The sequence below is a fragment of the Lutra lutra genome, chromosome 1 (assembly GCF_902655055.1).
Source record: "Lutra lutra chromosome 1, mLutLut1.2, whole genome shotgun sequence".
NCBI lineage: Eukaryota > Metazoa > Chordata > Mammalia > Carnivora > Mustelidae > Lutra > Lutra lutra.
Genome location: NC_062278.1, coordinates 66216785 through 66460577, shown reverse-complemented (window position 1 = coordinate 66460577; position 243793 = coordinate 66216785). Strand labels below are relative to the sequence as shown.

The 243793-nt window shown below is 39.2% G+C and overlaps 1 protein-coding gene across 6 annotated transcripts; it reads left to right on the top strand.

The window, feature by feature from the left end:
* Positions 1 to 3506: 3506 nt before the first annotated feature.
* On the top strand, positions 3507 to 214696 carry IGSF11 (immunoglobulin superfamily member 11). Of its 6 annotated transcripts, XM_047725614.1 has the most exons (8): positions 175902 to 175927; positions 176593 to 176638; positions 188851 to 189014; positions 190427 to 190634; positions 193412 to 193567; positions 209496 to 209618; positions 210452 to 210602; positions 212347 to 214696. In XM_047725614.1, exons 2-8 carry the CDS (start codon positions 176605 to 176607, stop codon positions 212789 to 212791), a joined length of 1281 nt encoding a protein of 426 aa, XP_047581570.1. In that variant the 5' UTR covers positions 175902 to 175927; positions 176593 to 176604; the 3' UTR covers positions 212792 to 214696. The 6 variants fall into 6 exon arrangements, with proteins under 6 accessions (XP_047581561.1, XP_047581589.1, XP_047581554.1 ...); XM_047725605.1 differs by lacking the exons at positions 175902 to 175927; positions 176593 to 176638 and adding an exon at positions 3507 to 3524; XM_047725633.1 differs by lacking the exons at positions 175902 to 175927; positions 176593 to 176638 and adding an exon at positions 71416 to 71783 and having other exon boundaries at positions 210536 to 210602.
* The last annotated feature ends 29097 nt before the right edge of the window (positions 214697 to 243793 follow it).

Genomic DNA, 243793 nt, shown 5'->3' with positions numbered 1-243793 from the left:
GGGGTGTTGAGGTTATAGTATACCAGACAGGGAGTTTATAGTTTCATGATCCTCTGACCTATAATATCTAACTCTGTATGGACTACCAAGATCAATAAATTTGAAGTGTGCATCCATGATATACATAGGGATTAGTGGGGAGCCTCCTGCTTCTTTTCTCCTTTATATTCTGTAGCCTACTTATTTATTGTTTTGTGAGTAAACCAAACTGAAAGCAACTTTGAGCTGAGTTCAAGGTATCATTTTTGCCTATTCTTAAACCTATTTAGGAATCTGTGGTTTGGACAGTGAGATACCACCTCACACCAGTCAGAATGGCTAAAATTAACAAGTCAGGAAACGACAGATGTTGGCAAGAATGTGGAGAAAGGGGAACCCTCCTACACTGTTGATGGGAGTGCAAGCTGGTGCAACCACTCTGGAAAACAGCATGGAGGTTTCTCATGAAACCTTAACTCTAGTTAAGTTGAAAATAGAGCTACCCTATGGCCCAGCAATTGCACTACTGGGTATTTACCCTAAAGATGCAAATGTAATGATCTGAAGGGGCATATGCACCCAAATGTTTATAGCAGCAATGTCCACATTAGCCAAACTATGGGAAGAACATAGATGTCCATCAACAGATGAATGGATAAAGAAGGTGTAGTATATATATACAATGGAATACTATGTAGTCATCAAAAGAAATGAAATCTTGCCATTTGCGACGACGAAGATGGAACTAGAGGGTATTATGCTTAGCAAAATAAGTCATTCAGAGAAAGACAACTATCATATGATCTCCCTGATGTGAGGAAGGGGAGATGCAACGTGGGGATTTTGGGATTAGGAAAAGAATAAATTAAACAAGATGGGATCAGGAGGGAGACAAACTATAAGAGACTCTTAATATCAGGAAACAAACTGAGGGTTGCTGGGGGGTGGGGGTATGAGAGATAGGGTGGCTGGGTTATGTGCATTGGGGAGGGTTTGTGCTATGGTGAGTGCTGTGAATTGTGAAAGACTGATGATTCACAGACCTGTACCCCTGAAGCAAATAATACATTATGTGATTTTAAAAAAAAAAGAATCTGTGGTTTGGGGCACCTGGGTGGCTTAGATAGTTAAGGGCCTGTCTTTGACTGAGGTCATGATCCCAGGTTGTGGGATCGAGTCCTGCATCGGGCTCCCTGCTCACTGGGGAGCCTGCTTCTCTCTCTCTCTTTCTTGAATAAATAAATAAAATCTTTTTTAAAAAAAGAATCTGTGGTTTGGACTAGGGAAGATAATTTTTTTCTTGTTTTTGTTTTGTTTTGTTCTTTTTGGTTGGTGTCTTATTCTTTAAGCATGAGGCTAAGTGTTTTTTGTTTTTTGTTTTTTTTTGTTTTTTTTTTAAAGATTTTATTTATTTATTTGACAGAGAGAGACTCAGTAAGAGAAGGAACACAAGCAGAGGGAGCACGAGAGGGAGAAGCAGGCCTCCCATGGAGCAGAGAGTCTGATGCCAGGTTTGATCCCAGGACCCTGGGATCATGACCTGAGTGGAAGGCAGACACTCAATGACTGAGCCACCCAGGCACCCTGTTAATTATGTTTTTTTAAAAATAGTTTTGTTAACATGTATTTCGCATACTATAAGATTAACTCAGAGCATATTAAGTGTTTTGCAACCACACCACAATCTAATTTTGGAGTATTTTTAACACTCTAAAAAGAAATCCTATACACATTAGTAATCATTCCTCATTCCTCCCCCATGTCACCCCAAACCTGGGTAATTACCATTCTATCTTTGGTATCTGTGGATTTGCTTATTTGGGACATCTCACAAAGATGGAATGATACAATAAAACCTATATCTTTCATTTAGCATAATGTTTTCAAGGTTTATCAACATTGTGGCAGGCATCAGTATTTCATTTTCTTTTTAGTGTCAAATGATTTTTATTATTTGGATATACCACATGTGGTTTATCCATTCTTCAGTTGATGGGCATTCACATTGTTTCTACTTTTTGGCTATTCTGAATAATGCAACTATAAACATTCATGTACAAGGTTTTATGTGTACATATATTTTAATTTCTATTTGCTAGATACCTGGTGTGGAATCACTGGGTTATATGATAACTCTCTGTGTAATCTTTTGAGGACCACAAAAATTATTTTCCAAAATTGCTGCACAATTTTACATTCCCATCAGCAGTATATGAGTGTTCCAATTTCTCTACATCCTCATCAACACTTATTATTATGTGTTTATTATTTCAGCCTTATTAGTGGGTATGAAGTGGTATATCTTTGTGGATTTTACTTTCATTTCCCTGATGGCTACTGATGTTGAACATTTTTTTATGTGTTTATTGGTCATTTGTGTATTTGCTTTGGAGAAATGTCTATTCAGAATCCTTGCCCATTTTAAATTGGTTACTTGTCTATTTATTTTGAGTTGTAAGAATTCTTCATGTATTCTAGATATAAATCCCATATGGAATATATGATTTACAAATATATTCTCCCATGCTGTGTGTTGTCTTTTTACTTCCTTGATGGTATCCTTTGACATACATAAGTATTAAATTTTAATGATTTTCTATGGCCTGTGTTTTTGTTGTTATGTTTTTTTTAATCATTTTTTAAATTTATTTTCAGCATAACAGTATTCATTGTTTTTTGTACCACACCCAGTGCTCCATGCAATCCGTGCCCTCTCTAATACCCACCACCTGGTTCCCCCAAACTCCCACCCCCCGACCTCTTCAAACCCTTCAGATTGTTTTTCAGAGTCCATAGTCTCTCATTGTTCACCTCCCCTTCCAATTTCCCCCAACTCCCTTCTCCTAACTCCCCATGTCCTCCATGCTATTTGTTATGCTCCACAAATAAGTGAAACCATATAATTGACTCTCTCTGCTTGACTTATTTCACTCAGCATAATCTTGTTATGTTTAAGAAAACATTGTCTAATCCTAGATCTCAGAGATTTAGATCTATTGATGAAAACCAGTAAATGCCATCTTCTTAGTGAAGAGACTCAATGTATCTGTAGTTTCCTAATCTTCAAAGAGCTTGTAACATTTAACTCCTTACTGATTATGGCAGAGAAATCATAGTTTACTAAGAAAGATTGGATGAGTGTGCTACTTTTCTGATAACTTGTTGAAATTGATGCAGATGACTTTCTACAAGGAGTAAAACAGGAGACAAACAAGGTCAGAAGTCCTGCATGGTGCTCCCATCCCATTAGGTGATCTCCTGTAAATCTAAACTGGGTTAGCTTCAGATAAACCACTTTTTAAAAATTTTTCCTGTGTGACTAAGTAGTCTAATGAAATGGTTCCCACCTAATATTTTGTACTCAAATCATGTATCCAAATATGTCTTATTAAAAGTAGCTATTTTTTAATTTTAAAATATGGGATTTGTCTATTATTATAATGTTATCACAACATAGAATCTTTTTTTCTTCACCTCTCTCAGGTACAAAGAGGAGATGTCTCTGGTGGAACTTTTGCTCTGGTGGGACTACTTTTCTAATAGTGGTGAGTTACTTATTAGTAGATTTTAAAACTATTTATAGTTATTATCTCTGATGACCTAGCTTAAAGAAGGGCTTTTTATGACACTGACTTCTTCTTATACTCTCCCATTTCTCAATCCTGGGAAAATATATTTTGAAAATTTCACTGGTAATATATATAAGTTTATATTTATTGAGCAAGGGGGATACAGAAGGAAACAAGATAGATACAGTTTTTAACCTGAAGAATCTCATATTCTAGAAAGGATTTCTGATAAGAAAACAAGTAACTATAAAAATGTGTTAAGAGCTATGGCAGGAGATGTACAAACAAGTATTGGTTTATGTAAGTGGGACATTTGAATCAAAGTTGAGGGGAGAGGAGTAGTGACGTAAAAGTAGTGTGGTGTATAGTCAGTTTGCTGTAGGACCTTTGGAGTGCTAGAGTCTAGCTGCAGGTGCAACATCTACTAGCTCTGTTACCTCGACAAATTTCTTTTTTTTTTTTTTTAAGATTTTATTTATTTATTTGAGAGACAGACAGTGAGAGAGAGGATGAGCGAGGAGAAGGTCAGAGAGAGAAGCAGACTCCCGCGGAGCCAGGAGCCCGATGCGGGACTCGATCCCGGGACTCCAGGATCATGACCTGAGCCGAAGGCAGTCGTCCAACCAACTGAGCCACCCAGGCATCCCACCTTCGACAAATTTCTTAATCTTTACTACTTTCAGTTTTCTCATATTTAAAATAGGGAGAATAATATTACTCATCTCATTGGTTTTCTGTGAAAATAAATGAGTTAATATAAAGTGCTTGGCATAGGGCTGTAGTAAACAATAAAGAAGTAACTCATGATTATGATTCTAAAAGGGTTATGATTCTGAAGGGTTATAAAGAGTGAAAAAGTAAATGGAATGGTCAATGTCAGAAGAATATTTCAGGCAGAGAGAAGAGCATGTTGCCTGCCTGGAGGCAGAACAGATCACGGAGAGTTTGAATAATTAAATGAAATTCATTATGCTGTAATACTGAGTAGGAGGGAGCTGAAGAAAAATAGATGAGAGAGGAGAGATAGACGGGGGCCAGATCAGAGAGATGCTTGGTCTTTATACCAAGAGTATGCGGAGTTGAGAGGGGGGCCCAGATAATGGAGTAAGAGGACCCTAAGCTCACCTGTTCCCATGGATGCAGCTAAATAATACTTACATTAGTGTAAATAACTAGATAACACTCAAATTAGTGTAAATAATGACCAAAAGACTGGTAGCACAAACTCCACAACTAAATTAGAGACAACACCATATTAACAAAGGTAGGAAGGGTGGAGATGTGGGCATCTGCTGCAGAGAGGGTAGCCTGGGCATAGGAAAAGGTGAGAAACATACTATCACAGAGGATCCTGAACTGAGAAGATGAATCCACATAACATTTGGCTTGAAAACTGGAGGTGCTTAATTTCATGAGTTCTTACAACCAGTGGCCACTTAAAACCTGGAATCTTCTGCTCACAGCACGTCCACCAGCACTCAACTTGACACTTCTTCAAATGCATGGTTTCTGCTGGGAAGCCTTGGCATGCTGAGCCCCTCAGGATAAAGAATGTGCTAGGCCATGTCTAGAACAGCTAGCTTCCTATCAGCTCCTGGCCTGACTTTATAAAGTCTCTGCGAGTAGAGGCCTTATCATGACCGAGCCTTGAGAAACCCAAAGGCAAAGTGTCAGTGTCTTCGCTTAGGACTGAAGATCTAGAGGCAGAAGGATGCTCCAAGAATTTCACAAGGCACAGACTGGGGAGGACCAGCGTGGCCTCATGGTTGGAGCAGGACACACCATGTGAGCACCACGATGGGGAGTCCCTTAGCCTGGACACTGACCCCCTGCCTCTCCCAACAGCTTCATGCAACAGACTCTCCACATTATATGCTGGGTATTTGATTTTTTAAAAACATGTGTGCTTCTCCCCTATGGCACGGTGATCTCCTTGTGGGTAGGGCTCTGTCTCAGTGCTTTTGTCACCGTGGTGCCTGTTACAACTCTTGCTATGTGACTCACAACTAATAGATAACCCCAAAAATGTGAAAAAAAAAAAAAAAAGCCTGGAATCTTAAAAATCAGTGTGCTCAGTTCTGGGAGAACCCTGAAGGTAACAAGAAGTTGAGTCCTTGGCCTTAAAGAAACAGGACAACAAACAGCTCTGGAGATACAATGTAGAAGCAGCAGTGTGGAAACACCTGGGGCATATGGGAGGGAGAATTATTTACCCATTTCAGAGCAAGTCCTGGAGGGAATTCTCTAGGAACAAAGAAACTGGCAAGTGCCTTATCCCTCCCCTGCTCCACAGTGTAACCAATGGGACACTGACATTCTACTACCTAACTTGCTTACACCACCCTCCATGCACATACTTCTGCAGATCCACCCCTTCTGGTCATGTTTGTCTCAGTCTGGGCACTGCAGGTCCCTTCCCCCAGAAGACCAGTGCAAACCTTGCATCTCCTGATACATGCATTTCATGCAACCTTGGTCCCAATGGTGGTGGTGGTGGTGGCAGAGGAGGGTCTCATTTTGCAAGCATACCAGAGCTCTCCTTGTTAAAACTTCTTGCCCCACACTGGCAAGGGAAGAAACACTGTCCATAAAAAGCAAAGAGAACTTCTGCAAATGACTGGTCTGGAGGAAAAAGTGGCCAAGAAACAATAGCTGGGCACACACCACACACATAGGAGATACCCCTGAAGCATCAGGTTCTGGTAAACAGGGAACACTGCATTGCAGGACATTACAGGACATCTTCTTCATAAGGCCATTACTTTCAAGAGCAAGAAATAGAGATGATACCCCTAACAAACACAGTAACAGACACAGAGAGACAAAATGAAGAGACAGAGAAATATGTTCTAAATATGTTCTAAATGAAATAAAACCACAGCAGGAGACCTAAGTGGAATGAATGTAAGTAAGATGTCTGATCAAGAATTTAAAGTAATGTTCATAAAAATACTCACTGGATTTGAGAAAAAACTGGAGAACCTCAGTGAGACCCTTAACAAAGACATATAAAACATAAAAAAGAAGCAATCAGAGATGAAGAACACAATAAATGAAATTAAAAATACACTAGATGGCATAAATAGCAGGCTAGAGGAAGCAGAAGAATTACTTAGAAACCTGGAGTACAGAATAATGGAAAGTAATCAAGCTGAGCAGATTAGAGAAAAAATTACACAAAATGAGAATATAGTTAGGGAACTCAGTGACTCTATCAAACATAATAACATTTGAATTACAGGGATCCCAGAAGGAGAGACAGAAAAGGTGGCAGAAAATTTATTTGAAGAAATAATAACTGAAAACTTCCTAATCTGGGGAGGGAAATAGATATCCAGATACACCAATAGACCGCCAACAAAGTCAACCCAAAGAGGTCCATACCAAGACACATAGTAATTAAAATGGCAAAAAGTAGTGATAAAGAGAGAATTTTATTTTATTTTATTTTTTTTAAAGATTTTATTTATTTATTTGACAGACAGAGATCACAAGTAGGCAGAGAGGCAGGCAGAGAGAGAGGAGGAAGCAGGCTCCCTGCCGAGCAGAGAGGCCGATGCGGGGCTCGATGTGGGGCTCGATGTGGGGCTCGATCCCAGGACCCTGGGATCATGACCTGAGCCGAAGGCAGAGGCTTTAACCCACTGAGCCACCCAGGCGCCCCAAGAGAGAATTTTAAAAGCAACAAGAGAAAAGAAGACAATTACATAGAAGGGAAAACCCATAAGGCTGTCAGCAGATTACTTAGCAGAAAATTTACAAGCTAGAAGGGAGTGGGATTCAAAGTGCTAAAAGGAAAAGATCTGCAGCCAAGAATACTCTGCCCAGCAAGGCTATCATTCAGAATAAAAGGAGAGATTGTTTCCCAGACCTGTAAGAAATGTTAAAGAGGACTCTTTGAGTGGAAAGGAAAGACCATAAACAAAGACAAAGAGTAAGAAAAGTAGGATGCACAAAAGCAGTAAAAATAAGTGTATCTGTAAAAATCAAAGGACTCACAAAATGAAAAGAAGTAAAGTATGATATGATATTGCAAAAATGTAGGGAGGTGAAGAGTAAAGAATGTGCTCAAACTTAAGTGACCATCAAGTTAATATAGACCTTTATATGTAGAAGATGTCATATACAAACCTAATGGTAACCACAAATCAAAAACTAGTAATAGATATGAAAAAAAGAAAGGAATCAAGTATATCACTAAAGAAAGCTAGCAGACTATGAGAGAAAAGAGCAAGAGAAGAAACAAAGAAGAACTACAAATACAACTACAAAACAAGTAATAAAATGACAATAAAAAATACTTAACAATAGTTACTTTGAATGTAAATAGACTAAGTGCTCCAATCAAAGATATAGGGTGATGGAATGGATTAAAAAAAAAAAAAGCAAGTCCATTTATGTGCTGCTTACAAGAAACTCATTTCAGATCTAAAGATACCTGCAGATTGAAAATTAGGGGATGGAGAAACATTTATCATGCAAATGGATATTAAAAAAAAAAAAACCTGGGGTAGCAATACTTAGAGCAGACAAAGCAGACTTTAAAATAAAGATTGTAACAAAGAAGAAGACTAAGACAAAGAAGGATACTATATAATAGTACAGAAGACAATCCAATAAGAAAATATAACAGTTATAAATACACACCCAGGGGGGCCTGGGTGGCTCAGTGGGTTAAAGCCTCTGCCTTCGACTCAGGTCATGATCCCAGGGTCCTGGGATCGAGCCCCGAATCAGGCTCTCTGCTCGGCAGGGAGCCTGCTTCCTCCTCTCTCTCTGCCTGCCTCTCTGCCTACTTGTGATCTCTGTCTGTCAAATAAATAAATAAATAATCTTAAAAAAAAAATACATACCCAACATGGTTGCACCCAAATACATAAAACAGGCAGTAATAGTAGGGGACTTTAACATTCCACTGTGTCAATGGACGGATGATGCTCCAAACAGAAAACCTATAAGGAAACAACAACTTTGAATGACATACTAGATTAGATGATTTTAACACATGTATTCATTGCTTTCCATCCTAAAGCAGCAGAACATACATTCTTTTCAAGTGCACACAGAACATTCTCCAGAATAGATCACATATTAGGCCACAAAGCAAATCTCAACAAATTGAAAATCGAAATCACACCATTCATGTTTTCTTTTTTCTTTTTTAAAGATTTTATTTATTTATTTGACAGAGAGAGATCACAAGTAGATGGAGAGGCAGGCAGAGAGAGAGAGAGGGAAGCAGGATCTCTGCCGAGCAGAGAACCCGATGCGGGACTCGATCCCAGGACCCTGAGATCATGACCTGAGCCGAAGGCAGCGGCTTAACCCACTGAGCCACCCAGGCACCCCACCATTCATGTTTTCTGACCACAATGCTCTGAAACTAGAAATCAAGTGTAAGAAAAAAGTCTGGAAAGAGCACAAATACGTGGAGTTTAAATAACATTCTATGAAACAATGAATGGGTCATCTAGGAAATCAAAGAAGAAATGAAAAATTACATGGAGAAAAATGAAAATGAAAATGCAATGGTCCAAAATCTTCAGGCTGCAGATAAAGTGGTTCTTCTTTTTTTTTTTTTTAAGTTATGTTATGTTAATCACCATATATCATTATCATATATCATTAGTTTTTGATGTAGTGTTCCATGATTCACAAACAGTGAATCATGCATTAAACACCCAGTGCTCCATGCAATCTGTGTCCTCCTTGATACTCATCACAAGGCTCACCCAGACCCCCACTCACCTCTCTTCTAAAACCCTCAGTTTGTTTCCTGGAGTCCATAGTTTCTCATGATTCATGTCCCACTCCGATTTCTCCCCCTTCATTTTTCCCTTCCTTCTCCTAATGTCCTCCATGCTATTTCTTATGTTCCATAAATGAGTGAAACCATATGATAATTTATTTTCTCTGTTTGACTTATTCCACTTAGCATAATCTGGTGGTTCTAAGAGGGGAGTTTATAGCAAAACAGGCCTGCCTCAAGGAGTAAGAAAAATTTCAAATAATCTAATGTTACACCTAAAGGAGCTAGAAAAAGAGGAACAAACAAAACCCACGATTAGCAGAAGGAAGTAAATAATAAAGATTAGAGCAAAAGTAAATGATATAGGAACTAAAAACAAAACAAAACAATAGAACAGATTGATGAAACCAGGAGTTGGTTCTTTGAAAAGATCAACAAAATTGACAAACCTCTAACTAGACTCATAATAGAGAGAGAAAAAGGCCTAAAATAAACAAAATCACAAATGAAAAAGAAGAAATAACAACTGATACCACAGAAGTACAAAAAGATTATAATATTTTGAAAAATTATATGCCAACAAGTTGGGCGACCTAGGAGAAATGGATGAATTCCTAGAAACATATAACCTACCAGAACTGAAGCCAGGAAAAAAAGAAAACTTGAACAGACTAATTACCAGCAACAAAATAGAATCAATAATTAAAAAACTCCCAACAAACAAAAGTGGCTCCACAGGTGAAGTCTACAAACATTTATTTGTTTGTTTTTTTTTTATTTATTTATTATTGGTTTCAGGAACAGAATTTAGTAATTCATCATTTACATGTAACACCCAGTGCTCATCACAATGTGTGCTCTCCTTAATTCCCATCACCCATTTAGTCCATCTCTGCACCTACCTCCCCTCCAGTAACCAACCCTCAGTTTGTTCTCTATAGTTAAGAGTCTTGTAATGGTTTGCGTCTCTCTGTGTTTTTATCTTATTTTATTTTACCTTCTCTTCTGTGTTCTTCTATTTTGTTTTTTACATTCCGTATATGAATGAAATCATACGGTATTTGTCTTTCTCTAACTGACTTATTTTGCTTAGCATGATATAATCTAATTAGTTCCATCCAGGTCATTGCAAATGGCAAGATTTCTTTCTTTTTGATGGCTGAGTAACATTTCATTGTAAATATATACCACATCTTCTTTATCTATTCATCTGTTGATGGACTTCTAGGCTTTTTCCATAGTTTGATTATTGTTGATAATGCTGCTATAAACATTGGGTGCATGTGCCCTTTTGAATCTGTAGTTTTATATCATTTGGGTAAATAGGTATTTACCTATTTACCTACTTACCTAGTAGTGCAATTGCTTGGTTGTAGGGTAAATAGGTATTTAATTTTAATTTTGTTGATTGTTTCCATCACTGTGCAAAAGCTTTTTATCTTGATGAAGTCCCAATAATTCATTTTTGCTTTTGTTTCCCTTACCCCTGGCAACATGTCTACTAAGAAGTTGCTATGGCTGAGGTCGAAGCGGTTGCTGCCTGTATTCTCTTGTACGATTTTCATAGTTTCCTGTCTCATATTTAGATCTGTCATCCATTTTGAATATATTTTTGTGTATGGGGTAAGAAAGTGGTCCAGTTTCATTTTTCTGCATGTTGCTGTCCAGTTTTACCAGCACCATTTGTTGAGGAGACTGTCTTTTTTCCATTGGTTATTCTTTCCTGCTTCGATGAATATTAGTTGACCATAGAGTTGTGGGTCTATTTCTGGGTTCTCTATTCTGTTTCACTGGTCTGTGTGTCTGTTTTTGTCCAGTATCATATTGTCTTGATAGTTATAGCTTTGATACAGCTTGAAGTACAGAATTGTGATGTCTCTTACTTGTCTTTTCTTTTCTTTCTCTATTCTTTCTTTTTTCTTTCTTTCTCTCTTTTTGGAAGATTTATTTATTTGAGTGAGAGAGAAAGAGAGAGAGAGTGGTGAGAGAGGGCAGAGGGAAAGAATTTCAAGCAGACTTCCTGCTTAGAGGGGAGACTGATGCAGGGCTCAGTCTCACAATCTTTAGATCATGACCTGAGCTGAAACCAAGAGTTGGCCCTCATCTGACTGAGCCACCCAGGTGCTCTGCTTTTCTTTTTCAACATTACTTTGGCTATTCAGGATCTTTTCTTGTTCCATACAAATTTTAGAAGTTTTGTTCTAGCTCTATGAAAAATGTTGGTGTTATTTTGATAGGATTGCATTAAATGTGTAGATTGCTTTGGGGAGTATGGACATTTTAACTGTATTTGCTCTTCCAGTGCATGGGCATGGAATGTTTTTCCATTTCTTTGTGTCTTCTTCAATTTCTTTCATAAGTGTTCTACAATTTTCAGAGTACAGATCATTTGCTTGTTTGGTTAGGTTTTTTCCCTAGGTATCTTATAGGTTTTGGTGCCATTGCAAATGGGATTGATTCCTTGATTTCTGTTTCTGCCGCTTCATTATTGGTGTGTAGAAATGGCAACAGATTTCTGTAGGTTGATTTTATATCCTGTGATTTTGCTGAATTCCTTTATTAATTCTAGCCATTTTTTGGTGGGGTCTTTCAAGTTTTCTACATAGAGTATCATGTTATCTGTGAAGGGTGAAAATTCGATTTCTTCCTTGCCAATTTGGATGCCTTTCATTTCTTTTTATTTGACTGCTGAGACTAGGACTTCCAATACTATGTTGAACAACAGTTTTACTAAATATTTGAAGAAAAGTTAACACTCATTCTTCTCAAACGTTTCAAAAAATAGAAGAGGAAAGAAAACTTCCAAAGTCATTCTATGAAGCCAGCATTACACTGATACCAAACTGGATAAAGACACCACCAAAAAAAAAAAAAAAAAAAAAAAAAAAAACCCAACAACCAGTATCTCTGATGAACATGGATGCAAAAATCCTCAAAAAATATTGGCAAATATGTTGGGGGTGCCCGAGTAGCTCAGCTGGCTAAGTGTCTGACTCTTGATTTTGGCTCAGCTCATGATCTCAAGGTTCTGAGATTGAGCTCTGCATCATGGTCCACCCTTGGAGTGGAGCCTGCTTAAGATTCTTTCCCTCTTTGTCTGCCGCCAGCCCTCTCCCTCTCTAAAATACATATGCATTGGCAAACAGAATCCAACAGTACATAAAAAAAAATCACTTACTGTGATCAAGTAGGATTTATTCCTAGGATGCAAGGGTAGTTCAATATTCGCAAATCAGTCAACATGATATATCACATCAACAAGAGAAAAAATAAAAGCCATATGGTTGTTTCAATACATGCAGAAAAAACATTTGACAATGCACAACATTCATTCCTGATAAAAACCCTCAACAAAGTAGGCTTAGAGGGAACATACCTCAATATGATAGAGATCATAATATGAAAAACCCACAGCTAATATCATACTCAATGAAGAAAAACTGAGAGCTTTTCCTTAGGAACAATATAAGGATGTCCACTATCACCACTTTTATCTAACATAGTACTGGAAGTCCCAGCTACAGCAGTCAGATGACAAAAAGAAACAAAAGAAATCCAAATTGGCAAGGAAGAAGTCAAAACTCACTATTTGCAGATGAAATGATACTATATACAGAAAACCCTAAAGACTCCACCAAATAGCTAGTAGAACTGTTAAATGAATACAGTAAAGTCACAGGATACAAAATCAATGTGCAAAAATTTATTGCATTTCTATACACTAATAATGAAGCAGAAGAAAGAGAAATTAAGAAAACAATCCCATTTACAATTGCACCAAAAATAAAATCCATAGGAATAAACTTAATGAAAGAGGTGAAAGACCTGTACTCTGAAAACTATAAAACTTTGGTGAAAGAAATTGAAGAAGACACAAAGAAATGGAAAGACATTCTATGCTCATGGATTGAAAGAACAAATATTGTTAAAGTGCCTATACTACCCAAAATAACTTACACACTTAATGCTATCACATCAAAATACAAAGAACATTTTTCACAGAACTAGAATAAACAATCCCTGAATAGCAAATGCAACCTTAAAAAAGAAAAGCAAAACTGGAGGTATTGCAATTCCAGATTTCAAGTTATTACAGAGCTGTAGTAATCAAAACAGTATGGTACTGGCACAAAAATAGACACATAGATCAATGGAACAGAATTGAAAGCCCAGAAATATGCCCACAATTAGTCATCTTCAATAAAGGAGGCAAGAATATGCAATGGGAGAAAGATAGTCTCTTCTGCAAATGGCATTGGGAAAACTGCCCAGCTACTTGCAAAAGAATGAAACTAGACCATTTTCTTACACCATACACAAAAATAAACTCGAAGTGGATTAAAGGCCTAAATGGAGACATGAAACCATAAAAAGCCTAGAAGAAAAGATAGGCAGTAATTTCTCTGACATTGGTCATAGCACCATCTTTCTAGGTATGTTGCTGAGGCAAGGGGAACAAAAGCGAAGATAAACTGCTGGGACTTCATCAAGATAAAAAGTGTCTGAACAGAAGGAAACAACCAACAAAACTAAAAGACAAGCAGTGGAATGGGAGAAGATATTTACAAATGACATATCCAATAAAGGTATCCAAAATATATAAAGAATTTATACAACTGAACACCAGAAAACCTACAAATAATCCAATTTTAATTGGGCAGAAGACATGAACAAATGTTTCTCTAAAGGTATATGGATGGCCAACAGATGCATGAGAAAATGCTCAGCATCACTAATCATCAGGAAAATACAATTCAAAGACACAATGAAATATCACCTCACTCCTATCAGAATGGCTAAAATGAACAACACAAGAAACAACAAGTCCTGCCAAGCATGTGGAGAAAAAGGAACCCTCATGCACTGTTGGTGGTAAGGCAAACTGGTATACCTACTGTGGAAGACAGTATGGAGGGTTCTCAAAAAATTAAAAATAGAAAGACCCTATGATCCTGGAATCACACTACTAGGTATTTGCCCAAAGAATAAGAAAACACTTATTTGAAAAGATATGTGTTCCCCTATATTTATTGCAACATTATTTACAACTGCTAAATTATGGAAGGAGCCCATGTCCATCAACAGATGAATGGATAAAGACGATCTAACACACACACACACACACACACACACACACACACAAAATAGGCTTTTATTCAGCCATCAAAAAGAGTGAAATCTTGCCATTTGCAGCAGTGTGGGTGGATCTAGAGAGTATAATGCTATGCAAAATAAGGCAGTCAGAGAAAGACAAATACCATATGATTTCACTCATATATGGAATTTAAGAAACAAAATTAATAAAGGAGAAAAAATAGACAAACCAAAAAACAAAAAGATAGCAGAGGGGAGGTGGAGGGGGGGAAATGCATGAAATAGGTGAAGGGGATTAAGAGTACATCATCTGGGCGCCTGGGTGGCTCAGTTGGTTAAGCGACTGCCTTCAGCTCAGGTCATGATCCTGGAGTCTCAGGATCGAGTCCCGCATTGGGCTCCCGGCTCCACGGGGAGTCTGCTTCTCCCTCTGACCTTCTCCTCGCTCATGCTGTCTCTCACTGTCTCTCTCTCTCTCTCAAATAAATAAATAAAATATTTAAAAAAAAAAGAGTACATCATCTTCATGAGCATGGAGTAATATATAGAACAGTTGAATCACTATATTGTATACCTGAAACAAATATAACACTGTAAGCTAACTACACTGAAATTTAAATGATAAAAGAGTATGCAGAGTCATGAAAGGGTTTCTTGCAAGGTACTGACATCATACTTGCATTTTAGATAATTTTTGTTGTAATGAAAAAATGAGTTTAAGGAGTAGACCAGAGTTGGGGAGAGTAATAAAATGCCTAAACAATGAATCTTGGCACACTGAAAAAACAAAATAAAATTTAAATAAAAGTAAAAAATCTAAAAAAAAAAAAAACAACAACCAAAATCCTGTTCTAGAGACTTCCATTTATAAAATGGCCAGGGAAAGATGGCACTACGCTCTTCTCTCAGAAATCAATGCAAGATAAGAGCAAGAAATAGAAACGCAAATTCAGTCTTTGAAAAACACTAGGTGAGATCTATATCCCTGAACCACCATATATGAGAAAGGATTCTTGACAGCAGTTATGGTCAAAAGGAGTATGGGAAGATACAGAAAGATGCTCCTCATGTCTGCCTATTTCAGCCAAAACTGGCAAGGAGAAGTTCTCCTGAGGAGATGCTATACTTTGAGGGGGAAGAAGTCCCCAAACATTTACTTATTTGGAACAGTGGGAGTGTGCCAATGGGAGCATCCCTAGACCTAGTTCAGAAAAATGAGAAGCAGGCCAGTAAGAGTGAATGGAGAATCACACTGATAAGCCATAATTTTATTTATAAGTGAGATAGAGTGGAGGAGAGAGATTCTATTAAGAGAGATTTTATTGTTAAGAAAGATGCTGCATTTGGGGGCACCCTAGAGCTATTGATCTTTGTTGACTAAGGAGAACTGAAAGCAAAGAATATTTAACACATAACCCTGTACCATAAGAAACACCATCATGATCCAGGAAGAATTTCTGCTAATCTAGAGCATGGTCTTGGCTCCTTTCTCTTATAAACCTCTTACCAATATTGACCATTGGAAGAACTCAACACATTAAAACGTGAGCAGTAATTTAAAAAAGAATCAGCATGGGATCATATATATATGTATATCCCTCACCTCCCCCCAAAAGAGGAAAGAAATAATAAACAAGAAAGATAAGTGGAGAAAGAAAATTATTGTTAGGAAAAGGGTCATAGTGGATCAGATAAAAACTTTGACCGGGCATGTTGTCATGAATTAAAGGATAAAACAAAATAATAACAATTTTCAATCATGCATTCTCTCTATAAATTAAAACTCAAACCAGAGAACTCCAAAGACTTAGGGAAGATATACTGAGACCACAGAAGGAATTGGATAATGAACCCAGGGAAGAAATAGGAAAGTATTATAGAAATGAAAGTCTCATTGAAACTAGCCCAAAGGAGACTTGACATAACTGAAAACACTTTGGAGACAAGGAGGATAGGTAGAATTAAGAAAAGCATGAAAAAGCCAAAGCGCTGGCTCTTGTGTTTCAAAAAAAAAAAAAAAAAGAAAAGAAAAGAAAAGCATGAAAAATGAAACAATATATGAAAAAAGTAAAGGAATTAGAAACAAAAAATAATTGATAGGGAAGATAAAGAAGATCCAACACATTAGAAGGTACAGATTAAATGGAATAGATCAATTTTTAAATGTATAATTTGAGATTTTTCTTCCTAGAAACAAAGCCTTGGATCTATTTATGGAAAAGGCATACTTCATCCCAGGAAAACATTCTTTCCATGTATGAAATTTGATCTTTTTGCCTCATTGCACAGGAGTCTTAATCTTTAAGGACTATTTATTTATTTTTTAAAAAACTATGCTATCAGTGCTGACTTTTCTGTATCAAGCTTTCCTGGGACAAAGTATGCTTCAGACTTCTGCACAGTAACTATCAACTCTAGAAAACAGTGGAACAATGCCTTAAATTCCTCAAGGAAAGAAAATGTGGACTCAAGGAGTGTATTCACAGTGAAATCATCATTCCAGTTATAAAGACAATAATTATCTTTGAACATTAAAACCCCTAGAGAACATAATTTCCATGAATATCTACAGCAGATGGAGTTCTTCAAGATTATCTTTTTAAAAAATGTTATTTATTTGAGAGAGAGAGGGCGACGGCACGAGCAGGGGCGAGGTGCAAAGGGAGAAGGGGGAAGCAGACTCAAGGGGGCTTGACCCATGGACCCTGAGATCATGACCTGAGCCAAAGGTAGACACTTAACCAACTGAACCCCCCAGTCACCCTGGATATTTCCTCAAGATTCTAACAGGAAAACTTGAACAACTTGGATGAACGGAGAAACTGTGACAGAAGGAATGGAGCAAGGTGGCAGTAATGAGTAAATGTAGGCTTGAGATGGAAGTAAAAGTGGGGGTTATGGTTAGAATGGAATCTATTTTATAAACTTGGACAGGTGGAAATGATAGAACAGATAAAAGATGAGAAGCAAGAGGAAAAATGGAAAGTAACATAAGCACCTTTTATATTTGGAAGCCAGAAGTTACTTAAAGCTAGTGAATGAAATAGAAATATATATTTAAAACTTGAAAGATAAGTACTAAAAGAAATCTTATAATCCGTGAAAATTAGGTGTTGGAGTGAGGGGAGGAGTAGAAAGGAAGTAGAAATAAAGTAATGTAAACATTGAATCATTTAATTCATAGAAATAGAAGATTAAATATATTATAAACATAGTAAGCCCACAGGTAAAATTGCAACTGTGAGAAAGTGAGTGAAAAGATATTCATTGCAACATTGTTGTTTTGTGTAAGCAGAAAGTTGGGGGTAACATACTTATATAGTATCTCAATAGCATACACATGTATATAACATATGGTATATCCATACACTGCAGTGTTATAAAGAGTGAGCTTTCTATGTATTTATATGAGATCATCTCCAAAATGTATTCTGAGGTGGCAAAACAAGGTACCGAGTGAATAGAATGGGGAAGGAAAACCAATATATATATGCTGCTTGTATATGTTTAAAATGTATCTTGGAGGACACACAAAACTTTGGTTAGCTTGGTTTCCTTTTATTAAGGGAACTGTGACCTTGAGGGTCGGGGTGAAAGAAAATGTTTATAATATACCTCATGGTAATCTTAAGATTTTGTATCACATATTTTTTTGAACCACGCATTTGGTACCGTTACTTTTAAAAAGTAACAGTTTTTTTTAAAAGAGGCTATTTAAGTTATTTGTGTAAGAGAGGATGGTGACCTGAGTTACAGAGATGGAGGTGGGGATGGAGAGAAGCAGATGGGTTGGAAGTGTTGTCAGTTGGAATGATGGGTATTGAGGAGAAGGTGTCAAAGCTAACATGTAGGTTTCTTTTGGCTTGGGGCACTGGATGGGTGCTTGTCCCATTCCACAAGGTGGGACACTCAGGCTTTAGCCTTCCTCTTTCTCTGTAGGATTCTGTTACCTTATGCCTTTCCACCTTCCCATGACATGTTTTCACCTCTTTGTGGACAGTTTCCTTGTTTTTTATAAACTCAGGATTGTCTAGAATATCATGTGTACACTGGCTGTCAACTCAAACACATATTCATGATTACCTAATTAAGATAGGAGAAAAGAATCATAAAATTTAAATCATAAAATGGACCTTAGAAATGATGAAACACGGTTCCATCATTTTATTTTACCAATGAAAACCCTAATGGCAGAGGCATTATGTGATTTAGATTCTTATTAAAAATTTTTAAAAGTTGGATTATGAACTTACATATTTTTGATCTCCCCTTTCTTCCCTTATTTAAAAGATAATAAATTATAGCACACCTAAGTGGTGGATACTAGGACACCACTGTCTTTTTTTTTTTTTTTAAGATTTTACTTATTTATTTGATAGAGATCACAAGTAGGCAGAGAGGCAGGCAGAGAGAGAGAGAGAAGAGGAAGCAGGCTCCCCACTGAGCAGAGAGCCCGATGCAGGGCTCAATCCTAGGACCCTAGGATCATGACCTGAGCCAAAGGCAGAGGCTTTAACCCACTGACCCACCCAGGTGTCCCAACACCACTGTCTTTTAACCACATGTAGCAAATAGACAATGAATGAGAATGTCAGACTGTCTCTGTCTCGTTGGCTTTAATATCTCTTTAGCTGCCTAGACTCAAGAGGTAAAGATTTCTTTATTCTCTCTTATTTTATTTTTTTAAAATTTTTTTTATTTTTTAAAATATTTTATTTATTTATTTGACAGATAGAGATCACAAGTAGGCAGAGAGGCAGGCGGAGAGAGAGGAGGAAGCAGGCTTCCTGCCGAGCGGAGAGCCTGATGTGGGGCTCGATCCCACGACCCTGGGATCATGACCTGAGCTGAAGGCAGAGGCTTTAACCCACTGAGCCACCCAGGCGCCCCTCTCTTATTTTAATTATACTCTCCTACCTCACACCCTGCATCAATCCACTGTAGAATGACTTTGGTTTTTCTTTGAAACCCATTGGTGTTTTTCCTCTGTTGCCACTGTTATAGCTGGAATTCAGATTCTCTTGCCTGGGCGCTAGCAGTGGCCTTCAAACTGATCACGATGTTACCCTTTCTCTGTTCAGTTTATTTTCTGAATTATAGCAAATGTTACTTTCTAAAAATGTGGATCTTACTGTGACCTCTCACAAAATTTTCAATAACTGTTCAAAGCAGGTAGGTCAAAGTTCAGAATTCCTGGGTGGCATTCAAGACCTCCATGATTTGTAACTAGTCTTTGTTTCTGATTTTATTTCTGAATACACCTGCCACTGCCACCATACTTGACTAATCATTGTTTCCAAAATTCATCTGTACTTTTTCACTCTGAAGTAACTTTTCCTTTGTTTATTTTTATTAAAGATTTATCCATCTTTAAGAGCCCATTCATTTACCATCTGGCTTTCTAAAGCAAATCTTCCCTTTACCCCCATGTCTTTGAGTCTGGGCCATCAATAGAATAGTGTTCTGACAGTGGTTTGCTTTCCTTTTCAGTTAGTGGTGTTTGTGTCCATGTACCTTCTTCTTTACATAGAGAGATTGTGTCTTTTTCATTTTGGTATATTCTGCCAACCTTCTCTTCCCCAACTTTTGCGCATTCTATAGGCTCAGAGATGATGCCCCAGGTGAATCAGAAATTTGTGACTCCTCTGCAGAACTTTAGTGGTCTGAAAGTGGCTTGAAAACAGATTAGAAACCAGAGGGATTAACCACAAATAATTAAGTAATAGCACAACAGAAGTACCCTGGAGACTTGCTGTACTTCTAAATGGCATTCTCCACTGTGACCTTTTTTTGGTTGCAATTTCCACATGTCTATTTATGTTGCAATTTATTACAATTGGTGTAGATTTTTAAAAAGTGAGACATTGTATTCGATATGACTGATTTCCCAAAGAGACTAGATGATGAATGCAAACAAATTTGTTACCAGAAATATTAATGCAAATTTTGGGGCAGTTTTTGAAAGTGTATAAAAGTATTTGAAAGAAATATTTGAGTAGAAAATTGATTTTTAAAGAAGTCACTTAGCTAAGGGTAATACCTATATTGCACAACTTGTCTTCTTCCACTAGAGAGCAGCAATGACTCATTATTTCATCAGGTAATCATTAAAAATGCCTTGGAATTATCCGTGGAGTAGTTTTCAAAGTAAAATTGGACAAAATGCAAATTTGTCACTAATTTAAAAAGCATATATTTTGTTGACTTTCTGACCAAGTAGAAATTAAGCCCTAGTTTTAGCCATTAAGTTTAATAAAGCAAAATGTGTTACATAGCAGAACAATTCTCTTACATCAGTTTTCAACTTCTTTTCTCATTTTCTTTGTTCATGCAGCAAACATGAATTAAGCTCTATTCTGTGCTAGGCCCTGTGCTTTTCCTGCGAATATAAAGCTAAATAACATATAGTCCTTGCTGCAAAGAACCCTATTTCGTTTAAAAAAATTTTTGAGTATTCCTATGCTAAATAAAATAGGGGATCCAGATATGTATAAGACATAATAATAAACAGCATTCATTGAATGCATACAATTCACTGGGCACTGTTATAAGTTGCTTTACTTCTTTTATCTCACTTACTACACAAACCTCTAAGAAGTAAGAACCAGTATTGTTGTTTTACAGGTGGGAAGTAGAGGTACAAGATGTTAAGTACCTTGCAAGTGTCATATAATATTTTTTAAGTGGTGGGGCCAGCATTTTTATAGAGGCAGTCTTTTTTTTTCCTTGATGTGTTTTTTTTAAATTAACATATAATGTATTATTTGTTTCAGGGGTACAAGTCTGTGATTCATCAGTCTTATAGAATTCACAGCTCTCACCATAGCACATACCCTCTCCAGTGTCCATCACCCAGCCACCCCATCCTTCCTACCCTCCCCCATTCCAGCAACCCTCAGTTTGTTTCCTGAGATTAAGAGTCTCTTATGGTTTGTCTCCTTCTCTGGTTTTGTCCCATTTCATTTTTCCCTCCCTTCCCCTATGATCCTCTATTTTATTTCTCAATTTCCCAATATCAGTGAGATCGTATGATAATTGTCTTTTTCTGCCTTATTTCGCTCAGCATGATACCCTCTAGTTCTATCCACATTGTTGCAAATGGCAAGATTTCATTTTTTTGATGGCTGCTTAATATTCCATTGTATATATATACCACATCTTCTTTATCCATTCATCTGTCGGTGGACATCTGGGCTCTTTCCATAGTTTGGCTATTGGGGACATTCCTGCCATAAACATTGGGGTGCATGTGCCCCTTTAGATCACTACATTTGTATCTTTGGAGTAAATACCCAGTAGTGCAATTGCTGGGTTGCAGGGTAGCTCTATTTTCAACTTTTTGAGGAACCTTCATACAGTTTTCCAGAGTGGCTGCACCAGCTTTCCTTCCTACCAACAGTGTGGGAGGGTTCCCCTTTCTTGAATGGAGGCAGTCTTAATACAACACCTATAGTCCACTCTTTCCCGTGTAAGCTCTGTTCTCAAAAAACAGTTACTTATGGAGAAATGAGATATCCTGGGAAAATAAACAGTATCATGACTTAAGTGCTTCTTCTTGGGGTCTATGACAAAGTGTCAATAAAAGGATTCTTCTTTCTCAACTAGATTCTGATCAGTTTAAGGAATAAACTGAAGACTTGGGAGATGGGGGCAAAATATTACCTGTATTACTGATATAAGCTGAATTGGAGGATTTGGTTTTAGGTTTGTTTAGCCAAATGGGCTTACTGATATTGAGCCACAGAATTAGCAGTCTTCCCCACTCACCCCTCCCCACTTCAAGAGCCCAGGCTTAGGGTTTACCTCACCCCCAACCTTCTACTCAGCACCTGCCCCCAACAGGGACACAGTCCCCAGATGAGCAGTGAAATGAGTGCTTCCCATAAGCACCTCACTCCCCAAAGGAAGAAGGAAGGCTCTGAGCCAAGGCTGACCAGTTTATTCTTCCCAAATTCACCACTCAGATAAATCACCTTATGTCTTCTGAGCAGAGAGAAGCCAGTAACTAAAATCAGTGAGATCCTTCTGGGAAGGAAACATCAGAAGTAGTGATTCATACCCCTCTAATACTTTCTAGCTCTTGCCTGTTATTTACTAGTTGATTTTTTTGAGAAAGTCATTGTGATAGACAGAATAATGGTCCCCCAAAGATGCCTGCATTCCAATCCCTGGAACCTGTGAATGTTAGGTTATATGTCAAAGGGGAATTAAGCTTGCAGATGATATTAAGTTTGCAGATGGAATTAAATTTATCAGCTGACTTTAAAATGGGAGATTATCCTGAATTATCCAGTAGTGTTACCGGAATACTTATGTTCTTCCAAAAGTCATATGTTGAAGCCTTATCCCCTAATGTGATGGTATTTGGGGGTGGAGTCTTTAGGAGACAGTTGAGTTTGGATTAGGCTGTGAGAACAAGGCCCTCATGATAGGATTAGTGCTAGTATAATAAGAGCAAGAGGGAGAGAATTTTCTCTTTCTCTGCAAGCACGCAACACATAGAAGGAAGGCCATGTGACCATAGAGTGAGAAGACCCTGTCTGCAAGCCAGGAAGAGAGCTCTCATGAGAACTCGAGAGAGAGTTAATGGTGGGCTTCCAGGCTCCAGAACTGTGAGAAAATAAATATTCTTTAAGCCCCCCAGTCTGTGGTGTCTTGTTATAGCAGTCAGAAATGGCTGAGACAAATTAGGTACAATGTAATCACCCTTAAAAGTGGAGTAGGGATGTGGAAGCGTCAGAGAGATTGCTGCATGACAAAGACGTGGCTCAAAAAGTGTGAGAATGTAGACCTTGTGACAAAATGCTTGTTAACATATCTGAGACTCCTGGTGTAGAAGACCGTATGGTATGGATTAGAAGGAGTAAAGCTCAGTGGATTAAAAAGAGGAAATCCATGGGGCGCCTGGGTAGCTCAGTCTGTTAATGTCTGACTCTTGGTTTCAGCCTGGGTCATGATCTCAGGGTCATGAGATGGACCCCCCTGTCAGGCTCTATGCTCAGTATGGAATCTACTTAAGACTCTCTCTCTCCCTCTGCCCCTCCCCCCACTTGCGTGCTCTCTCTCTCATAAATACACACATACATACAATCTTAAAAAAAAGAGAGAGAAACTCCATGGCCAGGCTCCCTGCTTTAGGCCCTATTGAGATAAAATGGGGCTTGCAAGACAGACAGTAAGTTACAGCTTATGAAAGCCAGTCAAGGTCTGTGTTCCTCTCTCTGTTTCTTTTCCCTTTTGATATGCCTTGGCATCTAGTAACAGCATGAATGTCCAGTCTTCCCGAGCTGCTGGACATAAAGACACATTTGCACAGTATGCGGTAGATAGTTAAATGCAAAGTAGTGCAGCTTCACAGTTGCAACTGGCAACCGTCAGTTTGTTCCCAAATACAATGATGGCATTAGTAATCAGCAGAAAGACCCAAAGGGGGAGGAAGAATCTCATTCAGGGGCGGGGAGTATAGTCTAGTTGTCTCTTCCATTTAAAGAATCTTTAGAATTTTTGGACTTTATTGTCATCAATAACGATTGCATTTACTTTTAAGAAGTTAAAGTTACATATATGTTCCATTTGAGTCACAACTGTTTAGCCTGTATCCACACGTATGATACAGAGCCTGAACCATGAGAGTAGGCCAGTCAAGAAAGCCTTGAGGAGGGGCGCCTGGGTGGCTCAGTGGGTTAAAGCCTCTGCTTTCGGCTCAGGTCATGATCCCAGGTCCTGGGATTGAGCCCCACATTGGGCTCTCTGCTCAGCAGGGAGCCTGCTTCTCCCCTCTCTGCCTGTCTCTCTGTCTACTTGTGAGCTCTCTCTGACAAATAAATAAATAAATTCTTAAAAAAAAAAAAAAAAAGAAAGCCTTGAGGACAAGTGTGCCCACCAGTAGGCACTCTCCCACCAAGAAGAATACTTGAAAGAAAAGTCACTAACCAGGGTAGATTTTGGTCAGTACACCCATTGTTTACTTGGTGAGTCCCTATTAAGTACTAAACATGAGCTAGGTAGTTACCAGAGATGAAAAATATATAAACCAAATTGCCTCTGTCCTCAAGGAGCTCAAATATGCTTAAAAAGAAGGAAATATAAATGAATAGTTAAAGCACAATATGATATAAGTGAAAAATAAAGATGGTTATCAGAGGCTGTTCCCATGAGCTCTGAGGATCCTGCATGTTTCTGCTGGCTATGCCAAGAATAAAGGCCCGAGTTTTCTTTACTTGGTTGATTGCTCAGAGTTGGATTTGCAGTGAGCAACCCTGAGGATAAGGTAATGTTTTCTCCAAAGAATAGCTTACTGCTCGCTATAAAAGTGGTGAATCTCCAAGTTAAGTGTTTCTCTCCTTAATACAACCCACTGCATACATAGACAACTTTCTAGCCCCATCTGTGTCACCCCTGTGAGACTTGGAGGACCCAAGGAACTGGCACAGATGGGAAGTTTTGGCTCTACTTTGCTATAAGTAACAAAGTCCTTTGTCTCTGATCCAACAATATCATGTCTTCTGCCAGCATCCATGAAATGTAGGAAGCTAACTTCTTAGCTTGTAAGTAGGGTAAAATCCCAGACCTTTCACAATTTCTGATTGTATTATCTATTGGGGAAGTAAACTGAGACTTGAGGAATGAACATGGATTTTCTAGGCTGACGAGAAGATCACATACGCAAGTTTATCCTGTGAAGGCTTTAGCAATCTTGCTGTTTCTGACCTTTATAGCTCTACTCGGTTCATGAGTTCAATTCTTGGAAAAAGTGAGTTTGTGCACCCTCTTTGCAGTAGATCTTTACGAGTTCATGGTTCTTAGTGTGAAGGAGAGGGTAACAGCTAAAAGAAAGACTGCTTATTCTCAGACCTGAGAAACCATAATGTGGTGTGTGCGTGTGTGTGTGTGTGTGTGTGTGAGGGAGAGAGAGGGAGAGAGAGAGAGCGAGATTGATTCAGCTTCTGTCATTTTTAATTAATTTTGGGGGAGGGTTACTTTGATACTTTTCCTTAGCTCATTTTTACATTAAGTGCTAATTTCCTGAACTTTTAGTTAAGGTGGGTTTCAGAAGTTTTCATTTGTTTATTTGTTTGCTTTAATTTCACAGATCTCCTTATTTTTAAAAAATTTTAATAACATATCTTATTTAACCCAGTCTATCCAAAATATTTTAACTGTAGCATATAATCAGTATTTAAAAATTAGCAGTGAAATATTTTACCTTTTTTCGTACTAAGTCTTTGAAGTCCTGTGTATATTTTACACTTATGGCACATCTCAATTCAGAAGCTAAACTTTTTTTAGTTAGCTTTTTAAAAATTGAAGTGTAGTTGATATAAAATGTTGCATTAGTTTCAGGTGTACAACATAGTGATTTATAAGTGTATACTTTGTATGACGCTCACAAGTGTAGCTACCCTCTGTCACCATATAACACTAAGTACAATACCATTGACTATGTTCCCTATACTGTACCTTTCATCTCATGACTTATTCATTCCATAACTGGAACCCTGTACCTCCCACTCCTTCTTACCCATTTTGCCCATCCTCCTCTCCCTCACCCTTCTGGCAACCATCAGTTTGTTCTCTGTATTTATGGATCTGTTTCTGTTTTTTGCTCATTTATTCATTTGTTTGTTTTAGATTCCAAATAAAAGTGAAGTCATATGGTATTTGTCTTTCTCTGTCTGACTTGTTTTATTTCTTAGCATAATACCCTCTAGGTCCACCCATGTTGTAAAAAATGATAAGATCTCATTCATTTTTATGGCTGAGTAATACTTCACTCTGTATATGTATATGTGTATACATGTATACACACACACACATATATATTCCATTGATAAACATCTTCTTCATCCATTCACCTATTGATAGATACTTGGTTTGCTTCCATATCTTGGCTATTGTAAATAATGCTGCAATAAACATGGGGGTGTATGTATCTTTTCAAACGGTGTTTTCATTTTCTTTGGGTAAACCCATTAGTGGAATTCCTGGATCATATCGTATTTCTATTTTTAATTTTTTTGAGGAACCTCCATACTGTTTTCCATAGTGGCTGCACCAATTTATATTCCCACCAACAGTGCACAAGGACTCGCTTCTCTCCACATCCTTGCCAATGCTTGTTATTTCTTATGTTTTTGACTCTAGCCATTTTGACAGATTTAAGGTGATATCTTGTTTTGTGTTTTATTTGCATACCCCTGATGATGAATGATGTTGAGTACTTTTCACGTGTCTGTTGGCCATCTGTATGTCTTCTTTGAAAAAATGTCTTTTTAGGTTCTTTGTCCATTTTTAATTGGATTATTTGCTTTTTTGGTGTTGAGTTATATAAGTTCTTTATATATTTTGGATATTAGCCCCTTATCAAATATATCATTTGCAAATATCTGTTCTCATTCAGCAGGTTGCCTTATATTTTATTTTCTTTTTAAGAGAGAGAGAGTGAGAGAGAGGAAGTGTGTGTACATGGGCATGGGTGGATAGAGGAGGAGCAGAAGGAGACAGAGAATCCCAAGCCGATCCTGCAACCCTGAGATCATGACCTGAGCCAAAATCAAGAGTGGGCTGCTTTAACCAACTGAGCCACCCGGGTGTCCCTGCCTTTTCAATTTGTAAGTAGAAGAAAACTACTACTCACTGTGCAAAAGCTTTTTATTTTGGTGTATTCCCAATATTTTATTTTTGCTTTTGATTTCTTCGCTTGAGGAGACATATTTAGAAAAATGTAGACAGGTAGAGTCATTTAATACCTGAAGTTTTTCCTGACCAATAGGGTCAACCAGGGTAAGTTTAATAGTTTGGTGATATCACTAGCCATCAGAGAAATTCACATCAAATCCACATTGAGATACCACCTTATACCAGTTAGAATGGCAAAAATTGATAAGGCAAGAAAAAACAAACGTTGGAGAGGATGTGGAAAAAGGGGAACCCTCCTGCACTGTTGGTGGGAATGTAAGTTGGTGCAGCTACTTTGGAAAACACTGTAGAGGCTCCTCAAAAAGTTCAAAATAGAGGTACCCCATGACCCAGCAATTGCACTACTGGGTATTTACCCTAAAGATACAGATGTAATGAAAAGAAGGGCCATATGCACCCCCATGTTCATAGCAGCAGTGTTCACAATAGCCAAACTGTGGAAGGAGTCGAGATGCCCTTCAACAGATGAATGAATAAGGATGTGGCCCATAAATACAATGGAATATTATTCAGCCATCAGAAAGGATGACTACCCACCATTTACATCAACATGGGTGGAACTGGAGGAGATTATGCTGAGTGAAATAAGTCAAGCAGAGAAAGACAATTATTATATGGTTTCACTTATATGTGGAACATAAGGAATAGCATGGAGGACATTAGGAGAAGGAAGGGAAAAATGAATGGGAGGAAATCAGAGCGGGAGACGAATCATGAGACACTATGGACTACAGGAAACAAACTGAGGGTTTCAGAGGGGAGGGGGGTGATGGGTTGGGATAGCCCAGTGTTGGGTATTAAGGAGGGTGTGTATTGCATTGAATGCTGGGTTATATGCAAACAACGAATCATGGAACACTACATCAAAAACTAATGATGTACTGTATGGTGGCTAATATAAATAAAGAAGTAAATAGATAAAAAAATAAATAACAACAACAAAAATAGAATAGAATAGAATAGAATAGAATAGAATAGAATAAATAATAGGTGACAGAAGCCTTCAGAAATCTGAATATATGAATATATGAAGACAACAGCTTCTGCAGGGAGCACTCCACAATACTGTGTTTGGTCTGTCTGAGTTACTCCATTGACACGGAACTGATGAAGTGTAATCCCTGGGAAGTGTATACAACAAAGTCCAGTGCTAATGATTCAAGATGACATAACTGAGCTTTGCAGTAGGGGAGCTTAGCAATCCTCCATTTCTGTGTAACATTAAGACATTTAGTTGTGAATTGTGTGATAGACCATTCTTTGTTATTTCCATTTTTAATATTATCTTTGTGATATTATGTATGTTATGTATTATGTATGTGTGTATATGTGTATCTCTATACAATGTGTATACATATATGCAATGGATTGAATGTTTTTGTCGCCCCCCCTAAATTCATTTGTTAAAATCCTGACCCTCAAAGTGATGCTGTTAGGAGGTGGAGCCTTTCGGGAGGTGATAAGGTCATGAAGGCCATAAAAGAGAGGCCCCAGAGAGATCCCTTGCCCCATCCACCATGCAAGGACATAGTTAGAAGATAGTATTCTAAGGAGGAAGTGAGCTCTCACCAGACACTTCATCTGCCGGCACTTTGATCTCGGACTTCCCGGCCTCCGGAACTGTGAGAAATAAAATTCTGTTCTTTATAAGCCACCCGGTCTCTGGCATTTTGTTTTAGTAGCCTGAACAATTCCCAAGGAATTGGGAATAAACTAAATAGAAATAGTCCATGAGGCTAACTGGGGGCAATCCATGAAAGAATACATAGCATATAGTGCCACATTGTATTTAAGTTGTCAATTTGGGTGCTTGATTATACCTTTGTCTTAAAAACATAACCCTAATGGTTGATTTTGAAGCTGTGTAACCCTTACCTGGTACTATTCTTTCCTAATTTCTTTCTTTCTTTTTAAATTTCAAGTTTTTATTTAAGCTTTAGTTAGTTAAATATATGGTAAATTGGTGTCAGGTGTAGAATTTAGTGATTCATCTACTTGTATACAATATCCAGTGCTCATCACAAGTACCCTCCTTAATCCCCGTCTCCCATCCATCCCATCTCCCACCTGCCTCCCCTCTAGCAACCCTCAGTTCGTTCTCTATAGTTAAGAGTCTCTCTCTCTCTCTTTTTTAAGATTTTAGTTATTTATTTGAGAGAGAGAGAGAAAGAGTGCACGTGCACACGAACTAAGTGCAGAGTGCAGGAACAGAGGAGCAGCAGAGGGAGAGGGAGAAGCAGACTTCTTGCTTAGCAGGAAGCCTAATGTGGGGCTCAGTCCTAGGATGCTGGGATCATGACCTGGGCCAAAGGCAGACACTTAACTGAGCCACCCAGGCGCCCCTCTACAGTTAAGAGTATCTTATGGTTTACTTCCTTCTTTCCTTCTCTCTCTCTCTTTTTATACCCCTTTGGAGACAAGGTTGGTTGTTTGTTTCATTTCTGAAAACCCTACTTTTCTGTGTAGTTCCAGTCACAGAAGCATGCTAAATTGATGTTTTCAGAGAAAGTTACTTATGCCTCCCAGAACCTTCTTTTAGGATTTCAGTAAAATTTAGTTCTTTATTGCCATAAATATTTAAACAAACTCAGAAAACTAAATATAGATGAACAGAAATTCATATTTTAATCAGTGAAACCTATAGTGACATCAACTAATCTGAAATATTTAATGATGAACATGATTACTATTATATTCATAAAATTTAAAGATAAGTGGTACGATTTGAACTTTGGCATTATAGTATACAACTGTTGAAGGGTAGATGAGGCATATTCCCATAAAATGTATTATTGTATTAACTGTAAAAATGCTTTTGAAGATATGATTTAATACATTATATATTATGTTATGTATGAGTACTCAAGGAAGAAATTTCCCTCTGTTCTTGGTACCTGGAATAGTTAGGCTGCTCCTAAACTATTGTTTTTCTTTTAAGAAAACTATTGTTTTTCTTTTAAGAAAACTATTGTTTTCTTTTAAGGACTCTGTATTTTATAACTGATTATGTTCCTCTTTTTATTGCCTGCCAGGAAGCTCAGAGCCATATTTAAGGCTGACCCATAGTAAATTTGGAGGATATTATGGCATATATTATCTGCCTTAACCTCACACTTCATCTAACTTTTACTCTACCACTATTACTTACTAATTTTTATTTATACTTTATAATACTATTTTTTTATAAGTGACAACACTTAATTGAAGGTTGAATAAATAAAGCGAGTAGCTTATATACATAATTACAAGTGGCAGGCATTTTCATAGGCCAGCTTGGCTGCTCCAGGGTTGGTGCTAAATATGGGGAGACTGGACAAAGCAGGAAGTTGTTCTGAACTCTAGATGATAATTCCATGACCCATAACATAGGAGGAAGCAAGAGGTCATGTTTTACAATTTCTCTTGTTGGAGCCTCTCACTCTTAATTGGGACCGTGACCTCAAACTTTCTCCTTTTTCTTCCCTGTCTTCCATTTACAGAGCTTGCCTCAGCAGCACAGACCAAGAGTGTTCTTATAAGGAGAGACCTCTTACCCTCAAACATCTTTCCTTGCTGCCTAAAATGCCACCAGACATAGATTTATTTGAACCACCAAGCAAATGCCTATGGAAGGCCTAAGAATTGGATCTTCCCACTTCCTTCCACAAGTATGTATGGATAAGCAACAGCATTATAAATCTGAGAGGGACTTTAGAGAGTTTAAAGAACTCTCACTTTGTAAAAGGGGACATAGAAACTCCCCAAGGTTAAAGTGCTTTGCCCAAGGGCATACAGTTTGTAAAACTTAAAAACCAGGACTAGAACTCCTGACTTCCAACCCAGTGTACGATAGAAAATAGATTTTTAAAAGGACTGTATGGCATCAAACAGTTCTTTGTATATATTTAGTTTATACCTAATATTTATAAAATGCTCTACCAAAGGAGTGTCCCTTTGGAGTTGGCACAGAGCCCCCTAGCTCTTAGGGATTCAGTGTTCCTCCAAGTATTACTGTCATGATAATGAGAATAGAGGTCAAGTAAGGTACAAAGAGATAGTCTGGGAAAAGGAATGCATGAGAACAAGTGGCAATAGAGAGGAGAGGGGCTGGGGCACCTGGGTGGCTCAGTTGGTTAAGTGTCTGCCTCCGGCTCAGGTCAGTGGGGACCCTGCTTCTCCCTCTCCCTGCCCCTCTGCCTACTTGTGCTCTCTACAGTGAAGAGTAAGACATGCGGGGCTCTTGGGAGGTGCAGTCAGTTAAGCCTCTGACTCTTGGTTTTGGCTTAAGTCATGATCTCAGGGTAGACAGATCAAGCCCCTCATCTGGCTCAATGTGGAGTCTGCTTGAGATTCTGTCCCTCTCCACTGCCCATCCCACTCATGTTCTCTCTCTCTTTCTCTCTCTTTCTCAAATAAATAAATAAATCTTTTATTTTTATTTATTTTTTTTTTTAAAGAATAAGACATGAAAGGGACAAGGAGCACCCCATGGGCAAGGAGATGCTCCATCAAATGTTGTCAATAGCCAGTGACATAACACAGTAAGTGATTAACATTAAAAAAAAATTGAGTACTCATTTTACTTTTTAAGTTGTTGAGAGACATCAATATATGGCCTTAAAATGAAAATTAATGGAACATCTAAAAAAAGCAAAACCAACAAGTAAAACAGAAAACTTCCTGAGTAATATTTTAGTAGGAGGGAGTTCATAAATATATGAATAGATTTTTGATCTGCAGGGAAGAAGTTAAACTGAAATTAAAAAAAACCCAACAACTGTCACCCTAGGTATGGTCTATCTTCCTTCAAAGATGCAAATTAAGCATGGACTCCCAAATGTTACTTAGGATAGGAAAGTTACAATTAGCTGCTATAATAATATGCTCTTTGGTTCTTCCTTTGTTTCACAGTGGCTTTAATTAAAGGCCTAGTGATGTCGGAAAGTCACATTAATTATTCATCTGCAAACATTTACATAGACTTCCCTGTACCCCTTCAATAAATTATCAACTTCACATCTCCATAATTTAATCAAATGACTAAAAATATACCATCTCCAGCTTCTGCCCCTCCTCCCTGGGCTTTGTCTCTTCCATGTTATTTGTTACTAGAGAAGTCTTCCCACTGTTATTAAGAAAGAAGAGAAGAAAATCTGTCTGCTGAAACTGTGTAGATAGTGTTTCCTTTTTCCACACTGTCATATTGATTGGTATAAAGCTGGGGTTTGCAAATGTCCATACTTTTTTGGAGCAAGTTGAGAGGTACCATAGAATTGTGCTATTATTAAAAGCCAACATGATGTTGGGATATATTAATAGAAGCATAATATTCAAGAATAAAGCAATTTCTCCCATAATCCTCAGAGTGTGAAGAATCAAGGCTTCAACAACTAGCATAGAAAAATCATAAAAAGGGAAATCTCTAGGGGTTAGAGCCGAAAGATAAGAATTAGCATAGTTAGCGAAATGTAAAATTAGAAGTGCCATTTAAGGAAAATTACTTAAGAAGGCAGATGTGAAATTCAATATATAGTTGCTTAGTAGGTCTGCAGTGTGGCCTAACTCTTAAAGGTACATTGGGAAACAAATCCAAAGATTTAAAGGATGGTGAAGGGAAAAACATGGATTTTGGAATCAGCTTCAACCCTGCCATTTACCAGTGCTCTGATTTTTAGACCCTTTCTGAACTTTCCAAAGTCTTCCATATCTTGATAGGTAATGTCTTAGCTCAGGGTCATTTGATTACTCAGAGTATAAACCTATTCAAGCCAGATTAGGCATAACAGATTTACTACAAGGAAACAAAGGAATCTCATGGAATATATATGCACTATCTGTAGTTCAGCCTTAAGGAAATTGAAAAGTTTTTAGGCAGCTTTTTCTTTCCTCTAAGTGTTTTCCTAGAGTCTCTCATTTATGATTTCTGTGCAAGATTTGTATTTCCTGAAGAAATTAAGGAGGACCTAAATAAATAGATGGACATCTATTTTTTGCAGATCAAATAAACTTAATATAGTTAAGATGGCAGTACTCCCCAAATTGGTCTAGAGATTCAACACAGTCCCTATCATCATTCCAGCTATATGTGGAGTTTTGTTTTGTTTGTTTGTTTTTTTCTCAGAAATTGACAATCTGATCCTAAAATTCATATGTAGAAATCCCAGAGACACAGGATAGCTAAAGCAATCATGAAAAACAGCATTGAAAAGCTCATACTTCCTGATTTCAATATTTATTACAAAGATACAGAAATCAAGATAGTGTGGTTCTGGCATGAGATCAGACCTATATATTCAATGGAATACAATTGTGAGTCCAGAAATAATCCATACATCTATGGTCAACTTATTTTTTATAAAAATGTGAGAACATTGGGATGCCTGGGTGGCTCAGTTGGTTGGACGAATGCCTTCAGCTCAGGTCATGATCCCAGAGTTCCGGGATCGAGTCCCGCATCGGGCTCCCAGCTCCATGGGGAGTCTGCTTCTCCCTCTGACCTTCTCGCTCATGCTCTCTCTCACTGTCTCTCTCTCAAATAAATAAATAAAATCTTTAAAAAAATAAATAAATAAAAATGCGAGAACATTCAGGGTGAAAAGAATAGTCTTTTCAACAATGGTGCTGGGACAAATGCATATCCATATGTAAAAGAATGGAGTTGCAGCTTCACCTCACATTATATACAAAAATTAATTCAAAATGGATGAAAGACATAAACATAAGAACTAGAACTATAAAACTCTCAGAAAGAAAAATAGGTCTAAATCTTTATGGATTCAAATTAAGAAATGCTTTCATAAATATACCAAAAGCACAGGTAAGTAAAGAAAAACCAAAAATATTGGATTATGTCAAAACTAAAAATGTTTGGACATGAAAGGACACTATCAAAAGAGTGAAAAGACAACCCACAGAATGGGAGAAAATATTTGCAAATAATTTATCTGATAAGGGTCTAGTATCCAGAATATATAAAGGATTCCTATAACTCACGACAGAAAGTCTCAAGAAGTCTCAAATAAACAACGGAATTTAAAAATGGGCCAAGGATTAAAATAGACATTTCTTCAAAGAAGATATACACATAGCTAATAAGCACATGAAAAGATGCTCCAAATTATTAGGAATCAGGGAAATGAAAGTTAAAACCACAATGAAATACCACTTCATACATACTAGAATAGCTAGAATCAAAGAGATGTAGTAAACGTTGGTTAATATGTGGAACAACTGAAACCTTCAGATCCTGCTGGGGAGAGTGTAAAATGGCACAGTCATTTTAGAAATAGCCTGGCACTTCCTCTAAAGTTTCAACATAAAGTTACTATATGACCCAGCAATTCTACTATAAGCTGTATATCAAAAAGAAATGAAGATACGTGTTCACACAAACACTTATGTCGAATGTTCATAGCAGCATTATTCATAATAGCCCAAGGTAGAAACAAATGAATCAAGGTAGAAACAAATCCATCAACTGATGAGTGGATAAACAAAATATGGTTCAGCCATATAATGGAATACTATTAACCATAAAAGGAATGAAGTTCTGATACACATTACAGTATGGATGAACCTTGAAGAAATTATACTAAGTGAAAGAAAACAGTCACAAAAGATGGTGTGATTCTATTTATATGAAATGTCCAGAATAAGAAAATACACATAGAGAGAGAAAGTAGATTAGTGGTTGCTTAGAGATGGGTAGGGGTTGGGGGCAGGAAATGGGAGTAACTGTTAATGAGTATGGGATTTCTTTTGGAGGGATGAAAATATTCTAAAATTTATTGTGGTGGTGGTTGTACAACTCTGTGACTTTCAAAAACCATTGAATTGTACATTTTATTTATTTATTTTTTAAGTGTACACTTTAAATGGGCAAATTGTATGACAGATGAATTATGTCTCAATAAGGCTTTTTTTAAGAAAGATTTACATTTTCTGATTTGTGGAGACTCTGGTTTGCTTACTGGGGGAGAGGAAGGGGGGGATTGACTATAACCCCTAAATCTCCAAACTAGGGCATAGCTTCTCAAAAATGGGGTGTGAGAGGAACTGATGGTTATCGCTAATATAAAAATACTGTATATATACCTCAAAATTGGGAGGATTCAATGAGATAACATGTAAAACACCAAGGATACTATCTAACTAGTTTCCCCTTTACCATTTTGTTTTAGTTTTTACTTTTTGTCATATTGAAATGACCATTATTAGGTGTATCACCCATTGCAATCTTTTGTGGCATGGTTGCCCAGAGAGGCCAGGGAAGTAGGGTACTTTGTACATCCTGACAGTAGTCTGTTACTGAGGTCTTGGATATATCCTGGTAAGCCTGTGTTCTGAGCTCTTAAAAATCCTCCAGAATCTTCTGGCTAGGCAAGGTATTAGGATCGTCCTTTCGCATATCTAATGCGCCTGGAGCAGTGTTCTCTCCAGAGGACTCCTAAAGGACATGGTGATGAATTCAAACTCAGGGGCTATGAGTCCCACAAGTGTCCCCAACACCCTGAGGATTTGTACTGTGGATTTCCTGTGAACCAGAGCAAGTCTCACCAACCCACCTCAGTTCAAATTCATACCAGAAGGTTTTCTTGGGGGACATCACGTGCCTCCCTAAAACTGCTCCACAGCTGTCTTCACTCTTTGATGCTGGTAAGTTGAATCTATGGCAAGTGACATGTTAGCCTATGGCAACTTGTTTATAAATTCTGTATTCTTAGTTTTGAATTTTTGATAGGGGGTGAGCTATTCAGTTTATGTAGTTGAATTTGATACTCTGGGTTTCTCATAGAACTTTTGCTATGTGAGCCTTATTTTTCAGATAAGGGTTGATCTGTGGCCCCAGTCTTAACAGATTTCTCAGACTGTGGTGTTGTGTTTACCATAAATACCAGTCAGTCTTCATGTTTTCTTGTGTGTTACCTTTGAGAGGGTAGCCATCAGTAGATAGCAGCTCCCACATGGTCATCTCAAATACTCCTGAGTATTTCTCAGAAATGGCTTGGCTCCCTTGGTGTTAGGGAACAGGACACATGGGTGCCAACTGCTTTGACAGGGCCAGAAACAGAATTATCTCTGAATCCTACATAATTTCTCAGAATATATAAAGTTGCTGAGTAGCATGCAGTAGAAAAGTATAGGCAGTATCAGTGTTTCTGCATCTGTCCTATTCATGGTTTATTTCTGATAGGCTGCTTTCAGACTGCATGTTATAACCATTTCATGTTATAACTGGCAGAATGGGAGAGTGGAAAGAGCATTGTATCAATTCCAGACTTGTATCAATTCCTCACTATTTCTAGGATGGCGAATTGTATCCCTTGTGTATGTCACTTAACCTTTGTGCAATGAATGTAATTCTTCTTACTAAGGTGTGGTGGGAGTAGATTGTGCCTGGCACAAAGAAGGAAGATTCTCTCTGAATTGTAATTTGAATCTAAATTCACCTGACTGGGGAACGGACTCCTCAAGTCCTAGGTCACTTTGTTATTTCCTCTCTGGACCTTCTCAGACTCTCACCATGTTCTTGACAATGTAATTGTAATTTGTCCTTTGTACTTCCTCAGTCTCTTAGGGCTCTGTGGTGGCAATATCCTTATGGTTTAAAGGCATTACTGGAAGACTACAAGTATTGGCCATTTGCCTTGTGACCTTCCTACAGTGCTGTGATTTGAAGAGATCAGACGTTAAACCTTGTATCATTTTCTCCCATGGGGTTTGGAAATTGTTTCATTTCCTGAATGCACAGGGCTGAACTTTACTATGATTAAAGCACTGAAGGAAAGTAAAACATTTTTATCCTGAGTTGAATCTTCAAACTGTTGGTTTCTTCCACTTCTATTATACCTTCAATAACTTTTATACGTTTTGGGGTGCCTGGGTGGCTCAGTGGGTTAAAGCCTCTGCCTTCGGCTCATGTCATGATCTCAGGGTCCTGGGATCGAGCCCCGCATCGGGCTCTCTGCTCGGCGGGGAGCCTGCTTCCTCCTCTCTCTCTCTCTGCCTGCCTCTCTGCCTACTTGTGAAATCTCTCTCTGTCAAATAAAAAAAAAAAAAAATTAAAAATACAATAAAATCTTAAAAAAAAAAAGAAATAACTTTTATACGTTTTTACTTCTCTTTTCAAACCATACCTAGCGTCTCATCTCCTACTCCAAGATTTTGACATTTTGACCTTGTCCTTTTTTTCCAGTGGAGAAAATCAACATCAGGTTCATCTTCAGTTTTCTCCTCTAACACCTGCAAATTATACCCTTCTTTCTTATGTTTGTTTGTTTTTTTTTAAAAGATTTTACTTATTTGTTCTAGAGACAGAGAGTGCACATGAGTGGGGGGAGGGGCAGAGGGAGAGGCAGAGTCTCTCAAGCAGACTCAGTGCCAAGCATAGAACCTGATATAGGGCTTGATTTCATGCCCCTGAGATCATGACCTGAGCTGAAACCAAGAGTCAGACACCCAACCCACTGAGCCACCCAGTCACCCCAGAAGAGCTTATGTTTCTTTACTTTCTCATTTCCTAAATACTCCTTAGCCCACTCCAATCTGACTTGTCTTTAATATTGGAATTTCTCAAGTGACTAGGATTCAATGGGATTTTCTTCTCCTGATCCATCTTAACCTTTTTATGTTATTTGATCTTTTGACAATGCACTCCTTTAGCTGTGGCTTCTGAGACATTTTTCTCTCCTGGTTTTCTTTCTGCTTCCCTGATCTTTGTATCAGAGCCTCTGTAAAAGGCTCTTCTTTCTCTCATCTGCTTATTCTTTCATTTATTGATTGATTTCATTCTACACAGTTTTTTGAGTGCCTATTATGCACTAGGCTTTGTACTAGGTACTGGGGTAAGTACAGTGGAATAGAATATTAATAAGGCCTTTGTCTTCTTGGAGCTTAGTTATAATTGGGGAAATCTTCGGTAAACAAATAAATAAGCAAACAGTTACAAATTATGATTAGTGCCATAAAGAGATAGAGTGAATGATGGGGGACTCACTATAGATATAGTGAGTAGGGAAGACCTCTTGAAGGAGAAACCAAAAATAGTGTAAAGAGCTGAACAACATTCTAGCAGAAGAAATGCATTTAAATGCCATACAGAGCCATGGGAATGGATGAAATCACTTGAAGATGAAAAAGAGAATATTTAACATTAAAAGTTGAGCAGAGGAGGAGTCAGCAGAGAAAATAGAAATGGCCAAGATAGTAGGAGGCATATGTGATGAGTGAGCTGGGAAGATGTGGTAGGCAGACTAATGGTCCCCAAAACATCTAAGTCCTGATTTTCAGAACCTGTAATATGTTGGGTCACATGGCAAAAGGGAATTAAGATTGCCCATGGAATTAAAGTTGCTAATCAGTTGACCTTAAAATAGGAAGATCATCCTGGATTATGTGGGTGGTCCCATCCTGGATTATGTGAGTCACAAGAATCCTCACAAAAGTGGAAGAAGGAGGCGGAAGGCCACAAGGCAAGGAGTATAGACAGCCTCTAGAAGCTGGAAAAGCCCCCCTAACCACACCTGGATTCTAGACCCAATGTGGACCTCTGACCTTTAGAACTGCAGGATAATAGGTTGGTATCAGTTAAGCTACCAAAAGTGTGGTAATTTGGTGCAGCATCAATAGAAAACTAGGTTGTGACCTTAGCCGCAAGAGGGTTGTGAGCCAAACACTCTCCTCAGCTTCTCATTCTCTCTACTTGCTCTGGACAATCTTATTCTCACCATGACTTCTGTCCAAGCATACACTCCTGCCTCCCACTCTGCAGCTGTCACTTCTCTGAACTACAGATTTGTAACAGAAATCTTTACTTCACCTGGGTATCTCATAGGCACATTAAATAGGTGTAAAGGCAAATTTATTGATCTTTTCCCCAAATCTGAGTTTTTTTCTATGCTGCTTATCTCTGTGATTGGTACCAACATTGATTCAGTTGCCAGGAAATCCTCTATCACTTCTCACATTGAATCATTAATTTCTACTGAGTCTCTCTGCTGACCCATCCCCACCTCTCCTTTCTATTGTCACTGCCTTGGTTCAGACCTTGATCAAATCTAGCCTGAATTATAATGGTATCAAGCTGAAATTCCTGCTTTCCTGCCCAATTACCAATCAATTTTCTATGCTGCTGCTGTAGTATTCTTTCACAAATATAACCAAAGGTGTTACTTTCCTGTTTACATTCATCTGGTAGCTCTGCAGGAGCTTTTTTTTTTTTTTTTTTAAGATTTTATTTATTTATTTGACAGAGAGAGATCACAAGTAGACAGAGAGGCAGGCAGAGAGGGAGAGAGAGAGGGAAGCAGGCTCCCTGCTGAGCAGAGAGCCCGATGCGGGACTCGATCCCAGGACCCTGAGATCATGACCTGAGCCGAAGGCAGCAGCTTAACCCACTGAGCCACCCAGGCGCCCCTCTGCAGGAGCTTTTGACATCTCAACTTGGCGAAACTGAACTAAAGTCCCTGTAATTCCATTTCTAGTATGTATCTAGTTAGGATGTAAGAGTTGGAGGATGGTAGCAACATACACCTCTTCCAAGTTATTTAAGCAGACACTAATTTAAGTGCCACTGAGAAAGAGATTTGTCAGATATCATTAAAGTCCTCTAATTAGTTGACTTTAAATTTTAATCAGGGAGATTATGCTGGGTGGGCCTGACTTAATCATTGGAAGGTCTTTAAAAGAGGGGTGGGCCTTCTCTGAGTGCAGAGACGCCTAACTGTGAATAATGAGCTTTACCTTGTGCCCATGGGGCTGCAGCATGCTCATGATGTGGACGTCAGAATTGCTGAGCCAGCCCCAACTCTGGGGCAAGCCAGTGCCATGCAATAAAACCTTCTGTGTCTATGTCTATATCTGTATCTATATCTAGACCTGTATCTAGACCTATCTCTCTGTGTGTGTGTGTGTGTGTGTGTGTGTGTGTGTGTGTGTAGCCTACTGGTTCTCCAGTTGAATGGTGATCAATATAGAAGCTGGTACCAGAAGCTGTGGCTCTAGAGGAACAGAATCTTTTTTTTTTTTTTTAAGATTATTTATTTTAGAGAGAGAGCCAAGCAGAGAGAGGGATAGAGGGAAAGAGAGAATCTTAAACAGACTTCCTGCTCTGCTGAGAGCACAGTCTGACATGGGGGTCCATCCCAGGACCCTGAGATCATGACCCAAGCCCAAATTAAGAGTAAGGTGCTTAACCTACTGAGCCACCCAGATGCCCTCAGAGGAAAAGAATCTTAAGGATGAGTTCTCTGAATTGATTTTTGCATTTTATGGAATTTGTTCTCTGATTAGATTTAAAAGCACTAATGACTGACTCTATTTCCAGTGGCATGAAGTGGCAATAATGTTAATAAAATTACCATATTGAGATATCTGTAATCAACTACAGAGGGCAAGACTCTGGGTCACCAAGTATTAGCAACCTCAGTACATTTTAGTCAAAGTAAGGAATTTAATGGGATTGGTTGGTTGTTTTCAACTGCACTGGAAAAAGTAGGGGACAAAAATTATGAGCTCAGGGCTTCAAATTCCCAGTTCAAGTTACACATAATGACCTGAAAGCTTCTATAAATATTCTGAAAGAAGTCCTTATTTCTTTTAGCTGCAAGGCCAGGACTTTCTAAAACCAAACCCCGAGCTTGCTTTTGCAAGTGGCTAAATTATGACACAGAATGAATTTCCAAACCTACAGTGTCTATTCGGTTAAAAATAGATCATTCCTGGGATGGAATGGGATCAAGAACATATGCTAGATTCCACTGAAGATGAGGGAACTTGGACCCCTAAATTTAAGAGGCTTTTTTGTTGGTGGTGGTGGTGATTAGTAGAAGTAGCCTTTGCCGTCCTGCCTGCAAAGGTTAGTGGTATATGTGAGACTGGGCTTGAGCCCTGTAGGTATGAAATTGACCCTGAAGGCACAAGCACATTGTATGAGGAAGTGGTCCAAATGCCGATGATCTCTTCTTCTTCTTTATTACCTTCTCTTTCCCAGCCTGTTCTTACAACCTCGTAAGGAGTTCTCTAGGACTAGTTGACTGAGCAAGAGAAAACTCAAGCCTGGTTTTAAAGCTGTTTCTGTGTGATATACAGGCACCAACCCAAAGTGGACAACTGCCATACTATTTATGGCCCCTCTCTGGGACATCCTCGTAAGCAAGTGGGTTAAACTCTGAGCAGTGCACCTGGTTGCTTATTTTGCTTGGAGGGAGAAATGGCCAGGTGTGTGACTGCATACTGATTCATGGGCTGTGGCCAACAGTGTGGCTGGATGGTCAGGGACTTAGGAGGAACGTGGTTAGAAAAGTGGTAACAAGGAAGTCTGGGGAAGAGGGATGAGAATGGGAAAAAGTGTGAAGATGTTTGTGTCCCATGTGAATCCTCACCAGAGGGTGATCTCAGCAGAGGAGGATTTTAATAATCCAGTGGATAGAATGACATGTTCTGTGGATACCAGTCAGCCTCTTTCTCCAGCCACTCCTGACATTGCCCAGTGGACTCATGAACCAGTGACCGTGGTCGCAGGGATCAAGGTTATGCATGGGCTTGGCAAGATGGAAGAGCACTCATCAAGGCCAGGCTAGCGATAGGCACTGCTCAGTGACCAGACTGCCAGAAGCAGAGACCAATATTGGGCCTCCCTTATGGCATCATTTTCTGGGGTGATCAGCTGATTCCCCACTGGCAGGTTGGTTGATTACATTGGACAGCTTTCATCATGGAAAGTGCATCATTTTGTCCTTACTAAAATATAAACTTATTCTTAACATGGATTTTTCCTTCTCCAGGCACAAATGCTTCCATGAGAACTTCCATACTTAGATTTATAGAATGCCTTTTCCACAGTTATGGTATTCCACATAGCATCACTTCCAACCAAGAAAGTAATTACATGGCAAATGAAGTGCAGCAATGAAGCCGTACCAGTAGACCCATGGCCATGGAATTGCCTGGTCTTTTCATGTTCTCCATCATTCCAAGAAGCTGGTTTAAGATAATAGGTGAATGCTTCTCTGAATAACCAGCTGTGGTGCAGGTACATAGAATTACTTGGCAGAACTGAGACAGTATCTTCCAGGATGCAGTATGTATTCTAAATTTAGTGTATAATATTTGTTACTGTTCCTTACACAGCCAGGATTCATGGGTCCAAGAATCAAGCTGTGAAAATGCCACGGCCTCCTCTCACTATTTCCCTTAGTGACACAAAATTTTTGCTCCCTGGTCTGCATATCTTTAGGTTCCCCCAAGGGTACACAATTATTTCACTGAACTTGAAATTGACATGGCCGCCTATCAACTTTGGGCTCCTCCTGCCTCAGAATCAACAGGCAAAGAAGGGGGTTCCTGCACTGGCCATGATGACTTATGTGACCAATCTTACATGTTTGAGATTTTTGGAACTTAACAGAGGCATCAGATATAACATTCCTTAGAAATAGAACTCAAATTCCTCAACTTCAAGAGTAAATGAAATAAATCAACATCACTAACTGTATGTTGATAATTGTGTCAAGTAATTGAGTTTAAATTTCCAGGACCTACAATATCCCACAGGTAAGATACTTGGTGAATGTACCATACACCCTAAGTCAAATGAATATCCTCACCCTTGAGCCCTCCTCCTGAGTCTCTTTGTCTTTTAGCCATGGCAGGATCACCTTTTGTCAAAAGCAGTGACCACAAATAATGTGAAGATTGCAACTGCTGTGATACATGATATATCACTCTCTCCTTCAAGGATTTCTTTCCTTAGTGTAAAAAAATTTTTTTTAAAGATTTTATTTTTAAGCCATCTCTACACCCAAAGTGGGGCTCAAACTCACAACCCTGGGATCAAGATCACACGCTCTGCTGACTGAGCCAGCCCGGCAACCCTCCTTAGTGTAAATTTTTTCCGTCTGGAAAACATGTAACCCAGACATCCAAGGCTTGGCCCAGCTGTGGGTATGGCTGTGACCATAGGGCATTTATGCCCAGCCTGTTCCTTAGTCTCCTTGTTCATATGGGACCTCATCTCCTTCTCAAAGGTTTCCCCCAGCTGTTTCAAGCAGCCTTCACAATTCTGATGTTTCACATATGCTCATAAATAATTATTTCTGTGCTCTTCCCCTCTGGTATAACCCCGTGACTGCAAACCACAAAAGAGATACCTTCCCCTGGCAAAGAGCTTTTGTTTCAAGATGTTCTCTGCAGGGCACTGCTGCCTTTGACCTGCTCTCTTCCAAGCCTGTGTTTCCTGGTGGGGTTGGGGGAAAGGGAGAGGAGTCTCTCTGATTCTGTATGCATTTGGTCACCTAGACAGAAGGTGGCCCTGTTGTGTTCAGAGCCTCCTGCAGTCTTTCATAAATATACTTCCTTGGCCTTTTGCCCTACTACTGGTCTCAGAGGAACTTGAACTCATCCATCAGTACAGCCACGTCCTGACGAGAAATGAGAAAGGAGAAAAATGGGCATAGCCTTCCCATCACTGTCCCCAGTTTCCTCCTGTCTTTATTCTGCAGCTGCATCTATACCTCTCTGTCTCCTCTCAGCAAAAATTAAAAAATCAAACCCCCAAACCAAAAAGAAACAGAGGCAGAAAAGAGCCAAGCCCTGCACCTCAAAAGACACCTATAGTCTAAAGATAGATACTTGGATGCTACTGATACTTCAGACAATATGATTCTTAGCTGTCCAGGAAGGTACTGTGGGACAATTAAAAAATCAGTTGTTATTTGGGTATGCTTGCTTTACCAGTGCATCTCCCATCACTTTATATTTTTTCCCTTAAGTATTCCAAATATGTACCAGTTTTATATCTAGAACAATATTGCAGCATGTTATTTCAGGCATGGATATAAATACAGTAATCCTACAGGCTGGATCCCAGGAAAAGAGGTTAGCTCCCTCTATTAGAGATCAATTTATTTTTGCTTTCAGTTTTCAAAAAACTAAGAAAAATACATTTGAAATTCATGCTGAGAGCCGAGGGTTAAAAACTATAGTCTCTGCCTTTTTTGGTCTGGAAGAACTGTGAGAGAGCATGAGCTCTAAAGCCAGAAACACCTGAATTCCAACTTCACTTACTTACATATTCTTGGTCATGGTGCTGTATGGACTTTGCTTTCCCTTTTGAAAATTGAAGATATGTCCCAGTATTCATGTCAGAATTAAATAAGATGATGCTAAGTGCCTGGTACCCAGGGGCTCAACAATTGTTACTTCCTCCTACACAGTGCCTGTTCTTCCAGAGTCGTCTTGTACTTCAGCGAACCATTGCTGTATGGGATTTCAGAGCTGGGAAGAAATAGACCTCAATTTTCATTGCCATGACGACAGAATCAGAGCAGTGAAAAATTTCCTTCCGCAACAGGAGCAACTGTTAACAAAGTAGCACCTTTTTAATTGGTGGCAAATATGTGATTTCTTTCCTTCTCTTTCCCCCTTTCCTCCAACTAGTTCCCCTAATCCTACGTATCTACTCTGAACCAACCAAAAGAAGTTAGTGATTGATTTTCTACTAACCGTGAAAATACTAGCAATGATCTGTACTTTTATATCACTTGCCTTCTAACTGCTGCCTGCAGAATATCATGGAAAGTACCTGGGATTTTATTGTAATCTAAAATTAGATCTTTCCATAATTAATGTCTATATTTAACAGATGTCTTTAAGCTATATTTACATATTGTTCATAAAATCTCAAAGAGTTACAATGGTCATTTAGTCTTTCTTCCATCCTCTAAATAGAATCATATCCAAAAAGAATTTTTCTAATCTTTGTTTTGACATGCTTGAAGTTGACTCAATTAATTTCCATGGTAATATATTTCACTCCTTCATAGTTTTTGTGGTGTTAATAACCAACTCAACCTACTAAGACTTAAGCCTCTTCTCTCTTTTACCAAAGATATAGAAAATAGCTATATTTTATTTGCTCTAGTTGAGAAAGATCCCAAGTTACAATCTCTTCTTTATGATAGTTAACTTTTTGTCACGCGAGAGTACAAAGCTATTTTATTATATATTTATTTACTTATTTATTTTTTAAAGATTTATTTATTTTTAGAGAGAGGGAGAGCAGGGGCAAGGGGCAGAGAGAGAGTAGAGACAGTCTTTTTTAATTTTTAAAATTTATTTTCAGCGTAACAGTATTCATTGTTTTTTTACCACACCCAGTGCTCCATGCAATCCATGCCCTCTCCAATACCCACCACCTGGTTCCCCCAACCTCCCACCCCCACCCCTTCAAAACCCTCAGATTGTTTTTCAGAGTCCATAGTCTCTCATGGTTCACCTCCCCTTCCAATTTCCCTCAACTCCCTTCTCCTCTCTAACTCCCCTTGTCCTCCATGCTATTTGTTATGCTATTTGTTATAGCCATTTGTTATAGCCATTTGTATGTCTTCATTGGAGAAGTGTCTGTTCATATCTTCTACCCATTTTTTTTATATGATTGTCTGTTTTGCATGTGTTGAGTTTGAGGAGTTCTTTATAGATCCTGGATATCAACCTTTTGTCTGTACTGTCATTTGCAAGTACCTTCTCCCATTCCGTGGGTTGCCTCTTTGTTTTGTTGACTGTTTCCTTTGCTGTGCAGAAGCTTTTGATTTCGATGAAGTCCCAAAAGTTCATTTTCGCTTTTGTTTCCTCTGCCTTTGGAGACATATCTTGAAAGAAGTTGCTGTGGCTGATATCAAAGAGGTTATTGCCTATGTTCTCCTCTAGGATTCTGATGGATTCCTGTCTCACATTGAGGTCTTTTATCCATTTTGAGTTTATTTTTGTGTACAGTGTAAGAGAATGGTCAAGTTTCATTCTTCTACATATAGCTGTCCAGTTTTCCCAGCACCATTTATTGAAGAGACTGTCTTTTTTCCACTGTATATTTTTCCTGTTTTGCTGAAGATTATTTGACCATAGAGTTGAGGGTCCATATCTGGGCTCAAGAGTAGAGACAGTCTTAAGCAGCTTCTGAGCTCAGTGCAGAGCCTGATGCAGGGCATAGAGCCTGGTATGGGGGGCTTGATCCCAGGACCCTGAGATCACAACCAGAGCTGAAACAAAGAGTCAGATGCCTTAACCAACTGTGCCACTCAGACACCTCAGTACAAAGCTATTTTAAAACAATGTATGCCCAAATGGCTATCAGACACATGAAGAAATGTTCATCATCACTAGCCATCAGGGAGATTCAAATTAAAACTACATTGAGATACCACCTTACACCAGTTAGAATGGCTAAAATTAGCAAGACAGGAAACAACGTGTGTTGGAGGGGATGTGGAGAAAGGGGAACCCTCTTACACTATTGGTGGGAATGCAAGTTGGTGCAGCCACTTTGGAGAACAGTGTGGAGATTCCTCAAGAAATTAAAAATAGAGCTTCCCTATGACCCTGCAATTGCACTGCTGGGTATTTACCCCAAAGATACAGATGTAGTGAAAAAAAGGGCCATCTGTACCCCAATGTTTATAGCAGCAATGGCCACGGTCGCCAAACTGAAAAGAACCAAGATGCCCTTCAACAGACGAATGGATAAGGAAGATTTGGTCCATATACACTATGGAGTATTATGCCTCCATCAGAAAGGATGAATACCCAACTTTTGTAGCAACATGGATGGAAGTGGAAGAGATTATGCTGAGTGAAATAAGTCAAGCAGAGAGTGTCAATTATCATAAGGTTTCACTTATTTGTGGAGCAAAACAAATAACATGGAGGACATAGGGAGATGGAGAGGAGATGGGAGATGAGGGAAATTGGAGGGGGAGGTGAACCAGGAGAGAATATGGACTCTGAAAAACAATCTGAGGGTTTTTTTGTTTTTTTTTTAATTTTTTTATTTTTTCAGCATAACAGCACCCAGTGCTCCATGCAATCTGTGCCCTCCACAATACCCACCACCTGGTGCCCCAACCTCCCACCCCCCACCCCTTCAAAATTCCCAGATCGTTTTTCAGAGTCCATAGTCTCTCATGGTTCACCTCCCCTTCCAATTTCCCTCAACTCCCCTCTCCATCTCCCCTAGTCCTCCATGCTATTTGTTATGCTCCACAAATAAGTGAAACCATATGATAATTGACTCTCTCTGCTTGACTTATTTCACTCAGCATAATCTCTTCCAGTCCCGTCCATGTTGCTACAAAACTTGGGTATTCATCCTTTCTTTCTTTCTTTCTTTCTTTTTTTTTTTTTTTACAGCTTTATAAACATATATTTTTATCCCCAGGGGTACAGGTATGCGAATCGCCAGGTTTACACACTTCACAACCATAGCACATACCCTCCCCAATATCCATAACCCCACGCCCTCTCCCAACCCCCTCCCCCCATCAACCCTCAGTTTGTTTTGTGAGATTAAGAGTCACTTATGGTTTGTCTCCCTCCCAATCCCATCTTGTTTCATTTACTCTTCTCCTACCCCCTCAACCCCCCATGTTTCATCTCCTCTCCCTCATATCAGGGAGATCATATGATAGTTGTCTTTCTCCGATTGACTTATTTCGCTAAGCATGATACCCTCTAGTTCCATCCACGTCGTCGCAAATGGCAAGATTTCATTTCTTTTGATGGCTGCATAGTATTCCATTGTGTATATATACCACATCTTCTTTATCCATTCGTCTGTAGATGGACATCTAGGTTCTTTCCATAGTTTGGCTATTGTAGACATTGCTGCTATAAACATTCGGGTGCATGTACCCCTTCGGATCACTACGTTTGTATCTTTAGGGTAAATACCCAGCAGTGCAATTGCAGGGTCATAGGGTAGTTCTATTTTCAACATTTTGAGGAACCTCCATGCTGTTTTCCAGAGTGGTTGCACCAGCTTGCATTCCCACCAACAGTGTAGGAGGGTTCCCCTTTCTCCGCATCCTCGCCAGCATCTGTCATTTCCTGACTTGTTAATTTTAGCCATTCTGACTGGTGTGAGGTGATATCTCATGGTGGTTTTGATTTGTATTTCCCTGATGCCGAGTGATATGGAGCACTTTTTCATGTGTCTGTTAGCCATCTGGATGTCTTCTTTGCAGAAATGTCTGTTCATGTCCTCGGCCCATTTCTTGATTGGATTATTTGTTCTTTGGGTGTTGAGTTTGCTAAGTTCTTTATAGATTTTGGACACTAGCCCTTTATCTGATATGTCATTTGCAAATATCTTCTCCCATTCTGTCAGTTGTCTTTTGGTTTTGTTCACTGTTTCCTTTGCTGTGCAAAAGCTTTTGATCTTGATAAAATCCCAAAAGTTCATTTTTGCCCTTGCTTCCCTTGCCTTTGGTGATGTTCCTAGGAAGATGTTGCTGCGGCTGACGTCGAAGAGGTTGCTGCCTGTGTTCTCCTCGAGGATTTTGATGGATTCCTTTCTCACATTGAGATCCTTCATCCATTTTGAGTCTATTTTCGTGTGTGGTGTAAGGAAATGATCCAATTTCATTTTTCTGCATGTGGCTGTCCAATTTTCCCAACACCATTTATTGAAGAGGCTGTCTTTGTTCCATTGGACATTCTTTCCTGCTTTGTCGAAGATGAGTTGACCATAGAGTTGAGGGTCCATTTCTGGGCTCTCTATTCTGTTCCATTGATCTATGTGTCTGTTTTTGTGCCAGTACCATGCTGTCTTGATGATGACAGCTTTGTAATAGAGCTTGAAGTCCGGAATTGTGATGCCACCAACTTTGGCTTTCTTTTTCAATATTCCTTTGGCTATTTGAGGTCTTTTCTGGTTCCATATAAATTTTAGGATTATTTGTTCCATTTCTTTGAAAAAAATGGATGTTACTTTGATAGGAATTGCATTAAATGTGTAGATTGCTTTAGGTAGCATAGACATTTTCACAATATTTATTCTTCCAATCCAGGAGCATGGAACATTTTTCCATTTCTTTGTGTCTTCCTCAATTTCTTTCATGAGTACTTTATAGTTTTCTGATACTCTCCATAGATGCTGAAAAAGCATTTGACAAAGTACAGCATCCCTTCCTGATCAAAACTCTTCAAAGTGTAGGGATAGACGGCACATACCTCAATATTATCAAAGCCATCTATGAAAAACCCACCGCAAATATCATTCTCAATGGAGAAAAACTGAAAGCTTTTCCGCTAAGGTCAGGAACACGGCAGGGATGTCCGTTATCACCACTGCTATTCAACATAGTACTAGAAGTCCTAGCCTCAGCAATCAGACAACAAAAGGAAATTAAAGGCATCCAAATCGGCAAAGAAGAAGTCAAACTATCACTCTTCGCAGATGATATGATACTCTATGTGGAAAACAATCTGAGGGTTTTGAAGGGATGGGGGGGTGGGAGGTTGGGGGAGCCAGGTGGTGGGTATTAAGTAGGGCACGTATTGCATGGAGCACTGGGTGTGGTGCAAAAACAATGAATTCTGTTATGTTGAAAAGAAATAAAAAAATGCATATGGAAACCCTAAAAAATTAAAAATAAATGAAAAAAATGTATGCCATTAAAACAATTTTATTATTTATTATTTATTATTTATTATCTTTAGAGAGAAAGAGAGAGAGAGTAAGAGAGCATGAGCTGGGGTGGAGGGACAGATGGAGACAGAATCCTAAACAGGCTCCATGCCCACCACAGAGCCTATGGTGGGCAGCTCGATCCCACAACTCTGAGATCATGGCCTGAGCCAAATCAAGTCAGTTGCTCGACCAATGAGCCACCCCAGGTGCACTAAAACATATTTTTAAAAGCTTGTCTTGAAAGCCCGATTCCTTAATTGCAGTTTGGCAGAGATCTGTAACAAAGGTAAGGCTTCAGAGATCAGTAAGGAAGTTATTAAATGAAAAATGTTTTTTATTGAGTTATAATTGACATATAATATATTAGTTTCAGGTGTATAACATAGGAACTCAACATTTGTATACATTGCAAAATGATTACCCCAAGGCTAGTTATCATCTGTCACCATATAACAGTAACACATTATTGACTATATTCCCCATGCTGTACATTATATTCCCATGACTTATTTATTTTTATAACTGGACATTTGATCCTCTTCATCCATTTTTGTCTCCCCATCCCCAAGCCCTCTGACTCTCTGGTAACCACTAATCTACTCTCTGTATAAGAGTCTGGTTTTTTTTGTTTATTTGTTTTTGTTTTGCTTGTTTTGTTATTTTATAAGTGAAATTATACAGTATTTGTCATTGTCTTACTTATTTCACTTTGCATGATACCCTAAAGGTCCATCTATGTTGTTAAAAATGGTAAGATCTGGGGCGCCTGGGTGGCTCAGTGTGTTAAAGCCTCTGCCTTCAGCTCAGGTCATTATCTCAGGGTCGTGGGATAGAGCACCACATTGGGCTCTCTGTTCAAGCAGGGAGCCTGCTTCCTCCTCTCTCTCTCTGCCTGCCTCTCTGCCTACTTGTGATCTCTGTCTGTCAAATAAATAAATAAAAATCTTAAAAAAAAAAAAGGTAAGATTTCATTCTTTCTTATGGCTGGGTAGTATTCCATTATATATATAGAATATATTTATATATACAATAATAATATCTATAAATATATGTTCTGTAAAAGAAATATATTTATATATGTATAAATATATATGTATATAAAATAAATATCCAGTATATGTATATAAAATCGTGTATTAAATACACACACACACCACATCTTTAACCATTCATCCATTGAGGATTACTGAGGTGGTTTCCAGATCTTCGCTATTGTAAATAATGCTGTTACGAAAATACCTGTTCAGGTTATGAAAATATCTGTTCAGTTTAGTGTTTTTGTTTTCCTTGAATAATTACCCAGTAGTGGAATTCCTGAATCATGTGATCATTCTATTTTTAATTTTTTTTTTAAAGATTTTATTTATTTGTTTGACAGAGAGATCACAAGCAGGCAGAGAGGCAGATGGAGAGAGAGAGGAGGAAGCAGGCTCCCTGCTGAGCAGAGAGCCCGATGCGGGGCTCAACCCCAGGACTCTGAAATCATGACCTGAGCCGAAGGCAGCGGCTTAACCCACTGAGCCACCCAGGCGCCCCTATTTTTAATTTTTTGAGGAACCTGTTTTCCATAGTGGCTCAACCAATTTACATTCCCGCCAACAGTATACAAAGTTTCACTTCTTTCCACGTTCTTGCCAATATTTCCTGTCTTTTTTATTTTAGCCACTTTGACCATTATAAGATGATATTTCATTGTGGTTTTCATTTGTTTTTCCCTGATGATTAATGATATTGAGCATCATTTTATGGGATTGTTGGTCATCTGTATGTCTTTTTCGGAAAAATGTCTATTCAGATCTTCTGCCCATTTTTTAATTGGGTTGTTATTTGTTGTTAATGAGTTGTATGAGTTGTTTATATATTTTGGATATTAATGTCTTATCAGATATATGATTTTTAAATATCTTCTCCCGTTCAGTGTTGTCTTTTTGCTTTGGTGGTTTCCTTCACTGTGCAAAAGCTTTTTAGTTTGATATATTTCCATTTGTTTATTTTTACTTTTGTTCCCCTGCCTTCAGACTCATATCCAAAAGAACATTGTTAAGACCAATGTCAAGGAGCTTACTGCTTATGTTTTCCTCTAGGATTTTAATGGTTTCAGGTCTTATGTTCAAGACTTCAATCCATTTTTGTATATGGTGGGAGATAGTAGTATAATTTTATTCTTTTGCATGTAGGTGTTGAATTTTCCCAGTACCATTTATCAGAGAGACTGTCCTTTCCTCATTGTACATCCTTGCCTCCTTTGTAAAAAATTAATTGGCCACATATGGATTTATTTCTGGGCTCTCTATTCTGTTCCTTATCTCTGTGTCTGTTTTTGTTCCAATACCATACTGTTTTGATTACTATTGCTTTGTAGTACATTTTGAAATTAAGGAGTGATACCTCTCACTTTGGTCTTTCTCAAGATGGTTTTGGCTATTCAGGGTCTTTGGTAGTTTCATATACATGTTAGAATTATTTGTTCTAGTTCTGTGAAAAATGTCATTGGGATTTTAATAGGGATTGCATTGGATCTTTAGATTGATTTGGGTAATATGGACATTTATTTTATTTTATTTTATTTTTTTTATTTGACAGAGAGAGATCACAAGTAGACGGAGAGGCAGGCAGAGAGAGAGAGAGAGGGAAGCAGGCTTCTCGCTGAGCAGAGAGCCCGGTGCGGGACTCGATCCCAGGACCCTGAGATCATGACCTGAGCCGAAGGCAGCGGCTTAACCCACTGAGCCACCCAGGCGCCCTATTTTATTTTTTTTTTTAAAGATTTTTTTTTAAGGATTTTATTTATTTATTTGACAGACAGAGATCACAAGTAGGCAGAGAGGCAGGCAGAGAGAGAGAGAGGGAGAGAGAGGAGAAAGCAGGCTCCCCACTGAGGAGAGAGCCCGATGTGGGGCTCGATCCCAGGACCCTGGGATCATGACCTGAGCCGAAGGCAGAGGCTTTAACCCACTGAGCTACCCAGGTGCCCCAATATGGACATTTAAAAATAATAATTCTTTAAATCCATGAGCATGGAATATCTTTCCATTTATTTATATCATCTTTAATTTCTTTTATCAATTTCCTGGTTAAATTTATTTCTGGTAGTTTATTCTTTTTGATGTAATTGTGAATGGGATTGTTTTCTTCATTTGGAAATTAATTCTTAATTTGAAATTTTCTTACTTGATAAAAGAACTGAATGACAAACATGTTAGTAAAATTATTCCTGTCTCATTGATAAAGGATTATGGCAGATATGGAAGTCATGCTTCTTCCATGCAAATTTCATGCAAATTTTCCATGCAAAATGGAAAAACTCTCTGGGCTCTTGATAAGGTATTTGGAGCAGAAAATAATTTTTCTCATGTGCAATTATAGAGAGGAATTAGTTAGATAAGAAAGAAGCTTAAAGTGCTAAGAATGGAACTGTAGCAGGAGATTGTTAGCTGCTCACCTAATATCTATTCTCTTATTTTTCTTTAGTGAAGGAAGCCCAGTTTTCTTGGGGGTGGGGTGGGATACTGTATTCAGATGAACAAATACTACATTTTGTTGCCTTCTTATGAATAGAAGTGGGCAAGTGATACAGTTCAATTCAATGATGTACAAATGAAAGTTTAAGGTTGGAACTTCTGGCAATACTTCTTAAGAGTGAGTGACCCATGGTTTGTACGCCCTTGCTGCTCTATGGACTTTTTCCTTCTTTTCCCAATAAGACATGAAATGCATAATGGATGTGGGTTTATTTATCTCGTAGAGGTAAGGGATATCTCAATATACCTCACAGATATCTCAACTCAGACCCTCAGTCTTGTAATACTTTTCTTGATGAAAAGTATTTCATTGTTGCTTTAGATTGGCTGCTTATTAGAATTGCCTGAGGATATTTTTTAAAAACTAGGTGTTGGGACATCTGCTAATAGGTATGATGTAGCAGACAGTGGCAGGCTAGTGTTTCTGTGGCAAAAGCCATACAAATTAATAATATATTTCTAAAAGTATCAGAGAGCTGTAAAAAGCAAGCTTATGATACTAAAATTCCAAAGAGGAAAGAACTGTTTTCAGGTGGGTGGATGAACAATAGCCACTTCTGCAGATCTGTAGTGGCCTAGGCAGAAGACTCTGCTAATAGAGAGAGAAATGTATAAAGTTCTTAGTGGTCATGAAGGGCTGGAGTCAAAAAAGGAAATCTGAAGCACATTAAGTGCATGTCTGGTTTCCCTCACAGGACATTAGCCACGTTTTGGTTCTGTACAGGTAGCTGAAGAGCTAAGCTGAAAGCTTCTAAAAGGCAGAGTGAAATCCCTTGCAGTCTCATGATACTTAGGAATCAAAGACATGCCACGGGAGGGGACATTCCTCAAATGCACAACTGGTCTCCCCTTCAAGACATGTGCTAGATTTTAAAATGTAGGGGCAGGAGACTGAAGAGCTGGGCTGAGAACTTTGGAAAGGTAGAGCTGGATCCTTCACAGTTTGTTAGAGCTGAAGAAATGGAAACTCACCAGGCTCTCAATAAACAGTTCAGGAAAACCTGAGGAAAAGAGAACCAGAGGTAGGCCTGAATCTTACTAAAACTGAAACTTACTCCCAACTCAGTCAGTACTTGATTGGATTGTGGCAATCAGCTCCTCCTCCTGTATGCTAGTAGAGGACAAGAAGAAACCCTTTTCGGTGAAGGATAACACACAGAGCTTGGCATACCGTGAAAAACTACTAGGCATACAATGAGGCAAGACAAATAAGGCCTATAAAAAGGGAAAAGGAGACAGTTGAGTAGAGCCACAGATAGTCTTGATATTGAAGTTTGCAAACAAAGAATTTATAATAACTGTGATTAATATCTTTAGGAAAATAAAGAAAAACATGGCCAAAGAGATGAAATGATGGAAAATCTCACCAGAGATTTGTAATCTATAAAAAAGTGAAATGGACATACACAACTAAGAAATGCAATATCTGAAATTAAGAACTCAACAAATAGGTTTTCTGAGATTAGACATAGCTGAACACAGAGTTAATAAACTGAAAGACAATTAAAGAGAAAATCTCTAAGTTGAAGCATAAAGAGACACAAGAACGGAAAGAACAAAACAGTGTAACACATGTGTATTGTAATCCAGCTCTCTGGAAAAGAGAAAGTCTTGATTTGTAATGAAACACCTTACTGCCATCATATAAATACTGTCACCATGGCTGATTTCGAGCAACCAATGATTTAAAGCCATGTCACAAAATACCTGAATATTTAATAATTGACTTTGGCTAGCTAGTACAAGCTAGTTGTACTGTACTCCTGCAGAAACTCTGAAATATGTTAGAAACTCAGAAAGAGATAATAGAATGGCATGGAAACAACCTTTGAAGAAATCATAGCTGAGAATATTCAAAACTTTTAAAATAAATCAAGCCATGGATTAAGGAACTCAGTCCACTACAAGCATGTTAAATACAAAGAATGCTACAAAAAGAATCCTGCACCTCATTCTAACACTGTTATAGACCAAGGTGTAATGGGCTGGATGGTGATGCCCAAATTGACATATCCATGTCATAATCCTTGAAACCTGTGAGTGTTACCTTGTTTGGAAAAAGGGTTTTCTCAGATGTAATTGAATTAGGATTTTGAAATGAGTATATCATCCTGGATTATTTAATCCTGGTGGACCCTACTATCCTATTATTTTCCACCATTGTAACAAAAAGGTAAATACAAATTACCTGTATCAGTTATTAAAATGGTGATATTATGATGGATTTTTTAGACATCGCATATACACTGAAGACTATTATGAATTTGGAGCCAATAAATTTGGATAAAATGGATAGATTTTTGAAAAATAACAACCAACCAAAGCTTCTAGAGAATAAATAGAAAACCTCAATAGTGTAATATTTATTAAAAAGATTGTCCATGAAGAAACAACTTTACATAATGAAAACCTAGGTTTGATGGATACACAAGTAAATTCTCACAAACATTTGTGGAAGAAACAAAGCAAGTCTTTCACAAATTCTTTTTTAAAATGGAGACAGAAGAGGGATACCTGGGTGGCTCAGTTGGTTAAGCATCTGCCTTCGGCTCAGGTCATGAGTCCCGCATCGGGCTCCTTACTCAGTGGGGAGCCTGCTTCTCACTCTGCCTGATGTTTCCCCTACTGGTGCTCCCAATTTTTCTCTCTCTCCCCAACAAATAAATAAATAAAATCTTTAAAAAAATAGAGACATAAGAATACCTTCTTACTTTATATGAGGTCAATATAAACTTGATTCTTTTTATTTATTTATTTATTTATTTATTTATTTTTTATTTTATTTTATAAACATATATTTTTATCCCCAGGGGTACAGGTCTGCGAATCACCAGGTTTACACACTTCACAGCACTCACCATAGCACATACCCTCCCCAATATCCATAACCCCACCCCCCCCTCTCCCAACCCCCCTCCCCCCATCAACCCTCAGTTTGTTTTGTGAGATTAAGAGTCACTTCTGGTTTCTCTCCCTCCCAATCCCATCTTGTTTCATTTATTCTTCTCCTACCCCCTCAACCCCCCATGTTGCATCTCCTCTCCCTCATATCAGGGAGATCATATGATAGTTGTCTTTCTCCGATTGACTTATTTCGCTAAGCATGATACCCTCTAGTTCCATCCACGTCGTCGCAAATGGCATGATTTCATTTCTTTTGATGGCTGCGTAGTATTCCATTGTGTATATATACCACATCTTCTTTATCCATTCGTCTGTTGATGGACATCTAGGTTCTTTCCATAGTTTGGCTATTGTAGACATTGCTGCTATAAACATTCGGGTGCACGTGCCCCTTTGTATCACTACGTTTGTATCTTTAGGGTAAATACCCAGCAGTGCAATTGCTGGGTCATAGGGTAGTTCTATTTTCAACATTTTGAGGAACCTGATCAAAACTCTTCAAAGTGTAGGGATAGAGGGCACATACCTCAATATTATCAAAGCCATCTATGAAAAACCCACGGCAAATATCATTCTCAATGGAGAAAAGCTGAAAGCTTTTCCGCTAAGGTCAGGAACACGACAGGGATGTCCGTTATCACCACTGCTATTCAACATAGTACTAGAAGTCCTAGCCTCAGCAATCAGACAACAAAAGGAAATTAAAGGCATCCAAATCGGCAAAGAAGAAGTCAAACTATCACTCTTCGCAGATTATATGATACTATATGTGGAAAACCCAAAAGACTCCACTCCAAAACTGCTAGAACTTGTACAGGAATTCAATAAACTTGATTCTTAAACTTGACAAGAAATTATAAGAAAAGAAAATTATTGGTCAATCTTTTTCATGAACATAGATGCAAACATTCTTAATAAAACACTTTAGAAAAGGATAATACTACATGACCAGTGGGATTTATTTCACAGACACAATGGTAGCTTAATATTCACAACTTAATTAAGGTAACTTACGCATTATCAAGAAAAAAAATGGTCATGCTCATTGCAATAAATACAGAGAAAGCATTTCAGAAAATTTAAGAGCCATTAATGATCTTTAAAAATTTGGTAAACATGAAATGAAATGGAATTTTCTCAATTTGGTAAATATATTTGTTAAAAAAAAACCTATAGAAGACATCATATTAAATGATGAAATGTTCACAACTTCTCTTCTGATATTGGATGTGAGATGAGGAGGTCTACTATCAACACTTCCATTCAACATTTTCTAGAGGTCTTAGTGCAGTAATTATGGTGAGAGAAAGAAATAAGGATTGAAAAGGAAGATATAAGCTTATTATTTTCAGATGGCATGATTGTGAATGTAAACCATTTAAAAGACTCTACAAGGGGCGCCTGGGTGGCTCAGTGGGTTAAGCCTCTGCCTTCGGCTCAGGTCATGATCTCGGGGTCCTGGGATTGAGTCCCGCGTCGGGCTCTCTGCTCAGCAGGGAGCCTGCTTCCCTCTCTCTCTCTGCCTGCCTCTCTGTCTACTTGTGGTCTCTCTCTGTCAAAAAAATAAAAATAAAATCTTTAAAAAAAAATAAAAGACTCTACAAACTATTAGAATCAATAAGTGAATTTAGTAAAATTGTTGGAAGTAAGATGTACAAGAGTTAATTTTTTTCTATATACCAGGAAAAAAACAAATAGAAAATGAAATATGAAAGATGATACCATTGACAATAGCATCAAAGGGTTAAAGTCAGGTGAATTTAGGGATAAATTTAACTAGGAATATAAGTAAAAGTGGACAAGTAGGTACTAAATATGATTGTGAGGAATGAAAGAACCTTAACTGCCTTGCTTGATCTGACATGTTCTTGGGTTGGAGGAATGAATATCATAAAGATATCATATTTCCTAAATGAACCTACAGTTTCAACCCAATCCCAATCAAAATCCCAGGATATTTTATTTTATTATTTTATTTCTTTTAATATATTTTTATTGTGTTATGTTAGTCACCATATATCATTAGTTTTTGATGCAGCATTCCAAGATTCATTGTTTATGTACAACACCCAGTGCTCTATGCAGTAGTGCCCTCCTTAATACCCATGGCCAGGCTCACCCATCCTTCCTGCCCTCTCCACTCTAAAACCCTCAGATTGTTTCTTAGAGACCACAGTCTCTCATGGTTCATCTCCCCCTCCGATTTCCCCCAATTCACTTTTCCTTTCCTCCTCCTAATGTCCTCCATGTTATTCCTTATGCTCCACAAGTAAGTGAAACCATATGATAATTGACTCTCTCTGCTTGACTTATTTCACTAAGCGTAATCTCCTCCAGTCCCAGCCACGTTGATGCAAAAGTTGGGTATTCATCCTTTCTGATGGCTGAGTAATATTCCATTGTATATATGGACCAGAACTTCTTTCTCCATTCATCTGTTAAAGGGCATCTTGGCTCTTTCCATAGTTCGGCTATTGTGGACATTGCTGCTATGAACATTGGGGTACATATGGCCCTTCTTTTCACTACATCTGTATCTTGACCATCAGGGAAATTCAAATCAAAACCACATTGAGATACAAACTTATACCAGTCAGAATGGCAATGATTAATAAGGCAGGAAACAAAAAGTGTTGGGAAGGATGTGGAGAAAGGGGAATCCTCTTACAATGTTGGTAGGAATGCAAATTGGTGCAGCCACTTTGGAAAACAGTGTGGAGATTCCTCAGAAAATTAAAAATAGAGGAGATTTTATTGTGGAAATGTAGGTGCTATTTCTAAAATCTGCCGGAAATGCAAAGAAGCAAGAATAGAAAAGGCAGTCTTAAGAAAAACAAAACTGAAAAAAAAAGAAAAAAACTGGAGGATTATACTCCCAAATATCATGACTATTATATACCTATAGTAATTAAGATAGTGTAACATTGATGCAAGAAGAGAGAAACTGACCAATGAAATTGAACCCCACATATATTCAATTGTCTCATTTATGACAAAGACTACAATGTCTAGTTCAGTAAGGAAAGGTTAGCCTTTTCAATAAATTGTGCTGGGTTAACTGGCTATCTCCTTCTCCCACCATGTACAAAAATCAAATCTGTATGGATTGCAGATATGAATGTGAAAGGTAAAACAATAATGTGTTTAGAAGAAAATGTAGGAGAACATATTTCTGACCTTGTAGTCCTTTGTCTATGGACATTTCATTCCAATGTGAGGGCTCGCCAGTGTTCTCAGTGACTCAGAGTGCCTTCCTTTCCTCACTCAGCCAAGAACATGATAACTCTAATCTGTTCTTTCTTCACCACTGTCATGGAGTGGGTGCAGTTCTGTGCGACCATCTTCTGGCCTCTACCCATGAATACTTTTTCCCCAGGCATCCCTCTCCCACCACTCATTTTCTAAATTGCAGTAGTTGAAACTATCAGGAAAAGTGAGGGCACTCCAATAGGACTTCCTTACCTTCTCTCTCTTTTTCTTCCTGGGTTCTTCTTTGAAGAGCTTCCCTAGCCTTCTTGATAGGGTTGGAACCTCATTTATGTAAACCTGACCTGTCTTCAGGATGACTTAACAATAGAATCCTTTTGTTTGAATCCATCTGGCTTGTCTGTTGATACTTAAAAAGGAGGTATTTGAATCAAAAACAAATAAAACTACAAACATTATTGATGATGACAACAAAGGTAGGTAGAACTTTTCCCTCTCTTGAAGACTGTCTACTAGAAAGTGAGACCTTGCCATGGGCTCAAAGAAGTAACCATCATTCTCAAAGCAGAACGACACTTTCCCTCCCCAGGTGCCTGTTCTGCCTTCTGCGGAACAAACCTCATGGCTTTATGTAAAAGGGGGAAAGACTGAAGGAAAATTTGATTTACAAAGGGAAGTTAAAAATGCATAATTTTAGTTGTTTCAAAATATCTATTACACATTCTTTTGCTTGAGTCAGAAATTATCTACCTCTCCATTGCTAGTCAACCTTCCGTCTTTTTAGAAGAATCATTTTTTTCAGAGAATTCTTTTGAGATCTCTTTAATTATTTTAAATTCTGTTACAGTCCTGCTTTAGCACGTAAACTCTCCTTCATACCACTGTTGCATTTGTTTGTAGGATCATGTGATACATTTCTGCATTTCCACTAAACTGGATGCTTCATAAGAGAAAAGATCTTTAGATTTTTTTGCTACTTAATATATCACCAGAGCCTTGGACAGGGCCTGGGATATGTAAGTGCTGTAAAACCACATCATACTATGCCTCATAAATAATGAGAATTAACATATAATGGAATTGGCTGTTACTTCCTGTCCCATGTTCAGCATATTGGAGGTATGGGGATGGGGTGAAGGCTAAAGTGCTCACTTTCTAAGGAAGGATGTGGTGGGGTGAAGTTAGAAGGTTAAATGGCAGGCAGTTTTGTCTTAGGAAGCCTAGGGCATGTCCCTGTATGTTATGGCCAAGTATTCTTAAATCAAGGCAATCAGTAGCCAAGCTTTATTTTGGTCTGCCACCAGGTGGCGCTAAACCACAGCTAGGACAAGAATATATCTGGATCCAGCAATAGGACCTATGGAATTCCTGAGGAGCTAGACAATTTATTAACCCAGCCATTTTATTAGCCTCATAATAATGCAAACATGCATTTTATATGATCTAATTGCTTCATTTCCACTTAACACGTCATATGGGGATTTCTCTGTACTTACTGAATTGATAAAGGACTACATGAAACCTATGTATATTCATTAAAGGTGGAAGGACAGGGTAGGGTTGATTGCGAGGCAAACATATTTGTTAAAGCAATGATGCCTTCAAGTGTCTCATTTTCAAGATCTGTTCAGAGATCTTTTCAGTTTATTCTGTGAAATTATATCTATTCTGAGAATTAAATGAATTCAAATATTTGCTTAATGCCTACAGAATACAATGCAATGAAAAATTTTTGGTGGAATATTAAGTCCATGAAATGGATGCTTTATGCCCATGAGGGTGGACTTTCAAACATAAAATCAATAGTAAAATCAATAATCTATGATTAATAAAGTCAATAATCTACTAATAATGGTAATAACAGCAGCTAACATTACTTGCTAGGTTGATTATCTGTCAGAGGTTGTAATGGACATTTTAACATATATTACTTTATTGGATTCTTATAACAACCTGTAAGGTAAGAATTATATTCCTTTTTTTTTTTTTAAGATTTTATTTATTTATTTGAAAGACAGAGAGAGCGCAGGTGCATGCCCTTGTGTGAGCAGGGGATGGGCACAGGAAGAGGGAGAAGCAACCACCCCATGGAGCAGGGAGCCCTAAGCAGATCTCAGGCTCCAACAGGGGCTCAATCTCAGGACCCTGGAATCATGCCCCGAGCTGAGGGCAGACAATTAACTGACTGATTCACCCTAGTGTCCCTATATTCCATTTTTATAAAGTCGAAGACTAGATAGGTTAAATGACTTTCCAAAAGTTACTTAAAAACATATATAACAGAGGCACCTGGGTGGCTCAGTGGTTTAAGCCTCTGCCTTCGGCTCAGGTCATGATCCCAGGGTCCTGGGATCGAGCCCCACATTGGGCTCTCTCCCCGTTGGGAGCCTGCTTCCCCCTCTCTGCCTGTCTCTCTGCCTGCTTGTAATCTCTGTCTGTTAAGTGAATAAAGAGAATCTTTAAAAAAATATATATATAACAGAGTTGACATTAAGCAAACCTTTTATCATTTAGAATTTCAAATGCCAAACCTGTGTTTTATATTTGCCTTATTTGATTCTAGATTTCAAGAAAGATACATTACAGAGACCTGCCAAAATTTCCAGGACAAGAAAAAGTATACTATTCCATAGTTTTGACGTGTACTTTGGAAAGAGCTGGCTATTAAAAAAACTATAATAGAATCATAGTAAGAACCATATATATAGGCATATAAAATCTACCTAAGGGTAGGTCTCTTAGTCTAGGTTCCACTGAAGGTTTATCTTGAGACAAAGGTTTATGTAGGGTTAGTTTAGTTAGGAAGTAATTTCAGGGAGGAGGGTTAACTGGTGAAGGAATGAAAAAAGAGAAGGAGGAAAAGCCACTCAAGGATGTAGTCATTGTCTTTTGGCTACTGTTGATCATGCCAGGGCCTTCTGAGGAACTTGAGGGATTAAGTACTGGCCCCCTTGGAGAATGAAAGGCAGTAGGCTTATCCATTGGCTCCCATCCCACATGGGTCAAGAGTGGCCCCATAAGTGTAGACATCCCTGTGCTTCCAGGTTACACACATCAGTCCCACCAGATTCCTGCCCATGTCCCAGGCAGCAGTGTCCTGAGTAGGGAGAGCTACTCGGTGTAGGCCATAGTGAAGGAACTTTCTGTCAGATTATAACTGTGAGAAGCTGATCTGAGCCTGAGGCAGAGGCTGAAATAGAAGTGGGGCTGAGAAGGTCTGAAATGTTGCACAAAAAAGGGTCTAATACTCTTCCTTTAGGAATACATGGTAGTAATGTGTGGATTTGGGTAATAAAGATTAGATATATATGGATTTTCTAAAATGATATTAAAGCCATGAACCAACTTATTAGAATTAAATATCTTTCAGGCCATCTAATATTTTCTTCATTGTGTTGCCATAGAAACACAGCATGGCTCACTGTTTTTAATTTGAGTCCCAATTTTTATGGGTCATTACTAATTTTATTATTAATAGCACATAAAATCCAGGTATTATTTAATCTTTCAAGTACACTAACTATAAAATTTAATATTAATTTTTAAGGGGTGGTGGTATTCACTCAGTTGTGTAAGTATCTTTTAAGGAAGAGTGTTCATTAACAGATTCAGAAGACAGGCTAAAATCTGAACAAACAATGCTTTAGTACTAAAATGTAGCAGAAATAGGACCAGTTCCAAACTGCCAATGGGGTTGCTCATTCAAATAGAGGTATTAGGGTATAGTGGAAAGAATACTGCCCTTACAGTCAGAAAGGTTGGGTTTTATCATTTGGGTTTTATTACTTAAGAACTGTATGTTTTTGGCCAAGAAGTTTAAAGTTTCTCTAAATCTTAGTTTTATTCATCTGGAAAAATTAGGGGAAAACTATCTATTTCACAGGGTTGTTGACAGGATTTAAATGAAACTGTATGTTAAAGCAGATAGCAAGGTCCCAGCACATAACAAGTATGCATAAACATAGAATGAATTTAAGTATGAAATGTACATGTGACAGTGGCTCTGATCCACATGCTGATCAGGTATGTTACCATACTGGAGGCCATCTTTTTACAATTTCTGGTTCTTTTCATGGCTCATTTCTTCATATTTTTTTGACTATTAGCCAAGATGTTACCTCTTTAGAAGGATAATCTCTGTTGGCTCTGCTCAAGAAGGACCTCACCTTTTTTGAAGTAGAAATTCATGAATTTCTCTAACCTCCTTCTAGAAAGGCAAGAACCTTAGAACACTTTAACTCTGAAGACAATGTTGGCAAGCAACAGAAATTGATGGTGGTTAATTAAAGCAGGAAAGGTCCAGGATGTTGGGTAGCTTATGGAAAAGACAGGAAGTCTAAAGGGTCAGAAAACAAGCAGCAGCTAAAGGAGGCCAAGTCACCAGAATGACATCATATGAACAGTCCAGAGACAACCACTGCTGGTACCAAGTACTGGATGCCACACCTGGCCTCTGTTCAGTGGACAGTAGAATGAATTCTTCTTTATCCCTACCTTATTCTTATCCTTTTCTTATCCCTGAATTTTTGCAACATCTGCTCAAGATTTAAAATCCAGAGGTGAGCCTCTCCATTTGGCTAAACTTTATGTTATGTGAGCACACTGTAGTTGCCAGGAGTTCAGGAAGCATTTTTGGTTTCTATAGTGGAAAGTAGACTGGTTCCCAGTGAAATAAAACTGGGGAATTCTCAAACACTGAAAGAGAGTCTTGATGCTTAGCAGTAAAAAAATACTTAGCAATCCTCCCCAGAGTCTGCTCCTTCAAATGCCCAACATCTACCAGTACTTTTCTCCCTTATATTTACATTTTTAAAATACATAATGTGTGTATCTTCTCATGACTGTAAAATCACTCAATTCTACTTTAGGAGATAATCCAAAGTCTTATTACTATTATTAATATTATTATTTAAAGTTTTATTTGAGAGAGAGAGAGAGAACATGAATGGGGGGAGGAACAGAGGGAGAGGGAAAAGCAGACTCTCCACTAAGCAAGGAGCCTGATGTGGGGCTTGATCTCAGGACTCTGGGATCATGACCTGACCAAAGGGAGATGCCCAAACGACTGAGCCACCCAGGTGCCTCCAAAGTCTTATTATTATTTATGGTTCCCAGATTTAAGTCCAGTGGAGATATCCATTCTTCTTTTGGTTGTTCTTAAAAGAACAATCTTGTCTTGAGATTCTTGTCTTGAGATTCCTCAGTCTGTGGACTGACTATAAAATTACCTGCTACCATCACATCCTAAATAAAACAAGAAGAGGAAAAAAACAGGAAGTTAGTTGAAAGTGTAAATATGTAAATGACACAGCAAGAAAAGAGATAGAGATAGAGGATACAGACATTATTTCTGAAATTATTTATTAGGCCATAGTTATGTCAACTCTGCATCTTTAAGAGGTAACATTCTTTTAGCACATTCTTAGAAAGTACTTGAGTTTCAGTCTAGGCCTTGAGTCCAGAATTTTGGGATTTAGGTATCTTATCTTCTTTAAGCAATGTAGTACCCTTAAAATTATTTGACTACCCCAACCTTCTTCATACTGCTTTTACTGTTCTCTGAGAGTGGCATCCAGGTTTCTCAAAGCTTTGTCTTCAGTGCACACTTAATGAAATGATCATCTGGTTTCTTTTCTTAATCTTTTAATGTAGTGAATAACATTAATTTTCACATGTTAAACCAATCTTACTTCCTGAAATAAATCCAATTGGTGTGATGAATTGATTACCCTTTTTATATATCACTGAACTTGATTTGCTAATATTCATTTGCATGATGTAAATCTCTACGTGATGAAAATTGGCCTAGCTTCCTTTCTTCCATTATCTTTGTCAGTATTTGGCAATCAATATAATTCTAGCACCACAAAATGAATTGAAGAGAGATTCCTTCTTTTCTGTATTGTCAAGTAAATTTGCAAAAGATGGAGTTTTTTATTTCCTGAACATTTGGTGAAACTTCCTTATAAAATTTCTTGATCTGTAGTTTTATTTATAAGAAGATTTTAAATTATTGCTTTAATTACCTTAATTATATGGGAATATTCATATTTTCTTTTTATTTTTGAGCAAGTATTGGTAAGTTATATTTCTTTAGGCATTTGTCCCTTTATTCTAAGTTTTCAAATTTATCAGCTTGAAATTGTTCGTTATTCTCCCTATCTTTTTAATCTCTATAACATCTGTAGTGATGTCTCCTTTTTAATTATGATTTCATTTGAGATCTTGCTCTTTCCATCTCTCATTTTAAATTTTAGAAAAGATGGTCGGCAGAGGACTCACTTCTGGTGACATGTGAGAAAAAACCCACAGGAAGTGAAAGGAGAGCTAAGCAAAACCTAGGGAAAGAATAATTTTGTTGGTTCCAAGGCAAACATGTTCCTGTTTGTTCAAGGAACATTGAGGTCATTGTAGTGAGAGCTGAGTGAATGAGGGGAAAGGAGAAGAAGCAATTAGACAGACAAGGGAGGGACTAGATCAAGTTGGGCCTTGTGGCCCCCACCCTGCAAAGATGCCCACTTCCTAATTCCTAGAACCTGAGAATATGTTCCCTTACTTGGCAAAAGGGAATTAAGGTTGCAAATAAAATTAAGATTGCCCTTCAAGTGACATAGAGATAAAGAGATTGTTCCAGATTATCCAGATGGGCGCACTGTGATCACAAGGATCCTTAAATGTGGAAGAAAAGGTAGGGGAGAGAGTCTGAGAAACAGCAATGTGAGAAGGATGTGGCCTGATACTGGTGACTTTGAAGATGGAGGAAGGGGGCCATAAGCCCAGGAGAGTAGGTGGACTCTAGAAGCTGGAGAGGGTAAGGAAAAGGATTCTCCAGAAAGAAACAGCACTGCAGCCATCTTAATCTTATTCCAGTGAGACCCATTTTGGACTTCTGACCTCAGAAAGATAAGATAAAAAGTTTTTGTTGTTTTATACCACTAGATTTGCAGTGATTTGTTATAGCAGTATTAGAAATCTAACACAAGTGCTGTAGTTTACAGTAAAGACTTCTACTTTCACTGTGAGTGACGCAGGAAGTCATCAGGCAGAAGAGTGAACTGATCTGATTCAATAGATGCTATGTTGAAAATAGACTGTAGAAGAATTCCTTCCTCTATGTAGCTTTTGGCTTGAATTTACCCTATTATATCGAGGTCTCATCAATTCTTTTAGGATTAAAAAAATATAATTTGGGTGCCTGGGTGGCTCAGTGGGTTAAGCCTCTGCCTTTAGCTCAGGTCATGATCTCAGGGTCCTGGGATCGAACCCTGCATCGGTCTCTCTGCTCAGCAGGGAGACTGCTTCCCTTCCCCCCCGCCCCTGCCTGCCTCTCTGCCTACGGGTGATGTCTCTCTCTCTGTCAAATAAATAAAAATCTTTAAAAAAAAAAAAATATATATATATATATAATTTCACATTTCCCTTTTAAGTCAAGGTCTCCACTCTGTTTTCCTGCCAAAAATAAAAGTTTGAACTGTACTTCAACTTCTATGGAAAATTCTATGGAAAACTCAGAGTTTGAACCAACCGAAATAAGTGATTACCAGTACCAAATATTGAAACTCAAGTGAGAGGTTCAAAGAGATTAGCTTAGATTACTGAATACTGGTAAAGAGACTTTGAAGAATATTTGAAAATTATTTTCCTTGCGTTATAAGAAAGAGAATACAAAGAATTGAGGTGACATAAAATGCTTCTTATGCTATTTTCCTTTTCAAGTCCTAAAAATCACAGTGGCACTATTTTAGATTTGCCATTAGAATGAATTCCATAGCATTTTGTCCCAATGGATCCTGCTCAGAAAGTAACTTTGTCTGAAAATAAATGTGTTTATAATAAAAGAATTTCAAGGAAAAGAACCAATTTTTCCTCAAATGGATGGAGATGTGAAATTTTGCTTCAGCAATATTCACAGTGGTGATAGGGATTAGACTATGGTGACCGGGATGGAAATGCTCCTTACCTTTGTGTAAATCCTATCTTGCCCGCTTCCACAAGAGGAGCGTGCAGAAACCTACCAAACAATCAGGTTTGGTCAGAAAGACTAAACTGTCAATATATTTAGGTTATAAACTGATCCAACATTTGAGAAGGTGGTTTTAAAATATTAAATGGTTTCTTTATATCTTAACAGAATAAACAGTTATTGACTTGTTAATTATTCTAATAATTCCATTATCATCTTCCCCATTCCTTTATTGTTATTTATTTATTATTTGAGAGAGAAAATGACCATGTGCGAGTTGGGAGCGGTGGTGCAGAAGGAGAGAGTCTCAAGCAGACGCCATGCTGAGCATGAAGCCCTAGGCAGGGCATGCTCTCAGGACTCTGAAATCATGACCTGAGCTGAAACTAAGAGTCTGATGCTTAACCCATAAGACAGAGCCACCCTGGATCCTCTATTGTTATTATAGAGTTTTAATTGCCTCTTTACAAGGGGAAAAGGGGAACGATTCCTTTCAAATTTCACTTCTGTAAGGACCAAGCTCTACTCTAGGTTATATATAATCCTAAGCAGCTTGGTTATAATGGTTACAGAATGAGTTACTGACTCAAACGAGGACCAAGAAGTATTTCCTTCCTTCCTTCCTTCCTTCCTTCCTTCCTTTCTTTCTTTGTTTGTTTCTTTTTTTCTTTTTTAGGATTTTATTTATTCATTTGACAGAGAGAGCGAGCGAGCGAGCATAGGCTGTGGGGAGTGGCAGGCAGAGGGAGAAGCAGGCTTCCTGCTGAGCAGGGATCCTAATGTGGGGCTTCATCCCAAGACTGAGCCGAAGGCAGACGCTTATCCGACTGTGCCACCCAGGCGCCCCCCAAAAGTATTTTCTAACTCTAAGATTCTTATTATTATATTCTAATAAAATATTCCATAGGCAAACATCCTCAAAAACTTAAATGCAATTAACTTTTAATTATATATGTAAATGGAGAGAGATAGGTACTATTAATAATTTAAAAGTTGCTAATTAAAAATAATTTATAATTGGCTTTGGAAAGCCTTATAATTCCCTCTGTTTTTCCTTCTTAATTGTTTTTCTCCTAAGCTAATATTAAAATTAATTTTCCATTCTTGAATGGAGAATAACTGACTGTAGAGAGATGATCCAGCATTTTGATGGGTGGAGAATAGAAGCTGGTCTAGGATTAACATTTGGATTGGGATAATCCATATTTAGATATTTAGAAATTGACCATATTCTCATTTCATTAATGTTTTCAAGCCAAGATTATTATTACACCATATCAGAGCATTTTACGCTAGGGTTCCTGATCCCAGATATTCCCCTCTCCATTTCTTCCTTGGTCAGAGAGACCAACTATAACATGCTTAGAGGTGGGGGTGGCAACAACACGGCCGAAATTTTATGGGCTACTTATGTGGGGGTAGAGAGGATGTGGTAGGGGTGGCGTGGTGGGGGGATACATTTTGGGGTGAAAACGGTAGTGTTCCCCACAGACCGCTTTAAGACACTGTGGTTTATATAAATTCCTTCAGATGTTGGTCTGTAAAGAGATAAGAGAAAGAATTCATGGTGTGGTAGGAAACAACTATAGGATGAATGTCAGAAGAAACTGGTTTTAGTTTTGCCTTGGTATTTGCAATCCCTTGATCTTTTAGAGACTCAGTGTCTTAATATGCGAAGAGGGGGTAATAATACCTGCCTGACCTAGCCCCTGGGATTGCTCTGAAGATCAGAAGAAATAATATATGTGAAAACATTTTGAAGTTTATAAAGTATTGTACAAATGTAAGATGTTGTCTGTTGCTTTAGAACTTAGAATACTTAAGAGATTTAAAGAAATCCTACTGTGGTCATAAAGCAGATTAGGATGAAAGAGTTGGTGGAACTCATCATTACTAATAACGAATTTACTCGAAATAATGCCAGTGGTATTAGCTGTGTAAATTAAAAAGCACATGTTTTTCTCTGTTTCCTGTGAGAGTGTCCTTTTGGAATGCTCTGTGAACTGCACTTAGAGTTTTCAGTACTTCCAATCGGTTTCCTGTGAGTCCACCGTCTACCATCTGCCCTGAGCTTCTGGGCCGCCAGATTGCTGCCTGAAATCGGATTATTCTCACTCTTCCTTCAGAAGCTACATTTCTTTTTCTATGAAAAGGGCTACTCCTCTTATAACTCACCAGCTCCTGTTGGTAGGATGTAGAAGTACATTGTGGTGACACAGAGGCAGGAGAGCGAGCTCACTTTCTCTGATTCATGACCTTGAGGATATATCCCATGTACAACTGTAAGTTTTTTAAAGTGTGGGCGTCATATTTTATACTTTATGTTTAATCTTCAAGTTAACCATGTCTTACACAGTTAGATACTTAGTAAATACTTGAATAGATGTGCTAAGAAATATATCAGGCAACTTGCTTTATCAGTTTTTCATCCTAGATTATTAGGTTATTTAATTAAAGAATGAATATTCTATCTCAATATTTAAACCTGGGGTTATAGTGAAGTGAAGACCTGTTCTGAGTAGCACTTGCCATCTGACAGCTTCCTTACTTTTCTCTTTATATTACTCTTAAGCTAGTGTCTGGGTGGCTCAGTCAGTTAATGACTGCCTTTGGCTCAGGTCATGATCCCAGGGTCCTGGGATTGAGCCCTGTATTGGGCTCCCTAATCAACAGGGGGTCTGCTTCTCCCTCTGCCCCTTCCCCCTGCTTGTGAACTCTCTCTCAAATAAATAAATAAAACCTTTAAAAAACATATTTTATCTTACTCATGCCCTATTTGGGACCGGGCTTGAATATGGGAAAATGTACAGGACAAAACAAGGAATTTAACTGGATGGAGAAAGAAAATCTAGTTCTTGCTGTGGTATTTAAAAGAATGAGAATGAGCCCAGTGATGAAATCACAGCTGAAATGTAAAATTTCTGTTATTAATGTCAATCTATATGTCATATTATTTTTTTTTCCATTAGAGGTCTGGTAAGGGATTCTAACAAATTGGAAGTAGTGAACAAAGTTGAAGCATCTTCAATTCATAATCAAACTCTATCTTTTCAGGATATTGATATTAAAGGTGATTGGCATTTCTTAATGTGTTCTCTCTTACATAAAATTATAACATCACCAATTTCCATAAAAGGGTGCATCCATAATTCCACCATCTTGATACTGTTATTTTTACACTTATCTTCCAGTTTTTGTCCAATGTATGGATGTTTTATATATTTCCCTTTCTCCTGTGCATACTATTTTAATTCTCAATTGCCCTGGGAGTATTATATTTGCCAGATGGGGGTTCAAAATTTCGAGTGGCCCCAAGAATCTTAATCTATGCTGTGTAGAAATTGACCAGAATGGTTTGACATTCCCCAGGGAAGATACGTCCAAACATTTTAGAAGGTTCCCATCGGAGGCTGAAGCAGAAAGTGATCATGGGCTGTTAAGACACCAGCGATCCAATGGAAAAGGAATGAAGTTTAGTTTTTATAAGAAGAGAAGGTATATATTTAAGTAAAATAGTTTCAAATGCCAAGAAGGTCTCCCTTTCCATCCAACCAGAACAAATAGGAAACTAAAAATAAAAACCCAAAGTAACAATCACCATAATAAAATCAACCTCTCACTAGTTAACAAAGCGTTTAAATTAGTTTAAGAAAGCCAAAACGTTTACAGTGGAGAATTTTAAATATTAGAAGTTGAGATAAGTTTTACTAAAAGAGCAAGAGAAGATGGTAGGGTCTTTGACAGAAACGGGGAATGAGAAGCACGGTACAGCCCTTAGGTTCTTTTAAGGAAAAAAGGGTAGTGGGTGGGTGTGGGGAGAAAAAACAAAACAAAACAAAACAAAACAAAAAACTATGGAACAAACCTCATCAATTCTTAATTTTGCCACAATCAGATTTTTGCCAGATTATGTAGGTTACAGAAGAGGGGAAATGGACAAATAGAAATCATCTGAAAACAGAAAAGAATCTTGCTCAACGAAGGTTGTGGCAAGTCCTTTCTAGCGGACTCTGGGGATCAAGACTGACACCCTTGTCTGCTGAGAAGTTCACCGCAGGGGTTGGCCTTGCCTGCAAGCCAGGAGGGCGTCCTCCAGAAGGTCCCCAGCGGCGCTCACAGCGGTGTGCCGGGGAGTGGGCGGCACCGCGCACAGGTGGCCGCGGCTGCGCCAGCTGCGCGCCGCGCTCGCTCCGCGGGTGGGCCGCCAGGCGTCGCGCTGGAGCCGCGGTTGCCCGGGAGACCGAGCGGGGCGAGTGGGCGGCGCGGAGCTGAGTGGAGCCGGGCTGCTGCTGAACTAGCTGGGCGAGAGTTGGGGGGGGAGTGGCTCCCCCGGCGGCGCGGCGGGCCGTCGGGTCCTGGGGCAGCGCGAGGTGGCCGCGGCGCTGCGGGACGAGGCCCGCGAGCCGGGGACGCTCCTGGTCGCAGCTCAGCGTCTGCGGAGCGGGGCAAGGCGCGGGAGCTGCACTTGTCTCGGCTGCGCGTCCCACGGTCCCGGCCCGGCCGGGCGGACCCGGCTGCCCCGAGAGCGCCGAGAGCCTGGCCCGCGTCTCCGCCTTCGCGACGAGGACCCGGGCGGGCGTTGAGCGCGCTCCCCGCGGCCCCGGAATGACTTCTCCGGGCTCTCCGCTGGCGCCTCTGCTGCTCCTCTCTCTGCACGGTGAGTAGCCTGAGCCCTCTGCTCCCGGTGGGGCCGGGCTGGGCCGGCGGGCCCGGGGTGACCTGTGCTAGGTCCTGCGAACCCAACTTTGCCAGGGGCCATATTCGCCCACCCTCACCGCTGCTGTCCCGCCTGCGCCCCCGTCCCCCCTCCCCCTCCGAGCTTCTCAGGTGTCCCAGATCCTAGAGGTAACTGCACCCGCTTCTCGGTTTCCGCGGATCCCGGACCTGCTTCTGACCCCGCTGTGCTTTTTAGATAACCACTCCCGCACTTACTGGGTCCAGGGAGAAACAGTATTTGGAGTCAGTTTCCGTTATCTGGCGGCTCCAGGAAAAACAGAGGTGCCTTTAAAATAAATGAGAAAACTTTAAATTGTAGCTTTATCATAACCTTTAACAAGCATATGCAGGTTTGACTGAAAATGTGATCTTTACTTTAAAAATAACTATACAGTGTGCTACACTGTGTTCGAAAACAATATAGTTTTTGTACTCTAGCTTCTTCCCCAAAGCATTTAAATTGGCTTACAGAAATACAGAGTGTAACAGTATTAGAACAAAAAGACTAAATGTGTGCTTAATTTTTAAATGGTTTTTTAAAAAAAGCTATTTCATTTTCTACTCTCTATTTAATCTTTTTTACATTTTATTGTCTATGAATAGTCATCATATTTAATCTGATTTTTCACCTTATACTGTGCTTTTTTCTTTTGTGAGTGCACTGTCCTTGGGATGTTTTCTGTCCCGTTTAATTGATGAGATTTATTGAGATTTATTCTAAAGGTTTTACTTAAAGAGCAGGTTCAGTGATTTATGGAATATTGTGGTTAAACTTGTTTGTTTCTGGAGATACCAATATGTTTCCCATAGTTTTGCGGCCTTATTTGAACTGATAATGTACCCATGGATCTTGAAGTAACTTCATTTTAGTCGACTTAAATTGTTCAAATTTATTTAGTAGGGGAGAAAGGAATACAACATTTTGTATACTTTTTCCATAAATGCCAGTGAAGGAAATCATCAAAATTGCAGGCAACTTTATTGGAGTTCAGTAGGTATATTTTTGGTGATGATGTGTAGACAATAATTAAGTGACATGAGTATGTGCTTCCAAATTAATTTTGTCTGGTTGCCCATTTGAAGTGGCTGGCATTTTTCTCTGTCCTACTTCTTTCAAGTGTGAAATAATTAGAGTAAATGAGCTTTTTTTTTTTTTTTTTTTTACAATTTCTTGGTTTTAACTGAAAAATGGTATAAATATTATTATAAGAGATGCTGCAATTTTGGTAAAAATAATTTGTTCTTAACCTTCATCTATTATAATAAATGCTGCTCTTTTTGTAGATGCTGCTCTTTTTGTAAATTTGTGTATAGTCTGTTTTTGAATTATTAGGCAGTACTTTTCAAGAGTTGATGTAATTTGCAGAAGCAACCTTACAAGGTCATCTGATTTGTTTCCTTTCCTTCAGCAGAACTATTCCTCAGCTGTCCTAGGGTGTTTTTAAAGACTTCCAAGGACAACTCAGCCTTCATGATAATCTGTTTTGTAGAAGTACTTTTCACCCTCAGAAATGAATAATAACGTTCATTTGTTCAACATACGTTTACTGAGCTGCCTTCTGAATTTGGGTGTCTGGTGGGGAGGGATGGTGGAGGACAAAGATGCATAAGAGATTGCAGCCCATAAGGAGTCTGCTGTTTTAAAACAGGCTGTAAGCATGTAAAATGATTAACGATACAGGAATGGATTTTGAGTACCATTTATTATTGGTGATATCAAGGAAGACTTGATAGAAAAGTTTACTTTTGATCCGAACTTTGAGTGGGATTTGAATTGGCTGACATGTGAGTGGTTGGGCCTTCTTTCCAAGTCAAAGAAACAGCCTGGGCGAAGGCTATGAAATGGAAAGTGCAGGGGCATATTCTTGAAAGGCCAAGTGTCTAGCTGCTAGAGCAGGAGATGTGTGGAAAGGAGAAAGGGCTAAAAAAGCAGTAAAACAATAGTAGAGAGCCTTGAATGTTGAATTTGGGATTTATTCAGGAGGCCATGGGAGGGCCACTGTTACTCAGTTTCCTTAAGATGGGGAGGGGTGGTGGGTGACCAGCTGTTGTGTGCATCCTTGTGCCTAGTGTAACAGTCTCCTAGAGAATACCATGTCCTCACTGCCATTAAGTTGAAGTTAAAGGCAAAGTTGTTTTGAATGAATTAGGGCCCAGCCCTTGGTCTTAGAATGATAGGAAGGGGTGGAAACCTGAATGAAGTGGCTTCGTTATGAAGGAGGAAAAGAAATGGAATGCTAAGTAGGTAATCATTGTAGCATTGGCTACTACCAAGTCTTGATGCATGAAAGGTAGACATAGAGAGTCTCTTACATTTTTGAAAGAAAATGGTTGTCAAGAGATTTCTGTTTTTATTTTTGTTTGACTTTCTGTGGAGTAATTTCAAAGGGAACTTGAACTGAAAAGTTGACTTCTGTATAGTTCTATCAATAGGTTAGATATATCTGAAGTGTTTTTTGTGCTACTTGTGATTCCTTGAAATAGCAGATAACTTTCCAGCATCTGAGAAAATCTATAAAAAGGAAAGATCACATAAAAATGAAATGAAAATGAAAAGAATTATGAGCCTAAATGTTAACATTCTGAAAAAAGTCTTGCGAACTTTGGTTTCTTAGCTCTAACTTGAATTATGTAACTGCTTTGGCAGGATTCACTTTTTAGTAAAAAACCTGTAGTTTGACCTACATGAAAGGTGGCAGCCACTGGGTGAAAACTTTAGAGAAATTAAGCTTAATCCAATGTATTTTCAATGTGGACTATTCTGGAAGGAATTTAAACATTAAATCACCAAGCGCTTCTAAAATGTTATGCTTAGGATGGTTGTCAGACTCAAGGTAATGATGCAATGGGTAAAGACTTTTCCCCCCAGTAACAGTATGTGGCACATTTTCAAATGTGTTTTCGCACTTTGATAGTGGAAGCATTTATAATGAAAAGTCTCATTTGGATCTTCATACTTAAACCATGTGATTTAGTGCCAAACAAGGTGATGTGCTGGGACACAAGATTATTTAATTGCAATGAGTTCTACAGAACAAGGGACTAGAAATACTAGCTGGTTTGGAGGAAATCGTGGTACTCCCACTGAAATTCTCATCTACATTAGTTCATTTAGAATAGGGATTCTGAATTTATGTTATCTATAGTAGTGATATTTGAGGCAATTGGAGGTAGGATTGCTGCATTTCTGGTAGTCCCCTCACTTCAAGTACCCCCCCTCTTTTGTTTGGTAAGGACTGTCTGGCACACATAAATCTCACCCTTGCATTTTGAGAAGGTCCCTTAGACCATCTGGAGGCTCTAATATCCTTCTTCAATTATAATTGAAAGTTACTGGTTTCAGAGGGGTTGTCAGTTCTTGGGTGGTGTTCAAAACACCATCTGATTTGAGCTGAATTTGGTCTTAAAAGTGGAAAGTTAATTAGTTACTTATTAGTTAAGCCGATTTACCTAAACTGTGGAAGGATTTTTTTTTTTCTTTCTATTAAAGTTTGGGTAATTGATTCCCTCTGTACCTGGTTTCCTACCACCTAAGAAAGGGTAGTTTACATTTGTGAGGATTTAAAAAAAAAAGACATGAAGTCAGCCAAAGAAAATCTGTTTCCTAATTTCACAAATGATAGACTCAGCAGTTGATCTGATACCAGTTCATTCTTTACCATCGCCGGATAGATACCACAGAGGTCCTCTATGGTGGGACTCTGCCTCACATATGGATTATAGGAAGAGCATATTTTAGCAAATATCATTACAATTTTTATGTTTATAAAAAAGGATTAAAAATACAAATTTGGGAGGCGCCTGGGTGGCTCAGTGGGTTAAAGCCTCTGCCTTCAGCTCAGGTCATGATCCTAGGGTCCTGGGATCGAGCTCCAACATGGGGCTCTCTGCTCGGCAGGGAGCCTGCTTCCTCCTCTCTCTCTGCCTGCTTCTCTGTCTACTTGTGATCTCTGTCTGCCAAATAAATAAATAAAATCTTAAAAAAAAATACAAATTTGCTGATGTGAAACAAAAAGGTCTGTCCAATAAAAAAAAAATTCTTAGAGGATGTATACTTACTGGTTTCCTTTCATTTAGCATTTTGATCTTGAGAGAGGTAACAAACTGACAGTATTAGATGCATACTTTTACTTTAGAAAAGCTTTGCCAGTAAAGAAGTTGAGACCCCAGAAGCAATGAATTCAGGAAATTCTTGTACTCCGTAGAGTTTTTCGGAAGAATCTTCAGAGAATTAGTTTAAAATCAGCAGCTATGAATGATAGTGGATTGGGATTTAGGGTTGGAAATTCAATGCTGTTTTTTCATCAAGTGTCACAACTGTGTAATAACACAGTGTGACATTGTGAATATAACTCAAGTAGAGTGGGACCACTCCTAGACCAGTCTTAAAAGACTAATTAATCCAATATTTTTAAAAACTGGAAAGAGGTTTAAATTTTTTCTGAAGTCTGTTGAAGGTCACATCCATGGAAATTTTAACAAATGTCCTAGTTTAGAGAGCCCCTCGCCCACTTGTGTCTAAAGTCTCTCCCTGTTGACAGCAGTTGCTCATGTGAAAACATCCCTGCTACCCCAGAGTTTCTTCCAGCTAGGATTCATTCCCTGTGGACCATCCTCTCAGTCTGCAGTGATGTTCGTATCTTCTGAAATGTCAGATGTCTTCTACTAATCATAGCTCCATCCTTCATCATGTACTCAGAGATGCCTTAAGTAACATCAGACATCTTTTATAATACTTCATCTTTGGTTCCTTGTACCAGGTCCATCACTACCTGTTATGCAACTTCTGTCAGCTCCACAGATCAGGATCATTTGCCAGAACACAAAATACATGGCAAAAAGTGAGGGTGAAGTATAGTAAACATCACTTGTTGCAGAACACATTTCAGTCAGGCTAACATTTTAGGCTTTCATTGGTTAAGAAAGCTTATAGTGTATTTCACTTAAGCATATTGCCTCTGTGTAAGTGCAAACTGACGTAGATTTAAGACAGTCTGCTTGTTAGCCAAGACTCTAGACAGTATGCACACTCTTTATCATAGAAAACAAATTGAGGTTTGCTGGAAGGGAGGGGATTGGAGGGATGGGGTAACTGGGTGGTGGACATTGGGAAGGGTATGTGTTTTAATGAGCACTGGGCATTATATAAGACTGATGAATCACAGCCCTGTACCCCTGAAACAAATAATACATTATATGTTAATGAATTAAATTTAAAAAAAAATATTCTCTTAAGTACATTTTAGAATGATCCAAGATTTCTTGCTTAAAGGATTTCAGTGTTTCCATGTTGCTTATTGAATTAAGTAAAAACTCTTCATCATGGGGGAAAAAATGGAAGATATAGTACCTACGTCATCTGGCTATCATGAGACTCATGTAAGATAAAGTTTCAATAAATATTACTGTCATTACTCCCATTTTATGAAAGAAGAAAAAAAGTATGCAGAACATGTAAAAATGTGTTAACAGTGTATGGCAAAGATTCTCAAACTTTTGGCCTTAAGATTATTGGGACCTTAAAGATTATTGAGGACCACAAAGAGTTTTTGTTTATGTGGATTATATCTACCAATATTTACCATATTAAAAACTAAAAGTAAGAATGTTTAAAAATATTTATTAATCAATTTAAAAACAACAAGAAGTCCATTGTATATTGACATAAGTAATATATTTTTGCAAAAAGTGAGAATTTTTGCCCAAACCAAAAAATATTAGCAAGAAGAGTGGCATGTTGTTCATTTTTGGAAATCTTTTTAATGTCTGACTTATTTAGATGACAGTGGGATTCCCCTATCTGCTTCTGTGTTCAATTTATTATGATGTATTTCTCTGGTTAAAATATATGAAGAATATCAGGCCTGACACAGATAGGTAGTTAGAGGAGGAAGGGGGTATTTTGATAGCATTTTCAAATAATTTTGGATATTCTTTGATATTTACCAAAACTAAAAAGGTAGTAGTTTCTTAAAGATTGGTTACCATGCAAAATTAGAAACTATATCAATAAACATTTCTTGCTCTATTATTTTAAAATCCACTGGTGGGTGCCTGAGTGGCTCAGTGGGTTAAGCCTCTGCCTTCAGCTCAGGCCCTGATCTCAGGATCCTGGGATCGAGCCCTGCATCGGGCTCTCTGCTCAGCAGGGAGCCTGCTTCCCCTCTCTCTCTGCCTACTTGTGATCTCCCTCTGTCAAAATAAATAAATAGAACTCTTAAAAAAAATCCATTGGTATATATTGCAACTTGAGTATGATTTTTTGGTACATGATTTTTTGGTACACTGCATGATTTTTTGGTACACTGTGCATTGATAATTTCGAAAGTATTGGTTCCTCAATACAGATTTTTACAAATGTTGACATACATTGAATTGTATAATATAAACACATCACATTTGTTAATATCACCACTGATCTTATCAAAAGTGTGTTTAAGTCTTGGAAAACTGTTAAGCTGCAGTGGCAGATACAGGTTTTGTAAAATTTTAATATTTCCCCAAATTTTATTATTGGGAACAGATAACTGTCAGTTATTTCCCTGGAAGAGATAGTCTTATTTTGTTCAATTTGGAGAAAATGCCTGCCACATACCTAAGTCTGAATAATTGTAGTCTGTAGGTTGTTCTTTCAAGTAAAAATGCTGATCCACGAAACCAGCAACTAGTTCATTTAGCTTTGTGCTCACGGAGTCATGCCAGTGCTCTTCCCGGGACAGCTATTATGCTTCGGTCTGCAGCATACGTGACCGATGGTTCATGCTGCCCATTTTGTCACGCAGGATATTATAAGAGGTCAAGATTTAATAAAATTACTGTTACTGCTTCATCAAAGGCATTCTTCAGTGAAACTGGATTGTCCGTTTTCATGGGAGCCTGTGATGTGGAGGCCCGCGAGGAGAGTTCAGTGCCCGCACCCAGAGGGCCGTAAGGCCCGGTGTTTCACTCACTGCTATGTCTGCACCGTCAGCGCAAGTGTCAACACAGGCACAAGCACATGGCAGTTTACCATCATTAAAAAAATAGCTTTTACCTCACCGATTTTCTGGAAGGATCTTGGAGCCCTGTTGGGTTCACAGACTGTATGAAACTCTGGTGTTACTATAGTGGAATGTTAGTTTCCTCCTTCCTTCCTTCCTTCCTTTCTTTCTTTGTTTTTGAGAATTGTTTTTGAGACAGCCCATAATTATTGCATACTATGTAAGATGGTATTAAGTGAAGTATGCATATATTATTTAAGCATAATAAGCTCATTTAAAATTCTTTATTTGTGTATTTTATATATGTTTTTAATTACAGAAGTAACATATCTTAGGCATAAAAAAATCAAACAATGCAGAAGTGTTTAAGAATTGACTCACCCTGCCTCCACCCACCAAATTTTCTGGTTTTGCTGTGCATTGTTCCAGACATTTTTGTAATGACAAAGTCTGCATGTACATGTACTTTTTTTTTTCTTTAGTGAGGATCTTTATGGGTCACACAGAGGACCAGTCATTTACATTTTTTTGGAGCTTTTGTTTACCCTTTATCTAGAATCTAGTTTCAAAATTCAATTATGTGGGACGCCTGGGTGGCTCAGTTGGTTAAGCGGCTGCCTTCGGCTCAGGTCATGATCCCAGCGTCCTGGGATCGAGTCCCACATCGGGCTCCTTGCTCATCAGGGAGCCTGCTTCTCCCTCTGCCTCTGCCTGCCGTTCTGTCTGCTTGTGCTCGCTCTCTCTCCCTCTCTCTCTCTGACAAGTAAATAAATAAAATCTTAAAAAAAAAATCAATTATGTTTGAATGTATTTAGAAGGAAAATTATCATAGCCACTAGGTAGAAAGTGTGTGTGTAGGAGTGTGTGTGTGTATTTTGTATGTGACTAACAACCGCCATGCCACCAGAAAATTTTTCAGGAGTTACTCATTTTGTGTTTTAAGTCAATTTTATTGAAATATAATTAACTATTTAATTAACTATATAACTGACTAATTAACTATAAGATGCTCCTATTTTCAGTATAATATTATATAATTTTGATAAATTTATGCACTTGTGTAAGCAGAGTCAAATGTAGAAATTTCCATCACTGAAAAGTTCCCTCATCTGCCTTTGCAGTTAAGTCCTTTGCTCTTGGGTCTGTCAAATGTCAGTTTGTTTCTGTAAGTATACATTAATTTTGACTTTTTAAAATTATGTTACGTTAGTCACCATACAATACATCATTAGTTTTTGATGTGGTGTTCCGAGATTCATTTTTAACATATTCATTTTTACGTATAACACCCAGTGCTCCATGCAATATGTGCCCTCCTTAATACCACCACCAGGCTCACCCATCCCCCCTGTAAAGTAACTCACCGTCCTCTCTAAAATCCTCAGTTTGTTCCTCGGAATTGATAGTCTCTCATGGTTCATCTCCCCCTCTGATTTCCCCCCTTCACTTTCCCTTTCCTTCTCCTAATGTCCTCCCTGTTATTCCTTATGCTCCACAAGTTAGTGAAACCATATGATAATTGACTTTCTCTGCATGATTTATTTCACTCAGCATAATTTCCTCCAGTCCCAGCCATGTTGATGCAAAAGTTGGGTATTCATCCTTTCTGATGGCTGAGTAATATTCCATTGTATGTATGGACCACATCTTTATCCATTCGTCTGCTGAAGGGCATCTTGGCTCTTTCTACAGTTTGACTATTGTGGACATTGCTGCTATGAACATTGGGGTATAGATGGCCCTTCTTTTCACTCCCTTTGTATCTTTGGGGTAGATACCCAGTAGTGCAATTGCTGGGTCATAAGGTAGCTCTACCATTACTTTTTTGAGGAATCTCCACACTGTTTTCCAAATCAAAACCACATTGAGATGCCACCTTACACCATAGAATGCCAAAACTTAGCCAGGCAAAAAACATCAAATGTTGGCGAGGATGTGGAGAAAGGGGAACCCTCTTATACTATTGGTGGGAATGTAAGTTGGTGCAGCCACTTTGGAAAACAGTGGGAGATTCCTCAGAAAACTAATTCTGACTGTTTTAACTTACATAAATGAAATCACATTATTTATGCTTGAAAAGTACAGACTTCAGGTTTTTTATTAAAAAGATCCATGTTCATTTTAAGTTAAACAAAACAAAGCAGGAGAAAGGAATATTTCAACATATCATTCCAAACCACGCCACCCAGAATGTCCATTTTAATATTTGATGATTATGATTTGTTTCTTGATAAATCTAGATAATTACTATCATTTAGAATTGTTTAAGTGCTTACTTTGTTCTCTGAATTAGTACCTGTTTTCACTGCCTATTTCTATCCAAATTGAAGGATAATTTGTATATATACGTATGTTACTGGTCAAAATGTCTTTCCTAGAATTTGTTAGAAATTACTCCATATTTTCTGGCATTGACTGTTGCTGTGCTGAAGTCTGAAATCAGTCTAGATTTAATTTTTCTCTCTTGAGAGTGATTTACTTTTTGTATCTGGATGTCAAAAGCCTTCCTTTATCTTTATAGTTCGATAGGTTAGCCATAATTTATAGTGGTATGCTTGTTTTTATGAGTTTTTTTTTTTTTTTTCTGTGAGATATTGCATCTTTTCAATCTGCCTGCTCACTTCTTCCTGAATTTCAGATCTATTTTCCTGTATTACATTTCTGGATATTTCCATATCTGATCTTATCTTATACTACCTATATATTATTTTTACCTCTTCTAGATAATTTTATTTTTAAAATTTTTAATTCAGCTTTAACTAAACCCAGTTCACTTATTTTCTCATATTTAAAAAAAAAGAAATAATGTCATAAGTATCATTCTATAACTTATTTGTGAAACATACCAATTTAACAAGGGTATTTTTCCATCTGTTACATGGAGCTTCCTCATTCTTTTTGATAATCATTCAGTATATCATAGCACCTATATGCTGTATATTTAACTATTTCCCCATTTTTGGACATTTATGTTGTTCTGGATATTTTTTTAAGTAAGCACATGCCCAGTGTGGAGCCCAGTTTGGAGCGTGAACTCATGACCCCTGAGATCAAGACCCGAGCTGGTATCAAGAGTTGGACATACAGCTGCCCGAGCTACCCAGGCACCCCTATTTCTGATTTTTTTATATTAATGATGTTGTACTGAACATCTTTGTACATATAAATTTAATAAAATTACACATTTCTGAAGGGTCTGACATAAAGTCTGGCATTAAAAAAAAAATGCTTGGTTAGTGGCAGTTACTGTTACAAGGATTGGTCATCTCCAACTTGAGTCAGAAGGTAAAAGAGTTCTGTATAGGGAGTACCAACAGGAGATGTGGCCTGGGACACATTGTACAATTCTCCAGGCTTGCTTTCATTTACAAAATGAAGGAGCTGGATGAGGTAATCTCTTGTTCCTTTCCAGCTCTGTAATCTCATGATTCTTTGACTTGGCATCCAAGTATTAAGAATATTGGTATAAAATAAGTTGTAGAGACTATATGGCTAGTTTTTTTTTTTTTTTAAAGATTTTTTTATTTATTTATTTGACAGATAGAGATCACAAGCAGGCAGAGAGGCAGGCAGAGAGAGAGGAGGAAGCAGGCTCCCTGCTGAGCAGAGAGCCCGAGGCGGGGCTCGATCCCAGGACCCTGAGATCATGACCTGAGCCGAAGGCAGCGGCTCAACCCACTGAGCCACCCAGGCGCCCCTATATGGCTAGTTTTAACATATTTACAAGACTTATAAGATTTCCAAACTTACAGATTTTCAACACTTGCCCTATTTTAGGACAAGTTGCTTGACTTTCCTCTCCTTTTCTCTCATCAATATAATGAGACTTTCTTTAATTCTAGGAATTAAAACCATCCTTATCTATTGTGGAAAGATAAAAAGTGGTTTCAAATATAAAGACTCTTATTTTTAAATTGATTTTTTTTACTATGTACATAATTATTCTCTTAAATCCTTTATATCATAGATCTTATATGTGTCAGGAGAGGGTCAGTGATAAGCAGACTATAAATATGACAGAAATCTTTTTACCACAATCACTATATTCTGGTCTTTTATCTTGATTTCTAAGACTTTTTTCTTCCTTTCTCTCATAAATTCTTTTCTTTGTCTAAATTTTATCTGTATGAGGTTACATGACAAATACAGATATTTTCCTAGTACTGCTGTTGATTGAAAAGCCTGTGAACTTTTTTACAAAGATTTGATTGATTGATTGATTGATTTAGCGTGCTCCAGTGGGAGGAAGGGCAGAGGGAGAGGGAGAGAGAAGGGCTTGATCTCATGACCCTGACATCATGACCTGAACTGAAACTAAGAGTTGAAAGCTCCACTGACAGAGCCACCCAGGCACCCCAAGTCTGTGAACTTTAAAAAACAAAAACAAAAACAAAACCCAGGGAGTTTTAGTTAGGAAGATAGTGGTACTTAATGGAAAGCTTTGGGGGGTGTGGTTAGGGGATGTCTGGATTCTGACTCAAGGTCTTATGTCATTGATGGTGTTTCCCAGCTCTTTTCTTTGCATTTTTATGAAAGAGGATTTTTTATACAAAGCCAGGTGGTCTCCAAAATTGACAAAAGTTAGTCACATTGGCAGAATTTTCAAAATAATCCAGAGATTCATAAACTCAATGCCTACTATGTTGTCTTAGTAAGTATAGTTTGTTTTCAGATCGTTAAATTATTCCGAAATAGTTATAGCAACTTAAACATGATTCATTTTCATGAATGTATTTTCTGAAATTGTGATTTTTAATGCTTCTTAATTCATGATTTCAGTGTCCTCAGAGCAAGGCATGTTTTTAGTTGGCCTTTGATCAATCTGTATTTCTGGTTTCCATCTCAACATTTATACTTCTTTGGACAAATTAATTGCTCTCCTCCCACCCCACCCCACCCCACCCCTTCTTCGCTGGTTCCTTCCAGTTTAAGGGGTTTTCTTTCTCATTAATAAGAACGTGTAAGGTTGTGAGCCACGGGGACCTGGACCAGCACGGTCTCTTAGAGGCTTTAATTCCATAATGTCCTTGATCTGAGGAAGCGGCTCAGTAATCTCTTCACAATTTCCATGACCAAGCCATCTGCCTGCATTAAAATAAATCAAATCTGCTTACTCCTTCAATGTCTAACAAATATTCTATAAACTGATGATGAAGACCATGAACACAAAAATAATTTGCAGTCTTGAGCACTTCCTCTGAATTCTCAGCTCAGATTCTCTTGACATAGTGGAAGTTGGCACTTCTCTTTGACTTGAGTAAGGGTAGTGGAGACTTTTCCCTTACTCCTTTGATTACTGTTATCCCAAGCATGGTGGGGAAACTAATTCAGCTTTTCCACATCGAGATTAACCTTCACAAGCCTTTCCTTGCCCTTCTGCTTCATATGTAATAGCTAATTAGGTAAACATGTGTGTGTGTGTGGGGGGTGGGACACACGCTGCTGCTCTTGGGCAGATTTGGGAATCTGTGTGGACCGTGGCGACACAGTGCTGTACACATGTGTGATCCCGCGGCCCGTTCCTATGCAAAATAGTTTATTTTTCATATCTGAAAACTCCCAAATCTTGAGAATATTTCTTCTTAGTTTTCTTAACTTCACTCTCCTTTCTTTTCTCTCCACCCTCGAGATTTTTTACCCTTATCATTTTAAGTTCACGTTGTTCTGCCAGTTTTCTGGCTGATGTTTCCTTCACCTCTCTTCGCTTTGATCCACTTTTGCTTTTCTGCAAGGTTGCTTTTCTGTCAAACACTGCTTTCATCATATTCCTTTCCTCCAACAACCAAAACAACACAAACTCAAAACACCTTAAAGGAGAAATTCCAAAGTTTTCCTAATATCCTCTGTGCCCTCTGGCTTTCTGCTCTTCCCCACCTAGCATGTTCCCAGTGCCCTTTGCCACTCTGGTCCTGTCTGCCTCTTCTGTTTTGTTGCCCACATTTCCCAACCTCTGCTGGTGGATCTTTATTTTTATTTTTTTTTAATTAACATATAATGTATTATTTGTTTCAGGGGTACAGGTCTGTGAATCATCAGTCTTAGACAGTTCACAGCACTCACCATAGCACATACCCTCCCCAACGTCCATCCCCCAGCCACCCTATCCCTTCCCCACCTCCCTCCCCAGCACTGCTCAGTTTGTTTCCTGAGATTAAGAGTCTCTTAGGGTTTGTCCCCCCACCCCCCGCCCCATCTCGTTTCATTTTCCCTCCCTACCCCCCACGACCCCTTGCCCTGCCTCTCAGATTCCTCATATCAGAGAGATCATATGATAATTGTCTTTCTCCAATTGACTTATTTCGTGTTTTGCTGGTGGATCTGAAACCCCTCACCTCCTTCTCTTGAAAGCCATATTCCTGCCCTTCCAGGCCCAGCTCCAGCCTGGTCCCTCACACTGTGGCCTAACCCCTCTGTAGGGGATCCTTTCCTCTCATGGTCTGTGAAGGCAGAACAGCCTGCGCTGCCCACCTGGTAGGTAGCGCCTCCAGCCGTGCCTCGTTCTCTCACACTTGTTGCAAGCTCCAAAGGATGAGCGCTCTGTGCCTGCACATGGTAGGCGATTGCTTTGTCGAGTGAATGGGTAAATGTGAAATCTCTGCTTTCAGTGCCTTTTATCTTATATTACGTTACGGACAATCCAGTTCTCTCATTTCACAGGCAAAGAATTGAAATTCCATTTATGAAATTGAGATATGCCTGTAAATTTAAAATTTTTTTCCTAGAGTATAGGCATTTCTCATTTTCAAAGAATGAAAAAAAAGACAGATTCTTTAATGTTGTGGACTGAATTTGCATTCATGTGTGCTCTCATTTTGAAAAGGTTAATAGTTTCTTAGCCTTTTCCTTTACATGAGCTAAGTTTACAGTAGCTTCCCACTATCTGGTAACATGTTCCTGCTGCCTTTCTCTAATTCATACTTTGTTCATCCCACTGAAAAGCAGGGACTTATATTCAGTCAGTTTTTTCTTTGGTTATGATATATTTCAAAGTTGCTATATTTACTAGAAAAGGCAATAGTGACAGGGACTAAATTTTTTAAAAAGTGTAATATACACACAAAATAGTGTAAAAATCTTGAGAGTACTACTTAATGAGTTATTGTGAGTGGATGTACTTGTGTAACCAATGACAGCATTGCCCACTCCCTGTAGACTCCCAGTGCCCCCTCAATCACCCTAGCATCCCCTGCTCCCCAAAGGTAGCCAGTTTTTGACTTCTAACACTGAAAATTAGTTGGCTTGTTTAAGAAATTTATGTAAATAGGATCATCCATATTCATTATGCATTCTTTTGCATCTGGCTCTTAAAATGCAACATTGTTTATGAGGTTTGTGCATATTATGTGTAGCTGTGTTTTCTTCACCTTCATTATGGTATAGACCTTCTTCCTATGAATGTACCATGGTGTCCACTTAGCCATCCCACTGCTGATAGACATTTGGGTTTTCTTCACTTTGGGCCTATAATGAATAAGGCTGAAGTGAACGTGCTTGGACATGTATGGCTTTGATGCAAATTAGAGTGCCTTTCTGTCAGGTGTACACCTAGGAAACAAACTGCGTATTCATCTTCAATAGGTACTGCCATTTTCCCCAAAGTGTTGTGTTGATCTTTATGCCTGTTAGCAGTGTTTGAACGTTGTTTCCTCCACAACCTTGTGAACACAAGCTATTAGATCTATTTAACTTGAGCCATTATGACGGATGAATAAGGGTATCTCATTGTGTGTGTGTATGTGTGTGTGTTTGTAAGTGTTTTGCTCTTCCTTGATTACTGATGAGGTTGCTCACCATTTCCCCTTTTTGGCCATTTAGGTATCCTCCTATGTAAATTGTCTGCTCAAGTCTTGCTGTTTTTTTTTTGTTTTGTTTTGTTTTTTTTTTTCTTTATAGCTTTATTGAGATATTATTCACATGCTATATAATTTACCCATTTAAAGTGTACAGTTCGGGCGCCTGGGTGGCTCAGTGGGTTAAAGCCTCTGCCTTCGGCTCAGGTCATGATCCCAGGGTCCTGGGATCGAGCCCCGCATCGGGCTCTCTGCTCAGCAGGGAGCCTGCTTCCCCCTCTCTCTCTGCCTGCCTCTCTGCCTACTTGTGATCTCTCTCTCTGTCAAATAAATAAATAAAATCTTAAAAAAAAAATAAAGTGTACAATTCAGTGGTTTTTGGTATATTACATTATTTATTTTATAATTCAATGGTTTGGGCATAATGTGTCATTAATTTTTAATAATCATAGTAATAATAATAATAACATAAAATTAGCTATTTTAACCATTTTTAAGTGTACAAATCAGTGGCATTAAGCATCACAATGTTGTGCAAATATCATCACCATTTCCAAAGCCTTTTCATCACTTCAAACAGAAACCTTATAAATAAGCAGTAACTCTCTGTTTTCCTCTTCCCCCAGCCACTGGTAAGGTCCAGTCTACTTATATTTCTATGAATTTTCCTATTCTGGGTACCTCACATAGGTGGAATCATACAGTATTTATTCTTTTGTGACTGGCTAATTTCACTTAGCATAATGTTTTCAAGAGTCATTCACATGATAGCATGTGAATCAGAACTTCGTAAAATCTTATGGCTGAATAATATTTCATTGTTATGTATATATATATACACACCACATTTTGTTTATCCATTTATCTGTTGATGAACATTTGGTTTTTGTCAGTTTTTATTTATTTTAAAAGATTTATTTATTAGAGAGAGAGAGAGAGAGAGAGAAAGACGTGGGTGGAGAGGCAGAGGCAGAGGGAGAGAATCTCAAACAGACCCCTTGCTCAACTCAGAGCCCCACTTGGGGCTTGATTCCAGGACCCTGAGATCAAGACCTGAGCTGAAATCAAGAGTCTGATGCTTAACTGACTGAGCCACCCAGGTTCACTTGCCAGTTTTTAAAATTGGAGAGTCTGTGTGTCTTTTTTTCTCCCTAATTTGTACAGGTTTTAAAATGTTTGTCATATTAGTGGCACTCTGTTGGTTACATGTATTGCAAAAATCTTCTTTTACCCTGTGACTTGTCTTTTCACTCTCTTATTTTGGTGTCTTTTAAAGAACAGTTCTTGATTTTAATTAGTGCAGTGTTATCAATTTTTCCTTTTTGACTAGCACTTTCTGTGCCTTGGCTAAGAATTTGTTGCCTGTCCCAATGTTGTTAGGATATTCTTTGTTTTCTTCTAGAAGCTATGCTGTTTGCCCTTTATATTTTGAACTACAGTCCATCCAGAATGATCTTTTGGCTGTGTGATGAGGTTTGGGAGCCAGGGGTTAAAACTTGTGGTGGTGGTTTACCCATTTATGTTTATGTCCAGTCTTTTTGCTTACATAAGCTCTTTGATACGGTCTTATGTTTCATATTACCTTCAGGGTCTAGTACAATGCCTTGCACATGGTAAGTGATGAATAAATGCTTACTAATACCAGTCAATCCAGAAACACTCACTTCCCAAAATACTCAAGGGACCCAATCAGAAGGCTGTGAAATCTGACTTTGTTTGTAAATAGTATTCATTTCCTTTTTTTTTTTTTAAGATTTTATTTATTTATTTGACAGAGAGAGATCACAAGTAGGCAGAGAGGCAGGCAGAGAGAGGGGGGGAAGCAGGCGCCCTGCTGAGCAGAGAGCCCGATGCAGGGCTTGATCCCAGGACCCTGAGATCATGACCTGAGCCGAAGGCAGAGGCTTAACCCACTGAGCCACCCAGGCGCCCCTCATTTCCTTTTTATAGCATTATTTTCTTCTCTCCTTTTGTTTTATTTTGTTTTTGGTCTGCTGTCTCCCTCATCTTCCCCCATTGCCTCTGCCCTGTTTATCGTCATCATCTCCTGCTTCATTAATACAATCTTCATCATCTGGAGCTGAGGTTATGCTCTGAATCTCATCATCTTCACTTTATCATTATATAGTAATTTCTTTTAAAAATAATAATTTTAGTGGTATAATAGCCTTTCCTGTTGTTGGGTACCTTGCATCATAACAGCACCACCTTACATTTATTTTCTACAAGGAATTTGAGCTTAGGGTCCAAAATGGTTTCCAGAGAAACTTTATGCAAAATTTAGTGTTGTAAAATTTGGTGTTGTATGCATTTGATTTTTTTCTCTTTCCTGAGGGAGACTATCTCAACTTCTTAAAAGTATATCCTTTCATTTTCCAATGAACTATTGAGAAACGCACTGTTTGTGTACCACTGTGGTAAGCACTGGGGGTATGTGGAGTATTTAGTATGATACCCGGTCTTGAGCTTAATACATATGTAACTATAATTAGAGTGGTAAGCGCACTTATAATTTGGAGATTTATGTGAATCCGAAGGAGTAATTGGGGAGCACTTGTCAGATCATGTGAGGAAATTGAGGTACAGCTATGTGGTAGTTAAAATGTCAGGTAGAAGAAGATATAGCCAGATAGTTAATGGTCCTGTACACTGCCTGTCTCATCTTTACCCCAACGAATTAGATCATCTTTGTTTCTTTGGTATTAAGCAGTTTTTAAGGAAAAACAAAACAGCAAAAAAACTGAAGTGTCCTTTATGCTCCAGAAATTGGGTAGAAAGATGAAAAAGGGTTGGGTCCTGTCCTCAACAAGACTCCCATCATTTAGTCTAAAAGCCAAACATGACTTAGCTCATTACGATATAGTGTGTTTCTTTAGTGGTATGAGTGAAGTGTTGTCTCCTGTTTGATTCTCATTCTTGTTTTGACCAATCCATGCCATTTCCCTGGGTGCTCTGGTTCTTGGGGTCTGCAGGTTCTGCAGCCAACCACTCTGAACATGTGCTAGAGTGATGACACAGAGGCAGTGGCAGCAGCAGGTGGAGTCTGAGGCAGTGCTCCTTGTTCCTCAGGGCCTGGCATGAAGTGGTTAAGAGACTAGGAGTGTATGTGTACTCTGCTGAGGGGAGTTACAGAGGTCTGAGGTTAGAAGGAAGAAGTCTGTGTGTTGTACATGAATTTCAAGATCAGAGACAAATGGCCAGGATCATTGTGTAAAGATGGGCACTGGAACATATTCAGCTCTGTTCCTCATTCAACATCACCACTACAACTACACCACTACAACTACCCCCTACTGGACCAGTTGTAACTTACCAGACAGGGAGTACTCAGTCAGGATACTCTAGAGCTGAATCCAGTGAAGACCCAAGCAACTTTGTGTAGATGTGATGGCTACCTCTCCTCTTTTCTTCCTTGGGATAGTTTGAGGATTCTCTCCTTCAGGCAGTCAGACACCATCTGGAAGAAAAGTAGGACATGGAGAAAGAAATCTAAAAGACTGAGCATTTATCTGAGCCATCTAAAAGAGACATGTATAAGATTACTTTAAAAGTCTGTTCAGATCATTGCATCAGTCTTAGCTGACCAGGTTGGACTAAATTCAGTTATGCCCTGACCCCTGCCACCCATCTAGATTTGGGGTGAGTTGCAGAGGTAGGAAGTAGTAAGAAGATCATATCAGTTTGAAAGATAATAGACCATGCTTTTATGCATATGCTCCTTTATCAATGAAGAAATGTAAATTTACTTAGTGGCCTCCTCTTGATAACATTAGGTTTAGATGCATGGCCAATTCTACAGAATCTAGGGGTCTCCTCTGGCCAGATGTGCCAATCTTGAGCTTTGTCCTAGTTTTCAACTTAAGCTGATGTACCAACATGGCAGCAAATGTGTAAGAAGTTGCAAGAACTATACTACAGTGGTTTATTGAATCTTGATAAATGATCTTTTCTTTTAAGAAAAGCCTCTTTATTTGCTTGATCACTTGGAGTGCTTTTTTTAAATACTTGGATTTTGGCAGGCATTTCAGTCCTGAGGTGCCCACAGTGAACTGAATGTGGTTAAACAGCTTGGAACACTGGAGTTGAATAGGCTCTGGGCACATGTGCCAAGGGGTGGCAAGCCAAGTCATCCTGCCCCTAGTGCCAGCTCTGATGAGCTTCAGTCTTGCTGCTGCCACTGCTTCTGGATCCCTCTGTAAGTCACACACATTTCTTCTGATTTTAGAGTGTCCTGAGTTTCTAGTCCGGCTGTCAAATTTCCATGAAAATTGTAGCTACAATTATTGGATATTCCCCATGTGCCATGTATTACCTGGGCATTTTATGTATATTTATTCATCAATTCCAAGACAAGTCTTGTGAGACAGATGACTGTTATCCCTGTTTCCAAGTGAGGAAATTGTGCAGTTATACAGTAGAATGAATTTCAGTACCTGGAGTTAAGTGCCTGGAAGAGTAAGACAATATGTAAAGTACCCAATACTGTGCCAGGTTCAGGCAGTCAGTAAATGGATTCTGTTTTTTCTTTTAAGCTCCGTTTGACTTTGTGGTGGTTTTGTCTCCATTCTAGGCCCTGACTGAGAAGAACTTGGGGAACATTTATATGAGCTGTGAGCAGGGCTTGTAGAGATCTTTGGAATCCTTAGCATGAAAAGATCATGGTGCCCCCCCCCCCCACTCCCGCCGTGAAACTCAGAGGGGACACTAAACTATAAAGAAAAAGCTGTTCTTTCCTTCAAGAGGACTACTTTGATCTTTGTTCTGAAATATCAGATATCAGTCAGCCTTAAAAATGTTTCCCCCTCTCTCTTCCTCCCACCACCCTTTTCCTGTCTTACTGGTGCCTTAAGTGTTTGTCTCTTTTGGGTAATACAGCTCTGGATGTAAGAGTTAAAATTTTATTTTTATTTATGTTGAATAAGTAGGCATGATAGAAGATTTGTAAGTCATCAAATTCAAATGGGAGTGATTGAAAAGTTATGTCAACAAGAAATCATGCTTTAAAGTTCTGTTCATTCAGGTGACAGGAAAGAAGTATAAATCTCTACCCCTGCCTTCACTGAGTTTATGGTTTTTGAGGAGGGAAGAGAACAAGCATTTTTTTACTGCTTCCTACCTAAAAATGCTTCATAGGCGAGCATCTGGGTGGTGCAGTCAGTTAAGTGTCCAACTTTTGGTTACAGCTCAGGTTGTGATCTCAGGGTCATGGGATCAAACCCTACGATGGGCTCCTAGCTCAGGTTGGAGTCTACTTAAGATTCTTTCTCTGCCCCCTACTCCCTGTCTCTCTGAAATAAATAAATAAATAAATACTCTATTTATCTTTAAAAAATAAAAAAAAAAAAAGTGTCCAAGTACTTGTCCTTCAGTATACATTATATGATTAAGCTTTACCACCGCCTTGCATTGTTTCCATTTTATAAACAAAGAAGAAAACAACTGATGTTTAGAAAAGTTAAAGTCAAAACTCATGCCTTTTGGTTTCTCAGATGTACTTTTTCCTGCTTCAGGGAAAGGGGAACAAGAAAATACTATTGTTTCAACTTGATATCCCCCTTCCTCCTCTTTTTTTCTGGGCCTGGAAAATAATGCTTATGGTTCTGGGGGCAGATTGGACCACGTCCCATGTGGTCTCCCCCTGAGTTTGGCTTCTTCCTCCCCTTTCTCCATAGAACATTGTTCAGAGTTTAGTCCATACCTGTTGGCTGTGACCTTCACACTCACCTGTGTGCTTAATCCCATTCTTCCTTCCTTCTCCTTGGCACTGTGCCTGGGATACAGCCAGTGCCCAATCCATGTTTGTTTCGTACATAGTTGGTGATGATTGTACAGTTCGGGCTACAAGGTCATCTGGAGTTGAGAGAGACTTTATGGAGTAGGTGGAAAGTCACAGAGTCTCCCAGCATCTGGATAGGATCTGGACTGGCCTAGTAGAGGCCTGGCACATGGGAGTGGGGAGGGGGTGGGGAACCACAGCAGAAGTGGCCACATGGAAAGTCGCATTGCTAGCTCCTATTGGGGAGTAATGTGAGTTAAATTTGGATGGCACGTTTTTTATTTCAGCTCTTTGAAACTGTCCCTAATGATATCTCTTTTCTTTTGTTTCCTCAAAATTAATTATCTTTTTGTAGCTATGGTAACTCATTTGAAGCTCTATTATGCATGTAATCTGTACACATTGAACTATGTGCTTCGGCATTCTAAACATTTTCCTGCATAGTCAATAATTCTATATTTGCAGTGTTCTCTTCCTTCTGCTAAGAATTGGCTTTTCCCTTTAGATTTCTGAAGATGATTTTAAAAAAGATTAGGAATGACAGCCCGACTAATAAATTACCACAAATGACCATCATCTTCGTTACTAACGTACATGCCATTATTTGCTTGTACTGACATATTTCTAGGCAGTTTTTACTTTGAGAAGCTTTGAACACATGACCCATACCACCCTGGTTCCCCCAATTTCTCCAGCCCAAGGGCGCATACACCTTCACTCCCGAGAGTCCCTGCACCTCCCGCCTTCCCTGTGGGACTCCTGCAGCCCCACAAGATACCCTTTGTGCCTGCCGTCTGGCTCTGGTTCAGGCACTGACTCCTCTGTGTCTGTGCCTGCTCTTGTCCCTGCTGCTGCTCAGCCTGTTGCTAACCTCCCTGGCCCAGCTTTCTTCCTGGTCTCAGACTGCTGTCTTTTATGCCTCTCTCTCTCTCTCAGAGCTCAGCACCTTCATCCCAGCTCACCTAAGTACTCTACACAGTCCCATGCCTTCCTCTCTTCTTTGGTCAGAGTGCTGTTTAACCTTTGACTTTTGCTCTTTGTCTGGAAAGAGAGGCCTGCATGCCTCTCCACGAGTGGATGCTCCGACAAGGAAAGTGCCCTAAGGCCTGGTGTGAACAGCTAAAGCCCGTCTCTTTCTTCCCCTCAGCCCTGATGCGGCCGCACTACCTTGAACATTTGTTGTTTATTCACTCAGCATTTCTCGACGGCCTGCTTGGTGGTAGACACTGTTCTAGGTACTGGGCACGCAGCAGAGGCAAGAAGAGTCTACAACATGGGAGGCGGTACAAGACGACCTCACAGGTTTCTCTTTCAGGTCCCTGCTGCTTCTTAAAATGTTTGTTCTCCTCTAAGGTACTGGTAGGCTGAGAATAATGGAACTGTCAGGGAGGAATTCTGTGAAGAACCTAGGTCTCCCGAAGTCCTGGTAAACAAGCTTTTTAAAGCTTTTGCAGCCTTATGATTTCTGGTGTGTTGTCCAGGTACGTGACAGTTTGCTAAGTGAAGTCACAGGGTCGCTGTGTTGCCGCCTGTGCTGGGTCACTGGCTTGAAATGCTTGGCGCTTTTTGGTTCTGTCGGGCCTGGTAGGTCTCACCCACGAAATCGGAACCGGCCCCCTGACCCATAGGGGTTTTGGTTCCTGTTGACCCCCTGTTGCTTAGACCACAGTACCTTGCATGGTGAAGGTATTCAGGAAAGGTTTATGGACACAGGACACCTTTATTTCTCTAGATGAGCTTTTTGGGGTTTTATTAACAGCTGCATTTAACATTTATCACCTGTAATAAACATCGTTCTAGATAATGTTTGCTTCTCTTTTTCTTTTAATGTATTTTTGTCCTTTAGATATGTAGAATTGTTTGAATCTGTTTATTTTAAAAACATTTCTAAGTTGCTTTAGTATATACTAAATATTTACTTAGCTTCCAATATATATGACTCATACAGTTTAAAGATAAATAAAAAGGCATATAAATTGATGTTTATTGATTTGCTTCTGGATTTAATGTTGATAATTTCAAACCAGAATGGGGGAGCTGCTTCTACTTAACAGAGGCTTCTCTTTGAAAATTCATGCAGCTGTCATGAAGTCCTAGAATTACAGATCTGGAAAGCACCTTCATTCTCTTGGCTTCTCTTCTTTGCTTAACTCTCTCTTCCTTCCCCTCCTGCCTCTATTCTTTCGTGTTATATAATGAGAAAGCCAGAGAGGTAGAGTCATCTTTTCAAAACTACACAGCTTTTAAGTGGCAAAGTTTGGACCAGGATCCAGGCTAAAACTCTTTCTAATAACATAAGGGAAATAATAGGGTCAAGCAATATTTCAGTTACTTTTTCTGGCTTGTACAAATTAAATTTAACCCCATTAGGGTCAAACATGATCTCTTCTGAGGGTCTTTCTCTCTCTGCCATACCCACCAGCCCCCAAAAATATTATACAAGGGCCCCCAAAAATATTATACAAGGAAATGTATACATACCATGAGTGTACACAGATGTGTATAAATAGTGGGTGTGCTTGTGTAATTGTGGTAGAGTTAGTTAAACACAATGGGGGTGTTGTGTATACTAAAAAAAAAAAAAAAAAAAAAAAATTGCATCCTCTGCCCTGAGCTACTTTTATGCTACTATAATGTCCTCAGATTCCAGACTGGATAAGATGAAACAGACAAGAAAATACTCAAATTACATTTCAGAATCTGCAGCAGCTGGAGTGAACGTCAAACAGATGGGCTTTTCCACCCTGATTATCCTAACTTCCTAAATTTAGAAATACATGCTTTAAAAAAAAATGTAAATTACCCGAGGGGGTGGTGTAGCACATGCCAGGCAGTGCTAACGAGTGCAAATAGATGTCATCTGCTGACTTAGATGAATCTCAGCTCCCACTTCTGGGTCTCTGTTATTTCATTCCCTTTAGATTTGTTGTATGTCACTGCTTTCAAGCCTCTTTTCACATATAGATTAATATTATTTTAAAATACTGAGATTTTATATACTACCTTAATCCAAAATAGTGTTTAATCTGTTTTATTACTCAAAATTCCTTCAAACTGGTGGAAAAAGATAAGAAAGAGATATTAGATGAGAAATCTCTTATATATTGCCTTTGTGACTAACTACCTGGATAAATTTGGGCAAGACACTTCTTCTACCATAAAGTGGGTAGACTAGACTCAGTGGTCTCTAATGTACCTATTAGTTATAAATTATAGTTCTTTGTTTCTATAAATTGTCTAGAATTTATTTTGTACTGTGTTGAGTCCCTAGAATCTAGCACAGTGCCTGGCACATAGTAGATGTTTAGTAAACATTGACAAAAGAATCAGTACCATCTCATATTTTCAATTTACAAAATTCATTAGGCAAATTGTTTAAGAACTAAGTGTTTTATGGCCACCCTGTCCCTAGTAGAATATACTATTTCTCTATGATATCTTATAGTTAAGTTGAAGAGATCAACAACAATCCAAGGACATAAAAAAGCAAAATCCAGATAAGTGAGGAGGTTAGTATATACATATCACCTCTCATTGGAATGTGAGCTGTATGGGGAATCACATTTTATATAAATAAATATGTTGGTAGAACAACCTTTATTCCCAAGTCACAAAGGGAAGGCAGAAATTGATCTGGAAGTCCATACCAAAGGAAGTAGAATGATCTAATTGGCAGAAGAAGTGAATCCAGAAGCTTCATCTTTGGGGATCTTGCCTCAGGAAGCGAGAGTGCAATGTGGAAGGGAGAGGGTTTGTGAGACCTACCTAGCCTTTGTGGGCAAAAAGAGTAGACAAGCAGAGTTACAGAAACATAAAATAGTCTGGGAGCTACACATATCTCTGCAGGCTCGAGGTAAAGGTTCAAGGGCAGAAGAGGTTAGAGATGGGGCAACAAGGATAGGTATACACCAAAGATCTGGACTTTTATCTGGTGAGCAGTGGGAAGCCTTCTAAGGGTTTTACAGGGAAATAACTTGCTCACCTTGGCTCTTTTAAGTAATTTGGCTTTAGTAGCAGAAAGAGGGTAGATTGGAAGTGGACCAAGAGGGAAACAGGGAGATTACCTGTTGTGCTGTTGTGCTATTTCAAGGTTATGTGAAATTCTTCCTAAATGTTGATGAAGTAAGTTTAAGTCCAAGAAGAGAGACATATTCTCAATGAATCTTTTAAAAGCTTGGCATAATCGGTTTTGCAAAAACCTCTATTGCAAAAGGTAAAGACTTATTAAAAGTATTTTCTTTTCAAAATGGGCCAAATGTGAAAAGGAAAAACATATTAAATTTGTGGTTGTTTCATTAACATATGGATAAATGTGGATTACTGAAAGGTGATTGTATTGAGATTAAAATCTAACCATTTGTGTCTGTTTGGTAGTTCTGGTATTGGTGACCTGGCTGGACCTTAGAAATCTAGATAACATGGTAAAAGAAGAAATTTCAATTTCATTTAAATTGTCGTCAATTGAGTGCAGACTAAACCAGGACACCTTTTGGGGAAGGATATAAATTATGAATATGTTGGGCACCTGGGTGGCTCAGTGGGTTAAGCCTCTGCCTTTGGCTCAGGTCATGATCTCAGGGTCCTGGGATCGAGTTCCGCATCAGGCTCTCCGCTTAGCAGGGAGCCTGCTTCCCCCTCTCTCTCTGCCTCTTTGCGTACTTGTGATCTCTCTCTGTGTGTCAAATAAATCAATAAAATGTTTAAAAAATTATGAATATGTTGAATAAAACATGTAAAATTGTAGTTTAGCACTTACTTGGGAATTTCATAAAGGTTTGAGAAACGTTAGAATTAATAACTCTAAGAATGGCAGACCTTTGCAGTTTCCCTTTTCTTGAATTTTCCTCGAGAGACTAACTGCTGATAGTTTGCCAGTTTCTCTGTATTTCTCAGAAGTCTCCAAGAATCTCTGACAATCTCTTGGCCTCAAGGCTCTTTATAGAGATTGTAATTAAGTTGTGTCTGACACTTCCTGGTAATGGGATCCTCTCCCACCTGTCCTGGAGTGGGGGGCTGCATCACTACCCCCCTCTTGTCTCTCCTCCTCTCCTAGACTTCCTCCCCAGTAAAGCACATTGTGCTAAGTTAGCCATGCTTAAATATAGCTCCCCACTCACTCTCTTCCCCTTCCCTGACGCCAGGCAAATTCAAAATATTCAAAAATTTGTTTTTCAAAATTAATGTTTGATTTATTTAGGGTTGCTTTTGTATGGAAATAAAACATGAATCATTTTTTAGCTGAGCTGATATAAAAACAGCTTTGGCTGACACCATGATTTTGTGCAAGGTGGTAAGATCGTGGGGTGGGGTTGCTTATGGTGAATCTGCTCATCAGACCACAGGAAAAAGTGTCCTCCAGTGGGCATTGGTAATTTTTTAAAAAATCCACTTGGAGGGGCGCCTGGGTGGCTCAGTGGGTTAAAGCCTCTGCCTTTGGCTCAGGGCGTGATCCCGGGGTCCTTGGATCAAGCCCGGCATCATCGGACTCTCTGCTCAGCAGGGAGCCTGCTTCCTCCTCTCTCTCTGCCTGCCTCTCTGCCTACTTGTGATCTCTATCTGTCAAATAAACAAAATCTTAAAAAAAAAAAAAAACAAACCCACGTGGATAAGATGCAGTTTAAGTACAAAAATCTGCATCCACTTAAAGTACATAGTTTGATAATAGTTGTACCATATCCATGAGTCCACCAGGTCAAACAAGATGCAGAACATTGCCACTATTGCCTAAAGATCACCTGTCACATTTTGCATCCTTCCCTCCCACTTCCCCCTGGTGCAGGTAACCACTGATCTACTTGCTGTTACTGTGTGTTAGTTTGCATTTTATAGAAATTTTGTACATGGAATCCCACAGTATGTTCTCTTTTGTATCTGGTTTCTTTCACTCAGCATGATGATTTTGAGATTCATCTGTGTTGCTGCATGTGTAAGTAGCTTGTTGATTTTTATTGTTGAGTAAACCCTATTGTATAGATGTGCTATAGCTTGTTTTTCCCTTCTCCTATTAAGGAGAATTTGAGTTATTTCTGGTTTAGGGACTACTATTGTATGAGTTGTTGTGTGAACACTTTTGAATTTTTTTGGTGAATAATTGTAAGTGGAATGGTTGGTGTTGAATGTTTTTAAGAAATTGTCAAACTGTTTCCAAAGTAGTTGTACTATTTTTTACCCCCATTATCAGTGTGTAAGAGTTTTAGTCTTTTCACATTGTCACCAAGACTTGGTCTGGTAAATCTGTTTAAACTTGAGTCATTCTAATGGGTGTGTAATGATTTCTGGTGGATTTTGGTTGGATTTCCTTGATGTTTAGTGATGATGAGCATCTCTTCGTGCGCTTAGTGGTTATTCATGTAATTTAATGAAGTGTTTGTTTGAACTCCATTGCCCATTTGCAAAAATGGGTTATCTTCTTACTGAGTTGTAAGACTTATTTTTATTTTCTGGATGCCATTACATTGTCAGGTATGTATTGTGAATATTTTCAGCCATTCTGTGGGTTGTGTTTTCAATGTATTAATTGCGTCTTTTGAAGAGCACATGTTTTTAATTTTGAAAAGTCCACTGTAATTTTTTTCTTTTATGCTTTGTGGCTTTTGTGTTCTAAGAAAATCCTATCCAGAAATTGCAGTATTTTCTGTTTTCATCTAGAAGTTTTATAGTTTTAGCTTGTACATTTAGGTCTGTGATCCATTCTGAATTAATTTTTTATGTGTTGTGATGTAAGGGTAGATGTTCCTTTTTTCTAAATGCAAATATCCAGTTGTTCCAATAGTTTTTGTTTAAAAAGATGTTCTTTTCCCCTATTGAATTACCTCTTATCTTTATTTCTTCCCTTCTATTTAATTTGTCTTGATCTTTTTTTTCTAACTTATTTCAGTAGAAACTTACATCACTGATTTTAGACCTTTTTCCCCCAACATAAGCATGTACAGCTATACCTTTCCTTGTAAACCCTGTTTTCCTGCATCCCACATATTTTTACATGTTGCCTTTTTCATTTGAATTTAGTGCAAAGTGTTTTATCATTTCCATTGTGATTTCTTCTTTGATCCAATAGGTTTCTTGAAAGTGTCTTATTTAATTTCCAATCACTTGGGAGTTTTCCTAGATATATTTTTGTTATTGATTTCCAACTTAATTCCTTTTTGATCAGAGAACATAGTTTGTATGTTGTCATTCTTTTAAAATTGATTGGAACTCATTGGAAAACACATGTTCACTGGGTGAATGTACCATGAGCACTTAAAAATAATGTGTATTCTTCAGGTATTAGAGGCAAGGTGGTTGATAGTGTTGCTCTGATCCTCTTTATTTCATTATTAATTTTTTGTCTAATGTTTCTATTAGTTGCTCGGAGTGGGTATTAATATTTTGTATGATTGTGGAATTACTTATTTCTCTTTGGTTCTGTCAGTTTTTGGTTCATGTGCTTTGAAGGTCCGTGATTAGTTTCATACACATATATGACTATTATGACTTTTTGATGAATTAACTCTTCCATCATTATGAATTGTTCCTCTTTATCTCTGGGTCTACTCTGTAAGTCTATTAATATGATATTAATATAAGTCTTTCAGACGTCTTAAACTTAACGTTTATATGGGATAGCTTTTCCCATTCATTTTTTTTCAATCTGTTTCTATTTAACACACTATTTAACCCACTAACATGCTATAGGTAGCATATAGATGAGTCTTGATTTTTAATATATTTTGTTAATTATCTGTTGACTTGTAAGCTGTTCATCTTTTTATTATTACTATTTTTTGGTGATTGCTGTAGAGATTATAATTTGCCTCCTTAACTTGTCATGGTATACCTTATATTTAACATACCAATACAAACTCTACATTGAAGTACCTTTATTATAACTTGCACAGTTCCTTGTATGATTATTGTTATATGTCTTATATATTTGCATGTATTATAAACCCCAAAGGCTGTTTATGTTTTAAATGGTCATTTATTTTAAATTAAGAGAAAGATATTTTATATTTACTTAGATAATAACTATTTATGATGCTGTTCATTCATTCATGAAGATTCATGTTTTTCTTTGGCATTATTTGCCTTCAACCTGAAGAAATTTCTTTAGCAGTTTTTATTGTTCAGGTCTACTCGTGACAAATTTTCTTATGTTTGTTTATTTGAAAATATCTTTGTTTCTCTTTTGTTTTACAAGGAAATTTTTGCTTGCTGTAGTATTTCTAGGCTGGCAGTTGTTTTCTTTTGTTACTTTAAAGATATTATTCAACTGGTTTCTGTGGCTTTGGATAAGGAGTCTGCAGTCATTGGAATCATTCCTCCTGTGTATGTAATGTTTATTTTTCCTCTGAGTTTATGATTTTCTCTAGGTTTAAAAAACTTTGGCTGTGACATTTCTTAGGTGTAGTTTTCTTTGAAGGTATCCTGTTTGGGTTTCACTGAGTTTTAAGTCTGTCAATTTGTGTCATTCTCTGGGTTTGGGGGGTTTGTGGTCATTTATCTTCAGTATTTTCTTTGCTCCATTTGTTTTCTCTTTCCTTTTTTGAAATACAACTACTGTATGCTAACACTTTGAAATTTGCATGCATATCCCTTAGATTCTATTCATATTTATTAGATCTTTTATTTCTGTCCTTAGTTTGGATGATTTATATTATCTGGCCTCAGGTTCATTGATTTTTTTTTCTCTCTCCCACCTTTTTCTGCTTTTAAGCTTACCTGATGAATTTTTAAATTTCAGATTTTTTTTTCTAGTACTAAAATTTTTATTTTTTTCTATTTTATTATTATTATTATTATTATTATTTTTTTTTTTTTAGAGGGGAAGGGAGAAGGGCAGAGGGAGCAAGGAAGAGAAAATCTCAAGTAGGCTCCACTCCCAGCGTTGAGCCCATCTTGGGGCTGGATCTTACAACCCTCAGATCATGACGTGAGCTGAAAGCAAGAGTCAGATGCTAACAGACTAAGCCACACAGGTGCCCCTGGGTTCGTTTGTTTGCTTTTTTCTGTTTTTTTAAAAACAGATTTCCTATATTTTCATTCATTATATGTTCTTTGTTGAGCATAGTTATTTTAGCTAGTTTAAAATCCTTGTCTGATAATTCTAGGAACTGTTTTATATAGAGATTAACATCTGTTGATTGTCCTTTCATTTGAGAATGAATCAAATTTTCTTAGCCTTTTTATGTGGATAAATTGTAGATTATATTCCTGGCATTTGAATGTTATGTTGTATTGACTCTTTTTCTGTTTCTTTGCTCTGAAGCATGGAAGCGGGCATTTAAGATGGTTAGGATCAGGGTGCACACTGTCAGGCCGGTGGTGGTGGTGGCTCGGATCTTAGTTCAGGCGGTCTCAGGTCGGTCTATGCATATGTGGCTCAGGGGTCAGCCAGAGACTTGTGCAGGATTTATGCAAAACTCTGGCTTCTCTGCTTCTCATTTTTGCAGGGATTCTCTCTCACTCCCTGGTAGCCTTTGTGCTTTGGCTCTGATTTCTTTTGCCAAAAAGATGGCAGATTTTTCTACTGGAGTTTTAACTTCCACACGTGGTGGCTCATATCACGGTAGAGGTTAATTTTGGTCTGCCCCATGCATAGATGTTTTAAGTATCTGGCAGAGACTTGGGCAGAGTTTTTTTCATGAATTTGATGTTCACCTTCTCTGGCTCTGTTCTTTCTAGGGTTTTCCCTCACTGTCTGGTGGCTCTGGTTTCCCTGAGGTACTTTCCCAGGTTCTTTTAGTCATGAAGAGTATGGGTTTTGTTTTGTTTTGTTTTTTGCTTTGTTTTGTTTTGAAATAGGCCCTTCACCCATCACGCCTAGCATGGAGCCTAACATGGGGCTTGAACTCAAGAACCTGAGATTAAGCAAGACCTGAGCTGAGGTCAGGAGCCGGATGCTTAACTGACTGAGTCACTCAGGGGCCCGGAGGATGGGTTTTTTAAAATAGGAGTTAGCACCACCACCATGATTGTCGCTGTTCTCAAGAGCAGACCTGAGGACTTGCAACTTATCCCATGCTGGTCACATCTTCCAAGTTTAGATTTCCCTTCACACCACATTGGCTTTTGTTCACTTGCCACAGCCCTCAGGTAGTTTTGTTGTTGTTGTTGTTTTTTTTTTGTTGTTTTTTTATATGTTGTCCAGAGTTTCAGTTGTTATTTGTGGGAATTTTAATTCACTAGAAGTTTAGTCTTCCATAGCAGAAGTAGATTTTGCAATGATCTTATCCAAGTGTCTTTATCTCAGTAACCTCTAAGAAGGGAGGTTGGATTGAATGACTTCTTCATTTACTTTTGACTAATACAATTCCTTGAGTTTAAAATTATTTTTAAGGCAAACAGATGGTCTGCTTTTGGCTACTATGCTTGAGTATTGAATAATTAACACAAGTGAGTTGGAGTTTGCTAACCTAGGAATGGCTTCCATCTTTCTTGCCTTCCCTGTTGTATTATGTTCTTTATTCCCTTTAAACAAGGTTGTTGGGGAATCTCCAGTTGAATCTCTGTGACTGCATGCCAGAGGAAGCTCTCCCTATCCTTGGGTATACTTTGCATACCATGCAAGGATGTCCTGTGGCTCTAAGTCTAGCTGGTTCTGAATAGGAGTCTGAAGGAAAGGAGAACAAGTGGACACCACACAGAGCCCCAGAGGGCAGCCTATAGGATGACTCTTCTTTCCATAGCCTCTTCTACTTGCCCTTCATATCTCATCCCTCCCTCTTATCCTTCCCCTGGTTTGCCCATTACTCTTGTCCCTCCTCTCCTCATTCTGCTGATTAATTTTATTAAAGTAATATTCAAAATCATGACAAAATTGTGTTTTCATGTTTCCTTACCAGTAACACATTACTTTAATTTTTAAATTGTTAAATTTGAAATCTCGGTATTGTATATTACTAAGTGGCTGTCTCTTGTAGTACCTTGCCTGCCTCAGTTTTGGGGGTAGCTGAAAATAGTGTGATAAAACAGTAAAAAGTGAAGCAAAAAAGTCTGTGAAGCCTCCCAGTTATTTGGAATGGAAATACCTGGAGAGGCTGAGTATAAGCAAAATAATTTTTTTTATCTGTTAATTCCTATTGGTTCTTTGTCTAAGGTCCTCTTATAGCATATATATATATATTTTTAAATTATTATTATTTTTTTGTAATTATATGGATGTTTCAAAGAGTAGTCTGGAAGTAGGTGTTGGATGGGGAGAAAGCTTGGGTAATAGAATTTCAAATATTTTACTCTAAGACTGTAGGCCTCTAGAATGTAAAGTCTGGGAGACCGAATACAAGTAGATTATAAGTAGATTAAGGAGTCTATACTCTTCACGCTCAGCTGGGCATGTTTCTTTGTAAAAGAGGTTAAGCCCCAATTCAGTAAAACTTCTGATTTATTTAGGATGACTAAGAATCCACAAAAAGAGGTCTGTAGGGAGAAGAATGTGAACTATTAGCATTTGGTGCTCTGCACCGCCTGCTTCCACTTTATGGAAACTTGTTGTTTCTTATTTCCCTGTGTCTCTTTCTTCTTGCTTGATTTCTTGTTCAGTTTCTATGCGGGGTCTTTAAGCACCCGGATTTAGATTGGGTACTCTAGGCAAGTTCATGGCAGAGGGAGGAGTGGAGAAAAGGAGGAGGAATTGGCTTTTTCCCCAAGGAGATTCCAGAATGTAACTTTGTTATTTGGTTTTGGTGCTTAGGAATTCATGAAGTGCAAGGCCATATTCTAAAGATAACTGCAATGGATTTTTCATTGTCTTTTGCTCTATTTGCATGGACCTTCATTCATTTCATATTATAATTATGGTTCTTTCTTTTTCTTTGTGGAGATACCTAAAATAATCTTGAGGAAAATTCATCTTGCTTTTTTTTAGTGTTTTTTGTTTGATTGTTTTTTACCAAAGAATGTGTATTCTGGATGGAAGGTCATCAGGTTGACAGCCCAACAGGTTCACTGTATAATGTTGGTCAAATTAATCTTCCATGATTCTCAGCTATGTTACCCATATAATAAGCTAAATGGAGTAGATAAACTTGAAGGTTCCTTTCACTTTTGATTCAGTGATTAGGAGGACATTGGGGAACTTTGATAAGGCTATTTTAGTAGAGGGTTTGAAACTGAAGTATACCTTTTCTGAAGGAAGAGGGAGGAGGTAATGGATGTGGATTATGTATTTCGGCAGCTTGACTAGAAAGAGGAGAGAAATAGGACAATAGTTAGAGGATGGAGCAGGAACAAGAGAAATTTTTCAAAATAATACAAGGTTTTTCTGTTTTGAGGGCACGTAGAAAGGCACCAATGAAAAGGGAGCAGTTGAAATATAAAGTGGTAGGATGATGGCCCAAACGAGATCCTGATGGAGGTTGACAGATGCTCTAAGGCAGGGCAGGAGCTACCTTGCCTCCTGTGGTGGGAGAGAATGGTGAAAGAGTAGCTAAAAAGATGGACATTCTGGTGTGGCAGGGAGAGAATTCCTTCAGTTTCTTTCTTTATTTTCTCTTTCCCTCCCTCCCTCTCCCTCCTTCCCTCCATCCCTCTTCCTTCCTTCCTTCCTCTCTCCCTTTCTTTCTTTCAAGACTTATTTATTTGAGAGAGAGAAAGAGCATGTGCCTACGTGTGAGCAGGTAGGGGGAGGAGCAGAGGGAAAGGGAGAAAGAGAGAGAATCCCAAGCAGACTCCCCACTGAGCATGGTGCCTGACAAGGGGCTTGATCTCACAACCCTGAGATCATGGCTTGAGCTGAAATCAAGAGTCAAGAGTCAAAAGCTCAATGGACTGAGCCTCCTAGGTGCCCTCTTCCATTTCTTCTAGTAGAGGTGAAGAGTGAGGTATTTGCCAAGAGTTAGAAGGTAAGGATAGGAGAAGGAGCTCAAGAAAGGTGAACCTTTGGAAGAATGTCAAAGTCAATCGGCCGTGAGCGCAGTGAGAGAGGAGTAACGAGAATACCCTTCTGAAGTTGGATGGTGAATAAAAAAGTCAACCTTCTTTGTCCATTTTGTTTTATATCTTTAGAGTTATGATTTTTGTTCCCCAACAACTCTGGCTGTCAGTTGGTCATTGGTGTACTATAGATAGCTTGCTTTGTTTTCACCTTTTTTTGACCTGAGAACCTATTTCACAAGAATCTCCTTTTGAATTAAGTTTTTAAAAGCATTTTGTCATTTGGGGTCTGTAAAAGATAATGTGATTAAGATAAAATTGATCTTAAATGAATATTCTATTATTAAGTATTGTGTTATAAATTTTATGTTTAGTGTATGATTTAGTGTAGCGTTATAAATGAAAAGACATTTTGACTTTTCCATTTAATAAGTGATGTATAGTGTGATGAGAAAAAATGAGTATTTTCAAAAATTTTGTTCTCAGTCACTTGTTAGAGGGATTTGTCAAGAAGCTCATATTTGCACTGCCTTTTCCTTGCAGCTCTGAGAAAATGAAGGAACCCATTGTAGTTGCTATTCCACCCATTGATGGAACAGGGAAAGTGTTTGAGATGGAATTAACTCTAAGATCGCTGTGTTGCATGTGATTCAAGAGTGCATGTACTGAGCAGTTTTAAGATTACAGACATAATTGTGATTGTTCTTTTACAAAATGGCTTTATCTGTGTGATTATATATAAGCTAGTTATTGAGTATTACATTTTTAAAATAATTTTTTATTTTTTAATTAACATATAATGTATTATTAGCCCCAGGGGTACAGGTCTGTGAATCGCCAGGTTCACACACTCCGCAGCACTCACCACAGCACATACCTTCCCCAATGTCCATAACTACACGACCCTCTCCCTAACCCCCTCCCCCTGGCAACCTTCAGTTTGTTTTGTGAGATTAAGAGTCTCTTATGGTTTTTCTCCTTCCTGATCCCATCTTGTTTCATTTATTCTTCCTACCCCCCCAAACCCAAGTATTATATTTTTGAAAGTGTTTGTTTCTTTTAAAATACTCTTACATGGTTTACTTTTAAAAAATATTTATTTTAAACATTTCTTTCTTACAATAGGTTATATATTCACATGGCTCAAATTAAAAAAAAAAATAAAAGAATACTTCTTTAAAAGTTTTTCTTGGCTTATTTCCTCCAATTTGTCTCTTCCACAGGCAACCTGTTAGGTTTTTTAAGTGTCACTGAGTTATTTTAAGAATATAAGAATCAAATGCATTTTTAACCCACCCCCATTTTCCTACACAAGCAGTAGCACACTACACTGTATGCTTTCTTATCCTTTTGTTATGTCTGTGTAACATTTCATCATATTGATGTACCATAACTTGTCCCCCCACTGATGGATACTTAGTTTCCAATATTTTACTGTTTTAAACAATGCTAAAATGAATAACTTTATACATATATTATTTTGCATGTATAACAAGATTGCTTAATTTAGTTTGAATTAATCACATAAAGCCCCACTTGTCAAATTTTAAGATGACATACTTTTTGGAATGAATCTAGATTAAAGTGCAGGTTGAAATTTAAGGTTGTATCAAGGCATCAAAAATAAAGAATAACCTTAGTTTATCACTCAATGGTTGAAAGTCTAGTATTTTGTCTTATTTAAAAAATATTTTGGGGGGGGGGGCGCCTGGGTGGCTCAGTGGGTTAAAGCCTCTGCCTTCAGCTCAGGTCATGATCTCAGGTCCTGGGATCGAGCCCCGTATCCGGCTCTCTGCTCAGCAGGAAGCCTGCTTCCCCTCTCTCTCTTTGACTGCCTCTCTGCGTACTTGTGATCTCTGTCTGTCATATAAATAAATAAAATCTTTAAAAAAATATTTTGGGGCTTTCTTTTAAAATATTAGAATAAAAGATTTTTAAACTGCTATTCTCTAAGTACTTTTCTGGTAAATAACACATTATGGAAACAGTCTTATTCCCTATAAATGAAAAGCCAGTATTGATATTTTATTTTCTATATTTCTGCTTTTTTCCCTATTGTATTTTAAAGTATTGGAGACTTTTTGTAAGATGTAAGAAATGTGATCAGATAATGCAATATACAACATTGGTAGAAATCATAAATTAAATTTGTAGGATTTAATGTCTGTGTTCTTTATTCACTTATATTTCAGTAATTCCTATGTTTTCTATTTTTAACCAGTGGTCCTTTCAGATATAAAGTAAATGATATATGACTAAACATGGATAAGTTAAAATCCTTAGGACTATCAGATTCACCAGACTGTTGCCTGTGATCACCTGAATAAGATGCCAACTGACTAGGTCCTAACCTGACCAGTCTTACATGACTAACTGTTGTACATGCTCTCTGGATAGATAGGCAGAAGTTCTCAAAGTGTTCTCTTTTAAAGGTTAAGGCAGCTGAATGATTATTTTACATATTGACTTAAAAAGTAGTATAGAGATAGATGCCATCACCATCTTATTGAACTTGAAGAGTTTGTATGTAGTAGTTAAGATATACTGATACTGGGGAAAGTTAAGGAGGAAAAAGGATATTGGAGGTTGTAATCTCCCATATCTGCATTTGGAAAAGTAATTGTTACTTATTAGAAACTCTCTGCAAGTGCTTTGCATTTATTTGTCATGTACAGTACTTCATGTTAAATGCTTTACACAGTGCCATGGGAAGCCCACAATAAATTATAATTTAATTCTTGTCTGAAAATCCTTAGAGCACCCACATCCCAAGGTAGCTCTCTAGAATTAGTAGGAGAGAGAAGGAAGATAACCTTTGTGTCTGGCCCCTAAACTGTAAACTTAGTGGCAACCTCAGACTGAGAAATTGCCTGGTGTAGTTGTCAGAATATGTACTTGCAGGTGCCCCCCCAGATGCAGTGTCTGAGAGTCAGGAGCAATTTATGATGAGCTAATAGAGAAGTCATTTGAAAATTGGTGAGGACATCAGGGAACAGAGGGGCAGAAGTACTGTGAAAATAGTTTGAAGGAAGTGGCCACATCATAGGGTTTGCTACCAAATTTCTGCTTGTGAAGATCCCACCACAAATCTAGTGCTAGATCCATGGTTTCTGTTGTCCTTGAAATGCTAACCTAGACCTGACCCAGAACTGCAGAATTTCAGATTAGAGAGACACTTTAATCTTTTCTAAGAAGCTGAGCTTGCTTCAAGCTTTATTAACTTAGTTCATGATTATCTAAAATAGTCTTAGTCCTGTTTACCGTAGTTAATTCTGCTTAGGTGAGTCTTGAAAGAGGGAAGCAAATGTCATTTGGGATCCAGGCCCATAGTGTCAGTTGCCAGCAGGGCAACTACTTGGATATTCCTTAGACAGCTCAAACCCAACAGGCTTGTACTCATCATCTTGTCCCAGACCCGATCTCTTGCTTTTATTCTTTCAATAGACAAGGCATTGAGTATCCCAAGGCATGTTCCCTGTCTTTAGGCTCTAGTGCAGTGGGAATTTATTGAAGGGGTTGACACTTTAAAAAGACCACTGTGTGTAGAATGAGTCAAGGCTCGTGGCAGGGAGACTGATGCAAGAGGCTGTTGGGAAATCAGGTGCAGTGTTGGTGGCATGAGCTAGGGTGATGGCGGTGGCAATAGGAAGACGTGGTGGCTGGATGGAACACATTTTGGAATTAGAATCAGTGGCGCTGGTGATGGACTGAATGTGGGGGCTGGAGGCAGCATTTTTCAAAGGTGAGTCCCAGGTTTCTGGCTCAAGAACCAGCATCAGCCTGGTGCCATATACTGAGATGATGGAACCTGACACTGGGGGACAGCTCTTGGGCAGAGGGGCAAGAGTTTAGTTTGGGGTTTGTTAGATTTGGAATATCTTTAGATCTTTAGGAAAGTCAGGTATCCCTTGTACATTTCCTTTTGTCCGTGAAGCCATTTCTCTTCACCCTGACCATCATCTAACATTCTTGTCTCACTCTTTTTTTCTTTTTTTTCCAAATTTCTCAGTCCTCCAAGCTGCTTACACCTTTGTATTGCCTTCAGTGAGTTTGCTTTCCTTCCTCTGTCCTCTTTCCCACACCATTCTTTGCCTGCTTACTCAGGCCTCTGAAGCCCTGCTCAGGTGTCGTCATTCCTGTGAACCTTTGTGCAGCATCTCCAAATGAAATCCCTCCCTTTTCTGCTCTGTTTCTCTGCCCTGTGTTCATCCCGGTAATTTGCACGCAGAGCACTAAACCTGAATTGCATGCATACGTGTTGGCCTCAGACTCAGCAGGGTATGAACTCCTTGGGTGTTGGGCCTACTATATCTTTTGTCTTTGTCTTCCTTTTTTCATAAAAATATCTTATTTATTTATTTGAACTTTTTTTTCTTCAATCCCAAGGTGGTCATGAAACCATTGTAACTTATTTGGGAACATCTGGACTCATTATACTCCCAGATCAGATTCACAGTGCCGGATCCATAGGTTAGATAGGCCAAAGTTGCATGTGTGCTTGGAAATGGGGCGAGGATGTTGACTATTTGCCCTGCTGATCTTGGAAAGATACTTGCTAGAATCTGTTAATCTGGTGAGTAAAGGCTTTCCAAATGTACAGACAGGCTTTGAACTTTTTTACTTAATGTTCAGGGAACCACCATTTAAATGAACTATGTCCTGGAATCTTAGACGAGGGTTTAAACTTGAATGTAAAAGCAGTTTACAAAAGGGGAGTATTTTGTTGAAGCTTACCAGTGGGTTGATTATCAGGAGACCCATAACATCCAGATGTAGGTCTGCTGTGTGCTTTTTTCAAAATATTAACTAACTATGGTAATCTTTCTTATTTATCTCACATTTGGGAATATATGTTGTTTGTGATTGTTTTTGGTACATTTCCCTGCTCTTCCTCTTAGTGCCAGTTTAAGGAATTGCTAATTGTCCATTCTTGCTGGAAAGTACTGATTTCCATTTGAATATAACAGTCTTTTTGCTAAAACTTTCCTATGGTTGATTTGAGCAAATACAAGAAGGCTTCTGTTTGTGGACTGAATGTTCAGCCAGCCGTGACGTCGTCACTATTATCAATGAAGCTTATTCATCACTTTCCATGCTGGTGCATTGTATGGGGTTTGCGGAGGATCCTGGAGACTTTGAATGGAGAGCTTCTCCTCTGCTTACCTCCATACACTGCTGGTATTAAGCGATTCTGTTCTCTATCTTTTCTAGACCTTGTGGGTAATTAGATCTTTTTGTTTTCCGTTGATTCCCAATAGTGTCTTGCAGATGGGTAGGCACTGATTGAAAATTTGTTCATTTCTGATAACAAAATGGCAATTAATGCTCTTTGGAGATAGTTTTATGTTTTCTTGCATGTAAACATTTGTCTTATATCCAGTGTCATTTTACAAAGACATGGGCAACATTATGTTGTATAAAAGAAAATAAAGTGGCAATTGATGATCTTAGATTAAAATCTTATTGCTCTTTAGGTAAATTAAACTGTTTAATATTTAATCTTGTATACTTGTTGAATAATTAGATTAAATTCACAGGTTAATTGTTGAAATTCACTTGTATAGATATAGCTATAAAAATGCACAAGGCCTTAATTGTCTCAGTTCATGACCAGAATGAAGTAGAAATTGTTATAAAAACTAAGTCCATTATATCATTTGGGAAGGTCATGTGCCCTGAAATATAGCAGGTACTTTTAAGGAGAGCCTGATAAAACACAATCAGACCACCAGAACATGGATACTGGGCCTGTCCCACGGCCACAGTGAATGACAAGTGGTATTCTGTGTGTGTTGGTTGTGGCTTACAGGGATATACATATCCATGACTGAATAATATTTGTTTCTGACTACATCTAACAACAGGCTTACTTCTTCCCAAATATTCCATGAAAAATGGTATATGCTTGTCCTGTGTTTGCCACCACTGTTGCTTTATCTCAAGAGTCACTGAGTTTCAGGGAGAAGCAGCTGTTCTAAGGAGAAGCTTATCCCTGGATGTCTGCGGAGTTTACCGTGGGTTTGGGAGGGCTACGTCTTACCTGAAGGTTGGGAGCTCCAGAGGAGCTGGTTGACTCACCAGTTTTCATTTGAGGGACTCACATTGTCCCTAGGGTTATTTCAGGGCATAATTTCTTCTAGCCAAGAAACCCTCCTACCCTGCCCACACACGCATGCACTTATGCCCCTCGCCTACCTCCTTTTAGAGATTCTCTGAACCCATAGAATTTTCTGGATTGAAAATGAGTCTTGGTTTGATACTTACTGGATATCTCAGGTCTGCTGTGGTTCAGAACTAACTAGGGGGTTTCAAGAAACCCTAGAATTGCCCTGGGGCTAGTAGTGAAAGGTTTATTCTTATTTCCCTTTTTTATCTCTCATGGTATCTAAAAAACTGCTTTATACACAGAATGTGCAAAATAAATGCATTGTCTGTAACTCTTTTCTTCTTCTCCCTCTATATGTATAGTGTGTGTGTGTGTGTGTGTGTGCACACGTGTTAACAAGGCCCATTGTCATTCTAGAATCTCACATTTCAGTCCACATACCTTCTGTGTCTCTCAGCAGCACACTTATCATATTTGTGTTTATTGAACTTTAACATTTTCATTTTAAAATTTACCATTTCATCCCAATCTCTCTCCTCTCAGTGACTTGCTCATCATCCTTGTGCTTGCTGACCTCCCCCTTGTAAAATCAGACCATCTATTGAATTAAGTGAACAGCTATCCAATTACAGATTCTGAGACATACTGGAGGGTAAAGAATATTATACATTCCTGCCTTTGAAACATTTCTGTAAGCCATTCTGTCTTGCCGTTCCCCTTGACATAATGCAGGTTCTCTTCACTTCCCACCTGGATTATTCCAGTATGTTTGTAACTGGTCTCTGCCCTTCCTTCTGTTGTGTCTTGTTTCACATCTGAGGCCAGAATAACGTGAATGAAAATATAAATACATCCTTCTCTGGATAATAAAAGTGTTCAGTGGTTCCCTCTTGTGTTTTATGTAAACAGCCAAAGCCTAACCTGTAAAGTCATACAAGTCTCCTGCAGTCTCTTTGTGGCTTAACTTCCTGCACTTTTACTGTTTATTACTATGCCTCAGAGTTGATGCGCCAAACATGCCACCCACTTTTATGACCCCCAGGCTTTTGCAGATACTCTTCCTTTGCCTAGGATGCCTTTTGCTTCTCACTATCTCTGGTTAACCCCCACGTATCCTTTGCAGTCTCTGGAGCCACTCCTAAATCTCTTGGGCTATTTCTCTTCATCTGACTCATAGAATAAGTATAGTATAATACATAGTACTTGTATTACATCACTTTATTGCATTGCTTCTCAAACTATTTGTGGACTGATATTTTGTAAAAAAAAAATACAAATGAAATAATAGAAAAATAAAATGTAAAAATGACATATAAAACAGAAGTCTTGTTCTTAAACTAACATATCTAAAATTACTGTTAAATGGCTATAAAAGTTTCTAAATGTTTACTCTCAATTTCTGAACTTGCTGTCTTTTTGTAGACCCACAACAAACAATTCATGGGTTGGCATTGGTCCACTGGCCACATTTTGAGTAGCACTGCTTTCTAACATTCATCAGTTTTATAGTTTTTGCATACATAGTATTTGCTTTTCTCACAAGGCAGAGACTAGGTCCTATTTATCTTAATTATCTTGTGTTTTCCTTTATGCGACTTCTCATCCTTTGTCTTCTACCCTCCCTCCAACAGGTCTTAAAGTAGTGCATGACACAGAGTTACTAGGTAAATTTTGGTGAATGAATTAAGTGTAGCATGGTGTAGCGTTGATCTCCTTACCTTATAGTCCCATCTGGTTTGCATTTCACAACTTGGGTAGAGCTCTATATTAGTTTATGTGGACATTACTTGGAACTTCATGATGCCACGGAGAAGTTCCGCTGCGGAAGGGGCTCGCACACTCTGAAGTAGATGCAGTTGTGTTGTAATCTGTCTTAATTTCAGCAGTCTCTAAGAAATCTTGCACGCAGAACATCCCTATAGTCTTAGCACAAGTGATAAAAGAGCTCTCTGCACAAGGGGAGGAGTAAACTAGTAACACCACTGAAGCAACCTCTTAGCAAATAGGTGCTTTGAGGAGAACGTTTGCTGCTGGTTACGAATGCAATGCTTTTAATTTTCCTGGTCTTACTGACATAGCATGTGTCAGCCTTTCCGTCCTCTGGGTCTCCCCTCCTTGAGGAGACCCAGTCCTCATGTTTCCCTCTCATTCTGACTCACAGTTCATTCGTCAGGCTGTCTTTAGAATCTGCTCTTTTGAAGTTGTGTTCATCCAGTTTCAGAAGCGAAGCCTGGAGCCTACCCTCTTGCCCTGCCCCCTAGTTTTCTGCTGTGATAGAAAGAATTGGAAACTTGAATTCTAGCCCAGGCTTTGCTACTGACCACATGACTCCGGACAAGTCATACTCCTTTTAAAACTTGGGTCCTCCTTTGAAAACCCAGATTAGATTATTTCTAGGGTTTTTTTTTTTTTTTTACTCTTCCCTTTGGTCATGGGGGTCGATGTTTGCTTGTCTTGCTTTTAGTCTTTTAACTTTGACTAGTGACCCTTGTATATTATATATACACAGTGCCAGCAGTTGCCTTATTATATTGATGTTCTCTTTGCTCCCCCCCTCCCACCAGGATACTTGTAGCCTCCTCCAAGACATCTTACTCATCTTTGTTTTAGCTGCTCTTGGCCCAGGGTCTCAGTTCCTGCCCTGTTAATGTTGGGTGACATGTTAAGGTGAACTCTGGCCTTTGTTTTTGCTTCTGAGTTTTGTTTAGCAATCTGCCTACTAGGTGAGAAACCTTTCATTGGTTGCCTATTTGATACCTAATTAATATATTACAGAGCTGTTTGAAGTTGTTAATGTCATAAAGCCATTAGAGTAATGGGGATCAGTCACATGGATGTGTGAAACAGATGAGAGTTGTGGTTATTCATTCATTATTCTCCTCAGAAGTTCTCATTGATTATTAGCTTGATGAAGGGTCTGACTTGGTATTCCTGTGTCTGGGCCACGTTGGCCTCTGGCAGTGGGGAGAAAGATGGGAATTCTCGGCCCACATTCTGTCCAGCCCAGCAGGGCAACCTGCCAAGAGTCTCAAGTCACATGCCCAGTTGAGTTGCTGTTACATTTTTTCTTCCTTGTCTTTTTCAAGGCTCTTGTTGTTGGGATCTCTGCCTGGTGTCCCTGGATTGTAGCTCTTTTCCTTCTCCCAGTGGTGAGCTACAAACATTGTTTAGTAGCAGTTGCCATCTTTCCTGGGGCTGTGTTACCTCTGCTGAGTAGGCCAAGCATATTTTGTGACACCAGACTACCAGGCAGGTCTTACAGAAGTGGGGCTTTAGACTTGTTCTAGCCTTGGCTTGGAGCCGGAACTTACACATTGAGCCCACACTCCTCAGTACCCACAGACTGCCTCAGAATGTCCCCAACCTGCAGTGTGTGGTGTGTGTGGGTGGGTACAGTGTGAGAGGCAGCTCCTCCTCACCCATCTGCTGAAGGAATGATCTATGAAATAATACTCACATTTAGCTTTTCTTGTCAGGCGTTCCATTGTGCATTCTGTTTGTGGAGTTGAGCCTCTAGCCTCTGTAATAACTTTCAGATATCAGTGTACAGGCATCATGAGGAAGGTTAGTGCTTTGAGTTGTATTTGTAATGGTGGCAATGGATTAGAGCTGAGCCTCTACACATTTTCCTAGTCTGTGTGTTTATGAGGTTCACAAGAATTAGAAGTTTAGTGGATGGGTATCTAGTAGAACAAAACTAATTAATACTTAAGTTTATTGAATCACTGACCTTAACGTTCCTTAACACAGTGTTCTAAGTAACAGCCACGGTCTTAGAATGACTCCATTACCCAGAGTCTTCTGCTCTGCTGGGAAAGGTGCAAGAAAGAGAAAACTGTGAGAGAGAGAAGGAGGTGGAGGAGAACTTAGGAAATTTCCTCTTTTTTCACTTTTTGTATTTTCTTTCCATTGAATTCATCTGTTCTTTCCTTTATGGGAGGAGCACTATTGAGTGGACACAAAACCTGTATTTCAATATTGACCCCTCTGTTTTTGAGCTGTTCAACTTGGGAGACTTGATTATCTTCTCTTCTTGTACAAACAGGATACTGCCTCTACTCAACTTACATGGCAGTTTTAAACATTTAATATCATGTGAAAGTGTACGTGGCGTGGTGCACTCTTGACCTGGGGGAGACTTTATAGAGGCTCCTTTCCATTCCTGGTAAATTGAGCATACATAATATTCCTTACTATAAATCTCTCACTTGCACTCTATTGAAAACTGGGAGAAAATGTGACAAAGAGCGTCAAGTAGAAATCAAGTCATTTAGTGAAAAAAATTTAGTTCAGAGAACATTTCTTGTGTATTTCTTCTCCACTGTGAGTGGAGGTGAATCTAGCTTCCTGGAGCTCCTGGTAGTCTGATGGGTCACACAGGAATGCAGGCCTGCACTCAGTGGGGTGTGTTGGGGTGTGGAGTGTGGCTGCTTTGCTGTGCAAACACAGAGGGGGGAAGCAAGAAGAGGAGAAGGGATGGGAGAGAGGGAAAAACTCCTGAGGGAATGGATTTTTGAACTGAGGCTTCTTGAAGAAGGGAAGGACATTCCGGGCAGAGAGGACTGCATGAAGAAAGGCAAGAACGTGTTAGGTGGCACAGGAAGTGCTACTGGGTTTTCAGGTTTGCCGAGTTGTAGCAGCTGGGCGACATGCTGGTTGGTGGTGGAAGGGGCAGCTCACGGAAGGACTGTGTCCTGCTGAGAAACTTGCTTATCCCTTAGCGGAGAGTGAGGTCTATTCACCCCAAGCCTCTATTCTAGGGTGGAGCATAAGCACATTTGCATTTTCGAAGTGTCCTCTGGTGGTTCTGCACGAAATGTATCCCAGGAGACAAGATGAGTCAGGGGCAGATATGCTGAGAGGCTGGTGCGGGGATTTCAGAGGACAGATGATGAAGGCCAGAACAGAAAGAGCAAAGGGCAGAAAGGATAAAGAGGAGGCCACCAACTGAGAGCAGTTTAGGAGGTAAAATTCCTTTAGTCCTCTAGGATGACAAAAATAATCCTGGGTGAATCTCTAGGTTCTTGTCTTGGATGCACTGGAATGGAGAATAAAAGAAGGAGATCCAGTTTTGGAAAAAGATGATAGATCCGGTTTTGGACAAATTGAATTTGTTCTGCTGGAGGAATGTGACCAAGGGGAAGAAAACCAGCAAGCAAGTCAGCGTATGAGTCTAGGAGATGTAGAGCCAGAGATGTAGGTTTTCACATTAATCTTAATTGATAATAGTAATACAGGGTTAGGGTCAGGGTAAAAAAAAAAAAGGTAAAATAGTCCTTTTGTCCTTGCATTGTGACTGAGGGACAGACATAATATAACACAAATGAAGTTGTCATTAAAAATGTCTGGTAGAGGGGCACCTGGGTGGCTCAGTGGGTTAAGCCTCTGCCTTTGGCTCGGGTCATGATCTCAGGGTCCTGGGATCGAGCCCCGCATGGGGCTCTCTGCTCAGCAGTGAGCCTGCTTCCTCCTCTCTCTGCCTGCCTCTCTGCCTACTTTTGATCTCTCTCTCTCTCTCTCTCTCTCTCTGTCAAATAAATAAAATTTAAAAAAAAATGTCTGGTAGATCTCCCACCCGCTTCAATCTCAATTCTCTCCTAAATAGAGATAGAATATTGTTATCTCCCTTTTCTCTCTCAATTCCCCTAGTGTCTTTTGGTTTGAAATACTGCTTTGAAATTAAATAAGATTGGATTTTGAAGGGTCTTACATTTTAATGTGATACTTTAATAACTCTGAGCTGCATTTTAATGTAGCTCAGCATCTCTTCTGATGCCTCTGGGAGGGCTTCAAAGTAATTTATTATTATTGTTGGTGGTGGCATTGTTATTTTATCATTAGCTCTCAGACAAAAGAGTAGAGAAAATTATTAGGAAAATCTGGATGTATTCCCTGGGCTATAAGAGGGATAACTGTAAATGTCTCAGCCACAATGGTGTTTTGTCTTTTCACTTGGCGCACCTGCCTTCTCTCTCCCAGAGGTTCTGCAGTTTTAGATCAGAATCAAGGTGTTACTGAGTGACACTATTCAGATAAAGTTGTTGAAGCTCAGATTTTTTTAGATAATCTTCCACACCATCACCTTTCCCTGTTCCCATTCCCTTACCTTTTCTCAGCAAGGAGGACAGACTTCATCTTATTTCAGAGGATCTTGGGAAATCACATTCTTAGATATTCTCATTCTGTTCCTTTGTAGTCTGTGCACATTTTCCTTAAATATTTTCATGTCAATATTGAGCTTTATGGTTATCTGTCCCTTCCTATCCTCTTCCATTTGAATATACATAGAAAATCAGTGATTCTTTTCTGGCTTCCTTGAAATTATAAGTTTGTTTTTTGTTTGTTTGTTTGTTTTCCCTCCTATCCATTAAGGTAAAAAATATTCTAGGTCCAATCACTATGCTCCCCAAAATATACCTGCTAGACCCCTATATTGCTTTAGCCACGTGACCAATCACCTTTTCCATAAATAATTTTTGTACTGGGAAGTTTGCTTATACTAGAGCTCATTTAGTTACCAAAAGTTCTCCTTTATGTAACAGGGTGATACTGTGATACATTAACGAATGTGTTTTCTGTTCCTGGTATTTCCTGCTGCCCTCTGATGGTCTTATTTTTTCTGGTTATCAGGGGAAAAAAGAGACACCTCATCAGAATGCAGAGAAGAGGCAAGTGCGTAGTTTTCAAATTTCAGGAATTACAAAGTCTTGGTGTATTTACAGAACTAAATTTGGAAAAGTTAAGAAAAAAGACTTTGTAGACTAGATGAGGAAGGAGAGTCAGCTGGGGGGTTGAGGGAGCGTAGGTGTTGGCATTATGCTTGAAAGAAAGCTTTAGGAGGGTTTGATGAGTCCTAGAGCAAAGCAGACTGCTCCCTCAGACTTCAGCGCAGAAATGCAAGGCTCAGGTTTTCTGCCTTTCTGTTAAATAGGGGTTAACAAGCGCATGAAGTTTAGTCACAGAAAAAAAGAAAAAGAACAAAGTTAAGTTGTGCCTGGGTGGCTCAGCTCATTAAGTGTCCAACTCTTGGTTTCCGCTCTGGTCATAATCTCAGGGTCCTGAGATCGAGCCCGATGCTGCACTCAGCACAGAGTCCGCTTGTTCCTTTGCTTCTCCCCTGCCCGTGCATTCTTTCTCTGTCTCTAAAATAAATAAATAAAATATTAAAAAAAAAAAAAAAAGAATGAGGTTACGTTCCTTGCCTATGTGATTTGTAGAATGAAGTCATATTCACTGTCTCTGTACAGTATTGAATGCAGTAGAGGATTGCTTGCTTTGGAAGCCAGCTTGATGTGGGTTTCAGTCCCAGCCTGCCTAACAGCCTAGCCAGGCTGCTTAACCTCTCGGGGTCTGTTTCTCTCATGTTAGTAACAACCACCCGCGGGAGTGCTTCCATGCTTAGGTGGGGATGTGTGTATGGGGGATCTAGACCCCTGCCTGGATGCTCGTAAGCACTCAGAAACAACCCCCTTCACTCAGTACTACCTTTTGTTTGATTTTCTCAAGACTTACAGAATATATCTGAATACTTCTTTCATGTGATAGCCCTACAGGTATTTGAAGGTCAATATCCTAAACAGGGCCAAGCTCTGTGTCTTCCATATCTGAGAAGCAGTATCTCCTAGTGTATTCTGGAGCATGTGGCTGAATCCCAGCTAGGTCTCTTACTAGCTTGGGTAGCTTACTTAACTTGTTTGGGCCTAGATTTCCACTGTGAAGTGGGGCAGTAATAACTATCTTAGTGGTTGACTGTAGATGCAAATGAAGTTAGTGTATGTAAAGACTTGCAGCTGTGTGGTAGTTCCTTAAGTATGGAGTAAGCACCTGGTCAGACAGAGACAATGCTGCTTGTTCACCTAGTTCTGTTTTATTTTCCTCTTGGAGCCAGACCAAAGCTTCATTTTCCTGCATTTGTTGCAGTTAGTTTGGGACATGCATGTGTTCTAACGGTAGATTTCAATGAGGGTGACAGAGTGTGGGTAGTGGAGACCCACATGTTGAGATGAGGGAATCACAAGGTGGTACGAGACGCGGTTCCTGAGTCACGGTTTGGAAGAGAGCTACTGGATCCATCAAGGAGGCTGTGTGAGCATGAAAGAAATGTATAAAGCTGCTGAGGTTTCAGAGTCGATGTGCTATGGAGGCATAATCTAGCCTGTGTGGATTAGTACAGTATGGCTATTGTTATTATTAGTTATTGGATGAACACCAACGGGAAGACACTGTTGAGGAGTCAGTTTTAGTAGAGGCCCTTTTAATGAAGATATTAAGAAGGAGAGAAGAGGGGATTTTATTAAGGAAACAAACAGGGTTAGGATTAACTTTTCTTTTTGAAAGGGGGTTCATGTAAATTCATGTCTAGGTGATACAATTCTTAACCTTTCTTTTTCTTGCCCTGTATTCTAGAAAAGAAATTTATTTGTTTTTAATCTTCTTAAACCTTGTTGAACTTCAAGCAGGTGTGTATTCTGGAATGGTAATTAATAATTTTATTAGTGACTGAATTACATGGAGGCAGAGGATAAAACCTGGGCCATCTATAAATAGGGTGAAGTGATCCTTGAGGTAAAGCCTGCAGAGTGACAAAGAGTGCCAGCCATTCTTCTGGTCTCTGCTTCCTGGGCACACCACACAAAATGGTAAATGGATTTGGTTTTTGGAACAAGTTTTCAGGTATCTTTAAACACTTACCTCAAGAAAATAGTGCTTCTGAAAATGTTTTCCTTACTGTTTCCCTCTTTTCACTTATTAATTTTTCAGGTATTTCTCGGATTGTCATTATGAAAATGGGCAAAGAAATTCTAAAGTGTAAGAAAATTAGTATAAGTATAGTCAAGTATTAAGGTGACTTCGAGATCTAAGCAGAACAGTTTCATTTATTAATGGAAATTGATAAGTGAAAAAAATATTTGGCCCATGGCATTATTGGATCAGTGGTCACATATCACATATGTTCACTTCATGTTACCCTAATGCCTGCTTTTGAGAAAATAAGACCATGCAAACAAATGTTCCCCCAATTTTTTTTAAACAGCAAAAAATTTGTATAGTGCTGCATTGGTGTGGCTGATAAAATTCAGTGCCTATTTTTTTCTACAAGGAGTAGTATTTTCTGATCCTGACATTGGAGTGTTACATTATGTGGGGAAGAAAGCATAGAACCTCCTACGATTTGCAGTTTTCAGAGATCTCCTTGTCCACTGTGGAGTGCCATGGCAGTAGGAGTGTTCATACACACCAATGATCTGGATGGAGATGATCTTAGAAATGAAGTGAGAGGCTTATCTCTTTGGGGACTGGGGGTGGCCTAGATCTAGTTTTCAGAATATCGTCTAGCTTCAGGCAGAAAGGAAAAGTTTGATTTTATCTCTTGTTTTACTAGAGTCAGAACTTGTGTTCTTTGTTCTTGTACACAGTTTCTGTCATGGCACGGAGGCTTTCTTGTAGCCCCCCGACCAGAGCAACTGTAGTAGATGCTCCTCCCAGAGCCCTGGCAGTCCAGTGATGATGGTGATTTCTGGGGTCACGACTTAGGGATTTCCTGTGCACAAGATTCTGACAGTACCAGTAATAGCATGAGGTTTGAAAGGATAACCAAATCTGAACCAATTATTACCATTAGCCAGAAGACAGAAGTTGAGAAAACAAACTTACTTTGAAGGGTAAGACATTGACTTTTTGTTGCTAGGCCCAAACTACAGACACTCCCGCCCCATCTCTATTTGAAAGAATCCATCTTTGAGATTATGGGGCAGGTTCGTGGAAGTATATGATGTATTACATAAACTCTGACAAAAGCTTTCTATTTGTTCAGCAGGGGTACAAATTTATCTCTGTTATATATAGTAACAGAAACCAACATGAAGTGAACAAATTTTGTTTTTAAGGAAAGCTACTATTGGAGAAAATAGAAAAGTGGGATAACGTTCTTTAAAACATAGATTTGGCTTTGTGAACAAAATAATTTTTTTTTTCATGGCAAACTTCCTTCAATAAGAGGAGAGAGAGGAGCATTTCTTCTCTGTCACATTTAATCTGTAGCCATCTGCTGCTGTATCTCATTATGTTCTTCATGTAATTAGAGCAATTAGGAGGAAGCTTGCACTATATATTGGTCTTGGAATGAGGGTTGAGCTATTTGCAGGCTTATTTTGAAAGACTGGAGATTAATGGCCTAATCTTTTAGGTAAACTGATGGAAACTGAAAAGTGTTTAAGCTGGTAAAAGAATAAGGGCAATTTTTTCTCTTATCTGTGATGTTGCCTTCTAATCACCATGGTAACTAGGTATCTCGACAAGTAAATTTTTAATAAGGTTAACTCAAAAGATGATAGAAAAGAAAGATTGTAGAAGAGAAGAGAAGGGATGGACCATGTGGTGTGGAAGTCGTGGTGAAAAGCTCTCTGCAGAATTTCGACCCTGAGCTGGATGGAAGGAGGGAGTGGAGAAAAGGAGCAAGGAGAAGGAAGAGAGACAGCATTAATCAGAGATGTGCAAAACTCTCTTAGGGAAAGCCAGTCACAAGAATGTGGTTTGAACACTGAAGAAGGGCAAAGGGAGTAGGTGCCATAACCATAACAGGATGGGATCCTTTGGGTAGGACGCCGGTGCCACTCCACACACCCACCTGGCATTAATGAGCATTCCACATCCTGAAAGGGGCTTCTTGTAAGGGCTGACAGTTCTTCCTTCCCGCTCTGTCTCCTTCTCTGCCTTCTTCGTCTTCATTACAATTGCCAATGCATTAATAATAAATAATAATAATTAATAATAATATTATTAACATGTTGCCAGTAACTCAATTATTGCATTATTTTTCCCACTGATCTTTCTTGTTATTATTTACTCCCTTTCAACCTTCCTTTGGCCACCAAATACATTTTCATGAAGTATCATTTCATCTTTGTCTCTTTTTTATTCACGTGCTTTTAGTAAAGGCTCTGTATTGCCCCCAATGCCAGACTTCTTATCCTGCCATTCAGGGTCCCCCAAAGGGAGCCTGACCGACGTTACCACTCTTAGCTCTTCTGCTTGCACCGTTCCCGGCTAGTCTCCTGTCTTCCCTCAATCAAACTGTTTCATGTCCTGTCTCTTCTGTTGCTTCTCTGCACATGCTGTTGCTATTGTCTGAAAACCCCCTTGTTTCTCTAAGTCCTAAATCCTTTAAGGTCTAACTCAGTCCCTCACTATCCTAATGATTTTCTACCACTGTTGTCTCTTACATGTACAGTCACTAGTCCTCACAGTGCTCAGAATGGTTTTGAGTAGTGCAGTGGATGCAGAAAAGCTGGTAGTGATCGAACCACAGGCCTGGAGGAGTGGAAGAGATTTTAGAGATCAAGATGACCCATCTTGTTTTGAATTTCAAATAGTGGTAGCACTGGGTCTTGGGGAACTCACACAGACAAGTCAGCTTAAAGAAATGAGTTGAGTCTTTATTTTGTTTCTTTTTTTAATCTGCGTTCAGAGTCCTGGTATTACTGAATTCTACCATGCTCAGGCAATTGATAGAGAAAGCCATTTTCTCCACTTTCGAAGGGATTTATCCTGGATGCATTGAATGTGTTTAGCTTCTGGGTCTGTGCCCAGTGCTGTATGCATGGAACAGTTAATTCTAGGGGCTATCCATGCTCTACTCTATTTAGACTTGGACTCATTTATGTGTGCCAGGCCACTGCTGAGCTTGGCACATGCTGGTGGCCAGGAGAGGCCCGCTTGCCTCTGTGCATATGACAAGTGCAGCTCCTGCTGGGTAGGGCATATGCCTGGGTGAGAGATCCTGCCTGAGAGAGTATCAGAAAGAACAAAACCCTGGGGATAAGGGACTGAAAGGGAGGGTAAGAACAGAAAGAAAAGGAGGAATTGACAATAGAGGGAATAGGCATGCACCTTCTTGAAGGAGACAGCCAGAGAGAGCAGGGTTTTGATGTCTTTCACAGTGTAATGCATCTTTACCTAGTTCTTAGCATCACCTGGAGGCTGCTGACTTCAATCTTTTAATTAATTTATGGCATGACTTATGCCTTATCCCAACTCTGCTTGAAGAAGGTGTTAATTCTTTATTAAAGGTGTCCATATTTTAGTTCTCCAGGGGTTACTGAACTCCTTAATTTGCTTGTAGTTTATGACACTGAGACCCTGGTCTACATAACTGCAACTGTTCCATTTGTCCTTGAATTATAGCCCCCCAAGCATTCAGTGATAGCTTTTATAAATTCAATAATGCCACCTGCCTGGAATGAATAAGATATAACCGTCCAGCCTGACATCCATATTTAATGTTTTAGGCACACGGTTCGTTGCTTCAAAACCTCAGGTGTACAAGGTGTCAGGATGTGCACAGACTATGCCATCTACCCGTTCAGCACTATCTGGTCTAAAAAATGTCAACTTTCTTGCCTTCATGGAGCTTCTGTTTTAGCAGGGAGAGACAGACAAACAACATTGAGCATGATAAATACAATGTGTAGTATGTTAGGAGGTGATAAGTACACTGGGAACCAGAAAACCTGAGAACAGTGAGAGGGTGGCTTACAAATATGTGAATGGGACTGTAGTTTAACATTTTCCATTTGAATACATATAAACCTCATATTTAAACTAATGTCATTTGAAGAGATTGTGCCTTTTCATAGGTTTAGATTATAGGACCATGAGGAGTCAGGCATTCAGATTCTGGTTTCTAGATCTTAGAGGAGTGATTGGCGATTTAGTCCTGGCCATTAATCCTGGCCATTTGGGGCTGGAGACAAGGATAAGAATGAACTGAAAAATCTCCGGTCTAAATCAAAATTTAGTGAGAAGAAGCTCCAAAGGAGAGAAAACACTGAATTCCCTCTTTCTGTTCTCATGGACTTGGGATTTCTCCTTAAAGATAGAAATGCATCTTGTTCTAGTATTTGTTTTCAGTATACAACAAGCATAATTTGAGTTTTAGGTGGCTTTGACAAAATAGCTTATTGAAGAGATTTAAATGTTATTTGGGGAACACGTTATTTTATACATGCCATTCTTCACGTTTTATTTATACACTAAATGCTCACTTGCCAGGGACGGCCTAAAAGGGTGGTGAGTGGAGAAAGGGTAGGTTTCCTTCATCTACTCACTATCCTTTCACATCTTTTATTTCACTTTATTTATTTATTTATTTATTTATTTATTTATTTATTTATTTCTTCCAGTCGCTCCTTTTTTTTTTTTTTTAAAGGTTTTATTTATTTATTTGACAGAGAGAGATCACAAGTAGACGGAGAGGCAGGCAGAGAGAGAGGGAAGCAGGCTCCCCGCTGAGCAGAGAGCCCGATGTAGGACTCGATCCCAGGACCCTGAGATCATGACCTGAGCCGAAGGCATCGGCTTAACCCACTGAGCCACCCAGGTGCCCCCCAGTCGCTCCTTTTTAGGATAATCAGTGTTACTGAAATGAAGAAATGCATCTCAGAATTAAGATCAAACAACAGGGCCTGACATGATTCTGGATTTTTGATGTTCTATTTTTCATGTGCACACATAAACCTTAAATGTTTTCCTTTGGGTATTTATTACGGAATTTTCACTCCCTGAAGTTTGTTAATCTGACTGACGCCGACCTAATAATTTATAATGCGAATATCTCTCTCTGCTCGCCGCTCTCTGCTCCCAACGACACAGCATGCCCTAAGTGCTGGTAGTATCCTTCAGTCTTTCCAGTGCTTTTTGCCCTTTAGCACAGTGAGTGATTCTTCCTCACGTGTTTTCCGGTTATCATTGGGGCACAAAGTTAGTTAGTGAGGGAGCAGGAGGTGCATCTGTCTGTTCCAAGGCCCGCCGAGCAGCCTTGGGCTTTGGACGCCTGTGTACAGCTGGGCCCAGCACTTGCTGGTGTCAGCATTACCGCTGCTGTTCTGCTTCCGCAGCCCAAGTGCTGCAGAGACACCGTGGCGTTATGCTCTGTCTGTTTCTCAAAGAATACACGGCCTAGGTACCTGTTTGTACAAAAGAAGGGACCATTTAGTAGAGAAGTGTGAATGGAAGGGTGTATTTTGGTCTTCGAAAATTTTAAATACTCTCTTTTAAAAGTTCAGTTGTGCTTTCCCTTTCATAAACTATTTGAAATCCGATAGTATTGAAAACCATAGTAGTGAGTGTGTTACTGAGAAACATCTTAGTCCCTGCAGTACCAGCTCCTAGAATACATATTGAGTCCTTTTTGCTAGTATTTAAAATACTAGCCCTTTTTGCTAGCTTTTTGCTAGTATTTAAAATGTCAGAGAGTATTTTTGATGATTTAAAGTCATCACCTTGAACCAGAAATACCTATGTGAATGTAATTCAAACCAAATTTAGAACCTTTCCACTCTAAATTGGCTTCTGTTTTGATAATGCCATTATTTTTCTTATTGCAAAGGCTGGAAATGATGGATTGCTTTTATTTTTTATTTTTTGCTTTTTTATTCAGCATCCTCTACTTCTGTCAGGCATTCCTGACAGTTTATTATTTTTGTATCTCCAAGCTTACCCATTTTATTCTCTATTCCCAAAGATCCCCTGGTTCAGGTCCTCTTTACCTCCTACCTAGTTTGATGTGAGAATGTTTGAGATATTAACCAGTTTTTTCTTATATTCCCTTTGTCTAATTTGGTGGTCTGAATGATTTTTAAAGGAAAAGACAAACATTCTAATCCCGTACCATGAAGGAATCCACAAATTCTTGTGAATTTTAGAAGTCAAGTCCCAGGCATAAAGGGAATTGGTCTGGAGGATTCCAAGTCAGTCTTCCTATCCTCAGAAGTCTCGGGTTTCGAATGGTGGCTCTGTTAAGAGAACAGGACACATGGCCACGGGAACTCTCTGTCTGGTTGGTCCTGAGAGAGCTTTGCTGGTTTCAACTGCAAGGATGACTTAGGGCAGCAAGGAGATGCCTGCATGGTGGAAGGGCATGGATGTCACCCAGAGAGAGCCGACTTGCAGGAGGCTTGTGGAGGACGAAGCGAATGAGGGAAGGATCTGGAGGGACCAGCTCATGGAAGAGCTTCAAGATGTTTGCAGGGATAAATGACCCCAACCCCTCCTGTCCCTACACTCTCTAAATCTAGCATTTTGTAATCTTCTGTTATTTAGATGTAACCCTTGAGAAAGAGGAAGCCAGAAATTGGTTGAGATTACTTTGAATTGACTATAATTTAGTTTTTACTGTTAGTGGAATGGGAGCCTTAAAATGGAAATTAAGCACAATTATACAGAACTAAACTGTGATTTCTTCTACACATAAGTTTGTGCTTTGTAGGGGTTCCTTTGCACTGGTTCCTTTCCAGGGCTGCCTTTCCAGTCTTGCTGCTCTTGGTGGAGGAATCTACCATGGCAATTCGTGGTACATGACCTGGCTATCCAGATTTTTTGTAGTCAGGCTCTGCCTCGATGTTTCCCACTGGTCTCCCCGACTCGAACCTCTCACTTAGAAAGTCCACTTTCCTCACCAGCCCATCAGCTTCCTGTCTGCCAGATGACTTTCCAACTTCCCACCCAGCCGTTCTCTCTTTGCTTGTATTTTTCCTCCTTACTTATATTCAGACAGGGATGGTCCCCCTTCTCTTTCTTTGCTGGTCTAAATCCTACACTTCTTCAAGGTTCAGCCCAGATTATGCTACTTTTTTTTTTTTTTTTTAAGATTTTATTTATTGGGACACCTGGGTGGCTCAGTTGGTTAAGCAGCTGCCTTTGGCTCAGGTCCTGATCCCAGCGTCCTGGGATCGAGTCCCGCATCGGGCTCCTTGCTCGTCAGGGAACCTGCTTCTCCCTCTGCCTCTGCCTGCCATTCTGTCTGCCTGTGCTTGCTCTCTCTCCCTCTCTCTCTCTGACAAATAAATAAATAAAATCTTTAAAAAAAAAAGATTTTATTTATTTATTTGACAGACAGAGATCACAAGTAGGCAGAGAAGCAGGCAGAGAGAGAGAGAGGGGGAAGCAGGCTCCCCGCTGAGCAGAGAGCCCTATGCCGGGCTTGATCCCAGGACCCTGGGATCATGACCTGAGCCTAAGGCAGAGGCTTTAATCCACTGAGCCACCCAGGTGTCCCAGATTATGCTACTTTTAAAAACCTCTATTTTTAGATTCATAATGGTGTTGGTTTAAAAAAAAAATTACAGTGCCGCTCAGCGCTTAGTTACGTAGAGTTATTTGTTTCTTGGTTTTTGTTCTGCAGCCATAGTTTTTGGGGTTTTTTTAATCCAACTAGATGATAAGCTTCTTAGGAATATGGGCCATGCACCCATATTTTTCTTACATTCTCTGGAATGCTAGCACATGGTGGGCATAGAGTAGATAATGATGATTATTTGTTAATTAATAAGCTAGAAACCATTGTTATTTACATTATGTAGGAGACGAATTTTATCTTTATCTGTTTTATTCTTTATATATTTCTGTATCCCTTCCACTCTGGTAGTTAAAGAAACAAGCAGTGGGTGGATGTACTGTGCATGTCTCTGAAAAGTAAAACAAAGCTGATTTCCTCTATTTTTGGAAAGCTTGATGGTGCTCATTTTTCAAGTGTCACTTAAAAATGGGTAGCTCAGTAAGTATTCTGTGTATTTCTAATGCAGCGGTGTACTTTGGTAGAAAGGCCTTTGGAATATAGGCCTCGCAGGTTTAGCATCTTTAGTTAACACGCCAAGTTATTGAGGGGATAAAGAAAGCTAATGATCTGTCTTATTTAATTTTTTTAGTTATGAAACATTATCTTATATTAGAGTCCCCTTTTGACACAACTTCAATAAACAATTTTGTCACAGATTTTAGTTCTGTGTTTCACTCATTTGCTTGAAAGAAACTCAGCTGTTTTCCTGCTCTGTTCTGTAGTTTCTTTCTTATTTGATATTAGGAGGCTTGTCATAGCAGGTCCTCCTTCATTAGGTTTTAGAGAGGCTGGATCTTCTTTTCCCATGTTATTTCCCTGGCTATAATGATCCCCTGAAGGCCCAGGGCAGGCAGAAAACCTGGGGAAGGAAGGAGCTGAAACCTGAGAGGCTTCAGGTGCCCAGGGATGCTATCCTGTTCCTCTGTCCTCCCCTCCCCCAACAATACATTGGTTTTCCGCTGTCCCACTGCAGAACATAGAACCTATTTTGCAGAAGGAGGTCCTATGTCTCTTTTTGGGAATGACCTATAAAACAAGTATCCTTTTTCATATATAAAAATATATAGTGCATCTAATATTTTTAAATCCTGAAATGATCCCTTACAAGTAATTTGAACTTTATAATATTCTGCTTGTAAGGCAATCTTATCAGAGGTGCTTTTTTATTAAGCTCTCAAAAAATTACACAAAACACACACACACACACACACACACACACACACACACACACACACTTCCCTACTGGAAAGTCTGTCACAGGTTATTAGAGAGTGTGTCCTTATTGTGGGAATAATAAGAAAGAACAGGCATTAATTTTGGGGGGGGAATCCTTTCCTCATTCAGTAGTGCTGCTTGCCAATGCATAATCAAAAAATAAATAGAGGGGCACCTGGGTGGCTCAGTGGGTTAAAGCTTCTGCCTTTGGCTCAGGTCATGATCTCAGGGTCCTGGGATTGAGCCCCGCATCAGGCTCTCTGCATGGTGGGGAGCCTGTTTCCCCTCTCTGTCTCAGCCTGCCTCTCTGTGTACTTGTGATCTCTGTCAAATAAATACATATAATTTAAAAAATAAATAAATAAATAGAAAAACTTCTATGAAGAAAAAGCAGTACAACTCTATTTGTTCACTTGCTTGCTCGTTCATTTATTTATTTCACGTTTCAGTAAATGCCGATGAGAAAAAAGGACCTGGTGCTTGAGACAAAATGCCTAGGGGGCCTTTCTGGAGGGGTCTTTAAGGCGGTGCTGTCTCAGTGGAGACCTGGAAAGTTAGGAGGAATTAGAGAGTGAATGAGGTGAGGAAGGTGGATACTGCTGGGCACATTGGAGTCCCTGAGGGCTGGACCTGAAGCACAGCAACTGAGGGTAAGAGTAGCAGGAGAAGGAGGCAGCTGCCCTTAGAAATGCTCATATTTAATTTTTAAAAGGTGATTTGGGGGTTCATATTTGACAAATAGCTGTGGCAAGTGAAATGGTTTGTTGGGCACAATTTGCTGAAGCAGTAGATTCCTATGTAGTCATACCGAACTCCTCACAGAGACTGAAAGAAGACCACAGGAGAAATGTAACACAGATCATACTGTGATCAGTGGCTTTTAGAAATTTTTCTTCTTTTACTGACAAATAATGAGTGGAATACCTCGGTATTCACTTGACAAATTTCATTCTTATGTATAGTTGTCTTTTTGATTTGGCATTCCCCTGTGTTTAGGAACCTTTAGAACACGTCTTACCTCACTAAGACTATAAGAGTATACTGAGTTAGAGGCCTCCTTCAGTCCTGAGTTAACTTCAGAGCATGCATCTTTTTCTTCTCCGTTCTCCTTTCCCTGCCTTGGCTTCTCTGTTAGGTAGGATCACCGAGGGTGGTGGGCGCAGCTGTCTCTTCCACGTGTGGTGCCCTGTTAGCGCCTCCCATGAGGGCACAACCCTGTGCACCCAGGGATGTCTGGAAATGCAAGTCAGACAAAGGGACAGGGATCCTGGGCTGGCTTGGGTAAGCTGAGGGATGTCCGGTTTATGAAGGGATAAATTAGATAGAAAGGGCAGGAGGTGGCATGTTATTTTTCAGTTGACTATCTTAAATCTGAATCTGGTCCTTATTCATGTAATCTGGCTGCTTTTGATTTGGGCAAATATATAATCTTTGATATACTGTCTTAATGCTCCCTCTGTTCTGACTTGAGTCTGGAAATCCTTACATACGTCATAGGAGATAATATGATACAGAGGTGAAAGGTGCCTTTTTAATTCTGTTCCTCTAGGAAGCACATTGCCAGATGCTTGATAAAGAAAGGGGAAGGAAGGTTGGATGTCTTTTGGTAGACTTACCCAATCATTTCTGATTTTTAACTTGTGTAGAATATAATTAAGATAAATCAAATAACTCGTCTGAAGGTGCTGTGGTATAGGGAAAGCAGTGTGCAGTCAGGGGCTTTTTAACACCTTTGCTCTTCCACAAAGTAGCTTCGTGATTTTGGACTGAATACTTAGCTTTCCTGAGCTGTTTCCTCATGTGTGCAATGGAGATGGCAATACCTGCTTCATTAAGGTCTTTCGTGAGCATATTAGGATAACATGCGAAAGTGCCTGGCATGGGGTGCACGGTCCCTAACCTTCAAATGAATTTAATGATTTAATTGTTCAGCACATATGTGTGCAAGGTTAAGTATGCTGGTGAGCTATGCCGGGCTCCTGCCTTCCAGCCCTTTATAGTTCACTAATTTTAAGACCAGCCCTCGGGGCGCCTGGGTGGCTCAGTGGGTTAAGCCGCTGCCTTCGGCTCGGGTCATGGTCTCGGGGTCCTGGGATCGAGCCCCGCATCGGGCTCTCTGCTCGGCAGGGAGCCTGCTTCCTCCTCTCTCTCTACCTGCCTCTCTGCCTGCTTGTGATCTCTCTGTCAAGTGAATAAATAAAATCTTTAAAAAAAAAAAAAAAAAAAAAAGACCAGCCCTCTTAGAGTTGCTCCATTCATTGTTGGAAAAGCACCAGTGGTGCCATTTCTGCTCTATGCTTTGAATCAGTGGCCAGACTGGTGGTCGTTCTCAGGGTCCTGCATCAGATGGTGGACCACGTGACAGGAAGCTCACTGTATCGCTGCCCTGCTGGACCACCCGTGATCAGGGAATGCGAGAATTGTCCTGGTTTGGCTGCTACCCAGGCTGGTGATGCGGGGTGTGTCCACCAGAATCAGGAAGGGTGGAAGACAGCCCGCACAACCACATAGCAGTCCCTCAGCTTGTGGATATTGTTTGGGGAAAACCATGATGAGCTCTGAACATGGGGCTTGGAGAGGTAAAATTTACCAAGAGGGGAGGCTTCTGATACTGCTTTTGTATTACTCATGCTGCATTTTGTGTAAAAAAGGAGATAGTGTTTTGGTGCGCTGAAATGGGTTCAGGTTGTGTTTGTATCATAGTTGTTTCTTGGATTGGCTACTACTGCAATTCTGTCCATGAAATTCCTCTTACTTTTCTATTTTATTATCCTTTCTGTGACCTTCTTCTTCCCCTTTCTTAATCTTCTGGTTTGGTCTTTTCTGAATGCTGCAAACTTTTCTACACCCACAACTCATCCCCTCAGCGGCTGAGGATAAAGTGAGTTGGCCTTTCCTCATCTTTCTTCCATCTCTCTAAAATGACGCTTCTATTGCTATGCAGTAACATGTTTCTGGGTGCTTTAATTCTAAGCAGCATCTATACTTTTTTCAGGAATTTTAGTGGATATAGGAAAGTATAAAGAAGAAAATAAAAATTGTTCACAATGCTTTAGCACCTAGAGGTCCTAGCTGTTAAAGTTTTGGCATATTCTTTCTGTCTCTTAAAAAATTATTTAGTAACCATTTGGATTTTCAGTGCAACTCATATAGATTTGCTACATTTAAAAAGTAACACTGACATATTTATGTATGATCTCTAATAGTCTGAGACTATTTTTCCTCAAGAATTATAATTACTTCAATAGGAAAGTGCTTTATTTATTTATTTATTTTTAAAGATTTTTAAAAATTTAGAGAGAGAGAAAGAGAAAATGCATGCATGGGGGTGAGAGGCAGAAGGAGAGAATCTTCAGGCAGACTTCCTGAGCGCATAGCTCAATTTGGAATTGTCTCATGACCCATGAGATCATGACCTGCGCAGATACCAAGAATCCAGCACTTAACCAACTGAGCCACCCAGGTGCTCCTGTTGTTGTTGTTGTTGTTGTTGTTGTTGTTGTTTTAAAGCTCATTTGTGTAAGATTGCTGTGAACATGAGCCTTGAGTCATTTTTGAGACCCCCCTCCCAAAAAAAGAAAAGAAAAAAGAGTTGAAGTAGGAATGAGAAGAGAGAGGGGCTCTTTCATTTGGGAATTATGGCACATATTAGATGTTCAACAGTTTCTTTTCTTTCTCTTTTCTCTTACTTTCCCCTCTTTTATTTTCTTACTCTCCCTTTCAGCTTATGAATTTAGCTAAGGAATGGGGTCCCATTAGACTCTGGGGTGCCGTGGCTTCTTAGAAGAAGTACTGATTCATCAAAATCGGAGACTCCTTCCCTGGGGATATCTTCATCCTTGAAAATTATATACCAAAATGTGTTTATATGTGGGCCTTTCTGGGAAGAGAACTGGTCCATGAGTTTTATCAGATTTTCAAATGATTCTCTTGCCAGAAAAAAGGTTCAAGATTTGAATCTAAGATCTGTTGTGGCTTAGTCTTTAAATTATTGATCACTCTGGACAAGGCACATAACCTCTCTGAAAAGTGGAGGAATTACTTATGCACAGTGGACATGGAAATTGTTTAAAAAAAAAGAAATTAAATAAGTTTATGACAAATTGATATTACTGGTCAGAAAATATCAGGGGATGACTTACTGCCAATCTGAACCATGTGAACTATTTTTACTGTATTCTGAGGCTAGCTGTAAGCTATGGGATTTGGGTAACAAATAGATACAGACTGAATTCGCTAGTGGGATAGATTTGGGTAGACTATAAGGAAACATTTTAAAAAATTTTTATTTATTTATTTGACAGAGAGAGAGACAGTGAGAGAGGGAACACAAGCAGGGAGAGTGGGATAGGGAGAAGCAGGCTTCCTGCCGAGCAGGGAGCCCAATTTGGGACTCAGTCCCAGAACCCCAGAATCATGACCTGAGCCAAAGGCAGACACTTAACAACTGAGCCACCCAGGTGCCCCTAAGGAAATGATTTTTTATGAAGAATTTCAAACACAAGAATGAGTTTGTGTAATCTCTTCTATAAACCCTCATAAAGTGGATTACATTTTTATTTGTGTGACATGGTTTAAAGTGATCTTGTTTGCAGTTAAAATAGGTTAGATTACCTATGAAAGAGCCCATATGCTCAGAGGATAAAAAAAAAATCACAATACCCTACTAGCTACTTAAAAGTTTAAAATGTCTTTCTTTGCATTTGCACCTCCTCCCCTTGCCCTGCTTTTCTTCCTGCCAGTAATTTGTGTATCTGCTCTAATGTGTGTATGTACCTTAAGCTAGTGTTTTCAAGGCCTCTCTCCAGCTTGTGACATACTGGTGGGACACCTTCTACCTTGACCCCCTTCCTTTCCTCCTTAGTTCTGTCTATTCTTCAGCCTTCTGACTTGTACTCATTATCTGTATGTGTGTGTGCGCGTGTGCGCACACGCCCGCATTAACTGTTTATGGAACGCTGTGGTTAATATACAGTCATAGATACAACACATCTAGCTTTTTAACTTCTCCTCCACTTTCTTGCTGTTTTATTTAAAAAATACCAGAGCAAACATGCTAACCCGGAATGTTACCCCATTTAATGATACCCCAGGACCATCTTTCCCAAGATAATCAAATGTTTAGGATGCTACAGATGACTCAAGAGGAAATAACCAGAGGAACTCAAGTGAAATGAGCAGACCATTTAGGCTCTGGGTGGGGGCTGGGGAGGTGTTAGAGTGATTTTAGTAAATGGTATATGGAAGGCTGAAGTACATGGTTTCTCAAGGATCTTTCTGACTCTAGTATTCTGAGACCTAAAAAGTGTTGCCCTCGTCAGCACTGAAAACAAAAGGTTTCTGTGCATAATGGAGCTCAGCATACTCCTGACCCGGGAAGCTTGGCAGGAGGCCCATCATAAGACTGTCACCAGTCAATTAAAGTCAATATCAATTAGGGAATATTAATTAAAATTGTAGACTCCCTAAGGGGAAAAACATTGATTCTCTGTCTCTGTTTATGATAAAACCGTTGACTCTTTATTTCTATACATAGATGAACAAAAATACAGCTTTTTCCCCCCTCCACCCAAATAAAAGATGGTAACATGGAGTATTTTGGAAGGTATCTAGTAATAGTAATGTAGCGCTTTTAGCATGCATGACCTTTTTAGCACCTCAATACCACCAATCAGAACTGTTTCTTTTTCTATCTCATTTTACATAGTTTCCCTGCCCCCAGTCCCCATCTCTAGGGGTGTCCTAGCTACTACGTTCAGACATAGTCCTCCTACATGGCTGGAGCACTTCCTCCACAGAGTGATCGTTGTCAGAATGATGGGACCACATAATCACAATGGATTCATGTCAATGAAAAGCAAAAATCTTATCTATGTGCTGAGTACTCTGGTTATTGTATGTTTTTCAGGTAATGTCTGACTTCTGGGTGGATTTTAACAATCTTTGCTTAAGCATCCTGTTTTCAGATAGAGAGAAACTATTGGACTATAGAATGGCAGAGGTAGACTGAGTAATGAAGAGCATGTAGACCAGGGGTCCTCAAATGTAAGCCTGTATTAGAACGATCTGGGGAGCTCATTCAAGACACCTCGCCTTGTTTTTTTTACCTCCTGAGATTCTGATTTGAATGCCTGAAGTAGGGTCTTTGAATCAGCAATTTTAAACAAATGCCTCAGATAATCCTGGTATGTGAAAGGCAGGGGCCTCCTTGTATAGGTCCCCAAAGCCCCGAGAGTCCCACACTGGCTCACCTAGAGTTGGGTATGTGGCATGGTAATTATGCAGATTTAAGTTTCAGCAAAGAGGCCAGAGTGGGAACTGCTTTTATAAAGATCACTGAACACCTCCTGATTGCCAAATGCAGGCACATTGGCTTTCAGGTTTCATAATAAATTGACTTAAACTTGCAAATTGACTTTATAGTTTTTTCTGCCTATGCTTACTTATTCTCCCCCCCCCCCCCCACCGCTTGGTACTTGTCTTCTCTCAGCAGTCACTCCTTCTTGCTCTCTTTCCCTAGTGCCCTTTCCTCTGTCTACCCCTAAATGTGGCTGTACCATGATGTTCTGGCTTTTTTTTTTAATTTTTAATTTTTTTTATTCACATATATTATTAGCCCCAGGGGTACAGGTCTGTGAATCACCAGGTTTACACACTTCACAGCACTCACCATAGCACATACCTTCCCCAATGTCCATAACCCCACCACCCTCTCTCTACCCCCCTCCCCCCAGCAACCCTCAGTATGTTTTGTGAGATTAAGAGTCTCTTATGGTTTGTCTCCCTCCCGATCCCATCTTGTTTCATTTATTCTTCTCCTACCCCCAGGCCCCTCACGTTGCATCGCCACTTCCTCATATCAGGGAGATCATATGATAGTTGTCTTTCTCTGATTGACTCATTTCACTAAGCATGATACCCTCTAGTTCCATCCACGTCATCACAAATGGGAAGATTTCATTTCTTTTGATGGCTGCATAGTATTCCATTGTATATACATACCACATCTTCTTTACCCATTCCTCTGCTGATGGACATCTAGGATTTTTCCATAGTTTGGCTATTGTGGACATTGCTGCTATAAACATTCGGGTGTATGTGCCCCTTCGGATCACTATGTTTGTATTTTTAGGGTAAATACCCAGTAGTGCAATTGCTGGGTCATAGGGTAGCTCTATTTTCAACTTTTTGAGGAACCTCCATGCTGTTTTCCAGAGTGGTTGCACCAGCTTGTATTCCCACCAACAGTGTAGAAGGGTTCCCCTTTCTCCGCATCCTCGCCAGCATCTGTCATTTCCTGACTTGTTAATTTTAGCCATTCTGACTGGTGTGAGGTGGAAGTTCTGGCTTTTAATTTTTGTGTTGTACTTAACTGATCTTCTGTTCAGTTTCATGATTTCACGGGCCCACTTGTCTATGTCTTGTAGAGCTTGCTCTTTTCCTGTATTTCCGGCTACCTACTGGGCATTTTTATCTGCTTGTCCTTCGGAACCTTCAAACTCAGTGTCTATAATCAAGTCCAAATCATTTTTTCCCAGACATTTCCTCCACCCGTATTTCCTATTTTAGTAAATGGACCCACCAATGGCTTACCCAGAGTACTAGACAACTGGAGAAACACCCCCCTTTCCTATTTGAGAAAACTGTTGTCAGTAATAATCATGAAATGAAAGAAATAGTAGTCATGACCAGAAGATAATTTTTTCTTACTGAAATTGTGTACATATAATCAAAGCAGTAACAAAATAAATCAATGTTACAATACAAAAAGGAAAAACTTGTAACTTAGAGTAATGTAATTGAGTGGATGTAATAATTGAGAAGAGGAGGGGAAAACATGTGAAGAAGCACTTCCAAAAGAGTGAACCTCACAAGGGCTGAAATGAGAGCTGAAATGATTCAGGTGTGTTTCTTCTGTTGCAACCACTATGCTCATTCAGTTTATGGAGAATCTACTCTTCAAACCCAGGACTGTGTAGTTGGAGACAGAAATTCACTGGAAGTGAGCCCCAGTCCTCACAGACAAACATGAATTGGAGGCCAGACCCTAGATTCCATAAATGTAAATCACTTGTAATTTGTGATTTCTGTGAAATAACTTCCAAGTAGAATGCAATGCTTATTAAAGGTTAAGAAATTTTAAAAAATGTGCCAACTCTAAGTTTATGTATCTATTACTAAACCTTAATAGTCACTGTTGCACTTGTTTAGAATTTAGACCAACACTTTTTTTTTTTTTTTCAGAGAATAATTTATCAGTGACATTGTTTAGAATTGCTGGTTCATGGTAACAAGAAGCCAACTGGATTTTGGTCTGCTTTATTCTTATTTTTAAGTTGATGATGTAAACAGCACACCCCATTTTGTCAGATTCACCCCTATGCCCTTACTGTACCACTGGGTCCTGCCATTCACACATTTACCTCAAGCTGGGAGCCTAAGAATAATTTTTAAAATTTCTTTTCTTTTTTGTTTATGGAGGGTTTTTTTTTGCTTTTTGTTTTTTGTTTTTGTTTTTCCTCTGACTTCTTCATGATATGGTTAACTCACTATTTTGGAGACTTCTCCTTTTTGCTAAAGGGAACATTTTTGGCAAATCTGCCTTTATCACTTTAAATATATAGCTTTTTTTTTTTTTTTGAGGTATCACTTATATAGTAAACTTGACTCTTTAGTGGACAGTACAGTGAGTTTTGAGAATTGAGGATGGTATGGAAGCGTGAAAGAGCCTGTGACCCTGCAGAAGCTCTGTATGGGAGCCCAGAGGTCTGTGTGTGCAGGACTTCATGGCCAGAGGCAGCTCTCTGGGACCACAGGCCAGGAGGGGTGCCAGCAAGCAGGCCCCATGAAGCCTAGAACCAGCCACAGCTCAACAGGAACCAGTCCAAGGAAGAGAGCCACTGTAGCTGACAAGAGCAGGGATGTCCAGGGGACGTTGTCTGGGTCGGAGGGATCTCGTGAGCCCCATCCTGTATTGTCTCCCTTACTCTTCCTGGATAAGGGTGAGAATAGGATGGCAGAGAGCTACCAGAGACTGTCCTAAAGACACTCAGTCTTCCGGAGGGATCATGTCATAAGCTGGCAGTTCTGGCAGGTCAGATTTTGAATAGGTAAATGTTTAAGCTGAAGCCTTGTTTAAACTAGAAGAGATTGAAATATTGCTGATGGGGGTCCTGAGGGTGATTAAATCAGCTATAGAAATGAAAGAGGCTGCATTTTCTTTGCCCAACTGAATGTTTCAAAAATAAATCTGTATTATTTACCACAGAAAATAACCCTTGCCAAAAATAGATTTGTAATGTCACCTTGTGACAATAGGAGTAATATAATAAATGCATGGGAAAAAATTCAGAAATAATGTACACCAACAGTCTTTATTTCTGAATGGTAACTTTACATGTGATTTTTATTTTCTTTTTCTATTTTTATGTTTTTTCCCCTTAAATTGTCTGAGATAAATTATATGCTTTGTAGCTAGGAGAAAGAAATGCTATTAAAAATAGAAATTAATCAACGAGCAAAAACTAATAATTTCTTTATTAGATGTACATGCATATGACACAGCCTTATGGTATACATTTTACATGTAAATATTTGATACAGTACATTTTTGGAATTTTATATTTTGCTTTTTGTCACCTAATATCATAAAGGATCATTTCCCCTTTTCCCTAAATATGTTTTTTTAAATTTTTTAAAAAAGGATTTTATTTATTTATTTGAGAAAGAGCAAGAGCATGAGCAGGGGGAGGAGCAGAGGGAGAAACAGACTGCCCACTTAGTGTGGAGCCTGATGTGGGTCTGGATCCCAGCACCCTGAGATCATGACCTGAGCCAAAATCAAGAGTCAGATGCTTAACCAACTGAGCCACGCAGGTGCCCCCTAAATGTGTTTTTAATTAAAAAAAAAAAGCTGTAAATAGTTTGTTGATGAATCATTTCTCTGTTGTTGGACATCTAGGTTGTTTTAAAAATATCACCATTTTAGGGACTCCTGGGTGGCTCAGTTGTTAAGCATCTGCCTTCAGCTCAGGTCATGATCCCAGGGTCCTGGAATTGAGCCCCACATCCAGATCCCTGTTCAACAGGGGGCCTGCTTCTCGCTGTGCCTCTCTCTGTCAAATGAATTTTTTAAAAAAATCACCATTTTAAGTAATCCTGTAATATACATAATTCTTCGTAAATCTTTGCATGCTTTTTCAAAAATGTAAATTTATTTTGTGACTTTTATTCCAATTCCTGTTAACAGTTTAAAGTCTTACCATGAAAAATTGTGGGTTTGTGTGTGTGTGTGTGTGTGTGTGTGTGGTTTTTTTTAAAGATTTTTAAAATTTATTTTTATTTAAACTCAGCCAACATTTAGTACATCATTAGTTTCAGATGTAGTGTTTAATAATTCATCAGTTGTGTATAACACCCAGTGCTCATCACATTGTGTGCCCTCCTTGATGCCCATCACCCAGTTACCCTATCCTGCCACCCACCACCCCTCCAGCAACCCTCAGTTTATTTCCTATAGTTAAGAGTCTCTCTTGGTTTTTCTCCCTCTTTGATGACTTCCTATTCAGTTTTCCCTGCATTCCCCTATGGTTCTCTGCGCTGTTCCTTATATTTCACATATGAGCAAAACCATGTGTTAAGTCTTTCTCTGACTGACTTATTCACTCAACATACTACCCTTCAGTTCCATCCACATCAATATAAATTGTAAGTATTCATACTTTCTGATGGCTGAGTAATATTCCATTGTATATATATACCACATCTTCTTTATCCATTCATCTCTTGATGGACATCTGTGCTCTTTTCACAGTTTGGCTATTGTGGATATTGTTCGTATGAACTTTGGGATGCAGGTACCCCCTTCAGATCACTAAATCTTTGTGGTAAATATCTAGTAGTGCAATTGCTGGGTTGTAAGGGTATCTCTATTTTTAATTTGAGGAAACTTCATACTGTTTTGCAGAGTGGCTGTGCCAGTTTGCATTTTAATTCTTCTTTAATTTCCTGGTTGAACCATTCATTCTTTAGTAGGATATTCTTTGACCTACAAATGTTTGAGTTCCTTCCAAATTTTCCTCTTGTGATTGAGTTCAAGTTTCAAAGCATTGTGGTCTGAAAATAGGCAGGGAATAATCCCAGTCTTTTGGTACCTAGGTAGACCTGATTTATGACCCAGTATGTGATCTCTTCTGGAGAATGTTCCATGTGCACTTGAGAAAAATGTGTATTTTCTTGCTTTAGGATGGAATGCTCTATATATATCTGTGATGTCCATCTAATCCAGTATGTCATTCAAAGCCTTTGTTTCCTTGTTGATCTTTGGCTTAGATGATCTGTCCATTGCTGTGATTGGGCTGTTAAAGCCCTCTACTATTACCAATGTATTTGTAGTATTATCAGTGTGTTTCTTTAATTTGGTTATTAATTCATTTACATAATTGAGTGCTCCCAAATTAGGAGTATAAATATTTATAATTGTTAGATATTCTTGCTGGATGGGCCCTTTAAGTATGATACAGTGTCCCTCTTTATCCCTTACTGCAGTCTTTGCTTTAAAATCTAATTTGTCTGATATGAGGATTGCTACCCCAGCTTTCTTTTGATGCCCATTAGCATGAAAAATTGTTCCCCACATCCTCACTTTCAAGCTGGAGGTATCTTCAGGTCTAAAATGAGTCTCTTATAGATGGCATATGGATGGGTCTTGCCTTTTAATCCAGTCTGATACCTGGTGTCTTTCGACTGGGGGCATTTAGCCCATTTACATTCAGGGTAACTATTGAAAGATAAGAATTTAGTGCCATTGTAGTACCTGTAAAATCACTGTTTCTGTGTATTGTCTCTATTCCTTTCTGGTGTGTATTACTTTTGGACTCTCTCTTCATTTACAGGTCCCCTTTAATATTTCTAGCAGGGCTGGTTTAGTGATCATAAATTCTTTTAGTCTCTGTTTGTCCTGGAAGCTCTTTATCTGTCCTTCCATTCTCAAGCAGACTCCCCACTAAGCATGGAGCCCTACATGGGGCTCTATCTCACAACCATGAGATCATGACCTGAGCTGAAACCAAGAGTCTGATGCATAACTGACTGAGCCACACAGGTATCGTTTTTGGTGTGTTTTCAAAATGGGCTTGAAAAATCAAACTTTTTTTCCTTTTAAAGCACCTTTCTTGGATGTGAAGTTAGTGGCTGTAAACATTCATATACAAAGTATTTTAAGTTGAAGGCAAACAGCAGGAGATCATTGTAAAGTAATATTTTCTTAAATTCCCCCAGTGACTTTTCCATTTACTGTAACTAGTAAGATCATAGATACATTTACTTTAATGACATTAGTGATAAGTATATTTAACAGTTTGCAACAGTCCAAGGTTTCCTTTATTTTTTTTTTCAATTCAAGTCAGAAACTAGATTGATTTTATTTTTTTATTGTAGTTGAAACATAACATGCAGCCAAGATTTCCTTTAAACAAAAAAGATTCTCTTCCATTATTATAACTTTAACAAAAATGGTTTTTAAAATCCACTCACTAAATGCCAACCATGATTGTTGCATTTGAAAGTACATGTTTAAATCAGTCTGAATCCCGATGTCATACATGGTTAAGTAAGAATTTGGCCATCCCTGAAGATTGCTGTATTCCTTGTAACAGTGCCATATTCTGTAACTTAAAATACCAATAACACCCACCTTGAAAAGCCAGAAGAGGAATCCAGCTATGAATCTTATGAGTATCACCAACAACCAGCTATAAAGAGTATGGTGATACTTAGGCCAATGAGAATCCAATACCAACTTGTTGCTTCATCTTCATATATTTTCATTCTAATTGCTTTTGCATCCAGGATTTTATCAATATGATTTGTAGCTGCCCTGAGTTCTACAGCATTTCTCGTCCTTCCACTCTCATCTTCAAGTGTCTTATTTCCTACTGTCAAAATTCCATTTTTATTAATGAAGTCAGGGAGACATCTTCAGAGAAATGGTTTGCTTGGAAAAATCACAGTTGAACAATCATCATTCAGTAAAAACTTGTGCGAGGGTCTTTGCAGGCTTAACAAAAGTAGACTTGCAGAACTGGCTGTGGTATATCCAATAGTTCTTATTTGTTCTGTATGTAAATTGTGTTTCCACATATGGTAAATTTTTTCTGGGCACTTGGAGACACAGATCTGTGTGGTAGGGCACTGTAGTTCTGCCACCGCAGAGGGACTGGTACAGTTGGATAAGTTAAAGTGAAACAAAATGGCTTTGTTCTCATTGGGTGAGAACTTTTGGCCATAAAAGTGGTCTTTGCTATCTGTAGGCTAGGCCATTCTCCTGGATTGCCATGTATCCAGGCAACAGGTCCTAAAAGACTACAGCCAGTAATGAGATATGGAGATTATGCAGCACAGAACATCTGTATGACTCCTTTCAGGAACAGACCCCATGAAATTCAGATTAAATGTCTTTGGATCAACATAGGTCTCATCCTCCAAGTAAGTGTCTGGTGGTTCTTCGTCACTCATTAAGAGGCTCCTCTCTTGGAGGAGGAGTCAAGATGGTGGAGAAGTAGCAGGCTGAGACTACTTCAGGTAGCAGGAGATCAGCTAGATAGCTTATCTAAAGATTGCAAACACCTACAAATCCAATGGGAGATCGAAGAGAAGAACAACAGCAATTCTAGAAACAGAAAATCAACCACTTTCTGAAAGGGAGGACTGGCGTAGAAGTGAATCCAAAGTGACGGGAAGATAGACCGCGGGGGGAGGGGCCGGCTCCCGGCAAGAGGCGGAGCAACAGAGCACAAAATCAGGACTTTAAAAAGTCTGTTCCACTGAGGGACATCACTCCAGAGGCTTAACCGGGGTGAAGCCCACGCGGGGTCAGCGTGGCCTCAGGTCCCGCAGAGTCACAGAAGGATCAGAGGTGTCTGAGTGTCGCAGAGCTTACAGGTATTAGAATGGGGAAGCTGGCTACAGAGACAGAGCCCAGGAGTGAGCTCTCAGCTTGGGGTTACCTTGAACCAGTCGCAGGCTCGGTCAGCTCGGAGTGCGGCTGGAGGCCAGGGTGACGGGAGTAATTGGGCGCTGTTCTCTGAGGGCGCACTGAGGACTGGGGCCCCAGGCTCTCGGCTCCTCCCGGCCGGAGACTGGGAGGCCAAGCTATCTTCATTCCCATCCTCCGGAACTCTACGGAAAGCGTTCAAGGAACAAGGGGATTACTCAGCCCGGCCCCTGGTAAGGGCGGTGCAATTCCGCCTGGGGCAAAGACACTTGAGAATCACTACAACAGGCCCCTCCCCCAGAAGATCAACAAGAAATCCAGCCAGGACCAAGTTCACCTACCAAGGAGTGCAGTTTCAATACCAAGGAGAGCAGCGGAATTCCAGAGGAAGAGAAAGCAAAGCACAGAACTCATGGCTTTCTCCCCATGATTCTTCAGCCTTGCAGTTAATTTAATTTTTTTTTCTTTTTCAACTTTTTTTCTCTTCTTCTGCCAAATTTTTTTTTAACTTTTACCCTTTTCTTTTTTAACGTTTTTAAACTAGTTTATCTAATATATATATTTTTTTCTTTTTTATATTTTTTCTTTATTTGTTTTCTTTTTTTTAATTGTTTCTTTTTTTTAAATTTTTTTCTTTTTTTTCTTTCTGAACCTCTTTTTATCCCCTTTCTCCCCCCTCACGATTTGGGATCTCTTCTGATTTGGTTAAAGCATATTTTCCTGGGGTTGTTGCCAACCTTTTAGTATTTTACTTACTCCTTCATATACTCTTATCTGGACAAAATGACAAGGCAGAAAAATTCACCACAAAAAAAAAAAAGAACAAGAGGCAGTACCAAAGGCTAGGGACCTAATCAATACAGACATTGGTAATATGTCAGATCTAGAGTTCAGAATGACGATTCTCAAGGTTCTAGCCGGGCTCGAAAAAGGCATGGAAGATATTAGAGAAACCCTCTCGGGAGATATAAAAGCCCTTTCTGGAGAAATAAAAGAACTGAAGTCTAACCAAGTTGAAATAAAAAAAGCTATTAATGAGGTGCAATCAAAAATGGAGGCTCTGACTGCTAGGATAAATGAGGCAGAAGAAAGAATTAGTGATATAGAAGACCAAATGACAGAGAATAAAGAAGCTAAGCAAAAGAGGGACAAACAGCTACTGGACCACGAGGGGAGAATTTGAGAGATAAGTGACACCATAAGACGAAACAACATTAGAATAATTGGGATTCCAGAAGAAGAGGAAACAGAGAGGGGAGCAGAAGGTATATTGGAGAGAATTATTGGAGAGAATTTCCCCAATATGGCAAAGGGAACAAGCATCAAAATCCAGGAGGTTCAGAGAACCCCCCTCAAAATCAATAAGAATAGGTCCACACCCCGTCACCTAATAGTAAAATTTACAAGTCTTAGTGACAAAGAGAAAATCCTGAAAGCAGCCCGGGAAAAGAAGTCTGTAACATACAATGGTAAAAATATGAGATTGGCGCAGACTTATCCACAGAGACCTGGCAGGCCAGAAAGAGCTGGCATGATATATTCAGAGCACTAAACAAGAAAAACATGCAGCCAAGAATACTATATCCAGCTAGGCTATCATTGAAAATAGAAGGAGAGATTAAAAGCTTCCAGGACAAACAAAAACTGAAAGAATTTGCAAACACCAAACCAGCTCTACAGGAAATATTGAAAGGGGTCCTCTAAGCAAAGAGAGAGCCTAAAAGTAGTAGATCAGAAAGGAACAGAGACAATATACAATAACAGTCACCTTACAGGCAATACAATGGCACTAAATCCATATCTCTCAATAGTTACCCTGAATGTTAATGGGCTAAATGCCCCAATCAAAAGACACAGGGTATCAGAATGGATAAAAAAGCAAAACCCATGTATATGTTGCCTACAAGAAACTCATTTTAAATCTGAAGACACCTCCAGATTTAAAGTGAGGGGGTGGAAAAGAATTTACCATGCTAATGGACATCAGAAGAAAGCAGGAGTGGCAATCCTTATATCAGATCAATTAGATTTTAAGCCAAAGACTATAATAAGAGATGAGGAAGGACACTATATCATACTCAAAGGATCTGTCCAACAAGAAGATCTAACAATTTTAAATATCTATGCCCCTAACGTGGAAGCAGCCAACTATATAAACCAATTAATAACAAAATCAAAGAAACACATCAACAATAATACAATAATCATAGGGGACTTTAACACTCCCCTCACTGAAATGGACAGATCATCCAAGCAAAAGATCAACAAGGAAATAAAGGCCTTAAATGACACACTGGACCAGATGGACATCACAGATATATTCAGAACATTCCAGCCCAAAGCAACAGTATACACATTCTTCTCTAGTGCACACGGAACATTCTCCAGAATAGATCACATCCTCGGTCCTAAATCAGGTCTCAACAGGTATCAAAAGATTGGGATCATTCCCTGCATATTTTCAGACCACAATGCTCTAAAGCTAGAACTCAATCACAAGAGGAAATTTGGAAAGAACCCAAATACATGGAGACTAAACAGCATCCTTCTAAAGAATGAATGGGTCAACCATTCATTTAATTCATTTAATTTTAATTCTTCAATTAAAGAAGAATTGAAAAAATTCATGGAAACAAATGATAATGAAAACACAATGGTTCAGAATCTGTGGGACACAACAAAGGCAGTCCTGAGAGGAAAATATATAGCGGTACAAGCCTTTCTCAAGAAACAAAAAAGGTCTCGGGGCTCCTGGGTGGCTCAGTGGGTTAAAGCCTCTGCCTTCGGCTCAGGTCATGGTCTCAGCGTCCTGGGATCGAGCCCCGCGTCGGGCTCTCTGCTCAGCAGGGAGCCTGCTTCCCTCTCTCTCTCTGCCTGCCTCTCTGCCTACTTGTGATCTCTGTCTGTCAAATGGATGAATAAAAAATCTTAAAAAAAAAAAATAAATAAACAAGAAAGGTCTCAGGTACACAACCTAACCCTACACCTAAAGGAGCTGGAGAAAGAACAAGAAAGAAACCCTAAACCCAGCAGGAGAAGAGAAATCCTAAAGATCAGAGCAGAAATCAATGAAATAGAAACCAAAAAAAACAATAGAACAAATCAATGAAACTAGGAGCTGGTTCCTTGAAAGAATTAATAAGATTGATAAACCCCTGGCCAGACTTATCAAAAAGAAAAGAGAAAGGACCCAAATAAATAAAATCATGAATGAAAGAGGAGAGATCACAACGAACACCAAAGAAATGCAGACAATTATAAGAACATACTATGAGCAACTCTACGCCAACAAATTTGACAATCTGGAAGAAATGGATGCATTCCTAGAGACATATAAACTACCATCCATAACTGAACCAGGAAGAAATAGAAAGCCTGAACAGACCCATAACCAGTAAGGAGATTGAAACAGTCATCAAAAATCTCCAAACAAACAAAAGCCCAGGGCCAGACGGCTTCCCGGGGGAATTCTACCAAACATTTAAAGAAGAACTAATTCCTATTCTCCTGAAACTGTTCCAAAAAATAGAAATGGAAGGAAAACTTCCAAACTCATTTTATGAGGCCAGCATCACCTTGATCCCAAAACCAGACAAGGATCCCATCAAAAAAGAGAGCTACAGACCAATATCTTTGATGAACACAGATGCAAAAATTCTCACCACAATACTAGCTAATAGGATTCAACAGTACATTAAAAGGATTATCCAGGGCACCTGGGTGGCTCAGTGGGTTAAGCCACTGCCTTCGGCTCGGGTCATGATCTCGGAGTCCTGGGATAGAGTCCCGCATCGGGCTCTCTGCTCAGCAGGGAGCCTGCTTCCTCCTGTCTCTCTGCCTGCCTCTCTGCCTGCTTGTGATCTCTCTCTGTCAAATAAATAAATAAAATCTTTAAAAAAAAAAAAAAAAGGATTATCCACCACGACCAAGTGGATTTATTCCAGGGCTGCAAGGTTGGTTCAACATCCGCAAATCAATCAATGTGATACAACACATTAATAAAAGAAAGAACAAGAACCATATGATACTCTCAATTGATGCTGAAAAAGCATTTGACAACGTACAGCATCCCTTCCTGATCAAAACTCTTCAAAGTGTAGGGATAGAGGGCACATACCTCAATATTATCAAAGCCATCTATGAAAAACCCACCGCAAATATCATTCTCAATGGAGAAAAACTGAAAGCTTTTCCGCTAAGGTCAGGAACACAGCAGGGATGTCCGTTATCACCACTGCTATTCAACATAGTACTAGAAGTCCTAGCCTCAGCAATCAGACAACAAAAGGAAATTAAAGGCATCCATATCGGCAAAGAAGAAGTCAAACTATCACTCTTCACAGATGGTATGATACTCTATGTGGAAAACCCAAAAGACTCCACTCCAAAACTGCTAGAACTTGTACAGGAATTCAGTAAAGTGTCAGGATATAAAATCAATGCACAGAAATCAGTTGCATTTCTATACACCAACAACAAGACAGAAGAAAGAGAAATTAAGGAGTCAATCCCATTTACAATTGCACCCAAAACCATAAGATACCTAGGAATAAACCTAACCAAAGAGACTAAGAATCTATACTCAGAAAACTATAAAGTACTCATGAAAGAAATTGAGGAAGACACAAAGAAATGGGAAAATGTTCCATGCTCCTGGATTGGAAGAATAAATATTGTGAAAATGTCTATGCTACCTAAAGCAATCTACACATTTAATGCAATTCCTATCAAAGTACCATCCATTTTTTTTCAAAGAAATGGAACAAATAATCCTAAAATTTATATGGAACCAGAAAAGACCTCGAATAGCCAAAGGAATATTGAAAAAGAAAGCCAAAGTCGGTGGCATCACAATTCTGGACTTCAAGCTCTATTACAAAGCTGTCATCATCAAGACAGCATGGTACTGGCACAAAAACAGACACATAGATCAATGGAACAGAATAGAGAGCCCAGAAATAGACCCTCAACTCTATGGTCAACTAATCTTCTACAAAGCAGGAAAGAATGTCCAATGGAAAAAAGACAGCCTCTTCAGTAAATGGTGTTGGGAAAATTGGACAGCCACATGCAGAAAAATGAAATTGGATCATTTCCTTACACCACACATGAAAATAGACTCAAAACGGATGAAGGACCTCAGTGTGAGAAAGGAATCCATCAAAATCCTCGAGGAGAACACAGACAGCAACCTCTTCCACCTCAGCCTCAGCAACATCTTCCCAGGAACATCGCCAAAGGTAAGGGAAGCAAGGGCAAAAATGAACTATTGGGATTTTATCAAGATCAAAAGCTTTTGCACAGCAAAGGAAACAGTAAACAAAACCAAAAGATAACTGACAGAATGGGAGAAGATATTTGCAAATGACATATCAGATAAAGGGCTAGTGCCCAAAATCTATAAAGAACTTAGCAAACTCAACACCCAAAGAACAAATAATCCAATCAAGAAATGGGCAGAAGACATGAACAGACATTTCTGCAAAGAAGACATCCAGATGACCAACATACACATGAAAAAGTGCTCCATATCACTTGGCATCAGGGAAATACAAATCAAAACCACAATGAGATACCACCTCACACCAGTCAGAATGGCTAAAATTAACAAGTCAGGAAATGACAGATGCTGGCGAGGATGCGGAGAAAGAGGAGTCCTCCTACACTGTTGGTGGGAATGCAAGCTGGTGTAACCACTCTGGAAAACAGCATGGAGGTTCCTCAAAATGTTGAAAATAGAACTACCCTATGACCCAGCAATTGCACTACTGGGTATTTACCCTATAGATACAAATGTAGTGATCCGAAGGGGCACGTGCACCCGAATGTTTATAGCAGCAATGTCTACAATAATCAAGCTATGGAAAGAACCTAGATGTCCATCAACAGATGAATGGATAAAGAAGATATGGTATATATACACAATGGAATACTATGCAGCCATCAAAAGAAATGAAATCTTGCCATTTGCGATGACGTGGATGGAACTAGAGGGTATCATGCTTAGCGAAATAAGTCAATCGGAGAAAGACAACTATCATATGATCTCCCTGATATGAGGGAGAGGAGATGCAACATGGGGGGTTAAGGGGGTAGGAAAAGAGTAAATGAAACAAGATGGGATCGGGAAGGAGACACACCATAAGTGACTCTTAATCTCACAAAACATACTGAGGGTTGCTTCAGGAGGGGGCTTGGGAGGGGGCGTGGGGTTATGGGTATTGGGGAGGGTATGTGCTATGGTGAGTGCGGTGAAGTGTGTAAACCTGGCGATTTACAGACCTGTACCCCTGGGGATAAAAATATATGTTTATAAAAAATAAAATTAAATTAAAAAAAAAAAAAGAGGCTCCTCTCTTCAGAAGAAGGCCTAAATCACTGCAAAGTTGAGTTTCTTAGAAAGGAATCTCCGAGTGTAGAGGCAGGTCCTGTCTTCCACATTTTGTAGGTAAGAAAATGTGGTTCATGGGGGTTCGAAAACTTGTACACAGCTTCCAGGACTTACATGCAGCTCTTGTGACTCAGTAGCAGGCCGTTCCCTGAGTTTGAATCCTGGTGTAGCTTGTGTACTGGGCTGCTAGAACACCCGCTCTCAGGGTCCCACATGGACCAGGTTCAGCTACTCACTGCTGGCAAGATCCAAAGGCAGAGAAATGAGTGGTAGTAAAACAAGAAAGGAGTTTATTTCGGTGAGGCCAGCACTGGGAAGACAGTGGACTAGCATCTCCAAGACTGTCTCCTGTAAACCTTTGCTTCCTTGTTTGTTTCCTTGGAATAGATAGATTCCTTGAAATGGTATGACTAGGCCATACCTTTCTAGTACATTTTCAAAGTACTAGATATCAGACAGTTTTAATTTCAGTGATCCTTTGGGAGACTTGACAAAGGATTGGGCTACATTACCTGAATATCACCTTTTCATTTCACACATTTGTTATTAATAACAACAGCAACAATTAAAACACACACACGCATACCTCCTCGCCCCCCAGCTATTTTATCTACCCATCAAGGCTTCCTCGACCTTACTCTCCTAAAAATTTAGGACACCTATTCTCTGTTTGTTCTCTTTGAGAAGACACTTTTCACTCTTCATAGGACTTGCTTTCCTGTGAATTCAACAAGGACAACCATCTAGGAATAATGGTGCTAGTAACTTTGTATGGCCATGTTATCCCAGGATGTTACTTCTTACATTGTTCCATCAGGATTAATTCTTGACATGTTTCTCAGAGGGATTCAATGCTCTTTCCTCTATCTGGAGGATAGTTTGATTATCCTCCTTCCTGTCCAGGTCTCACTCAGGATTCAGACTAGGCATACATAGTCTTTCCCTTTTGAGTTAAGCCATGTCAGGTTCATCCTTCTCTCACATCCAAAAACATAATGTAATCTAAATCAGGAATCTTTCTTGGTGGCTTAGGTCTTCTATAAGCAAAGACCTGTGGCCTGCAGTTCTTGGCAGAGAACATCAAAAGTAGATCCCTGTTTAGAGAACAATCTACATATGCTGGAGGCCTGGGAGGCTGTCTGTACTTCAGGCCTGATCCAGGTAGCTCCTCCAGAGTGCATTCTTTAACATCCGGTGAAATTTGGTGTGTCCAACTTTATTTATTGGTAAAATGATTTGTCTCCCGCACACATAATTTGCAGGTGCCTCTGTAGTCCATAGCATTCAGCAGAAGTAAAATTGCTGGGAGCCAAGAGGGCATTAGCTTTCGGAATGTATGAAATAGGATGACGACTTCTGTTAATGTAGTCTCATTTGCTTTTTTTGTGTTCCTCATAATGCTTAACTCAATGCTAAGGACAAAATTTGCCCTTAATAAAATATCTCTTCCCCGTTCATCTACATTTCTATTTTATTTTATTATAATAATAATGCCTTTCATGATAATTATGTATTGAAGAATATCTATTATAAAATATACTCATTAATCCTTCAGGTCACTGGCTGAACTTGTCATTATCTGAGCTTTTTACTCCCTGCAATTAAATATAGTGTTCTTCATTTTTAATTCATTCCAGTGGCAGAAGCAGTCATAATGACCAAATGTTTGTATTTCTTGATGTTACTGTAGTGAATTTGCATGTATCCCCTTGTAATGGTTTTCTTTATCTTGCTGCTTCTAAATTCATCCTTGTTTTTTCCCAATGACTAAGGAAAGTTGGAGACAAATGAAATGCATGACCAGAAGATTCCTGGCCACAGTCCTCATATAAGTCATCTCTGAGTACATCATGATAAAGTTGGGAAAGGGAGAGCTGAAACTACTAAATTTAGTCACGAAACAGGCCGACATTCTGCCTTGTGTCTCCCTGTAAAGCATGAATGGTGGCCACACTCATGGTAATTATGATGGTTTCTGGATTCTGGTTCACTGCCACATTTGCCAACTTTGATTTATTTCTCTTTCTCCTTTATAAAGGAACAACAGTGGCATTCATTATTGGCAATGTTAACTGTGAACTTTAACCCTTCCTTGAGTGTGACTTTGAGTTTTTTAAAGGTCTTCTGTGAAATATTATAGAGAACGTGGCAGCAATGTCTGTGATTCTAAGAAATACAAGAAAAGATGTGATTTGAAGAATAAGTAGTGTTAAGTTTAGGGTTTCCTTTTTCTTCTGAATTTCTCTTGGATTTCAGCACCTTTGAATTTGGAGGAGGGGGTGTGCAGCTTGTTCTGTTAATGTCCTCCTAGTCAAAGTGGAAATACGTAACAGGCTCAGTAGCTCCAAGAGAATAGGAAAGATAAGAAAATTTAGAGGTTGATATCTTTTCTTGGAGATGAAGAGAGGAATGCTGGTTCTTTGACCCCTGCTCACAACAGTAAAAAAAAAAAAAACAGCTGTCTCTTTATTTTAGCCTGTAACCTTTGCTAGTAATTGGCTGTTGTTTAAAAGTAGTAGCTCATTTCACCCCTTAAAACAAGGGTGAACTGGAGACTAGTAATTACTTTGAAGAACTTATGTTTGAAATATGTTGCTTGTGAGGATAGTGATGATTGGAAGACGAAAGTTAGCCTGCAAGCAGTGGAGATCCTGGTGATGAAGTACATGCTTGAGTTCTGGAACCAGGCTTTTTGTATTCAAAATTTGGCTCCAGCATTTATTACATCCTCTGTGTCTCACTTTTCTTAGTTGTTAGAGAAAATAGTGTGTAATCATAGAGCTTATATAAAGGTCGTAAAGAATGAGCTGATACATGTGAAGAATTTAGAACAAGAAATGTTAGATGTGATGGTCAACTGGTGAATACCCTGTCTAAAAGCATTTAATTTACATTAAAAGTAAAAAGCTGTGATCACCAAACTCAACTCATTTGTCAGCCAGGTTTGGTCCATGTGTCACCAGTTTGCAGCCCCTGGTGTGAGGAATCCATACATGAGAAGTAGTTTAGCTCTATGAAAAGACTAAGAATCTAAAACTGTGCTACCCCGTATGTTGGCCATTAGCCTTATGTGGATATTTAAATTTGTTAATTAAGATTAAGGTCCTGTTCCTTGGTTACACATACTACAGGTCAGGTGCTTCTTAATAGTCACATGTGGCTAGTGGCTACCATAATGGATAGTGCAAATATGGAACATTTCCATCATTACAGAAAGCTACATCATACAGAGCTGATCTAGTGGTTTATAAAAATACTCACTCATAGCTGTCTACCAACTTACAGATACCTTGGTGTGGGATTGGGCAGAGCTGTTTCCCTGCTTGACCTACAGCTGTTAATCTACTCTCTAGCAGCAGCTTACACAGTTTTTTTTAAGTCATAAAAAAAAAAAAAACTCTTTGGTGACTCTAGGCTTCTGGTACTAGGTGAATCTGCAGTTTGAGGAGAAAATTCCATAAGGGAATAATAAGGATGGTTTCCCCCACTAAGCTTTAAGAGCTATGTTATTAGTGCCTTTCTAGGGATGATGGAGAAAATTGACTTGGAGTGTATATGTGTTTGCATGTGTGTATTTTCCCCACTAAAAAAAATACATCAATGTGAAACCTTAACTTTACATATTCTTTACTGAATATATAAACTGTGTATTGCGTTTGAAATTTTTTTATGATAATGCTGTATCTCATGGTGGCAGTCAATATCTTCTGTTGCTAGAATAATGCTTTATCGTGTATAATGGGAAATAGCATATTTTTGATCATAGAATGGTGATTTGAAGAATTTTCACTGTTACGACTTAACTGGAGGAAGCTTAGGATGGTGATGGGATGATGTAACAGATCAAATCCCTTAGCACTGTTTATGTTAGCGGATGGCATTGTATCTCTCTTTCCATTCCTGGTAGAGCCCATGTGTTTCTCCTTAAACAGAGAAAGAATAGAGCATAGTGGGAGTGTGTGTATGTGCTGGTGACATCAGATTATATGCGTCACGGGGAATTACCCATTTTCTCTGAACAAAACTTTATTTCCATTCCTGACTTAATAAATATAGGGCGAATTCTTTATATTATCTCTCTTTCTTAAGCTTTTGCATTGGTAACTGTTCCCCTCACCTCCCTAACTTAATGAATGTAATTTATTCCAAGTCTTGAGTTTGAGGACTCTGATCAACTTTTAGTGGTAAATTAATTTCAGATTACTTAGTGAAATAAAAAAATGAATGCATTCCTTCTCCCAGAGGTGAAGTATGAAAAGGCGTGTACTTGAGATGTGAACATTTTTCTATATGTGTGTTATATTTCAAAAATTTCGTATTAAGGGGTGCCTGGGTGGCTCAGTGGGTTAAAGCCTCTGCCTTCGGCTCAGGTCATGATCCCGGGGTCCTGGGATCGAGCCCCGCGTTGGGCTCTCTGCTCAGCAGGGAGCCTGCTTCCCTTCCTCTCTCTGCCTGCCTTTCTGCCTACCTGTGATCTCTGTCTGTCAAATAAATAAAATCTTTAAAAAAAAATTTCATATTAAAACATGAAGTTATAGCTAATTTTATCTCATTTATAAGAGGTAGGTATATTTACTTCTGGCACATAGTCTTTCTTGCTCACCAAAACACCAATGGCACTTTGTGGCAAAGCCAGGGGTTCATTCAGAGCTGACCCAGTTAAGCCATCATTGCCATGGGGGAGGCCCCTAGCCCTAATGATACTTATTTGAGGACCCCTGGAGAAAGAAATTTATAAATATGAGCAGGATAGAGAGGATCTTCCTGAAGTATAGGTAGTAACCTCCAAAAAACTCCCAACAGACAAACAAATGCTTGGATATGTCCATAGGGAGAGGTAACAAAGTACTGAATTAGAGGTCTACAGTTTGACTCAATTGGAAAGCCAAAGTGTCCTTGAAGAATTGATGTAACAAAAAGATAAAAAGGCATTTATTGACTTTTGCACTTCTACTACATGGGTTCTGACTTTAACATCAGCTGAACTGTATCTCTGTGGCCTTTCTTAATTGACGCCAGGGCTCAGATTATAGTTATACCTGAGAATCCGAATAAATTTAAACAAGGTTATCCCGTACATGGGGGTCCTAGTACATTTTGATAATTTAGCCCTACACTCAACAAAATAAGTACCAAATATAAAACAGAGAATAGGAATGCCATATTTTAACCATTTAAACTATTATCTGATAAAATTTCCTATGTTCACAGCATTTATTGCCCTAAAATACCCCATAATCGGCATAGGTGTTCTGTCCCAATGGGTAATAAATTAAACTACATCTTTGGCACTTACAATAGGCTTGGAAAAATAGGACTCCCTTCACCTCCTCCCTACCCCATGATTAAAAGAGTTAATATTGCACAATGTAAATTGAAATAGAGCCTTTAAGAATTAAAACCCATATATAAGACTTTTATAGAAAAGGGGTAATTATTTCTACTCCTCCTGCATTTAACAGGACAATTTGACCTGTTCTTAAACTTGGAAAGAAAGAATAGTGCCAAGGAGTGGATTACCATAAATTTCAGGCAATAATCTTACCCATTAAGGGCACTTCCCAATATTATTGAAATTGCTGACACCATCTAATCAGCAACTGGTAGTACTTAAGTCACAGATTTCGCTGAGATGTTCTGTTCAAAGCCTATTTCAACAGCCTTTTGGGTGCAGCTTGCCTATATCTTTGAAGGGAAATGATATGCCTCTATGCAGCTATTCAAGGAGTACCACAATAGTCCTACTATTGCATCCAGTCTTTCTAGGCAAGATCTTAATCACATCCAGCTTTCTCCAGAAGCACAAGAGTGACATCATACTAGTGACACTCTTCTCCAGGGAGACTCCCGTAACAGACTCACTCAGGACATACTAATAATATTCACAAAGGACATGCACCATTGCCCCCCACACAGAGGAGGGCCTTGCTACCTTTGTTAAATTACTGAAAATTGTTTGGCAAGCTGCGAACCACTCTGTCCCTAACAATGTCGAGAAACAGCTGATGACCCTTTTAGCACCCACAGATGTTAAAATGGGCTCAGTCTTTCAGGTCTTTCTGGCTTTGAGAGACAGCATATTTTACGTTGATGAATTTTACTTACCCCAGTTTATGCTATGACTTGCAAACCGCCTCTCTCTAATGGGACTCTATACAACACAAGGCTCTAACATGTATCCAAATTGTAATACAGTAGCACTTCCACAGGTGTCCCTCTTCCCACCCTAAGATTCTTTTTTTTTTTTTTTTTTTTTTTTTACTACAGAGGCTTTAGCAACTTCCTCTCATGCCTCCTATCATCTTTGGATCACCCATAATGACCACAGTTTGTTGTAGACTTTTGATGTAATCATCTGCCTTTCTGGGCACCACTCTGTTTACCATTAGATACTGAAAACCTCCTGGACATAGAGACTCTCAGGGGCCCCCAGCCTGTGGTCCTGGGCTGTATCTCAGCCTGTAGTGACTCTTTTCAGCACCTCAACAGCTCTGCTCTCCTGAGCTGAATAGAACTGTGCCCTTTGTATGCACACCAAGTCTTCTGCTAAAGAGTTAAGGGAACTCCTAACCTCTTTGGTTAGGTTTATTCCTAGGTTATCTTAGAGTTTTTGGTGCAGTTGTAAGAGGGAGGTCCTTGAGTCCTTGATTTTTATTTCTGCTACTTCATTACTAGATTATGGAAATGGAGCAGATTTCTTTTTTCTGAAGATTGTATTTTTTTAAATTAATCTCTATACCCAGTGTGGAGCTCAAACTCATAACACCAGGATCAAGAGTCCCATGCTCCACTGACTGAGCCATTCGGGCATCCCTGGAAATGCAACAGATTTCTGCACATTGATTTTGTATCCTGTGACTTTACTGAAGTCATGTGTCAGCTCTAGCATTTTGGGGGGGATGTTTCTATATAGAGTATCATGTCAACTGCAAATAGTGAAAGTTTGACTTCTGCCTTGCTGGTTTGGATGCCTTTTATTTCTTTTTGTTACCTGATTGCTGAGGCTAGGACTTCCAGAAATGTGCTAAATAACAGTGGGGAGAGAGGACATGTCTGTTTTGTTCCTGACCATAGGGGAAAAGTTTTCAGTTTTCCCCCATTGAGTGTGATGTTAGCTGTGGGTTTTTGACATATGACCATTATAATGTTGAGATATGGTCCCTCTAATCCTGCTGTGTTCAGGATTTTTTTTTTTAAGATTTTTATTTATTTATTTGACAGACAGAGATCACAAGTAGGCAGAGAGATAGGCTGGGGGTGGGGAGCAGGCTCCCTGCTGAGCAGAGAGCCTGATGCGGGGCTTGATCCCAGGACCTTGGGATCATGACCTGAGCTGAAGGCAGAGGCTTTAACCCACTAAGCCACCCAGGCACCCCTGTGTTCAGGATTTTTATCTTTAATGGATGTTGTACCTTGTCAAATGGTTTTTCTGCATCTATGTAAAGGACCATATAGTTATTCTTCTTTCTCTTATTAATGTGATGTATTACGTTGATTGGTTTGGGAATATTGGGCAGCTTTCTTATCCTATTTCAGTAATGCCTTCAAACTCATTCAGTGGTATATGCTTTAACAGTGTGTTACGCTTCATTTATATAAGATGTTTTCACTACAATCATACTTTTACTTCTAATTCTTAAATAGCTTGTAAATTACTTGTAGGTTTTCTGCAGAACTTATACTTCCGATTACCAGCTTCAGTTGTATAAGCTATTGTACATAATTTGGGTATTTTATGCTTTACATGTTTTTATCTAATTTATATCACAATATTTCACTGGCTTAAAAATATATTTGCATTTTTTTATACCATGGGTCAAATTTATCACAAATTGGATATCCTGGCAATAATTGTAACCAAGTATCTTTTAGGTATTTTTCCTATGGCAGAGTAAATTTTTAATTTGTTAAAAAAATTGTAAATTTTAAATTTTTTTTTTTTTTTAAAGATTGTATTTATTTATTTGACAGAGAGAAATCACAAGTAGGCAGAGAGGCAGGCAGAGAGAGAGGAGGAAGCAGGCTCCCTGCTGAGCGGAAAGCCCGATGTGGGGCTTGAACCCAGGACCTGGGATCATGACCTGAGCCGAAGGCAGTGGCTTAACCCACTGAGCCACCCAGGCGCCCCAAAAATTGTAAATTTTAATTTGTTAAAGCTCATGCAGAAACATTACCACCAATGTTTGATTTTCTAATATAGAGAATATTATTGAATTTTCATTTGTATCATGACATAAAGTATTAGAAGATAGGGAGAAAAAACATAGATAATTGAAATTATTTAAATCACCAGTTGCAATTTCACTTATATGATTTCAACCTCTTTTCATCCAAAAAATTTGAAGTAGCCAAGTCTTCTAGAAATTATTAGAATGAATTGATTTCACAGTCGTTTTCTTTTTCTCCACCCTCCACCATTTGGTAAGTGTTTAAATGAGTAGAAGAATGAATAACAATGGAAAAGATAAGCAGATATTTCAGGCTTCCTATTCATAAATATTTGAGATTTATTCCTGGGTGTTTGAGTTTCTGTCCTTTGTACAACAGATCTGATATGGTGAAAATAACACTCAGCTGGGAATTAAGGACTGACGGTGTTTTCAGACCAATGATTTCCCTGTTGTGGGGGAAAGTTTTTTCATTTATGAAATAAAGGGATTGGATTAGATGATATTTAAGGTCACTTCGCACTCTTTCAACATTCTGAAAAGCTCCAAATAAGAAAGCAAGCAAACATTAAAATGATATCTCAGGGTGCCTGGGTGGCTCAGTCATTTGAGCCTCTGATTCTTGATTGTGGCTCAGGTCATGATCTCGGGGTCTTGAGATTGAGCCCTGTCTCAGGCCCCATGCTGAGCCTGGAGCCTGCATAAGATTCCTCTCTCTCTCTCTCTCTCTCTGCATGCCCTCTCGCCTCCCCCATCCCCCCGTTCTCTCATATGCTCTTTCTTCCTCAAAAAATAAACTAAAATAAATTAAAAAATAAAACAAAATGATCTCTCGTATCTAGGATTTACCTTAAACCTTTATTTTTATAGGGAAGGGAAAGGTTCCCTAAGCTCTGTTAAGTACTGTTTTCTTTTCTTCTTTCTTTCTTTTTTGTGATTAGTTTTATAAGTTTTTCTTCAAAATCTTTACCTCTTTATGGTTATGGGACTATAACCTATTTTTTCACCTGGCTATTATGAGAATCTTCAGAGTAGCACATAAAACCATCCAAAGTAAATACTTTTAAAGATGTTTAATGAAAGCAGAAAAAGAGAGAAATAGTGGCAAAAGCCATCTGGTCACTGACTTTATTTCTGAATGAAGTTTAGGTAACGGATACCCTTAGGAATAGAAAACTCACTGTAGGTAGAAATACTGATTGTAGGGTACCCTAAGCCAAATACAACTTGGAAATGAAAGCTAGTAAATAAGGTAAGATCTATACAGTTTAAATGCCTCCCCCCCGACCCCAAAACTTTGGTTTATAAAACAGAGAAACTTGTTGTAGACCACTATTTTATTTGGAAGCTAAGTCACTAAATGCACCACCTGACTACTGGATTGGATAGAGGTATCACTTTACTTTTTGTCAAAACTCATAGATATTTACTGAATTGGGTGTGTGTGTGTGCTCACGCACGCATGTATTTTCAGACCATAGTCACATCTCCGTTACAGAGCCAGCAGAGATACAGCTTTGTCTAATAGTGCTTGCCATTAGATATTGGAATGTGAGCATCTGGAGAGACTATTCCTGCCAGCTCCTAATCAAAAGTAGGAAATGTTTTATTTTAAATTTTAAATTGAGCTGCTTATCTGATTCAATCTCATCTTCAGTCATTTCTGTGTGTTTTACATGCATATACATATACCTTGAGATGTAGTGTTAGAATGGTCATTAATAGTGTGGGAGAGTCCTCGTAACTGAGGAGTGCATTACATCCATTTCTGGATAGTTTAAACCTCTGTCTTCAATGTCATCTTCCTCTTTATTGATCACTTCTATAGAAGATGAGGTGGTGGTCCCCACTGGAATCTGGCTTTAATGGAGAAGGGGAGGTAAGGGAAGCAGATTGTTACTTTGAGGATATTTTCATTAGGAAACTGGGATAAAGAGAACAGACCTGTGACCTCTCACTTCTTCTTTTGGGGGGGGGATTAAAATATGAAAAAAAAATACTTAACCCTTTGAAAATCATGGGTAATGTGGTTATCTTACTGTTCTCATAGTCCTCAGCTCAACAGCTGCTTTCTTCATTAAGACTTTATTAATGCTGTTCTCTCATTGATGTCCAGTGTGGGTAGCTGATTTTGTTGCCAGAGTCTCAGATTGTATGTAGATATAGATATAGATAATATTTGTTGGATGCCTCTGAAGTTGGTAGTTTATTCTTTGGAAGCCATTTTTCATTGGAAGCACCTAGTAGTCTCTTTTCATGTGGCTGAGTCTGAAAACTACAGACAGCTTTGAAGAGCCATGGAATTGTCTGAAGAGAATAAATCAGAATGTTATGAGATTCTCTCTCTCTAGTTCATAGGGTGCTGGGAGAGTGGCCTTCTGGGGATCAGGACATGAGATGGCCTGCGTTGTACAAAGAACAGTAGTCAGAGTCTATGGCTCCTGCTGCTTCTGGTCTCCAGTTGGAAGATACTTGGGGAGAGGAGAAAAGGATTGAACTTTAAAAGTCATTTGGAAGGAACACATTATTGATACTGTACAAGTTGTTATACCTTAAATCTGATAGTGCTTTACACTTTTCAAAGCCCTTTAACTCAGAAGTTGCTGGAAACACATATTTTATTGTATACAGCTTTTGTTTTCATTGTGGCTAGAGTGGGGCTGGGTAAGTTTCATTCTGGGACCATCAGTTAGACTCTTGTGGGAAGCTGCTAATATTTTGCACAAAAGTGGCTGCTATGTGGAAAGTTCTATCTGTCCTGCCTGTAGTCTCCAGTTCATTACCATTTTTTCTTGTGCCAAAGAAAACATCCCTCTACCAGTCTGTCTGGGCTTCTTCTGAACATCAGTTTGATCAAAATTCAACTGATATACTCTCTGAACCTGAGACCGTTTTGGAAAGACTCATAGGCAAATGGGAGAAACAGACCTTCCACCCCTTCAGATAACAGAGCCCTGGGGCTGTAGGGCAGACTTGCCTCGTCCATTCGCCCCCTGAGCCCAGTGGCTCAGTCACAGACTGCTAGCTAGCTTGAACTCTATGTTATTTTCCCTTAGACTTGAGGAAGACTCACCTGTCTATTGACAGGTCAGCGGTATCAGAACTAACCAAATGTATTAGAGAAATGCCTCTCAAATTAAAGACAAAGTTCACAATCTAAAGCACTTCACCCTGAGAGAAGTAGAAGTAGGTATCTCTTGCATAACATTTATCACCGTTGTGTTTAATTGATTAACAGCTCTATTTCCATTAGATTATTGGTTCCATGAGGGTAGAAACTATGTCACTTATGTTTGTCCCTCTTACCCTGGCCTGGCTTTTGTTAAGCTGCCTGGATTAAAGAATGTAAAATCCAGTAGACCTGGGCACATATAAGCCTGTGGACTGAGGCAGAAGCAAACAGTGAGAGTCTCAGTGCTCCCCAGCCCCTGCCCCCAGCCATTGCCTCTTCCTTCTGTCTTCCCACCTGTCCTCCCCTGCCCACTACACACACACCAGTACTCTGGCCTCACTTCCCTTCCCATTCCTGAAAAGAAGTATATTCTTTTTCGTTAAGTTATTAACAATATACTTGTTATCAAAATATTTTTTCTGGGGCGCCTGGGTGGCTCAGTGGGTTAAGCCGCTGCCTTCGGCTCGGGTCATGATCTCAGGGTCCTGGGATCGAGTCCCGCATCGGGCTCTCTGCTCAGCGGGGAGCCTGCTTCCCTCTCTCTCTCTCTCTCTCTCTCTCTCTGCTTGCCTCTCCATCTACTTGTGATCTCTCTCTGTCAAATAAATAAATAAAATCTTTAAAAAATATATTTTTCCATTTCTCCTCCACTTAAAACCCATTGTACCCATATTTCTTATTGCCTGTTGTTTCCCCATATTTTAATAAAGGGAGCCGTAAAAATGTATCTTCGTGTGACTTCAAATTACTAGATGTAAATAAACAAATTCAGGCCATAACAACATTTCACCATTTAGTAAGAGAACTGAGGCCACCATAATATGTAATAAATCAGCAGTGAACATTGCAAAATTGCCCACTGGGGAGGCCTTCTGACTTCTGGTGTAAGCTTCCAACAGGTGTTTAGCACCTTCTGAGGTAGTAACTAGGCACCCAGAGGTTAGGAACAGTGGTATCTGTAATACTTGTTCCCTCACAAGAGCGAGTCTTGGCGGGGAACACTCATTCATCTGATGTCATGGCCATCTGAACCCTAAGAGGCACTTTTCCTTTCTGTAAAGCAATGCTGTGGGGTACTGTGCTTTCCTTATGAAACTGTGCTCCCTGCCTGGTTGTGGAACCTCTTCATTTGGAAATGTGTGTTTTATGCATATTTGTTGATCCTGTAGTTACACATCAAAGTTAAGCCAAAACAGGGGAACAGTGACCAAAAACTAGGGTAAATAGTATCTGAAAAGAGACTGTAGTCCTTTCTTTCTGCTTTTACCTGGTGGAAGATTCCTTGTGGGTGGAATGGCCACCCACAAGGTGGTTTTCTAGTTTTCTAGTTTTCTAGTTTTTCTAGTTTTAAACTTTTCCCCAGAAGTATAACATACAATGGGCAGAAGGTTGTAATCTTGTAACATTACTATTGTAAAGAGTTTTTCTGCAGCAAACACTGTGAAATCTGGTAGGCTTCAAAAGGTACATTGAATATATTGTAAAGTGCTATATAATTGTTAACAAATGTTAGTGTTATAGAAAAATAACAAGTGTACTATGCTTGTTTCGTTCTGGTTTTTAGTGAGTTAGTCTTCAACAGCAATATAAGATTTCAGAGGAATATGTGATTAAAAAAACATTACTGAGTTCAATTTTGCAGGATTTATATTTAAGTGAGTATATGTATGACATGTATATTTTTTAATCTTCCCTTCTGTTTCTTGCCATTGCAGTTCAATGGTTGCTATGGAGAAGGTTATGGTAGGGACAAGCATCAGAAGGTTAAAAGTCTTCCTGTGTCTGGGACGGAAATAACAGTCCCCCCCTCCCCGCACCAGCATCTCTTTACTCGCTCTCCCCTCATGTGACAGTCTCCCTACAGCAGTGGCGTGCTGAAGGGAGGGCAGCTTGATGCGCTATTTAAAACATATGGAGGAGCTGATTCTCCTCTTTTGCTTTTCAGCTTTGTCACTTTATCATCTTAGTATGGGCACAGAACGGAAGGAAAAGATGTGGACGTACTCAGGTGATCTTCAACTCAGAACACTTCTGGTTTGTGGGAGTGGGTTTTTTCCTTCTGTTTTCTTTGTGTGCTTAAAATTTGTATTCTTTATTTGCTGCTAGGAGGGAGGAAAAGCTTAGAGAAAGGACCTGCTGTAGAACAGTTGGGATTTGGTTAATCTGCTTAGAAATAACATTAATCGGTGGATCAGATGCTGTCAACAATACAGGGCCTTCTATCCCCATTATGGTCCCCATTCTTCTCTTGCTTATTCTTCCTGTACTATCTTTGGTGTCATTTAGATTTATATTTTCACTTCTTATTAGTTATTTGTTTTCTAATGTTTCTTTTATATTTTTCTTTCACATTTCATTTTTGAATTTCACTTCTGCTTTGTTGTAGGAAAGTCTTTTGGCCTTTTACATGGTGGGGCGTGGAGAGTATAGGCATGTACTCACCCACATACCTAAAGTTTTCTCTTAACTTAAACATATGCTGAACTCCATAGAGCTCTCAATAATTTTTTAAAAACTCAGAGCTGTGGGTATGCATCAAAATAAGTGTATGACCATAATTTTCCTGAGAAGTTTCCTGCCACTGGCACAATTACAGGAATGTAGGTGAATACATACTAATTGCTTTCTTCTCTTCTCTGTTTCTTATTTAGTACTGTTTTGGGTTATTTTCCTGAGATCAGATTTAATTACTCTTCTTTAAAAACTTCCTTTTTGCCAGGCATTGAATGTATACATGTATAGTTCTTTTTTGCTTTCATTCAGTAAAATTTTTCTATTATTATTTTTATTATGTTAGTCACCATACAGTACATCATTAGTTTTTGATGTAGGGTTCCGGGGTTCTTTATTTACGTATAACACCCAGTGCTCCATGCAATATGAATGTATACGTCTTCAACAATCTTGGGAGGTAGATGTTTTTATTATTTCTATAAAAATGCCAAAATACAAAAGATCCAAGGGTTTAGGTAGTGTGTACAAGTTTACACAAGATTATACAAGTAGTAAGTAGTGGCCCCTGGATTCCAAGTCCTGAGCCCTTTCCACTATAATTAGGAAGCTGTACAGGGTAAATGTTCGCAAGGCCCTGGGTCAGGCTGGACATTGGTTTGAATCCCAGTTTTATGTAGGAACATTTTTTTTTAAACACCTGGGCCTTGGTGTCCTCATGTATAAAATATGCTAATCATCATATCACCTTCCAGTCGTGTTTGTTACTAAACTAAAAGAGAGTGCTTAGAAGTATATTTGGTACATAAATTCTTGATGAATATTATCCAATACGTATTGGACATTTACTGCATTATGGTCATTGTGTGCAGGGACCTGGGCATACTTAGAATCTGGTGACAAAGACCTATGCCAGAGACTATAAAGTCTTATCACAGTTTAAAGGAAGTATGTGGAGGTATGTAAAGGAGAAATGTAACCTGTTTTGGATCAGGGAAATTTTGAAATCTGAAGGAAATGTAGGAATTAGAAGGGTATGTGGGTCTAACAGGAGAGAACTTCAAGCTGGAGAAACAGCTATCAATCCAGGAGAGCCCAGTGTATTCTCAGGCCTGAGAAAGGTCCACTGTGGAAGGAAGTCATGTAAGACTGACTAGAGAGACAGGCAGAGACCAGGTTAAGCAGAGTTTGGAAGGTCATGGAAAGTACTCCAGAGCATTGGGTCAGTGTGTAATTATGAGGCCCTATTATCTCTCTGCTTTCTCAGATTAGTAAAAGCTTCTAACAGAATAGCTAACAAACTTCCCATTTCCACATTTTAAAAAATTGAAGTGTAATTGACATAACATTATATTAGTTTCAGGTGTACAATGTCATGGTTGGATATTTGTATATTGCCAAATGATCACCACAGTGAGTCCAGTTAATATCTCTTACCACATATAGTTGTGATTTTTTTTTCTAGAGATGAGAACTTCCAAAATTCACTCTCATTGTTTCAAATATGCAGTACAATATTATTAACTATAGTCACCATGCTGTATATTACAACCCCATGACATTCATTTTATAACTGGAAATTTGTGCTTTCTGTCACCCTTTCATCCATTCTGCTCATTTACTACTCTCTTGCCCCCACCACCTCAGGTAACCACCAGTCTGTTCTCTATATCCATGAGCTCAATTTTTTGTTCATTTGTTTTTAATTTCCACATATAGATGAGATCATATGGTATTTATCTTTTCTCTCTGACTTATTTAACTTAGCATGATGTTCTCAGGGTCCATGTATGTTGTCCAAATGGCAAGATTTCATCCTTTCTATCTGTCTGTATTTATCTATATCTGTGTATGTAGGTGTGTATCTATCTACCTATGTATCTCTCTACATACTTTAGAGAGAAAGAGAGCACAAATGGTGCAGAGGGAGAGGGAAAGAATTCCAAGCAGACTCTATGCCCAGCACAGAGCCTGATGCAGGGCTCTATTTCACTACCCCGAGATCATGACCTGAGCCAAAACCAAGAGTTGGATGCTCAACTGATGGAAACACTCAGGCACCCCAAGATATAATTCTTTTTTATGGCCAAATAGTATTCCATTACACACACACACACACACACACACACACACACACCACTTTTTCTTTATCCATTCATCGTTTGACGGACATTTGTTTCCATGTCTTGGCTCTTACAAGCAATGCTACTGTGAACTTGGGGGTGCACGTATCTTTTCAAATCAGTGTTTTCATTTTCCTTGGATAAATACACAGAAGTGAAATTGCTAGATTATTTCTAATTTTTTTGAGGAAACTCCATACTATTTTCCACGTGGCTGCACCAACTTACATTCCCACCTGCAATGCACAAGTGTTTCCTCCCCACCTTCCAGATCTTGGCCAACATTTATTATTTGTCTTCATGGTAATAGCCATTCTAACAGATGTGAGGTAATATCTCCTTATTTTATTATTTTTTTAAATTTTATTTATTTGACAGAGAGAGTATAAGTAGACAGAGCGGCAGGCAGGGCAAGAGGGAGAAACAGGCTCTCCACCAAGCAGGTAGCCTGATGTAGGGCTTGATCCCAGGATGCTGGGATTGTGACTTGAGCCGAAGGCAGACGCTTAATGACTGAACCACCCAGGTGCCCCTCTCCTTGTGGTTTTGATTTGCATTTCCCACTATCAGTGATGTTGAACATCTTTTCATGTACCTATTGGTCTTCTTCTTTCTTTGGAAAAATGTCTATTAGATCCTCTGCCCATTTTTAAAAAAAATATGTATTTATTTTAGAGGGAGGGAGGGGTGGAGGGAGAGAACACAAGTGGAAGAAGAGGCAGAGGGAGAGAGAGTCTTGAGCAGACTCCATGCTGAGTGTGGAGCCTGATGTGGGGCTCCATCCCATAACCCTGAGACCATGACCTGAGCTGAAACCAGAAGTCGGACGTTTAACCAATGACCCACCCAGTTGCCCCTGTCCATTTTTAAATTGGATTGCTTGTGTTTTTGCTCTTGAGTGGTATGAGTTCATTATTTATTTTGGATGTTAGCTCCTTATCATATATGTGATTTACAAATATTTTCTCCCATTCAGGAGGTTGTCCTTTCATTTTGTGGATCCTCTTTCCCTATTCCAGATCTTTTCTTTTTCATCTTATAGACGCTGAAGAATGTATCCACTGTAGAATGCTTTAAACTAGTTAAAAGTTAAACTAGTTGGGGTGCCTGGGTGGCTCAGTGGGTTAAGCCTCTGCCTTCAGCTCGGGTCATGATCTCAGGGTCCTGGGATCGAGCCCCGCGTCGGGCTCTCTGCTCAGCGGGGAGCCTGCTTCCTCCTCTCTCTCTCTGCCTGCCTCTCTGCCTACTTGTGATCTTTCTCTGTCAAATAAATTAAAAAAAAAAAAAAGTTAAACTAGTAATGACAAATTCACAAGATCAAGACATTTTTTAAAAATGGTATTTAGTTTTGGAAGGAGGCAGTGTTATTGGTGAATGAGAATAAAATATTTCAGTCGAGCCATTTTTTTTTAAAAGAACGTAATTGGTTTCAGAATATAACATCCTTCCGGATGGCTTCAGATGGCTTTATTTATTCATAAATATCTCTACTTGTTGATTCAGCCTCTTTGATCACATGAGTGCTTCATTAAACAACTGGCACTCGCTTGTTGGTGCCGAGTGGGACTGTGTGCAGCCGGGGGGGTGGAGTGGAGAGTACATGGCTGTATTTAACAGTACAGGCCATTTGTTTGGCCTTTTGCCATCTGGAAGCTCTAGCTAGTATTTCCCAGTGTGAATCTTCAGTCTGCTAACCAGATTGATACTGGCATTCACCTATATTGTCATGACGCCAGAAAGGCCTACCAGAACATAAACTACTCTGTAATTTCTTTAGAAAACAAAGCCAAACTGAAGCCAGGGAAGACAGGTACATTCTTCCTACCCTGGTCATTGTCCAGGTTAAAACCTGGTATTCAGAAGTTCTTCAGAAAACTAAAAGCAAGGAATTTTTATTCCCCCCCCCCAAAATGGCTTGTCAATGGCAAGTTGAGATTTGGCCAGAGGGTTTCCCCTATAATAAATGGCAGTCCTGAAACACTGAAAACATAGCCCACGGAATGTCAGTTTTCTCTCCCCATGCCTTTGCCCTGTCTCTGAACAGAGGTTTCTGAATTTGAAAGTACAGAGATTTTTTTTTTTAAGTCCTTCATATTATCCTTAGGGCATTAGATTTATTTTAAAATTATACTTATCATTCCTAGGACCCACAGAGGTTTACAAGTCTTGTCCCATCTATTTCCAGTTGAATACAAATCTGAGATTCTTCTTACCATTGTGTCAAGAAATTTAATATCGGTTGTTATTGGGGCTCCCCCATCCACACACAGCAAGGTCTCTTACAGAACCAAAACACTAGGGGAGCCCTCTGGTCTTCCATGGAGTAACTACTACATTCCCCATGTTGGAGCCTCCAGGATCCTTTGAAGTCTTGCCCTGCAGCTTCTGGGCCTCATAGAACAGAAGGAGTCTTAGAATCACAGAGCCCTGGTGTCCAGAGCAGCCATCCTCTTTGAAGCACTGCTGTTTCCTTTGGCCCTCTTCTCCAGGAACTTGGCCAGCTTCCATGCCCTTCCCAGGAGCCCTCTTTCTCCTTTCTGCAAGTGCAGAGGGGGGCCCTCTGAGCTCTTCTCCCCCATTGTAGTTTCCTCCCTGAGCGCAGGCTTTCACTAGAGACAGGAAGCCTATTGTGTTTGGTAGTTTCAGCTTTCCACCTTGCAGAAGCCTGTGAGGGAAGGAATGAGAGAGGGCTTGACAAAGATAGGCTCAAAAGGGGAAGGGGAGATGAATGAAAGAAACAGCTTTTAATGTTTTCACTTGATATTTGTCCTGTTAATGTCCGGCCGTCATATCTTGAATAGTAGTCCTATATTTGGAGAAATTCTCACGTTATGAGTCCTCTTCCCACCATTTGAGGTGTAAACTCAAATTTCAAGCCTCTTGTGTAGCTTGAACTTTGGCTCTCCAGTCATCTGCATGTAGGTGTGACCATGCTTTGGAAGAAGATAGTGTGAGAAACAGGCTCTGTGCTAAGCCCCATGGATAGCTGCAGAAGAGTATAGCTTTGGGGCGTAATGGTGTTGCAAGGTTGAGTGCCAGATAGAGAGCTGCCCTCATTAGAAACTGTGAAAATATCCCCAAAGATCTGTGCCACTTCACAGTCCCTCTAGAAAGCTATAGAAGTTTGAATTGGTCTGCATTCTTGTTCACACTTGGTGTTGTCAGTCAGTTTAACTCATTGTAGTTATGTATCTCAAAGTGGTTTTAATTTCTCTATTGACTAATGAAGTTGCACATCTTTTCACGTTCTTATTACTCATTTTATGTTTTCTATGGTGCCTATAAAAAACTGGGTTCTTGGAGTGCCTGGATAGCTCAGTTGGTTAAGCATCCCACTCTTGATTCTCGTTCAGGTCATGATCTCAGGTTCATGAGATTGAGTCCCATGTCAGGCTCTGTGCTGGGTGTAGAGGCTGCTTGGGATTCTCTCTCTCCCTCTCCCTCTGCCCCTCACCATTCACAAGCATGCTCCCCTTCTTTCTCTCCCTTTCTTTCTCACTTTCTCTCCTCCTTTCAAAAAAAGAAAAAAAAATTTAGGTTCTTATTGAATTGTAAGAGCTATTTCTGTATTATAAATACAAGTCCTTGATGGTTTTGTGTGTGTTTTAAGATTTATTTATTTATTTATTTGAGAGAGAGCACACAGAAGGAGAGGAAGAAACAGACTCCCCACTGAGCAGGGAGCCCAAAGCAGGGCTCGATTTTAGGACCCTGAGATCCTGACCTGAGCCAAAGGCTGACGCTTAACTGACTGAGCCACTCAGGCCCCCAACTTTGATGTGTTTTGAAATTAATTTCTACCAAAATAAGGGTGATATGTTTGTTTTTTTAATAGTGTCTTTTGAAAACAAGAAATTATTAATTTTGAATGTCTAATTTATTATTTTTATTTATTTTATTTATTTTTTTTTAAAGATTTTTTTTATTTATTTATTTGACAGAGAGAAATCACAAGTAAGCAGAGAGGCAGGCAGAGAGAGAGGAGGAAGCAGGCTCCCTGCTGAGCAGAAAGCCCGATGTGGGGCTCGAACCCAGGACCTGGGATCATGACCTGAGCCGAAGGCAGCGGCTTAACCCACTGAGCCACCCAGGCGCCCCATCTAATTTATTATTTTTAAAAATAACTCATGCATTTGTATCCTAAGAAGTATTTTCCTAATTCAGAGTCATAGAGACTTTTTCCTGTGTTTCCTTCTAGAAATGTTATAGTTTTCACTCTTATACTTAACTGTTTGCTCCATTTCAGATTAACTTTTATATAAAGGTCTAAGACAAAGGTAAATTAATATTTTTTTATTTAGAGGTCCATTGTTCTAGCACTGTATTTTGAAAAGAGTATCCTTTCCCACTGAACATCTTTGCAGTCTTTATTGGAAATAAATTGGCCATATATGTAGATCTATTTCTGGACTCTCTAAGTTCGACCTTATGCTAATCTCACACTATCTTGACTACCTTAGCATTATAGTACATTTTAAAATTGGGTATGACAAGTCCTCAAACTTTTTTTTCCTTTTTATAATTTTGCTATTTAAAAAAAATTATTTATTTATTGTAGGAAGTGAGTGTGAGTAGAGGGAGGAACAGAGGAAGAGAATCCTCAAGCCTACTCCCCACTGAGTGTGGGGGTCCATCTCATAACCCTGAGATCATGATCTGAGCTGAAATCAAGAATTGGACGCTTAACCAACTGAGCCACCTGGTGCCCTTCAAAATTTTGCTATTTTAATCTTTGCTTTTACAAATATATATTATAAGCACTTTGGTTATCTCTACAAAATAGCTCCTGCAATTTTGATTAGAATGTACTAAATCAGTAGATGACTTTGGGGACACTTAATATCTAACAGTATTGTCTTTTGATTAATGGTGTGGTTTATCTCTTCGTTTATTTAGGCCCTTTAATTTCTCTCAGCAAAGTTTTGTAATTTTCATTATATAGATCTTATAGAAATTTCATTAAAGTTATCCTTAAATGTTTTGTCTTTTTGATGCCATTATAAATGGTATTATTTAAAATTTTTAATTTTCAAAATTTCTTTGCTATTGTATAAAAATATTTTTGTATGTTTTTTGTATATTGATCTTGACTTCTGCAACCTTACTAAACAAATTTATTAATTAAAATTAGTTGCTTTTCTGTAGATTTAATAGAATTTTTAAAAAAAGATTTTATTTGTCAGAGAGAGAGAAAGAGCGAGTGAGCACAAGCTCACTCTTAGAGAGAGAAGCAGGCTCCCCACTGAGCTGGGAGTCTGATGTGGGGCTGGAGCCCAGGACCCTGGGATCATGACCTGAGGACGAAGGCAGCCACTTAACTGACTGAGCCACCCAGGTGTCCCGATTTAATAGAATTTTTAATGTAGATGGCTGTGTTATCTACAGATAAATACAATTTTACTTTTTATTCTTTCCAATTTATATGCCTTTTCCCACTTATTCTTGTCTTAACTGCAATGACCAGGACCTTCCTTGTTGAATAGACTTGGTGAGAGCAGGCATCCTTAGCTTGTTTCTGATCGTAAGAAGAAAACAACTTATCCATTTAGAATAAGTTGTCTTTGTATCATTAATATGATGTTAGCTGTTGTTTTATTTTGTTTTGTAGATGCTTTTTACCAGTTTGTGGACGTTCCTTCTCTTCCTTGTTTAAAGAATTTTTAAAAATTAATATTCTATAATGAATACTCATTTTTTAAAAAAAGATTTTGTTTATTTGAGAGAGAGAGAGAAAGAGAGAGCCCATGCATGCATAGGGGCAGAGGGAGAGGAAGAAGCAGATTCCCCACTGAGCAGGGAGCTCCAGGTGGGGCTGGATCCCAGGACACTGGGATCACGACCTGAGCCAAAGGCAGATGCTTAACTGCAGATAAAATTAATTTTCTTTAATGGTCAAAGGGCTCTTCAGGCCATCTCTATCTGTTAGAGTGAGCTTTGGTATTTTGTGTCTTTCAGGGCATTTGTTCATTTCATCTCTGTTACCAAATATGTTAGCATAAAGTTATTTATAATATCCTTTCATTATTCTTTCACTGTCTTTTGTATCTGTAGTTATGTCCCTTCTTTAATACTTGTATCTTCTCTTTTTCATTCTTGAACAGTTTGGTTAGAGATATATCAATTTTATTGACCTTCTCAGAGAAGTAGCTTTTGATTTCATTGATTTATCATTTTCATTGAATTTTATTCTTTTCTTCTTTCAACTTGCTTTTGATTTAATTTGTTCTACTTTCTTTTTAAAAAAAGATCTTATTTATTTATTTGTCAGAGAAAGAGAGCATGAGCAGGGGGGAATGACAGAGGGAGAAGCAAGCTCCCTGCTGAGCAAGGATCCTGATGCAGGACTTGATCACAGGACCCTGGAATCATGATCTGAGCCAAAGGCAGATGCTTAACCACCTGAGCCACCCAGGCTTCCCTTGTTCTACTTTCTTAAAATGGAGGTTTGGATTGTTGATTATAAGCCTTCTTTTTATATGAGCATTTAGATGCTACTACTTTTTCTCTAAGTAGTCCTTGCTTCTCATAAATTTTGATATGTTCCATGTTCATTTTGATGTAATTCAAAGTATTTTCTGATTTTCCTTGTAATTTCACCTTTGAAGTGAAGTATTTAGAAGTGGATTTTCATGACTATTTGATAATTTTCTAGGTTTTTTCCTATCATTGAACTTTAATTTGATTCACATTCTTTGTATGATTTTAACTCCTTTAAATTTGTTAAAGTTTATTTTGTAACTCAGAATATGGTCTATCTTGGTGAATATTTCTTGTATGCTAGAAAATAATGTGTATTCCAAGATGTTGAGTAGAGTGTCCTAAAAATCTCAGTTATGTTAAATTATTTATTAGTAATGTTGTTTAGGTCTTTTGTATTTTACTGATTTTTTTATTGACTTTTATCTATTCTATGAATTTGTTCTATGTCATTGTTAATGACCGAAGAGTGTTCCAGTCTCCAGCTACGATTGGTATTTTTCTTTTTCTCCTTTCAATTCTATCAGTTTTTGCTTTATGTACTCTGAGGCCCTGTTACCTGTTATTAGGTATATACACAGGAACATTATGTCCTTGATGAATTGACCTTTTTATCATTATTTAATGTCCTTCTTTATTCCTACTTTAGTGACCTAGCTCTTCTCTCTTCACATGCTGCTGCTTTTTCAAACTCCCCACCAAGAAGAAAGGTCCTATTGGATTTGCCAGGCACCGTTGTATTTGGTAGTGTAGTATCTTTTGACAAAGATCTTCAGACAATTATGTCTCAAACAACTGTCCAGTCTGTAGGTGACAGTTTTGGTCAGGTGCCCATTCCTGGTGCAAACACTTGTAGCCAGTATGTGAATGAGATCCTGTGTCACAAACCATGGTAACCCATGTAAGGAATTGTCTCATTTGCTTTCTCTGAAGGGAATTGTGTGGTCTTGGTAGCTGTCATAATATCATGTCCCATCATATTTGCAAAACCTGGCTCTGGTTTTGTGTCTTGCTTCTTTAAACACTTAATTATAATCAAATAACTCACTTAGTTTTACAAAAGGGTTTGCAAAGACAGATGCCCACAAGAGTTGGGTGGATGTCCTAACTGAGTGAAGTGGGCCATATTGTAGAGTAATAGGGGTTTGGGGATTGTGGGGATTCTGGCAATATGGAGAGTTCATGCTTTGTCTAATAGGGGCAGTACTAATTGTCATGTGAAATGCAGGTCTAATGTTAACTAACATTTATGGTTTTTCAAGACAAGTGGTAATCTGTTAGAATTTTGTGTTATTTAATTGTAAGTTATTCAAAATATTTAAAGAGTTAGAGTGAGTCATATAATATGGGCCAAACAAAGTATGTATGTGAATGATCTGTCACCTTGTCAGTCTGTGGTCACGTGTAGAGGATTGTGATCAAGTTCACCTCAAGTGTTAGGAGCTGTTGTTGAGTAAATCACTCACATAACAGTTATGGCTTGGCATAAAGGGGCCAAATATGCAGATGTATATACTTTTCGATTATTTGAAAAGCGACAAAGGGGAGTGATAATGTAGACCATGAGCATTGGTTGGGTACAGGGCTTTGGGCTCCCTCTGTCTCATCTTGGGGTCTGCTCTGAGGAAATAATCTCAATACCTAGGTCTCCTGCCATGCTGTTTGCCCTTGGTATGGTCCCCAAGGAATGTGTGTGGTTGAAAAGGAGAAGTTAATGAAAAGGCACTGTAGTAAGACCTGAAGGGGAGAACCATAAAACCATGGAAATACAAGACTGCAATACCGTGAGTCATAGACCATGTGAGAGTATTCCCTGCTTTAGCCAGAAGATAAGGATATAATTTTACAGTAGCTTGCTTTTGTATACCAACAATCAAGTTTATCATTTACTATGGTATCAAATAAAGTAGAGATTTGGCACTGATCCTACAAATTGATTAATGTAGATGACCAGCATGTAATAAAGCCATCTACATTGATCAAATTAACCAGATATTTACTCTTCATTTAGTTTAGTACTGTTTTGATGGCCAAAATATAATTTAATGTCAACTAGCACAAACATTATTTTTTAGTTCAGATGGCAGTTTAAAAAAATTCATATAATAAAATTATAATAGTAGGTTTTTTCATCTAATTAGAATTTGCTTACAATGTGAGAAGAAAGTGATTTGTTTGTTTTAAAAATCATTATAATATTTAAGATCTGTGGTATTCCATAGTTACCTTTAGAAAACAAGGAGTGTAGAATTTTTATCTTTTGAAATTTATTTTAGTCTTATGGAAATACGGAACTGAATTTGCATAGGTTAAATGAATTTTACATTTTTTATATGTAAGAAACAGCACTTATGAAATCATAGGGGAATCATATAAGCCAATTAGCATTTTGTGAATGCTGATATTAATATTTGGGGTGACAGGGCAACATAGTCCTCCCAAATTTCCATCACATCTTTTTGGTTCTTTGTTGACTGTACTCCCAGAGGGAAGTAGTCTGGGAGTTGGGCTGATCCTGAAACAGGAGTACATGCGTCAGACATCAGTGAATACTCTGTTATAAAATCTCAGTTGCATTGCTTGTGCCTGTCCTTCTTCTGAATTTCAGGTGTTCTGGCTCTGATGGATTTGCAAGGGACATGTCATGTTCCTTCAGTCTGCAGGCCACTGTAAAATGTCTTTTGTCTGTTCTCTTGGCTACTGTGTAGTGTGGATGGTCCCTCGGAAGACTTCTGAGGATTCTCTGCTGCCAGTTTCTTCTCCTCTGACGGGTAATTCTTGGTCTGAGAAAAGTGTGAATTTCTTTTGGCTTTAAATCTTGGGAAACAAGGGCCTAAAGAAAGAGTATAGACAACTGTTATTTATGATTTCGGCTCCTCAGAGGAAACAGGACCATGTGCTTTATGTCTTTCGTATTTAATTGCTTAGCGTCATCCAGAATTCATGAGTTTACTTAATTTTTCTTGGGTGAAAGTGCTAAGAAAAGATTCAAGCTTGCAAAATGCTGCCAAACCAGCTCCTAAATTATGCATTTCTCATGTAAATATTGCAAATTCTAAGGTATTTTAAATGAATTTTTAATCTAATATTTAGCATTAAAGTTTAAATTCCTGCCTAGAATTTCAAACATGGAAATACACTCTAAAAGGAAATAGGGTTTTTAGTTGTTTCTTTAATAAGATAGAAAAAAATTTAATCATTTAAAATGTGAAAAATACCCATTTCCCTCCTTCTTACTCTTTCTAAGAAATTTTCAATTGTACTCAGTTTAGTCAGTATGTTAAATAGGAACTCTGAGACACAATCCCAAAGCAGCTTTGTCTTCCAGATCTCTTTAAGTTTATTTAAGATCCAGTTTTCCTTTTCCTACATAAAAACTTAAGCAGGTTACACAACTTTTCTGATCACTCTGAGTTTAGAAATAAAGCAAAACCAGAAAAATCTCGACTAACAGATAGTGTGTGTGGTTTCCAGGATGCCAGTGATCCACCCTCTGAGTTCAGAGGTTTACCCCCAGCTTCCTTCTAGTGAGGTCTCATCAGTGAGCCCTCCTAGGACAGAATCGAAGGTGGTCCTGCACTGGCTCTTCTTGTTTTCACATCTCATCATTGAGAGCTCTCAGATGTCCTTGTTCCTGACATATTCCAGGAATGTAGGCCCTGTTGTTGGGGTAGGAAAGGGCTGGGACTTGTAGCTCACCAAGTTCTACAAGGAAACTTCCTCAGAGTCTCTCTAGATGTTTACTCTTGACCTATTTATTACCCGTGTAGTTCTGAAAGCTAGGCAGCCAGTTTTCAGTCATTTTCTTTACGTGAGTCCTTTAGGACAGTTTATTGTACTACGTGCTTTGGCATCTTATATCTTAATAGATAATGTTGTAGGGTCTTGGATGACTATCTTTTAAAATTCTGTTCCATAGAGAATCCTAGTAGCTAAAGAATGTAACAGCCTTTTTATGTTAAATGTTTCTATCTAAAAGAGACTGAGAGTAGAAGAGAGAGAGATATTTATAGGTAAATTGAGCTTCTGTTGCTCAGTATCAGTTTTATTGGTAAGGAAGTAACCTATCACTCTAATCTTAATAGATGTGGTAACATAATTTATTTTCCAAGATATGATCTGTGGAAGAATTTGACATAGTAGAAAACATACTGTATTAGAATTCAGAAGACACATGTCCTGATCTTAAGAACTTTGGCAGTCTAGACAGTTACAGTATGTAGGCTTTTATGTGGAAACTAAAGGAATTGAATTATATCAATTCAGTAACATGTATTTATTGAGTTCTTAATTCAGTGCTTAAAGTAATGGAGTTCTCAGAGGAAGCAAGATGGTGAAGTAGGGGACCCTGTTTCAACTGGTTCCCTGAGTTTAGCTAGATATCAAACCGTTTTGAACACACACGAAATCAGCCTGAGATATAAGAATATACATCTGGATCTCTATAAGCAGAAAAGCAGCTGCTTTTTGCAAGGTAGGATGTGTGGAGTCATGAATCTGCGGGGAGATATCAGAAGATAAACAGAAGGGGGAGGGAGTCTCCATAAGCTGGCTCCTGGAAAGTGATGTAACACCAGAGCTTAAATTGGACCTCTTTGAAATCTGCTCTAGTGAGAGATAGCTCTCTCTGAAAGGGACTCTGAAAATGAAAACGCAGAATTCTAGGTAGGGCATTGTGGTATTGATAGGAGCAACCACAGAGCCAAAGGGGGTTCCTGACCTGGTAGAGTGCCTGAGCAGTGGAGACAGAGGCAGGTTATGGTCAGTGAGCCCAGGAAGGGACTTATCTCCATACACCATAAGCTGGGTGGTTGAGAATCGTTCTCTTGAGCAGCCTGAAAAAATCTGAAACCTGTGCCTGTGACCAGGCAAAAGAGCACAGAGCGGTAGTGTCCCAGAATGGGCTTTAAAGTGGTACCCAGGGGTGCTTGGGTGGCTCAGTGGGTTAAAATAAGCCTCTGCCTTCGGCTCGGGTCATGATCCCAGGGTCTTGGGATCGAGCCCCGCATCAGGCTTTCTGCTCAGCAGGGAGCCTGCTTCCCCCCCTCCCGCCTGCCTCTCTGTCTGCTTGTGATCTCTCTCTCTTTCTCTGTGTCAAATAAAAAAAAAAAAAAATCTTAAAAAAAAAATAAAATAAAGTGGCACCCAGACATGATCCAGGAGCTTTGGGGATGTGCAAGAGCTGGTGGCTCCTCATGACTTTGGAGTCGTAAAGGGCAGTGGTACTCGGGGGGCCCTGGGACAACCTCTGAGAGGGTTGCTGTGGGCATGGTCCACCGGTGGCTGTGGTTTTCAGCAGAGCATATAGAGGTGGAGACTGTTTGTCCCGGAAGGCTTATTAAAAAGGGAAGAATTTTCTGCTTTGGGCCAGAGGGTTGGCTGTGGCCATTTTTGCTCTGATCCTCTGAAGAGGCATGGAAAGCACCCCAGGGAACAAAAGCCACAACAGAGGACTGGTTTCCACTGAGCCCATCCCCCTGACAGGGGGTGGGGCAACTCTATACAGGCTGGGTTACCTGAGAAACAGTGCTCAGGCCCCTCCCGCAGAAGACAGGCTGGAAGAAAAGGTGGATGACAATCCTATGGATCCCATAAGCCTGTAAAATCCCAACACCAAGGGAAATTGTATATTGAGCCCTAGGTGTGGCTTCACGACTTGTTTATTTTCAGATGAAATTCTTTTTTTCTTTTTCTTACACTTTTTCTGTTTTTCTTTCTACCTTCTCATTTCAATTAGATGTTTATTATGTCAATTTATATTTCATAGTCGCTTTTTAACTTCTGTTTTTTTCACACATATATACTTTTATAGATAGATGATTTTAGTCCTTTTTTTCACTCTATTCAATTTTACCTTTATATATACAAGCTTTACGTTCATTGTAATTTTGGGACATAGTGTCCTCTAACACACAGACCAAAATACACCCAAGAACAACTGAAGACTGCTTTGTCAACACTGAGAGAGATTGTAGCCCCATCTCTCCCTTCCTTTATAAAAATTGTTTAAATTTTTAAATTTTATTCCTGTGTTTCATTTTGGCTTTTTTTTATGGTGGTGGCTTCTGAACACTCTGGATTTTGCTGGGATGCATCTTGCTTGGGTGTTGGTTGATATTTTGGACTCTGCTCATTCATTCAACCATCCCTCAAAAGAATGACTAGGAGGAGGAACTCTCAACAAAGAAAAGAACCAGAGACAATGTCCTCTGCTACACAACTAGTGGATATGGATATGAGAAGCTATCAGAGGTAGAATTCAGGCTAGCAATTATAAAGTCAATAGCTAGGCTTGAAAAAAGCATTAGTGACAATACAGAATCTCTAAGAGCAGAAATGAGATCTAATTAGGCCGGACTAAAAAATGCTATGAATGAAATGCAGTCTAAACTGGATACTCTAACAGCCAGGGTAAATGAGGCAGAAGAATTAGTTTTCTAGAAGATAAGCTGATGGAAAGGAAGGAAATTGAGGAAAACAGAGATAGGCTGCTAGTAGCACACGAGAAAAGGGTTGGAGCAATTAATGATTCATGAAACGTTCCAGTGTCAGAATTATTGGAATCCCTGAGGGGGTGAAGAGAGTGAGGGCTAGAAGGCATATTTCAGCAAATCATAGCTGAGAACTTCCCTAATCTGGTGATGGAAACAAGAATTTGAGTCCAATTTGAGTCAGCAGAGAGCACCCCTTCCAAAATCAATAAAATAGATCAACACCCTGACATATAATAGTGAAGTTTGCAAATTTTACAGACAAAGAAACTATTCCGAGAATATCCAGTAGAGGAGGTTCCTTACATATGGAAGGGGAACATCAGAATAACAAGAGACCTGTCCACAAAAACCTAGCAAGCCAGAAAGGGCTGGCAAGACATATTCAGGGTACTAAATGAAAACAACATGCAGCCAAGAATACTCTATCAAGCAAGGCTGTTGTTCAGAATAGATGGAGAGATAAAGAGCTTTCAGGACAGACAGAGGCTAAAACAATGTGTAACCAGCCAGCAAGACAGCCCTGCAAGAACTATTAAGGGGGAGTCAGTATATGAAGAAAGATGCCAAGAGTCCCATAGGTCAGAAAGAAACAGAGAAAAATCTATAGAAACAGGGACTTTACAGGCAATAGAATGGTACTAAATTCATATCTTTCAATAGTTACCCTGAATGTAAATGGGCTGAATGATCCCATGAAAAGACACAGGGTTTCAGATTGGATGAAAAACCAGGAGCGTCCATATGCTATCTACAAGACTCATTTTGAACCTAAAGACACCTCCAGATTGAAAGTGAGGGGATGGAGATCAATTTACTACTCTAATGGACCTCAAAAGAAAGCTGGGGTAGCAATCCTCATATCAGACAAATTAGATTTTAAACCAAAGAACATAGTGAGAGATGTAGAGGGACACTATATCATACTTAAAGAAAGAATCTATCTAATAAAATCTAACAATTGTAGATATCTATGCCCACAACATGGGAACAGCCAATTATATAAACCAATTAATAACCAAAATAAAGAAACATATTGATAATAATACATTAATAGTAGGAGATCTCAACACTCCACTCACAGCAATGAATAAATCATCTAAGCAGAAGATCAACAAAGAAACAAGAGCTTTGAAGCACACATTGAACCAGATGGAATTCATAGATATATACAGAACATTACCCCCTAAAACAACAAAATACTCATTCTTCTCCAGTACACATTGAATTTCCTCCAGAATAGACCACATACTGGGTCACAAATCAGGTCTCAACTGATACCAAAAGATTGAGATTATTCTCTGCATGTTTTCAGACTGCAATGCTTTGGACCTGGAACTCAACCACAAGAAGAAATTTAGAAGGAACTCAAACCCTTGGAAGTTAAAGCACATCCTGCTACAGAATGATTGGGTCAGTCAGGAAATTAAAGAAGAACTTAAGCAATTCATTGAAACTAAAGAGAATGAAAATACATCGGTCCCAAACCTATGGGATACTGCAAAGGCTGTCCTAAGAGCGAAGTACATAGTCATCCAAGCCTCTCTCAAAAATTTAGAAAAATCACAAAAGTACAAGCTAACTTTACACCTGAAGGACTTGGAGAAAGAATAGCAAATAAAGCCTAAGCCAAGTAGGAGAGAGAAATAATAAAGATTAGAGCAGAAATCAATGAAATAAAAACCAGAAAAACAGAAGAATAGATCAATGAAACTAGAAGCTAGTTCTTTGAAAGAATTCAGATCGATAAACCTCTTGCCAGACTTATCCAAAAGAAAAGGGAAAGGACCCAAATCAATGAGATCATGCATGAAAGGGGAGAGATCATGACTAACACCAAGGAAATAGAAACAACTATTAAAAATTATTACCAGCAACTATATGCAAACAAATTAAGCAATCTGGAAGAAATGGATGCATTCCTGGAAACTTAGAAACTACCAAGACTGAAATAGGAAGAAACAGACAATATGAATAGACCAATAACCAGTAAAGAAATTGAATCAATAATCAAAAACCTCCAAAAAACAAAGAGTCCAGGGCTAAATGGCTTCCCAGAGGAATTCTACCAAACATTAAAGAAGAAATAATACCTATTCTACTGAAGCTGTTTCAAAAAGTAGAAATGAAAGGAAAACTTCCAAACTTGGTCCTATGAGGCTAGCATTACCCTGATCCCAACCCAGGCAAAGACCCCATCAGAAAGGAGATTTACAGACCAATATCCCTGATGAACATGGATGCCAAAATACTCAACAAGATCCTAGGCAATAGGAACCAACAGTACCTTAAAAGGATTATTCATCACGACCAGGTGGGATTTATTCCTGGGATTCAAGGGTGGTTCAACATTTGGAAATCAAGCAACCTGATAGAGCACATTAATAAAGAAAAAGACAAGAACCATATGATCCTTTTAATTGGTTCAGAAAAAGCATTTGACAAAATACAGCATCCTTTCCTGATTAAAATTCTTCAAAGTATAGGGATAGAGAGAATATATCTCAATATCATAAAAGCCATCCATGAAAAGCCCACCAGAGATATCATTCTCAATGGAGAAGAACTGAGAGCTTTTCCTTTAAGGTCAGGAACATGACAGGAATGCCCATCTCACCATTATTTTTCAACATAGTACTAAAAGTCCTAGCCTCCACAATCAGACATAAAGAAATAAAGACAGACACAAAGAAATAAAAGGCATTCAAGTGGGCAAAGAAGAAGTTAAACTCTCTCTTCACAGATGATGTGATACTTTATGTGGAAAATCCAAAAGACTCCACCCCCAAATTACTAGAACTCATATGGCAGTTCAGCAACGTGGCAGGATACAAAATCAATGTGCAGAAATCAGTTGCATTTCTATACACTAACAATGTAACTGAAGAAATAGAAATTAAGGAATTGGCTCCATTTACAATAACACCAAAAACTATAAGATACCTGGGAATAAATCTAACCAAAGAGGTTAAGGATCTATACTCTAGAAACTACAGAACACTAATGAAAGAAATTGAGGAAGACACAAGGAGATAGAAAAACATTCCATGCTCATGGATAGGAAGAATAAACATTGTGAAAATGTCTATGTTGCCCAGAGCAATCTACACTTTCAGTGCAATCCCTATCAAAATACCATCAACATTTTTCACAGAGCTGGAACAAACAGTCCTAAAATTTGTGTGGAACCAGAAAAGACCCTGAATCACCGAGGAGTGTTGAAAAAAAGAAACCAAAACTGGGGGCATCATGATTCCTGACTTCAAGCTAGATTACAAAGCTGTGATCATCAAGACAACATGGTGTTGGCACAAAAACAGACACAGATCAATGGAACAGAGTAGAGACCTCAGAAATGGACCCTCAACTCTATGGTCATCCAATCTTCGACAAAGTAGGAAAGAATATCCAATGGAAAAAAGAAAGTCTCTTCAATATGGTGCTGGGAAAATTGGGACAGCCAATGCAGAAGAATGAAACTGGATCATTTTCTTACACTATACACAGAGATAAGCTCAAAATGGATAAAAGACCTCAATGTGAGGCAGGAATCCATCAAAATCCTAGAGGAGAATATAGGCAGTAACCTCCTCGGCCTCAGCGACAGCAAGTTCTTTTAAGACACATTTCCAAAGGCAAGGTTAGCAGTAGCAAAAATGAACTTTTGGGAATTTATAAGGATACAAAGCTTCTTCACAGCTAAAGAAATAATTAACAAAACTAAGAGGCAACCAATGAAATGGGAGAAGATAGTTGCAAATGACATTACAGATAAAGGGCTTGTCTCTATAAAGATTTATAAAGAACTTATCAAACTCAACACCCAAAAACCAGATAATCCAGTCAAGAAATGGGCAAAATACCTGAACAGACATTTCTCCAAAGAAGGCATACAAATGGGTTAAGACACATGAAAAAATGTTCAACATCCCTAGCCATCAGGGAAATACAAATCAAAACCACAACAAGATACCACCTTACACCAGTTAGAATAACAAAAATTAACAAGGCAGGAAACAACAAATATTAGTGAGGATGTGGAGAAAGAGGAACCCTCTTTCACTGTTGGTGGGAATGCAAGCTGGTACAGCCACTCTGGAAAACAGTATGGAGGTTCCTCAAGATGTTAAAAATAGAGCTACTCTACAACCCAGCAATTGCACTACTAGGTATTTACACCACAGATAGAAGGAGCACATGTGCCCCAATGTTCATAGTAGCAGTGTCCACTATAGCTAAACTGTGGAAGGAGCCGAGAAGTCCTTCAATAGATGAATGGAGAAAGATGTGGTTCACATATACAATGGAATATTACTCAGCCATCAGAAAGGATGAATACCTACCATTTGCATGGACAAGGATGGAACTGGATTATTGTAAGTGAAATAAGCAGAGAAAGACAATAATGCGATTTCACTCTAATGTGGACATAAGGAATAGCGTGGAGGACCACAGGGAAGGGAGGGAATACTGAACGGGAAGAAATCAGAGAGGGAGACAAAGCATGAGAGACTCTGGATTCCAGGAAACAAACTGAGGGTTACAGAAGGGATGGGGTGGGGGGATGGGTTAACCAGGTGATGGGTACTGAGGAGGGCACGTGTCGTGATGAGCACTAGGCATAATATGTTATACACAACTAATGAATCATTGAACACTACATTTGAAACTAATGATGTACTATATGCTTGTTAACTGAACATAATATTAATTTAAAAAGTAATGGAGTTCTCAGTAGACCTTACAGTATACTGGTAAAGATATGTTAAATAATGAAATGAATGTAAAAACTAAGGAAGGTATGGTTGCAAGTTTTGATAGTGCTCAGAATGGAAGGAACATTTCCTTATGAGACCCTGACCTAGGCTGGGGGGGCCAGGAAAGGCTCTTTTGTGAAAAGTAACCCTTGAGCTGATTGGAAGGATGAGTAGGAGGTTACTAAGGAAAGGAATTGGGGCGTGGACTAAATGAGTGTGTGCGTCATGCTCGTATGTTTGTAAGTAGTGCTTACTGTGGGGCTTGGCGTCTGTGCGCTAGTAGCTGTGGTTGCAGCGCTAGCTGTCATCAGCTGTAGGCCTCTGGTACTGCCCTTATCATACCCTCTCAGTGACGTGGTGGGCGCAGTTAGCCCTGTACATTTCTCTCATCTCGACTATTTCTTCTATACCCGTCTTAGTACTTGAGATTTCAGAATTAATCTGCTGTGAAACGTGAAGTAGATGAAGTCAGTGTTGGCTAGCTTCTTTTACCCCCTCTGCCGGCAGACCTGCTCCCCTCCCCTCAGCTCCCACCCTGGCCTAGGAAATTACTCTTCCTTTACTTACTCCTATCTTATTTTGGTAGTTTTCCCATGAGCATCTTTCTCTTTCATTCTCAGTTTTTATTAGCCATTTTCTTCTTTTTAAAGTTTGTATGAAAGATTGCATGCGTTGAGCTTGAAATTAGTGAATTGAGGGTACACAGTATCCTGTCTGGTTTAAAGGGGACATATTCTCTTCACTTCTTAGAGTATTAGATGGAGAAGATTGCCAGTTTGGCTTCTATACTTATTCTTAAAAACATCTCCAGTGGCGTTTATTTAATCATAGTAACAGACAGACTCCCCTAACCCTCTTCTACCCTTTAAGATGCCTTAATTCCTGGTTCCTTGCCCATTCCATGATAAACCTCCCCTGTCTGCCTCTTAATGCTTGAGGTTCTTTCAGTTTTCCTTTTGGAAACTTAGAGACTTTCCCTAATATTATTTTCCTTAGGGACTTTTCCTGATGTCATCAACTGCTTTATATCCTATCACAGATGGCTTATTTTATGAAATGTTTTATCCTATAAATTTAACTCCTGAGAAATCACCGGACTATATGTGAAGAACATGAGGTTCTATAGAAGGAAGGTGTTATGTAGATTTATTTTTTTTTTAATTTTTTTATTTTTTCAGCATAACAGTATTCATTATTTTTGCACCACACCCAGTGCTCCATGCAATCTGTGCCCTCCACAATACCCACCACCTGGTGCCCCCAACCTCCCACCCCCCACCCCTTCAAAATTCCCAGATCGTTTTTCAGAGTCCATAGTCTCTCATGGTTCACCTCCCCTTCCAATTTCCCTCAACTCCCCTCTCCATCTCCCCTTGTCCTCCATGCTATTTGTTATGCTCCACAAATAAGTGAAACCATATGATAATTGTCTCTCTCTGCTTGACTTATTTCACTCAGCATAATCTCTTCCAGTCCCATCCATGTTGCTACAAAACTTGGGTATTCATCCTTTCTTTCTTTCTTTCTTTCTTTTTTTTTTTACAGCTTTATAAACATATATTTTTATCCCCAGGGGTACAGGTCTGCGAATCGCCAGGTTTACACACTTCACAACACTCACCATAGCACATACCCTCCCCAATATCCATAACCCCACCCCCTCTCCCAACCCCCTCCCCCCATCAACCCTCAGTTTGTTTTGTGAGATTAAGAGTCACTTATGGTTTGTCTCCCTCCCAATCCCATCTTGTTTCATTTACTCTTCTCCTACCCCCTCAACCCCCCATGTTGCATCTCCTCTCCCTCATATCAGGGAGATCATATGATAGTTGTCTTTCTCCGATTGACTTATTTCGCTAAGCATGATACCCTCTAGTTCCATCCACGTCATCGCAAATGGCAAGATTTCATTTCTTTTGATGGCTGCATAGTATTCCATTGTGTATATATACCACGTCTTCTTTATCCATTCGTCTGTAGATGGACATCTAGGTTCTTACCATAGTTTGGCTATTGTAGACATTGCTGCTATAAACATTCGGGTACATGTGCCCCTTCGGATCACTATGTTTGTATCTTTAGGGTAAATACCCAGCAGTGCAATTGCAGGGTCATAGGGTAGTTCTATTTTCAACATTTTGAGGAACCTCCATGCTGTTTTCCAGAGTGGTTGCACCAGCTTGCATTCCCACCAACAGTGTAGGAGGGTTCCCCTTTCTCCGCATCCTCGCCAGCATCTGTCATTTCCTGACTTGTTAATTTTAGCCTTTCTGACTGGTGTGAGGTGATATCTCATGGTGGTTTTGATTTGTATTTCCCTGATGCCGAGTGATATGGAGCACTTTTTCATGTGTCTGTTGGCCATCTGGATGTCTTCTTTGCAGAAATGTCTGTTCATGTCCTCTGCCCATTTCTTGATTGGATTATTTGTTCTTTGGGTGTTGAGTTTGCTAAGTTCTTTATAGATTTTGGACACTAGCCCTTTATCTGATATGTCATTTGCAAATATCTTCTCCCATTCTGTCAGTTGTCTTTTGGTTTTGTTCACTGTTTCCTTTGCTGTGCAAAAGCTTTTGATCTTGATAAAATCCCAAAAGTTCATTTTTGCCCTTGCTTCCCTTGCCTTTGGTGATGTTCCTAGGAAGATGTTGCTGCGGCTGACGTCGAAGAGGTTGCTGTCTGTGTTCTCCTCGAGGATTTTGATGGATTCCTTTCTCATATTGAGATCCTTCATCCATTTTGAGTCTATTTTCGTGTGTGGTGTAAGGAAATGATCCAATTTCATTTTTCTGCATGTGGCTGTCCAATTTTCCCAACACCATTTATTGAAGAGGCTGTCTTTGTTCCATTGGACATTCTTTCCTGCTTTGTCGAAGATGAGTTGACCATAGAGTTGAGGGTCCATTTCTGGGCTCTCTATTCTGTTCCATTGATCTATGTGTCTGTTTTTGTGCCAGTACCATGCTGTCTTGATGATGACAGCTTTGTAATAGAGCTTGAAGTCCGGAATTGTGATGCCACCAACTTTGGCTTTCTTTTTCAATATTCCTTTGGCTATTCGAGGTCTTTTCTGGTTCCATATAAATTTTAGGATTATTTGTTCCATTTCTTTGAAAAAAATGGATGTTACTTTGATAGGAATTGCATTAAATGTGTAGATTGCTTTAGGTAGCATAGACATTTTCACAATATTTATTCTTCCAATCCAGGAGCATGGAACATTTTTCCATTTCTTTGTGTCTTCCTCAATTTCTTTCATGAGTACTTTATAGTTTTCTGATACTCTCCATAGATGCTGAAAAAGCATTTGACAAAGTACAGCATCCCTTCCTGATCAAAACTCTTCAAAGTGTAGGGATAGACGGCACATACCTCAATATTATCAAAGCCATCTATGAAAAACCCACCGCAAATATCATTCTCAATGGAGAAAAACTGAAAGCTTTTCCGCTAAGGTCAGGAACACGGCAGGGATGTCCGTTATCACCACTGCTATTCAACATAGTACTAGAAGTCCTAGCCTCAGCAATCAGACAACAAAAGGAAATTAAAGGCATCCAAATCGGCAAAGAAGAAGTCAAACTATCACTCTTCGCAGATGATATGATACTCTATGTGGAAAACCCAAAAGACTCCACTCCAAAACTGCTAGAACTTGTACAGGAATTCAGTAAAGTGTCAGGATATAAAATCAATGCACAGAAATCAGTTGCATTTCTCTACACCAACAACAAGACAGAAGAAAGAGAAATTAAGGAGTCCATCCCATTTACAATTGCACCCAAAACTATAAGATACCTAGGAATAAACCTAACCAAAGAGACTAAGAATCTATACTCAGAAAACTGTAGATTTATTTTTTTAAACTAATTGTAATTATACCACTATGTTATTGTGTTACTTTTTTTGGAGAATTAAGATTATATCACTTCAAAGTAAAACAGTTTGAGATACCACCATGGGCTTAATGTATTTTTCATGATTAGAGTAGCGTCTCTGTTAGATATCCCTGACCTATTTTAATCTACTGTTAGTCCCATACTGTTCTATAGTCCTAGGGGCACAGGCATTCTTTTTAGAAGAGATAGCGGTTGATTTTCATTTCCCAGGATTTGGCTCTGGTAGATCACTATTTTCTTTTTTGAATTTTAAGTGTTATTGAGGTATAATCTACATTCCACAAAATTCACACATTTAAAATTCAGTTATTTTTTGGAAACTTATAGAGTTGTACAACCATCTAACAATCCAGTTTTGGAAGTTTTCCATCACCCTAGAAAAGTTCCATGCAACGTATTTGCATCAATCCCTCATCCCTCCTCTCTAGCCCCAAGCAAACACTGATTTGCTTCCTGTCTTTCTAGATATGCTTTTCCTGGACATTTCATGTAAATAGAGTCATACAGTATATAGTCTTTTGCATCTGGCTTCTTAACATTTAGCAAAACGGTTTTGAGAAGCTCATCCATGTTCTATCAGTAGCTTGCGGTTTTCTTTTCCCCCAGGTGATGTCTCATTGTATGGGTATACCTCACTTTGTTTGTCCACTAAACAGGTGATGGATATTTGTATTATTTCTGTTCAGTAATGCTACCATGAACATTAATGGTCTTAGTGTGACGTGCATTCTCACTGTACTTGGTAGATCCCTAGGGGTGAAATTTCTGGGTTGTTATGTTACAGTCTCACCAGCAGAGAATGAGGATTCTAGTTACTCTACCTCCTTGTAACAACTTGGTTTTGTCTTGATGACAGCCATTCCAGTGCTGTGTAACGACATCTTACTGTGGTTTAATATGCAGTTTCCTAATGTGAGTAATAATGTTGAGCATCTTTCCATCTGCTTATTACTTTTTTGAAACGTTTACTCCAATATTTTACTCATTTTAATATTGTGTTGTCTTTTCATTATTGAGCTATAATAGTTCTCTATATTTTCTGTATTTGAGTCCTTTATCAGATGTGTGAATTATAGATACCTTTTCCCAGCCTGTACCCTGGCTTTTTATTTTCTTAATTAAATCTTTTGAAGCATAGAAGTTTTTAAAATTTTAATAAAATCCAGGTTTTTAATTGTTTTCTTTCATGATTTATGGTCCTGGTGACTTATCTGAGACTTCTTTGACTAAACCAAAGTCACAAAGATTTTCTCCTTTGTTTATTTCTAGAAGTTTTATGGCTTTAGCTGTTACCTTTAGGTCTGTAATGACATTTTGAGTTGATTTTTGTGTATGCTTGAGGTAAGGGCCTGAGTTATTTTGTTGCCTATTAGTATCAAATTGTTCCAACACCATTTATTGAAGACTATTTCCCCCCATTTAATTGTCTTATACCTTTGTTGAAAAGCATTTTACTAAAAATATAATGGTTTACTTCAGAACTCTCAATCCTGTGCCATTTTCCTGGTGATCTGTCCTTAATCCTAGTTCCACACTGTCTTGATGACTATAGATAGCTCTGTAGCAAGTTTTGAAATCAGATAGTGTGAATTCTCCAAATTTTTTCTTATTTTTCAATATTATTTTGGCTATTCTAGTTCTTTGCCTTTCCATGTGTTTTAGAATTTGTTCATCAATAGCTACAAAAAGTAGCTGCTGGGATTTTAGATGGGATTGCTCTGACTCTATAGATCAGTTTAGACAGAATGGAATTTGTTAATCCATGAACATTGCATATCTGTCCATTTTTTGTCTTATTTGATTCCTCTCATTAGCATTTTATGATTTTTATTATATAAATCTTACATAGAATTTGTTAGATTTATGTGTAAACATTTCAAGTGCGCTATTATAATGACGCTCTTTAAAAAAAAAAATCGGTTTCTCATCCCTCCTCAGCATTGCTAGTTTTGCTCAAACCCTATCAGTCTTCTTTTCCCATCTTGTATTTGAATCTGGCCAAATAGCAGCTACTTACTTTCTTACAAAATAAAGTAAGTAGCTGCTGAAATTTTTCATTTGTGGTTTCTAAGAGATAAAGGGGTGAACAGTTTTTATTATTTTGAGTCAGTGATTCATCAGTAGTTGTTCAGTAAGACTATCATGTTAGTCTGCTTATGTTCTGAATAGTGTAACACGCCAAAACTTTTCTCAAGAGGTTTGGTCTGTTGGCAAAGTGTGAGAACATAACCTTTCTTCTTCCCTCTGCAGGTGTCGCAGCTTCCCTGGAAGTCTCTGAGAGTCCTGGGAGTATCCAGGTGGCCCGGGGCCAGACGGCAGTCCTGCCCTGTACCTTCACTACCAGTGCTGCCCTTATTAACCTCAATGTCATTTGGATGGTCATTCCTCTCTCCAATGCAAACCAACCTGAGCAGGTACTTCTGTTCCATTCCATGCTACCTCTCAACCATTCATCTTTTCAGAAGACGTGGGTCAACAAGCATCCTGAGTACATATTTGATTTCTAGAATAAGGTAGTACTTTCGATGAGCCTGTGCTGTTTTAAATCCTACTTCTGTGTTATTAGTCAACTATCATTAGAGGTTATCCTCTTTTTAAGAGACTGTTTTTTTTTGTTGTTTTTTTTTTTTTTAACAGATGTCAAGGGACTCCTTCTGAGAATTTTATGTAGGAACCTGGAATTTTTCCAAAAGGCATTGCTGATAGGAAATACCAAGGCAGAAAAGCAAAGTATACTTTGACAGGAAGGGACCGACACTGACATAGGTGGATGAGAGTATGTTCGAGAGACAGTGATAATGTTAAGGAAGTAAAATTAGATAGTAGTACTTGATTTATTTGGCTTATTTCACAAGTGTTTTAAAATAAACACAGCCAGGCATACTAGCCAGCCTCAAAGAGTCTCAAATAAATTAGGGTACATGAAAACAGAAGCTACTACCCACTTACAGGTAAAAGATCCATAATTTGTATTAACCATTGAAGAAAATGATGTTCAGAGAATTAATGATTAGTAATCATGATTATACCTTTATTCCCAAAGATAATTTATTACTGTTATGAAGCTTTTCTGCTTCAGTAGTAAGCTTATTACTGCCTAAAAATATCTGATAAGGTAAATTTTCTGATATGGATTCAAATATGTATATTTAATAGAAGCTTTTTTGTTTCTTCAAACCATGGAACTTATTATAATTAGACTGAGTCTTTAAGATCATTTTATTCAACCTTTTCACTTTAGGAGGCAAAGAAAGACTTGTCTGTAGTTACCCAAACATTTACGGATGGAGCTGAAATAGAACCAAGTTTCTCATTCTCAGTCCACAGGGCTTTTTGTAACATCATTCTGAGTCCTGTCTCATGAATAGTTAACTTTGATAATAGGAATTGATGAAAGAAGAGCAATCACAGACCTGCAACTCTTCTTCCTTTTAGGATATTCATTTATGTTCAGGCTATAACTATCATTTTGTCACCTAGTAAGCATGAGAATGGCAGTGCTGATTTTTTAAACTTTTTATTCTGAAATTATTTGAATAAAAATATTTATGGGCTGATAGTAAGATTGCATTCAAGTTATTTTCTATATTGTGATGAGTTCGACAAGGAAACAGTGTTATTCCAACTTGAAATATGAGAATTTAGAATCCCAGAATATACCTATGCATTGGTGCTACAGTAAAAAGTGGGTGACAACTGTTAAGATGAGAAATAAAGTTTTCCAATGTTTGGTGCAGTCTGTTGTCTAGCAGATAGTTACTGTTATGTACCATGTGTCTAAAAGGGTTTGTAGTGGCCTGTTTATTTATTTTGCTTTCTTTTTCAGGTCATCCTGTATCAGGGTGGACAGATGTTTGATGGTGCCCCCCGGTTCCATGGTAGGGTAGGATTTACAGGCACCATGCCAGCCACCAACGTCTCTATCTTCATTAATAACACTCAGCTCTCAGATACAGGCACCTACCAGTGTTTGGTCAACAACCTTCCAGATAGAGGGGGCAGAAACATTGGGGTCACCGGTCTCACAGTTTTAGGTGAGTGACAGGATGTTCCAGGCACCTTGGCTTTGCTTACGGTATGTCTCTCTTCTTGAGCATATTTATTTCTACCCATCCTTCTACACTTTCTCTCTGCTCGTGTCCTTTTCCTGTCTCCTCTCCTGTCTGCCCTGTCTGGACTCTGCTTCTCTCTGGTTTTTTACACATGATCTTCCCATTCCTTTCTCCTTCTGGGGGTTCTCTGAAGTTTCTTAAATGATTTGCTCTGAAGGTGGAGAAAGGTGGTGTAAAATACCGTCACGAGTGGCCTCTCACTTGTGATATGATAGGACTAAATGTTAGCACTTACCATTTAGAGCCACTTAAATCAAGAATCATTTATTTTGAGTACAAAGCAGAAGTTTCAGCTCATGTGAGAAAATGATTACTTCATATCTACATAACACTGAGTAGGCTCCCCACAGTTCTTGGCTTATATCTCATGTCCTGGTATAATTTCAGTAATACCCCCTTTTACTCTCAAAAGTCTGAGAATGATAAGTTATATGATCAATTTGTTCTTAATACTGAGACCATACAGATCTAGGGCCTTTTCGAGGTGGCGTAGATAATGAACAATAAAGCTTAGATTAAAATGTAGATGTCTTGTTTCAAATGGCTGCTTCTCCCATTTTACCATAGAGTTAGACTATCTCATACTAAATTAAGTCTGTTCTAAACATGTTGTATTTCTCACTTCTGCTGCCTCTGAAATAAAACCCTGCTTCCTAAATGCATGCTTGTGGGAGAAGCAGCTCAGTTCATTTCTTTTGGGCTGATGCTCTTGATTCTTCTCCATCCTAGCCATGTCTCAGAATCTACTCTCTTATTTCTTGGCAAATTCTTGCCCTTCCTTTTCCCTCCTGTTGTTGAGTTACTTGAGAATATCAGTAATGGGATTTTTTGCCATTTTCCTCTGTGGGTGACAATATGCTATAGCCTCGATGTCTTGTTTTCCTAGCCTTCAAATGAAATAAGAAAGCTAAGGACCAGGTTGGAGATTTCTATCCTAGAAATACAGTAATCTGCTTAAAATTGTAGAGTTTTAATTATATTGTTTTTATATTTTATATAAAAATATGGTTATATAAAATACATATTTTATATATTTTATATTTATATTAAATAGAATTTTTAATTATACAGAAATTTTTATGAAATATGGAGATTTAAAAATGCTTGAGTACTAAATACAGAGTACTAATAGAATTTCAGTGTTTTTCTGATGTTTATACCTCTAAGCTAGGTAACTGTCTTCCCACACAAAAAAAAAACCCTTAATTTATCTTATAGTTAATGCTACCACCAGAGAATTGTTTTGGGTTTCCTTTATAGTCTCATGGTGGCAACATCAAAAGTAGTAATGGAGGACATTGGTTTACCCCATCACAGCAACTAGGATTCTCTGAGATTTTTTACTTTTCCTACCATATACCCTTTCGTTGTTCTCTCTCCTCCACCCGCTTGTCTTTCCTGGTTCCTCTGTCTACTGCACTTATCTTTTATGTATTCTTACATTCATTTTTTAAAAGGTTGAACACATTTATTGAATAGTCGTTAGCATTTTAAGTACATCATCACTTGGATTTCAACTTTAATTCTGATGTACCCCAAGCATGAGACTCCAGGCCATGGGCTTAGTGTATATTTTTATTTGTTTGCATTCTTACTGCAAAGCACCACATTTTTTCCTTTAGTGCTCTTTTTGGGTAATTTTTATTTTGTGTCATTCGTGTCCTTATCTGCCTTAAAATGTCCACTGCATTACGACCAAGTAGCAGACATACTTGAACCTTCCTCTAACTTCCCCCTGCATAAAGGAGAATTTAGGCCTGTCTGGTTTTTGTTAGTAAATTAACAAAGAGCCCTGTGCAGAGTGTAGCTGCCAAGGCCAGTGGTTGCTCTTTCTTGAAATATCTTTTCTAAAAGTGGCTTCTTGCAGTAATTAAAAATATTTTTTGATTGTGGTAAAAGACACATACTGTGAAATTTGCCATCTTGGCCAGTTTTCAAGTCTATAGTTCTGTGGTGTTTCCTGTTCATGTTGCGGGGAGGCCCATCTCCAGCACTCTTTGCATCTTGCAAAACTAAAACTCTGTGCTCATTAAACAATGTTTCATTCTCCTACCAGCCGTGGGTAACCATTTTTCTATTTTCTGTTTCTATGGATTTGACTACTCTAGGTGCCTCATAGAAGTAGAATCATTTTCTTTTTATGACTGCCTTATTTCACTTAGCATAATATTCTCAAGGTTCATCCATGACCGTAGCATGTGTCAGAATTCCCTTCCCATTCAAAGCTGAATAATTTTTCATAGTACGTACGTACCACATTTTGTTTATCCATTCATCCATCCATGGACACTTGGGCTGTTTCCAGCCTTGAGCTACTGGGAATCATGCTGCTGCATGCATGGGTGCTCTCACTCACATCTCTACAGGCAGTCTGTGGGCATCAAGGACCTTCACCATTCTTCTTTAGAGGAAGGAGAGTGAAACCAAGACCATAAGATTCCTTGAAGATGTAATGAAAGTGTGAAGCCTCTTTTACTTGATCGCCCCCTGCCAGCTGAGGCTGTGGGCCCTGCACTTGTACCCATGCCCCTTAATAGTACCTAGGACTAGCCACGTGCTTCACTCACAGGATAGTCTTCTGGCATGTGTCCTACAAATGTTGTCATCTGGTGTTCCAGTGCACTGAATGTTGATGTCTCCTATATCATCAGTTGGCTTACAGTAAATGCATACTTTATTCCTTATTCTTCCTATTGTAGTTCCCCCTTCTGCCCCACACTGCCAAATCCAAGGATCCCAGGATATCGGCAGCGATGTCATCCTGCTCTGTAGCTCAGAGGAAGGCATCCCTCGGCCAACTTACCTTTGGGAGAAGTTAGACAATACCCTCAAACTACCTCCAACCGCCACTCAGGGTATGTACAGTGTTGCTTTACCCATTTAATCAGCTACCATGCAAAATTCAAATTCCAAGACTCATGAAGTAATTAACTTTAATAGATTTTGAAAAATAACACACTGTCTGCTGAGAAAGCTACCTGAATCATTTTGTGTTACCAACTTTAAAGAGAATAAAACATTTTCTTTCTCATATGCTGCCTTTATATATCTCATCCAGTGGTAACTATATATGGAAATTCCGTTCTATTACAGTGAAGACTTAAAATGGCTAAATGGTAGCTTCTTTATATTGTTAACTATAAGATACCCCTTGAAGTTGGTAACTGAGAAGCCACTTCCTCCTTGAGGCACAGTTGCCTGTTTTAGTGTGAGAAGCATCAGCATGATCATGAGGGGGTCAATCATCCTGTTTTCAGCCTCAAGTCTAATTAGAGGAAGAAGATGGGAAAGAGAACAGGAAAAGTCCTCAGATCATGGGAGAACCAGGAGTTGATCACACCAAACAGGTAAAGATGGAGGAGACATGAGTGTTATCAATTATTTCCTACATGTAAATCCACTGATTTAAATTGGATAATAAAGGAAACACTCTAGAAGATTTGAGGAAAGCTGATCAAATAGAATGAGGGGAAAATTATAGAATTATATACAAAATCTTCTATTTCAGGAAAATAAAATTTGGTGGCCTTGAGTGTTGCATCGTCTGTGATACGGGGTATGTTTCTTGTAGCGTTCTCAGGGCAGGTATACAAATCCTAAGTTAACGAGTTGGCAGTTAATGAAGGGGCCCCAAACAACCTGAATTATGCCTGAGAAGCTTTGAATCGTATTGATAGTCTATGGCTGTCATCAAAACACAAAGTCCTAACTCGTGTGGTAAAGGTAGCATGTGAAAGAGCCAGGGCCATCAGCCCTGTAAGAGCCTGTAAGTTTCCCATAAGAATCTCAGAAATATTAATGGACCTTTCCATCATTTTTTAATTTACTCAGCCCTAAATTAATTATTAAAAAAAATAACTTCTCAGTGACGGGGGATAATAACTTCTGGCTTACTCTGATAATGATTACTGCAGTACCGTTCATTGTTCCCCATGGATTGCTAAATTGCTAAATGTTTCAGCTGCACTGTGGGGTAAATAGTTTTTTTGTGTGAACTAACTTGTTAATCTCACTATTTACATGTAAGTGGTGTGTTTAATCTAGCTCTTGTGTTGAAATCCTGAAAACCATATTTAAATTCCAAATTTTTCCAGTATCTATTTCAGCGACAGTTCACCTCTCTGGGCCTGTGTTGCCTTTTTTTTAATAAAGGGATTAGATAATCATTTCCAAGGTTCATTGTACCGGCACTAAGATTTTATGATTTATATTAAAAACATTTCTGTGAAATATTGGGCTGAGTTTGGAATTACAAATGAATGCTTGAAAGTGGTGGTTTGGGGGCACCTGGGTGGCTCAGTGGTTTAAGCCTCTGCCTTCGGCTCAGGTCATGATCCCGGGGTCCTGGGATCGACCCCCCGCATCGGGCTCTCTGCTCAGCAGGGAGCCTGTTTCCCTTCCTCTCTCTCTGCCTGCTTGTGATCTCTCTCTGTCAAATAAATAAATAAAAATCTTTAAAAAAAAAAAAAGAAAAAGAAAGTGGTGGTTTGTATGTAAGTTGAGAAATACAGTTTAGAAAGAGCCTATCACACCTCTTTGTCTCTGAATATATGTGTCAATCAAGTTTTGTGGTATCTTCTTAGCAACTTAAATATTTTTTAGTACTTTAGTTAAGAAAGTGAGCTTGAATGCTAAAGAAGAAAATGTTGGCTTTTGTAATTCAAACTCTGGATTAATTATCAGAATTACTTTGAATAACTTCATTTATCATAATAATGCACATTAAGTGAATCAGATTTTTTATTTAAATTTATCTCTTGGTACTGATAATAATAAAATAGATCTCAAAATAGTTTATAATCCCAAAATAACTTAGATTTTAAAAGCACTTCACTAATATGTTTGCAGTTGTTTAATTAATTAATTAATTTATTTTTAAAGATTTTATTTATGTATTTGACAGAGATCACAAGTAGGCAGAGAGGTAGGCAGAGAGAGAGGAGGAAGCCGGCTCCCCGCTGAGCAGAGAGCCCGATGTGGGGCTCCATCCCAAGACCCTGGGATCATGACCTGAGCCGAAGGCAGTGGCTTTAACCCACTGAGCCACCCAGGCGCGCCTACAGTTGTTTAATTTAAATTCAAGGTGTATTCTCTGAGAAAAAAAATTTTTTTTTTCTATTTATTTATTTGACAGAGAGAGATCACAAGTGGGCAGAGAGGCAAGCAGAGAGAGAGAGAGGAGGAAGCAGGCTCCCTGCAGAGCAGAGAGCCCGATGTGGGACTTGATCCCAGGACCCTGAGATCATGACCTGAGCTGAAGGCAGAGGCTTAACCCACTGAGCCACCCAGGTGCCCCGAGAAAAAAATATTTTGACACCAGGGAAGGGCACTCTAGAAGTCAGATTAGTGACAGGGACATAATATTTAGGGGATTAGAATTGTCCTTCTGTGTAGGGCCTAGCATGAAGGAGCTCCTTCTGGACGAATCTGGGACAATTTGAAAATTAAAATCAATATATAATCTGTTGAATAAAATAAAAATCCCCAAATCCTTGCTAATATGCATAAATAAATGGGAGAGAAGGAAAAGCATTTTCTCAGAGTGGAATGTTCCTCCCCCACTGCAGAAGGAATAGTGGAGTTTGAAAATTACCATTGATGTCAAAATAGTGGGCAAAAGTTTGATGAGGAACAAGATATTTACATAGTACCAAAGTGTGCCCCTACATATTTCTTATTGATTTTATTTTATTATTATTTTTAAAGATTTTATTTATTTATTTGACAGAGAGAGAGAGATCACAAGCTGGCAGAGAGGCAGGCAGAGAGAGAGGAGGAAGCAGGCTCCCCGCTGAGCAGAAAGCCCAATGTGGGGCTCCATCCCAGGACCCTGGGATCATGACCTGAGCTGAAAGCAGAGGCTTTAACCCACTGAGCCACCCAGGCGCCCCTTTTCTTATTATTTTAAAGATAACTTTATAGTGGAGAGACCTGGTTGATACCATGTAACTGAGTGATCAAAGTGAACATTACCAATACTGTTACAAACTGATAGCTTATGCCTGCTCATATATGTATGCTTTGAGGAGGACACAACATCATTTCTGTGGTATTCTTGTCGCAAACACAAAATCTGTATCCGGTGATGAGGAAACATCAAACAGAGGTGAAGGCAAAATTATTCCAGATTGAGAGAGACTCAGGAGTTAAGAAAATAGAATGCAGAATCCTGGATTAGAATCTGGATAGGGGAAGAAAGAGCCATAAAGGACATTACTGGTACAGTTGTTGGAATCTGAGTATAAACTGTAGAATGGATAATAGTATTGTATTGATATTCAATTCCTTCACTTTGGAACTTGTACTGTGATATGTAAAGAATGTCTTCATCCTTAGGAAATATGAAGTACTGTTTGGCCGTTGCTTCTAAGGTCTGCACAACTGGCCCAGATTTCATTAAGTGTCTGGACATGTGTCACATTCACCAGCCCCTGCCTCAGTGGTTCTCAACTGGGACAATTTCATTTGGCAATATTTGGAGACATTTTTGGTTATCACAGCTGACATAAGAGGGTGCTACCAGCAGCTAGTGGGTAGGAGCTAGGGATACCCCCACAATAAAGAATTATATGGCCTGTGGGGCACCTGGGTGACTCAGTTAGCTGAGATCCAACTCTTGATTTCAGCTCAGGTCATGATCTCATGGGTTGTGAGATCGAACCCTATTTCAGGCTCAGCGCTCAGCACAGAGTCTGCTTATCCCTCTCTCTCTGCTTCCCACCCCTGCAATTCATTCCCTTTCTCTCAAATAAATAAAATTTTTAAAAAGATAAAAAAGAATTATCTGGCCCAAAATGCTAATGAGTGAATGACATTAACATATTTTCTAATGTCAAATATCCATGCATTTCTGGAATAAAGTCTATATGATTGTGATTACTTTTTAATAAACTGCCCCATTCGGTATGCTAACATTTTAATAGAATTTTTACATTTGTGATCTTAAGTGAGAATGGTCTGTGATTTTTTTTCTGTCTTCCATTGCCCTCATTCAGTTTTAGTATCAGATTACATAAGGGTATTATAAAATGAGTTAGGTACTTGTTCTTCTTTTTCTGTACTCTGCAACAGTATGGATAAGATGGAGATTATTTGATGATTTTGTAAATTTACCTATAAAAGCTTTGCCTTGCTATTATGTTTTGTTGGTAGATTTTTGACTCCTGACTATTTTTCTAGTGATACAAGTTTACTTAGATTTTCTGTATCTTCTCTATTTTTCTTTTTCTTTCTTTTTTTTTTTTTAAAGATTTTATTTATTTATTTATTTGAGAGAGAAAAAAGGAGTGCGTGCATGACTCGGGTTGGGGCAGTGCTGGGCAGAGGGTAAGGGAGAAACAAACCCTACACTGAGCAGGGAACCCTATCTGGGGCTCAATCCCAGGACCCTGAGATCATGACCTGAGCTGAACGCAGATGTTTAACCACCTGAGCCACCCAGGCATCTCTTTTCTCTATTTTTATAGAAAACATCTTTTTTTGTATGAGTTTATACATAATGGTATCAAGTTGTTCATATATTCTATAAAGTCAGGAGAATGTATTTAAGAGTGCAGGTTCTGGAGTCAGAGGACATGATTTGGAATCCTGGCTCCAGGAGTGACTGGTTATGTGACCTTGTACCTTAGTTTTCTTACGTGTAAAATGGACACAATAACAGTAATTGCCTCACAGGGGTGGAATAAAGATTAAATGAAAACACTTGTAAAACTTTTAGAACAGCATCTGGCATGAATAAGCACTTAATACTAATGTTTTTTATTATCCTTAGTATTATTTTCTTGCATATTTTAAAACTCTATTATATTTCCTTTTTCATTATTAATTTTATTTATGCTTTTCCATCTTTATTTTTGGATCAATCTTGTTAATTCAAGCTTTTGATTTTATCCTTTTGTATACTGATATTAACTCTGTTTTTCTTTTATTCATTCAACAAATATATGTTAGGCATCTATCTATCTAGACACTATTCTAGCTCCTGGAGATACAGTGGAGAACAGAACAGAAATGCTTCTTTCCTTGATAGAACTTACTTTCTAGTGGATGGAGATTGAATATGACAAATCAGTAGATTGCAGTTTGTTACCATGTGATGCCTTCTGTGGGGAAAAATATGGAGGAAGATAAAATGGAATCATTGGGGCATGAGTTGCTGCAGTGTTGAATAAAGTGCTTAGGGTAAATCTCACCAAGAGGATGATTCTCTGAAAATGATGTAAACATGTTGAACAAATGAACTTTGTGAATATGGGAGCTGGAGAGTATACCAGGCAGAAGGAACAGCCACCTGAAGGCCCTGAGGCCGGAATGTGCCTGGTGTTTGGGATGAACAGCAAAGAGGCCAGTGTGTTTGGAGTGGAGCAAGTGAGGCAGAGGAGAGTAAGAGGAGAGAAAGAACTACCTAAAATTGGTCTTTAAAAAGCTGTCAAAAACAAACAGTTTTAACACTGACAAGCCTACTGGAATAATGCTGATGGCAAGCTTTAAACAACTTTAAGTGTTGGATGATAATTGGGGGAAGGGGAGAAGAAGAAATTATTGGTTGGACCTAATTTAAATGAGTCTGTAAGTAAAACCTCTAGTTGAATGAATTTCCAGTTTAATGAATTTCAACAAAATGGACAAATCCTTTGCCTTAGTGTTAGTGTCTTAACTTTTATTTTTAAACTTGTGGCATCTTGACTAAAGGAATTGAATCCTGGAATCAGAATATTGAATCAGGAATTGAATCCTGGAATCAGATGTCCAGTTACAGGTGCTAGGATGGAGATACAGGCACCTGACAGATTCTGCGGGTATAGGTGCAGACCACCATAATGAAGCAAATATCATAGTAAAGCAAGTCAAGTGAATTCTCTGGTTTCCCAGTGCCTGTAAAAGTTATGTTTGCACTATACGGTAGTCTGTCAAGGGTGCAGTAGCATCATGTCTGAAAAAACAGTGTATGTACCTTAATTTCAAAGTACTTTATTTCTAAAACATGCCAACCATCATCTGCGCTTTCCGTGAGTTACAGTCATTTTGCCTTGTGGAAGGTCTTGGCTCCCTCTCAATGGTTGTTGCGGGTTAGTGTGACTGGCCATTGCTCACAATAAGACAGCAATGAAGTTAGCCACATTGATTGACTCTTCCTTTCATGAATGTCTCTGTAATGTGGGGTGCTCTTTTATAGGATTTTCCCACAGTAGAACTTCCTTCAAAATTGGAATCAGTCCTCTCAAACCCTGCCACTGTTTTATCATGTAAGTTGAAGTCATATTCTGAATCCTTTGTCATTTTTTCAACAGTCTTCACCAGGAGTAGATTCTATCTCAAGAAACCATTTTCTTTGCTGATCCATAGGAAGCAGCTGCTCATCCTTTAAGCATTCTATCATGAGATTGCCCCAATTCAGTCACCTCCTCAGGCTCCATTTCTAATTCTAGTTCTCTTACTATTTCTACCACATCTGCACTTACTTCCTCCACTGAGGTCTTGAACCCCTCAAGGTCATCCTTGAGGGTTGGACCCAACTTCTTCTAAACTCCTCTTAAGCAATTTGACTTCTTCCTATGAATCATGAATGTTTTTAATGGCATCTAGAATGGTAAGTCCTTTCCAGACTCAGGTCCATCAGAAGAATCACTACCTATGGCAACGGTAGCCTTAGGAAATGTATTTCTTAAATAGTAAGACTTGAACGTCAAGATTGCTCCTTAATCCATGGGAGGCAGGATAGATGTTGTATTAGCAGGCACAGAAACATTAACCATGTTGTTCATCTCCTTCAGAGCTCTTGGATGACCAGATACATTGTCACTGAGCAGTGATATTTTGAAAGAAATCGTCCTTTATTCTGAGCAGTGGGTCTCAACAGTGAACTTAAAGACTCAGTAAACCATGTCGTAAACAGACATACTATCATCCAGGCTTTGTTGTTCCCTTAATAGGGCACAGGCATGGTAGATTGAGCATAATTCCTAAAGGTCCTAGGGTTTTCAGAATGGTAAATGAGTTTTGGTTTCAACTTAAAGTCATCAGCTGCACTAGCCTCTAATGAAAGAGTCAGCTTGTCCTTTGAAGCTTTGAAGCTAGGCATTGACTTCTCTCTCATTATGAAAGTCCTAGATGGGCATCTTCTTCCAGGAGAAGACTATTTTGGTTACATTGAAAATCTGTTGTTTAGTGTGGCCACATGGATTATCTGAGCTGGGTCTTCTGGAGATCCTCTGCAGCTTCTCCATCAAGACCTGCTGCTTCCCCTTCCACTTTCACGTTACGGAGACGGCTTCTTTCCTTAACCCTCATGAACCCATCTCTGCTGGCTTCCAAATTTTCTTCTGCAGCTTCCTCACCTTTCTCAGCCTTCCTAGAAATGAAGAGAGTTAGGACTATGCTTTGGATTAGGCTTTGGCTTAAGGGGTTGTTGTTGCTGGTTTGATCTTCTCTCCAGAACACTGAAACTTTCTCAGTATCAGCAATAAAGCTGTTTCACTTTCTTGTCACTCCTGTGTTCGCTGGAGTAGCACTTATAATTTCCCCCAAGAGTTTTCCCTTTATATTAACAACTTGGCCAACTGTTTGGTGCAAGAGGCCTAACTTTTAACCTAGCTCAGCTTTCAACATGCCTTTTTTGCTAAGTTTAATCATTTCTAGCTTTTGATTTAAAGTAGAGGTGTGTGACTCTTGCTTTTACTTGAACACTTAGAAGTCATTATACGGTTATTAATTAGCCTGTCTCAGGGAAAAGGGAGACCTGGGGTGAGGGAGAGAGATGGGAGAACGGCCAGTCACTGGAGCAGTCAACACACTCAAAACCTTTGTCCATTAAGTTTGCTGTCTTACAGGGGTACATTTTGTGGCACTCCCAAACAATTACAATAATAACATCAAAGATCACCATAACCTATATAATAATAATGGAAAAGTTTGAAATACCCTGAGAATTACCACAAGGTGACACAGAGATACAAAGTGAGCAGATGCTCTTGGAGAATGGTACCAATAGACTTGTTCAACCCAAGGTTGCCACAAACTATCAATTCGTAAAAAGTGCAGTTATCTGTGAGGTACAATAAAACAAGGTATGGCTGTATAGATGATGAGAAACTTGTTAATTGTATTGTTTAAATATTCTTTATCCTTACCAATATTTTATCTGTTTTAGTTATTTTATGAGAGAGATGTGTTTCAAAATCACACAGTAGGATTGTGGATTTGTCACTTTGTCCCTGAAGTTATGCCAATTTTTTTTTTGATGTACCCTCAGTTTGTGTCATTATCTGCTTACAGAGTGTTATGTCTCCCTGATTTTCTATGCTTAATATGCATTTTTGCCTTATTTTAATTGTTATTAAAATTCCTCAGTAGGTTTCTTTGGTTAGTTCTTGCTGGTATGTTTCTATTTTATGGTTCATTTATTTCCTGGTTTCCATGTTTTAAGTTTTAGTTTTGTTTTGCTTATAAGCAGCATGTGTTTGGACTTAATTTGGATTTCAGTCTACAGTCTGAGAGTCTTGTTCTTTGATTGGCTCCATTTACATTAATTGTGATAATAGATATAGCTTGATTAACTTCTACACTTGATCTTAGCCAAAAGGTCGAGAAGTGATTCGTTTGATTAATTTCTAATATTTTATGTTTTTCATCTACCAGTCTTTTTCTTTTACCCTTTCTCCATACTGTCTACTGATTATTTCAATGTGGTTTTTTAAAATCATGCATTTTTCCTTCCTTGTTCCTAATAAATCCTGTTGTCCTTATCCTTTCATAATTTAATACAGTAAAGAGTGGTGATTAACTCTTCTGTTTGCTGCTTGCTTGAGAACCCTGCAGAACATAGTATGGAAACTAGGATGGAGCAGGAGAGTGTCTCAAACATTACTGTAGTCCGACTCTATCACGTTACCAGGGTGAAGCCTAAGGCCCGGAGAGGATACTAGGTTTGTCCAGGGTCTACATAGAGAGCACTCCCGTTCTTTTGCCACATTCTGACATAAAGAAGTAGGTCCCGTGCAGTGTTCAGTCCTCCCTCTTTAAAAATTAAATACCAGCAATTGTCAAACTATATAGATTTGTTTATACAGTTGTCCATTCTTTGAATATATGTGTGCCTGTGTATGCATAGGTACACACACAGACACAACCCTTATTCTGTGTAACTACTTCAGGGTAGGGTGTTTGAGAAAGTAGAGAAATAGAAACATAGAGATGTTTCTTTATTCTAGAGCTCACTGTCTAATGGGGGAAACAGAGATAGATAATTTTAGTACTACTGAATATTGAATGCTATAAACATGTTTCCTGTTAACCTTTATTCTCCCCCAAAGAGTCTAGGAAGAACATTATAGGGAAAGAGTTTCCTGAACAGAAAAGGATCTTAAAGGATGAGTAGAAGTTTTACCAGGTAAAAGGGGCTGTTATTAGTAGAGGGAGTCATGCATGCAAAATCTTGCAAATGTAAAAGTTTGATGCTTTAAAGTGAGAAAATCTATGAAGCTGACATAAAGATTCATGAGGGTTTGGTGAGGGAGGAGTTTGGAAGGTTCAGGTCCAGATTGTGAAAGGCATTGTATAGCAGTCAGGGAGTTTGGATGTTGTCTTTGAGACTGTGGGTGTCCCCAGGCTATTTATAAAGCAAGAAAAGATATCCAGATCTGCATTTTAGAAACAGCTGAAGCAATCAGGGTTTAAGATGGATAGCCTGGTCGTAGATGTGAGACTTTGATAATAGCTCCCTCATGAAAGGAAGAGGACTGGAACTAAGACCCTTGTGATGGGGATGGAGAAGGGATGGGGAACGGTGGGGGGTGGGATTTGGGAGAGATGGAAGACAAAAATAAACAAGACATGGTACTCAGAAAAGAGTCAGAATTAACTCAGATTTCTGTCTTGGGCCCGTTGAAGGAATACCAGCTGTATTAGCTCAGAGAAGGAATACTTAGAGATTTGCTTAAGGAAGGTAGTGAGTGAGTGAGTGGTCCTCTGAGGGCCAAAATAATGATAACAGGTAACATTTCTTGAGCATTAAGTACTATTCTTCTTTGAGAATTAAAGCTTAACAGTCAACATAGAGACATACTGATTCAAAAGAATCCACTGATGTCAAATTCAAAGCAAGAACACTCAGAGTCAACATTTCTGGGAACCTGGACAGAAGTGAGTAGGAGAGAAGCAGTCACGATCTAATCATTCTTGCTTGTAGCTGTTGCCATGTTGTGAGTGTGTAGTTGTGCCCAGTCTGTTGCTAATGGTGAGTCACTCTTGCAAATAAATATTAATAAGTTTATATACAAAATATATTTCATACACATGCTGTGTGTGTGGTATTCTGGGAAATAAGTTTTATTTTATTTTTTTTTTAAGATTTTATTTATTTATTTGACAGAGAGAGATCACAGGTAGACGGAGAGGCAGGCAGAGAGAGAGAGAGAGAGGGAAGCAGGCTTCTTGCTGAGCAGAGAGCCCGATGTGGGACTCGATCCCAGGACCCTGAGATCATGACCCGAGCCGAAGGCAGCGGCTTAACCCACTGAGCCACCCAGGCACCCCGGGAAATAAGTTTTAAAAGCAAAAGTCCTGGGGCGCTTGGGTGGCTCAGTGGGTTAAGCCGCTGCCTTCGGCTCGGGTCATGATCTCAGGGTCCTGGGATCAAGCCCCGCATCGGGCTCTCTGCTCAGTGGGGAGCCTGCTTCCTCCTCTCTGCCTGCCTCTCTGCCTGCTTGTGGTCTCTCTCTGTCAAATAAAGAAATAAAATCTTAAAAAAAAATAAATAAATAAATAAATAAAAGCAAAAGTCCTTAGCTTGGTAATTTTGATGTGTGATTCTATGTAATGTTGTTAATACTGGGGGTTCCAAATTTTTCGTTATTCAAATATTGCCCAGTAATGTTCATCATTTTTTTTCCAGTGTTTGGATATTTGCTGTGGATTTCAATGCTTTGTAAATACTCAAATAGGAGAAATGCAAAGAGAAGAAGATGGGAATGTTGGTTTGGAAATACACTTGACATGAAATCAGAAATGAATTTAAAATCTGAATTGACAATAGGAGTATCTGTTTCAATGGCGAAGCCAAAGCTGAGCAAACAGACAAAGTATTTTCATCATCAGAAATTAAAAAAAAAAAAAGCTAATAGGAAGCAGTGTGTATCTTAATGTGTGTCTCAAAGATACTTTAGATAGTATCTTAATGGGAACAGATTCTTTCCCTGTGCTTTTTTTCATCTATATCTTAATTCAACAAATATCAACACAAAAATTAAATAAAATTTTCAGTGTCTAGAAAATTTGGCATGAGAAAGATCAAGATTATTGGATAGTATACTTAATGTTACATAGTGTTTTAAAATTTTCTTTTAGAATGACTATTTAAATATTAAGTATTTGTGATGTTATCTTTGAATTTTTAAATAGATTTTAATTTGACATGTATTTTGTGATATTGCTCTCCTTTTGACTAATTATCAAATATATCGGGTTAAGATCTTTTTTTATGTAGAATTGAAATATATAATTTGTAATAATAATTGGTTCAAATAACAATAAGCCATGTATGCATTATTATTTTTTTCTTACAGGATACTTCTGGAACTTTTATTTGAGAAATGACTGACTGTTTATTATTATGGCCACTTACTATTCCAAAGTACATAAATCATATGAAAGTATAGAATAATTCATGACTGAGGAATTCCTGTCTCTCAACCTCAGATCCTAAGTATTAAAATCTGTTGGGGATTTGGAGACATCCAACATTTTCCCAATTTCTTGACTGATTTTTCCTATGATTCAGAAAATTATGGAAGTTTCCCAAGTGATGCTGGGATGGAATTCCTACAGGGAAGCTTTACCAGGCGCTATACTGTGCCTCTTGCATGCATTACCTCATTTCGTCTTCACAGCAACCCGCAATATGGAGGTTAGGTTGGTAGCTCTGTGTCACACGTGAGGAAACCAGCTGGTCGGTGGTAGGGAAGATCCCTGTGTTTTCCAAACTGTGGTTCCACACAGTTGAACTTCACCTATTCTTAAAAGAAAGAAGACCATAAGAACATTTGTTTTCTAACTTCAGTTCAACAAATTACTTCTGTACCAGAGCAGGCCAAGTGAGGTGACAGACTGAGTTGAAGAATTAGTCCTTTTCATTTGAGAAAGAGCCCTGTGCTTGTGGCTGGAAGCAGCCCCCTGCTTGCTAAGGAGGGGCTCCTGTCTGCTCTTTGCCTTGACTACACAAAGCTTCTGGCTAATCCTCTCTTATCAGTGTGCCTCCTTCCCTGCTTACATTCTGAGTTAGCTCTAGCATGCCCTGTCAGCCTCCGTTAGGAAGCGTTGGTTCTATCAGTCTGCATGCGCTATCCCTGTTGATGGAGATAAGAGGAAGAACAGTGACTTCACCTTCTAAAAATAACCTTTTAAAGCAAGAATCTTTATTTTACCTCTTTCCACATGCCATAATGCTGCTTCATTCAGCTGTTAAAAGTCTCCCCGATGATCTCTATGAAAATGTTGACAACATTACTGGTTTGGTGTGAGCTGATCAAATTCCTAGAACTTCAGGGCTTAGGAAAACGGCAGCACAGTGTTTGGAATTGCAGGGCTAGTTGCCCAGAGATTATGGTTTTCTTAACTGGTGACATCTGGTAATGTATTGAAGATGGAGTGGGCAGATGGCTTAGTTTAACAGCCGCAGTATAACATTGCATGGTGAGGAAATACCCTGCGGATGCACCCTATAGAATATTGTGGTTTAAAAAACCAAGCGTATGTATGGTGCCTATGAGCTTTGGATATGGAGAGACCTGATTTTACAGATTGTTACTGCTTCCGTACTGTGTGATCCTGAACAAATTGTGTAGCTTCTCTGAACTTTTTCATCTTTGAAAAGTAAGGAATATAAAACCTAGGATTTTTTTGGTTTGTTTTTTTATTTGAATTCCAGTATAGTTAACATCCAGTGTTATATGCGTTTCAGGTGTATAATACAGTGATTCCGCCATTCCATACATCACCCAGTGCTCACCATGTTAAGTGTGCTCTTTAATTCCCTTCACCTGTTTCACCCATCCCCCACCCACTTCCCGTCTGGTGACCCTCAGTTTGTTCTCCGTATAAAACCTAGGATTTTGACGATTAGATGATACAGATGTAAAACTCTTAGTACAGCACATATGCTACACAGCAGACACTGAAGAGTTTCCGAGGATGATGATGCAGTGATGAACAAGACAAACCCAGCCACCCCCCCACCTTTGTTAGAGCAAGCAGGGGAGAGGCAGAGGGAAAGAATCTCGAGCAGATTCCTTGCTGAGCACAGAGCCTAACATGAAGCTAATCCCACCACCCTGAGATCATGACCTGAGCTGAAACCAAGAGTCGAAGGCTCAACTGACTGAGCCACCCAGGCACACCACCCCCAGCCCCCACTTCTTTTAATGAGACAAGTAGGCAGGAATTGACATCAAATGGGGCTAAGTGCCTGCACAAGAGAACACATGGTGCTGAAGAGCACACAGGAGGGGCACTTCTTGAAGGCCTGGGAGGAGAGCAAGATGCAAACACAGGAGAAAACGGCTTCCTCCCAGACTGGCCCAGCTCCTGAGTGAGTTCACTGAAAGGCTCGCACACATTAGTAGCCCTCGGAGTTGTTTGTCAAGGAAAAGGAAATAATACAAAAGTGCAAACAAAGTAACCACCAAATATATTGACTTTGTCCAGTACAATTCAAATGTCTAAATTCTTTGAGCATCATGCTCTGAATAAGTAAGCTACCCTTCTAATGTGGATTTGACCCTCTAAATGTTCCCATTGGGGGCGCCTGGGTCACTCAGCCTGTTAAGCCTCTGCCTTCGGCTCAGGTCATGATCCTGGGGTCCTGGGATCGAGCCCCACATTGGGCTCCCTGCTCCATGGGAAGCCTACTTCTCCTTCTTTCTCTGCCTCTCTCCCTCTCATGTCTCCCGCTCTCTGTCTCTCATGCATAAATAAGTAAAATCTTTAAAAAGAAAAAAAAAAGTTCAGATTAAAAAAACAAAAGCAAGGGGCGCCTGGGTGGCTCAGTGGGTTAAGCTTCTGCCCTCGGCTCAGGTCATGATCTCAGGGTCCTGGGATCGAGCTCTGCGTCGGGCTCTCTGTTCAGCAGGGAGCCTGCCTCTCTGCCTACTTGTGATCTCTGACTGTCAAATAAATAAATAAAAATTTAAAAAAAAATAAAAAAATAAAGAAAAACAAAGCAAGAAAAAAAGTCCTTTCTTTAGCTTGTTTATTTAAGTTCTTTCCGAAAGGTGCTCACTCTGTATTTATTTCTTAAATGACTTAACCAATAAATGCATACAGTGCTGTGGTTAGGTTTACTTTTGCTGACCCGTGTTCTCTGCTTCTGCCTTTGCTCTAGATAGAAATGAAGACTGCCAGCAGAAACAAGATAATGTTAGTTTCATGTAAAAATAGCCCAGGGTAGGGGGAGCTCCAGGTGTTGCCCTAGGAACACATGGACTTGGTGCCAGAAATGTGCCATCAGGACGTTTTCTACTTCTAAATTTGCAGCTATTCTGAGTGGTTTAGATGATTGGATGTGTTATATTCTGCCTAAAGGAGGCAGGGAAGCCTAGAGCTTAGATGTAAGACATCCCCCCCATCTAATTCCAATTTTGTGTGTCTAGTTGTATAACCGTATTACTCAGAGCCGCAGTCTCCTTACCTGTTTAGTGAGATGAGTAATAATACCTCATAGCATCATCATAAAGATTAAGATAATACTATAAAAGCTTAACCAATGCTTGGCACATAGTAATAGCAACTACTAATCTTAGTTTTTTTTATTATTACTGTAATCTGCATTTTATTTACAAGGAATAAATAATCTATGCTAATGTTGATGAATTAATAAAATATGAACAACTGAAACATTTCTGGATAATGTCAATGTGGGGGACTTGAACATGGCACTGCTCATCTCCTGCTGTGGGGAGTACCATCGACAGCCAGCCCCAGCTGCTCCCTCTAGACTCTGCCACTGCTTTGCACCCAGACCAGGTTTCGCCGAGGCTGCCCTCAACCAAGGAATGGGCACAGTGGGCCTTTGAATGCAGTCCTCCAGTGGGTAGGACTCCTTTAACAGGTGACTTTAGTGCAGGGCCTCCCCCACAGCTTGATGGAGACTTCCCTAACCTGAGGCCTCAATCAGAGATGCCCCCTGCCTGGCCCTCCTTCCTTATCTCTCCCCTTCACAGGGTCCAGACCTGCACTGCCTTCGGAGGCACTCCCACCCTCCCCACCTCTCCATTTCCTGAACTGGTATTTCTTCCACTAAACCTTTGGCTTATCTTGGTGTCGGCTTCGTGGAGCATCTGGACTTATAGTTACAATAGTTGTTGGAAGTAACAATCAACACCCTTGAGCACAGAGTGGACGTTTTCTCCATCAAATATAAAGTGAACATAATGAGTTGTTTCATCTTGATGGTATCACATTTCCTCAGAACTGAAGTTTGATGTTACTGATCATAATTTCTCTAGCACAGACCTTAGCCACTGCTTCCTCAGGGGAGGGCTACTCACATTTAGGACCTCAGACTAACGGCAGATTAGGTTGTAAGATTGCACTTAGGACGGCCCTCCCTCCATGTCTCTGGGTCTTTAATGTGATGTGATTTTAGTGTTTTCATGAACCAAGAAAATCTCTTCGGCAAAGGCTATGGAGGGCTCTTCAGTGTTTATTTTTGTAGTTTCCTACTGATTTCTTCTGTTTTCTTGTTTTTTTTTTCCCCCCTAACTCCTCACTTGATTATGATTTTTGTGACAGACCAGGTCCAGGGAACAGTCACCATTCGGAACATCAGTGCTCTGTCTTCAGGCCTGTACCAGTGCGTGGCTTCAAATGCCATCGGAACCAGCACCTGTTTGTTAGATCTCCAGGTTATTTCACGTAAGTATATAAAATTCTGACATTGACTCTGAGTCTGGAACACCAAGGTCTTTGTTAAACCAGGGAATGAAGAGTTTCTCTTAAGTTTTTTTAGGTTGTTTGAAGATTAAGTATAAATTTTCTTGGGTTTTTTAGTTATTGAAATGTTTATAAATGTCTTAGTATACTTTTCAGCCTCAGCTGAGTATTATGTATATGTATGTATAAAGTATTATGACAGAATGTCTTTCTCCTCAGGATCAATAGAATCAAGTCAGTCGCTTGTCTTCAAGTGATTGCCTAGTCCTATTGACATTACAAAAACTTGTGATGATCTTATGGCCACGGCAAGACCTTCTATTATTTTCTCCTAATCCCTTTATATCTACTTAATTGCTAGGTGGCCAGGTCATAAATAAGCAGTGCAGAAATTTTCCCTTTATTTGAGAGTTCTGGGTTATTTGAATTCCACTTACAAAAAGTAGTGACCCTGTTGGGTTGAGGTGGTTGTTATCGCACTGATTGCCAGGGTTCCTCTGGGCTGATCAGACAGGTAAGCATCTTTGGCCTGTTCTGCTCTAAGTGTTGTTCTACTGACATGGTGAGTCCTATAATGTCGATTCATTCAGCGAATGTCTGTGAGCCTCCTGTGTGTGAGTCCCAGCCACTGAGGACACAGAAAACTAACCGAGGTTTAATTTTATAAGGATGCAACACTTTGGGCAATTCTGTGCATTTTAAGAAGATTCTGTGGTAAACTTACATATTTATGAAGTTGCATGAGTGTATGCTATTTCTCTTTCTCTCTCTCTCTTTTTTTTGTTCTTTAAATCTACCTTAAATATATTTTGCAGCCCAGCCCAGGAGCATTGGACTAATAGCTGGAGCCATTGGCACTGGTGCAGTTATTATCATTTTTTGCATTGCACTAATTTTAGGGGCATTCTTTTACTGGAGAAGCAAAAATAAAGAGGAGGAGGAAGAAGAAATTCCTAATGAAATAAGGTTTGTGTGTCAGAAAATTCGTCCTACATGGCCAGTGTCTGTATTTCTATTAATTTTGGCAGCTAAGACTTCTTTGTGAATCCAAAGGCTGTGATGGCCTAGACAGTTAAAGTGCCAAGTCATATTTTCTTGTACGTTATATCACTTTTACTCATTTACTGGATCATGAAAGAGGAAGAGGGTCGCATATGTGCCCAACTAGGAGGACACATGTGAAGAAGTCCTTCACCTTCCATACTTCCAAGATAGGTGGGGTTAAGGTGGCTGCCACAGAAGAAAAGTTAGTTTAGGAAATGTGTTTGACATTGGCATTTATACCAGAAGCTAGAAGGAACACCCCAAGAGCATACCAGTTCCTGTGCACACAGGCCAAAGCCATATGGCTTGGTGTGAGAGTTCAGTCAAGGATATGAACATCTTCAGACAACAATGGGAAAATCATCTTTATTTTATTTTTTAAATTTTTTCATTATGTTCAGTTAGCCACTATATAGTACATCGTTAGTTTTTGATGTAGTGTTCAATTATTCATTAGTAACACCTTTAACACCCAGTGCTTATCACAGCATGAAAATCATCTTTAAAGAAAAGTGACTCTTGGCATGTTATAAGGATAGGGGAGTTCAAGCTCCCTCTCTATCCCTATCACATCGTACCACATAGTATCCTTGTTGAAAATGCTTTAATGACTCCAGTCTACTTAGCGTGATCCACACAGCCCTTCAGGACTTTCCCCTGCTTCCCTAGTCCTCTGTCACTACTTTCATGGTCACTGGTGTTCCAGTCTGTTCTGCAGCCTCTTGTGCTTCAGGGTCTTTGCTCAAGCCTCCACCCTCTTCTGGCACCAAACTCCTTCCCTTTTCATCCATCTCTTTCATAAATTCTTGATCTGATTCAAGACCAGTCCAGGTATCACCTCCTCACAGAAGTTGACTCTAGTCCCTGTCCAGCCTTTCAGACTTGGAAATGTTCTTACATTGATTGGCACTCTCGTTTGGCCATAGGCTTCTGGGTTATAGGAGCTGTGTCTTTTTTTTTACATGAAACATCTAGTAGAGTGCCTGGTACTCAATAAATGTTGAATGAATTAACATCTTAAGTTAAATTAGTGACTTATCTTAGCCTCTTGTAATTCTTTACACAACAAACTCAGTGGCTCTCTTCAAGGTCTATTTTCCTATTTAGAGCAAAAAAAAATTATAAACATACATATATGCATACCACACATATATATTCACACACATTTTTTTTTCAGGTATGTTGGAAAGTATAGTCTGAGAGATTTGACATTACTTTTTCTACCCTTGGCTATTGAGAAGCTGAGGGAACATTTTTCTTGAGCATTGTCTCAGTGGGAATGAGTGCCAGAGCCGAGGACACCAGGGCTGATGCGTTTGCTTTTTTTTTTTTTTAAGATTTTTGTTTATTTCTTTGACAGACAGAGATCACAAGCAGGCAGAGAGGCAGGCAGAGAGAGAGGAGGAAGCAGGCTCCCCGCCGAGCAGAGAGCCTGATGTGGGGCTTGATTCCAGGACCCGGGATCATGACCTGAGCCGAAGGCAGAGGCTTAACCCACTGAGCCACCCAGATGCCCCGCGTTTGCTTTTTTTTTAGTATGTTCTGTCCTGAGGATTTATATCTCACAGACATATGGCCTTAGCAGAAGATGAAAGATTCCTGGGCTAGAGGGTAGGGTGACATTCAAGTTAATCCTGACAACAATTTTATTTCTATTCCTTTTCAGAGAGGATGATCTTCCACCTAAATGTTCTTCTTCTGCCAAAGCATTTCACACCGAGATATCCTCCTCAGAGAACAACACATTGACCTCTTCCAATACCTACAACAGTCGATACTGGAGCAACGATCCAAAAGTTCCCAGGAACACGGAGTCATTCAACCACTTCAGTGACTTGCGCCAGTCTTTCTCTCTCCACTCAGGCAATGCCAACATCCCGTCCATCTACGCTAATGGGACCCACCTGGGCCCAGCTCCGCATAAGACTCTGGTAGTGACAGCCAACAGAGGGTCATCCCCGCAGGTCATGCCCAGGAGCAATGGCTCAGTCAGCAGGAAGCCTCGGCCTCAACACACACACTCGTACACTGTCAGCCAAGCAACACTAGAGCGAATTGGTGCTATCCCTGTCATGGTGCCAGCCCAGAGTCGGGCCGGCTCCCTGGTATAGTACCTGAGTGGATAGAGCGTTCAGAAAAGAATCAGTGGAGTACCCCATGCAAAGGGAGGGCGGGGTGAGCAAGTGCTGGGAAGGAAGTGCTTTCCTTATAAGGATACTAGTAAAAAAGCACAAAGGAAAAGGCAATGCTGTTTGTTACCTGGCCAGTGAAATTTGTGAAATGAACTGGAATTCTTCATCTTGAAGACTCGTTTCCCCACCACAGATGTCCCAGCATTCTATTCAAAAAACTGGTTCTCATAGATGTGCCAAGCCAAGGAAAAAGATACAAGAGCAGACTAGCACTTAAAACCCAAACTGCAGTCCAGATGGGCTTGTTCTTTAATTCATGCCTAACTTAATAATTTTTCAAGAGGCTCAAGTGCCAGGTGAAGTTTAAATAATGAAATTATTTAAAAATATAATTATCTTTCAAAAAAATAATGAGCAACCCTGGGATCAACACAGTTCCCTCTTTATCTAGAGGGCTTAGTGGCATGAATGGTTCATATCGGTCCCAAGAGGGCTGGCTCTTGTATCCTAGAATCAAAATTTTTTTACGCAAACAAAATTTGGTAAGAAATGGGGGAAAACAAAAGAAACTTCTCTGAGAAGCCCCTTCCTATTTATTTATGTCTTCCGAAACCATGACTTTCATATTTGGAATATTGCTATATGACAGATTCTTGCCTGTCTGCATTGTTCTAGGGTCTGTTCTGGGTCCGTGACAATTATTGTTCATTATTTCCTGGAAAAATATTTTTTTAAAAGAAAACTCTTGTGGGATTTTTTGTTTTTTTGTTTTTTTAAAATACATGAGTGGCATAGGGCTAGGAAAGAAAAGACTGTTACTAACAGCACATTCAGTGATCGTGTTTGTGGAGCCCTGTGGGAGGCCCATGCCCGGATAGAAAGAGCTGGGGTGTGTGGGCTGCAGGGGAACAGGAAGGCAGGTGTGAGGGACAGGAGCCTTCCTGGCAGCCTCCAGGCGCGGCTGGGCTGGCCGGGGCTCCCTGCCTATCACACCAGGTTACCTTTAATGAGGGCAGCACCTGATGCCTTTTGCACTGAGGGAGATGACTTCCTCTTTGTTTGACAAGTCGAGGTTGGTAGGTTGTTACAGGGAGGGCAGGAGTAGTTCTGTTGTTGTTTCCAAAATAATTCGTTTTGCAAAACAGATAAGAATAAGACAAAAGGGATGCCTTCAGGTATGCTCCTGGGAGGGTCTACCCTATGTTTGTCACAGCTCAGGGTTGCAGTTTTACCCAAATGCATTTTATACCACTGTAAAGAGACTCCTTCTGTGATTAATTACCTGGCTTGGCTGGCCTTGGAGTTCACCAGATAATTTACAAACTCTCCACTGTCGTGCTGTGTGGATCTGGGCATACTTGTATCGGGGACTATCTCGCCTTAATCACACTTTAAGCAGCACAGAAATGATTTCGCCCCAGAATCGTTCTCTGAATTATTTATGAGGCCAACCTCGTGGTTCGATAAGAGCATCATTTTTTTCCCCAATGTTGTCTCTCACTCCCTCTTCGCACCATGCCTTTTGCCCTCTTTTCCTGCAAGCATAGTCGTCACAGGGAGTGGCTTCCTGATTCTCAGACCGTTTGAATATGTGGAAACCAGCAGCTCTTGCTTTTACCGTGTTCGGGGAGGGCTAAGCTCAGAACCTAACCATTGCAGCCATTTCGATATTGATGAAATGCTGAATTTACGTTAGCATTACTTATTTTTTCCATGTGATTGTTCTTGACTTTGTAAAAATTTAAATAAATGAATGTCTATACTTTTTATAAAGAAGAGTGAAAATACCATGACAGAAAAGATACTATCAGATGTTGTTTAGAAAGCATTTATCTTGCATTTCTTTATTCTTTCTAATTATCTAAAATTCAATAAAAGTTTATTCATATAAAAACAATTTGTCATTACTTATCATATATTAATGAATTTATGAGTTTATATTTTGTGTTCTTTTTAATGTTATAAGAATTTTCCATTCTGTTAAATAGTATACATAATAATTTTAATGAGCAAATAGTACTCTAGAAATTACTTTATCTTCTTACTAGAAATTTGAGTCCAGTTCTCATGTGTATGACTGAAGTTGTAATGACCTCTTCATACCTTGAATGATTTTCCTCTTTCCATGTCTGAAGTTCATGAGACCAGGTCCATGACCGCTTTTTTCCCACTCTGAATCCTTCACCTAGCACAGTGCCTAATACAGGTACTGAGTAGGTGAATGACTGATGACTTCTAAACTGAAGTTGCCAAGTTCCAGCAGGGAAAGTTATGATCATGATTGTAGCTCTTGGTATATACTGGATCATTCCTTTGTTTTAGCTTTTCTTTTCTTTTTTTTTTTTTTAAGAGAGAGTGTGTGCGCACATAAGTGGGAGGGGCAGGGATAGAAGACGGAGAGAGAGAATCCCCACACAGGGCTCAATCCCACAACCCTGAGATCATGACCTGAGCTGAAATCAAGTCGGACCTCTCATCAACTGAGCCATCCAGGTGTCCTGTTTTAACTTTTTTTTTTTTTTAAGATTTTTATTTATTTATTTGACAGAGATCACAAGCAGGCAGAGAGGCAGGTAGAGAGAGAAGGAGGGGAAGCAGGCTCCCCGCCGAGCAGAGAGCCCCATGTGGGGCCCGATCCCAGCATCGTGGGGATCATGACCCGAGCCAAAGGCAGAGGCCCCAACCCACGAGCCACCCAGGTGCCTCCCATTTTAACTTTTTATTTTGAGATCATGTATATATTTATATCCCATTATAAGAAATAATAGACTCCCATATACTCTTCATCTAGTTTTTCCAAATGGAAAATTTCCAAACATCTTGCAAAACTGTTATACAGTATCACCAATTGACATGGATACAGTCCATCAACCTTATTCATATTTCCACAGTTGTATATTCACTTGCTATGTGCAAGGCATGCATTTAGTTACACTCAACTTCGTCACGTTTGTAGATCAATGTGACTACCACCACAGTCAGATACAGGATCCCTTGTCCTACCCTTTTATAGTCACAGCTGCTTCCCTGCTCCCCAAATTCCTAATCTCTAATTTGCTATCCATCTTTATAATTTTGTCCAAGAGTGGTACTTAAATGGAATCAGATACTATGTAACATTTGCAGGTTGGCTTCTCGGAATATCTTTTTTGAGATCCATCCAAATTGTGGCATGTATCAGTAGTTCATTCCTTTTTATTGCTGAGTAGTCATCCGTGGTGCAGATGGACCAGTTTGTTTAAGCACTTACTGTTGAAGGCTATGAGATTTGAGTTGTTTCCATTTTTGGCTATTAGAAATAAAACAGCATTTTTTTGTTTTGCAGGCCTTTATGTGAACGTAAGTTTTTATTTCTCTGAGATAAATGCCCGAGCGACCATTTGCTCCATCACCATTTGTTGAAAAGTCTATCCTACCAGTGAACTGTTGTCCCATCTTTGAAAAAAAACCATTTAGGCATATTTGTGTGGGTCTGAGTTCCTTAGCTGTTCCACTGATGTTGGTATCTGTTCTTCCACCAATACTGTGGTGACCACTGTCCCTATTTGATAAGCATTTTTTAAAATTAAAGATTTTATTTATTTATTTGACAGAGAGAGAGGGAGAAAACAAGTAGCTAGAGTGACAGACAGAAGCAGGCTTCCTGCGGAGCAGGGAGCCTGATGTGGGACTTGATCCCACGACTCTGGGATTATGACCTGAGCGGAAAATAGACCCTTAACCGACTGAGCCAGCCAGGTGTCGTCCTATTTAAATAAGCTTTAACTGATGGAGTGGTTTCTCCCACTTCCTTCTTCTGTTTTCAAATAGTTTTAACTATTCCAGGTCTTAGTGGCTTCCCATATACATTTTAGAATAAAGTGGTTTGTGTCTGCAAAACACTGGGCTGTTTTAATAGGGATTGTGTTAAACCTATGACCACCTTGGGAGGACCCGTCATCTTTACTATTTGGGTCTTCAGATCTATTAACATGGTATGTTTCTCCACTTCTTTAGACCTTTTTTGATTTATTTCCCGAGCATTTTGTAATTCTCAGGATACAGATCCTGTACATGTTTTGTTGGATTTATCACTATTTAATTTTCTTTGAAGCAATTATAAATGTAACTGTGTTTTAAATTTTGGTTTCTATATATTTGTTTTCAGCAAACAGAAATGTGATTGGATTTTTTGTGTTGATTTGTATTCTGCAACTTGGCTGAAATAACTTTTCAGAGTTTGGTTATTTGTTTTGTGTTTTGTTTTCTTGTTGATCCTTAGGATTTTCTATGTACAGAATCACATCATCTGCAAATAGGGACAGTTTTATTTCTTTCTCTTCAATATGTGTGCCTTTTCTTTTTCATAAAGCTATGTTAAATACAAATGGTTAGTGTGATATGCTTTCCTTATTCCTAGTTGTAGGGGGAAAGCATTCGTTCTTTTGCCATTAAGTATGGTGTTAGCTGTAAGTTTTTGTAGGTGCTTTTTATCAAATAAAGAAGTTTCACTCTAGTATTAGTTTGCTGGGAAGATATATCATTTATGGGTGTTGGATTTTGTCAAATGTTTCTCCATCAGTTGGTATAGTCATACTTTTTTGTTTGTTTTGTTTTTGCTTCATCTGTTGATAATATTGGGTTACACGGATTTTCAAATGCTGAATCAATCTTGCATACATGGAATAAAATTGCATTTGGTCATGGTGTATAATTTTTTAAAACACTGCCAGATTTGATTTTCTAATATTTTGTTGAAGATTTTTGTATCTAATGGCCTAGAATTCTCTAGTAAAGTCATCTGTGGCTAGAGAATTCATTTTCAGCTTTTAAATTAACAATTCAATTTCTTTAATGGTTATAGGATTATTCAGGTTTTCTATTTCATCTTGATTGAGTTTTAATAATTTCTGGGTTTGAGGAATTGATCCATCTGCTCCAGTGTGTCAGTATTTATGGACAAAAGTTATTTGTATTTTTCCCTTATTATCTTTCTAATGGAAGCGGATCTACACTGGTATCTGTTTCATTCTTGGTATTGGTGATCTGTGTCTTACTTTTATCAATCTTGCCTGAAGCTTGTCAATTGTAGAGATTTTTTTTGAAGAAATAGTTTTTTTGTTTTGTTTTTTCTTTCTATTTTTCTGTTTTCAGTTTTATTAATTTCATCCTCCAACTTGCTATGGATTTATCTTTCATTTTTCTAGTTTTTTGAGGTGGGAGCAGATTTCAAACTGTTCCTCTTTTTTGATGTAAGGATTTAGGGGTGTAACTTCTCCCTCAGTTCTTTAGCTGCATCCACATATTTTGAGCTTTTGCATTTTCATTGAGTGCTGTGTGTTTTTATATTTCCTATGAGAATTCCTCTTTACCCATGGGTTATTCAGAAATGTGTTAATTTCCAAGTTATTGGAAGTTTTCTGGTCATTTTTCTGTTAGTGATTTTTTAGGTTAAAGTTAGAAAAAAAATCTGTATTATTTAAGTTAAAAATATGTATTATTTTAATCCTTTTACATTTTTTGAAGTTAGTTTTATGGCCTATATCATAGTCTCTGTTGGTACATGTTCTATGGGCTCTTAAAAAAACGTTTATTCTGCTCTTGTTGGATAGAATGTTCTGTATACAATTAGATCCTGTTGGATGATTGCGTTGGTCAGTTTTATATCCTTACTGATTTTCTATCTAGCAATCGGTTTCTGAAACTGAAGTGTTGTAACCCCCAAGTGTAATTGTAGATTTATCTTCTTCTTCTTTCAGTTTATCAATTTTTGCTTTATGTATTTTGAGTGTTTCTTTTTGGTGCAGATGTATTTAGAATCATCATGCCTTCCTGGTGGATTGATTCTTTTATCATTACGTGATGTCCCTTTTTGTCTCTAGGAATTTTCTTTTCTCTGAAGTCTCTCTTATTGGCATTAATTTACCACCCTGCATTTCTAAGTTACTGTTTGCATACGGTATGTTTTTTCATCCTTTACAGCAATGTCATCATATTTGAGCTTGTTGATGGGATATTGTTGGATCATATTTTTGTATCCAGTCTGCAGACATCCATCTTTTAATTATATTTAGACCATTTACATTTAAGGCAATTATTGATATGTTTAAGGCTAAAATCTATTTTATTTTTTATTTTCTGTTCCCCCCCCCCTTTTTTTTTTTTTTATTTGACAGAGAGATCACAAGCAGGCAGAGAGGCAGGCAGAGAGAGAGGAGGAAGCAGGCTCCCCAAGAGAGCAGAGAGCCCGATGCGGGGCTCGATCCCAGGACTCCGAGATCATGACCTGAGCCGAAGGCAGCGGCTTAACCCACTGAGCCACCCAGGCGCCCCGTGTTTTTCCCCCTTTTTAAATGATTTGTTTCTCTTACCTTCTTATGGGTTACTTGAATAGTTTTTAGGATTCCTTCTTAATTTATTTAGAGTGTTTTTGAATATATCACTTTGTATAGTTTTTTTAGTGTTCATTCTAAGTATTACAATAAGCATACAGAACATATCACAGTCTACTTGTATTAACATTTTACCACTTTAAGTGAAGTGTGAAAACTTACTTCCATATATATCCCTTTTCTTTCACCCCTTTTAAATATCTTTTTCTTGATCACAATATGGTATATAATTTTTTTAATCATCAAAAAGATTTATAAAATTTATGATAAGGAGTGCATTATATGCACTCATATTTCTGCTTCTTTGTTCTTTCTTAGTTTCTGATGGTCCAGGGTTCCTTCTTTGATCATTTTTTCTCTGTTTGAAAAACTCCCTTTAGCCAATTTATCAGGGTAGGTCTGCTAGGAGTGAAGTCTATTAGTTTTCTCCTGTCTGAGAATGTCTTTATTTCCCCTTCATTCCTCACTGGATGTAGTATTCATGGTTGACAGTTCTTTTCTTTCAGCACTTGAAAAATTTGGGAAGTCTTCCACCATTACTTCTTAAAACACTCTTTCAGCTTCCCTCTCTTTCTCATATCTTTCTGGGATTCTGATGATGGATCTTTTTTATTGTTGTACAGGTTCCAGAGGCTCTCTTCATTTCTTCAGTCTATTTTCTCTCTGTTGTTCAGGGTAAATCCAACTGATCTTTCCTCAGACTTACTAATTTCTATTCTCTGCTTAGTGAGATTTTTCCACTCTGCTTAGTGAGATCAGCAAGATTTTTATTTCAGTTACTATATTTTTTAGTTTGGCAACTTACATTTGATTCTTCTTAAAATTTAATCATTAATGACAATTTCACATCAAATCATATTAAAATATAATTTATATACCATAAAATTCAGCCATATGAAGTGTATAATTCAGTAGTTTTCAGTTTGTTCATAGAGTTGTTGCACAAACATCACTATAATCTAATTTTATTTTATTTCTTAAAGATTTATTTATTTACTTATTTGACAGACAGGATCATAAGTAGGCAGAGAGGCAGGCAGAGAGAGAGAAGGAAGCAGGCTCTCTGCTCAGCAGATGCGGAGCTCAATCCCAGGACCCTGGGATCATGACCTGAGCCGAAGGCAGAGGCTTTAACCCACTGAGCCACCCAGGCGCCCCTATAATCTAATTTTAGAAATTTTCATCAGTCCCAAAGAAACCTGTACCCACTAACAGTCATTCTTTATTCTACACCACCTTCAACTCCAGGCAACAACTGATTCACTTTCTATCTATAGATTTGTCTACCTGGACATTTCATGTAAATAGTATCGTGTGTGTGTGTGTGTGTGTGTGTGTGTGTGTGTGTTGTGACTGCCTTATTTTGCCTAGCATAATGTTTTCTTAGATTCATCCATGTTTTAGCTGTGCTATTGCTTTATTCCTGTTTCTTCACTGAGATTTTCTAGTTTTTCAGTTTCAAGAGGATTCATAATGCTTATTGAAATATTTTTATTATAATTATCTCGTGAGATAATTTCAACATCCAATTCATATTAATACTGGCATCTATTGGTGGTATTTTCTTATTCATGTGATTTTCTTGGTTATGAGCAATTTTTTAATTTTCTGGACATTTTGGAATTATATTATGAGACTCTGGAACCTTTTTTTTTTTAAAGATTTTATTTGACAGAGATCACAAGTAGGCAGAGAGGCAGGCAGAGAGAGAGGGGAAAGTAGCTCCTTGCTGAGCAGAGAGCCTGATGCGGGACTTAATCCCAGGACCCTGGGATCATGACCTGAGCCAAAGGCAGAGGCTTTAGCACACTGAGCCATCCAGGCGCCCCGGAACCTCTTTTTAATATTCATTTATTTTAGCCCTTATTGCCCTTGTTGAGGTGTAGCATATGATCCAGATGTGTATAAAAGTTTACTTTTCTGGGGGAAACTACAGACAGCAAAAAGTGAAGTGTTTACGGTGTCTCTTTGCAGGTGGCTGGGGTAGAAGGATAGCTCCCTCTTGGCTCTGCTTACACCTTCTTGGTGAACGTTGGGCACCAATCTGTACTATGTCTTGCCTTCAAGTAGGAGGTATAAACTCAGCTCTTGGCTGGACCCTGCTGAGACCCAGAAGGGAAGAAAGAGGGTGTTTACTCACACCACTTGCTATGGGACGAGAGTAGAAACTCACCTCTATGCTGCCCATCTGACCCCAGTAGACGGGAAGAAGGAAGGAAGATGGAGTGCCACATTATCCTGCATCCCTGATGGGAGGTAGGGTGGAGGCTTACCTCCCCACTGGGCTTGTTGAGACCAGGGTAGGAGGAAAGTAGCGTGTCAGCTACCCTGCCTTGTACCACTTCTTTCCACCTTGTTGATATTGGATGTGAGTACAGTTTCAGCTCCCCGCACTGGGAGGGTACCAAGGCCTCTTAAAATCCATCTTCTTTCCACTGTTCAGAGTGTCTATGCTTGTTGTGTTATGTTCAGGTTTTAAAAAAATAATTGCAAGAGGGAAGGCTATCTTATAATGGGGCTACCCAATCTTGATTGGAACTAGAAATCCTAGAACATTATTTTAAAAAATAATCAGTTATATCTTATCGTACTCTACTATTCTGAGGATTCTTAGTTGTGTATTAAATAAAATTCTTATTCCTTCACTTGATTCACTAATTTCCTTCCACAAATGGTGTATTCTTTTCATCCTCAACTTACACAGCTTCTCTACATGAAAACTCTGCTCTAGGCCTATTCACTTCCCTCAAACTAACTCTGTTTCTCTCTCTTTTTTTCTACACCTTCCACCTATCTCTACCCAAATCTTTCTGTACCACAAGTCTAACCCAAATAATCTGTCCTAAATCCTCTTTTTCCATCTGGTGAGAAGTGGCTGCTGCTTCTCACAAGTGAGAGCATTTACTGTATGTAAGGGAATTGTCACAGTCTGTATTACATTCCTGTATTTGTGTACCTGATTGATCTCCCCCACTGGATCAAGTTATTCCACAATCATTTTTTGTTTATCTTACACTATGTGCTAAGTATTGCTTTAGGTTTGGAGATAAAAACAGGAGAAAGCCACAATAGCTATTCTTAAGGAGCTCATATGACAGGAGTACAGACTTATAAGTCAATTACTGCAATTAATGTCCTAAGTATACACGTGAATGTTTGTATAAGTTTAGGTGGGACAATGTCTTCTATACCTTAGATGTGGTCACAACATCTCTGTGCCTCGTGCAGAGAAAGTGCTTGAGGGATGTGCTAAACTGATGAAATTGAAAATGGACAATTGGTCTCTTGATCTCAGTTATTAAAAGTAGCTGTCAGTTATCAGAAAATTCCCAAAGCAATGATGGATCAGAGTTATTCACCCAAGGGGCAAATAACTGTACCAACTCCTTGGGATGGGTCCTTTGGAAAAGGTAGAGATTGTATAAGAAATGCAGGGATTTGGAAGAATCCCATGGTGAGTAGCTGTGAAGTGTTTTACATAAAAATAATAATTGCTACTTTTTGTGCTTACTAAATGGCAGCACTTTAAAAAACACACTTAGCATTCATTCATTTTACCTTATCACAACCTTGTGTGGAAGAAACTACTCGTATTTTACATGTGCAGAAACTGAGGCTAGGAGTTGATAAGCAATTGGCCAAACTAGTATGTATTGGCCAGTTGCTTTTCTCAGTAGGTACTCCTGTCAGAGTGTCTGAATGCCTGAATCAGAGATCTGGGGTCTGGGTTGTTTGCTTTGTAAAACCCTCTTTTGGACAAGTTGTATAGCTTATGTTTAGCAAAATAAGTTTACAGAAAAATGAGAAGATAAAGGCAATCTAGAGAAAAGATGACCTGTAAATTCTGTGCATATGTAGTTATTTATAGCTTTTCCTCACAGCTTCCTTGTGAATAAGGTATTATTTCCCTATTTTAGGTAAAGGTAGGGCACAAAATTCTGACTGAATCATGAGACATTGACAATAGGGACAAAATTATTAGACAAAGCAATACATGGAAGTACCAGCTATGTATATAACACTGTGGACTCAGATGATAGTTGATTACTTTTGGCAGGCTGGGTAACTACATTAGATAGTTGAGCCTAAAATATTTTACACTGAAGGCACATTTCCACAACATCCATCAATTGCCCCCTTACCCCCAAGTTCATCAGATTTACAGCAGTTTTGCATGAGGGGCTTTGAGTAAATTATAGGACCATGTATATGTATTTGGATGAGCGGCAATTGTCCATTATATTGGACAAGTCACAGAATTCTCAAAGGCTCAAATTCATCTACAAAATGGAGACAATGGTAGCTCTCTTTGAGGACTAAATGAACTAAGGCACATAGGGTGAGTAGCACAGGGTCTGGCCATAGTAAACACTCAATGTTAGCCATTATTAGTAGTTCAGAAACTTAAATTTTAGTTGACTAAGTCATTTATATGGACTCAGTATTCCAATTCTTTTTGCCAGAGGTAGTATTGGAGTGCTGCCCATGTCACATAGCAAACACACTGAGACTCTTTTTCTCTAAGAGAAAGAAGAGCACCTTTATAATAATTGTAATAATTGTCTGTCTGCCCAAATAGTCCCTTGTTTCCTGCTTTCCCACACTTATTCCAAAATAGTATATCTATGTTCTGATTGCCATCAATTTAAATCACTTGAGGAAATTAAAACACAGAGTGCCTGCTGTGTGTCAGACAGCATGCCAATCACTGTGTGTATCCCGTCCATTCTCCCAACACACTTCCAAGTTAGTATTATGCTGATTTTATAGATGAGGAAACCGAGGCTTACAAAGTTTCATTAATTAGCTCAAGGTCAAAGCTGGTGAGTTATAGAGAGAGCTAAGAGTATTGTCGTAGACTGCTCCTCCATTAAGATAGCTAATAAATATTAAAAGTCTTGGCACTGCCTCCAATTTGGTATGGCATAGACAGAATTATTAATTCCTTCTAGTCATTCTTTGTCCAAGTGTGATTTTTTAATTGATTGGAGAAAATTTCTATCTCTGATCTTATAGACAATTAGGATAATTTTCTTCACACAGTCAAAGCTTTTAAGTCTCCCTTTCTAATTCCTATACTTTAGGGAGTCTCACAGCCTTTTAATTTTTTCTCATCAGTTTCCTAGGGCATTAGCAGTTTGCACAAAGTCCAGTTTCCTCCCCACACTTAGCCTGAGGCAGTCAGAGAGGTCTTGTGAGAGGAGGGTGAGGTGGGGGAAATTCTCTGAGGCGAGAAGCTCTGACAAAACCCAGCAGTCCCCCAAGGCATGTGGGGACTGGAGGAAGCTGCTCACAGGCAGGACTCCTCGCATTACCGACCTCGGTGTAGGTCCAGCTCCGCCCACGGCTCTCTGATGACTGTAGGCAACTCGTCCAGGTTCTTGGAGCCTCATTTTCTTCTCCTTTAAATGAAGATCCTAATTCCGACATCACAGCTCTGAGGATTCAGTAAGTGAATATGTGCACAATGGCACAGTTCCGGATAATTTATAGCTGTTGTTGTTTGACTTGATAAGCCTTTTATTTAAATTTTAAAAGGAGGGGAAACATTCCATTGGAGAGTCGACAGAAGGTATGAGTCTCCTACACAACCAGCTCTTCTTCCTTCCTCTTCTTCACCCCTTTTCCCAATCATCAAGAAGTCAGGGCTGTGTTGACCCCTCCAACATCACAGAGCCCCTCCTTTATGATGAGGTAAGAATAAGCTGTGATTTTCTGAGCCCCAGTCCTTTCAGTGCCACACCCAGAGTTTAGCAACTACTCAAGGACCACCACAAGTTTCCAACCGGGGCTCTGAGTCCGGGACAGCCAGGTCTCTTGAACACGCAAGAGAAGCCAGAAATGCTGATTCTCCTGTCTCCTGAATTGTGGATGTTGGTAACGAATTTTTTTTAAAAAGTTGAACCCTGTTCAAGTTAACTGTGGGCCTTTGTTGGCCAGTGGTCCAGTGCCTACGATCTCTGTTACAGGAGACCTATTTCTAGCAGCCCGGCGGGTTGATCAGTCTGGGGCTATCCTCTGCTGAAGTCCGAAAACGACATGCCAGCCACTCTTCTGTGCACTTTACCTCTATTAATTCATTTTCAGCCTCACAGCAATGGGGTGAGGCAGGTGCTATTACTATCTTATTTTACAGACGAAGAAACGAGGCGCAAACAGTCAAGTAGTCCAAGGTTACATAGCAGCAGAGCTGGGACTGGGGTTCAAAATGTAGGCCACCTGGATCTTCATGGACATACAGTGTTTTCTGATATTTGGGCTTCCACAAGAAGAATTCAGAAGCTGCATTACTGATCATTTTTAAATGAAGAGGAAGATTTGGCAGATTTGGATTAGTATACCCCTCCCCCCAATTCTCAGAAGGATCTGTGCTTAACATTTGGAAAGGAAGGGAGGAGGCTGGTCTGGCCTGTGACTTCTTGGGCTAGGTTCTTCTGGAACAAAGGGAGCTGAAAGCCCCCATTGTATAAACTCCCAGCCCATCCCTCCCCTTGGGCAAGAAGTCCTCAGCAAGTCTTGAACCCATGTAACTCCAGAAGCCTAGTGAGGAAACTTCTGCATTTACAATGCATGGATTTATAACTGCACTTTTATAAAAAGAACAACTTTAACAGAGGCTTCTGCAGTGCCCCCCCTCCTTTTTTTTAAGTGTAGTGTTTCTGGTTACTTGCGAAGCACTGAAGACGAATTAACTTGTCTATGGGTACAAGGAATCATCAGATGTGTTGCTGCTAGCACTTTTTTTTTTTTTTTCCATTGAGTATAAGGGTGAAAAGAATGTTATTTTTTGGGGAGCATTATCAAGAAAGAGAATTTCTTCTCAGTTGTTGAAACACAGCCGAAAGGGGGAAAATCTTTCACCTTGCTCTGACTTTAATTATTCCATATGATGAAAAAAATTCCCCTGCCTTTTCTAAAAAAGAAAGTGAAAACTTGTCATTTTAGTCTTGCACTAGAAAACTTATAAATATGTTTAGTAGAGGAAAACAGAGTTGGGTAGACATTTTTGGTCAGACAGGGAGAGGACTCAGGTCTTAATCACTCCCATGTGGGAAAAGGAAATGATTTATCCAGAATCCACCATGTGCCAGACACAGCCCATACATTATCTTATTTGTTCTCACTTCAAATTCATGAGGTAAGTATTATTTTCCTTGATGTGTTGAAAAAAAAGCAGCCATTCTTCATTCCCTTCCACTTCCATGTACCCCTTTCCACCCCCAGATGTTAGCTGTGGCTTCAGAAAGAGGAGCTACTTAGGGGTGCCAATCTACTGGAAAGTGGGCAAGGAGGAGGAAGGGAAGGCAGAGGGTTTTTCCTGTAATTCTGTTAGCACAGCAAATGTTTTTACTTTACCTGTTTATTGAGGGGGGCTGCAGGAGATCATGGGAGAGCTAGACCTCCCAGCACCCCAACCAGACGCCACTACTTCCACATGACTACAAGCTGGAGACCTGACATTTCATTACCCTTTCCCCCTCTCCTTCCCAACCACTCTTCCTTTACGCTGTGTTCCCTCCCTCCCCCCGCCATATTCACTTGGACTATCATGATGGTCTCTTTAGCTGAGCTCCCTGCCTTCGGTCTGTCCACTTGTTGTCCAATCTCCACACTGTTTGCAGATGGAAATGTGATATCACACTTATGTTTACTGCATGCCTCAAATAGGCCCTCATTGCCTACAGAAAGAGGGGGAGTAAAAATTCAGAAATGGTAAATCTCATTAGGGGCCAAGTAATCAGTATTACTGGGTGTGAGCTGGGCATCTGTAGTTTTTACAGCTGTGTGGGTGATGGTAATGTACATTCTTGTTAACAGTCAGTGGCCTGGAGCCTCCAGGCTCCTCAGCTCTGCACACCAGGCCCTCCATGATCCCACTGTGCTCAGCACTCCAGCCTTACTTCCCACCCCATTCCTACCTGGCTTTATGCTCCAGTCATGCATAAGACCTGACCTAATATGCTGACACCTCCCATTCATTCTGAAGTTTCACCCTTCTCTGTCCCTGCACCCCACTGTTCATCCTTCAAGTTGAAATGCTCTTTTCCTCCTTGACTTCTTGGGGTGAACTCCTCTTAAATCTCAGATCAGGAATTACCTCCTCAGAGAAATGAGGATACTCTCTCTTTTGGGCCCCCACGGTATGTACATCTGGTGTTCATTTGCAACATCAGTCCATTCATTTGTTTAAATGTCTGCCTTCCCATGACAGAGTTGAAGCACTATGCATTTTGAGTCCCGAGTACATAATGATTATGGCTAATAAATGTTTATTGAACAAAATGAATGTACTTCATAGGTAACCCAAAGTTACACAAAACTGCAGAACTGTCTAAATTCCATGCTCTTCTGCCCTCTGTAAGAAATGAGTGCATGGAAATATTAAGCAAGTTATAAACACAGTGGAGTGCCCAATCTCTTCACTGTGGCCCTAGAGAGCCATCTCAAAGCATACATACTTAAAAAATATTAAAATCAGGCTCTTTAGAGAATTGGTCTCTTGCTTTTGCCACTTAATGTAATTTTAATATATTCTCGTTAGGTGTTATTTTAAGAAGTATTTATGTAGCTAAATAATATTCTATTATATGATTACCATACTTTTGATCTCGTTTCTCCAACTGTAGCTCATCACCTATTAATATGTAGGTTTAGTGAGTTGCAATGACACTTTATAATGGATGCATTGTATGTGGTAAGAATACAGCAAGAATATTGCCTCATGAAACTTGTTTCACACTGTGTATGTATATGCAAAAGTGTGTTTGGTATGTGAATATTTATATACAATAGTCAAAAAAGTTCAAAAGCTCCTGTTTTAAGCATCCTCCAACAGCAGGACATTTAGGTTACTTAACATTTTTTACTATTGTAAATGATACTGTAATGGATTTCTCCATGGATAATTTCTTGAGTTTGTTTCCAGCAAAGATAGAGATGGCAAACAACTGGGTCAAAGAATATGAATCTTGGGGCGCCTGGGTGGCTCAGTGGGTTAAGCCACTGCCTTCGGCTCAGGTCATGATCCCAGGTCCTGGGTTCAAGCCCCGCATCGGGCTTTCTGCTCGGCAGGGAGCCTGCTTCCTCCTCTCTCTCTGCCTGCCTCTCTGCCTACTTGTGATTTCTCTCTGTAAAATAAATAAATAAAATCTTTAAAAAAAAAAAAAAGAATATGAATCTTTAGCCTCTTGATATCTTTTGCCAAGTTAGTATCTAGAAAGATTATAGAAATCTGTAATACCAGCAGCAACATATGGAATTTTTAGGTGATGTTTTAGAACTAGGCCCGGAGTAATGAACATTCCCAGCTAGTCAATGAAGAAGGAAAGCACATTCCTGGTAGAGAAAACAGAATAATCAAAGGAATGGGGCTGGGGATGCTGTAAGTGCCTACTACTACAGGGGAATAGCAGGTAGCGTTTTGCAGGGGTGGTTATTGAAAAAGAGCAAGAATTTAGTCAAATAGCTTGGGACCAGAGTTCAAGGGTTTTACATGCCTTACTATGTTTTTAGTCTTTATTCTTTGGGAACTGGAGTACTATGAGGTTTGAAAGCAGAAAAGTGAAGTGATGAGATGAGACCTATATTCAGAAAGAAGCATACTTTTTTTTTTTTTTTAACCATACTACATCCTTCTCAAAAATTCAGGAAGCCATTTGTGATGAATAAAACTTATAAATCAATACCATTGCAGGGTGGGATCTTTGATCTGGGATACAAGATTCTGATTTGGAGAAATATCATGAACAACTTTAATGTTTGAATATGGCATTTATGAGTGCTGGGGACATGACTAAGTCTCAGAAAAGGTAGGATTTCCTACTGCTAAAAGTCTCAGTTTCTTGTTCTGTAGTTTTGTTTATCAAATAGACTAAGACATAAAATGGAAGACATTTACCTCCATATGCTAAATAACTGAGACAAGCCTAAAAAATGCTGAATTATGTAATGGCGTTGGGTACACATTTTCACTTGTGTTCCTTCCACCTTTGCTTTTGGAAGATTTCATTATCATTTTTTACAACCAAATATTTATTAGGTACTTACTATGTGCCAGGGATTCTTCTAGGTGCTCTTGATACTTCAGTAAATAAAATGAAGTTTCTCCCTGAAAGAAATTTACATTCCAGAAATTGTAGCAGAAATAAGTATTAAGAAAGCCATCCTGGCAGTACAAATCATAGATCTGTGTGGCCCTCCGAACTGATCAGAAAGTTCTATCCTTTATCATTTTAGATTCTTGATTAACTGGAGGTTATGGTTTTATGGCTACTGAGACCACAGAAGCTGATTATTTTCTTTCATTTAAAATCTACCTAGGCTAGGGGCACCTGGGTGGCCCAGTGGGTTAAAGTCTCTGCCTTCAGCTCAGGTCATGATCCTGGGGTTCTGGGATAGAGCCCCACATCGGGCTCTCTGCTCAGTGGGGAGCCTGCTTCCCCCTCTCTCTCTGCCTGCCTCTCTGCCTACTTGTGATCTCTGTCAAGTAAATTAATAAAATATTAAAAAAATAAAATCTACCTAGGATAGAACATGCGTAAGTAATACTAATTTGTATACACAAGGCTCTATTTCCTCTTCAATAATAACAGCATAGTGTGTTCTGGACTTAGATTCAGGATTCACAGTACTTGGCTGACCAGCTGTGGAACTTTGACCAGTTGCCTTAAACTCTTCAGCCTAGTTTCACTTCTCTAAGATGTGTACAATAATCACTGCCCTACTCATCGTACAAGGTGGTTATACATTTCAATGAGATTATGGATGTGAAAATATTTTGAAAAGTACAAGGGTTAAAAGTAATATAATGTTTTTATTATCTTCCATGATATTATAAGGGCCTAAAAGGGCTTGTTCAGACCTAAGGAGAGCTGAGTTAATCATGACTATTGATTCTGCAAAAGAGCAACGAAAGCAGGGAGAGAGGACTGTGTGTTCCTAGGGATAGCATTGCAGAGAGGATCCTAATTGTGAGTGATAATCACAAGGACTTGGGGATATCACAATATAACAGAACAAGAACTGGGTTTGAAAAATCGACTTCAAATTCTGCCACCCCCTAGCATTTAGCACATAGCTGTTGTTCTATAGACACTTCCCGATTGATAGTCAAGTGAAGAAGGGTGCAGAGAAATCCTCTACTAAAAAGTTGTTATATGCAAAGTAACATGAAATGGTGCAATGGTTTTTCTTTTTTTTCTCTTTGTTTTCTATTGTTTGTCCAGGTTAAAATATAGGCAGTGTCTTGCATTACGTGATGTGCATTACACGGTTTGTCCTTGCTGCTTTCAGATGATCAGGAATTGATTGTTCAGTAGCTCTATGGTGACGCCTGCTGCAAATTCTAGGAAGTGTATCTCCTAAAAATTCAGCATTTGGGTTTCCTCCGGCGTCTGAGGCATGGTGGGCTAGTAAGGACACTGATCCCGAAAACCTCCCATGAAAACCAGGTTCATTGTGGCACGGAATACCGCGTTTTTGTTTGACTGATATACACGTGTAAATTACAAGCGCGTTAATAAATATGGTTGAGTGCCCACACTGTGCGCTGTGCTGCCACCGTGTGGCCTAACAGGCAACGGGGTCTAGTGGGGTGCCTTGGACTTGCAATCAAGCGACCACAGTCGGTTGTCCCCTGCCACCTTTCAGCTCTGTAACCTTTCTGTGTGTCATAAAACGTAACGTGCTGAGCAAGTGAGTTGTCATGTGGGTTAAGTAACAGGTGACAATGCTTGCAAACTGTATTAAGAGGTCATGCTCAGATATCCTCGCGGACCTTACACTCACTGCGTGCAGTAGGCGAGAACTGATAATGACACAAGACCCAGGCCCAATTTTGGCAGCGGTAGTAACAACCCTAGCTAACACTTGGGGCTTTCACAAGCCCGTGCTTCCGCTCAAGTGGGAAGGTATCCCCCCAGAATCCCTCCGGGCGTGGTTCTGGGCTGCGGTTGGCCATGGAAGATTCGCGCGAGACTTGCAGGGCGCACGTGACCGTGACCCAGCGGCTGGTGCGTGGGGTGCCGCGTGCTGCGTCGCTCTTCCGTTTTGACGTTGTCTGAGTGGAGCAGCGCCTGGGCCTGGAGGTCCTTAGGCCCCCGCGAGATCTCCGAGTTCCTGTAAGGCACGTGTGCAGCCTCGAGGAGGGCACCCCCTTTTCCAGGTCAGCGGCTGTGAGTGAGTTAAACGTGCTCGAGAGAGTCGTGGGTTCCAGTCTACGGCGCTCTCCTCTGCTGTGGTCCAGCTGCCTGCTCTTCCCACCTGGCGCTTCAGGCCACTAGCAGGTGCAGGGGCGGGTTTACCAGCAACCCTCTGTGGCTGCTGATTAGATAACACTGTCCTATCCTTCAGTTTTCCCAATGCTCACCTTTACTTACCCATTTCTACACAATCGTGTAGGCTTTAATTTGTGTAATAAAACCCTTTTCCACGTCAGTCGTAATGGTTCTGGTTCCCTGATGGAACCCTCCATGATACACTCTTAGACTCTTCCAGGCGTGTCTTGTGTATTTACGTATCTCATTTGTAACTCAAGCCTGCTGAGTAGGTCCTAGTCTTTCTGCATTTTGGAGATGAGGAAATTGAGGCATAGAAAGGTTAACTAACTTGCTTAGCATTCACAGAGCCACTAAGGCACAGAGCTGGGATTTGAATCTATTATTCTCCATATCGCACAGTCCCTCCTGATTATTCTTCTAATTGCTGCTGCTGTTGGAGTTCAGTGGTCAGGAGAGAGCCAGGAGGACTGAAGTTGCCCCTCAAGGGCAGCGAGACTTGCATGAAAAAAGCCGATTCTGAGAATACTGGTCTGGAGCATCGGAACAAATGTAAGCTCCAGACTTGGGCACTCGTCGGCAAGGAACGACGGACAGGCAGTCCGTCAAAATAAAATCCAGGGTCCAGGGCTGAATGGAGGCACAGGGTTGGTTAGGTTCTCAGAGGAATCCCACACAGGTTAGCAAGGAGGGATCCAGCCACAGGCATGGAGAAGCTGGTTAAAGGTGCTGCAGGTCAGGAGTGGGAACTGAGTGGGAATTGAGCTCGCTGGTGCAATGATTAAGGCACGAGCAGATGGAGAGGAATGGGTGGTCAAATCATCTTTTAATATCCACCTTCCTGATTCCCCTTGCCTTGCCACTGAGTGCGGGGTCTGGGGCAGTTTAAGCCCACAAGTAGATATATATGTTAAATGGATATATGTGATTTGTCTCACATCCCTTCCTTTGGGGGCCCATCTTCCTTAATTCTGTGTGGTTCACTTGGGACTCACCGACCCCCTCATTTTACCCCCAAGTCCGGAACAGAGCATGTCACTAGGCTTGCGCCACCACAGCTTTGTTTGCAGAACTGTTGGGGACAGTTTAGGTTGGAGTTGGCTCCATTCCCCTGGCGTCAGTGACTCGTTCATGGATGAATTGATATCAGCAGGACTGATCAAAGCTTTTAAAATATCTTTTTCTCTGTGACTTTGACCTATAAGTACAATACAAATTGAACTGACTTGTGTGGGCCAGCTTGCCCAGCCAAATGAAGGTATCCATCTTGGAGAGAGGATGAGCTCGATATGCAGAGAGAAGCAAAACTGAGAGAGAGGCCAAACCACACTATTTGAATTCCTGGATACAGTCAAACTTGAAAGTCTAGCTCTAGCCTTGTGCTGTCTAATATAGTAGCCACTAGCTTGGGTGGCTCTTGTGCAGTTGAAATAGGTCTACTCCAAATTGAGATGTCCTGGAAATGTAAGTACACAGTGGAGTTGGAACACTTAATGTGTGTAAAAAAAAAAAGAAAAGAAAAATGACTCATTGATAGTTTTAACATTCTGATTACATGCTGAAAGTAGAATTTGGATATATTGAGTTAATAAAGTATACTATTGAAGTTAATTCCACTACGATCTTTTAACTTGTTAAATATGTCCACTAAAAACTTTTAAATATATCTGTGTCTCACGTTATATTGCTGTTGGCTAGCGCTTTTCTAGATTCTTTGGGTGCAGTGTCCAGTAACTTCCCTTTTATTTATTTTTATTTTTTTAGATTTTATTTATTTATTTGACAGAGATCACAAGTAGGCAGAGAGGTAGGCAGAGAGAGAAGGCCGGGGTGGGGGGACAGTGTGGGGGTGGATGGGAAGAAGGCTCCCTGCCCAGAACCCCGGGATCATGACCTGACCTGAGCCGAAGTCAGAGGCTTTAACCCACTGAGCCACCCAGGTGCCCCGTAGTAATTTCTTTTTTTAAATGAGTCTAATCTGAATTGCGTCTTTGTCACTTGGAAATGAAAGTTAGGACAGGCACATGGTAGATCCCAGCTCGTCCGGGGGGTTGGGGGGGGGGGTGGGAAAACACAGGAGTACCAAGTGGAGCGTTACATAAATCATCAGGATGAACACCACAAGACATTAAGCTCTCCATGTTTGTGGCTTCTGTGACCTCCCAAATCCCATCCTTTTCATTTCCTTTCTGAGCAGTGGGTGCAAATTTACAAATGTCAGCTAGGTATTTCTTTTTTGCCTCTTTGCATGTTTGTAACAAAACTGCTGGGTCCTTCTGGTCACCATATCACAGATTTGAAGTCATTCTTAATCTCACCACCTCCCCTACCTCTTGATTTTCAACAGAATACAAGAGCTGGGATGAATTTCTATGGTCCTCTTTTGGATGTAAACTCATTTCATAAATATGAAAACTGATTAGTTAGGAAGCCTGTTGAGTCTCCTGGCTCTTGGCCTGTTATGGCTCTACCCAGATGACAGAAGCAAGCAGTTGCTGCACTCTTGGCCCTGCCTTTCTCCAGGATAAAGCTGATGGCCACCTCCTCTGACTTCTGGTTTTGTAATTGCTTGGGCTAAATGATCTGCTTGATTGACTGACACTCTGTGGTACCAACAATTGTTGGTTAGTGGGGCACCCAATAAAAAAGAATAGTCAAGAATTAGAGAAGTTATACTGATTTTGTTTATTTGCTTATTTGTTTTCATTCAAGAAAAGGCATATGGCATTTGACTCATTAACTTATCAGACTAATACTATAGAGCACATCTTATTCACGAAGTTAAAAATAATTAAAAAGTGTGCTTCAATATTAAAGGTGCAGGAAAGGAAAGGAGCAAAAAAAGGAATGGTTAGGAATAAGAGACAATAACAGACCTAAAGAATGAGGCAAGGAGAGAATAAAAAAGGATAATTTTACAAATAAAAAGACAAGGAAAGTTAGAGTGAGAAACGTGGAGAAACATGGGGAAAGAGACCTTTTTTAAAAAATTTTTAAAGATTTTATTTATTTATTTGACAGACAGAGATCACAAGTAGGCAGAGAAGCAGGCAGAGAGAGAGGAGGAAGCAGGCTCCCCGCTGAGCAGAGAGACTGGTGCAGGGCGTGATCCTAGGACCGTGGGATCATGACCCAAGCTGAAGGCAGAGGCTTTAATCCACTGAGCCACCCAGGCGCCCTGGGAAAGAGACCTTTAAATGAGAAAAGTAATCACTATGGAGTGAGAGTTCTGCAGAGTCTAATGCTGTCTTCCTAAGAAGGATTCGTAGCAAGTCAAGACCAGGATGGGGACTGTTTGGGGGTAGTGACTACATGGGTCTTCTGAGGAGAATAGGGAAGAGGCATGATGGAGCTGTTGGCAAGGCGAGGTGGGGGGGGGTGGTGTGGATGGTTTCAGATATTCCATAATGCCTTAGACTGAAACTCAGGTGGGGCACCTCTGACTTCCTGTGGAAGGGGCTGTAACACACTGAGGATAGAGAGCCACAAACGTTACAGTGTGTTAGAAGTGACAAGGCAAGTCTACCTTGTTTGGGACTGGATTAATCATTGTGAGCTTCTGTGTCAAAATACCACAGACTGGGTGTCTGAAACAAAAGAAATTTATTTTCTCACACTTTTGAAGACCAGAGGTCCAAGATCAAAGTGCCAGCATGGTTGGTTTCTGCCAGGACGTAGCTGCCTTCTTACTGTCCTCACATAGCAGAGGGAGAGAGACTTCTGATGTCATTTCCTCTTTTTATGGGGATACCAGTCTTAACAGGTTAGGATCTTGCTCTTATGACCTCATTTAACCGAAATTACCTCCTAGAAGCCCTGTTTCAAAATACAGTCACATTGGGGTTAGGACTTCAGCATATAGATTTGGAGGGGACACAGTTCAGTCCATAGCAAGGACCAAGTTGGAATGCTGGGACATTCACGGTGAGAAAACTCTTCCACCTAAGCAGTGCGGTAGGTGTGGGAAAGGGGAGTGAGGCACCAGGAGATAGAGGGTATTGGCAGTGTGACCAGGGAGGGTGGGGAGAAGTGGCCAGGAGGAGAAGGCCGGCCTGCATCTGTGCTGAGCGGTTCCTCTTGTCATCTGCCATCTGCTGTGTAACAGAGATAGGAAGAATAGAGCTCCAGCTGTGGGGGCATCAGAGATGAAGTTAGCTCTGTGACCGTAAAAATGAATTGATCATGACCCACTCAAGAACTCTGTCAGGAAAAGAGAGGAGCTCTGGCAGAACTGGATTCTAGTGTTTTCACTGGCACTTTGTTTCATTTTTTAAATTGCCTGCACCTTTCTCAGGCTTGTGACACCTAGCAGATATAAAGATGGTGCAGAGGGAGACAGCAAGTGATGTGGACGGGTGGACATGGAAGGATTGATTGAGGGGCATGGGAGAGAGAGCGAAAATTCCACACACAGGTGAGCTCTGGATATACTAATAAACCCATAGGTACTTTCTGTAGTGGACAGCCTTTATATTATCTGGCCTTCTGGTTTATTACTGTTAAAGACTTTAATGCTAGGTAGTGTGTTCCCAGTCACAGGTGTGGAGGGAAAGGTGACTTCTGTTTCCTGCTCCTGAGATGGACAGCTTTGAACTGAGGGCTGGGATCTGGTCACTCCCCATTGCCATGGAGCTGGCAGAAGGCCAGCTGGAGTCCTCCTGCTGGGTCCTCAGACACAGACACACTTGAAGAAGTGTAGTCACAAGTGCGCCCAGCAACCAGCTTCTCCTTAAGCCAGTGAAGAATGTAATGGAACAGAATCATAATCTTCGTGTTCATACATCAGTTAGGGTTATTAGAAGAGAAGCAGGAGGTCACTAGGAGCTCATGTGCAGAAGAGCTGAGCCTTTTTACGGTTAGTAAAGGAGAAAAAAAAAAGGGGCTGAGGACTGATGAAAATCAAATTGGCGTTTAAGTTTAAATACCTTGAAGGTCTTGGTTAGGCCATTTAGGAAGCCAGGCACACCTGGGCCAATTTCACAGCGCTCTGTATCTCCAGGCCAATACACCCATCCTGGTGTACATAGCCACTTTATCAAGGCAAGGATAGGTGAAGAGGCAGCGGGAAATCTTCGGGGGGTGGGAGGGTGGCAGGCAGCACATCCATGGGCACCAAACCCCATGCTGTGCCTGGCAAAGTAACTCATAGTATCTTCCCTCCCTTGGGTGCGGACTCATGAGCTAGAATGCAAGCCAAGTGTGTTTAGCAGCAGAATAACCAAAGTAGAACATATCTTCTGTGGAGGCTTTGTGTCTAGGAGACTGAAAACCAGTGGAGAGCTAGGCTAGCAGGCAGAAGAGACCGGAGTTGAGAGATTTATGTGATAAACAGTGGAGGGAATCACTGGTGCCTGGGGTGGAGGGAGGGGAGTTGTATGTGTGTCAGAGGAAGGATCCAGCCTGAGTGGGGGGTGTGACATGGAGAAAATAAGTAAATAAGACATTCCTGCCTCAATCAGTGAGCTCAGAAAAGAAAGCTGCAGCTCCCCTGTCCTGGGTCTCCCAGTTCTCATATTCCCCAAATCCCATGTTTATCTTGTTCTTGTTGGGATAGAGTTGGAAGCCCAATGCTTTAGACAGAAGGGTGATTCTCTGCAGGGTTTATTTTAATTAATTATAGCCATCAGTGAGGTAACTCCCTGGGTTCGGAGATCCAAGGTTGAAATTACCCAGGATCACACTCCGTGTGCCACAACTTGTTAAAGCAGGTGGGGGCCAGTGCTGGGTTTCTGAATTGTGGCTGGTGATTCTGAAGACAGTTGCTTTCTAGGACACTGGAGGCCACTTGGCTCTGCCTTTAGCTCCTGACCACAGCAACCTCAGAGATCCAGCTGACCTTTTGTTGCTTTGGTATCGTGGAAACAGTGTATCTGATGCCTGCTCACAAAACTAAACTGTTCCAGAATTTCACCAAGTTCAAATCCTTTTTTACTTTAAGGCAGGGATTGGTACACTTTTTCTGTAAAGGGCAAGATAGTAAATATTTCAAGCTTTGTGGGTCAGTTTTCATTGCAGCCACTCAACTCTGCCATCATAGCATAAAAACAGCCACAAACAATATGTAGATGAATGAGCATGGCTATATTTTAATAAAACTCTATTTACAAACACAGGGAGCTTGCTGTGGGCTGGATTAGGTCCACAGACCATAGTTTGCTGCCCCTCATATAAAATTTATTTTATAGGGACACTTGGGTGGCTCAGTTGGTTAAGTGTCTGCTTCCAGCTCAGGTCATGATTTGGGGTCCTGGGATCAAGCCCCGCATCAGGCTTTCTGCTCAGTGGGGAGCCTGCTTCCCCCCTCTCTCTGCCTACTGCTCCGCCTACTTGTGTGCTCTTTTTCTTTCTTTCTCTGTCAAATAAATACATAAGATCTTTAAAAAGTATATAATATGTCAAGTTGAACCAACACTTGGTCCCAAACCACTTAAAAAAAAATCTCTTAACAGTCTTCTCCCATCTGAAACTCTTGCCACCACCAGAACAATCTGTATAGTTATTAGGAGTGATGGAAGGGCTTAAAAATTCATGGTATTTGTTTTGGTGCCTTCCATTGGGATCTTGGCCCTTGATAAGATCAGATACGTGTCCCCTATCAGTCAGCATTTGAAAACCCTTTGGGGGATGTGTTTCTGAACATTGTTTGTTTGTTTGTTTTAAAGATTTTATTGAACAGAGTTCTTAAAAATTTTTTTTTTAAAATTTGAGTATAGTTGACATACAGTGTTACATTAGCTTCAGGTCTGCAACATAGTGATTCGACTTCTTTGTATGTTATACTGTCTGTCACCATGCAAGGCTATTACAGTATCATCGACTATATTCCCTGTTTGTACATTTCATCCCTTTGACTTATTCATTCCATAACTGGAAGTCTGTATCTTTCACACCCCTTCATTCATTTTGCTCATTCCCCCACCCCTCTGTCAGTTATCAGTTTGTTCTCTGTATTTATGGGTCTGATTCTTCTTTTTGTTGGATTGCTTATACTGAACAGAGTTCTAAGTATCCTCTGCACTGTCCTGTATCAATAGACAAATACTAAGATTGTATCACCACTACCTAGCAAATATGGAGATAATGGAACCATCCAACTCTTTAACAGTACCCTAATTATAAAAGGAGCCTCTAAAATGTTTTCAGGTAAAAATAGGGTTCAGGATATCACTAACTAAAGTTAAATAAATGTAGGTTGGATAAATGCAAATGCAATTTTACTAGAAGTTGTCATTTTACCTACGGGCTAGCTAAGATGAAGAAAAATGTTTTCTTACAGCCTCACCAAAGGGTACATGATTAGACTCATGGGTTTTGCTGGCAAATAAGTGCGAAATAGTATATCAGTGTTGTTTTAATTTGAGTTTCTCCTATTAGGAGTGAGATAAGCATCTTTTCATATGATTATGAAACATTTCTTATCTGTTAATTTATTGATCGGTAGTTGTTGCTCTTTATTTTTGGGGGGTTATTGATCTTTTGTGCTTTTTTTAAAAGATTTATTTATTTGACAGAGAGAGATCACAAGTAGACAGAGAGGCAGGCAGAGAGAGAGAGAGAGGGAAGCAGGCTCCCTGCTGAGCAGAGAGCCCGATGCGGGACTCGATCCCAGGACCCTGAGATCATGACCTGAGCCGAAGGCAGCGGCTTAACCCACTGAGCCACCCAGGCGCCCCTTTTGTGCTTTTTTTTAAAAGAGCCTTTATGGGGCGCCTGGGTGGCTCAGTGGGTTAAGCCGCTGCCTTCGGCTCAGGTCATGATCTCAGGGTCCTGGGATCGAGCCCCATATCGGGCTCTCTGCTCAGCAAGAAGCCTGCTTCCCTCTCTCTCTCTCTGCCTGCCTCTCCGTCTACTTGTGATCTCTCTCTGTCAAATAAATAAATAAAATCTTTAAAAAAAAAAAAAAAGAGCCTTTATGTACTTATGGAGACTAGACGTTTTTTGGTTATAAGTTGCATTTTCCAAGTGTGTTCATTTGTATTTTAGTTTTTATTATTTTTTAAATGTAAATTTTTTTTCTTTGTATTTTATGTAGTCAAATAAAGCAGTCTTTCTTGCTTCTGAAACTTATGTAGGAAGATTTTCTGTCTTTCTAACTTAAAAAGAGTATGCCTATTTGTCTTATAGATTTCATTTTTCATATTTAAATCTCTAATCAGTTTGGAAATTATCTTGGTGAGTAGTCTGAGAAGGATTCAATTTTGTTTTGTTTTCCAAAATGTAACCTAGTTATCTTAGCATTGTTATTAAAAAATCATTTTTTCCTGTGATTTGAGAAACTGCTTTTTTCATATATCAATTATCGTATACACTTGGCTATATTTCTTGAGCTCGTATTCTGTTTACTCATGTGTTGGTATTACACCATTTTAATTTTAAAGGATTATAACATGCCTTAATATATGATAGCCTCTCCCCCCTTTGCTCTTCTTTTATAAAGATTTTTCTGGCTGTTTTTTCTTTTCTTTTTTTTTTTTTTTTTTCTTCCAAATTGACTTTATAATTAAGCTGTCTTCCTCTAGAAAATGATTCTATTGACATTTTTCTCTGGGTTACATTAAATTTATGAATCAACTCAGAATTAAGATTTTTTTGATAGTGTCGTCTTATTTAAGTATGTGCATTATCTTTTTATTTGTTCATATGTACTTTAGTATCTTTGATGAATGTTTATAATTTTGATTATTTGCCTTCAGTTCAAAGAACTTTCTTAACAAATGTTTGTTGAGCAGGTCTGCTGTGATGAGCTATCTTAGTTATTTGTCTGAAAATGTCTTTATTTTTTCTTAGTGTATGAAGAATACACTATGCGTAGAATTCTAGATTAACCATGTTTATTTTTACATTCAGCATTTTAAATATGTCATTTCATTAGCTTCTGCCTTGCATTGTTTCTAAGGAAAAGTCAGTGATAATTCTTGGCATTTTGGGGTCTTTTTTATGGTTGCATTTCTTTTCATCTTTGATTTTTAGAAATTTGAGTAAGATGAACTTATATGTTGTTTTCTTTGGTTTATTTGGATTATGGTGTGTTGAACTTCTCCAATCTGTGGGTTGATATTTTTCATTAACTTGGGTAAGTTTTCAGCCATTTTTTCTTCAAATATTTTTTGTTTCTTTTTACTGAAACTTGTCTCTCCTCTACCTACAAGAAATCCGGTCACATCTTTATTAGACTGTTAGCTATTACCATATAGTTACTGAGATTCTGTTAATTTTCTAGCCCTCTCACCCACACTCTCTGTCCTTCAGTCTGGACAGTGTTCATTGTCCTGTCTTCATATTCACTGACTTTTTTTTCTTCATCATCTAGTCTGCTGTTATGTTCATCTAGAATATTTTTCATTTTAGTTCAGTTATCAGTTTTAAGTTATATAATTTCTATTTGGTTCTTTTATATAGGGTCCACTTGTATCTTCATCCCTTATATCTATCTTTTTTTAATCCCTAAACATACTTACACTAGCTAGTTAAAGTAGTTTTTTATTAATTATAGCATCTCTGCCATCTCTGGATCTGTTACTTTTGACTTTTTTTTTTGGATTATGGATCACATTCTTTTCTTGTATCTGGTAATTTTTGATAATGTGCAAGACATTTAAGATGCTGCATTAAAAACAAAACAAAAACAAACAAACAAAAGCACCTGGCTTTTGTTGTCATTTTCTTAAGGGTGTTGAGTTTTGTTCTGTCAGGCAATTAATTTTTTTTTTAAAAGATTTATTTATTTATTTGACAGACAGAAATCACAAGGAGGCAGAGAGGCAGGCAGAGAGAGAGGAGGAAGCAGGCTCCCTGCTGAGCAGAGAGCCCGATGCGGGGCTCGATCCCAGGACTCTGAGATCATGACCTGAGCCGAAGGCAGCGGCTTTAACCCACTGAGCCACCCAGGCACCCCTGTCAGGCAGTTAATTTAATGGAGGATCAGTTTGATGGTTTCAAGGCTTATTTTTAAGCTGTGTTAGGGTAGATGTATAGTAGGCTTTACTACATAGCTAGAATTAGGCAACTCATTTTTGAATTTTCTGAGGTCTCTTGAATTCTTGAAGTGTGCAGTGAGGATTTTTCACATTGCCTGGTTGGAACACCGACGTATCTGTGTGCAGTTATGACCTCTGCAGTTTCCACTCAATGCATAAATCTTCGTCTTCTTCTTCTTCTTTTTTTTTTTTTTTAAGATTTATTTACTTATTTGAGAGGGAGAGAGCAAGAGTGAGTAAGATCATGTGCACAAGTGGGGGGGAGCAGAGGGTGAGGGAGAATCTCAAGCAGACTCTCTGCTGAGCTTGGAGCCCAATACACAACTTGATCTCATGACCTTTTGATTATGACCCAAGCCAGAATCAAGAGTCAGCCCCTCAACTGACTGAGCCACGCATGCTCCCCTCAAAGCACAGATCTTAACACCAGTAGTGGTTATCTGTTATTCTTCATCTCTTCACTCTGTGCATGTGCAACTTAATCTTTGTTGAAAATGCTAAGATCCTTTTGCAAATTTCTTGCTCTACCTTTGTGCGAAGCTTCCTTCTTCTTAGTACAAGGCTTCACAAATCCATCTCCTTTGAGGCCCTGATCTCTAATCCCCGTATCTGTAGGTAATAAACCCATTATGCTCTGCATGAACTTATCTCCCTGAATTATGGCCCAGAAATTGCTTTCATACAGAAAGCCGGGGAGATCATAGGGTTTATTGTCCAACATCTGAAAACATTCGCCTCATAGATTTATCCAATTTTACCATTGATTACTATGAGAATATTGATTTTGTATGAATAACTGTCATGGTCAGAAGCAAAAGTATGGTTCGTATGTTTTGTTTTGTATTTCTTGTCCTTGTTACTTGGCGTGATGTTCAGGAGGAAATTGCTTCCATTATCTTGTAGGATTCTGAAAGTTTCATCCACGGAGTTGATTTTAAATATGTCCTTATCTCTATAGCAACTATCTAAATCATTTTAGCTACCACATTTTGCCTTTGAGTTTTGGCAGTCTGTCACATTTGCCTCTGAGCTTGTCACTATGGTGATCCTTAGCTCTTGGGGGGCACTCCCCTGGCCTGAGCTCCCTTTGTATGTTTAGGTCCTAACCTTAAATCTCATGCCACAGCTGTGCCCTTGCCTAGTCCTTGTGTTTGGGTCTACTGTCAGCTGAAGCAGGATTCAGTTCTTCACAGAATAGGATGAGAGAAATAAGCATCACCAGTCTCTAGAGTCACTGTAGAGTACAAAGACACTCCAGTTCATGTGGGCATGGCCTGAGAATTCAAGCCAGCAGCCCCCGGAGTTGTTTGCTACTGACAGCACACCCTTTGCTGCAAACCTCAGAGGGATTAATAATGACTTTGCCTCTAAACCGTATACCCTTTGTGGCTATGAGGCTGTCACTTCCCTGGAATTATAGATTCATACAGTGCAGCTGCTTAATTCCCATAGAGAACCAACATGGTTTCTCACTGTCATGCTGAGATGCTCTTTCCAAAGGTTTTTCAGAAAGGCAGGATCCCCATTCCCAGCATTTCCTTCTCCTCTACCAGGCAGCATGGTTGGGGGGGGACCCCAACTGTTATAGCAAAGGTGGGAAGAGATGCTCACTCCTTTTATTGCTTTATTCTGGGCTGAAACTGTGGGCTTATATGATACTCAGTCACATTTTATTTTGTCTTCTTTGAGTTACAAAAGGTTTAGCTTCTCCCATTTTATTTATAGAAACCCACATATCAAAGGAGAGAATTAAGGAGATTTTTATGTAATATGGCTCTTAGTAAGAATCTGCAGATGGATGTGCTTTCCTCCCTCATTGTGCACCTGGTAAGGGCACATAGAGGCCCTGCCACACCTTTTTTGACAAACAATGATTATGGTCTGTTCATTCTGTTTAGTCCTGTGAGGTGGAAAATCCTTTAGTGTTGGTGCCAGGAAATCTAGGCCTCATGTAAGATATTTTCTGGAGATATCCAGAACATCTTTTAATATGAATGTGTTGTGACTTGATTCAGTGCTTTTTTACAAAAAATTCTCAGGAAATTTACTTCACTGACTATGGATGTTGCTTTCTTTATTTGTTCTCTTTCAGCATTCTAGGAATTAAGGAGAGTTCTTGTCAAAGAATGAGTTAATCAGAAATTTAATTTGGAAACAACACACAGTAAATATTAATTTCACATGGACGCTAAAATATCTTGTGTTGGGGCACCTGGGTGGCTCAGTGGGTTGAGCCTCTGCCTTCGGCTTGGGTCATGGTCTCGGGGTCCTGGGATCGAGTCCCGCATCGGGCTCTCTGCTCAGCAGAGAACCTGCTTCCTCCTCTATCTCTCTCTCCGCCTGCCTCTCTGCCTACTT

What these genes read in the sequence shown, in the direction of transcription:
- IGSF11 (XM_047725598.1), top strand. Translation starts at nt 71,732, where the DNA reads ATGACTTCTCCGGGCTCTCCGCTGGCGCCTCTGCTGCTCCTCTCTCTG. An exon ending in CACCGGTCTCACAGTTTTAG is followed by an intron (nt 190,635 to 193,411) that starts GTGAGTGACAGG and finishes TTCCTATTGTAG; the next exon opens with TTCCCCCTTCTGCCCCACAC. An exon ending in AGATCTCCAGGTTATTTCAC is followed by an intron (nt 209,619 to 210,451) that starts GTAAGTATATAA and finishes TATATTTTGCAG; the next exon opens with CCCAGCCCAGGAGCATTGGA.